This window comes from Calypte anna, chromosome 2 (assembly GCF_003957555.1).
Source record: "Calypte anna isolate BGI_N300 chromosome 2, bCalAnn1_v1.p, whole genome shotgun sequence".
NCBI lineage: Eukaryota > Metazoa > Chordata > Aves > Apodiformes > Trochilidae > Calypte > Calypte anna.
In genome coordinates, this window is record NC_044245.1 from 76,265,144 (window position 1) to 76,511,454 (window position 246,311).

At 40.3% G+C, this 246,311-nt stretch overlaps 1 protein-coding gene across 1 annotated transcript; it reads left to right on the forward strand.

Moving 5' to 3' along the window:
* The first annotated feature begins 83,818 nt into the window (after window positions 1-83,818).
* On the forward strand, window positions 83,819-238,145 carry MYO10 (myosin X). The gene is made up of 41 exons (XM_030444837.1): window positions 83,819-84,022; window positions 113,271-113,369; window positions 149,256-149,414; window positions 165,663-165,850; window positions 172,108-172,242; window positions 173,209-173,333; window positions 174,081-174,094; window positions 174,222-174,306; window positions 174,970-175,073; window positions 177,238-177,367; window positions 178,278-178,396; window positions 179,119-179,265; window positions 179,440-179,540; window positions 179,766-179,832; window positions 181,223-181,315; window positions 182,011-182,079; window positions 182,263-182,345; window positions 183,777-183,885; window positions 187,045-187,125; window positions 207,836-207,960; window positions 208,121-208,235; window positions 211,463-211,569; window positions 212,415-212,624; window positions 212,914-212,953; window positions 213,392-214,294; window positions 215,574-215,697; window positions 216,789-217,032; window positions 219,288-219,383; window positions 223,430-223,523; window positions 224,297-224,352; window positions 226,663-226,805; window positions 227,236-227,430; window positions 228,853-229,010; window positions 230,306-230,429; window positions 231,046-231,343; window positions 231,912-232,119; window positions 232,755-232,891; window positions 233,745-233,865; window positions 234,832-235,284; window positions 235,650-235,841; window positions 236,122-238,145. The coding sequence occupies exons 1-41, from the start codon at window positions 84,002-84,004 to the stop codon at window positions 236,230-236,232; spliced, it is 6,183 nt and encodes a 2,060-aa protein (XP_030300697.1). The 5' UTR covers window positions 83,819-84,001; the 3' UTR covers window positions 236,233-238,145.
* Window positions 238,146-246,311: the final 8,166 nt, after the last annotated feature.

A 246,311-nucleotide genomic window follows, 5' to 3' on the forward strand; every position in this document is an offset into this window, starting at 1 on the left:
GAACCCTGAAAATTCAGAATTCATCAGATTCTCTCTTTAGTTACTTTGCTGCACCAAGATACTATACACATCATATGTCTTATTTGATAACTGATACCTATCCAAATGGAGATTCTAAGTAGCCTTTGAACATCTTTGTTATAACTAAAGGTGTACAAGGTATCCCCACGTTTTCCTCATTATATTCAAAGAGTTTAAGTAAAATGTTTGCATCAAGAAGAAAAACACTGCCAAGAGACACCTCCAAATAGTTGGAGAACCAGGTCTGTTCTGGAAACAATGTACATCTAGGCCCTTCTGTGCAAGGTAAGGGTTCACTGCTTTTCTGAAATCCACATTGTTACTCAGGGGTGCAAACACCCAAGCTACCTCACTCTTCTTAGCCAGCTCCTCTCCTTAGCTCTTGCCAGTTGCCCTGTCTCAGTGCCTTTCCCTCCAGATTCAACCTTTCAGCCTCAACTTTGTTCAGCCCTGTCTGTCTTCCAGGTCTCACATGCAGTCATGTTTCCCTCTTCCCTATTGGGGAATAAATCTAGTCCTAAATACCATTTTTTAATATTTAATTTATATTCAACTTGGTCCTCTGATTAATAGTCAGCTCTTTGCTCTGTGATTATATTAAGTCTGTCTGACAAGACAGAAAGGATGTGGAACTCTTGGAGCAATTCCAGAGGAGGGCATGAAGATGATCTGGGCATTGGATGACCTCTCCTATAAGGACAAGCTGAGACAGTTGGAATTGTTCAACTTGGAGGAGAGAAGGCACCAAGGAGACTTTATAGCAGCCTTCCAGTATCTGAAAGGGGCCTACAGGAAAGCTGGGGAGGGACTTTTCTCAAGGGCATGTGATAGAACAAGGGATAATGGCTTTAAGCTGGAAGAGGGCAGATTTAGGTTAGACATTAGGAAGAAATTCTTTACCACTAGGATGGTGAGACAGTGGAAAAGGTTGCCCAGGGAGGCTGTGGATGCCCCATCCTTAAAATTATTCAAGGCCAAGTTGCATGGGGCTTTGAACAACCTGGTCTAGTGGGAGATCTCCCTGCCCATGCAGTGTGGTTGGTACTATATGATCTTTAAGGTCCCTTCCAGCTCAAAACATTTGATGATTCTATGAACAGAGCCAGGAGCTGTGGCTCTTAGCCCAGCTTTACCACAGCATAAATCCAAAATACTCACTTCCTCTCTTGTGCTGCCAACCATCCTTACCACCAGCACCTCTGTTTTTGTTCCTGATTGGTCTGTTTCCCCCAGAAAAGCTGGTGTCATTAAGGAGCACCTACTCAAAAAAATTCCAAGTTAAAAATCCCACTTACCACCTCTTTTGGAATCAGCCTAGAAAGAGAAACTCCTCCTTACTTGCACTTATCAAGTCAACAAAGCAAAAGCAAACCCAGGATCTCAAAAGCTCATGGCTTTCAAAACGTGCCATCTCCAGCTGCATCTTGCCCCAGAAACCTGTCCTGCCCCAGCAACCTGTCCCTCCCCAGCCGCCATCTGCTGCTCTATTTCCAAGCTCACACCACAAGAGGGAGCATTTTGTTCAGTTTATTCGCAAAACCCTGTTTTCCTTTTATAGAGGTGGAGAGGCTGAATCCAGTTTCCCTTATGTAGAGGTTTTTCTAAACCCGTTAATTCAATAAGCATTTTTCGTAATAACATTTCGGCTTTTACCATGCAATGCAATTTTTAAACGTTTTACAAAAGTATAATTCACGCATAATAAGTTTTATAGATATTGTTAAAAATGTATTTGGAGTCCAATTCCCTGTTGAGTCACCTGGTTAGAGGGTAAATTATTCTGGGAAAAATAAAAGATGTCAGTGTAAGGCATATAGAAGTTTTTATTTGCAGTGGATATCATTCTCCTCATAAATGTAAATACCAGCTACACAAAGCTCAAGAACTGACTGCAATAGCATAAGCAGACACAAGGTATTTTTTCACAGATTTTCAGGCTAGGAACATGAATAGCTTTGATTGAATCCTAAAATGATAGCTTTGATAAACTACTACTGAAACATCTCAATCCAGATTTGAGTCCTGACATGAGGACAGATGCAAGCCTCAGATAACAATTTTAATCTCAAAGACATAAAGCTGTTTGGTGGTAGGTATAGTTAAATCTAGTTCTGCTATACTGGGTGTTTCTGTTTATGCCATAAAAAGTGGATCTTCATGCCTATGTCCAGGTAGAGTTATGTGGATTGTGAACCCTGCTTTACCCCAAAGTTTTTGGCTTCAGCTCAATCTATAATGTAAAGCACATGTGCCTCTCAGGAGGTCCTTCTTTAGCCATTGGCTTTAAAAATCCTTCCCTGCTCCATAGAAGTCTGTATGCAAGTTTTCCCAAAGATGGATATAGTTGCTGTTCTGACAGTATAATTATCTTGGTTATTTCTGTCTCCTACTCTAATTACCCTAAAGAGTGAGAGTCGCTCATGTAAAAAGAAGCAAATGTGCTCAACTCCTATAAGCTTCCCTTGTGGCTTATTTACCATACCAGGCTTCTCCACAATTGTCTATAGGTTAGATCTTGGAATTTTTGCTCAGTTTCCACTTGCGAGTTTCACTGAAGCAACAGCTGAATAAGGTATTCACTGTTTGACTTCTATGGCCACAAAAATGTCTTTCAGTTAACAGCTGGGGTGACTATATCAATGTCTTGATACTTATCAGAATTGGCTTCTCAAGTAGTATTTTCTTCTGTTCTCATTCAGCTACAAAAATTTCAGTAATGTAAGATCAAATGCATGACTGATTGGGTGATCAAAATAATGGGACAGCTATGATGTACCTCCTACAAGGTAGAAGAAGTGAGGTGCACAGAAAAGAGTTTCAAGTACCCTGAGAGAAAAAAGAAGAAACGTGATTGTCTGCTCCAGTACTTGATGATCTGAGCTGTGCACTGAAGGCTGCTTATGTACCTTATTCACTGGAGTAAAACATTGCCTGTTTGGAACACAAGCTGGATTCTTACCTTGAGAGAGAACTTCTGGTTATGAACTCAGGGTCATAGACCTGAGGGCCTGTTAGCCCTTACTGTCCCTTTCAAGCTTTCCCTGGGACTATCTCCCACCCTTGCTCACAATGCAGAATTCCATTTCAGCTCAGACTGGGCCATTAGTCTTTGCTACCATGATGTCGCAGTCTTGCCTGTTCCCATCCCTAGATCTGGTTTATCTTCTCATCTTGCCCCTTTTGGTTCCCAAATCTTCCTTTCTTGCAGAGCAACGCTGCACTTGCTGCTCCCCAGTATCCAGTTTGTGAAAGGTGCCTCCTGGCAGCCCAGTTAGTCATGTAAAGATAGCACAAAATGCAGTTCCTTGAGATGGCCCCAGCTTAAGCCATCAGGTAGTTGTACCTGACATGTTGTTCCTTGGTGAAAGCACTCAGTGACATCGGTACCACTGCACTGCTTTCAGATCCAAACTGTGTCACATGAGGCCACTTCAGGAGCACCTACAAACTCTCCTGATAGTCCCAAGTGTCACTACAGAGTCATAGCAGAGAAAGGACAAGATGGACACCCACTTCTAATTTGTCTTACAGGGGCAAATATTCCTGGGAGACATCTGTTGCTGCTCCAACTCCTGTCCTGGAAGCTGGCTGCTGAAAGCCTGGGGGTTCATGACAGGGAAAAAGTTCATAGGATCATCTGAGTTGCCTTCTCACTGCTCTAGGTTGCAACACTCACTTAGATATTTTGCCCCTCCTTTTCCACATCTTCCCCGTGAATCACAGAATGTCAGGTTGGAAAGGACCTCTAAGGGTCATCTGGTCAAACCCTTCTAATATTATTGTTTATATGAGATGTCTCAGCACCACGTTGACCTAAGACTTAAAATTTTCCAAAGGTGGGGGGGGGAGAAATCTACCACTTCCCCTGGGAGACCATTCCAATGTTTGACTGTCTTCATAGTAAAAAATCTTCTGTTCAAACGAAGTGTATTTCTAGGTCAAGAACTGTCTGAAAATAAGTGTTTTGAGGATTTCTGGTGATTAAAGTGACCATGGAAAAAACCCCTCAAACTTGCATAAAATTACAGTGGCTCTAGTCTTATACAGCACTCTTTCTTAGTCCCCTTTATTCCTTCAACTTGGAGGCACTACATCTAGAGCCTTGTGGCTCTTCTACTTTGCTGTGCTATTTGTGCTAAGCACAAGCTGCAAATGGCTTGTTGAGAGTCTAATTAAAGAACAATATCTGAGGTGGCTAAAGCTGAAAATATCTGTAAATGTTGAGATGGAAGTGGCTCTCCCAGAAAATGAGAACCAGGTAATATTCGTGCCTCAAAAGCATTATTCCTCAGCTAAACACCAGACATGGCAGTAGCACAAATTGTTGAGATCACTCCCGTGTATGAAAGCAATTCTCTGCTTCTAAATAAAAATCAGTGGCAGAGATTTCTCTGAAACTGAAATGTTAGCAGTAGGTCTTCACAGAAAGGACCCAGTGTTTCAGGGTATCAAATGCAAGCCTGAGCAGAAACACAGTAAGCTATGTGACCACACCTAGATGACCTATCCTTTCCATACTGAAGAAGGGTCATTCTCAAAGCATGCATCACACATTCAGCCACAAGATTCTCCATGTTGCAGCAAGACATACTGTCTGCTTCCTGAATGCTTCTTTGAAACCATACACTGCTTTGATATTTTTATTTTCATATTTTTACATGTCACGTTTAGTTATCAGACAGGGTGGGTGAAAGTACTTGAGCTTTAAATAAGCCTTGTAATGTGCCCCAACAGCTGTTTGAGTCTGAATGACAGAGGATCTTTAGCCAGGCTATACCTTTTGCCTTGGGTGAATTTTGTGGCTATTGCAAATGAAAGGATATATGGGGAGTCCTGATGTATGGTAGGATCAAGGTTATCACAGACCACAAATCAAAACCACACAAAATGGTTCAAGACTTACTGAAAAGCTTCAGAAAGAGAAAGATAAAGGCCAGTGGGATCAGTGGAGATCCAGAAGCTGATAACTGTGCTCCAGCACAGAAGTATCATCTCCTGCTTTATCAGCCACAGTTCATTAAGCAGTCTAACTGAATGACTTAATGTAATGGAGGCAGGTGCTGGTTTTGCTTGCCCAGCACCTACTATTTATTTAGAGACAGGTGACAGCCTTGGTGGCAGGCACAGGCTGCTATTGTCACCACACCACCAGCCTGTCCATCTCTGAATATCAGGTAATTGCAGCAACAACACCTGACCATGCAAAGAGCACCTGCAGTTTGCATTTAGGAGTTTACAAGCTTAGAAAGAACTTTCCAACAGGATAAGCAGGGCACCATCTTTTCTCATCAAAATCACTGAAGGAGGCCCCACTGCTGGTAGGTCTGACACAAAGCTGACAGGATAAGCAACCTGTTTGAATGGGAAGTTGTGACTTTCCCCAAGGAGTACTTTCCAAGAGTTTCTGGAACATCAGAGTTTCCAAGATAGTCAAAGTCTCTGACAACTTCAAGAGGAGTTGACCAGTGCACCACAGTGTGGCCCTGCAGCCTGGTCTTCCTGAATGTGTTGTCTGATAGGACTTCTGTGAAGAGGCGTGTGGTTTTACTTCTGATCAATGAAGTTCACAGACACCATCTTGTACTGGCTCTTTCTGCTCTGTAGCCTCAAGCACACTTGTGTTTTAACTCATAATTCAGGAAAACAAGACTAAGACTGCACCTGGATGTAAGTCATGAGTTACTAAGTGCATCCTGAATTCCATGAGCTCCTTAAGCCTGAGGCTGTGCTATTAATAAACAAAGATTACAAGCTAAATCAGTAAAAAGATTTTGTTCCACATATGGTAGCTACATTGTTAGCAGAAGGGCTTTCAAGCAAATACTTCTTGAAACTGAGAAGGTTGAGAAGGTAAACTGGGTAATGGCATAGTGCAAAATAGTTGTCAGTTATCTGGCTGATGAATTGTTTAGCGTTTAAGAGATACTTCAGCTCTTCTTTGTACTCTCCCTGCTCACCCTGTCCCCTTCCTTCCCTCACAAACCACCACTTTGGCTTCTTGACAGAGAGGCTGTAGTACTCACCAATGCAAAAGGACAGTAAGGAATCTGCAGGAATTCCTAACATAAGTAAAATCAAATCATAATGAAAACTCAAAATAACTACAGTCACCCTGTTTTTCAGTCTTTCATGTAATTTCACTTGCAGAGTCTGTTGCAGTGTTAGGTCTTCATGACAAGGGCAAAAGTTTTTCCTGCTTATATACACCCTTGTGTTGTGGGGCCTTGCCAAGTTATATAGATTAGTAAGAACATGATATTGGCTAGACAACATAAAAATTCTAAAAATCCTAAAAAGGATGAGTGATGCACCTATAGTGGGAGTAAAAGAGCCTAGGAGGTGGAAAGGCTGGATTTTGTGAGGGCTGTTGCCCTCTATTGTATGAGTAGCTAATGGTGGTGCAGTTTTCTTAGGCACCTCCTGCTGCTTGTCGCAACACAGTCAGCATGACCAAAATTCTGCATCAGGGTTATTGATGCCAGAACTGCACCTAGAGCAGATGATTTCCTCCTTGGAGAAAGAGAAGGATGCTGAAGGAGCTATCAGATCAGATCAGTTCAGGAAGAAGCTTGCCTACACACAGTTTTTGGTACAGAAACCATCAGTACTAATAAAAATCCTTATTGTTGCATTTAGAAAGGAAAACTGACCAGAGCACATTTGAGGCAGCCATATTCTGAGAAAATACTCTGCTTTTCCCTACTCGATGCAATAGACTTAGTTTTGGGGATTTTATGGTGAATTTGTATGTAATGAATAAAACATAATCTTGCGCGTGGTCTGAAGCTCCAGTCTTGCTCAGACTACCATCTACCTCTGGTTTTCTTGCTTTGCCACTTCTACTCAATGTATATTTCTTTTGTTTGTGGAAATTAGTAACAAAACTTGAAGCAAATCCTGTTACCTTCTTTCTTTACATGCTCTTTTCTTTAAAAGACAGTTTTAAACAGAAGTTGCAGTATACTCTGATAAGAATAATTAAGCCTCTGAGCACAGAAAAAATGCAATACTAGAGGACAAAATCATAAACTCTCCCATGTTGCCTTCTCAAACACTTTCTTCAATCCAGAGAAGCAACCACTTGCTAATCTTTTTAACATATTAAAAACTGTTGCCAAAATTGCCACTTACAGTATAGATCTTCCTCATGGAGAAACTAACCTGTAGCCAGCAATTTATTTTGCAGTTCAGTCACAAGAGCCACTAGATGCCCCAACTAGATAATGAAGCTCAAATCTTGAAGGAAGACTGTCTTCTGTTCCCTGTAACCATCCACATTTGTCTGTAGCATAAACTGCAAAGATACTTTAACCTGATAATGGATCGCTCTTAGTACCATGCAATGAATGACAGATGCTGAAGATTTATCTCTGTTACTCAGTAAATAACAGAAATGCTGAGTCCACCGGAAGGCAGTTCTGCTAAAAGGAACCCCAGGAAGTACGTACTGCAAGCTCCTGCCACATTGTGATAGAAAGTCTGAACCAGACGATTTTTACCAGGCTATGTAAGAGTTAATATTGTAAACCAAAAATAAACACCAGCAGTTTGACTTGACATCACTCTCTATTCAGTTGCTTCATTATCAGTTTCTGGATATATGTGTAATTCACTTTTAGTGGTTACCCAGACCTTTCAGAACATAGTGCCTGATTATAATATTTACCTTCTCTCTCCAACTCTAAAATACCTGCTTTGAGATAGATAGAGCCTAAACTGAAATAAATTTCTTAGCCAGAAATTTCCCTTGATGATCTGAGTTGTAAATCCTTCACTCATACACACCAAACAAGCAAAGTAATCCTCCTGACATGCAGAGTTTCAGTTTGGACTAGAGACATTTCATAGCAAATCACAAGAGTTGTTTTGAGGGAAACTTGGCAAGCATACAGATAGGTTTTCTGCATACTGAATTAGGCCCATCACATCTTCATCTGTCTGAGTCTTGAAAACCTCCAAGGGTGGAGACTCTACAGGATCTCTCATAGATCCTTCCAGTGCTGCACCACCACCTTGGAGAAGAATATTTTCCCAATATTTCATTTGAACCTGCCAAATCATATCAGATGTCTCTTACCCTTGTCTGCTTTGTATTTGCTACTGTGAAGTGAAAACTGGCATCATCATCTTTGTATCTTCACTTCAGATACTGATTGGTTAAAAAAGCTCTGCTCCCTCAATTTTTCCTCAAAGCCCATGTTCTCTGTATTTCTGACCATGTTGACAGCCCTCTAAAGGACCATTTCCAAGTTTTCACGTCTCTCCTGCAGTGTGTCAGGGGTCCCAGAACAAGATACAGTACTGCAACTATGACCTCCCCAGCACCAGATTAAAGCAAGGAATAATCTTCCTCAATCTGCTGGCCATGCTCCTCCAAAGGCAATCCTTTGCTGTTTGCTTCATTAATCATCAGAGCATACAGCTGGCACACATTCAACTTGGCATTCACTGTCACCCCAGGTAGCACCTGTAATCCTAGGTCCTTTCCAGTAAAGCTGTTGCTCTACCTGCCAGTTCCCAGACAGTACAGATGTTTAGGATTATTCTGCCCTAAATGTACTTTTCCTTAATGAGTCCCATGAGTTTTCTGTTGCCCCACAACATGAGTTTCTCAAGTTATTGTGAACTGAAGTTCTGCCACTTGCTGGTCAGTCATTGCCCCTTATTTAGCATCATCTACAAATTTGTCTGTGACTTTCTCATCATAAAGACTGTGGATGAAACACTGCCATATGGATGGCACAGTTGCCCTCTGAGGGATGCCACTAATTGCCAGCCAGCTCTCAAGCCATTGTTTTCTACTGTTTTAGCCCTAGTGAAGCCCAAACTTCCTCAGTCTTCTGAGTGAAAGGATACAGGAGGCAGCGTCAAGTGTTTTGCAAAAATCAGGTGTATTATATCCATCAGTTTCCTCCTATGTAGACAATTGCCTTGTCAGAGAAGGCAATGTGGCTATTCAAGGATGATTTGCTGCTTGGAAATATGTCTTGATTGGTCTTCATTACTTTCTTGTCCTTTGAAGGTTTGGAAACACTCAGAGAACGTGCTCCTCATGTGCCTCTCCTGGTTGTCATTATTTTACATGGACTGGGACATCACAATCCTATCAGACATTTCTGTCAACACCCATCTCTTCCCAAGACTACTTCCAGTTTCTCTAAGTAGTCCCTAAACTGTTCTGCTCCCCTGCGCCCACCTCCTTCCCAACAGGTGCTGCTACACACAGAGGTCTCAAGTTTTCTTTTAAAAATTGCTCTGCTTTTCTGGGCACCTTTCCCCTTCATGGCTGCTTCCCAGGGAACTCTGCCTAGCAATTTCCTAAAAATAAGCCTAAGTCTGCTGTTCTGAAGTCCTAACCCCGCTGTTTCCTTTCCATCCTTCCTTCAGATCCTGAGCTCAATCATGCTGTGTTTACTGCAGCCCAAGTTGCCAGCTGTGACCTTACTTTCCACTATCTCTTCGTAGTTTCTGAGCAGTAGGTCTCATAAGAGCATTACTTACAGTTGAGTCTCTAAAATTTCTCTGTTAGGAAATTAGCACCAACACAGTCTAGGATTTTCATGTAATGCTTACATAATGCTGTTTTGTCAATACCAAGAGGGCTGGAAACCAAATGAGGATGAGGGCCCATAAGAAGGAGTAATTCTTCACTACTAATTCTAGAAAGCTTCATCTGCTATGTCCTCTTGGTCAGGTAGTTCTTAGAAACTCACCCTCTGTTGAGTTTCCTCACGTGTCCCTGACCCAGAGATATGCTCAGTAAGCATGTCCTCCAGCTTTTTATGGAGCACTGGGCAGTCAGACTCTTCATGAGCTCCCTCCTCTTCTTCTCTGCTTGTCTTTCCTGAATAGCCTTTACTAGTGCCTCATCATGGGTTTCAGCCTCTGTTCACCTTGAGTTATGCAAGAGGGGAGTACAGGATTAACATTCAAGTTGTCCAATCTTGATGTCTTTTTATAGCTAGCTTACTGTTCACTTACAAAAGATAGGCAAATGTGTAAAAAAAATGCTAATTAGTTCATATTTTGGAAGGAAAAGAAACCTAGGACCTGTCCTCTTTACCCTTCTGCAAACAGGGCCAGATGGAGTTGTGGTTTGAAAGGGGATAACACAGATGTACGAGGTGTGAAAAAAGCCAAGATGAGCCACCCGGCAAGCCCCAGCACTCAAATCCAATTTTCTACCCACACCTGCATTTGCACCTAGGTAAAGCTCAGGAATGGTTAGGACAGCAATAACTTCAGCTGCAGTGTGGTACTACAGCTGTGCTGCACACAGGACAGTTCAGGCTGAGGAAGAGCAGAAAGAGAACTTGCTCTCAACTGCAAAGTAGTAAGCACATTCCTTTAACTCAGGAAACTCTCATAAAAATTTAAATATATCTTATTTCCTATTGCATTCAGTAGTGTTTATATACATACAGCAATACAGTTTGCAGCAATCTTTTACAGAGCTCCAGCCAAGCTAAATGCTTTTGAAATGTTAATCAACATGACGAATCAATTCCTCATAACCCAAGAATACTGCTAGGCACTCAATAAGGGGAAAGCATCCTTAGGAAAAGATGACTATCCCCCTTCTCATGGGAAATATATTTGTTTTGGACTGTAGAGCTTGTGAGTGGGAACCTAGAGCAACCTTAAAGTTAGTATTCCTGTGGATTTTGTTTTATGCTTGATTAGTAATAAGGTAGCTTATTTAAAGTATGTTTCAGCTATAAGCAGGGAAAATTATATCTCTATTCCATGTAACAAATTGTAAATCAGACTGTATGTGGCTTGTGGGTCCCTCTTGAATTTGTGATGCCATAATCCTGAACAGTGTCTGGTTTCCTTACCACCCCAATGGGAATACAGCATCCTTATCAAGAAGGTGCAAATACATGTGTTACAAATCACTAATGTCAATGAAAATGCATTATGGAATACTTTGGATTTATTGTCTCAATTTTAGGGCAAATGAAAGCTTTGGAAAATGCATTTGCTATTTGCTGACAAGCCCAAGAATTCATGCTGTGACAAGCAAAATAGCTTTTTGCACTCCAGGGTACAGGACAATGTTGCCAGTGCTACAGTTGATGCTCTCTATGTAGCAAGGTTTCTGTGGAAAATACAGTCTTTGAAAGTATTAACACACAGCCTAAACTTCTTTTCCCCACCACGTCCACAACTTTGAACCTGTTGGGCAGCTTTATCAGTGTCACAGATTTCACATGAAAAGATTGCATGTGTTCTGTAATCACCTGATTTTCTAGAGGGACCCCATCTTTGCTTCACTTCAGGGAAAGATTGCAATGTAAGCTTGCACCTCAGGGACAGCAAGCAGTGCTCTTAGGAGCATCCCAACTGCCCTGGCTTTATGAAAAACTTTGAACATATCTTCAGGTCGAGAGTGGAGTCAAGAGGCAAGAAGTTATCAAGGTCATGTTAAGAATGCCTCTTTTGCTGCATGTGCACACAGCAAGTCAACATCTCATAATATATATCTGGCCCATAAGTGAGCCCAGATGTGCTGCACAGCTGTTAAATGGTCTGACTTGACTACACACGTGTTTTGCAGTTGCTGTACGCACATGCAGTGTAAAGAGTGTAGTAGATATTGAGCATCAACTACAGGGATCTGGAAAACAAGCTTCTACTTGTTACAGTAACTTCAATTGCTCAGAGAGCTCCTTGTTTTCTTGCAGAAAACTGTTTCTTTTGATACTTTTAATCCTGCAAGGCTAGCAGGAGGATCACTTCCTTCAAACTCTGTGAAGCTCTGTGGTGCACAGTTCTCATAGTTCCCAGTTGGCTTCAGCCTTTTGGGTGGGATCACAAAGCACCACAAATTTGCGTGCTATAAAAATCACCCAATGCTATCAAAGGAGGTCAAGGCAATGTAGCCTGTGTCCTATGTGGTGGGTGGTCTTCTTAGACCCTAGGGTTTCTGCAGCATGTGAACTCTCTCCAGTAGTGTCTTAAGCAAAATAAATGATTTGTCATGTGCTTGCGTTCCCCTTTGAGAAAGAAGGCATAGCTTTCAAGTTGCCTCCCTTGGAATAAGCAGAGCAGCACTGTTTGCTGCACTTGTGTGTCCAGCTTTGATGGAAAATGTTGAGCCACCCAGATGATTTAATCTTGGTGACAAGTTCTCATGGAGAGAGTGGATCAGCACAGTTTTATGCAGTAGGCATTGCTAGAAATGGCATTATCAGAAAACTTTATGCTTCTGCTTACTTACCAAAATAAAAATCAAGCATTATCAAGTTCCATTAGGGACATTTTTTACAAGAGAAAAATTACTCATTTCAGCTATTTGCCATCTGAGCAAACTTTTAATTGAGTAGCATATTTACTGTTAGATTCTACAAAAACATCAGTTACTAATCCCAAATTCTCTTCTGTTTGAATCAGATACCTTTTTTTTTCTATTTTAATCTCATGAAAGCAGGGCCAAAACCAGCTTTCAAGTAGTTCACACATCCCAGGATGCCTGCTGGGATGAGCAGTAGTCCTGTGCTCCTAAAGCAGCATCTGACAGCTAAACCTAATTCCCAGTTTTGGAAATGCTAGAGAAGGTACATTGATGGATGTTGTCCCAGAGCCTCGCTATGCCCAGGCTTACCCTGCCTTATCTCAGAGAAGAACTCCTGGAAAATCTTTCCCCTGCCCACAAAATGTCCCACACCCAGGATGCAAAAAAAATGCTCCTCCCCTCTATCTCATGGCCAAATGAAAGCTGCAGTGCACAGTTTGTAGGATCAGGGTTGTTGGCCATAGTTGGTCACACTTGCTATCTTTTCTCCCAAGAATTGGTTAGTCTGCAGATCCTCCACTAATACTATAGCTGGAATTAGCTGAGGGAGATAGCTCTGGAGGCAGTGTGGCTTTTCATAGCATAGAGAGTGAGACATCTCATTGTCTCACAGGACAATAAGAGAGGAGACATCTTATTTTGTCTGCTAAAATTACTGCTTTTTAGCTAACCTGAAGGGAATCAGAACAGCAGATTTGCTCAGAATATGACTGTCAAAGCAAGAAAAAAGCCATTTTATTTACAATCAAAAGTATAAAACCTTTCCTGAAATTATTATGATTGTTAGGAGTGCTATTGGAAGTGCATTGTATGTTACAAGGACATGATGTTTATAGTCAGTCCCTCAATATCTTTTTAATTTCAATTCTATTAACAGCCACCAGAACTAAGCAAGATCTGAGCAAGGCCCTAATAGTGCATTCATTAATAGAACATGAGTCTATTTAGGAAGTGTAAAACAACTGAGATTTCTCAATTGTCTTGAAAAATTGGAACATAGTGGGGGTTTTTGTTGACGTTTGTTGTGCTTCTAGTGAATAAATAGACTGGAAGGATACTAACAGGAAATTCTGTTCACAAGATAAGCAGCTGCTAGCCCCTAAAAGCTTCAGAAGTTCATAAGGGCCAAAGAAAATGTCTTTCTGTGTCTGATTTAATGAATAGTCAGCATTCCACATCAGCCAAAGGAAATGCTTTGGGGGCAGTTTTTACAGATGCAATCAAATTCTGTGTTTGTGTGAAGAAGGACAGAGCTTGCCATTTGTTTGTGAAATAACAGTTTCAAAGGTTATGCTTTCACCACAAAAATCTTGAACTTTTGTCATACCAAAATTCTTGAGGGCCAACATACTTTTTAACTTACTGTTTTATTTCTGGAAAGACACTTGGTCCAGAACATGTCATTGTTTTCAGACTGGGAATCCTTATGATTTTAAGGCACATTTCTTGAAAAGTGCTCTGGTCTGGCTCATAGTCGTCTACAAAACAGCTAACAGAGAACAAGCTTCAGCTGATCATGGCCCACCGATGCTACTAGTTTTCAAGTAAACTTGCAAAGAGTAACAAAGGAAGACCAGTAGTAGACTAAATGATCTATTAGTGAGATCATAAAATGAATATGTCTTCCTCAAACATCTCTGTGCTGTGCAGCAAGGTACATCTTCAGCTGATGTAGGTGGCATAACTTCATTTACTACTACTGTACTAATTTACATCAGTCCAAGCTGCAGACCTGGTGAGTCACCAGTAATTCTGGGAAAATTCCACGCTGCTTTGGAAGCATTTGTTCTTGGAAACATGGTGTTGGATTTTTGTGTATAAAGCGTGTTCAAGGACAGCCCTTCACAGCAAGTGAGCAGTAAATTTAACTTTAGACATTACGTTTTCATACGAAAACATGAAAATAAAAATGAAAATTGAACAAGTTACTGTGGGTTCGGTATGGTCTATCTGTAGAGGAGTGGTGACACTTTAGAGCCATGAATTCCTTCCAGTGGAAAAAGCAAGATCTAAGGAGCCTGGCATTCATGAAATTTTAATCTGAAAGGGCCAGAAATGTAGTAAGCCATGCTCCTTGCAGGGAGATTGACATAATTACCTCAAAACCTTCACAAGCCTGGTGACAGAAAATCTGATGGGTCTTGAATCAAGCCACTTCTAACTTGCCTTCTACATGTAAGAAGCTAAATTATAGTATTTACATTCTTCTAAACATTGGTGGTCTTCTAAACTTTGGCTCCTTTTCTGTATTTTCCTTCCTAGTCTAGGACGGAAAGAAATTTAGTTGTGGTGTACAAGAAATGTATATTTGCTTGTCTCTGTAACCAAAACAACTGTGCATGTGGACTTCTCGTCAAGCACAGGGTAGATTTATTTTCTCAAGAAAATACAATGGCCTTAACTGCATTCATTTACAAGTCTTATATTATTTAATTTCAGAGTAGTGTAGTAGAAAACAGCCTAGAGGAAGCAGAATACACACAAAATGCAGCACAAATGCTATCACTGATAAACTGAAAATCTCCTCAGTTCATGAAACAATAGAGTAGAGGACCTCATAGTGCATATAGACCAGGGGTATTTTTACATTCAAGCTTCTGGCCATGGCAATAGCAGACTGAGAGGTACTTGAGCATGAAGCTGCCTTGGACCAGAACAGATCAAGTAAGCCTAACCATTTCCTCTGACTTCCCTATTGCTAATGTGTCCTCAGATGATGTAGGTGTAACTGATGTTGAAAATGACACTGTTAAAAGGAAATAAACAATTTTTCAGGAACATCCTTATCTCAACATGACAAATAATATTGTTTCTCTGTATATAGCATGTTGATTTCTTAGAAATGCCTAAAGCACACAGAAATAGAAACAAGTTTTGACATTTATATATACTGATTCCTGTTGTCATGTTTGGAAAAATATTAAAATATTTTATCTGAAAAACATTGAATAGTGTTACTTTCTTCTTTTGGTTTGGGGGGGGGGTTTGTTTTTTGGGTTTTTTTTGGGTTTTTTTGTTCTTTGGTGGTTTTGTTTTTAATAAAAATACTTTCAAAATGGAAATAAATATTTCTGTTTCAGTTGATCCTAAAAGCAGTATTTTGTTGCAAGAGGGCACATTCTTTGAGCCATGCTACATATATGTAAGTATGCATTTTATTAATGTGTATTTGTATAGAAAAGCTTGTATAAAATTTCAGTAATTGAAAGTCACTGCAAAGTTGCAGAAATATATTTAAATGTCTAGCCTACAGGAAACTTGAATTTCCCCTGGACCCCATTCTAAATTAGCTATCTAATTTTTGAATGAGTACCCTTGAAGAGTGAACTACTGCACTTGGTCATACCTCACTGAGTTTAGACAGAAATAACATAAGTTTTTATCCCTTTTTTCCCCGACCTGGGTGTTGCTATTGCCATCACCATTTTCCTCAGAGGCAGTGCTTGGGTAAACTGAAGTTCCTCCCTCCCCCTTGCTAAAAGCAGCTCTCTGGATTAAGCTGAATGCTGGCACATGGTACATTTTTACAGCAGTCTCCCTGTATCATGTCAGTAGGCTCTTGTGTTTTCCTTTCTAACCTGATTTTTATTTCTGTCAGTATATAAAAAGTGCTGAGGGCTTTTCTTTGTACTAGTAGAAAGTATGAACTTCCCAAAGGCTCTCATGGAAATGGTAAGACTCTCATATTGTTCAGTGGGAAAATCCAAGGACCCCAACACAAAACTGAGCACATCACACTTAGCCAAGCTGCTGTCTCAGGCTGCCTGCCAGTCCTATTTCAGAAAATGCTCAAGTTCAGTTTTCCAAGCTGTCCTTCAGGTTCATACAGACAGCTGCCAAAAGCCTTTTTTAAGCAACAGCTAGTCTGAGACTTACTGAAACAGAAGGGAAAGGCAGCTGGTTTTAGTTACCAGAGATAGTTTCCATATAACCAGGTATTCCCTGCTAGGTATAGAGAAACTGATCACCGTAGACAAAGGGGGCAGAATCTTTTATAAAGACACATTAGTACTTGCCTTGTTGTAGCTATGCATATTTACTAGTGTTTGTGTCATCTTTTTTATTCACATAGGAAATCCAGAGGCAGCACACTGTAGCCTACATTGAAACACTTATAGATAAGGTGGATGCACCCCTCCCTCCTTAGTTATTTCTTCTCAAAAAAACAGTATTTTGTACTGTAAATTTTCACTTTAGCACAGCATCAGCTGTGTCACCACTCCAGGGACTGTCATTGAGCTAACCCAGACCATGCAACATCTCCCAGACCTCCTTTCTCAGCAGAGCATTTGCTCCAGCTCATGCATCATATAAACTTTCTGCATCTGCTTGTTAAGTCAACCTCCTCAAAAGACTTAATTTTCCCCTTCCCTTGCCCTGAGTGACTGGTTACACACAAGAAAAGGTGGTTTGATGTTTTCATGTTTGCAGGCAACTTCCCCTTGCAGGCTTTGAAAGCTTTTTTCCCATGTTACCTATACAAATGTATGGTGTTCATTCATCTGGAATTAGAATAGGAAAGCAGTTGAAGCTGTGAGGCTCTTTGTGACGTAGTTAGAATTGCGTAGTTAGAAATCCAGCTGCTCCCCTCCCTCCCTGTCCCTTTTCCTATTGCTCATAACTCAAATTCCTTTTGGCTTTAATTTTCCACCCTAGACCTCAGCCCAAGAGTGACTGTGTTGGATGCCTGAGTAAAATCTGTTGAGCCATTTTTTAATGAATCAAGTGTGAAGAAACACTGCCATATGCTCTGACCAAATATAGAGAAAATATAGGCCTTTCCTCTCCTCTCCTCTCCTCTCCTCTCCTCTCCTCTCCTCTCCTCTCCTCTCCTCTCCTCTCCTCTCCTCTCCTCTCCTCTCCTCTCCTCTCCTCTCCTCTCCTTTTTTTCCATAGACATCACAGAATAAAGTTAATCAAGTTTATGCAGAAGTTTAGAATGGAAAATTCTGGTACCCAGTGTAAAGTAGCAGCCCTTTAACCCAGCTTCACATCCCTTTTTTTTCCCTGAAATGTTACCTATAAGTGCTTGTGGGCACAGATGTAAAGGGCATGGTTCAGTCTGTGCTGCCTGTGCTGAGAGCAGCAGAATTGAAGTTTCCTCTCTGCTGATTGGAAGTTTACCAGGGTGTTAAAAAGGAAAACCCAAAGCAACTTTCTGTTTTCTGTTCCAAGTAAACTTTGTTCACCCAAACAAAATATCTGAAAGGAAGTCAGAGCAAGGACGCTACCTGGCAAGACCTCCCTACTAAGGCCTATCTAGAGCTGTACCCCTGGAGATACCCAAAGGATGACTAAAGACAGGCAAAAGTCATATTCATCTTAAAAAAAAACACCAAAAGATCATCCTGAAGAACTACATGCTAACTGATTTCACTTTGATGGTCCCTGGAGTGACAATTACAGATGGATTTACCAAGGGTACACTATGCCTGACCTTCCTGTGGTCAAGATCTCAGTTTCTGAACAAAGGCAGAGCACTGCATGTCATTTATTATGACATCACAAGGCTTTCAACACAATTTTACACAGTATTCTTGTATCAAAGTTAGAATGTTACAGTTTGAATGGATGAACAAGGATACATCTACAAAGTCATCAATTAGACACATAAGGGTAGGGGTTAATGGGTTATGCTTTATCTGTAAGCCAGTAAGAAGAGGAGTACTGTGGGGCTTTTCCTGTAATCTTTCCTGCTTACCACCTTTATCAATAGCCTGACTGCACTTTCATCCAGTTTGTAAATCACACCAAACCGGGGGAAAATTTTTGATATTTTCAAGTGCAGGACTGCTGTCCATTGGAACCGGGGAACGTTGGAGGTACGGGCCAGCAAAAAACAGTTGAAATTCACAAAGGACAAACAAAACGTGCTGCCTGTGGGCAGGCAGCCCTGGTGCAAGGGCAGAGGCTGGGATGCCCTGGATGGTTGGGAGCAGCTTTGCAGGAGGGGACCTGGAGCCTTGCTAGACAGAAGCTGAGCATGAGCACAGCCTGTGGTGATGGCCAGCAGTGCCCTGAAAGTATTCACAGGGGCACAGCCAGGGCATCAAGGGAAGACTTTGTCCGTCTTTACTCAGCATGCCTTCCTCCACATCACAAATACAACACCCATTTTTGGTTTCCCAATATAAAAATTACTCCCTGTCAAACTGGAGCAAGTTCAGAGGAGAATCTCAAGCTGCTTCAGGCATGGAGCTCATGCCTTGTGGAGGATGCTTGGGGAAAGCTGAGACTTGTTCAGCCTGGAGAAGAGATGGTTTTGGGAAGGCCTAATGGTAGCCTGCAAGGAGGACAACAATCTACTTGAGCCAGGCTCCTCACAGCAGAGCTATGTGGGAAGGGAGGACACGAGATAATTGGTATAAGCTGAACCAAGAGAGGTTCAGGTTGGAAGAAGGAAAAAGGACTGGAATAAGGAAAAAAATACTTTTTTTTAAACTCTGAGGACAGTCAAGCATTGGGACAGGCTGCCCAGAGAGGCTGTATGGTATCTCTCCATCCTTGGACAGTTTCAAGACCAGACTGAATAAAGCCCTCCCCTGGAATTGAGACCATCCTGAATTGTCCTATGATCTGTGTTGCATTCAAGAGTAGACACATCCTGTCCTCTCAGCTCTGCTGGTGCAAATCAGTATTGTAGACTGACGGTACCAGTACTGTGGCCAATGTGGTGTCAGCAGACAGAAGAAGGAACCATGAGAGCTCGCTATCTGCAGGGTGACACTTTCCCCACCCACCTGCTCACCTTTCCCTTTAGTCCCTGCTACAGTCGCTGTCACGGTTCAGGCCCCGATGGTACCATCCGGGCCTCTGCTCACTCACCCTCACCCCACCCACTCTGTGGGACAGAGAGGAGAAAATCCACCAAAAGGCTCATTAACTGAGACAAGGACAGGGAGGTTTGCATTTTTCAGTTATGGTAACAAGCAAAATCAGACAAGTTCAACTTCAGAAGAAAAAAACCTAATTTAATCTACAAGGAGAAAGAGAAACATGGTGAGATCCTAATACCTTCTCCCCCTCCCTATTCGGTCCCTTATTTCCAGGACAAAATCCCTTCCCTACTGCCTCCCTCTCAGAGCACAGGGTAGGGGCAGGGGGGGTTTAGGGTCAGTTCCCCACACGGTGTTTCTGCCGGTCCTTCCTCCTCAGGGGGAGGACTCCTCACGTTCTTCCCCTGCTCCAACGCGGGGTCCCTCCCATGGACGAGAGTCCTTCCGGAACCCCTGGGACATGAGTCCCTCCCACAGGTGCAGTCCCTCAGGCACAGGCTGCTCCCGCCTGGGCTGCACACAGAGTCACGGCTGCTGCGGGAGCAGTCACCTCCTCTGACACGGGGTCCTACATGGCTGCAGAGCCACGTCTGACCCTCTCTGTGATCCTGCACAGGCTGCAGCTCCACATCTGCCCACCTGTGACACTTCAGAAGCTACAAATACACATTTACCTCACCTTGGTCCTTTAAGGGCTGCTCCATCGTGATCCTTCAGGCACTGCTCCACCGTCCTCCCTCACAGGCTGTAGGAGCATGGCTGCCAAATCACCAGGGGCTGTGGGGAAATGTCTGCTCAGGCATCTTGTTCCCCTCCTTCTTTACTGATCTTTGTGTCTTTTCTCTGGCATTGCTCTCACCTCCTCCTCTCCTCTGCTCTGCAGGTCTTTTTGGGTCTGGTTGGTTTTTTGTTTTGTTTTGTTTTGTTTTTTGTTTATTTGTTTGTTTGTTTTGGTTTTGGTTCTTCAGTTTCGTTTTCCCTTTCTATAATGTGCTACTTGCAGAGGAGCATTCAGCTCCATATCTGCTCAGCCTTGAGCAGAGGCAGGGCCAGGATTGGAACCAGAGGAGCTTCTGGCAGCTTCTCACAGGAGCCACCTCTCTAGCCCCCCTACTTCCAAAACATCACTGCACTAACACAAGATAGTATCACATGCATGATTTGGAATATTTTCCTAGCTTATGTATCAAAAGCATTAAAGAAAATTATTTCATAATCCAGTGACAAGCCATGGTGAGTTCTGTCAGTGTCAGGATAATATCCAGCTACTCTGAACATGGGAAAAGGAGTGTTGATATTTGTTATGTGAAGGGGAATTTAAGACAGATCTGCTATTATTTCTAAGACGTCTTCCCCTCAAGATCAGATGACAGCCTGTTTTGGCCCAAAAGAGGTTCAGTCAAATTCAGTGCTAAAAAACTGTCTATTTTTCTTCCATTCAGCAGCAGCTAAATTAGTCTAAGAAATAATTTGGGATTTCTAGGGTATAAACCACTAAGTATCCTAGAACACGAGGGCTACTGCTATTCTTACTTGAATACATGGAGTTTTAATATGTGAACAAATCACCATTTTCCAGACTTATTCAGAAGCTCAGTCAAGTAATTGGGTTTTCCCATTCACTGCCAGCTGGCACTGAATCAGATTTAATGTGCCGTCGTGGAAGTAAGACTGGTAGGTTTGAGTCATATTTCAGTCATGACAATAGATCAGCTTGTATTAGAGAAGCAGCAGACATGACTGTAAAGAAGATTAGTTCCCAGGCCTATGAAGTAGACTGGATAATAAAAAATTGTAATAATGAAGTGTTGTGAGAGAGTGAAAGGAAACCCAAGCTGCTGGGCAAGTGAGTGAATGTGATCTCAGAACAAGTCAGACAGTTGATGTTGGAAGCTAATGGGGACAAATGGCTGGAAACAGCAATGGCAGATGAAAAAGCTATAATATCAAGATAGTAGGACAAGATCTTTCTCAATAACTGGAGTACAAAACTGAAGTTTAAGTAAAGATGTAGATGGCTAACAAGGAAGAAGAAGCACTTAAGTACTTACAAACAGCATAGCATCAATGGCCTCATCTTCAAAATGATGTTTATAAAAATTCTATTTCAGTAAGAAATACATGTGCAAATTGAGTTAAGAAAACTTTTGATGCAACACACTTCACACAAAGCCATCCGCAGGTGTGCATTAAATTTTACTTCCCTCCTACAGTCCAAAACATCGAGTCACAATGGTGTTATGTGATATAATGGTTAGATGGTGTTAATCTTACCAACTTTTCCTTAACCCAAGAACAACACAGAACAATTAATAGAGTGAGAAAAATCTCTGTAGTTTGGATAATTTATTTTCTCTTAAGTCTTCTCTTTGAGTTATGTTTGCAATTGACAATAATAAAGAAGGCTTACTCTTAAATGAACTTACTTTGACAAATAGGTCCTCCTCAATATCAGTAGTGTCAGGGTATTCCAGTATTAGTAAGGAACACTGTACTGGGATTGAGAGAGCAAACTCTAACAAATAAGATTATATCACCTTGCAGTGTGCTCTTGCCAAACCTGCTTCAGTACTTTTGAAAATAGAATTTTGACTTAGAAAGTGAGACCTACATGTGTGATTTAAAGTTTGAAAGCCATGGAAAGGCTAGGAAGTGTACATTCAGCTTGTTTGGTGAATTGAAGTCTATAGACCTGAATCACTGTCTGTCACATGTGAATGAACTCCAATATAAAAGGATTTGCAAACAAAACTTCAGTAAGAATAATTGGATATATTTTGTTTAGTGTCATGACTCATACAGAGTATTTTCTGGTGGTGTTCCTTTTGTTATGTTTTCTTCAGATTTATAGCACTGGAATGAGAATGAGATGGGAAAAATCTCAAGAGAAAATCAGTTTCATCTGAAATCATCAAAAAATAGTTACTGAACTTGTCAATATGTTGAACTTCAGGTACCCCAAGAGGGAATAAGGAGGAAATGAATGCTGCAGAGTTCCTGTCCATTAATGATTAGCATGCTTTAAAAAATTTACTTATCACTCATGTTGGAAAGTGTTATTAAAGCTAAAATGTTATCTCCAGGCATAAGGCCTAAAGACACTTACTGCTAAGAAAAACTGGAACTAAGCTTAGATTCCTGAAAGAAAAAAGGTATTTTGAAAAAGAAGGAAAGCCCTTGTCGACATTATTGGAATCCACAGCACTCCATTTAGTTTTTGAGAAGGGTTTTCTGTGCCTTCTTGCACAGTGGGTATTGATATACCCAGTCCATAAGTAGGTACTCCTGTATAAATGTGATAGGGGAAGGATGACAGTTTGCCTCATCTGGAGATAGCATTCCCTGTAAGCTTAAGTACCTCTCATTAAATTGCCCGTGTCTTTTTGCTCTCCCTACTTTTTCCTACACGGCACATTTAGTTTCCTCCCTACTACAGAAGGCTGAAACAATCACTATTTTGTTCCTCAGGAAGAAAAAATGGCACACAGGTCTGACTGAGAAGTATTCAGGGTGGTCTTAAGTATAGTCTGCACATGAGTGATTACTGATCAGGGTTTGAGGTTTTGGTGACAGTTCTTGGTTGCGTGCAGGTTCTTCAGTGAAGTGATCCCTCAGTTTGAGACCTACAATGCAACAAATGCATTGGCAAGTTGATTGAGATCATCTGACTCCTGTGCTCCTCCTGTCCTCTTACTTCATGCCAATTTGTTTCCAGATCCAGAGATAGAAGCACAGGAACACTCAGCCAGGTAAGTGGTGTCAGGACAATGTAGCTAAAGCCATTGCAAGTATAAAGGAGTGCATATCTACATCCTTCATTAGGTGTTGATTTACTTTGGGTGTTTCAATTAGGTAAACACAAAAATACTGCAAACTTGATGGCAAGTAATCAGTACATAGTTACATCATTTGTAGGCCATCCAATGAAAGGATAATTTAGCACTAAATAAGTGTTTTCCTATAAAAGAGGTTTACTTGTCTAGAAGTGTGCAAGGTGCCAAAAACTCATTTTTAAAGACGAATGGCTACACTAGAAAATGGAAGGACTGTGCAGGTTATGCACTGCCTTAAGCTATTACAATGAACAACTCAAATGCCTTGTTAGTTCAAGAGACTTCAAGCAGGAACTGGACGACATTCTATACTTTTTATGTTTTAAGAATACATGGACTATGTTGATTTACAGCTCTCTCTGTCCTTTAAGCACAAGTGCATCTTCCAGATGAATTTCATGGAAGGAGAAAAAAAAAAAGTCAAAAAACCTCCCACAAAATTCAGCTCAAAGCACTGCAAGTAGAGTTAGACAACACTATAGTCAGGTAAGTAGCAGCATTCAGTTTCCCATTTTCACCATCTGCTTTTTAACTTCACTCCCAATGTGCAAAGCTAAAAGTTTTAGAAGGGCAGAGGGTCACCATTACTTCAGATAATTGGCATTTTAAATATGTTAGAAATACCATGAGCCCTGGCAGGAAGCCATTAGCTGCAGACAAGGAAGCAAAATTTGTCTTCTCACATTTATGATGAAAAGTCTGTGCATTACACTAAGCCCAAAAAAAAAAAAAAAAGAAAAAAGAAAAAAGAAAAGGAAAAAAAGAAAAAAAGAAAAAAAAAGGAGAAAAAAAAAGAGTCTTTAGAGAACAATTCAGTTCCTCAGAGTTTCACATTTTCATACTTCTCAGAACAACATAAACTTAAATCCTTACTTTTTAATGGCATTTGCATTGTGTGTGAACTGCCTTATACTTGTCATTTCCCCATTTAGTAGCAATTTTGCTTTGCATTCTGGAGCACAAAGGTACTTCTACAATTTTGTCTAATTGTTTAGGAGTAATCACAACCTTTAGACACTGTATCACAAAGTGCAATGACTAAGTCTCTGAAACAGAATATGCTACACCAAGATACTTTTCCACAAGCACTTTAAAATTAAAAAGCAAATAAATCTAAGCCTTGCAGCCTGCACCACAGCCCAAAGCCTGGCATTTGAGTGCAGGTGAGGAGAAGTAGCATGTGAGGAAGTCCACACATAGGGCATATTAGCATCTCTTTTTTAACAATAAATGTTTCCATGCAGGCACTTCTGGATGACATTTAGGATAGCTTGAATAAGAAAATAGTAAATGTACCCACTTGTGTACTAAATGTACCCATTTAGTCTGAAGTGAAAGTTTTGCACGCATAAGACTTGCTCTCTCTCCACCAAGTCACATCTATTTTGTTTCACTCTGGGGAGATCTCATCAGCTTCCGTTGAATGGAGGGACAGAATTTAGCAGCATTAACTTTTTAAAATTCGACATATATTCTACTAGTCCATTTTTAATTCTCTGTTGTTTTCATGAAAAAATGGCACTTATTCAGTAAACTTTCATTTATCCCATAGAATTAATTTGAACTAATATTTCTTTGACAATTCTTAGAAATGTGATATTAGTGTTGGCAGAATTTCTGTATTGTCTGCCATGTTCTGTAAAATCATGCCAAACCACAGGCTAGGTCATCACTGATTTTATAGACTTAAGTAAAGCTAGCTAGCAATAGTATGCTTTTGGCAATTTCAGAGTTGCTATTTTAAAGCTCCTTTGCCTGGAGCTATCTCGGCTCAGGGGTTACAAAAGGAATCCTAGACTTTCCAATATAGCATCCCAGAAAAAGATGTACTCTGAATTTTCAGTAATTGAGAATAGCCATAGGATTAGGCCATCATCTGATACTGCATTTGGATAAGACCCTCAGTTTAGATGTTATTCATATCAGATGTTTATTTTAAAGTGAAGCATATTTAAGGTTTTAGTAACTTGAACCAGATGCCACGTCAGCTTTCTCCATGCTATACACAGCCACCATCTGGCACAACTGCATCAGTGCAAACCCCCAAGGTTACACACTGAAGCTCTCTGTGGCACCAGTGGAGCTTAGCATGGTTTCAAGCAGCTGTGAATTCAACACTTCAACAGGTTGCCACTAACTAACATGGAACATCGAGGCCAGCATTAGCTGAACATCAGCTATTAGTTCTCTCTTTATCTGCATTTACTTCAGTTATGAACTGAAGAGCTTTAAATAGGCTGCCATCTTATTTAAATGAGACTACTGGCTTGATTTTTTAACACTAATAATGCTGAGTCAGCTTAGTCATGAGGTAGGGCTTGCCAAATCAGGTCTCTAGAGAAACAGCCTGGTGTGTATGAGAATTGCGTTACAAGACACTTGATAAGGACAATAAATTCCACATAGATTAAGATATTTCATGTAGATAATCAGTATTCATCAGTTGTGTTCACTGTTGACCTCTCAGATTGATCCAAAGCATATTGGCTGAAACTTTCAGATGAGGTGTTGATGCTTGAAAGGCACAGATCTACATTTTTAGGGTAGTCTTTAGACTACTCTTCAATAAACCCAGCTGCAGCTCAGTAAGTGATAGCAAATATTTCATGCAACAAGTCAAGATCAACTGCAGACACAGAATACACAGCAGTCTGCATATCAATGCCTGAACTATCATTATACTTCTTTGCATAAGCCATGATGGAATGCCCTTAAAAAAGCATGCATAGCCTATTTCTACTTCACACAGGGCAGCAACTTCCAGCCAGACCCCACAGAACAATGACTTAATTGGGCTACTAGGTAGGCAGCTTGCATGACCATATTTAACACATTTTCTTACTCTGTAAGGACAACTCATTAGAAGCAGCTCATCCAAACAGATTAGAAAAGAGCTTAACAGGACACCTGCTGTGCATTGTTTGTATGCTGCATACATAAACTGTGCAGCACTGCACAGTGGAGAAAGCCAATGTGTGGCTAATGGGTGCCCCTGCATTGGCAGAGCAACAGAGCTTTCCATGTTCCACATATACTGAGGAAAGCAAAGGTTAACAATTTTGAAAATACCTACTTTGTGCTAGGGAAAAACCCAGCAGTTTGCTGTTTGGCTTGTGTACTACTCTGCATTGTGATATAAAACTAAAACATAGGACTGAGAGGAAAAACTTTGTGATACCCTTAGAGAAACATCTGAAAGGGGCCATCCTCATAGCTGCTAGGACAGAGTGGTGTAATAGTTCTGAAAGGTTATACCAGAGGTACAACCAACCTGATAGCAAATACTTAGGAAAAAGCGTGGCAGAGCAGAACTCACATTATGACACATTCTGAGAATACTTTCCCATCCTTCACCAGTTTTCAGTTTGTTGGCTTCCAGAGGCAGATGTCACAAGCTTTATGTTTGATAACCCTTGAAAAATCCTTTTCTATGAATGTTTGGTTGCTTTGTATGCATGTTCACTATCAGTATACCAGGTAAATGCCTAAGCATTACCAATATCCACTGCATCCCTGGGTTTGCACTAATTCTAAGATAACATAAAATGTCATTTTATGTTGCAGTATTTTCAGTTTGTCAGTGGCAGCAACTAATATTAAAATTGAGAGTGCATATTTTAATGAACAGTGCTTAATATTGATCTACAACTGAATTTCACCCATCATTTTAAATTCCAGTCACTAAGTCCAGTAAGGACTACAAGCATTTCACTCTATGTAGTGAGAAGACAAGGGGAGATGATTTCAAACTTGAGGAGGAGAGATTTAGGTTACACATTAGGAAGAAATTCTTTAATTTGAGGGTGATGTGATATTGGCACAGGTTGCCCAGGAATTTGTGGCTGCCCCTCCCTGGAAGTGTTCAAGGCCAGGTTGGATGGATGGGGCCTTGAGCAACCTGGTCTGATGGGAGGTGTCCCTGCCCATGATGGGGGCTTGGAAATAGATGATCTTTAAGGTCCCTTCCAACCCAAAGCATTCTATGATTCTCTGATTCTTCTGTATAAACTCATATAATTGGCAGACTTTCTCACCTTGCTGCTTGTGCCCTTTTAATTTTTGGTGACTGTGCTGAACAGAAGATCTAATCGCATCAGCCTTATCACATTTCACAATAACCTGCTGCTGATATCCTCCGTCCAAAGCTATAATTATCAATTTTCTGCTATCTTCATATATTAATTATTTTATTATCTGTGAAATGATCTTTTGTTTTATGCAAAGGTTGCCTCATTTCCTTAACAGGTTTCTGGAGATTGAGGAAGACTTAATCAGCCACATACTCAACTATACTTCGAAAAACTTTCAAGCATTTTATATGTTCCTCTACAAAAAGACTGTGTTTATCCTCTGAAGTATATCATACAACTATAGCTGCACAAATTCTTCTATTGGTTTTACATATAAGTTTCCTGAATATCCCCTGGAATCCTTTTCATCAGAATCATCAAGAAAGTTTATCCAGATGATTTTAGTGTGCTAGGAAAAATCTGCAAGCTAGCCAAAACAAATCGAGATATTTATAGATTTCTTTCTGAAATCTTTCACAACTGTATTCAGGAAAACAATAAACTAGCATGTAGTGTCTTGTGCATTCTTCTTCATTAATTCATGGTGGTACTATAAGCAGAAGGGGGGAATGAAGAAAAAGCTGAAGGAAGAGAGATAAAAGTCTCTCAAAGGCCAATACACGATTCAAGGAAGTTTGTCTTTATCTATAGCAATGATTACAGTCACATTAGACACATACATTCAACCAGAATCAGTATTTTCTGAACAGCTATATAACTGGGGATGATAACTCCTATATTATCTCACTTTCTCAGTGTGAGAAAAAAAAATGATTGAGCACATGGGGATCCTGTGATGCCCCTGAGCCAAGAAGGAATGCAAGGCACCACAAAACAGTAATTGACTGATAAAGCAGATATGTTCCATCTTGTATTACAAATATAACACTAGAAAACAAAGCAATGAGGACAGATTATCAGAGGTCACAAGGGCCCACCATCAGGTGCAATTTCAGATGCTTCTGTACTCTATGAATTTGACTTTGTGAACATATGTTCAGAAATGCTGACAAAACACTCCAAGAGCTTTTCTGGGCACCTTGTTCTGAAAAGAGGATTACTATGTGTCTACACCCTTTTAAAGCATTGTCACTTGGAGATCCTTCTTATTACTTAAATATTTCAATTATAATATTAGTTATTTACACTGACAAACTGGAAATACTGAAGAAAAAAAATGGCATTTTATGTTATCTTAGACTCCTCAGTGCAAACACAAAAAAGTATGATTATAGTTTGAAAAAAAAGCTGTAAGTTTTGAAGTTTGCATACGTTGGAATACTGATGCAAAGAATGTATGTCAAGTGACTACAGTGCTGCAGGGGCAGTTGCTCAGTGGGCCATGACTTACATAAACTGTAGTGTGTAACTAATACATAATAACTAACTCACCTTTCAGTTGAATTTACGGTGGGGAATGGATAATTTAATCTCAGCAAGGTCTTTGTTGTACTGCTCTGATATACTGAAACAAGGAATATCTGCTGTTTTTGTTCTGGGAATTAATATGGTCAGGGACAGAGTGCCAAATGTGAAAAGATTTCCAGGCAGTCCAAATCTATCACCTCATCAGCTGGAGATTTAACCATTACTGTTGTCCACTGTTGACTTAAGCTCCTGTCTCTGAAACAAGCTTGTGCATATTCATCTTCTAAACTACAGTGAAGAATGTCAGAAGTAAGAAAAATATTACTTTAATAGTGGTTATTTTCTAAAGCATGGTTTCAAATCTTCCTGAAGGATCTGAGAGTAGCTATGAAGTTATTTCCAAAAAGGATGAGATGCTACACACTCAGGGTTCACATTGATCTATGCAAGAACTTCTCTCACTTTGTGTGTGGCCACAGTTTGACTCATGCTGATAAAGAATCTCTTTGGATGAGAAAGACAAAAATAAATCTGTCAAATTCTATTAAATAAAAAGACATGTCTTCCCACTCACTGAGTCTCTGAGCCACAAAATGCTGAAGGCCAGGAGAGCACTTAGAAGATGTGTCAGTACATACTGGTCCAGTCTTGTATTCCTCCTATGTTTTTTGTGGGCTCCTGGTTTTCCCTTAAGCATAGGAACCAGTCCCCAAGAATACAAAAAGAGGGTAGAAAAACACCAAGTGGGACTGTGGCCTGAGGCACTCAATACAATGTAGAGTGAGATTTTCCTTTTGACACTACAATGCCATGAATAGGACAGCACAGCCATGCCTGTCACTCTGTGGTTGAGTTTTCAACTTTGATCCCTTTCAAGCAGGGCTTTGATTTCAACCAGGATGGCTGTTCTTACATTTACTAGCTAATTCTTCCCCTAGTATAGCCACAGAAATCACTGCCTGAGTGCTAGTTCTCAAAAATTAAGCTAATTCCCAAAAATTAAGCTAATTCTCAAATAAAGATATTCTTACGCAGAATTTCTGCTTCAGAAAGGTACACTCCAGAGGCTACCACTGCAGTGTATTGCACTTTTTGAACCCAGGATGGTGTTCCTTAGCTCCAGGTTTTGGGCAAACACAATTTTTCCCACAACCTCCAGTTCTCTTATATTCATCTAGAGATGTGTGTATGGTATGATATGATACTACCAAATTAAAAAAAACAAATTTAAAAAAAAAAAAACTGGGCAAGGAATTATTTTTAATTGATTTTTCAGAGAAAAATGGGACATTTTTGTTTGCATAATATATTACAGCTCTCTGATCTATAATAAAAACATGAATCAAATTTATGTCATATTCTAGCATCACAAATCCAATAATGGGAAATTTTTTCTTAATGATTTTGGAAAAAATGTCTGACATAATGTTTTGTAATATGTAGTGCTTTTTCCGGTCACAGAAGGAAGCTGTTCTGAAAGCACTTGGTTACAATGAATTAAAATATGTAATGGATGCATTCCTGGTATATAAATTGTGACATATGGGATATTTATGTTAACTGTAAAGCTATCTTAATTTTTCTGTGGTTGGGCACCTAGTTAAAACTATTTATTTTAAATTCTCCCTGTAATGATACTCTTGTGTCTCTCAGGTATTGAGAAGATCATTCCATTAATATTTGTAGAGCACATCTGGATTTCTTGACAGTAAAAAAATTGGCAAAGTAAGTACTGTTTTATCCCAATTCCTTGCTATTTAACATGTCTATAACACCAAGAGATCAAAATACCTTTTATTATACTTTCCCTTTCTTGTTTGAAAGTGGAAATGCTACCATCATTTTTAGAAATAAAGCTGTCTTTGGTTTAGCTTTGTCTATTTAATCTTAATTTTGACAAGGTCATCTTGTGAATTCATCTTGGTTTTGGTGAGTATGCACTTGCATTTGCATGGTAACACTTTTGGAAAGAATAGGTTGTGTCTTGGGAATGCTGACATATTTGGATGAGATTTTAACTCTGTCCTTAGGTGCAAAAAAGTTTCTTTAGCATATTGGTGAGAAATACTTTGAGCTGGTTGATTAAAGTTCGATCTTAATTGAGGTTACTCTATTTTCATTTAACATAACCTTCTTGGTGGACTGAAAAGAATAGCTAAAATAACGTTCCCTCCCCAACATTACTAAAGCTACCATTCCCAGGAAATGACATAAGATAAAAATTCAAATGAAATTTGAGTCTGAGTAGCAGATTCAAACTCAACTTTGCAAGTGTTGAGAGTTCAGAATCCAAATGTGGCATCAGCTGTCAGTTTTGACCCTGAATATATGAACTGGGCTAAACGTATGCATCTGAGGACTGCATCAATTTGGAGATAGCCTCTTGTATTTCTCCTCTTCCTCAATCAAGACATATCACTCTTTCCCTCTGACTTCAAATCTGAGTTCTGTACATGTTACCACAGCTGTGGTGTGTCTCTCACTGGGAAGCCTGACCCCTGTGGTCCCTGCCCAGGGTGCAGAGAAAGAAGCAGATGTGTGAGATGGGAGCTGCAAGAGGCATTGGACCATATGATCGTTCTCAGACAGCAGCTCCTATGAGCTCACTCTACTTCTCTTCATGAATAAAGACTGCTTTGTTTGTACTGCAGAATCAAAGACTGTATGCAGGCTGTTCCCATGGTATAGTGGATTTACAGAAATTTGGCAGGAGGAGAAGTCAGTCCCAAATATGCTTGTGTAGCTTCAACCATCCTGCATTCCACAAACACTTACTATTGCAGATCAGGAAGACTAATCAGTTTTTTTTTTCAGATCATGGAAGGGAACCTAAATCTACCTGTCTGCTCTGTAAGGACTTAATCAGCAGAAAAAAAGCAACTGGAAAAAACATGGTGCCCCAAGACCAGATAACCCTCCTACCCTGGGTTCTACCACTTCAAACACTCTCCTCTTTCTGTTGTGTTGCCCCAGCTTCACACCTAGATATTGTCTCCTGGAACTTCTCATCACTAAGAGTAGTGTATTAAGATGTCTTTTTCTGACTGGCATTTGACACACACTGTCATTGCTGAGAGACAGCAGCCCTTAACAAATAGTATTCATTCTTTGCTCTGTGCAAACAGAGCTCTTAATCAATTTTTTAAGCAGTGCAGCCTCTGCTTTCCAAGGGTTACAGTATACTGCAGAGTGTCCACTTTGCACTAAACCTTGGGGCAGATAAAAAAATATTTATAATTCTCAGGCCTTGAAGAATTTCTGCATTGGATGTCACAAGTTTCCTGTGCAGACAGGGGAGAGCACCGCCAGCTTTATGTGGAGAGAGATGAGGTGTTGTTCTATACTGAGGAGTAGGCAGCACTTCTCTTCCCAATGACACACCTGTGAGATAGCAAGTAGCATCTTCTGTTAAAAGTAGACATATTACAGAACCACACGAATGTAACTGGGAATAGGGACTGATACTAATCATTCCTAAATGCAAAAACATTTGTTTGATATGAACTGCCACATGTATGTCTCGCAAAACTGCGCAGTCCAAAATCACAGATTCATATTTTAAGGCAGAAGCTGCTGGTGTTTTTTTAAGCTAACCAAATGTTAATAGAAATTTCTTGACAGAGGCTTTGGAAACTGATTTTGTGGTGATGGAGAGACTGTCAGTTATTTTTCATTTCAGAAATTGAAGGCAGGGAAGTCATTACATTTGAGAATAGGTACAATCTCCTAATGCAAAACCCAAGGTTTTTTCCCATTCCTCAGCTCCAAGTGCAGTTGCACTTCACTGCTTACTTCCATATGGCAGCCTAATAATTGCACCCAGATCTGGAGCCTCTGTGAACTCTGAGTGGCCATACTCTTTTTAATGCACTCCAGGATGACATTAGCCTTCTTGGCCACGTGTGCACATTGTTGGCTCATGGTCATCCTTCTGTGCACCAGGACTCCCAGGCCCTTTTCCTCAGAGCTGCTCTCCAAACAGGTCAGATCCCAACCTGTACTGATGCATGGGTTTGTTCTTCCTCAAATACAGGACCCTACACTTGACCTTAATGAATTTCCCTGCATAATTCTCTAGTCTGTCCAGGTCTCACTGAATGGCAGCACAGCCTTCTGGCATGTCAACCACTCCTCCCAGTTCTATGACATTATGAAGCTTGCTGAGGGGACACTGCCCTTTCATCCAGGTCACTGATAGATGTATTGAATAGGGCTGGCTGAGTACTGAACCCTGAGGAACATCACTAGGTATGGGCCTTGAACTAAATTCTGCCCCACTTACCACAACTCCCTGAGCTCTGTCCTTCAGCCAATCCCCCATCTATCTCACTGTCCAGTGTACACATCTAAAGTTTGGCTGTAAGGATGCCATGGCAGAGCAGGTCAAAAGCCTTGCTGAAGTCAAGGTAGATAACAGCCACTGCCCTACCCTCATCTATCCATCCAGTTATGCACTCTTCAGCCAAGGCCAAGTATGCCATTCTTCTGACTTTCTCTGTGGTCTAGAAGGTCTGGGACTCCTTGATATTTTGGATTGCTGATAGGTATTTAATTTTTCCCTCTGGATTATTTTATTAAAACTGAATGAACAGAGAAGGAGAGCAAGCTGTCAATATTAAAAGGCACTGAAGAAATGATAACATAAACTGTTTACCCTTTATGAAGAGCTTAACATGTGAGTGAAGTTTAAAGACTTGTGGGACATTAATGTTTATATTTTCTTTTCTTGTTATCTTTGCCCCTCGTTAGGAATCTTAAATAATGGTACTCAGAAGTTAAAACCACTTTGGCTTGCAGGAGACCTGTCCTTGTCCCTCATAAGATGTGTCTTCTTCTTTATACTATTCTGATATATTTAAAAAATATGTAGTTAAAACAAAAAGGCAAACCTTTGTCCAGAATGCTTATAGTGATGCCAGGTTATCCATCTGTTCCTCTTTGATTTCAATCTCTATCCCTTTGTATATTAGTTTACAGTCAACAGGATACTGCATCATTATCCTTCCTGAGCACAGCTTCCTTTATATTTCTGAAGGAGCCACAGTTGCTGCACGTCAGTGAACTGCTGTAACCAGCTCCTCATATTTACCTTCCTTTAATAATAAAATTAATACCACGTACAGTGTCTTTTTAACTCATGAAGTTGATAGAGGCACTAAACTCACTATCTCAGTAGCTGCATGAGGTAACAAAAATATAGTTAAGGAAATTTAGAGTTGTAATTCTTGGGCTTTTTGTCTAAATTAGCAAGCACCAGGCCCATTTTATGAACAGCAAAAAATGGAAATGAACATCTGGTGGTTAGCCACTCTAATGGAAGCTGAGTGAATAGCAGTCATTTTCATCAATGCTCATCCACACAGAGAGGAGGTGAACATTTTCTTAGAGAATGAAATTAAGTAACAAAGCAGAGCAAGTCCCTGGAGCACTGCATCACTTGTCACATCATAATAACATCATCATTACAGATGTTTCTGTTCTTCCAGGAGTTAGGACTCTGCATGACATTAAGACTAACAAAACAGATTTTGGATGCACGTAAGTTAATAAAGTGAGATGAAGAAATGCATCTTCTCTTCAGGATCAAGCCCCTTTGCTGCTTCCAAGTCAGGAGAGATCTCCAGTCCTTTCCCAACTAAGTCAGCTGCTGCAGGGAAGCCCACAGGATTGTCCTGTAACCTGTCCCTCCTGTATGCTGCTCCAGGGCATGTGAGGAAACAGGGAAAGGAGCAGAAGGCTCAAAACATCTCCTACAGCATAGGTTCTCCAAACAACCCTTACCTTGCCAAGGCCATTAATTTTAGTTCCTTTGTGCTACTTCATTCCTCTTCCACAGCACATTTTTCATGATGACCAAGACTGTCTTTAAGGGAAATGACCAGGCTTCACTGCCACATAAGTACATGGGACTGAGCTGGGGCTTCATTTGCATTAATATAGACCATGAAGAGTGCTATTGGCAATAAATGCAATTATGGAGATGAAAGAATCAATAACTGTTTAGTCTGAGAAAATGCATGAGCTGGGGATTTCCAAGGTCTCTGAGGAAATAATTGTTATGAGAAAAGTTGCCAAAAAACTTTAGGTCAAAGGCAGGAAAGTATAGCAGCTTCTGGTTAACAAGGGGAGTCCTTACTGAGTCTCAGAAGAGGCAGGGCTGCCTCCCTTCCTATGGCCCTGACAGATGCACTGTTACATACTGGAGTGTTGTGCTCAAAGCTAAATGCTGATGGACCTCTTACCTTTTCAAAAGTTCAAAATGAAAATAATAATAATAATAATAATAATAATAATAATAATAATAAAGTTCAAAACATTCTGCTATTACAAATACAAAAACAAGGCAGTCAAATATTGTGCTGGTCCTCACAATCAGTGTGACACAGGTGCTGGACATGAAGTTCAGGGAGTAATAGGCAGCACTAGAATTCTATTTTTCAGCCCACACCTACTGGTCAGAAAGAAGACGTGGTAAGAGAGTCATAGGAGAAGTTCAGACAAGCAGTATTTCTCCAGTTACTACACCATAAAAATAATCTGGTTTTGAGGCAGAACTTAACTTTGTTGCACATGGAAACTAGGGAGTTCAAGGAGGTCATAAATTTAATAAATAATTATTAATTATTAATTAAGGTCATTAATTCAATAAATTTAATAATAGGTTTTGAATACCTAGTGTAGTTCTGGCAAGGGAAAAAAAGTGACCTGTTTTTCAGGATCCTTTTGTGTTGAGTAAAACTAAGTGGATTCCTTAGTTTTCTCCTTCACTTCCCTAGGATAATTGGGTTGGGCAAGGAGTAGCCAACACCCCCAAAATGATCCTTAGCATGAAATTTGCAATGGTAAACATAGAGAAAAGTTTGGACAGATACAGACCAGAAATTAATGGTTTAAGGTTACACTGGGAAAGCCAGGCTTCTAGTATATCTTTGTTGATAAACATTAATGCATAAAAACATGAACAACTTCCAAAGCCTTTAATGAAACAGATGAAAATATTTTACTTGTTGGTTGCTGGGTCTCAAATCCTCCAACTTATGAAAGTTATCCCTAGGCAGAATCAGCTTAGTGGCATGACCCCAGGGGGACTCCTCATCCTGACTGTCCCTGCCCAGCCTCCCCTGTGGCAACCCCCTACCCTACCCCTACCCTGCCAATAGCCCAGGCCCCCGGTTCAGCCCAGTCTGGGTGACCAGAAATTATTTGAGCTATGCCAGAGAAGTTCTGGTCTTCAGCCCTGCCCATAGGTGGAGCTCAGACTCGCACTTCAGCCTTGTCTTCTGCCCTGTCTCCATCCCTTTTTGCTCCAGGCTGGACCGTTTGAATAAACCCTGATGCTGGTTCATCACTTGCTGTGCCTGGGGCTGTTGATGGACTCTGATTCCAGCCTCATGTGCTCAGACCCTGAGGGACAGCACCTGTTGGAAAGGGCATCAAGGAGTAATCCAGCTTCTTCTCCCTTGGAGCAGCCCCACTGACATTCTTGAGTCAGGTCTTGAGGTTAAACATCTCAGGGATGGTATAAAAGGGCCCCTCAGCAATGTAAACTGAAAGTAAAACACGAAACTGTGTCTCACAGCGCTAAGATCAATTTTGCTTAACAGGAAATGATCTATGTTTTAAAAGGACAGTGTTGTGTTCTTTCATAAACAAATTCCTCTTTCAAAGAATTTTCCATAAGGTTTTCATTCTTAGTTATTTATTTCTGAATATGGGATTTTCCCAGTAACTTTATGCCCATGCAATAATAATATCCTAGAAGTTGTGTATGTCACCCTGACACAAACAAAATCACACTGGGTCAAGCTGGCTCTTATCATATTTGATACGATATCATATTTGATATCATATTAACCCATATTTGAAACTTTCTACTATTGATGGACCAACCAAGTAGCTGGGATGTTTGGCATGTGCAGGTTGGATGCTCCCTCCCATTTTTTTCCTGTCTTTTGAAACTCAGCATTAATATTCTCAGGAATGACTTCTTAAGAGAAGAAATTATTTTAATCAAGTCTCTAGGCATAGGCAAGGAAGAGAGATTGATAATTCAAAGTTTTCTGCTGTTTTCAGTTTCAGAAGCCAGGTGTCTTGCCTGATATTTTCTAAAAGGTCAAATGCTTGTAGTTACTGCCAATGAAAGGTTTCATATTTGGGTGTTATGACTATACTTTGCAGTAAGTGAGCAATAAAAACCTAACAGTTAATGCATAATTTAAAAGTTTGATTCAATTTTCCTGGCTCTCCCGGAGATGATTGGTACAGCTCTGTCCACTAATCATGCAGTCAAGGGAAATCCTTCTCTGAACTGCTCAGGGAGAGGAGCAGACACAAACTGACTTTTAGTTGTGTTTATCAAGGACTTCTGCACTGTATCAGTCCATACTACAAGAATAAATTTCCCATATATTTCCAGAGTAGCTCTAAGGAAAGGTGGATGGACTTTTCTGGTAGAATGGGAGCATTTGCTTGGAAAAAGAAGAAGAACCAGCATATATTTTTTCTGCTGTATGTCCCACAAGCATGTCTATTTCTACCTTAGAAGACAGCAAGACAGGTAAAAATTTATTCTTCTATGGAGAGACTGAAAATTAGTTTAAAAAACATTGCATGATTTACTGCAATCTGGAGCTAACTTTTTCGTAAGTGTAGCTTCCTGCAATCTGAGCATGGGCAAATTGTGTTTAAAGTGGCATAACTGCAACACTGCACTTGAGCATGCACTTAAACTCTGCCCATAGCCATGAGTTTTGGATAACAATCAAATAAGCAAACAAAAAACCACAAACAAAACAAACAAACAAAAAACACCAAAAAAACAAACAAAAAGCACACAAAACCCCCCAAATAAACAAAAAAACCCACCAGACAGCTTGTCTGTATAGCAGAGGCAGTGAAGAAAGTAAATCAAAACTGTAGGGTTGGTATAGCAGTAGGTACACCTGAAATGACAAACTGTGGGAGTCAAGACCATAATATGTTGCTCTGTTTATTTATCCAGATAGAATTAGGCTAGAAATCTTTCAAGATCTGGGTTCCTTGCAAGATTTCCAGTAATACGTAATTTTTGGCTTGAGAGGAAATACCACGAGAACAGTATTTTTGTGGGCATTTAAGTAGTAAATTCTGCTTGGAGCCATCAGCATAGAATATGATGAGGTGTTTGCTGTAAGGGAATTGGAAAAGATGAAAAACTTTAAATATTTTTAGGCAGAAAAATGATGGGATTTAAGCCTCAGGGAAAATTTAAACTGGTTCCTATATTTTCTAAACAAGTTTGCTTCCCTTTTAAGGTGATGACAATGTTCCTCTTGTCCTTGTTGGGCTTTGAACTGTATCTTTAAGCATTTGTATAGTTCCAGTACAGTTGTTCTTTATAAGTAATTTAAGATTTTGAGGACAAATACATTCAGTTTCTGCCTTTTCTTAACATGGATACCTCCTCACTTCCTCCACATACTTACTTTCTGTACAGCTATCATGAGTGTCTGTTCACTTACTTGTGAGCACAGCCATATCCTTAGTCATTAACAGGCTTTCTTTGAGCTAAGCTGCACTACTTTGCCAGAAAAATACCATGGCTCTGTGTCTATGCTTGCAATGCTACCTTTTGAAGGTAACCATATTTCTGTGTAGGGTGAGGATCTTCATGTGTCACGTCACAGTGAAGTTTCCTTGATCTGGTAAGAAGGCCTCAGATGGACTACCTTTTACAATGTTATTCTTGGATATTACGTCTGCTGCTTTTTGGTAAGTGATGGGGAAAAAATTATTCCTTAACAGACTTTACCACAGATCAGTAGTGTGGAATGGTTAACTAGGTCAATAGAAATAACTGTGCATGGAGTTTCAGTCTTTTAGCTAGAGTTTATTTGGTTGAGAGACTGGAGAAAGCAAAAACCTACCACTTTGAGTGTAAGGTGTAAAGAGATCTGGATTTTCAGAAATTTACCATTCATTCCAAAATAAAGTAAGCAAAGAGGTGAAATGTACACTCTTTGAGAGGTTAAGATGCTTTTCTTCTCACCAAAACTATTTTCCTTCATTTTGTGAGAGGTTATTTGACGCATTAAGTTATATAGCAGCAGAATTCCCCAGGCAGGGGTCTCTGGCTTAAAAATTTTTGTTATTATTTTTTTCCCCAAACTATGCAATATTTCTAATTCAGGTTTAGCATGATGACCTCCCATATTGGTTTTGACACAATCCTAACAAAGAGCTTTCATCACCATACAGTCCAACAAATACAGACCTAGAAAACACCTTCCAGACTTCCATCAGCCACTTGATATCCCCTCTAGACAAACCATTTTTTTTTCTTTAACAATGTTGTAAAGACTCTGTGAATTTGTCATTTACTTTCTTGAATCTTATAATTATACCTTCAGCTCTCAAAGTTATATTATTCCAATTGTAAAGTGTGATTGCTACTCTAAGCATTAGTTAAGCAAGCACACCTATGTCTTCTCCCAGACCTATGCAAATTTTACCCAGAGTATTCTAGATTTTTCTACAGTCTTCTGTCTTAAATTAACATAACCTTCTCTGATATTATAGTCCCAGACTAAATGTGGATTCAAGCATACTTGAACTGAGTAGAAATCCATGTCCAGATTTCGGTTCTGAACTAAACCAAAATCTTAGATAATAATCCCATTCTAAGGAATTAAGCTAAAATTGGCTAGAGATCAAGGTCACAGATCATTAGACTGCTTTATATCAGTTTGTATATGTTACCTTTTGAATAGTATGATTTTCTTTTTTTTTTCTATCTCTTTCTTTTTTCTGATGCATTTTTGCAGTGTTGTGGCCTTAGCAGCAGTTAATAAAGGAAAAGTGGGATAAATATCCATGAGAGAATCTGAAGTAAGTTTCATAACCCTTTAAATCAAATTAACTTCTGTATGATTCAGAAGGGAACTTGTGAACTAAGTTCTCCGTAATTTAGCATTCATTTTGTACAAATGCTTTAGGAAGACATAAAATTAGCACCTAGTAAAATGAAGTGCTGAACTCATACCATTGAGAAAAAGCTGAAAAACAGCCAAATACATCATGTCTTATGCTGAAGACCAAAAATAATACTAGGCATGTTTAATAGTTTGTCTATTATTCTGTCTCTGTAAAGAAAAGTAAACACTAAATATTAGTATTTCAAAAGCTGTGTTAGAGGATTTGGATGAAGATGTTGGAGTTGTTACTCTCCTTGGAGGGAAATTATATTTTAACACAAAAACAGGTAGAAGTCATCACATGTAAAAATGGTGATACCAAATCTGGAAACGAGTTGGAAGCTGGAAGGACTGTCTTTTAGTATGTACTTTGTCATGGGCATTACATTAAGGAATGGAATCACCTTTTAGACCACATGTCTGGTAGCTTATAAAAAATATTTCATATCACGTTTGGTGTTAGTGCTGGGAGAGTGGACAGACATGATTTGAAAAATCTAAACAACATGGAGTGGTTTAAGGGGAGAAAAACACCTCCAGAACAACAGTTGAACTAGTGGCTGTGACAGCTAGCTGCTACCCATCTCTCGTTACAACACTTGATGGGCAGGTTGCCATAAGGTATATTTAAATTCTGGAATCTGTCACCTTTCACTAATTTAACAATTAACATTTCCCCTGATGAAACAGTAAGGATAGGTCTTGGTACTTTTAATTGCCACATCATTCCCAGCTAGTCAGTCCTGCTGACAGTGATTCCTAGTTAAAATATGAAGCTTGCAGACAACAAGTGCAAAAAAAATTCTGCTGTTTTTTCCCCAATAAGCAACAGGGAATGATGAAGAAGACTCATCAAGATGTTGGCATCTAGATCTGGAGATACCTGAGAGAAGCTTTTTAGACTGTCCTAATATAGGCAGTTTTGCCAACCTGATAATCACAGCAGAGACAAGATCTGTGCTTCCCCCAAAACACTGAATAACAGTCCTGTACAAACACAAGTCACAATCCTGCAGTTGAAATAATTGTCAGTAGCTTTGGAGAATAAAGAAAAGCAACTGCAATAGCCCAGTCTTAGGCAGGCTTAATTTTCACTGATGTGCTATCATACTCAGAACATTTCTGCAAAAGATGGCTAGATTTTAACCTTGGGCAAACATTTATATGCACTGTGCAGTCAAGCATGCTGCAGTCTGAGGAGTTCATGTAAGTTCATTATTGTGGAAAGCCAGCTTCCAAGTGTCAGAGTCTAGATGAGTTTTAATTTTGCAGCTATTGACATTCTTTTGTATTTTTGTTCACAATGAAATATGATCCCATTGTGGCAAGGTCTTAATTTCCAATGCTTTGTTGCATGCTGCCAAAACCATGATGCAGAGAGCTCTTCTGTTTTGATATGGTGTGTGAGCTTAGTAGAGAGGTATGAGGCAAAACTGTGAACTGATGGCAAATACAGGTAGATCTGAATAAGGTGAAGGACACAAAATGTAAGGATAACACATTTTTCACTTGGCTTTGATAATTTTACACTGTGCTCCAAACTACAAGTAATGTGTTTCAACCTCATTAGTACAGGCATCAGGCTGAGCATGAGATTCCCTTGTTCCTGTGTTGTTTCTTCCTTGCACTCTGAGATAGGTTTGTCCACCCAGGAATGCTTTGTTCATGTGCTCCTCTGACTTTGTAAATTTCTCAGGGGATAACAGGTCCTGTACAGACATACATGGGTTTTGGCATAAACTATGGTTGGCATAAACTATGGTATGATGGAGCAACAAAAATATTTATGGCCAGAATCATCCACACTGAGACATGTACCTCAGCAGTATTTGGGGAAAACCAGTGAGACATCATGTGTCACACTGCAAGCCTTGGGCAGCATGGCAATCTCTGTAAACAAAAACAAAAACAAAAAAAAAAAAAAAAAAAAAAAAAAAAAAAAAAAGAAACAACCAACCAAAAAAACCCCAAAAAACCCAAACAAAAACCAACAAACAAACAACAACAAAAAAACCTCAAAAAACCCCATCAAAATAGGAACAACAAATTTCTGGGTCCTGGTACGGCAGTCCTGGCAGTCATTCTCAAACTGTGTAAGTCAGAAAAAATTAGTGAATAGAAAACCTTTCTTCTAAGCTTTACAGTATAGTATAGGCAACTTAAAAAGTATTAACTAAAATTTTTACTAAGCTGGATGTGAGAAGACTTAAAAAGAAGCTATGGAAGACATGCAGCTGTTTATTTTCTAAGGACTGAGTTGGAATTAGGCTGGGATATAAGTCATTACACTGTCACCCCTGAGTTAACCTGCCTATGTAAACTTCTCCATAAACGAAGACAGCTCAACCACTTGTTTTGTCCTTCAACAAGTAAAAGAAGTAAGAAAGCAGATCTGAGCTCAGGGAGCCTCAGCTACAACTTTTGCCAGTTCTTGTTGCAGAAATTCTCACAGTCATAGAAGTATTGGTTGGAATGAGAATCTGGATGTCATTCAGTCCATCCTTCTGGTTAAAATAAGAACTATTGCCATTGCTAGATGATTACATCATCAACTACTGACTATCACTAACATGAGAGCAATGGCTTTGCCTAGGTGAATATTGAAAAGCAGGAAAGTGCACTCACTACCCAGCTGCTTTCAGTGCTGCACTATCCTACTGGTGAAGAAATTCCTCCTAATGAACCATCTGAATAGCCCAAGTCACTAGACATATCCTTTGCCCCTTGATTTGTTCTCTGCTACTGCCAAGAGAAGTCTGACTGTGTTAGCTCTGATGTACTCATAGCCTTCTACTCGATTCCCCTTCAGCAACTCCTTTGCCAGACACAACTCCCTTGGACTTTCCTCATAGCTCATGTGCTCTGTGACCCTGGCCACCTTGATAGACATTTTGTAGACCCTCTCCATGTTTTAACACCTCTCTTGTGTATGTGGGTTCCCAGAAGTGAACACAATAGAGCAGCTCTGCCCCACTCCCCCAGCAGTAGATTAAGCAAAGAGTAACCTCCATTGATCTGCTGGCCATGTTTCTCCTTTGTGGTTTACTTTGTTCATGATGGGACCATACAGCTGGCACATGTTCAACTTGGCATCCACTGTAATTCCTGGGTCACTTTTATGGAGGTTGCTGCTCTGCCAGCCACTCCCCAGCCCAGAGTGATGCCTGAGGTTATTCTGCCCCAAGTGCACTTCTTCCTAATGAATCTCATTAGTTTTCTGTTGCCCACATCCCTGAGTTTCTCAGGTCATGGTGAAATTATGTTGCGCAGTTTGTCATGTCATGCCCCTAATTTAGAGGCACCCACATCCACATGACTTCACTGGTTGATTAAAGGGATGTGTTATCTCTGAATGCTGAGGATTGATCTTGAGCTCTCCTCCTGGCTTGAGTTGTAAAATATCTCTCCTGTATGGACTGGGCTCCAGGTGATTATTGTTGAGAGGAGAAGGTGACCTGTAATACTCAACAGATGGTTTCAGCCCACACTGTATTTTTTAGAGGACTTCCCTGTGCTGCTTTCTTACAAGCTGATCTACTTTAGCTACTCAGAAAACAGCTGTGGTAGTTCTTAAGCATTGTTTACTGATTGAAGCCATGTAATATTATTAGAAACTTTTATAAGTATTGAAAACTTAACAATGCTGAATGATCTAGCATCTTCATGGAGCAGCTGGTATGCTGGTACTCTGTTCTCTGAGATATGTTTTTCAGCTGTAAATTGTGATTAAAAGAGCAAGGAGGGGGGAACAAGCAGGGAGGGGGAAGAGCACAACAGTGGGAAGTGTTCCAAGGGCAGTGATAAAGATCTCCTTCCTTGTCTGAAATTACTCTTTAAACCCCAGACTCTTAATCAGCTGCAAAAGGAAGCAAAAGCTTCCTTCCCTGACCAGACCCGGTTTCAACTAAGACATTCGACTAAGTATTTCACTAAATACACTCATCACAATCTGTGTAAGGGTTGCTTTAAAAAATAATTTTAAAAAAGCTTGATCTTTTGCTTCCTTCAGTTGTTAGACTAAATAATAAAAGACCAGCACCCTTTCTGATAGTCACCTTCATGAATGCAAAAGCTGCCCCTCTTTAACAGTAGCTAATAAAGCAGCTTCAGTAGTGTATGTTCTGCTTTGATAGATACATTTTTTATTTAGGTGATGATGACATTTCTGCAAGTAATCTCCTTCTAAAAAGTGAAATATACTCATTTTTATAGTAAAAAATGCCTAACTGAAGTTTGCTAGTAGATAGTTGTTTTCTTTAAAGTTTGCCATACTTAAGAAAGTTTTACAGTTCTAGATTTGTCAGGAAATTAGGACCACTGTCCAAAAGTGGATTTCATGTAAAGAGCATAAATTCCTATCTTACTAGCTCAGGGCAGGGAAGTAACATAGGACAAACTAAAAAGCAGAGGCACATCTATACCTCCCAACTGTAGAAGAGATTCTGACCTTTCCAGTGCTGCCGTAGCCCAAGGGCAGGGAATCCTAATGGAGGTGTTGGGTAGGTCTGAAGAATCCAAACGGAAATGAGCTTTATGAAAGGAGCAGAGGAAGACAGACAGGAAGTAGGCTCAGGGATAGCAACAAAAAGTAGCCAGCAGCTGAGGCAGAAGAACATACCTTATGTTTTGAGTCTGTGGCTTGCCAGGTTGTTTGAATAACCTCCTTTGAATGCACAGAGCAATAGGGAGACATACAAAAGATTTGCATTTAAGTGTTTAAAGGTATGAGAGTGATCTGCCCTGAGTAAATTAAGTCAGGATATTTCCTGATAGAGCACCTTCATGTTGATGTTGAGGGGAAGTTCTATTCCAGAGAGAGTTAAGAGGGGGTATTTTCAAAAAAGTCCCATTAATACAGAATCACAGGATGGCAGAATGTCAGGGTTTGGACATTCACTTGTGTGAATCCTTAAGTGGTGACAGTAGTAGGTTTAAGCACTTGAGAAAGTCTTCTTTTGTATTATTTCACATGGAGAAAGCTTTTGTGTGTTATACAAAATAATCAGTACTCTGAATAAAATTAATCAGGCTACAGATCTGTCATGGAGAGCTTTGAACTCAGAGTAAAAATCTATAATTCGTAATAGCTACATTTTGAAAAATTTTCTTAGGATCCCATGAGGCCACACTACTGCAAAGAACTGGAAAAGCTGCTAAATCTACTAAGCTGACTGTATTGTAATAAGTACTGCTCCTACAATTCTTTTTTTTTTTTTTTTTTCACACCAGTCACTTCTCTCAGAACTAGAGATCTGGCTTTCCCTAGAGAAAAAAAAACATATTTCCATTCTTTTTTGCATAACCTTGTTACTTTTATGACCTTTGGCATCTTCTGAGAACTGCCACATATAAGACAAAAGAGCTGTAGTGTCTGATGTATGACTGATGAAGGTGGCATGTAGGCATGTCCATAGGAGTTGGAGAATGGAGCTATATCATACTTCAAGTGCTTCTATCTGGGGCACAGCTGAATATTATGTTAAATCAGGTTTGCTGCCCAGTACATCAAACCAGTCTGTGAACCCTCTTTTCCTGTTCAGGTTTGCTAGCTTTGATGTTCTTATCTGCAGTACTTTCAGAATGCAAAGTCTAGCCAGGGAAGTTCAGTCTCTGAAGTTAAGTGTGAATTTAAACCAGAATAAATACCCCTTTTTTCTTGGAACAATTCCAATGGTCTTCTGTTTTTTCACACTTGCAAAAATTGGTGAAATTTGTGAATTTGTTTGCACAGTCTGCACTTCTGCTCCTGACAAGTTGTCTTAGTTTGGAGCTGAGATTCCGGTTAAGTGCTGGTAAAAAGACTACTTAAATATTAATTGAAGAGAATCCAAAGCATACATTTCAACTAAAAAAATATCCCCAAAACTTGACAGCTTACAAATCTGAACCAAATAAATTAAGCATGTTGGTCAGTGCAATATGAAAGAGTTCTTAACTTTGCAGCAACAGCTTACTAGCTCAGAAAATGTATTCACTTGTTGCTAAGAATGCTGTAAACAAATTTGGTACAACTGAGATGCTGATGTTTGCTTTCCCTGCCCTGTTGTGTCAAATGCTTCCAAGCAGACTGTGCTGTCCTGCCTGGGCAGAGAGCAGAGGGAGTGCTCTTAATTCTGAGTAAACCTTTCCCATCTGTTTGGTTGGATTCATTGCTTGTCCTCCAGTTTTAAGCCATCTCCCAAATAACAGATATGCAGCGTTTGATAGTTGTTAGGAGTCAGTCAGGAAAGAGAAGAGAAAAATAAGGAGTGAGCAGGACTGTTCCCAGTTGGAAACTAGAAGGTGTGGGGTTTACAGGTGGCTGGGAGATAGTCTCTGGATCTGGTCACACAAAGTGGATCAATAGTAGAGAGCTGACAGCAGGGGTCCAAAGGGCAGTGGGTTTCGATGAGTACAGGCACAGGGCTGATGGTGATGTTGACTTACACACAGGGAGTGTTGTTTCTCTGGGGTGTAATCTAAGTTAAACGCATGAATACAGATGTCACTAGGGAAGAATTTGAAATGTTCAGGTTGCCAGAGGTTGTGAAAGAAATTAATAAAGGGTGATAATGTGATTGGTCACATGTTTGTTCTCAAAGTATTTTTTCCCAAGGCAGCATTCGTTTGGGTTATTCATGCTGCCCAGAGTGCAAGGTGTCCATGATTATTTTGACTTTGCAACATTCAGTGTCATGCAGTGCTCAGTTCAGAGCAATAATCGTGGGTTTTCTTTCCCATGTATCTAATTACTATTCATTAGTTTTGGTTTTGGGAGATTTTTTTTTTATATATTAAAATAGAAGCATATACAAGAGAATGTAAGCCTGCAGGGTGCCACAGCTTGTCCTTGCCTTTTGAAATTTTCAGAAAAAATACCAAATTGCCAGTTCTTCACAGAAGCTATTGCATTACACAGACGTTACTGGGTGAAGGCAGTGCAGGGTTGCAGAAGTGACAATGAGGGGGAAGGTTAGCTCCTAGTTTTCATTTTTGGTGTTTGGATTCTAAGCTAAATTTAGAAGTCCTTCTTGATTACAGGCTTTTCTGACACTGACAAAGGGTTACTAACTGTTAAAGACAGCTTGGTAGCTAGAGTTTTATACAAGGTCTTATTTGCCAATACAATTTGGCTATATTTGCCAAATACAATTGAAATTGAACTTCCTTTGGCCCTTTGTCTAAGAAGAAAAGGTTTTTGAGTATCAGCTTAAATATTGCAGTTGTTTGTATGAGAAAAAGACAAAGCTTTGTCAACAGAAATAAAGCATATTGCAGAAGATTAATGACAAAAGAATAAACAGATGGACTAGATGAATAGAGGATAGGATGGGTTAGCAAGAGGTATCAGAAGGAAGGGAGGACAGTAGAGAAAGGGAGAAGGAGTGATGTGGGTATGGGCAGAGAGAAAGAGAAAAGCTCTACAAAAGCAGGATAAAAGAAAGTAGTCAGTAGGAACTGTGAGGAACTAGAGATTGGACTCTGCTGTCTGAAGAGGTCCAGCAAAAGCCACATATGTCTCCTCCAGTGATCCCTCTGAGCAAATAAGAACAGTCTGCTGTGGCTCAGATGACAAAGGTCTGTGCCACGATACCAAAATTCCAGCTCTGCTGATAGGCACTGCTAAGATTGTCTTTTATAAGATCTGGAAAATGGCACTAAAAATACTGCACGTGAAGAATATTAAGTCTGCAAAATCAAACTCTCTTCAACCATGACATAAATATTGTTACCTGCACTGTTTTAAGCTGATCATCTGTAACATCCATTAGCATGGTTTCTAAGCAGAACATAGTGTTACTCCTTTCCCCCTCAGTGGCTTCATAGGTTTTGCATTAACTGTGTCACCTTTACTGTCTTTCTGGCATTTTTAATGTACTGAAATGAATTACTAAAACCTTTTGGAGGCATTGTAAGTATTTTTAGAGGATTGATTTTCTTATATCATCATGCAAATTGAGCCAAATTTGAAACAAATTTCTTTACTGAATAATATCTTTAATTGAACCACAACAAGATGTTATCTATGTGAAATAAATTAGAATTGCTTTGTTTACCAGGATTCATCTTTAAAAAATGGGAGGTCATCCATAAAGAAATAAGTGTATCTCATAAAATGTCTCTTACAAAAATTAATTTGATGTTTTTGAGCTGCCATGTTCTCCAGGCATATCAGGAGACCTAAAGAGCTTGTAGGGATTTAGTAAAGTACTAGCTTAAAAATAAGCAAAAGAGTGCTTAATGTCTCATCTTTTTCATGATTACTGTGTATTTTTAGTGGGTTCCCATCATTTAAGTAATTAAAGCTATGGCTGAGATACTTCAAATAACAGAGATAACATACTAAATTTAATAAAGAAAGGATTGTTGATTATAGATTATAAATGGCACTACTAAATAAATAGAGAAAGGGCACTGCTTTTAGTTATATAAATTGTTCTTTAGCCTGAAGGCTGCTAATGTTGCTAATGGAGCCTGTTGTTGAATTCATTCCTACTATGTTTTTCATAACTCTGACTTTCATTAGGCCAAAATCCTTCAATAGGTCTTCATCATGTTAGAAATTTTTAAGTAGCTTTGAGAAGCCAGTAGAAATTACTCCTTTAAAACCCAGTAAGCCCTGACCTCTGTCTATTAACCCATTCCTCTTTAGACACAACCAGTATTGATTTAAATGGGAGTGTAAACTGTTCCTAGATTCAAAATCATCATCCTTACAGAGGATACCTTGTGCCATCACTCACACTCAGTGTTACACAATATCAAAATCAGAAGTATGTGAAAAATAGTTGTTGTTAAACTGAAGTTAAAGGCAGTAAATCTTTACAGGCTAAAAGGAGGTTAATGAAGGACAACACACTGGAAGCCCAGCAGTAATATGTACCACCTGTTAAGAATGGCTTGAATAAGGGTAAAAAGGAAGCAAGCATGTCTAATCAGCACAATAACTAGGTCATTAGAATAAGAAGGCATCTTTCAAAAATCTGGGATTGTATCAAAATGAGGAAAAGACAAAGGATTGTAAGCTCTGGCAGATTAATTGTATAAATGCAATAGTGCATATCAAAGTAGAGGTCAAGGAACAATGAGCAAAAAGGATCAAATGAATACTAAATATTCCTTCAGACATACCAAGAGCAGGAAGCATACCAGAGAGGCTGTAGGGCCAAATGTTACCCATGGCATTAAAGGAACACTGAGAAGGCAAGACGACTTCTGAGAAGCCAAATTAATTTTTTACATAAGATTTCACTGCAAACTAAATTTTAGATCTATTTGGGATCTCTTTGGAGAGAGAAGATGCTCCTTAGAAAGTATGTCTGACACAGAAGTGGCTAAAAATATTGTGGAGATGTTGGCAATGCCAATGCTAGCCTGTGATGGACAGTGCCCACCCAAGTGCTTTAAGAGAAGGCAAGGATGAAATACCTGAATTGCTAGTGGCAATGTGTAACCTCTCAGTTCAAAACTCTTGTGGTATATGAGTACTGGACTAACTTATTCTTCACTGGCACCTACTTACTGCCATTGTTGAAGAGAGGTTATGAAGGAGGACAATTGGTCTGAACCAGATTTTCAATGAGCATTCTTCACTGCATGCTTTCCAATGTGATTATTCTAGGAGGATAAAGTATGTAATTGTGATCAGCCTCACTTGTATGGAGACTTGAATGAATTAGCTGCACTGAAACAAATTTAATCTGTGGTTTATGAAGGATATTTTTAGAATGAGAATCATTTGGCCAGTATGCTTTATTGTGGTCCATACTGCCTGGAGTTTGAAACAACTAGGTGTGTCTATTATTTCAAAATAGAAATGATGTTCACTATTTAATCCTTGAACAATGCTTATTGTTGTAAAAAAAATCACCATTCTTCAATCACAGGTGAAATTGGATCAACAATATGGCATCAGACAGCTTTATCTGACTCAGGACCTGATTAAGAACATAAGAACAAACACTGATTCATATTATAAGTCCATTTAATGTCTTGCCTATGACAGAGGACAACAGTGGATGCCCAAGGTTTATGGGATAACTTCCTCAAGTATTCAGGTCTGTCCTCAGCCAGAATGGTGTCTCTAAATTTATCCGGGACATCTTGAATCAGTTTACAATCCTAATGTCAACAGCAAAGCTGTGAATAATTTCACAGCTTAACTGTGTGTTGTAGGAGGACTGTATCTTTGGTTTTGAGCATACCATCTACTGTGTCATCACTCTTCCGTCATCTTTTTGAGCTGAACAGTTCTAGCCCTTTTAATCACTTCCCATGTGGAAACTGCTCCACATGCTCTCCCTTCTCTAGATATTTTTCCAGTTCTCCTGCATATGCTTTGTGATGGTAAGAGAGTGTTATATAAAGTATTTAAAATATAGGGGAACATTTAGTAGCAGCATTTAAAATGTATGGGCTTATAGTGACACAGTATCTTCTCCCTTGTTCTCCATTCCTTACTTAGAATTTCCTAATAATGTGTTGGTTTTGTGTTTACAACTGAGCCAAGGTTTTCAAGAAATTATAACCCCTAGAACTTGCTACTTAGGAGAAACTTTACGTTCAAGTCCTATACCAGCAGGTACATAAGGTCAGGATTGCTCTACATTTGTTTGAATTCCATCTGCTATTTTATCACCACAAAACCTCTTAACATCTTTCAGTCAGACTTTTCTCCTTTTCAGCCTCAACAACTTGGAGATCAGTGAAAGGGAAAGGGACCTGGGGGTGCTGATGGATGGAAGGATGACTATAAGCCAACAATGTGCCCTTGTGGCCAAGGCAGCCAATGGCATCCTGGGGTGCATTAGAATGCATTAGGTGGTTAGTATGTCAAGAGAGGTTCTTCTTTCCCTCTGCTCTGCCCTGGTGAGGCCACATCTGGAATATGCTGTCCAGTTCTGGGGTCCTTGGTTCAAGAAGGACAGGGAACTGCTTGAAAGAGCCCAGGGCAAAGCCTCCAAGATGATGAAGGGAGTAGAACATCTCCCTTATGAGGAAAGGCTGAGGGAGCTGGGGCTCTTCAGCTTGGAGAAGAGGGGTGACCTCATTAATGTTTATAAATACATAAAGGAAGAGAGACAGAAGGATGGTGCCAGGCTCTCCTCAATTGTGCCCAATGATAGGACAACAGGCAAGGGATATAAGCTTGAGCATAGGAGGTTCCGTATAAACAGGAGGAAAAAAAATTTTACTGCGAGGGTGATAGAACACTGGCACAGGCTGCCCAGGGAGGTTGTGAAGTCTCCTTCCCTGGAGACATTCAAAACCCATCTGGATGTGTTCCTGTGTGGCCTCCTGTAAGTGACCCTGCTCTGGCAGACAGGTTGGACTCACTGATCTCTGAAGGTCCTTTCAAACCCCTAAATTTATGTGGAAAAAAAAAAAAGCTTTATAAAACAATTTTTTTTAATCCTTCGTGTGTTCTGTCTCTTCATAGTGACCTGCAGTGAAGGATGTCTCTTAAGAGAGAATATATGTTCAGAGACCTGCTTTATTCAGTTCAGCCCTGACTCAGCTGTTAATCTAATGCCTTCATAGTGCACTCTGTTAGAGGTATTTCCTTTTTGAACATTATGCTGTGGAACAATAAGTATACAAGTACTGTACAACAATACCATTTGCTATGCTTTCCTACAGCAGCCCACCAAATTCTCTGAAATACTTTCTCCGTGGGAACTTGAACTATATTGCTTGAAGTTATTAGGCTTGTGACTGCAGTATTTAGGAAGGAAAAGCTTCAATGGAAGTCTGTGACATTTCCCACAAAAGTTAAATACTTCTTTTAACAGCATTGTTGGGTAGAGCCCTTCAGGATATCAATACAATTGAAATGAACTGGTTGCTGATTGGTCCTGTGTTTCTCCTTGCATGATAACATGGCTTTGTGCATCATAGTGAACTCTGAGAGGAAAACTGTATATAACATGTTTGTTATTCTCCTCCATGGTGAGTGGCTTTTGATACCATCAGAGGTAAATAAATACCAATGCATAGCAAAACCAAATATAGAATCAAAAGGAGATTGGCAGCTAAGATTGCATACAGCTTAGATATTGTTGTCTGCACAGTGTGGCTTTGAGGCAGCCCAAATTTATCTAAACCAGCACTGCTACACTCTCCTCATACTGCAGAACCAGTCAGGTGATTTCTTGATAAATCAGTTCTAGGATGTGAAACCAATTGAAAACAAATCTGAAAAAAAAAAAAAAAAAAAAAAAAAAAAAGGATTCTTTTTTACAGCCAGATCAAGCTGGCAGAATCTAGTCCAAAAAGTGAACTGTGAACATATTACAGGAGAAGAAAGGGATATCCATAATAGTTGGCAGTCTATAAGGCATTTTCTCAACCTATTCTGGACACATAGTGCATGATTGCCGTGGCTTTGTTTTGGTATCTTTCTTCCTTCCACAATTAATTTTTAAATTGGCAAAAATCTTGTTTGAGGGAACTCAATGCTACTAAAATGACTTTTCTGATTAATCCATTTCTCAAATTTGCACATAAACAACAGGCAACTACTGTACTTTTTCCACCCATAAAACTTAAAGGACTTCATTAGCTGTGATGGATTTTTTGAGCAGTACAAAATATCCATTTTAAAGGAGAGTAATTAAAAGGGGTCTAGCAGTGTCATTTTAATTCTTCTGCATTACAAAGGTATAACTTGCAAGTATACACAACAGCAATTGCACTTGTAGGTGCTGCACACCCTCAGAGCAGTGATGATCTGTAAGGAAGAATGGAACAGGTCTACCTTGGTTTACAGCCCAGTTTGACAGTAGCCAAAGCTGAAACATCACACCATCTGGTTGTTCCTTCTCCCCATCTTTGAACTTGATGATTTTGTCATAAATAACTCCAAAGTGTGTGGGCAGAAAGGAATTTAGGTGATTCATGATGTGGTCACATTGTTTAGCTTCCTTTTTTAGAGCTGTAGAGTTTTGTTCATCTGTATCTTCATCCAAGCCTTAAATCCCAGGATCATGGGCATTTTGAAACTGTAAAACTGAAGGCTTTTTATTAAAGCTGCCTGCTGTGTCAGTCAGCATTTAAGTAGCTGAGGAATAAGATGTGCTGTGCTGTGATGAAGTTCTGATAGCAAGCACAGTAAAGGCAGGGCTCTTTCATCAGTCCAGGTAGATAAATGTAATCTCTGCAGTGTGACAGGCTTTAGATCATAAATTAAAACTAAAGGAAGTGTAGTTTCATGATTAGTCGGGGAAGAGAGAATTTGGACTCCTACTTTTCTTCCACTTCTGCTAGTGCTTTATGGCACACCACTGGATGAAATGCTTGCTTTACAGAAAAGTTACATAGGACAGTGAGACAGTCTCATTTGTTACTATTATGTATTGGAATGTACTTGCTGATGAACAAAACATAGTTATGGAATGCTGCATTTCAGACACGTGTTTAAAACAAGTTTGCCATAAAACCATATCCCTGGTTTTCTAGTCAGAGGTCCACAGTGGACACTGAGTGATGGGATTCACTCATATGTGGCAAAATACAGCTAAGATATATATTTTTACTGAGATTTTTTTATTTTTTTTTTTAAATCTAGGTGAGTTTTAAGTGGAAAACATACTTTTAATTGAGTTAAAAATATAAAATCAGCTAGAAGGTTTCTATTAATGTTTCCTTTCCCCAAACTGTGCAGCTGAGTGGAAAGAGGATCCCCAGAGGGAGAAGATGAATCTGAGCTCCCTCCTGCCAGCCAGCTGGCTGCAAGCAGGAGAGCAGGCTTGTAGCTCCAGACTGGCCACAGCATATCCCATCAAGTGTCCTGTGGGGACCTCTGACCAGAAAACCAGGGATATTGATTTCCATAAGGTAAAGGGAACACGGAACTCCTTTAGAAACCAGTCTTTATTTTATGGCAAACTTATTTTAGACAGAACCTCTTCATAACCCCTAAAGTTCTCAGATATGTGTTCTGGGCATTTTATAAGAGGAATCGTAAATGAGGCACTATGAATTTTCAAAGGTTTTTTGAAAAAGTTTCAAAGTTTCTTTGACAACAACCTCTCTACCAAATCTTCTCTCCATCCCTAATTTCTGACTAGGATCAAGATCCCTCTTAACCCTGCTGCAAATAGAACAAACAGAAGCAAAGACAGAACTCATCTTAATTTCTACTGGACTCTCTACTTGTTTGTCAGACCCTTGTTTTTTCACCCTTAGCAGCTTCTTCCAGTGCTTGTGACTTTTATGCTATTGGTCTAATTTATATTATAAATTCTGATCAGGAACTCTTTTTACTTGCTATGTATTTACACTGTTAGCTATTGTCAAGTTTTCACTTGTAAAATACACCATATTGCATAAACCAACACTAATTTTGATGTCAGCATTCTGTTAGCATTTATTAGCATAATGTTGAGTGTTTTTTCCAAGATTATCTCATCAGCTTGGGCTTTTTTTTTCACTTTTTTTCCTCAATGGTGTCACCTGGTTTTAAATACAGAAGTACATGTTTCTTCTATGAACTTTCTCAATGATAGATTAAATATGTATATGAACTTTACCTCCAAATCTGAAGTCAACAGAGTAAATTTATTTACACAACAACTTTGAAGAATGATAAAACACTTTCCTATAATTATGTCTCTGTATGACTTGATCCTTTCCAGCGCCGGTAACTCTCCTTTGGTCAGGTTGTATATTTGAAATACTAATCCTGGCAAATTATTGAGTCTTTACAGTGAAGCCTTATAGAGGTTAAAATGCATACTTACCTGAGGGTGAGGGAAGTGTGTTCTTAACCACATATTTTGTATAATGGTGAAGTGCTGTGACATTCCTTTAAACTGTAATTTGTGCTTGCATTAAGAAGTTAAGGTTCAAATTATTCATGAGAGGACTGATTTTAGTAAAACTGACAAGATCTTTTTTAGATAAGATAGTGCTTGTAACAGTGTTAACAGCAGAATATATTCCAGTTTTTTCCTAACCTAGTTATTGAGTACAGATCCTATAAATCATTTACCAACTGCTGATTGCAGAGGTGAGTTCTCTTTTTGATTGGAAAGTTTACTCAAATGTCACTAATACTGGAGAATTATTGTGAAGACCATAGCTCCAGATGCTGAGCATTTCTCATCTAGGTCTGTAAAAGTTTATGAGTGTGTTTTGTTCTTTCACTCCTATCCGTGTGATCCCATTCAAATATTGAATGATAGAAGGAAAAGCACAAAACATTAGTGCCCTTTGAAAGCTCCTTTGTAATAGGTCTTGTGTGTTGCAGTCACTTCTGTGAAGACAGTATAATGATGTAGGTCTGACTGAACCAGCTAGAACGTATTTAGCATGGCCTATGAAGTACCACAGACACTTGAAACTGCACCAGGAATAAAACACATTAATTTCCCCATTACTTAAATAGTTTTTCAATGAGCTTTCCAACCCAGGTCAAATCTTGCAATATACCACTCTGCCTTTGGAACAGGCTAGCTTAGTAGGGAGCTCCTGTATTCACAGTGAAGATCTCCTCTTTGATTTTTAAGTTGAGCAATCCAAAGTCTACATCTGCTTTGTGTGAAGTAGAAGATCACTGTGTATTGGCCACAGGGCTGATGCCTTCATCATGAAGTCATATATGGTGCAAGAAGCCCTGAACTTGCAGACTGATGTATCCAAGCAATCCAATAAAGCAGCTCTGGGAGCACTGCAATCCCTTTGGAGTTGCACTGACAGGAAGCAAAGCAAACCTCCTTCTTTGACATGAAGTCTCTTGGACCTCAAGCACAGAAACTGCAGCTTGTAAGTACTGTTACCTTTTCTGGGGGCTGCCTCTAGGACAAGCAGGTCCTTTTCCATTTAACACTTGCATGCCCTGGGAAAGCTTTTATACATAATTCCAGTTCCCTCAGTCCTTGCCTTGCATCAGCTTAAAGGCATGAAAATCACAAATAGTAATTTCCTGCAGATCCTTGTCAAATAAAGAGAATCAGGGATGAAATTAACTCCTCATCTGCCTTCTGCAAAACTTCATCAAATCCACTTTTTTCCACACTTCCCCAATGGTCATAAGTAGTCTTAGCATTCACTCATTGAAGGGTTTTCCAGCCTTCCAGTAGTGTAGAATTCTTTTTCAGAGAGGATGACCTGTTGAAGCTGCTGTCCAGTTTATGAACAGCTGTGTCTCTCTGGTACTATTTGCTTTCCTCCTTGCTCATCTGACTGCCCTGCCAATAGCTCAGCACCAGATACAGGCTGTTACTGTGCTGTCCCTGAAGCCCTCAAAGGAAGGAAAGAAAGGAAGAAAGGAAGGAACAAATGATGAATAAACAAACAAATTAACTAACTAAAAGACCTAAGATCCTTTGAGGTCTGACTGTGTCTTGCACCATGTGACCTTCTACCTGAGGGACTTCTTAAAGATTGGGCATATGTTAATGTTCCGGCTTTTCCCTAAATCCAAATGGCCCATAGTGAGTCTCACAAGTTACCCAACTTCAGCTTTGAGCTTCTCACTACAAGATGGACATCGAGGTTCTGGAGTACGTCCAAAGAAGAGCAAAGCAGTTGGTGAAGGGTCTTTCACACAAGTCGTACAAGGAGTGTCTGAGGCAACTGAGGCTGTTTAGTTTGGAGAAAAGGAGGCTGAAGAGAGATTTGTCACACTCAGCAACTATCTGAAAGGAGGCTGCAGGGAGGTGGGAGCTGGCATATTCTCCCAAATAACAAGCAATAGGACAAGATGAAATGGCCCCCAGTTTCCCTCCTCCAGGGGAGGCTTAGATTAGATATGAGGAAAAATCTCTTTACTGAAAGGGCTGTCAAGCACTAGAACAAGCTGTCCAGGGAAATGCTTGAAAGCCCTTAAAAGATGTGTAGATGTGGCACTTAGGGATATGGTTTAGCAGTGAACTTGGCAGTATGCTAGGTTAATGGTTGGACTTAATGATCCTAAAGATCCTTTCCAACCTAAATAATCCCATGATTCATGGCATAGCTCCTCCACAAAATGGCCAAATACAGGAGGTGGAAGCAGAGCCAGGCTTCAAATGAGAGTTTTAAGAACATCACCCAGACATGGAGGGAAAAAATAGGAAAGCCAAAGCTTGTCTTGGACTGGAAGAGACATCAAGGGCAATCCAAAGAGCTTCAGCCCCTGCATTAGCAGTAAAAGGCCAAAAGAGGAAATGAGAACTCTTTGCTGAACAGGGCTGTTGATTTCACAGCAGTACTCGTGGAAATTTACAAATTGCTTGTTTATTCTGGCTTATAAAAATAAATCTTAACTCACTGAATCTCAATAATATATGTTATACATTAAGAAGTACTCTAGAAGGACAATGTGCCTGAACATTTAAGTGCTTGTGTATGGCACATATGTTTTTATCACATCTCTCTTTCCTCACTGAAAATGACCTTAATTCTTAAGGTCATGCAGGTTTTAGTGCTAATGTTATGTTAATCTTTTGATATTACCAGGAATGGGACAAGTGATAGGTGTTTTTTTTAAGAAAATACTGCAAATGAAAGAATACATTTCCAAATTAAATACTGCATGTCTTTGTAGCTACAGAAAGTACTTGAAAACATTAGAAAAGATCTGAAGAGTAGGCGGCTAAAAGAAAAAGTAGTGATAAATTATTATGCAGGTCTTGGAAGATAAGGTCATCACCTGGATTTTGAGGATCAAATAAATATTTTGATTAACAGTTTGAATTGCCTGATACAAAGCTGGATTATATCAGGGACAAGCTTTCATTAGATGTTTTGACCTTTTCTGCAAAAGGAATATTACAAAGCAGAAGTTTCTTTGCTAAAGCACTGTAAAGAATTATTCTACAGAAAGGTTTTCTGATTCCCTGTCGGGCAACATGTCATGTTTTAGTCTGACTTTAACATAACAAAGTATAAAATATTTGTGTGAATTGCAACAGAAACAATAATTTCTTTCATTATAATTAAATAGAACTGACGAGCCATGTGGGAATCAAGGTTCCATTTAAATAAAACAAAACTGACTCATGGCACCACATCCCAAGCCATGGTCAGGTAATAATTTAGCAGTATTACAAGGACTAGAAGACAGAGCACTGGACTCCCAGTTCTGCTCAGTAAATACAGTAATCCCTTCTGGGTTTCTTTAAAAAAAAAAAAAAAAAAAAAAAGTAGGAGAGTGCTTTGACATCCAGGAAGCTGATGATATTAGAGAGGCTGATGATCTAAAAGAACTGATCAGTGACTTGTTGCAACAGCCTAGGGTAGCAATGAAATTGTGATGTGACAGAGAATGAGAAAGATAGACTTAACCATCCTCCCATCCCCAGCCAGAGCTGCAGAAGGCTACCATCCCCCCCTCTTTCATAGATTACAGCAGCAATTCTTTCAGCATTGGGTGTCTAACAGTATGGAATAGACACAGACTCCAGGGACATTATGCATATTTCCTTCTCCCTCTGCAGCAATTTGCCAGCACACTTCAGTCACAATTTACATCATCATTTCAAGTCCTGTCTTTCATGTTTCCTGAATGAAACCTGTGTCAATGTCTGACACGTGCACAAAGGACTGGAATGAGGCCTTTAATTTTATTTTTGCTACTGATCTGTTGAGAGTGTGAATAGCCTTGTTTTTCCAGCAAGAGATTTAATTTGCAAAATAAGACTGGAAACTTTTTTCTGGCTCACCTGTTTCTTGCCACGTCTCAGCTTAAGTACTTCCTTTGCTTTCTTTTTTTAAGTGCCATCTGTTGTAAATAAAAAACAATTCAGGATGCAGTGTTTATATTCAAGATCTTCAATAGTTCATGTAGATACTACCACGTGTTTTTATTTCATTTCTAAAAAGGAAATTCCTTCAGGGCCCACCTGGGTAACAGCTGAATAGGAAACCTGCAGAGCTCTTACAGTTCCTAAATACATCTCTTCCTGCCCAGACTTCCCCACAGAAGTCCTCCAAACTTCCAAAGAGGCTGTGCTTTTGACCACTGACCATTCATCCTCAGTCTCTTAGCTCATCTAATTTAAAAACAGAAAAACAAACAAACAAGCAAACAAAACCCGGCCTCTTGGATGATACAAAAAGTATTGGAGGATGCCAGTGAGAGAGAGTGTTCTTGAGAGTGGGACCTCGTGTGCACAGTACCATGGGCTAGGACAACAGGACCATCCCTGAGATGAGCACTACTGGGCATTACTGTCATATTAATCTTAATCTTGTCCCCACAGGCATAGTGAGAGCGTCATTTGAAAGTCTGTACTTGAGGATCAGGCAGGGGTGGGCAAACCAAGCTAGGATTAAGTTAAATATATACTTTGAATCTTCCCTGAGCTGTTTCCTCCACAGATACAAAGAGAATTTACGAAGGGCCAGAACCAATTTATGGTTATCCCAGTGCAGGAAACAATTTTAAGATAACTTTGGTTTGCCTGGATTCAGAGGCCTGGGAGCCAGATGAGCTTTTCAACTGACTCCATATAACCACAAGGCTAGAACTGGCTGGGAATGTTTTTTTTCTGGTAAAACACCAATTCGGGTGATAAAAACTACTCCCTACCCTCCAAGATGGTGAGGGGAGATGTCCCAGAATAACTAATGTGCATGGGTGATTCTCTAGGCCACTTAGGTTAAGTTTTTTTTCTTGTGTCTTCATTTACACAGGAATATGTTACCCCTCTCCACCCCAGGCTGACTCTTCTTAGAAAAACTAGAAATGGGCAGGATGTTTCAGTTTCTCCCTTTGAATTTTTTCTGTGTTAATCATTAAATATTTTGGCAAGACCAGCTGTGAGGATTGTAACTGGGGATGGTGGGAACTAAGGGTCAGGTCGTTGTTCCACAGAATATCATGGAAATCAACATCAAAGACTGAGAAATCTGTTGGGCTTTCACCTACATCCCAGCAGTTAGGTTGCAGAGTTGAGTCAGATCAAGGAGGCATTTAAAACTCATCCTAGATCACTGGCCATTGTAAGGTATATAATTTGGATCAGAAGTCCTCCCAAATGAAATTTCCATCAATATTAACACATTCCCACAACCTGTTGTTATTCCTTGGTATCTTCTGTCAGTTTGGTTGGAGAATTCCCAGTCATCTGTATTGGGTGTTAATTATGGTGCATTATAAATATAGCCAAAGACTCTCAGGATCAGCTGAGATGAATGAGAGCTGGAGAAAAGATGTGCAAGTCATGGGCCTGCTGACAGGGAGAACTAGCAGAGGACTGCACTGGTGTCTTTGTATCCATCATTTTCTGGCCTTTTTACAGCATCATTATGTGGCAAGGTATTCCCTAGCAGGCCTGAAATTGCCCACCACCTCTCATTGCCTTTCTATTCTGTTTTGATTATGTAAAAGGACACTTAGAATTAACAGCTGCTTAAATTTCCACAAAATACAAACCTGAGATCAACAGGTTCCTCCTAATTTTACCTCCTAATTTTTACAAAGGTTTGTCCAGGGCACAGGAAACACAAATATTATTCTTTGCCTGGTGGAGACCTAAGGGAATCAGTGACACTGCTAGCCCAGCAGACTCATTCCAGGCAAAACTCAACAAAAGAAAACAGCCTTGAAGTCCCTGGGAAGACATTTAAACCTTGTCACAGACAATATTCAGCTTTGGCTGTGTGGTCACCTGTGTTGAACATACACTGTCTGACAATCAGAGCATTTCAAGAGCTGCAAATGTATCCTCATTCTTTAATTTTGCTGGATCCAGGACAACTTGAAACACTGTCACTTTCGACTTTCAAGTAGAGCCTGTTGTTTACTATTCAGTCCTTTATGCTTCACTGTACCTAGCACAAGGAAATATAGGAAATAGAGAGAGATGTTTTCCAGAGAGAGGTCAGAGCCAGTTTGGTTGATAATCTATTAATTAATTACTTTATGCAAGACAGTATAATTGATATAATAAGTAAATAGTTTATTTATTTTATCATAATACTATTTTCTTTAGGTTAGGATAATTTTACATAGTTAATAACACAATCAAAGAAGACATACCTCCCTAGACATCATTAAGCTGTATTTTGCCATGCAATTATCTTAAATTCTTCTTTGATAATTTGTCTCTGCATTGACAGAAGCAAATCTTTCCTTATTTATAGAATGGGTTAGCTACCAGTTGGTTTTTCAAATAACAGTCTAGGTTTTAAGTTGGAATATTTCCTGTTCACTTGATCACTATAGTTGCCACAGTAAATAATATTATAAATCTTATATGGGATACCATTTTGTAATATTGTTTGTTTACACAACATATGCACATTTGAAAATTTAACTTGCCTTTGAAAAAAATGTATGTTGCTATAGAAGCTTACATTTGGGGAGCTGGATTCCTTGAATTCTTCTGGTTCCCTGGTGATTAACACTTAGGATTTTCCTTTATATTTATCGTGTTCATTATTTTCCAAACCAAATCACTCTCTCTTTTTATTATTTGTTTATTTATTTATTTGGTGAATGGTAATGTATTTGGTGAATGGTGAATGTACTCTTCCTCATATGATATCACAATCCAGACACTCTTTCAAGTATTAGAAACTACAGCTATATTACAAGTATTACTGGAATATTACATCTCTCTCTTCATAATCCTATTAATTAGCTAATTTTAGCAGGACAAGCTGAACACCTAGTCCCAGTGGAATTGTTCTCTGACCAAGGCATGAGTCCAGCATGTCTGGGTTATGAGTCCCTTTTTGCCAGATTACTCAACCTCTTTGTGTGTAACTTCTTCCTTAAGATGGGAATAACACATGTAGTGTTTAAGCATATTTAGTATTAGGAAAACGTGCAGAGAGAACCGTTGCATTAAAAGTGCTGTAGAAAATACTAAACATTTGACCTCATAGCCTCTGATCCATGACTGATTTGTTTCCAAAACTGCCACAGAGTTCCAGGTACCTGTGTGTTTGAATGCATTTTGGTATGCTTTATAAACTGAAAATAAAAACCAGCACTAAATCTTGAATACATCATCATCTCAAGCCAAGCTTATGATGAACTTGGTTTTGAATTAAAATTTTTTTTCTTGGTTTTGAATTAAAAGTGTTTTGAAAGAAAAGAGGTTTCATGCAGAGTTATGGCGAGAGATGTAGAGATAAGTGAACTGGTGCTAGACACTGGCAAGCTCATGTAAATCAGCCCAGATGGAGAGCCCCAGGGATGTGGTTTTACTCTTTCCCACAGCTCTGAGGATGTTCTTGCAGCAGCACAGAGCACACGTGCCAGAATTCCTTGAGCTGCTCACACAGGTGTCCACGCTGGCTCGATGCTGGGGCTTTAGCCTGGTGCTTCCAGTAGGGCCTGGAAGAATGGGGATGGGCACTGGGTCTTTCAGCACCTGCCTTCAAACTATCAAGTTACACTTCATTTAAAATCCTAGCTGGTGTTAGGGAGAATTTGTAATGAAGCTGTTTTGTAAAATGCTGAGATATGCTGTCTAGCCTATGCTAGCTGGGGATGTGTCAGCTTGGCTTGTATGTCACACCACTGCAAATCACCTTATTCTTACAAGCAGAACTCCATTACATCAGCTGTAAACTGATTTAAGTATCATTAAGCCCTTATTTAACTTTGGAGAACTCCTTAAGAAATACAAGAGGTATGAGAACACCAAGTGAATAGAGCACCAGGTTAATGAAGACTGCAAGGTGGATGGGTTGAATTTCTGACCTGTAGAACTAACTCAGATCAAGAACCTGAAGGAACAGGACCTCCACTATAAAAACTATTTATTAAAATACATTAATGATACAATGTAAAAGATATCTAAAGTATTGCTACTATTTTTTTCCCCATGGGCCAAATCCTGTTGCTATTTTCACAATAAAGAAAGAAAAAAAAGTATTCACCTGAATGGGAAAATTAGGTTTCCTGCATTCTCATGGGGAAATAAGAAGAATGCAGAAACCCAAGTGCTGGTTATGCATATGGATGTAAATTTGATGGTGAAGGTAATTCACTTTCCCATGTTCTTTTTTGCTGTTTTGTATCTGGTGAATATTTTTCAACCACTTGTAGCCCTGGAAAAATGTGAGCAGAAATAGTAATTGTCAGTAAATAATTTCTTATTGTTTCTAAATTGGTTTGTTGCCAAACAGATCAAATCTAAAGTTGCTTAGCTAATACAAATGTAGACTATATCCCTCTAAAAAACTTCTTTCTACTAATCTTTTTACCAACATTATTTACCATAAATAGTTTAGCACATTTTTAAGAATATTAAGTCAATTTTTACCTCCCAAAAGTAAATTCAAATTTGCTTCTGGCATGAATCAGAAAACAATTAAATCAAGAGAAAGAAAATCACATTCCCTAATTTAAAGTGGGATCTGGACTTTATTATCCCTCACAGCAGATGAGTTGCTTTAACCACCAAACTGTTGGTTCTTTTGGCACATGTCTTTCTCATTTCCACTGACACTTTATTTCAGCCTGGAAATATAATTAAATACATTGCACTTTTTTCTTTAGTGTATCCTTTAGAAAAAGTACTTTGCCTAAAGAAAAAATTTTTAAGCTTCTTAAAAGCTTCAAATCTTGTGAATAGAACTACTGAAGTGATTCTTTTTTAAACCTTTTTGGTTATAACATGACTGGGATTTAACTCTGTCCCTAAAGGATGGTGTTTTTCACATCTCCATAGGAGGTCCCCTGCTTCTTGACAGTGCTTGGGAGAACTGCTGGGGCCAGGGCGGCGAAGGGATGGAAGTTGAAGAAACACAACCTCCCCAGATCTCACTTTGCTCCTAGACATGGATTGAGTCAGCTGGATCCATCATTCTGCATCTTCTGACCAGATCTATAGCTACACTTCTGGGTGGCTTTGGGCAAAATCTGTTCGTTTCCTTGTTTGTTTGTTTGATTTTAATGCCAAGACTCTTGCACCCTGGTAGAGGACTCTGTTTTGTTGCAGAAGTAGTGCCTGTCAATGAAGGTGGCATCTGGGTTCAAGAGGAATCCTCATAAGAGATTCATACTCCAAAGATAATTATCCCTTAGATGTCTACTAAGAATATGATGATGCACATTCTAGATCAGGTCCTTAGGTCTACCCTCCTATCTATTCCAGGAGGAGGCATGCAGTTTGCTCTCTGTATCCAGGTCTGCATGGCAGCCTTGCTCCTTGCCTGGTGAGGGACAAGACAGTCACAGCCACATGCCAGCCTTTGCCTGTTCCAGTGCCCAGCTGCAGACAGGGCCACATCTTGTGCTTGGTGGGAGGGCTTTTTGGCAAGGCAAACAGCTAGGAGCTGCCTAGCAGTCTCCACAGGCCACCTTCTTCTCCAGGCTCTGTTGGCTCCACATCTGCACCACCACAGCCCTCAGCAGAGGTCCCTCCATCAGGGTCTCTGCCATGGGCTCCCAGGCCTTGTTGATGTTCACTCTCAAATCCCAACATTTCTGGCTTCCCATTGGTCTCTCTTCTTGTCAGCCTCCCCCCTGGCTCCTTTCAGCCCAGGTCCGGAAGAGGGGCCAGGACTGAGCAGCATCACTGGGCAGTGGACACCTACACCAATGCTGCTTCTGGCATCATGGGGCAAGTGGGTGGTAGACCCAGCCTGGGGAAACTTGACAAGACAAGATGCTTTTTGCCACCCCCTTCCTATCTATGAACACCTCACAGTAGCTTGTATAATAATTTTAAAGGAGAAAAAGTAGAGTTAAGAGTGGAGTGAGACCTTTGTCCTCCCTTTCTTACTGGAAAAGGTAGAAACAAACATTGCGAACATGCAAACAAAGAAAGGAAATTTTCAGTTATGTGTGACACATAACCCCTATCCTATTGATTTAATCGAATTAATTAAATAGCTTTAGACTGGTCTGATGCTTTAAGTTGACTTTAAACCCCACACTAAAATTCTTATTTCAAAGCAGCAAGACTGTTTTTGCCCTTGGGGATTAAATCCTTTGGATCCTGTTGTAATGGGAGATAAAGCAGAGAAAAGACATTGTCATAAGGACTTTTGAAACTCTTTGATTAATAACCTGATTTTAGTTTTGAGGTCAACATGTTAAACTTTAACATGAGATCTGTTGCAAGGGACAACTGACCCCAAAGAGACATGAGGGATTATTAACGGATTCCCATGATCTACTTTCCTCATTCATCAGAGCCTTCAAGTCCAGAGACTGAAATTCAGAGGAATTTTCCAGATGTTGCAGTACTTGAGCATCAGTTTGCAACGTTCTTAGATGACTTCTATACTTGATTTATTATAACTTCATTCTTTCTATTTTTCTTATTACTTTTGCTTGGGTGCTTTTGTATTTTCTTTCTACAGCAGATACCCCAACCTCATTTTTCAAAGGCAATCCTTTTGCTTACTTCAACAGTAAGAGATCACAGCCTCCTACTGCCTTTTGAGTTAAACACAGATTTCTGCCTTACAACTTTGGTCTAGCTGTAACAGAAAAATAGTGAATTTGACACTTGTAGAACCCTTGGATTCACAAATAAATAATGAATTACTCAGACAGTAAACACTATGGTTTAGGTAGCATGACCAAACTTATTTTTCCACTGTGCCACCTTTGCTTCTGTCATTTCCTGCAAATTATTTATCTTGCATAAATCAGTAGCCAGTTGGCTCTTTAGTACTTAATATTTCATAAACACTAAAGCAGGTATTCAATTGCTCTAGAAGCTCTTCTTATCCTGATTACTTGTTACGCTGGCTAGAAAGAAGAGGAGGGGATTATTATTTATGGTTTTAGTCCTAGAGAAAACTCCAGTTGCTAGTCTCCTCAACACAAAATCCTAGCATAGATAATCCAGTGGGGGTGAGCAGGATAACCTCACTGCATTTCTAGTTGCAGTCTCTCTATAAAATCAGAAAATCATTGGCTGTTTTTGCTATAAACAATGACTATATGAACAGTGTAAGAGTTACTGTTCTGATGTTGCCTACACACTTGCGAGAGTTCCAGGAGAATAATTTGTCCCAAAAGGGACTCCATAAAAAATTTTTATTTGTGTTTGAATACTTTATATTCATTTTGTTGTATATTGAAAATGAAATTTTAATGTAATTTCAATATATATTTTCAGTAAACCAAGCCAGATCATGTTTGAAAAATAAACTTGATGGCTAGGAAACCTTGAAAGGCAGAGCTTGGTACTGGTGAATTCGACTTCCAGAAACAAACACGGCTGCTATTAGCTGTGTTGGCAAGTTGGATAAACTCATATCAACATGCTAAAAGTATCACTTCTACATAAGATAGGACTGCTCATAGGGTTTTTGTGCTCCCTTTCCCTCACTTTTTCCCTGATCTTACAAGAAAAAATTGAATTCAGAGGAACTACAGGGCTCTTGTGAGAGCTTAAAGGTCAGTAAATTTCCATGTGGGCTTTACCACTGTTTTTTTTTGTTATTTTACCAGGACAGATTGGCTAGATACCTTAAACCTGGTGGTTGCTGGTATTGCTACAAACATCTGGCAGGCAAGTCTGCTGGAGGAGAGTGGTTACTGTGTGATGCCAAAATTAAAGGCTACACAAATGGAGAAAATTAAGGTTGCCAGGGTTACCTTGAGGCATTTCCTGTAAGCTCCGTGCATTGCTCTGGAGACTTCTTGTTTGTTCATTTTGATATGGCATCTGTCTGTACGTAAGCTTCAGGACTTTACAATTGCAAACAGAACTATGTCCTAAGTAAAAGGTCTTGCCACAGGTCCCAAGGATAACTCTCTCCCCTCTTTCTTTTCACGCAGCATTTTCCCAGCTGCTCTCACCATCGATGAGGAGGTGGTGCTGCAGAAAGCAGCTGCTTTGGGAGCCTTGGTCTAGCAAGAAGATTCAGGAAAGGATTAAGTCCTGTCAGTGAAGGAAGTTGTTTTTAATGTCTGTCTTTGCTTAGGGTGAGGCAAAGGAAAGAGTGTCAGATAAAATTTCGGGTCTTAAATTTATGTCAGGGACACCTTTGCAAGTAAGGGAATCTTTCCTTTGAGGATCCAGCTCTGTAAATGGATGCAGGGACACTTCATTGCAGGTCTAATCCTCCCACACATCTTCCTAAGTCCCGTGGGAGTCAAGTACGCCTGGCAGTGTGCCAGGAGACCTTCTTAGTGAGTTGCCCAAGGTCAAGAGGAAAATCATGGGCAAACTCACATGCAGAACTCAGGTCTCTCCACCCCACATCACACAGGCATACTTCATTTTGGTGATGCGGATGCACTGCTAGGGTGAGGCAGTTCAAAAAGCACAGGAGGTCTTGGTTCTTGATAAAAATGCACACATTACGTTCAACTAGACATGTAGATGGTATTATGAACAATGACAGACATTAAGCATGGGCATGAATCTCTGCAGTGTCACAGGAAACTTAAGATTATGAACTGCAAATTAAAAAAAAAAAGTATTTAATTATCTTTCACTTCAGATTTTTTTATAACCTGAAGATTATGTTTGTGATTCTTAACCTTTGCAAAAAGATTCATAACTGCCTTTGCAAAGGCAGTAGGATTTTTTTTCCAACATGCAGATTTTAAAACGTTGCCACAACTTGTATTGAACAGGCTGTCCTGATTCAGTGGCCACTCAGACTGATTTTGCCTTGTCTGTGCCAGCATACAGTGCTTTTTGATAGATACAGTTTTCACCTTTCTATGCAATTTCTTCTCTTGTTTCAGAGAAACAGAATTAGCATTATATTAAAGAAAATATAAAGTCAATATAGGACAAAACCATCTCAGTAGAAGCATTTTCTGATGTGACTTCAGCTGGCTATTTTAAAAATAAGTTAGTCTCAGTTTTGTATATATATATCAAGGCTGTCATAAAAAAAAAAAAAAGAAAAAAAAAAAAGAAAAAAAAAAAAAAAAAAAAAAAAAAAAAAAAAAAAAGAGGAATCTTCAGAAATTCTCAAATCTTAATCTTAAAAAAAAAACAACCCACTTTTCAGATTAATTTTTATTAAACTTTCCATAGACTGAAATGAGACTGCTCATGTGCTCAATACTGAATGTATGTTTGCTATGATAATATAAAAGATTTAAAAATAAGAGGAATTTTTTGCATTGATTTGTTGTCCTCTGACTAATTACACTGCAGATAGCATAATTTACTGAAATTAGGTTATTCTTATATGCCAATTTGTGTTCCTTCTCCTAAAAAATCAGCTGCAAATAAGTTGATGGGAAAAAAAGTATACTGTCAGTGTGTGGGACATTATCTAAGCTTTGGTAATCCACCTGGACTCAGGTGATATGTTCAAACAAGCTGTTTGTTCTACAGAGTTTTCCAGTCTCAAGAGGTGCTTTCTATGAAAAGCTGAAATTGTAAATCAGGCAGATGTGGTGGCTTACAGGTTCTTTGAAATGCTTTTCCACATCTGACTTCAAAATGGGATCTTAGATTTGATCCTCAGAGACCTTCCCCAGTGTTTAATTACTGCTAATCACACCAAAACATAGCTAGTGTCATGAGAATTCATTTCACTTTGTGAAACTCTGGACCTGTGAGCAGAGACTTTGATGATGTGCAGTGTCCCTGCACTAATTGCAAGGGAATTTCAAAAGCAATTTTAATTTGCTCCTTGGTTATGACTGCACACAGCACTCATTTGTCTGCACCTGTACAATCTGTTTTCAAGTGTCAAACTCTGCAAGTCCTGGCTTTTTGCACCTCTAAGTTCTGGGGTTTCATTGCTAGTTATTAGATTTATTTAACCATTGTTAGCTATTAGATTTACTTAACTTTTTCAAAGCGGTATGATCCGAAACACTTTCAGAAAGCCACAGAATTCTTCAACTCTGAGCACTGGGGAAGGCAAGCTGAGGTGTAGCTCATCCAGGCATAAACTAAGTAGACTGTATCATTTTATTTGTTGATATTTTTTTGAAGTTTGGGTGGCCCTCAAGTCACAGGACTGAGTCACACTGATGAGACATGCAGAGGGCTTTGTACTTTCATACCATTTCACTGCTCAGCAGAGATGATTCACTGCCACTGGGCTGCACCTGCTGGAGTACTGGCTGGTGACATATCACTGGTCCTTCCTCTTGGCTTTCACATCCCACCACCTCACAGGAGAGCATAGTATATTAAATATCTTTTCTTGCCATGTTGGAAATTGAAGGAACCACATTTCTGCAGTAGCTGTCAGACACAGGTTGCTGTGGACTGGAGGGATGAGGTAGGAAAATGCAAAATGGATCGTCAATAGGGCTAACTTTATAAGTGATCTGGCTTGCCTCCTCCTTTAAAGAAAGAGGAAATCCTTTCTCCCAGAGATGTGGTGATCAAGGTAGGACAGACTGCCTGCACCTCCAGAGCACTTGGATTAGTATAAATATCAGGACAGGGGTCACAGCATAGCCCAGACATACCATGGGTCCACCCAGGAGGTAAGCACCAACACTTTCACTGACAGGTTCACTGGCTTGTACAATTGTGTATACAATGTATTGTTCCATGTTTGCTTTTCTACAGAGGGCAGTTCAAGCAGTGCTAATGTAACACAGTCAGAGATTAGGACTCAAGAGCCTTAAAACTGCAGGTGAGTCAGTGACTACAGTCACGACTCAAAGCAATACTTTCCGCTATGAAGTGATGTGAAGATTCATGAAAAGAAAGGAGTGATGAAGCAGGATGAGCTAAGGGCAAGAATGTGTAAATATATTGATATTTTCTCATACAGAGATGGTATGTAAAATTGAAAGTAAAATGCAAGTTACAGGTCTGTAATTCCACGGAGATTTTTGTGAATCAGGCTTCTCTTCTATGGTTTATGAGATTACCTGAACCTTTGATCGAATTGCAACCCAGTAATTTTGCATAATATAAATCTGTCAAAGGCTTGATACCATAAACTGTAAAGAACTGGTCAAATTTAAAACAAAAATCTTGACACTCTTTATAACTGAAGAAAGTACTGGCATCTATTAATTTTCATAATACATGGAAAAAAACTTGTATGTAGATGTTAGACACACATGTAAGCATATATGCCTATTATATCTGCTGGATGGTTAGTATCATCATCATAAGATGATTCTAGACTCTCCAATATTTTCTGCAAACATGTATCTGTACATCTTTTTGCACAGATCATTGCATCTCATCTGTACCATGAGATTCTGAAGCATCTTAATTCCAGCAAACTAGAATACATAACATATACATAAAATATGTATACATATACATAATAAACACAAAGGACATCTCTTGTGATAGTTGTTGCCTACCAATAAGCAAAAGTAGTAAATAACTGAACTGGAAATGGGTCAATGGGTATTTCATTGTCCTTGAGCCAAATCAATAACAGCTTGTTTTCTGTATCTCTTGTCATCTTCCCTTGAGTCAATGGTGTGCTTTATTGACCTGAGTAACTACAATAATAAATCCAGTATAAAAGAAAAAAAAACCTCTGCACTGTAATGAAAATCTGATAGCTTATCTGTCATGCTGTCCTATGTAAAGAGCTATGCTCCTTCTACCCTGCTCCTCAGGACGTTGCTTTTAGATATGCTGCAAGATTACAAGGTGCTGTAGAATTTTATATGAGGTCCATCACACAGCTTTTCTATACAGTGGTATTTGTCCCAGCCTCAGTTTTGATATTTAACAAATTGAATCATATTTGCCTCTGTCTTTTATTTTTATGACTTCCTTAATCAAATGGACTTATCAGCAGGGGAAAAAAGTTTAAGTGAAAAAAAGCAATGTCTGAATATCACTTTTCTGTTTAAATAAAATTAGATGATCTTGAAATTGCGTTTAGAGACCTGTCCCCCCATTGTCACTGCATATGTTCCAGAGAGAGCTTTTGAAATGTTTACCTTCAGAATTCTTAGACTCAAAATTGTTAGATAGTAGTATGGTAGTGTCAGTTTTGACATATGTGAATGTTTAAGGGCTCTTTCAGAATTTCCTTATTGGCAGTGGGTTTTTTTTCCTTAGTTTAGTGGAAACAGAGACCATTTGCTGATATTATACCAAGTTTTTATTTAATAATTTCAAAAATCCTATATCATTTGACTGTCACTACTTGGATGACTTACTTGTGTCTCACTATCATTACCATCCCTGTACTGTGATCTTCCTGACAAAGCACAGCTGCCTAAAGAAATACCAGCTGCTTTATAAGCTACATATGTACTTGTTTGGTGTTATCAGGAATATTCCATATTGACCCCATCGTTGCAGGCACCCAACCAAAAACTGGATTATATTTACAAGCTGGATTGTACCTTGTTAGGTGAAAAAGCTTCACAGATACTTTATTTTAAAAGATCTCAAAAGCTGTATGCTGCTAGCAGTTCAGTCAAGAAAACTTTTGCTGGTTTGTATTTCTCCACTGCACAGTGTCCAAGTTTCAGTCAGGGTGATTAGACATAATGTGCCCCTTTGGGCTGATATTTTACCATGGTGAGCCTAAAGACCAACTGCAAAAGATGCCATGAGGTTACTGTTTTGTGAGCACTGAGGCCGTTCTGTCAGCATTTCAGATTTTGCTACTGAGCAACATATAGATAAGTCTAAAGCTGAGGTCAAAGTAATTTGACAATAAACTTCTACAAAATGAAGACAATATTCTCTTTGTTGGCCTGTTTCTTGAGATGAGAATGTTTCAGTCTCCATTCTGCTTCCTGCTGGCATTATTTTTTGGAATATCAATTCTGTCTTTGTAAATTTTTTAGGAATACTGTCAGACTGGAAGAAGAAAACCTCATGAATGGATCTGATGTAGTTTGGACAAAAGATTCTGGGGGAGGACTAAAGAGGAAGAAGTGGTCACTGTGAGTGTCCTGATCATACCATCCATTGTATAGTCTGGGTAATTTAAGGTCACTCAGAAAACAAAATCTCCTGTTCCCCACAAGCCAAAAAAAGAACCAAAACAAAACACATTTTTGACTTACAGTTTGAAAGCAATAGTGACTTTTACTTACAAAACACTCTGATATGTATGAACTAGAAACTCTTGCATGGAATTTATGCTCTTCCAGACCAACCCACACCCCAGCTGTGCCAGCACCGAATTGCACTTTGCATTGGCACAGCACTGTCACATCAGGCAGGTTAGGGAACACCTCTCAGAGCTCAGATAGGTGCAGAACAACATCAGAATAGCCACAGAACTCCAGGGTAGCATGAAAACTTCTTCTTCAGGGACTCTACAAGTTGCAGCACAGAGGATAGGGATAGGCATGGCTTAGACAGAAGTGAAAGGATTTATTTGCCTGCTCCATGAAGTAGAGTGTACTAATAAGCACTTGCAGATTGCAGACTTGAGCAGCAGTTTTTTGGCTGAAATTGGAGCTACTTTCCCACTGCATCACTGTTCAATGTGCAGTCCCACTGCTTGAACTTAATTTGTCTCTCAGTTACCCAGCCATAAATCCCAGCACTTCTCTAATAAGACTGCAGAAGTAACTTCCAATTAGATAAAAATAGCAGGGTGTATTTCACAGACACTGTTATCTAGTGTAAATGTTTAAAACAGGAAGGATTTGAAAATTAAAGGATGAAGAGATTGAAAGCAGCCCTGACAAGAAGGCCTTGGGGTTATTAGTGGATAAAAGCTGGATGTGAGCCATCAGTGTGCTCTTGCAGCCCAGAAAGTAAACTGAAACACATAAAAAAAAATGTGGCCAACATGTCAGGGGAGGTGATACTCCCCATCTACTCTGCTCTTGTGAGAACTCACTCATGGTACTGTGTCCAATTATGGGGTCTCCAAAATAACATGGAGCTCTTGGAGTGAGTTAAGAAGATGATCAGAGGGGTGGACAACTTCTATGAAGACAGGTTGAAAGACATGGGGATGTTCATCCTGGAGAAGGCTTGAGGGAGACCCCATTTAAGCCTTTCAATACTTACAGAAGGCTTATAGGAAAGATGAGGGCAAACATTTTTTCAAGGCCGGTATCAATAGACAAAGGGTAATGGTTTAAGCTGAAAGAGGACTAGATACAAAGAAGAAATGTTTTTACAATAAGAGTGGTGGAACAGCTCAGAGAGGTGGTAGGTGCTGCATCCCTGGAAACACTCAAGGTGAGGCTGAAGGGGGTTCTGAGCAACCTGGTCTGGCTGAAGATGTCCCTGCTCATTGCTGAGGGGGTTAGACTAGTTGACCTTTAAAGGTCCCTTCCAACCTAAACTATTCTATGAGTCTATGATAATTAAAATTTGAAATTGCTCTCATATCAGTGCCTTGAGATTTATTGCTAATCAGTAGTTACATGTTCTAAGGGACACCTCAGGCAAGAATACTTCACTCAACCCAGTTCAGTGAAGACTTAAGCACAAGCTCATCTTCACCCAGATGAGGCATCACACCAAACCAGATATGGAGTGTGATGAGTGAATCCGTGAACCACTGCCTGGGCTGCCTCCTGCCACAAACACACAGGCCTCTCTGTCTTAGCAAAGGCTCCAGGCTGTTCCAAAAGCCCACTCACATGGCAATAATTTGGAAATCAAAGGTACCTATTAGCAAGAGCAACAAACAAATAGAGGTGAATATGTGAGAGTTGAGAAGAAAACCCCAGGAGTGTTTTACAAGGTTCCTTGTGTGTGAGCATCTTGAGGGCATCTTTTCACTGCATGCAAAATTACTTTGCTCAACAGAACCCTACTCAGAGTTTTCAAACTGCATTAACATCTTAAATCTAAATATGGAAACCTTTCAGTTTTTCAGGTTTCTTCGGCTAGAGTCCTGTTAAAATCACTTAGACTGTTAAGAATGTTTATGTTGCTACAGAAGTGTAAATAAAATTAAAAATACAAACTTTTTCTGTAGGATAAATTATGCTTTTAATGTTGGATGGCTACCTTGCTGAGGTCAGGCCAAGTTTTATGTGACAACATAAAATGACAGTTCTAACTGAAGTACTCTGACAACCCTTCAACATCTTCCAGTTGGCAAGCTCCATTTCCTCCATGCCACATATTTAGAGCAGCACAAAGGCAGAAATGGCCTTAGAAATTTGCTACCTCATATCAGCAGTGCCAGTCTGGAGATGATGTAATGATTCTGACTGCTAAAAGGTCCCCATGAAGACCAAGCACTGTTCTAGAAGAAAGTGACTTTCAGTACAAGGTTTGAATTATTTATCTTCTTTCCCTAAAGGCAGGTGCTTTCCACAGCAGTAATCCAGCCACCTGAGTAACAGGAAGAGTTGAATTTCTAATCAAGCTAAAAAACCCAAGTATAAACACAGCACTGAGCCTGAGATATGCAGCCCTTTAATCTGTCACTTCCTGGGAACAAAAGAAAAACGACTATGAGTGTTTAAGAGTAGTACAAATAGAAATGATGTCAGAGAGAGAACCTGAAGGTGGTCTGGATCCCTGCCTCATCTCAGCTGGCTCCTCAGCTCTGGACCTCAGACCACAGGTGAGATCTGTCTGTGCCCAAGGCTGACAAATCCTGGTTTATACGGACAGGGTGAAGTGATGACTTGCAAACCACATCCTTGGTCTGGGTGTGAAAGGAAAAGTACTCACAGGCTGCCAAAACCCTGAATGTTCCCTGTTAGAAAACCTTGCTGGTAGCTGGATGAGACGATAGCCTGGTCCCTTTTAGAGAGTTCTAAATTAGGCCCTTCACTGCCCATGTTTCTTGGTATTGCAACAAATGGTGACTGGCTCTGGAAGCATAAAGAAAATGGAAGAGCTTCCCTGGTTCCAGTGTTATTGGCTGGGAGACCCATCTCTCAAACCACAAGCACTTCAGTTGCCAAGTGAGTCAGTATCCTCTGAGGATGCCATTAATAACAGGAAAGGCAAAACACACAATCCTAATTTAGCACACATTTTGTGCTTGACAACACTCAGATTCATCTTTTGATGTTAATTTTTTAGCTTTTTCCTGAGAAAGGATTCACCTATTTTTTTCTGAAGATAAGAGGAAAACTTCTCCCATCACTGCTAGACACAAGTCAATTCACCAGATACGAACCTACAAAGCTGAGCTGCTTGTCCCTTTCAAGTAGTAAAGTTTATCTAGGTCAGTCAGCAGCAAAGGCTGTTCTGAATTCAACCACGCATTTTTATTTTTAGTCAGGACAAAATATCCTCCAGAGTTGTTGTCACCAAAAAATTTAGTCTACATCAGGCTTTAGAGACTGCCTCTCCCAGCCAAGGAAAAACCATGCTGCCAGATTACTCTTCAGCAGATGAAGAATTGGCAGAATGGCTGCAATGCTTTACCTGTGCACAGAGCTTGATTGCCTGCAGCTTTTACTCTGATGACAGTGACAAGGAGGAATACTGCTGTTCTGCTCACCTTCCAGATGTCAGCTGGCCATTCTGCCACGTTTCACTTGAGATGACTTTCCTCCACCTAACTTGATTCTGCTGGGGATTTTAACATGAATATGTTGGCCTCAGCTTCCTCTCTAAAGAGGTTTCCACTTCCTTTTGAAGTCTTAAAACTTAGTGGAGAATTGTGCTAAATGCAGAAAAAAGGATCTGCTGTGTTGTGGGGTTTCTAGAAGGCTTCAGAGTGCTTCTGATTAAAGTGACCAGTAAATTTTTCTAATGGAAAAAAATTGCAGACGAAATAATTGAAGACAAACCCCATGCATATACCAAGCTGTTGTTTTTAAACTTGTGCCCACAAGCACAAAGAAATCTTTTTGTTTGAAGTAGCCTGGGAGGCGAGCATGCCTGGAAGATAAAATAGGTGCTAGTAGTCACTTTGCTACACTGTATATGGAATTCTACCTATATGTTGCAGCTGGACAGAAAAGGCAGGAGTTTTTACTAGTGTACTGATTTGTGTATCCCCACAGGTGTTAACTGTCTTGAGAAATAATTTGCAAAGATCCAAATGTAGGTTATTTCCCAGATTCCCTTTGAAAGTAGAGGGCTCACTCCTGTCATGTTTTTGAAAAAAAAAAACCTTTTATGCTTATGGTTTTTTAACTCAAATCTTAACGACCATTTACGGAAAATGTTCTCCACTTTATTTTCTGTTTACAGAGTAAATCCTGTAATTCATTGAATGAGAAAAGAATGAGCATTGCTGAGTTTTTATGGGTGTTAGGGGAATCTTATACAGTGCAGCAGTTTGGATAAGAAGCAAGGGAAATAGAAGACAAGGTCTCATATATCCTTTAATGAGCCTAGAACTAAACATCACTACCATGTCTTTCCAGTCTACTGATTGTTATATGTTGCAAGTAAACATAAACACCAAATGCTGGTACAGGCAGACTGCATGCCAAGAGGGTAGCTAGCACTGGGCTTGATAAGTTCCCCAGCTTCCTCTGACATCTCATGCACAAGTGCTTAGACTCTGTGCACACAAAACAAAGGTTTTCCTATTTCTAAATAGGGACATAAATTACCTCAGCAGCCTTTGATTCTATTCTGGGACAACAAGCTGATGTAAGCCAGGAACTTTGCTTTTGTTTGTACCAAATAAATGTCATGTTTATTCACCTGAATGCATTCAGTAAATAAGCAAACCTATAAAGCTGAAGACTTAAACAGATTCTAAAAATATGCATGAATAATATATTAAAGCAAAACAAGTGTATTTGGGGGAAAAAATGAAGCTAATAGAATTGAATTTAGTAAATTAAGGCAACACCAGAGAAGCTTTTGAGGGGATTTCAGGCAAGATTTGTTAAGTTGTAAAGGTGATTATGAACAAATACAATGACCAAGTTTCGTTTTTGCATTATTAAATACAGTTTTCAACACACTTCTTAAGAACATCCTCCTCTAGAAGGTGTAGAATGTTCACAGCATTCTGAGTGTCTTGCTGTGACTGTGTCATTGTCATTAAAGGCCTCCCAGAGTTGCTGGAAAATTCTGTCTACTTTGAAAAGAATACTTTGCTCTCCTGTGCTATGATGGGACTTCTTTATTTCAGATGCAGGAAGGAATCTAGGAACGAAGGGGAAGAATACTTCTTGCCATTGCAGAGGTATGGAAAAAAGCTTCTAACATCAGAGCACTGACAGACATAATTAATTACACTGTTGGCTGATAAAGTCTAAATATCTAAAACACAAGAGATTGTAGAGGCTTTTCTTCCCAGCTCTTTGAACTTGTGAACTGGTACGAGGAATAAATGCTAGGTGCAATGCAGAGCACCCTCATCCTTGTACCTCTCTGCTGCAACTGTGTTTGTTTGCAAGGAATTTATCTGAATCTTCTCAGGGAATTAGTCAGAACTTTTTTCTGTCAATTTTTTGTTGTTGTTGGTTTTTTCTGTTTTGTTTTTTTAGAAAACAAGAACCCAGAACCCAAACTAAAAGAAGCTTGGATGAGTTTTCCCATCCCATTGGTTGCACTGACCCGTGGAGACATCACAGCTGTGCTACAAAAGCAAATAGTGCAAGGAAACAGGAGCTTATGGATAGGGTGAAACATCATGCTGGGGACCCATTGCTGGTTCATTTCAGGTGGCTGTATTTCAGACTAGCTCTAATCTGACCCAATGTCCTGAATACCCTTTATCTGGTCTAGAGCATTTTGGAGAATACCTTTTAGCTTAATTTCCTACAGAAGCACTTCCCCAGAGCATTTCTCATGCTCTGGGAACTGCTCCTCAATGTAAACTGAAGTGCAAGAAGTAGAAGAGACCTGGAAACTAATTTCTAAGTTTCCAAGCTACACTGCTAAGGTATGCTTACCTTTTGCACATACAACAGCTGAGGGAGTGATAAATGGTGGGGAGAGAGCACAGACATTGTTTGAAGTGGCCTCACATAAGTGAGAAGGCAGCCTTTGATTTATATTTGCTGACTGATATATGCAACAGCTGCAGTTGCTTAAGATATGACTGGCCCTCACTGGGGTTTGTTGCCCTTATACTGAAGATTTTTCCTTCCAGAGCACTGCCAGTGGCAAGGAAAGTGTGAGTGTTCCTTGTTTGTCTCTGTAGAACTGCGGATGACCTAATTTAAATTGCTAGGGGAAGGGTTTTGAGCTAACCTGGCTTACATGAGGCAGCAAAAGGTGACCTCATGGGTAACTCCACTGGGATCTGTTCTGGGGTGGTGGCCTTCAGAGAGGGGTAAGAATGTTTTGCACAGGTCTAACTACCTGAACACATGAATAAGGTGTGACTGCAGGGTTTACAACTATAAGTGGCCTTTAAACATGTCTTTAAACAGGCTTCCTGGGTGAAGACAAGGAAAATATATTCACAGTCGGATTCAGAAGAAGACAAGAAAAACTTTCATTTCTTTTTACACTGTTTTCTCTAAAATCTATATTCCAGGCTGATACACAGAATTAAAATTAATAGGATGCAAGTAAGATTACAAAAGAAGAGATACTGGTGATGAAGAAATGCAGCAGTGATCTTAAAAGAGATGAAGCATTAGTGAAGCTCATACAGCCAAGGGCTGCACATAGGCAATAACCTGCCACCATGGGCAGTGATGCTGATTGAAGGGCCCAGAAGGAAGCTGGGTGCTTCATGACATGGTGGACAGAAGAGAGAGGCAGCCTAAGAAGCTTAAATTAGGGAGGCAAATACAATATTTAAGGTATCAGTAGAATTCAGTAAATAGGTAAAAATATGGGGAGCTTCTGGAGCCCCCAGTGCAAGAATAACATGGAGCTGTTGGAGTGAGTCCAGAGGAGGTCCATGAAGATGATGGAGCTGGAGCACCTCTGCTATGAAGACAGGATGAAAGAGTTGATAGGTCAGCCTGAAGAAGAGAAGGATCCAGGAAGACCTTATAGTGGCCTTCCAGTATCTGAGGGGGCCTACAGGAAACACAAAGAGGGACTTTTTACAAGGCATGTAGTGATAGGACAAGACATAATGGTTTTAAACTGGAACAAGTGAGACTTAGGTTAGATGTTAGGAAGAAATTCTTCAGTGTGAAGGTGGTGAGACACTGGCACAGGCTGCCCAGGGAAGCTGTGGCTGCCTCCTCCCTGGAAGTGTTAAAGGCCAGGCTGGATGGGGCCTTGAGCAACCTGGTCTAGGGGGAGGTGTCCCTGCCCATGCAGAGGGGGTTGGAACTGGATGATCTTTAAGGTTCCTTCCAACCTAAACCGTGCTATGATCCATATGTATGCTTCTAGCTGTTAAATCAAGAGGTGGCTCTGTGAAATTCGGATAGAAGGCTGAAGTCTGTGAAGTCATATTTTGCAATCTTGTCATAGAAACCATTTTCTTATGTGGAAAGTAAAACTTAGAATCCCTAAGGTATAGGTTCTGGTCAGAAACTGAGTATAACAACATGCATTTAGTGCCCTTCACCAGACTCCAAGTTGGCAATTAAATGCACAGTCATAAAGTAATCCAGCTTCATTATAATAGTTTTGGATTTGTACCTCACAAACAAGGAATCAATGCACTGTTTTGGATGTATGGTCAGTCCAGCAGCACAGAAGGTATTACATCTGTGGTGTCTGTGATTATTCTGTGCAACTCCTACACTGTTATTTTTTTCTCATCCATAAAAGTACTTGCACTGAAACTAAAATCAAAGGATTTAGGGTGTAAGGAGGCCGAAGTGGTGAAAGAAGTTGTTGGGATCCAGAAGAGAGAGGGAAGCTGAAGAGAGGGAAACTGAAGAAGCCAAGAAAATGTCTCTCAGCCTTTTTCCCCCCATATTCCTAGTGGGAAAATGTTAAAGTAAAAAGAAAATGTTGACATAACTTTATGTTACAGTAGATATAAATGAAGCTGTTACAAAAAACTGCCAGCTCTTCACTTTGTGTTTATTTATTACTCCTAGAGGTTAATAACTAAAGTTCATCTGTGAGCATGAATAATTCATTTGATCCAGTGCTTGTCATGCTTAAGGTCTAGGCTCATGCTGTGAAGATGCAGTTCAGTGTAACAGGAACTGATGCTGAAGCACCTCACATCTCATGGGGTTCGCAGCTCCTAGTTAGACACTGAGCTCCTGGTACAGTGGGTAGGAAGAGATGGCTTACTACAGAATGGATTCAGAAAAAGAAGAAAGCTGTCCAGCCCTGTTGCTGAGTATACATTTGAAGTGAACTCATTAATTATTTTGAAATCGAGGACCAAAACCCGGAACTGGCTTTGAAACCCGAGTACGTGCTTGGGAAGGAGTTGTGATAGACAAGAACGTGAGGAATCTGGGGTTTTTTTCTTCTGCATAGATGGTGACAATTTTGGCTGGATCAACCTCTTCTTTCACCATGTCCTTCAAAGCATAGAAGGTTGCAAATTTTGCTGTACGCTGTTGAGCACTACAGAAATATTTGCTTGTCCAGTAATGCCTTGCTATTGAACTCTGAGATTTTGTTGGGCAATGTCAATGCCAAATACCTTGTCTACCAAGAGTTAGTTAACTGAACCCTGCCAAGGTAAGGCAGGTAACCTAATTCAGTGCAGTCAGTGGGGAAAGGTAAGCTCCTCCACAGGGTGATGCAAAGGGGAAGATATTGTGTAATAAATCTGTCAAGCATGCAAAAGCTGAAATCACTTAGTTTAATGATAATCCTGTGGAAAACAGAAAACTAAAAAATAAGGTAAGCCAGGCAAGAACAAAGCACCACATGCACCTAATGAAAACTCATCAACTTTTAAAAATTATCATACAGTATAAATCTTTTTAGCATGAAGAAAAACCCCATGGATTTTGTATTAAGGTTAGTGCACCTCAGGTACACTCACACCTTGAGTGTTTGCTTATTGATCAGGCAGCAGCATTTGTGAAATGCAGAGAAGCCAGATCCACAATAAGACCTGGTAACAACATGGGACTTGCAACAGAACAACCTGCTTTGTTTGAAACACAGTTACTCTCATGGGCCCGAGAGGACCACCAGCCCTGACCACCCCTGCCATCTGCCCCATGGTTCTCCCCCCCTTTCCAATGGCCCAATTCCCCTGGATGCCGTGCTCCTGGCTGGTGTGTTGGGACAGCCCCTGGCTGCTGGGCTCTGCCATCACCCACCCTGGTGAGCCCCTGCTGCTTCCAGCCATGGGGTGCCACCAGCCTCTGTGGTGCCCTGCAGTTTTGGTAGAGAGGAGAATGAGGGGAAATTTGAGAATGAGGGGAAATGTTACTTTTAAAAATTACCATCTAGAATTTGAACAAGTCTTCTTGAGGTACCAAGTTTGTTAACAGTTAATTGGCATGCAACCATCTCTGAACATTGTAATTAACACAAGTGCACTAAATCTTTAAGAAAAGGTTCTACAAATTTGGTCTGTGGAAATTCCTTGTGAAGAAACACATCTCAGGTGAGAGACATATGATTTTTACATAACCAGCCTTCAGTCAGTAAGTTGGTTATGCCTTCAGAGCAGGCATGGAGAGAGCTGCATGCTGTGGGAGAATTCCAGTCATTGAGAGACAGCGGTTAACAGTGGTTAAAATCTGTTTTAAATGTCCAGGATCTTATGGAAGTTGAAGCTTCTAAGATTACTTCAGAGCTAAGGAAGGAAGAGGTGTCTGCCTTTCACTGGACATTTTGGTCACATAAGGACTTTAGCAACTACTGGTAATGGTAAGAAAGACTAGAAAATCTGGGTGAAGGTGTGACCTGACCCATGTAATGCAACAAATTCAAGTGGGGAATGCTTGTAACAGTCTAACAGACTGGTTGAGAGTAAAGCAAATCTAGCAAATGCTGAGGCTGTACTGCACAGAGCAAGAGAGGGGCTGGGGGAAAGGGGACCACTGGCCTTCCATCCCATGATGGACCACCCACACCAGATGGGAAGACTTTTACATCCAGAGAGGAGTTTTCTCATCAGAGAGGTGGAGCTGAGCCTTCAGTCCACTCCTGGTCCTCACCCGAGCTGAAAACTGAGCTGGCTTGCACGTGTGCAGCTTCAAAAGGAAGTAATTTACCTTAGGCACACAATCAGTGAAGGAATTTCTACCCATTAAAAGAAAATTGGAGTGTAGAATTGGCCAAATCCCCAGATGTTCATAGATGTATGGAGCTTTGTATAGTTTTCTGTGGGGTTTTCCAAATTCCAAAACAATTGAATAAAATTAGCAAGAAACTAGTTTGGGACAATTTTCAGAGTGGGAAAATGAAACATGATGTTTTAAAACTCCTTTCCTGTGAAACACAGATGCTAGCACTTACAAACTGTGAGTGGGACTGACACAAGAAGACAAAGGAGGAGAGTTAGAAGCTTATTGGGGTGACCATACAGACTGCTCTTCTCTTTCCCTCTGCTCCCTAAGTCCCTCTTCCTAGCAGACCCCTCCTGCTTGTGCTTCTTTGCTTTGTTTTGCTTCTAAATCTTAATCAAAGTCTTAAGAGATTTACAGTTTTTGCAATACATCCACACCACAAGAGAATACTCATTCTTTCTGTGATATAGTTTTAGGCTGCATAAATCTGTTTTCTTCTAAGTTACTGAAAACTCATTAAAAAAAACAAAACAAAACAAAAAACAAACACACAAAAACCCCCAAACCAAACAAAAAAAAACCAACCAAAAAACCAACAACAAGCACAGGCTGCTCTTACTGGATTACATTCGAAGCATTCATTAATTCTGTTGCTGTGCTTCATAGACCTTAGTACATGCAATGCAGTAGCCAGACATCCATGTTACATTCCAATAGCTTGGTGTCAAAATAATCAGATGTAAAAAAAACCACAAAAACCCCCCTGTAATAAATACCCTGATCTGACTCAGCCCTCCTCAAATTAGAGTTTTTCTTAGTAGGAAAGCTTTCTGGAACAGAGATTGTGGAAAAAAATCCAACCAAACAAATCAAAACAAAACATTCCCCTGGTGTAACTTTGGAAGTGCAGTAGTTTGGCACAGTTACAGAGCTATTTGGGATTTATACTGCATAATCTACAGTGGAATAACTATTTAGACTAACTGTACTGCTAGTTCAATACTGTGTAGACAGTCGAATTCAGGGGAGATCCTCAGCAAACCTTGAGTTTTGAAGCAAGCATAGGAAGGTATGACCTGTATACCTAGGTGTAGAAACTAGGGGTCTGGCAAGAGAAGTGACACACCATGTCCCCCAAAAATCCCCTAGGCCATGACCTATGGGCTGTCTCCCAGCTGGGCTTGACAAGCTGCAACAGGGGTGTTGAGCTCTAATCAAGGAAGAAGTTGTTTCTGCTTTTGCAGCTGGGAGCAGCCCTAGCTGGCCATGGCAAGGCAAGCTGAGGGCAGCTGCTCATCTGTAGATGGCCATGTCCAAGGCAGCTGCCATCTTCCTGCAGATTTTCCTCTACTTTGTTCCTGTCTGACAAGGCAGGCAGCCACAGTCCCCACACAGGCTCTAACAGGTACCCATTCAACAGAAAGTCTCTCTTGTGCTGCTTTGTCCCAGCTTTAACTTCCACGGCAGAGCAGTTTGCCTGGATGTCACCCTGTAAGCCTGCAAGACCAGCAGAACCCCACTTTGGACATCATGTATCCCAAGTCAAACCTTTTTTACCTTCTCTCCTCTTTATACAGATTTATTTATTTATTTATTTATTTATTTATTACGTGACGGTGAAAGAAGAATAAGAATGCTTTTTTCCTAATGTAACATATGTATTCTTAAACTTGAGGGGTTTTATTTAGTGATGCTTGTTGTACTCTACATATTAGCTCCTGTGACACCTCAATAAAAAAAAAAAAGTCACACACTGATGATTATTTCTCATATCCAGGGCTTGTCTCCTGTCTCACTGCTCATATGACCAAGCTTCCAGAGCAATATTAGAATGCAACCTGCATACAAAAGACTGAATACTGTGTTAATTTTCTTTACGGATTTTTACGGATTAACTTTTTTTTTTTTTTTTTTTTTTTTTGTGCAGTTCTTTCTGTGAAGTGAATGAAATAGGCCCACATCTGCAAGATTTGGTTCTCCTTTCTCGTGTTCCTTGTGCTCACCATAAAGAAGGCGTACAAAATTACTAAGAAGAAATGCTTTCAAAAAATTAAGGATATATACCTGCTCTGCAGAAATGTAACAGACTAAAAAAGCAACGGAGCGAGCTGCTGGATGAAGCCCAGTGCATCCCTAGGAGCTGGCCCAAAAGGTATTTTCATCATATGCACGGTTCTCAGTACGAAGTGGTGGCTGTTGCAGGATGGATTTAGTAAAGGTACGGCTGTCAAGAGCCCGTGCATAAATTTGCCTCGAACCTGTAGGCAGCGGTAAGCCTGCAGGTATATATATTCTTTAAACGCCATATAACTTCCCCAGTAACTTTTGCTGCAGGGCGGCTCTTTGCATGGCTTTGTGTCGCAAAACGAGGGAGCAGAGCAAACCCGCAGACGTCCAGCGAGCCTCTGCCTCCCCCAACCCCGCCCCGGGCCGCCGATCCTTTCACTCTGCAGCTGGAGGCGACTTTCCGCGCCCCGCAACGCGACCCCCGGGACGCCCCTCGGTTCGGCGGCACAGGTCGGGTCGGGACGGAACCCGGGGGCCGCCCCGGGGGTCGCTGCTCGCGCTCCGGCTGGGGCGGGGCGGGGGCGCGGCTCAGCGAGGCGCAGGGAGCGGCGCGGCCCCGGCTCCGCCTCTGCCCTGCCGGGACGGGACGGGACGGGGCGGCCCCTGGCAGGAGCGGGCGGCGAGAGCCTCTTTCCTCCTCCCCCCTCCCTCTTCCTCCTCCTTCTCCTTTTTCTTACTCCCTCCCCTGGCTGCCAGAGGCGGCTATGCGCTGCCGGGACCGCCCGGGAGAGCGGCTCTGAGGGGGCGGGCGGACAAAGGCTGAGGGCTGGTGCCGGCGCTGGGGCGCGATGGAGCGGCGCGGCGGCTGAGGCTGCTTGGTGGAGCCGAACCTGGCCGGGCCGGGTGGCGGCACATGGTGTGCACCCGCGGGCGGGCCGAGGGGCTACCATGGACAACTTCTTGGCAGAGGTGAGTGCGGGTCGGCGGGTCTTTTTTCCCCCCTTCCTGCGATGTGGGATCGCTTTGTGGGGAAGGACTGGGCAGCAAGAGTGCAAGGAGCTGCCGAAAAGTGTCGTGTGTCTCCCCAGCGCCTGCAGCATGCAGGAGCAGACCTTCGGGGCTTCCTGAGCAGGGAGGAGAGCGGCTTTGTGCCCCTCACACCCCCTTTTCGGGCTTTTAGCGAGGGTGGAACCGAGGCCGCCGGGCTGGAGTGGAGGCTGCCGCCGGCTTTTTGCCGGGCAAGCGCTCGGCGCTAATTGGAGCTCATTAGAAGGGGCCGGGGCTGGAGGCGCCGGTACAGCGGTTTTGCCCGCCGGGCCGCCCGAGCCCCCGCCAACCCGCAGCGGTGAGGTCCCTGCGGGAAGCGTCTCCAGCTGCCCCGGGCTCCGGCGGGGCTGCTGCGGGTCCCTGCCGACCCTCCCGCCCCTTTTGCCGGTGGCGTGGCAGCCTCCGAAACCGTATCTTAGGGGAGAGCAAGGCGCTCCCTACGTGAAACCCGGGAGTGAACTTTTCCGCCTTGCATAGGCATATGGGGCTTCAAAGGATGGAGGTTTCAGAAGCAGGGCTGCTGTTAGGCAGCTTTCTTTTAAGGTCTCTTTATTAAAGTACACGTTATCAAGTATAGATAAAATCTTCCGATACGGAATGCAAAGTAATGAGGCTCAAGTCTTGAAAGTGCACTTTCAATGATAATGATAATGAGCTTTATCATTATCTCTTGAATCTTGACAATTTCATCGCGTTAGGTGAGGAAAACAACTCACTTACCTAAGGTATATGCAGAAATCAAAACTTGGATCCTCTTTTGGTCTAAAGTAACTGAAATTTGTACAACAGTATTTTACAAATCTGTTCAGCCTACCTAGTGCTGCCGCAGCCTTGGGAACATAAGGTGTCCTGTATTAATGCAGCAACTTCTGTGCCTGTGTTGTGCTTGCAGATTGCTGGCAAAGCCTGCATCTGGGTTGTGACTTCTGGTGACCGACTATGTGACTGCTGTAATCGTACCCCTTGCTGAAGCAGTTGCACGGTCAGGGTTGTAAGTACAGGCCAGGTGTTTTACGAGGCTGTGATTAAGCTGCAAAACTGTTCTTTGCCCTCCTCAAATAACTTCCCTCGTGTTCTCGTTTCTGTTGCTGCTCCCACAAAAAAAATGGGTGATCTGTTTACCGGAATGGTAATTAGTCAAATAAAAGAAGGTCACACACCTTACTGCTTGTTAGTTGTTCATTTGTCAGGCAACAAAAGTTCTGTCAAGTGCAACAAGAAGGAAGAAATACAGGATTAACTTTCAAAAACCTGGAGTAAAGTATTAATATTTTTTTTTCCTGTGGAGGATGTAGCCCTCACCTTTCAAAAGCTTGCAAGCCATGAGCAGTATGGTAGCATTAGCCTAGCCTTGCAGAATTAATCTGAAGAGTCATTCGCTCTGACACAGAGTACAGTAGCGTGCCCTACATAAAGGTGAAGAAGAGAGTTAATGGTTTTGACTCCTATATTAGCCAAAAGTACTTGCCCTGGAGAAAAAAGCAAGTAAATTTTGCCAGTCTGTGTTAGCATTTCAGCATGTATTTATGTTAATTTGTGGCTGCTGCATGCAGACTTTGATCTTTCTTAAGAACTCTTACTCCCTTTCAACATGTTGATATTACTTTAAAAGATCAGTAAATAGAGCACCTTGACTTTAATCCACATCCAGAGTCCCACCCATAGGTAGAAAACATTTTCCTTTCCTTACACTGGAGCGTACGTAAGTCTCGTGTGGGGAGCATAGGCACAATAGCAGAAATTTCAACTGGGCCAGACCCAGCCACCACAGAAAAACATCTGTTGAAGGCACTGGATTGAGCCCCTAGCTGGGATAATTTAATTTGTGAGAGGCAGACATCCTGCAGCTGCTCTTTACAAAAATATTTGCTGACTTATTCGAGAGAATTATTGTTCTCCCTCAAGTAAGTTGTAGTGTGCAGAAGAAGGAGGAAGCTGGATAAAAGGCACAGGTAACAGGCTCTGCTCCTGTTTGGCAATGACATGAGTGCACTGATACGTTTTGGGAGAAATGCTGTTAGGTGATTAGATTATGCAGGCACTTCATAGGGGTCATTCCTCAGTGTTACCAAGAAGCCTCTGCTGTGCTAGAGGCAGGGGTGTCTTCAGGTCTGGCTGTTATAGAAAAACACTGTACAACTAAAAGGTCTTATAGGAAAAAAAAAAATCTCTCCTACTATTTTTGCCGTATTTTTTCATAGCTTAGTGCTGATTATAACCTGCTGTCAGTATAGAATAGTGCTCACTGGAATGAAGTTAGGGAATTGGGTATGGTTCTGCTGGGGTGCAGAATGTGCCTGTTGCAGAAGAAGCAATTCTGGTGGGACTTGTCATCTTACATATGATGTGAGATAATGCCAAGCTCCTGTTGATCAGCTGATGTTGCCATCACCTGAGACTTAACAGCTTTTTGACTTCTCAATCTTCCTTTGCAATTTCCTTCCTTTGCTATTGCTTATATGGCTTTTATTTTTCTAGGATGACAAGTGGTTGTATCTGTCTCCAGAAGAGCCTTGATCTCCATTCCTACCCCAGTTTCTAACTCAGCCAATTAAAAAAAAACAAAAACAGAACAATTAAGAGTCAGCCCTGGAACTTGCTCCCCACAATGCTTTCATTGCTGCAAGAGACTAAAGTAATTATAAAGTCTCATTCTAAATACAAAGAAGTTCTGAGCTTTTAAAAAAAAACTATTTGGGCTGTCAGTTATCTGTGCTATCTTTTGTTGTTTGAAAGAAGGTTGGTGATGGAATTGTAACTTTTTCAGTGTATTTACAGTCATACTTTCACGTATGAAAATGTTAAAACTGATAGACATCCTGGAGATCCGTACTTGGAAATATAAGTATGGATGTGTGTAATAAAGCCATTTGACTGCATTGCTCAAAATAGCCTGAAAAAAAATGTTCCCATATGTTTTACCAGCAGTTTTGGTTCTTTAAGGGAGCATTCTCCTTGTGGTAGCTGAGGTCGGACTTCTCTGTTCCAGTGAGAGGGCATCCATGCTAAAAGGGGATGTATGTCATGAGGGAGAGAGAAGAGCCATCTCACAGTGAGAAGGAACACAAGGATGTCTCGCACAAAAAGGGCAGGAGAGGGAAGCTTGCACTGCCTCTTCAGCATCTTAAGTTCCCAAGCAGTGCATACCAGAGCAGCTGGGGAAGTGGATGTAGAGGTCAAGTTCATCTTCTGATGTTGCTCTGTGTGCATGGCGTGTGGCACTGAACCATGGTTTTATTCCTTGTCACAGAAGGAGTGTTGTGGGTGCTAGCCCAGCTAAGGTCTGAGTGTGGTTGAGGTTAGTGGGGACTTCAGGAAGTCATCTTGTCCAAACCTGCCCTCTAATCTGGTGGTCATGGTGCTCAGCTCTGGGGACTGGGCAGCACTGCCAGCCTGTACAAAGGATTATATTCCACCCTTCCCTCCTTAATTTCCACAACTCGGAGATGGAAAAACAACTCAATTTCCTGTCTTCTCTCTAGCATGTCTGGGTAGATGGTGTTCAAGAGCATTACAAAAGCACCAGCGTCATCATTAGAAGTCCAGAAGATGTTTTTCTAAAGTTACACACATTTGCTGGGAACTGTGGGGTAGCCTCTTGTGAGGCACTGCAGTTACTGTGTCTTGAATGGGGTTTTTTTTTAACAACACTGCTGGTATCTTGAGTTCAAAATTATTTCCTTCATTTCTGCTTTCCACTGTTGAACATATTTGCTTGTGTATACTGTTTGAAGGGCAGAGCTCCCAGCGTGTGTCCTGAAGGAGCTAGTGTTGAACTTCCCTCTGGGGGAAGGATATGGGGCAAAAATCAATTCTGAGGCTTTGAACTTAGCTTCAGGGGAGCTGTCAGCAGTGATAGCTGCCGAGCCTATAAGCTCTTATTTTGGATATCCAGCTCGTGGCAAATTTTTCCTTCAGACTCCTGAGCCACAGAGTTTGGAAGATCGCTGCCTGCCAGTGCAGAGTGCTTCATGGAGAGCTTGGAAAAGCCCATTGCCCCCTACAACTGCAAGACATGGCACTGCCAAGCTACTGCCCTCCAAGTGAAAATCTGGTGATACTTACAAATTTCAGCCTTTATACATGAGGGTTTGGGCTGTGCGGTGTAGTCTACAGCTTTAGAACAATCTTGGAGGTCTCCTAGCTTATGTTAAAAGTGTTTCACTGATAGCACAAGTGTGGGTTTTTATGTTCCAGCTTGTGATATTGATGTAGCCTACAGCAGCAAAGTGGTGTGTCAGACCCTTAAGTAATGGCATAAAGGTTACATTTCTGGAGGACTTCTGAGCACCGAAGCCATGCCAAGTGGGATCGGTGCCTCTTTTGGCTGTTGACATTGGCTGCATTTTCTGAAGTTTCTGGGTTGTGGCTCCTTCTCACATTCACTTCTGTTTGGTTGGGTTTTTTTTTAAAAGGTGGTGGTTGTTTTGTCAACAGTTATTTTTAGGTTAATTAGAGAGCATTATGGTTTGAGCAGAAGATTCGAGGGACTTGGGACTACTTTACGAAGTCAGAAAGCAAAGAAACTTTCTGTAGATTTATTTCTGTAAGTTGCAAAATCCCATCTGGGCTCATCATTATCACATCATTGTTATTGCCTACTACATGTACTTACATGTACTGAACATGTGCCTTTTGTAACGGGGATCTGTGCAACTGAGACACAGTCACTGTCACCAGGTTGAAGCCTAGCAGCCCTGCTGACACCACTAACACTGTAAAATGACACAAGAATTCTCTTAAATCTGCAAAATACATAATGATTGCAATTGGCAACAAAGGCTCTACATTGTGCAGGGTCAGCTCGAGGTTTTTTAGGTATGTTCTGTCAGACTCCAACCAAAGGAGAGCTATGACACACACCACACCACACCCCCCCCCAACAGTTACAGGCTTTTTTTTCCATTTTCTGGTCTCACCTCACTGAAATTATTACTTTTTTTCTTTCTGCTCTTTTTCCTAATTGTATGTTTGTGTCAGCACTTTGTGTGCCAGCTATTTTGTTCTAACCTGATTTTTTTCTTTGTGTGTTTGTATTTGGTGAACCGTGTGAATGGGTGTGCAGGTTGCAAAGCTCTTTGCTGTTTTTTATTATTTGAGATTTTTGTTGGGTTTTTTGTTGTTGGTTTTTTTGTGTGTGTGTGTTTTGGGTTTGGTTTTATTTTTTGTGTTTTGTTTGTTTGTTTGTTTTTTGAGCTGTTGGACAGCCTGCCTGGTACAAGGGAATTGTGTTTGAAAGCATGACCAGTCCCAACTTATTTTTGAAGCTGAGAGGCACAGGCTTTTATTAGAAATGCTCCATGTTTTTTTCCATGATTCTTCAGAGACAGGAGAGGACCACTTTGGAGGAGAGAGGGAAGCAGAAAGGAAAGGGAGCTTGAGCTTTCTGTGTTGTTTGGAGAGTTTAATGCACTGGTCCTTGTGGGTAACCTGAGAAACTCTGCAACCTTTCAATGCTCTTGTTGCCCCAGCATGCAGGAAAAGATGGGAGGAAATGTTTGGGGCCCTTTACCAACAATTATGCTTCGACTTGGCTCAGTTGTATCATGTTGCACTTTCACTGTGGGGATTTTATCTGAATCTTGGGTCTCAGCTTGGTAACACCAGAAACCTCTCATGGAGCTTTTTTTTTTTTGCCTTGTAGAAGATGGCTTGAGAAAAACTGGTAGGTCCAAGTGGTGATTCTGTGTTTGAATGTGTGTGTGTATTTGTGTAGTGTCACTGTATTTGCTCAGAACAAAGCCAGACCTAATATCTAGCAAATGTCTTTTTGGTCTTTGGAGTGGATACAGCCCCAGTGAAAGGAACCACAGTGTCCTGTGAGGGTTGGGAGCAGCATCTCATCATTGAGAGCCACCAGTATCCAGCTTGCATCCCAGGAAGCCAACTTTATCCTGGGATGCATCAAAAGAAATGTGGCCAGCAGGTCAAGGGAAATGATTCTCCTCCTTTACTCTGCTCTACTGAGACCCCACCTGTAGTTCTATGTCCAGTTCTGGAGCCCTCAAGGAAGGACATGGAGCTGTTGCAGTGAGTCCAGAGGAGGGCCACCACTGTCAGGGGGCTTGAGAACCTCTCCTGTGAAGGTGAACTGTGAGTTGGGTTTTTTCAGCCTGGAGAAGAGAAGGTGGCCCAGAGCTAGGTGCTGTTTTCCTTTGCAGCCATGTGACTGCTTTTCAGTCTAGCCTTCTTTATTTGGCAGAAAACTTGAAAATTTTTTTGTTTGTTTGATTGAAACCTCAAGCATGAGTGATGTTGGAGGAATTTGATACGTGTTTTTCCCTGTTGAATATCCTACTAGGAACAGACCCGATTTTTGTTCAGGTTTTGAAGCATGGCAGAAACTGGTGTGTTTGGCTTTACCGAGCAGTTAACATTTCCATTTTGTGTAAACTCTTGTACAGATAAGTTTAACACAATTTATGGGTGAGATCTTGTAATTTTTCCTAGTGAGCAATTCTGTACTTAGTTATTTTTTGCTAAGAAGGAGCAGTCATAATCAGAAATTTCAGAAAACTGAAGAGCACTCCAAGCATTTTAAAAGCTTGAGAAAAGATTTGCAGTTCACTCTTTTGCATTGAAGGAAGTCTTCAAAAGTGAAAGGTTGTGGTCACTTCTATGGTTTTCTGGACTTGCAGTGAAAATTCAGATCTAATGTGTCTTAGGGTGGATTTCTTTTGTGTCTCAGTGGCGCGGCCTCTGGTGGGTAAATTTAAGCACTTTGGAGCAGAGCCTAGATGTGAGTGTCAGTGTGATGCTTTTTACTCCTTTCAGGATTAATGGCATGCTGAAGGAAAACATCCTGGAGGACAGACTTTCTCCATGTCCTATACCATTCAGTGGCCTGCCAGGTTTCAGAGTTGAACAGGGTTCCTGTACTTTTATGTAAATATAATTCAGCAAATACTTTTTAGTGCATACTTAAATGGGCTGCAGTGGGATGTTTTGCCTAGTTTATGGTATCAGACTTCCTTTTCTTTCAATGTAGATATTTCGTATCTTGTGGAGAGCTTCACTATGGATTTTTGAATAAATATTAAGCAAAGGTGAATATTGAAGAAATCTTTTTGATGGGTTAAATCCTTGGGTGAAATTATCTGCCGTTTGGTTTGGTTTGGTTCCCAGTGAGCAAAGGGGAAAGACAAAAGGGGAGCCCAGCAGGCAGACTTCAGGAATCAAGCTGTGCCTTTGCTTGTGGCCCTGGATGATGGCATGCATGAGGTGAATGGCTGTGCTGGGGCACTCTGGAAATAAAAAGCTAAATGCATTTTGTTCATGTTACCTCTTCCTATATATCCTTGGGAAACTATTTATAATCCTTTATTACACGTCAGTGGTCCAAGAGTGTGTTAGTATCAAGTCTCTATTTTGTTTTGGAGAATGCCCTTCTGGGAAATGCCATAAGGATACCTTAGCAGAGGAAAATGTTTGATTGTTGCTTTTTCCCCTGGGGACAAAACTGTATTCCCACCCTGACCAAGTTTTCCCAAGGGCTTTTCATCATAGGATCTGTCTCTATACTGGGGTAGCTGTTAAAAGTACTGAGAGTTCTCAGGATTGACTTTGGTGCCTGTAGCACAACCTTGGGTAAGGACCTGAGTCTTACTTGGTTGAGGAGTGCTAGCTGCCCTTAACTCCAGTGGGAATAATGAAGCTAAGTGTTTGTGAAAGATGTTATTGAAGTTAACGCCCCAAGCCCCTTGGCCCTCTTTCTCCCTTTTTGTCTTAGAGAGTTTCAAAAGACTTACAAAAATTCATTTCAATGAGCTTTTCAGCATATGGAGAAAACATTTCTGTAGTTCTTGAAACGATGCTGGATTGTGAAGGTGGTGCAACTGGCAAGCCTAGACTGACTTTGATGTTGTGCACTGCATGTGTCTATTACCCTTCTTCCTGACCTTGCCAACAGAAATGCAGGATTTACAGATTCTCACGCCTCTCCTTTGCATTCAGCCCTAGTTTTGGGGACAGAAGATAAGAAAAGTTTATTCCTTGTTTTGAAGAAGTATTGCTGTTTACAGCATTAACGGAAATGGATTATTGGTTCTATTTTAGTTGTTTCTGTTTAGTGTTCCCCTAAAATGTTTACTCAGATGAAGTTAAATATATTTGTTAAGAGAATAGGATTGTTTTTCTTATCAAGTTGTTTATCCTGAGGCGAAGTCAAATCTCTTTGTTTAGTGTACCCATCTGGTTTACAGAAGCAGTGGAAATAATTTCTATTTGACCATTTTAGTGGATCAAAACCCAACTGTGTATCTTGGTCAGGGTGTACTTTATTTGCTTCAGAAAGGAGCCAAGTTGGCGGGACACGAGAGTTCATGTTGGGACAAGGAGCAGACACCAATTCTGTAGGTCAGACTTCTTGCTTTGTTGGCCATCATCTTGGATCTCTTCCCCATATTAAGTATAGACTGTGGTTTTGTGATGAGGGTTTATCTCCTCATTACAGCTTTCTGGTGATGGGAACAGTGGGTAGGTTTGTTTGGTGTGTGCAATCAGTTAGCGTATTCCCTGGAAGAAAATGAGAGCGGTGCTTACAGCAGGGCTTTGAAGGGTGGCATTTCCTGCTGCTTTTCAGGCTGTGTACCAGGAGGAGTGTTGGATGAAGCGAGCCCTTTGTTGTTGAAACTCCCAGAGTCAGAATCTGCTGCGTGATACTTGATAAGCTATTTCAAGGAATAAACACATGTAGCAAATCTGAACTGGAAATTATAACTTTCACAACAGCATGCACATGCACACCTCCTCCTGCAGTTACATTTTTAATATTCTGCGCACAGAATATGGGAAGTTTTGACAGATGGCAGATGGGATTTTGGCATAAAGTTGCACAGTGCTTGCAGCGAAAGGGTGATTCTCTGTTTTGTGTTGCTTTTAAGAATCTCTGCTCCAAACGTCTGTGTTGCTATTGCACCATTTCTGCCATCATTTTGCTCTGGTAATTCAGTACCTTAAATGACTCTAGTCCTGGTGCATTAGTAATCTCCCTGAGTTTTTTTGTAGAGAAGCCCATGAATAAACTTAATTGTAATGTAATGAAATTATTGAATAAAACTTTTACTGTATACCCTTACACTTCACCTTTGTACCACGCGGTTAAGGAGTAGATAACCATCAGTACTTGTGGAGGATAGAAGGTGGTACCCATATCTTTGCATTTTCTTGTGAGCATACAGGTGCTTTGTCAGTGGCTTGCTCCTTGGCAATAGTTACTGGGGTGCTTGAATTCAAAAGGAAAATGTTAAGACATTGGATCCTTTTTCTTTGGGTAGTTATTCAGCATTTACTGTGTTTCAGGTGTTTCTTGAGTCAGGCAAATACAAAATTCAATCCTGAATTTTGATTTTGTGAATTGTGTGCTACTCACAAAGATGCTCCTTTATATTGCTTGCAGATATTTGATCTGAAAAATGCAGAGTCCCTTTATGCAGTTAGAGAAGGCACAAAAGCTTTGCTGTTTTCCTGGGATGTTTTTTCCTTTTGTTTTTTTTTCTTTTTGTCTGCTGGAAAACAGAGTTTTTGGTAGGCAACAAGAACTGTGGCTGTTGCAGAGCGGAGGGCTCCGTCTCCTGCTCTGTATGTAGCTGTGAGTCATCTCTCATTGGGAGAGGAGAGAGGGTGCAGGGTAATCAGTGGCTAAATCGAAGGGGCAAGAAGGGCCAGATAACAATGCTGGACAGGATAATGATGTCTAATAGCTACTGCTTTAAAATGTACAAATTAAGGGGGTTTTGTTGTTTTGCAATTCCTGCCAAAGTCTGCTAATAATCTTCTGTTCCTGTCCTGAGGCGAGATGGATTTTTTTCTAGATAGAGTTTTTGAGTGTATATTTTCTGGTTGGGTCATGGGTATTATAAATGCCAACACCTTGGAAAGCTTTGCTTTTTAGGATTGTCTTTTTAAATCTTTTTCTTTTTTTGGTGGTGTGGACCAATGTTGTGCTTCTAGATAGTTTCACATAGGCTTATGGGAGAAATCTGGGGTTATTCTCAAGAAAGCTACAGTAATGTCCTGAAAAATAGGACTTTGACATCTGTTAGTACAGCTCCATTGGTGGCAATAAGATTGTAGTAAAATTTTACCTTCTTAGTTGTATTGACATGGAGATTCCTACTTTACTTTTGTTGTAGTGTGATCATCTTTTCCCCTAGTTTTGTTCTAGATGCTGTACCAAAGTAACTGGCAATCTGTGGGCGGTCCTGTCTCTCCAGAAGAGCAGTAGTGGTGCTACCACTTGCTCTTCAGGAAGCAGCTGGATTTTTATGAGATCTTTGGGGAAATGTCAAGAGATCTGTGTCACATGTTGAGAGCTTTACCCAAAACTGCCAGAGGCAGCTGGTGCTTGCAACCACTGAGAAGTCTGCTTTTTACATCTTCACACATGGTATGGTCTGAGACCAATTGAAAGCTTGGATGCTCCTTGCATGTGATTTCAAAAAGAAAATGCTGCATCCATAAACTCAAAGCTATGGTTGTATAAGCTGCCACTTCTTTTATGTGTGTGTATGTTTATTTAGCTTGCTGATATTTTATTGTACTCCAGCTGCAGTGCTGTGTGATGTTGCTTCCTTTCCGTATTACCCAATGAAGAGGATGAGGGGTGAGAGAATAATACCTTCTACCTTTTGCTGGTGCCCATCTAAATATAATATTTGTGCCTTCTTTTTGTATTAGCCTGTTCTTTGTTAATGTTGATGTTACCTGGTGCTCCTGTATATTGCACATGGATTTTTTCTGTTTCTTGAATTTCAGTAAATTATTGGTTGCAACTGAAGTAATGTCTGCATAGGAGGAAACATATGACAAGGAATTGCTTCAGGATTATATAAAAGCAAAAAAAAAAAAAAAAAAAAAAAAAAAAAAAAAAAAAAAAAAAGCAATTGGTTTGTGTATCTGCTCACTCTTTCTGGGTTTTATAAATGGAATAAACTAAAACAGTTGAAAAAAATTCTATTTCAGTGACCTGGGAAGTTTATTGACAGCTCAAAAGCCAACCTGAGCAAAACTAAGAAAAACATCTGAATAGCTGAAAGAAAAAATTCCAGGCTGGAAAGGTGGTTTGTTGAGGAGAAAAAAAAAAAACAAACTTCAGAAGTGGTAACCATTAGTGGCTATAAATAGAGAGTTACTCATTTAGGCTCTCAGATGGATAAAGGAGAGATTGTTCCAGTTTTTCATCCATGTGGTAGAAAGTAAGGTATGTCAAGCCCTGCAGTTTTTTTCATATAGCTTTAAAAATAGCTGCACTTGTGCTGATTTCTGCTCAAAGAAAGGTCTTCGAGTATATTTGCATTAAGTGGCAAAAACTGTTCCCAGTCTGAAATAAATACATCAATTTATGAATCAGTCTGCTTTTATTAAGTTGCATTCCTTGCAGAGCAGTGTCTCCAATCTGTCAGTACATTTAAATTTTTTATAAAACACTGATTTTTCTTCTAAACCAACACTTGTAATTGTGTGAGCAATATGGAAACTGTATAGAGGAGTAGCTAATGTGTACCTAGTGCTTCAGTAGGTCTTGTCTTTTGGAAAATAAAACCTGGTTTGCAGCGTTGTAAAGGAGCAGGCTGACTGGATTCCTCAGGGATGGAGGTGTGTGAGGTGGTGGTGAGGAGGATGCCAGTGTGCTGAGACTGCCTCAGGGACCCTGGGAGAACCCTGATGACCCTGGGCCCTCTGTGGAGTTTAGGAGTGGCTTTGGAGGGGAGGCAGGTTTTCCTAGTTTCCAGGTGCTGGGGTTAACCTTTTCCAGAGAGGCACCCTGAGCAGTCTCTGTTGTTGGGTTTCTTGAACTGCATATGGCATTGAGCCCACGAATTACATTTTATTTCAAAGTCTTTGTTTAAAGCAGCAGCTACCTTTTACACTCAGCTGTGTATTTCAGCCTAATTAAGTGAGGAGCTTGGAGGCTTGCATGAATAATAATTAACCTGTCTTTGATTTTACTGGTGCAGAACTGGGACGTTTGTCTTCAGATATAGATTTTTTCTGCCTTGATTTTGACCGACCAAGTATTGACACTTGTGTCCCCTTTCCCCTTCAATGCCAAGTGTTTCTGTGGACACATTACACTTCTTAGGCTCCTTTGGAAGGTAATTTTAAAGATTCAGTGTTCTTGGGCTTATCCTGAGTCAGAAGTTTGGTGTTGAGTGTACTACTTGCATGCTTCCTGTGTGCATTTTGAACAGCAGCTCTCTGGTGGCCCAGAGGGCTGTTACAAAGGTCTCTCTTGAACTGGGGGTGAGGTGAGCAGATCATTCTCTGTCTGTGAGCTTTGCTTCTCTTATCAGCAGATGTTGGCAGTTTTCAAACAAGTGGCTGTGATAGCAACTTCTGGCTGGGCAGGAGGGGGAGGTTGTTGGCAAAGGAAAGGTGTGCAGGTGGCTAGGTTTAAAGGTGCAGGAGAGTTTTACTGAAAGTTTTGGTGGCCTGTAGTTATGCTATTCCATCATGAAGCTGATGAACCCAAAGTAAGCAATGGGTGAAAGTACTGAAGCTTGGGTTTCTAAAGTTTGGTGGCTTCACTTGCATATCAGGATGTGTAACATTTTCCATGAGTATTTAACTCTTGATGGTGCTCTGCTTAACAACCTTGATTCAACAAATTCATTTATCTTAGGATGAATGTGGGACATACATTCACCTGAATTAAAGAAGAGTCTTTATGTATTTAATTGTGTTGTGAAATACCTTGTTGTTTTGGCTTCTAGCTGGTTAGAAGTGACCTGGCTTCCAACACATCATAGTCCCAGCTTGCCCTGGGAGCATTAATGGATGTACAGAGAATATGTTCCTGACCATGACGGAGAAGGTTAGACGAAATGATCTTTACAACTTTGCAATCCAAACCATTCTGACCCTGTGAACACTATCCTTGTTGGCACTCAGGAAACCCTCAAAACTGCACTTAATACTAACCAGTCACAATGCCTGAAATCCAGTAGGTAACTAATGCTGATCTTGGTAGAAATTAACCAGTAGTGATTGTGGTTCAAGCAGTAGCTTCTGCAGAGCTGCTCTCACTCAAGTGCCCCCAGAAGAGCCCTTCTGCATCGCTGCTGTGGGTCATAGTGGGAAAATATCCCCATGCAAAGTGTGCTGTTGCCTCAGCCCCTTCTTGCCCCTGGCTGCTGCTGTGGCCTCTTCAGCCATGTCCGCACCTCGGGGACAAGGGCAGGAGGTCTCTGACACAATTGGATCTCTGTGCTCTCTGCACAGATGCAGCTTTGTTAACAAATGACTTGTCTAACTTGCTACTGTTTTTTAATCCATCTCAGGATCATTGTTACATTTATTGGTATGTTGACTGTAGAGCTGCTGTTACTGCAGAAGTGTTCCTGGAAATTAGAGGTTTTTTAATTTCTAATTAATTATAATTTTTTTAATGAAGCCATCGAGCCATCTCCTTACTGGTGCAATGCGTGGCATCTGTTGAGGGAAGAGCATTTACCACCAATGACTTTTTTTGTGGAGATATTCAGAACTGACTGTGAAATTCTGTAGAGGATTTTTTTGCTCTTTAGGAAGTTGTCCTTAAGAGATGATCCGGTTTGGAAGAGTGCACACATTGCTACCATATTAGCCCACAGAAGGCTGAGTTTAAGTGATGCTTCCTTTAATTTAGTGGAAAGAAAGCAGAGAGCAGTTTACAAAGTCAGGGCTAGAGGAGAGTGTCTTGTGATTCCTAACTGTTGAAGAAACTGAATTGTGCTAGGACTGAATAGAAGTAATTACATGTCATCTGTGACCTTCAGGCACCAAGTGGTATCCTGAGAGTTGCTGTTAAGAATAAAAAAAGGTTTTTAAGTTGACAGCATTGTGTATAATATAGACTCTAGGAAGAATTGGACAAGGATCTCTACTGAAAATGAGAAGGAATGAGCTGTGTGTGACATGTATTATTATGTAAAGCAGTAACTGAATTTTACAGGGCAAGTTATGTTCAACACCTGTGGTATAGCCCTGTCTGTGTTACTTGCACATCCACCTTGGGGAATGGTGGGTGTGGATATATGCTTACACAGGGTGATTCACCACCAACCCCTACTTGCTCTTGAATATTCAAGAATCGACATGTGGGGAGAAATTTCTGCTGGAAACTAACTTTCACAACAGAAGGACAATTGAATGTAATAATGTATTTTATTTCTGTAAATATGACCATAAATTATTAAAAAAAAAAAAAAAAGTATACAATTTTACCCAATGGAGAGACTTGTATAGCAGATGGGGTAAAAAACCCCACTCTAACAAATTCCTTGCAAGTTTGCCAAAGCTGTATGTTACTTCTGAAAGCTGTGTATGTTTGAGATTGGTCTTGACATGATTTTGAGCGATTGAAGTGAAAAATATGTATCTGCCGACTTCTATCTATGCTTAGAATTTATAGTTCTCCTGTACAAATGGGATCTCACTTATGCAAATATGAGGTGGTGATTTAACTCCTAGGAGAAGTAACTATCCTGAAAGTATATGTATCCGAAAATATGTGCAGAAGTTTTGACAGTCATATGTGTGCATAAACAGATGTGCTCTTGGCTGTCCAAAGATGAGAGGCAATGGAAGACTTGTCCAAAACAATGTTGTATAGGTTCTCCATAATATCTCAGTTTGGTTATAAATGCATTGCTGGAGTTTGCCTGTGCTCATCATATCCATGAGCAGATAGATTTATGATGAAAGTAAAGTCACTTTTTCAAAACACAACAAGTTGATACTTGAAGCAACAGGCAACTTGTAGGAAGCTCAGCCCATGAGCAAGAGGGAAGGTGATGTCATATGAAGACGTTCATGGGATTTGGATGATTTCAACTGCATCACTGCCAAAGATTTGCAGCCCTCAACAAGTAATAAAATCTGCTTTTGCCTTGCTTCTCTAGTTGCAAAATACTACAACTTTTTCCAACCTTTTTTGTTCTTTTTCCCAGGTAGAGTGGTAGAAAGCTCTTTGCCTTCATAGGCCCTTCTGCAGAGGCAGATAAAACCAGATCTACCATCCATGCTAAGCAGGGGGCCAAGTTCTGGTTAACTTCCTTGCTGAAGGAGAGGGCAGGTAGTCCTGGGGGTTTGTGGTATTTTCTGCTTCACATGTGAAAGTAGTGTGGAGCTCCAAGGACTCAAAATTTACTTCATTACAGGTGAGGAAATCTCTGTTTCTCCCCACAGAATGAAATACATTGTATGCTTTAAACAGAGTTAAAGGTAGTATGTGCAGTAAGCAGAAAGTTATTGTTCCATTTTGAGATTATTTATGACTTCTTTCAAAAGAAAGCTGGTTGTATTTAAGGTAAAAGTGGTTTTGACCAGCCAAGTCAAAGCTTGGAGGAAGCTAACACAGAGCTGAGAGTGGAGGAACACTATGGAACTGTAACACCTTTTTGCAGTAAAGGATAAGGGTTTTTTTAATGATTCCTACAGTCCTGGTGTTAAGGAGTGCCACAGGGCTATCATCAGTATAACTGCCACATGGCGTTGGATTTTCTGGTAATCATAAGCAAGATGCTTCTCAGATGTTCTGTTGCTCTAACAGGCTGTTCTTTTGAGTTTTGAGGAGTAAAACGAAAACAGTATTTTGGCTAACGTAGTAACATTCTTAAAAACATTCACTTTAAAAAAGTGGTGTTTCTGAGAGTAATTCAGTAGGGACAGATTCCCTTCCAGGTAAGCGTTTTCCCTTCCAGGTTTGAGCGTTTTCCCAAAGGAGATCTGAGCTGAAGAAGGCTTCATTCATTCTTGCTTGTGCATCACGTTCATATCAGCTGAAGTTGAGCATGTGCTCTTTTATGTTTAAAAAAGCTTTCTTGAGTCCTCTTCTGGTTTACAGTAATTTGCCTGTATAAGGCTTCTGTTTGCACGGTTCCATGCTTCAGCGTTGTGGAAAAGTTGTTTTTCAACAGTGTTTAGAAAATTTCATTTTACCTAGGAGTTATTGAAAAAACACCACCCGGACCCAGCAAATACCTGTTTTGTTTAGTCAGTGTAGTAATATGAGGAGTTACTTTATTACTAGTATGGAAAGTAATAAAAGATACTGGCTGATTTTAGGCAGAGGAAAACTATTATGTTTGTTTTAGCCTTGCATTCTTAAGTGCCATAAAAATCTGATTATGAGTAAGATTAAATACGTTTTAATAGCACTATGTAAAGCAGTCATGGAAAATTCCCAGTCTGAGTTTATTCAGGCATTTGGACCCGATGAAGTCCATATACTTCAGGTTTTGTTTCCTTTTCTGTTTTTAGGGGGTTTTTAATTGTTTAACAAAAGGCACCTCTGTGAGCATGCAAGAATCTGTAGTACTGCCTTTTGAGTGGTATGTTTGCATTTTAATTTAGGTACCTTGCTAATCTGACTTAAACTTACTGTGCAGTCACTTTCTTTATAAATAATTTAAAGCAACATCTGGATGATGAAAAGCCTATGAAGTCCTCCTAGGTTTCCCAGAGTGGGGAACTTCACCACAGTGTGGGAAGTACTTGTTTATGGAATTGTCTGGGCTGACATTTATGAAAGAGTTGGTTGACTTAGTTCATTGCCAAGTAAAATAAATTGCCTTATGAAGGTTCATGCTCCTGCGTAGACATACTTTCAGAGGTAGCTACGAGAAAAATCGTGGTTCCCTGGACTTCAGAAATTCAGCAGGAGTTGCTTTTGCTGTACATTTTGTTGACTTGTGGTTACAATACTTTGGGGGGGAGGAAGAGAGAGGGAGCTGGGAATTGCTGAGCAAGGACGTGTAAACTGACTGCAGCAGTTTCCTTATTGAAAAGGATGCTTTAGTTGGACTTAAAGTTGCTGCACGGTCTTTGTATGTTGTCTGCTGCTGTCAGATAGAGGTGTATGTTAGTCTTTGGGTAGCCTAAGGTATTGCATAGTGTGTTTTGAAACGGGACTTCTTGAGGACGAGATGGCCAGAGTGAAAAGAGTTGCCTGCTCCTCAGTGTGTTCTTAGTAGCAGCATCATCCCCTGCCTGCTTGTACCATCTGTGCTCTCTGGAAAGCTACTTATGCTTCACACACAAATACATTTCACACCCCCTGGGTCTCCACCATCTTTTCATTGCTTCTGTCAGCCTTAGAGCCTGCTGGGTTTCACTTCTGAGTATCTCTGTGCCAAAGCAGCCGTGTTCTTGCCATATCTTTCTCTGGTCCCGTATCAGTTTTTCTAATCTGGGGATGTTGTCTATAGCCAAGGCTTGCAGACCCTTCCAAGCTGGGGTTGATGGCAGCTGCTGGTCACAGCTGGAAGGTCTCTCTGTGAAGGAAGCAGTATCTCCTCCCTGCATTTAGGCCAAAAATGTTGAGTTTAGTGTCTTGGCCAAAATCTCCCTCTCTGCTGCAGTAATGTTCCAGTTCTTGATAGAGCAAATGCCCTGGGCAAATGGGAAGAGCTTGGGAGCAAGGCATTGCCACCTTGATGTACTGATGGTGAATCTCTGGGAAATTACAATGTATAGTCAAAATCATTTGGCTGAGAAGGTCCTTTGCCTGCTAAGAGGCACACAGCTGTTCAAACCTGTTTTTCTTATGCTTTTGCACACTGGATGTAGTAAACTAGAAGAGAGTCTCTGTCCAGATGCACTTCCTTGTACTACTAGTTTATCTCTGGGATAAATGCCCATTTTGTCAGGTATTAATGCTTTAAATGACTTTTGTTTGGTTAAGGTCTTGAAATTGCTTTTTGTTTTAGTTTCAGATTAAATCCTGTATCAGCCTGCAATACAGTAAAACAAGCATGCATGCAAGAAAAATTATAGAAGCAACTGACTGCTTTGTGTTTCTGCTTTTTCTGCTCTTGCCACAAGTACTAAGCTGAGGTAGTCATTTTTCCTTTTAACAATTACCAGCTTCTGTAGACATACATTGAAGAAGAACAAAAAGGTAAAGCAGTGCCAGAATGAGGCAGGAAATGAAATGTTCATCCCTGTCATGAAAACAAGGACACAGAACGAGGATGCGTCAAATCTCTAGGTGTGCCTGCAGGTGGGAACGTGCCGCACCTTTTTGTTGAAAGGTGGAGTGCAGATTTTAAGGTGCTTTGGAAAGGTGCTGCAAACCATAAGGAGAAAGGTTTGTCTTTGGTCATCCAAAGGACCTGTGAACTGCTCTGTATGACCTGCTTGGGGGATTTGTGTATAGGTGCAAGATGGCAACCAGTATGAAATTACAGGGTTTAGTACAACATATGGCATGAAAGTATCCATGATGGGAGAGATGAAAAGTTGCTGATATAAATACGTGCCCCGTTTCTGGGGTTTCTGCTAAAAATATCTTCCAGCAGTTTGGTGAGCTACTTTAAAATGAGTAAATTTTTGTAATGTCTATTACATGTAATATAACAGAAAAAACCCTACTACAAGACTAAATGACTTGTCATAGTGAGTCAGATTGACTCACCCTGTAGGTGCTTCATTGTACAGTTGCACACTTGCAGAAAAATTGAAACACTTATGCTAGTAAGAGTAGCATTACTCCAAGGAAATTTATATAGTCAGGGAGAAGAAGTAGACTAAGGAAAAGCAGGAGATTGCTTTTCAGGGGGTTATGACCTTGAGGGGCTGAATATAATGAATGCAGTGTTTTGGGCTGCCTCTTTACCTTGCAACTGTGCCTACCATTGGTATTCACCAGCAGTGATGGGGCTCTGCAGTGGAAACCCTAGCAAAGCATCACCTTATCCCTGAGAGAAAAGCTAATGAAGTGCAGAACTGCTCAAAGTGATGCAGGAAAGACTGCCTTTTATCTGAGCTTCGTGGCCTTCTAGCCTTCCTTGAAATATATGCGTCGTTGCTAAATCTGCCTTCAGTATAGATTCCAAACTCTCTTTTCGATGAAGTTGCACCTTCTGTAGGTGTTGAAGTGGTGTGACAGGCCACAGATGCAGCCTGACAGCCTTTCTGCAGCAGGTGCATGGGAATAAACCAGAGGTCTGCCCTTTAATGATCAAGTGTGCCATTACTTTTTGCTTAACTGGTAGTATGTTCATCAGGTGATCTCTGGACAGGCAATTTGGAGTTGCTCAGTGATTATTGTGGTTTGCAGTATACAAATTAGTGTGGGAACTTGCTAACACTGGCCTCGCAATTAAGGACTCCAGTGGCAGGATCTGCTTTTTATGCAGTCACCCCAAGCGTGGGAGGGAGAGCATGGGTGGGGGCTGTGATGCCCACTGTGGATCTGGATCATGTCTGGAAGGGGCAGACTGCTGGGCTGCAGAGCCATCTCAGCTGTTGGAGCTGGTGTGGGGAAGCAGCATGGGTCCTGGGTTCAGGCTGTTGCCCCTGAGTTATAACAGGACATCTGAAGAGGGTGGAGTGAGTGGTGGTGGTGATAACTGCTGGGTGAATCTCTGTTGCTGGTGGGGATGGAGGACCTGAGCTCCATCTGCTGAGTTTTGTGCAGCCCCAACCTGCCAACTGCTTTTGGCTAGAGTGTACCTGGTACCTGTGCCTCAGCATGGAGCCAGACCAGCTGGGTGGGCCTTCAGAAAGTGGTTGTTGGAAAGGCTACTAAATGAGTCCAACAGCACGTCCTAATACACCATCTGTCCAGTGTTTTTCATCTGTTCCTCCTGGTTTCTGTATTCTATTACATATTAACCATAGCAAACCTTTCTCCTTGCATGTGTTTACCCATATGCAAGATTCTTGTTGACATCTATAGGGTTGACACCTGTAGAACTTGGTACTTGTGCAAAGTTAGGAAGGGTTTGTGGTATCTGTAGGGCAAACCACATGTAGCTTGCTAAATAAGATTGATTAAAAAAAAAAAAATAAATCTTGAGGTGTGGACTATCAGTGCGAGGAAGTAATGCAGTGCAGTTGCAGAATTTAAATACTTGTGTTCCTGTGGGGAAATAGAGATGTGGAGTGATCGTATTGTGAAAGCAAAGCTGCAAAGAGAAGTAATGCCTGCTGAATTGTCTATTGCAGTTTTGATGTGAGGGAGTCAATGAAACTTAGGAAAAGAACTTCTGATATTTAAAATTATTCTGGTTTCAATAATCAAAGCTTCTATCAGTAGGATAAATAGATGAAAGGACTGTGGGCTGAATGGTCTGTTACTCTTTTATCCCTCCTTTTCACATTTCCTTTCTTAGCCTTGGAATAAAGTTTTGATAAATCCTGTAGCTCCAAAGTGTGAACTGTGTCTCAAATATCCTGAGTTTTAATTTTAAAAATGTAGAGCTTGGAAGGGATGGGGAGGGAGAAAAACACAAAGAATGTGGGCCGGGTGGGTTGGTTTGTTTTTATCTTAAGGCTCTGATCTTATATAGTATTCTGCAACAGTTAAGGCTGGAAATATTTTCCCTTCTTGCCCATCCCAACTCTCCAACCTGGGAAAATGATTCATGTGTAAACTGATACTCTTGAGTTGCAGGGAACTGTAAAAAAAAAAACAAACAACAAAAAACAACCCAAAACAAAACAACAAAAAGCAACAACCAAACCCGAAAACCAATATGGAAGTAAGAGCTGAAGTGGAACCTTTTGTATTTAAATGCCAGTAACTTGCAAAGTGAAAACTGAGGTAACATTCTTGGGAGCAATTTTTTAGGTATGCTCGTAACCTTGCATAGTGTGCTGCTTAATATGAATTATGTTTTTCACAGAAGACTCCAGTTTGCCTAAGGGTAAGTTTTCCTGGAATTGCCTGCTTGTTTAGCATGAGAGGAAAATTAAAATAATAATTAAAAAAAAAGAGGGAGAGAGAGAGAGATTTAAAAAAAGGCAACTCTACTGTGCTTCCTAGAAACCAGGAATAGTTGCCTTGCTAACTTGACTTCCTCCAGTGTGCTCTCAGGTGCAACACTGGCATTTTTATCCATGATGCTTCTTGATGTCCAAAGGCTTTGATAAATTCTACCAGACTAAGATCAGATGGCTGGCAAATACCAGTCAATGGGAGAAAATGTATCTTGATCAGAAATTTCATCTGCCTGGCCACATGTTGAAGGAATGTTTTTCTTGGTTTTTGTTTTGGTTTGGGTTTTTTTGGTTTGGTATGTTTTTTTTGGTTTGGTTGGTTGGTTTTTACACTTAATCAGCTTTACAGTACTAAAATTCAAGATGTTCCTTCTAAATAAAACATTTTGAAATTAGAGTAAACATCTATCTTTGCAAGCTCAAGTTCTCATTTTGTAACCTAGACTTTGTATGGGCTTTGCAAGCAGTGAATGAGAAACATCTTTCAAGTTCAGCCACAAACTAAGCCTTGTTTTGGGATGGTTGGTCTCTCCCATACCATGTGGCTGGTGCTCATGAGTTGGCTCCCCTGGCCTTTGTTTTGCATCCTGTTTAGGCAAGACAGACAAGAGAAAAGTGGAAGAAAACACCTGGGTGTTTTACAGCATTTCTGAAAATGGATTTGCGTCCCTTAGGAACCTTTGGCAGATGACAGATTTCATAGCAGGGATGTTTTAAGGGTGAAATTTCTTAAGAAGGGCAAAGTTCTGTTGGTGAGCCCCAATAAGGAATGTAGTGAAGATGATGGGAAGGTATATCTGCCATGGCTTTGCCTCATTTGGTGTTTGGGACACCAGTCCCAAGAGGGTATCTAAAGGAGGGAGTGAGAAGAGAGTGCTAGCATGACTTGACACGTCAGGGTTTGGAAGTCCTTCTCCACCTTGATTTGAGTTTATAAGCTTGTCATGAGCAAAAAGTTGCCAAGCTGGTATCTTTTGGATTGAGGACTGCCAAGCACAACCAAGCGTGGTGGATGAGCTATGGGCATTTTGGCAGGTTGTCATCTCTGAGTCGGTGCTGGAGCTGCATGGAAGTGTAACAACTTCTATAGTTTAAATTGGCTTGTTTGGGCAGTCCTGCTGGGATAAATACTCTTGCTACATTGCCGTAAGCTTTCTGCAGAGTGGTTTTTAGGGTAGAGTTGCTCTTCACCTACTGCTTGCATGTGCACAGTCCTTCCTCAGTTCTGTCCTTGTTAAAAGACTTGATAAGGCTAGAACCCCTCGACTCACATATGAGCATGTATGCCGATTACTTAGAAATCAGTTGGTTGGAAGGAAACATTAAGTTTGTTTATTAATGTTTTAGTCATGACTAATTAAAAATTGTGGGGTTTTGTATTTGTGGGTTATTTTGTTTTGTTTTGTTTTTTTGAAAAATAGGAGTGCTTAGAAAAACTGTGCTGTCATCAAAGCTAGAACTGCAGGTTCTTTTGAAATCTGTTGACAGAATTGGGGCTTATTTGGTTCTTAGGAGAAGCTTTAAGGTTTTTGTGATGGTATTGTATATTCCTCTTCAGGAACTCAGATAGGGGGAGAGAATTATATGCTACCTCAAAGATGCCCATGAATGTGCCAAGAGGTCTGTCATTTGCCTGGCTGCTGCTATCCTTCACCCCAATATAGAATTCTGTGATAGAAAGGTTACGGTAGCCCCAAGCTCTTTTTTTCCCCTGTGTTTTTTTCCTCTCCCTGCTGTCATTAGCCACTGCCCCCTCTTCCTTTTTCTCACCCACATGTTGTCTTTCTGAATTACTTATCTTCCTTACAGACTTTTAACAGATTAAAATTCCAATCCTCCTTAAAAGATGTGGAGGGCAGAGTGGTGGAGGCAGTGTTTATGTGAGTCTGTGATACCTGCTGGTGATGGTGTACAGTGGGACCTAAAACTGCATATCTGGTAAATAGAGGAAAGCTTCTATTCACTTCTTCCACTCCTCTGATTTCTCATTTTTTGTGTCTCTATTCACAATCAGTTGTCGAGTGCCGATTTTGAATTCTGGAATAATTGAGAAATGCCATTGACTTGAATGCCCAGAAACTTACTTCTTCACTTAAACTTGCAGGCATGAGAGAGCTGTTGTCCCATAGCAGTGCATCAAACTTGACTGCAGCTGGTAACAAGCTTTCCAAAGTCCTGTATTGCCATAGTGTAGGCTGGACAGTCTTAAAACCCCAAAATGACATGTGACAAAACTCACCATGATATAAAGGTGATGCTTGTGTCTTGCTCATGAAAGTCATAAATGAGACTGTTGCAATACCAGTTAACTCTCTTGAAAAGTCTTGATGGCATCTCATTGCTAGGCTTGCTTTTTGCTGTTGTGGAAACCTCTGCAGCTGACAGCCACATCTTCAGAGCTCTGCAGAGAAGTGCAATGGCTTTTTGGCTTTTGAGCAAGGTCTTTTAGCAGTGTGTGTCTTCACACTCAGCATGCTTGTCCACTTGTGTATCTGGAGAGTAATCCCTGTGTTCTGTTTGTGTTGTGGATAACTGGAAGATAAAATATTTTGTTTGGTTTTTTTTTTTAATTGACAGAACAGACCATGTTATATGACAAGCTGGTCTAGTAAGTAGTAGTAGTATTCTCAAAGGGCTGAGAAAGGTGCAAATTTATTCTGGTCTGGTTCCCTCTGAAGTCAGAACTAGTGATGATATATGTTTTAATCCATTTCCTTATTTTTAAAGTAGCACCCCATTGTAGGTGCTGTGCTATCTCCAATTACTGAAACAGAAGGAGATGGAGCCTGTTCAAGGTTAATCAGCAGCTGTTGCACAGCCCTCAGGAGCGGGAGTGCTTTGATCTGGTGTGGGGGTTGGACAGACAGCAGGAACATTTTCAAGGAGATTTTGTTCTGCAGGAAACTTATCCCCTTCGACTGACCTTATACCCCATGAAAACATCTTCATGGCTTTGTTGTGCTTTAAAACAGTAAAGCAAAGCAGTATTTTTCAGGAGGCAGAGCTAAATTTGTTGAGAGAAAGGTGTTAGTTCATTATTATTATAGTCTTTGAGTGGTTTCTGGAGTATTAATTTATTTCCCTTTCACAGGTTGTGTGGTCATAACATGTTCAGACCTTCATAGTAATTTTTGTATTTCAGGCACAGAAAAGCTGTGCTGGGGAAGCCAGGCAGTACAAAGAGGGGGATCTACACCAGTGCTCTGAGTTAGAGAGTAATGCAGCAAACAACTGGCCATTACTACTTATTTGTTTCTCTGGACTTCAGTATGGAAGAACAGGTCCTGTTTTCTGCTTAGGAATCTGAATGCTTCATTTTTGGGTTGAAGTCAATGAGGGGTATCCCACTTTCGGTGAATTTTCATGAGTTTGGTCCTGAGTAGTCTGGCCAGGCATGCATTTGGCACATTAAGGTTTTAGGATACCTAAACTGGAGTGGTTTCAGTAGTCCTAAACTAACAATGAGGGATTTTCTTTCTGAAAACTGTTTCTTAATTCCTTAATATAAAGTTGGAGAAGTTGTCTTTTGTCTGAATAGCTTCCTTCTTGTTATGGCCTTCCTTGTGATCTGCACATGAGATATTAAAGAGGAGGAATGAAGATAAATGTGGTTTTGATCATCTCTTCCATTAAAAAGCTATGTCCAGCTTGGTGTAGTTAATAATATACCTTCCTGTCTTTCAAGCTTCATATTTGGAGCCAAGCTACTGTAGCGCATGAACAAGTGGCTCTATAAATATATATTGGCTATTTTTCCTTTTGCTTTGCCAAGCCCTAGCAGTGAAATGCTTTTGAATGCAGATGCAGTGTAACCTACATTCATTGCTCTTCATTTAAAGTTTTAACTGCTGTGAATCAACTGTATTGATGAGTTGACTGGATTTTACATTATAATGTGCATGACTAACATTGGATGAGAACACAGTTATTATATAGTATCTGCTTTTATATATATATATACACGCAATGCACATGAATTTTAATGTACAGTCATTTAAATCAGCAGACAACCAGTATGCATACAAAATCTAGCCTGTTAATTACAGTTTTGCAATGACTGCTCCACCGTTTTACTTAGTTGAGATAAAGTTCTTAGTTAATATTTTTATTTCCAGTGTATATGTCCAAAAGAAAGTAGAAAAAAAGTGGGCCATTACCATTTCGAAAAACTGCATTTTCAGCTGTAAAATCTGTGAGGCAGAAGGAATAGGGACTTCTCCAGGTGGTCTTGCAGCTGTGAGATGTGCAAACTTCTTTCCTCTCTCTTTTGCAATCAGGAGAAATTTATTTGCTGTGTAAATTATGGCATATGGCCCTTTTTCTGCAAATGCTGTTTGAAGTATTTTTACAACCTCACTTCATAGAAATAAAAAGCACTGGTCTCTAGTAAGTGCTCTGTGGCTTTGTTTTCTCTGTTATCACATAAGAGCAGCATGTTAAATGCCTTGAAAGGTACCTCTGGAGTAACCAGGTTACCAGGTTTTCCCCCAGACAGGCCCAGATCTATATAGCATGTCTCCACGTGTGTTGAGGGGAGTCCTTTCTTAGGTGGGTCCTGTATGACAGGTCTTGTCTATAAATTAACTTCCAGTGAAGGTTTTGTTCTCAGAACTGTCACTTGTGCATCACTGATGCATTGCAGAGGGATTGCAGTCCAGCTGCAAAGGTGGCTGGGCACAGGAGGCAGCTGTAACCTGCCCAGCTCCTAAGGGATCTTTTGCCAAAGTTTTTTTGTTTTTTTTTTTCCCCTTCCCGGACAGGAAGGCCTTGCAGTGCACCAAGCCTATGGACAGACACTGTATTGTGGAGGTACCTTGCCAGGGAACACGTTGTATTTGCATTTCAGATGCCTCAGGCATCTGAAACTGCATTGTTCCAGCCTCCCCTGAATGGCAGCTATTGACCCCTAACAATGTACGTTTGTTTAAATCAAATCCTTTCCTACTTACTTTACAAAGCTAATTTTAGGACTAGCCCAACCAAGTGAACTCTTCTGTTCAGGCCCCCTTTCTTTCCCCTTCATAGCCAGAAAAAAGGATTAATTACTTGATTTCGAGATGGAAAACGTTCTCCTACTTCTGAGAGCCTATTTTGAAAGCTGAGTTTATGGCAAACTTTGTTGCAGCTTAATGTTTATAAGCTTTTCATTGCCCTTGAAAGCATAAACTTCATGTTACTCAAGCTCAGAGATTTTGGCAAATAATAAACCACTAGAACAACAGAGGTTTGGTTGTCCTTAAGCAATTGAAGAACTTGGCTGCGTTTTGACAGGTTTGGGGTTTTTTTTGTTATCAATGTGTGCATTTAGATACATTGAGTTCATCTAGGAGGAGGAGGTGGAGGCTGATGGGTACAGATACTTCATGCCCAGCAGCAGGCTAGAGAAAGCATTTCCCTGGGAGTGGGAAGTCGGGCCCAATTTCCAATGCTGCTTGGTGAAATGTAGCATGTACCTTCAACTCTTGGGCTGTCTGGTCTCCAGAGCTTGGTGCTGTTAGTAGCCACCTTCATCAAACCAGTTACAGTCTGAACAAAACCATGGCCGTATGCTGGGAGGGGGGAAGCTTTGCTATGCCTTGTGCTTATGAAGTTATTAGGCTGAGGCAGAAAAGCCCAGTGAAGTAAAAATTTGCTATAAGCTGGATAACTTTGTAGTCCTTCTGTTTTAGGCCAAAATGATTTCACTAATTACAAAAAAATACTCAAACACCAAACAGTGATTGTCAGACTGAATGAGGTGGTTCATGGGCTGACAATTCTTCCTTCTGGTGTCCTGTGTTAACTCAGGAGTGTTGCATCTCATAGGGTTTCTGTTGGTGTTTTGGTGGGACACTATTAGGAGGAGTGTTACCATCAAGTCGAGGGAGGTGATCCTTCTTTACTCATCTTTGGTGAGGCCACACTTGGAGTGCTGTATTCAGTTCTGGGCTCCCCAGTACAGGGTGACATGGGCATACTGGAGAGTCGAGCAAAGGGCCATGAGGGTGATGAAGGGACTGGAGCATCAGTCCTGTGAGGAAAGGGTGAGAGAGCTGGAACTGTTCAGCTCAGAGAAGGCTCAGAAAGAGTCTCATTAATATATATAAATACCTGGAGAGAAAGTGCAAAGAGGATGGAGCCAGGCTCTTTTCAGTGGTGCCATGTGCCAGGACTAGAGAGAATGGGCACAAACTGAAACACAGGAGGTTCCCTCTGAAAACCAGGAAACACTTTTTTACTGTAAAGGTGACTGAGTACTAGCATAGGATGACCAGAGAGGTTGTTGAGTCTCTCAACCTCAATGATACGCAACAGCCATCTGGATCAAGGATATACAACCATCTCAGGTGGCCAACAAGTGGCCCTGCTTGAGCAGGAGGATTGGACTAGGTGCTCAACAGAAATACCTGCCAGCCTCAGCTTTCTTTGAGGCCGAGAACCTACAAAAACCTGAGGAAAAAGACTCACCCTGCTCTGAGTGTGTTGCATGGTGTAGCGTGAGGGCGTGATCTCTCACACAGTTCCTTGCCCTTGTGTCTTAGAGGCTCTCAACCCATGGTGCAGGGGACTGAGTTGGACAGGCAGCAGCTGCAAGTCTGGAGTTTTCACTCTGGGGCCCTCTTGGGGATGGTGGGCTGATGGTAGCAGCTGTGTTAATGTGAAAAGAGCCTCTTGTTTCCTCCTCTCCTTCAAAGAGGGCAGAGGATGTCACCTTCAAAGTTGTCATTGCTCCTGCGCCTGTACTTCAGGGTCATAGGATATTTCTGTTTGCTGGCTCTGGTGAGGTGGTCAGTCCAAGACCAATGTCCTCAAGCCAGCCTGGAAAGCACAGGTTGTTTGTGCCCTCAGACTGTCAGCATCAGGGTGTTTATGCTGCCTGGGAAGATGAAAAACATGGCAGTGACTTGGGTTTTCTGATGGTGCTGGTGCTTTCCTTCCTGCTCCCCTCTGCCCTTGCCTTTGTGTCTGAACTGCCTCTGACTTGCTGTAAACCTGGAAGCCAACTGGTTTTGAGGTTTCTGTGATAAAATGGCAAAAAAATATGGGCATCTGGAGCATTTAAAATGGAATACAGTTTGTCAGAAGACAGAGGAGAAAAAAAAATAAAAATGAGGGATGCTCTTACATGGTCTTATATGTGTAGCTGAGTCCTTACCGTTAAGAGAAACCAAGTAGCAATAGTCTTTATATTCTCCAGGAGCATAGTTGTTTGTCTCAGTGCTGCTCTTCTCCCATCATAGGAACAAGAATAATATTAATTCAGCCTTAATAATATTAATTCAGCTTATGCAACTCATAACTACCTGAAGTCTGTGATAGGCTAATGGGCTACTCACCTTAAATAAAAATCTGGATTTGTTGTGATTGTTGATTAAGATCCTGCACCCCACCAGCTTTAGCAAGGTTGTAAATCTAGTTTCTATGAGTATAAATTCATTAATTATTTGAATTTTTTTTCCAGTGATCATACACAAACTCACAAGCTTATGATTATCAGGGTATATCTCAGCCTTTTTCTACTACCTCTCCTTTTTCTTTAGGTGAGAATTTTACTTTTCTGGTGAAAAAGATCTCTGTTCTCTAAAACCACTAAAATACTGTCTTTCTGATATGGACCCTGCTGTCCAGTTGTAGAGAATGAGACTATACTTTAGTTCGGAGGTCAGACCATGGGGTGCTGCTGTTTAGGGTTTATATGCCAGCTGAAGCCTTCTCCTACATTGGAGCAACTTGAGTGGGGATCGTTACTGGGATGGCTTATACTGCAGCTGCAGAATCAGCTGTGGTTCCTCCTCCCACATTTTCCTCTCTCGTTCACAATGCTGGGTATTTCTTGATGCTAGATATCAAGATTTCTGGTTTTCTTGATGTTAGATATACCAGCCAGGTAAAAATTAAACCAGCTTGTGCCTACTGTCTTATCTTTGTAACCTTGCTTGCATGTAGTTGTTTGATCTTTTTTATTATTTTATTAATTTTTTCAAATCCTCTGGGTTGTGCAGGCAGGAGAGAAGGACCATGTAAAGGGCAGAGTGGTTCAGAAAAAAGGTAAAAGATGGTGGGGGAGGGAAGTGCTGTGAGCGCCTAACAGGTTGAAAATAAACAGGTAGGGAGCCAGCCAGCTTTGAGGAAGATATTTCAAACTGTGTGTAAATTCAAACATTGCCTTGTAATCTTGCGTGTGCTAACATGAGGCACATGACTCAGAGAACTGGCTCCAGCTGCTCTTGCCGGCATTTAGGAATTTCTGCTCAAGAAAAAAAAAGTCACTTCAGTGTAATTCTCCTATGTTTACTGTTTCGGCAGAAAGCCACAAATACTTTCTGAGGGATGATTTTATTATCTTTCTTTCACTTGCTTATTTGGATTTTTCTCCTGCTTTCTCTCCTTTTACTTGATAGTATTTCCAGAGGAAAATACTGAGTGGAGTTCTTTTTTCGGTTCTCCAGTTATGCCATATATAACTCTGTTTTCTTTATTGTAGGGGTCTCGGGTCTGGCTGCGAGAAAATAATCAGCATTATCCCAGTACTGTTCATTCCTGTGCAGAAGGAGTCATCGTATTCAGGACAGACTATGGTCAGGTATGGGCATTGCTCTTCCATGTTTTCTCCTTTTGCAGCTCTGTGGAAAAGAAGCTGTTTTCCTTGTGAGGAGCGCACAGGGGAGACTATAAAAGCCTAAGGTTTGTGACCAAAATACTCCATTTTTGTATGTCAGGAATGTGCAACTTTGATTTTAATAGCTCTTTCCATTGCTTGTCTGGTCAGTTCCTATCATCTTGCCCATATGAAGCCTGCTGCCAGGTATGAGAGCCTCTTTTCATGTAGGCCAGTGGTTATGTAGTTTATAGGAGGTAGGTGGCTTCTCTGTAGTTGTATTCGCTCACAATAAGAGAAAGGAGAGGCTGGCACAGGGTACTGAGACATCTCCACAGCTGGGGCAGCTCCACCAGCTCCTGTTGAAATGAGTTTGTGAAGGAAGGAGAGCATAAATCCTCTTCTGTTGCTTTTTTTTTTTTTTTTTTTTTTTTTTTTTTTTTTTTTTTTTGCTTTTGTTGTTTTTGTTTTTTTTTTTTTAATTTTAACTGCACCCTGGCTGTCAAGCACTCTTGGCTCTTGCCTGGCTGCAGGGGTGGACATGGATCTCTGCATCTCCTCAGGTTACCTTGGTCATCTTGGTCAGTGCATGCCTATGTGTCTGTCTGCCAGCTGGTGAAGGAAGCTGGTGAGAAGCTTCTTCCTCCCTGTTTGTTTATTTATTTATTTACCTTTTAAACCCTGAGAAGAAGGCAGAACTAGCCCTTCTTGTTGCTGACAGCTTGGAAGTGCTGTGCTTCTCATGCACTTGTTTTTATCTATTTATTCTACCCTCCATTAGGGTAAGGCTAAAGGCATTTCCCCTGTGGTGGGGAAGTGAATTAGATGACCTTGGAAGGTCCTTTCCAACTCTAACCATTCTATGATCCTTTGCACCTGTTCCAAGTTACCAATTAGATTGGTGATCCAGTTATATTGGATTGTTATGAGTGAACACATCCACAAAACTAGACTGACAGCATCTACCACTATGTGCAAAGCCTCCTCACAGAGAAACAAGAAGGCCACCTATATGCTGGTGTGTTTCCCGTGGGCTGCATCTTAAATTGTGCATTTAGAGCTCTTCAGATTTAAGAGGTTGTGTATTTTGACCTGTCCTACTGAAATTTCAGGTCTGAAGTGAAGAGACTGAGTCTGTCTCCTCTCTTGGCTCATTGAAGATTAAAAAAAAAAAAGGATCCATCAGCATCATCTGGGTTGCAGTGTAGGAAAGCTTCTGTGTGTGTGTTAAACTAACGTGCTCCAAGCAATGTCCAGCGTTGGGGCTTTCATTTAAACATCAGGCCTCTCCAGCTCCTAGTAGGAGTGACCCACATGCTTATAGCAGGGGCTACCTGTAAGTTTTCACAGGATTTTGGAATTGGGCATGTAGCTGTAAAGAGCCTGACTTTTAGAAGTGTTTCGGGCTTCAAAATAGTGAAACTTAGGCAAACTTTGATATTGTTGTAAAATCGACACCTTGCTTGGTACCCCAGGAGAGGTTGACAGAGTTAATGTTGGCATCCACAAGCAGGAAAGCTACTTGCTAATGGTCTTACCTGTATGTGTTTTGTGATATTGCTGCCTGCTGCTGCAGGGTGTACGTAGTGCAAGCAGAAACTTCAGGGAATATGGAAAAAGCCTCAAGTCATAACTGTGATACCATCTGACTGACTGAATTTCCTTAGACAACCTTGATGCTATAAATGTCACTGGGGAAAAAAATCCCACCCCTTTGGTTTGGCCTGCTTGTGTTAAAGGCAGGTAGTGTGAAACAGGGAAGGGCATGTGGAACAGCTTTCAGACCCCTGATGTGGCATTCCACTCCTCAGCAGGTCTGAGCTGGCTGCTGCCCAGCCAAAGGCATACTAGCAATTCACTGTGTTTAATAACTTAAAACCTTTTTGAGGCTTATGTTTTCATGAGTGCACTTTGAGGTAAAAGGACTGTGCCAGCTAACATTGGCCAATTAATTTTTTTCTCTGTTGCTTTTCCTGATGTACTTAGACCATCCTGCCCTTGCTTTTTAGTTACCTTCAGGCTGCAGAAGGTTGTAAGCAGGTAACATGAAACTGAAATAATGCCCAGTGATTACCTCTGACAGCTGGGCAGTCCCTGCAATGCTGTGTAACACTTTGAAGAACAAGGCAGGGGAGGCAAAGGGTGAGGTTGCAGAAATATGAGGTGATGCCGATTTTTGAAGCAGGGCTGGAATATTAATTCCCAGACCCTTTTGACAGCTGCAGCTCATGTTCAGCTCTAATGACAAACTGATGAAAGTGTTGGGACCTTATCAAAGCTCAGCATTGTTACTCATCTTCTCTGATTCTGTGGCTTCTGTTAGATTTTTCACTTCTCGCCTTTCCACTGAGCATTTTGCATGACTGCTCAAGATGTGACTGGCAGGGCAGTGGGCTTTGGAAGTTGTGCTCAGGTTTTAACTGTTATGAGTTTGGATTTCAAGTCTTTGCCAAAGATAGTTTGCAGAAGAATGGAAATATTATAGTAGTACACTTCTGTTCTGAGAGGTAGAAATAAATTTGCCACAAACCCCTGTGGCAGCATATGGTGGTATGCTGAAGGGGTGTTGACTGTAAGGAATCCTGCCAATGCCAATACTCATGTAAAAATGTTCTGTAACATTTCAATATTTTAACAAGTTGCATGTCAGATATTGAATCCCTTCCTGTTAATCACATCGTGATATAATGGCTCCTCAAGTATTCCTGTGTTGCCTGAATGTTTCAGTTATGCAGTCCATTAGTTAATTATTGTTAAACACAATTGTGGTACTGTTTTCTGATGTTGGCACCCTCCATAAGATGGTTGTAAAACTAGCTGAGTTCACAGACTTCATGGAATATCTTGTGTATGTAATGCAGCATACTTAAAAAAGGGAATTTCAGGTTGTAAGTTTGGGTTTCCCTGAGCAAATAGCTGCAAAGCTGTTTTAACTCTTCATGAGAAGATGAAAAGCATGGCACTGTACAGGGGCACATGAAAGCCTCATAAGGTGTGGGGAGGGGAAGAGTGCATCAGGGCCATGTTTCACCACTCCAGCTCATGATAAAGGAATGGGATATGAATGGTGTAATGTCCCTCCCAGCACACATTCATGGTACTGGGCTGCAGCTGGCTCTGGAGTGCCTCTTATGAGACTTCTGAAGACTGGACTTCAAAAAGACTGGTCTGCAATGACTCAAAGCTGCTATGAGCAGACCATTCATACTGGAAATGTTTTTCTCTTTGTAAGCACCTCCCAGATGAAGAAGAGAAGATGCTCTATTCATTTGGTGGCTTGGCGGGTGGATTAGTTTGGTTTTCTTAGTCTGTAGGTTTGTTTTTTTATTAGTGTGCACAGAGCTGGTGACTGGCTTTGTCCTCAGTGTTTTGGAAACGCTGTGTCTATGAATATACATATGAAGTGTGTCAGTGCAGTCTATGAATACTTGGACTTAAAATATAAATCCTTATCTTTCCTTATGTGTATAGACATATATATATATATATGATGACATTATAGTTACTGCATATTCTTTTCATGTTTGAACCTATTTTTGTAGCTGTGTTTAGGGTTAAACTGGTTTCTTCCTTAAAATTTTTATTTACAGTAAAGCAGACATTGCCTCATCGTCATAATCCATAAATTTTTAATGAAGTTGTGTGTGCTTATGAAGTTCTCAAGTGAATGTTTAAGTAAAATGCTAAAAGCCCTCTTGTTGTTCTATGATTTGTTTGAAATTGCGTACTTGCTTATGTTCAGTAATCAGTGGTTTTGTAGAGAAAAAACCATTTTCCAGCTTGTCTCCTTGTCTCTTCTGAATAATGTGAACTTTATTTCAGATAAAATACTAACTTTTCCCCTTGCATGAAAGAGAACTGCATTGTGCTCTTGACTCCTACAGCAGCACTTGAAACTGTCCTTGGTGAAAGCATAGATAGCAAATAGAAAAAGCTTTGGGGGGGGGGAATAAAATCTTATAGAAGAACTGACTTGAGTTATGTGGCAATAACTTCAAGAATATTTTTCTTGTCTCCTAATAATGATTATAATTTCTTCTATTTGTACATCCACACATATAAAAGTAATTCCATTAAATGTATAGTCAGTACGTGTCCTCTCCCCCCCACACTTTTTTTTTTTTTTTTTTTTAATATAGTTATGGTGGGTTTTATAAGTGGTACTGTGTTTTAGCTTGTGAGCATAGGGGACTTCCTGAACAGCACTCTAGAGCACATACATTTCTTTCAATACATTCTCTATACATTTAAGACATAATGTGTACATGCATAGGAGAAATCTGCTCTGAAGAATTTCAGAAGTGAAATTTGAATCAATTGCTGCAAACTGTCCCGAGTCTGACACTGAAATTTCAGGCTACTTCATTGCATGCCTGCTTAGTTGACCAAAAGGAACTTTTAAATCAAATATATTATAAATAGAAGCAGCTGAGCAATAATATCCCTAAAACATGAAGTCCTTAAAAACAGATGTCACATTTCACCAGTAAAGTCTTTGTCAGTTAAACCAGCTTTCTGTGAACTTTCTTTACAAAGAAGCCCTTCACAGCGTGGTGTTGTGTCAGCAAACAGAGTGCAGCTCAGTATCCTTAGCTTCAAATCAGAAGCACCTGTAAATGGTTTGGTCAGCAACAAAAGTATTTTTTCCTGTATGTTTAACTTAATGTGGCTCTTCTGGGGCATTTCTGCATCTCAAGAATGGGAAGGCTACAGATGTTCCTTGTTAAACACAGCTCAAGTATGGTTTCCATGAAGATTTTAACTTTTTTTTTTCCTCTTCTGGTTTCTCATTGTGTCCTCATTCAGAAAATTTAGACCTGGGCTTTGTTTAAGGCTTAAGGTTTGTTTTTTCTCTTTCTCTTGGTTTGGAGGATTCCATTTTTTTGTTTTTCTGAGTTAGCAATAGAATTATATTGAGATTACCACCTGGTTATACCAGGAGAGTTCATGTTTTTCCTCATTTTTGGATTAAAGGAAAAAAACCAAAACTGCAAGCAATGGTTAAGCACTCCTCATAAGGACTCTTTTCTTTGCCTTGTATCCTTTCTCACCCTTTCTTGGGACTTTCTTGTGCTAGCCTTCACTGCTGTAAGGAGCCCTTTTAAACAAGACTCTTCCGTTCATATTCACAGGGCATGAATAACACCACTGAAGTTATTTGGCTTAAGTGACTGAAGTCTGTCAGACTGTTTATCAGGAAATGCTGTGTTTGGCTACATCAGTTCATAGCATCAGGCACTGGAGAAGTAAATCCTCCTGGGCAAGGATTTTCTTACACTATCATTGAAAAGCATTGTGTTTGCTTCTAGATCTTCCACGTGAAGACTTGAAAATATTTCCAAACAGTAGAATTTTTTTTTTACATTGCCCCAAATTCAGTATCTGTTGTCCTTGAAATACACCCTTACAAGGGAACGTTTTAAAGAAGCCCTTTGTGAGCTCCCTTGTATATACAGTCTGTTAAGAAAATACACAGATATATGCAGTGGGCTTTGGTCTATGTTTTGGCTTAGACCGAAATGGATCCATCTCGTTCTGCAAACTTTATTTATGAAGACTTCCGTGCTTTTTAATGTAGTGGTGCTTATGAAGAGTAGTGACTACCAACACTGGCTGTTGGGTAGCTCGACTGTTTTGGGCAGCAGATCCCCTGCCTTTGGAGCTTCAGGTCAGTGCCAAATTCAGCAGCTTTACACCAGGAAATTGAATTCTATCTGTCTAAACACTGTAAAGTTCATTTTATTCTGCAGTTAGTTATATTTGGCTTACTTGTAATAATTCTACCGATTATTTCTAGTATACTTTAGAAAGCTTGATGCTGCAGCTATTTGCATACTGGCAAACATTTTATAATCATCTTTTTATTGCGATTGTTTTTAAGCGATGTGCATGGGAATTTTGGGTTTGGGGGATGGGTAGGGTTGTGGACAGCCAGAAGTCAGTTGGAGTGAGTGCCTTTTAGTACTTGGGATTTATTTTCTGCGGAGAAATGTTTACATCTCTATGTGGGATGTCAAAGTTCAGCAACTCTCACTGCAAGCATCTGTTGACTTCCCTGTAAACAGAGCTGATGACAGATGCGAGCTGGCTCCAGGAGCCTGGCCTCCCCACCCCATTGTCAAGGCAGCCCAGTTTGGGGAGGTGGCATTTGGTACCCCAGCCTGTGGGATGTCACCTGGGAGGGGATTTCAGGAGAGATAGCTCTGCACCCACGCTTTCTCCATCCCATGCTCTTCAGGAAGAGATTTACAGGAACCACGTGTCCTGCAAGCCCACTAAGCTGCATTGTCCTGTCCCTCAACTGGAGCATTTAATGGAGTGTAATTGCAATGCACAAAAGGCTCTTCGTGCCTCGTAAGCACTTAATGCATCTGTAGAACCTTACAGCAAACATTTTCCCTAATGGAAATGCTGCTTCAACCCCCTGAACATTACTTATAATTATGATGTTTCATCACTGGGTGAAGTGGAAGTGCTCATAAATTAAGCAGTTTTGTTTTTTCTGATGATCTTTTTTTACTTAAGTACTTGCTAACTGGAAAAATCATTAATTTGAGTCGTAATTCTCAGATATTTGTCTATAACATAGAAATATTAAAAAGACAGTTCACAATGCTAAAGGAAGCAATACCTATAGCAGAAATTATTTTTTCCCCATGATCTAGGAGCTAATTTAGCTTGCCTTTTGATCTGCTTTATACCAAGAATGGTATTTTTACATGACTGCCATTCTCTAAATGTTTGTTAAAGGATAATAGGGTAAGACTTTCTTTGTGTGTTTTTCCCTGAACTACTGTGTACATAACGTGTACAGAACGGGTTATGAAGTACTACTTGGATATGCTGCACGCATGCTGTCCTTACTTTTTTCCTGTTACTGTCCTTTCTGCCAAAATCACTATCAGTATGATTAATTCCAGGAAGGAGAAATTTTTAAAGTTTTCATCATGGAGTGTGATATTTAAGAAAAACAAACAAACAAAGAAAAAACAACCACTCAACAAAAAAACCACCAACATTCAAAACAAAAGGCAAGAAACCAAAAAAATCTTGACCCTGACAGCCAGACCCAGCTGACTGTATTATTCCTGCAAAATGAACTTTCTGGCTACCAGTGCATAGAAAGTTTTTGTCAGAAGTCAGGCAGCTTGCAAGTGAGCAGTGCAGAGATTTGTAATGCACAGTGATGGAGGCAGGAGGGCTGAGCAATGACCATAAATAACTTCTTTAATGTTGAGTTTTCAAGGGTTTTGTTCTGTGTTGTCTAAACATAATGGTAGTGTTTGCTTTAGCGTTACTGAAATTAATTTGTTTGGCATTAGCATGGCCGCTGTTAAGTGCTTTAATAACAATATAATTTAAATCTCTATGAACAAAAGCATTTATCTCTGAGCAGAGATTTGCTTTATGCTTTTTATAAGACCTGACTGGAAGCAATCCCTGTCAGAGATGGTGATGAAGAGGTGCTGACTGTGTCCCGCCTTGGTTTGCTCTGGTCGCCTAATGGGTTGTGGCTACATAAACAGTAGAGATGTCAGTCTTCTCTCTTGCTGTCTGCAAAGAAAATCTAAACCATCTGTGCTTTTTTGGTGCTTTTGTTATGCTTCTACTAAAGATAGCAAAACTGCTTTTGTTTTAAGATTAAAGCAGGCTGCCATATTAATTTCTTTTGTAAGGGAAGACAGTTCAGCTGTTCACAAAACATGGGAAGGAATTCAGACTTCATTGAGCCAAAAAACTACAATGACTAATGTGTAGCATTGTGACAAGCAAACTTGTCACTTTGGTTGCTCTCTTAATCTTAAATTCCCTTGGATGTGGGGCTGGTCTCATTGTTCAGTGTTAGTATTTTTAGAGACACGTGGCTTAGGTTAAGCACAACTAATATTATGGGATACTTTGCTCTGCAACAGGGCACTGCTCAGTTTTCCTCTGGTGGTGTTTTGTACCTTGCAGTGCAGATAGCTGGTGGATGGACACTGAGATCTTTACTTGAAGAAGACTTCCACCAGCTTATATGTGAGCATTAACATTTAAGAGCTGAGCAAAAAACAAGTAATATGGAGTGCCCTACTTTTTAAAAATAAATATTGATTATTATTATTGATTAATTTTAAAATAAGTCAAATTATTGGATCATTCGGGACAGGATTTTACACAGTGAGCGCCTGTAAGAATATTCTAGCATGTGTGTGAGCAACCAATTCAAATAGCACTGAGACTCTTGAGAAGAAGTTACCCTCGTTCTCCATGATTACTGCTGTTCAGCAGGACCATGTCCCACTCCCATCCCATGGCTTCCTTGGAAGCAGAGGGCTGGGCTCAGTGGAAATCCTTTTAGGCTACAAGTTCATATCAAGTGAGTTGTTTAAAAAAATGTAACCATCTGACAGGTGTATAGGGTACAGTGTTAAGTGTGCTAGTAGTCCCAGCCCACATCCTGGCTCACTGGTGTCATCAAGAGGTGGTGGAAATTAGTGTGTAGGGAAGTAGAGAGTCTTCAGTGGCAGCTTGTCTGGGGCTTTGACTGTGTGGTGCCAGTTCTGTAGATGAAAACCTTGCTTAATCTTTCTCCTGTGGTCACTGGGGTAGCTCTTGAGGTGTACTTTACCTCTCTGTACCTGAGAAACACAGGAGTGAAGGGGAATCATCTGCTTTTCCAGGTACCCTTCACTGCACACATTAACTTCAAACAAACCACATCTGTGCAGTCAGATTGGAGCTTCAATGCCAGATTTCTTTGAAGATGATCTCGGAAATGCTCTCCATATAAAAGATGTAATATTTCTTGCAGAACTTTAGGTTCTTTTAGCAGGGAACACAGAAGCCTTTCCAGCAGGATCAAATGTGTCATAGCACCTTCAGGAGCTGCATAGTATTTGTATTCTTGAGCATTTCAAAGCAACTTGTTGTTTGAAAGCCTCAAGCTTTCTCATGAGAACAGTATCGGAGCGAGATTTCCCCTGAAGCATTTCTGCAATGTGATAATAAACTCTTTCAATATTAGTTGCAAAAGGAACTTTAAGTACTCTTTCACAGTAGTGCTTTTATGTTTGCCAAACCAGGGGAAGAAAATGTTAGTGTAGGTCATGTGCCTCTCCTCATCCAGCACGCTTTATTTTGTGAAACAAGCCAGGTCTTGTTTAGCGTACACATGATGGAGCTGCGAGACGATTTAAGGAGATTTATCTATCCAAGCTGACTTAACTAAGGACAGCCATAAAATGCATGTGGAAAAAAACCTCACTGTGTTGTGAAGTCAGATCCTAGAGAGTTAGGAAATGCTGCAGAGGCTCTTCATATGCTGAAAGAAAAGCATCAAACTGCCCCTCTGCAGTGGGGTGGTTGTGGCACATGCTGTAGAGGAGAGGCATCTATACCAGGGCAAGAAGCATCAGTTGGTGCTGAGCAACTTTGGATATTGTAGGGTTACAAGGATGAGTACATATGATGGTGAAAGTAAATCCTAATAGTCACACCCTCTCAGGGCAGAAAGGGGGTTTGTGGCTCCTGCAGTGGGACCATGGGGGTTGACTGGGTGGGTGATGGCAGGTCCAGAGCCCATCACACACACCCCTTATACAGGAGCAGGGCAGCCAGGGGGCATGGAGCAGCCCCAGGCATAGGGACACATTTTGCAAACCCAGCAAACCTCAACAAAGCACAAGACCTCATCAGGCCTTCAACTTATGAGGAGTTCAAGGGTCAGATCATCCTCTCATCCTCCTTTCACATGTTTCAATCCACGTCAGCACAGACACAGGTGCTCACCGGGCACCTCAGAGCTGCAGGGGAGGGAGCATGGGGTGCGTCTTGCTCCACAGCAGCATGAGCCTGGGATGTCCCCAGGTGTTCAGCTGCTAAATGTCTGACTGAGGCTTTCTCTATTCACTGCTCTCTGCAGGATTTTTCTCCAGTGATTTATAACTGTATCAAACTCATGACTTTTACAGGAAAGATAAAATCTTGCCTCTTGGAAACAATTCTGCTTTTTAAATTGAACTTATCTTTTCCAAAGAAAGGTCTGGCAGAGTGTTCACTTATTGAATCATCAGAATTATTGTAGGCTTAAATGTGACAATAATACTGTTTTGCCTGTGGTGATAAAACAAGCTAGTTTGAAAAGATATTGTTATTAAGATATTTACCTGCTGTTTGAATACTTCATGTGAAGCTTTCCATGTTCAACAGAATGATAAACTATTGAAAACGGATTTTGTAAGATGGCATTCTGAATAGCTGGAAGTGTCACAAACCTGTAATGAAAATAGTAATATGTCTTCTACTGCTGATTATTTCTCTTTTGAAAGTGCCCTTTTTTTCACTAGCATCACCAAGGGATCCTAACTAGAACTGAATAATAAAATCTGTTCCATTATTAATGCTGCTTCCAGGTAGGCTTTTAATGTAAATTGACATCTGATGGCCAAACTTCATTGGCGTTATCTGTGCATCACAGTTGGCTTAAATGCCATTACACAAGGTTTCTGTCACCACAAGATTTGTCCAGGAAATATAAAGTTCTATCAAAGATACTTCAAGGTCTGCTAGGCATTTGAGATATATTAATGTTTTTCACATGTCCTTGGTGGGAGGGGGAGCAGTATTTCTGCATGATCAGGAGAGCAACAGAAGCATGACATAGGCTTTGTGAGTCCAGCATGTAAGTGTGAGCAGCATTTGTGTGCTGCACTGAGTTTGTGAACAAAACCCTTGACCTGGACAGGAGCTCCACACAGTAAATGCTGTGTAGAAAGCAAAGGGAAGGCCAAGAATAGAAGGCTGCTAGGGGTCCATGTCTTAAGTGTCACCCTTTTCTGCTTGTTTCCCTGGTCATTTTTTTTTATGCTTGCTTTGCATTCTGGATGTATGATGTTGTTAACAGATAAGAACAGACACTGCTGGGTGTATTCAATTATTCCAAATCAATTGGCTGATACCTGTTAACCCCAAGAATGCCCCCAATGTACATATCAAATGCATTTTTTCAAATTCTTTTAGAAGGGAGCAGAACTGTTGCGATGCAGTATCTTAATGTCTCTAGTAGAGTGCTATGTCTCTTCTGGAAAGTATTAAGTCATGTATATATGCTGTGTGGAAATGATTGTGTAGGTCCTCACACATATGGATAGATGTAATGCTTCCTAAAAGCACTGGATTTATGTGGTACAGAGCAGACACATTTTATGTCCATTTCTGTAGAAGAAATCCTGGACAGCACTAGCCTACACAATTTGTCTAAATGAAAGCTTGATTTTTTTCAGTTGTAGTGTCACACTACATTAAAACAAAACCCCGGGCCTTGGCTAAAGAAAACACAGTTACTTTGAGTAGTATTCACCTTGTGGTATTGATAAGGTCCGCAGTTGCATTTTGAAAAGTCCTTCAACATCTCTACCTGAGTCAGGGCTGTTTGAATGTGAAATCCTTGTGTGACCCTCCACAAGCTGAACAAACTGTTTACTGTACCTGATGTCCTTAGGTCAGATTAGGAAGCTTGAAACAGACAGAGATTGATATACCACAAAGACTCAGAGCTCCAGAAGCTGCTCTGTAAGTCAAACATTTTTTGCATGACTTTTAAACTGTGCACAACATGATGTACTTGCCATTTTCAGTGTAGACATTGTGTAAACTAAGCACTTTATCAGATGCAGTTACAGGTTGCAGTTACATCCAATGCTTCCTCTGTTTGTGTATGAAAATGGGAAGAAATGGCTGATTAGAAATGGGCAACAGATTAGCAAACTAGGGACACGTGTGCCTGTAAAACAAGATCACCTTTGAAGTGATAGCAGTGACAAAGTAGCCATTTCTCTTTTTTTTAGGAGTTTCTGAATGGACAGAATGTTTTTATAGTGGATGGTGAAATTTACTTATAGGAAGGTTTCTGGAACTGGTTCCTGACTTTAGTCACTGTCAAGTTGCACTCTTGAGCTGCTAGTACCCTTGAGTTAATGGAGCCAGACATTGCCGTGGGAAAGGGAATCCAGTCAACCTCATTACATAGCATGGATTTAAAATTCATTTTTGATTTGGATTTACATACCACTTAGTTAAGTACCAGAGTAGAAGTGTCAGTCTGAACACTGTCCTGTTAACTTTTGTAGGAGCTTAGGTACAGAGGGATGCAAGTATCAGGTCCTGCTTTTGCACGAGGGCCTTACTGAAGCAGCTGAGTGTCTGGCTGAGGTGGCCCTTCTCATCCTGATCTTTACATGAGCTCTTCATCTTTGAAGGCTTAAGGGGGGAATCAAGTGTAAGTTGCATGAGGAAAAATAGCTCCTCATTGTGCTTCCAGGCTTACTTGCCAATCCAAAGTACACTTGCCTTTTGGAAGAGTTTGTGAGACAATGGAAAAGCAGAAAAGAAATCTGGATCCTAACCTAGTAGTTTCATCTACTCCTATAATTAAGCTTAGAGCACTTGTAGCTATGCTGAAGCTCTGTTTTGTCTGAAGCTAATATAGTTTCCAGTCTGGCTGGAACTGTCCCCTTTATGTCAGGCTTTTTCTTTACCCTTCTTAGCGCAAAGCATGCTGTCTGGAGACTAGCCTGTTATTTCTGTCTAGCAAAGGCTGATGTTGTTCTTGAATTATACAGCTACCAGCATACACATCCCTAGGGTGAGTAACAGCTCTTTGCAGTACATGTGTAAATATTTACATCTGTTTCCCTCCCACTTGGTAAAGAACTCCGTTTTTGTACAGTACTAACTGCTTTGTATATAGCAATAAAACACATTGTTTAGCTCTTGTTTTTTTGATTGGGTTTTTGGTGGGTTTTTTTTTTTTTGAGGGGGTGTTATGCTTATTTAACAAAAGGCCAAACTAGACACAACATGAATTTTGCAGGGAAATCCTGCTTTCATCCAGTTTCACAGCTGGGCTGACAGATTTATTGTGAGGTGATGGACTTCTTCAAGGTCAGGCAGTGAATCTGTGGTCAAGTAGAACCTCGGGTCCTGCTGACTCCAGCACTTTGTGTAATAATTCCAGTGTGTGGCTTTGTCTTTGCAAATTACTGCAGCACATAAACAAAGCTTATCCTCAGCCCCACACTTAATTTCAATAAACTAATTTTGTGGGAGCTGTCATGCTTATTCAAAAAGGGGTTGATTGGTATTGATAGGCTCAGACTTGCCCTCAAAGTCGGGAGGAATTCTGAAAATTATTGCGGTGATCCTTTTTCACTCTTCAAAAAGGTCTAAGTGCTTAAAAGTCCATACTTCATACGAGTAAATGTGTGCATCAGGTACTGCTGCTTTGTGTCCTGTGGAGCTGTAACATGTGCAAATCCTTGTGCATTTGTTAAGCTGAGTAGTGCATAAAAGCAAATGGCAAAAGTGAGGAGCTCGAAGCACTTAATCATTTGGAAAACTCACCGCAGGTTTGGGCTGGTGTCTGACTGTGTTGCAGTCGGTCAGGGTGAGGTATAGCAGCACCTGGGGCTCCTTCAGCCAGCCCTGGCATCAGCTCTGCTTGTGAGGAGAGAGTTCCTCCTTGGCATTTTCCTTCAAGGGAACATGCCTTATGGCATATGTGTTGTCAGAGGGGCTGGCTCTTGCTCCTGTGGTCTTGCAGGAAGCAGGTTCCTTAACTTGAGAGAGAATATCAGGGTATTTGTACTCCATATTTTAACCTTTTCCAGTGTTCTGGTGGATGGCAGGTTCTGGCTGTTCCCTTCAGCTGAGGACACACTGCAGGATACTTGGTGGCTGAGACAGAAATTAGTTTGCACTATCTGCTAATTTCCAGTTGTGAAACTGAAGTGATCTGCATTTTTGTTACAGAACAAAACTAACAGTTTACCCGTTGAAAAACATTTAGTGAGCATAGGCTTGCCAGCAGCAGAATATCCAGCAACATTGTTCTGGCGTGTCTACTGAGTTTGGAGTTCCTCGAAGTGGTGTGACTTCCATGATTTGTCAGCACTGCTTCCAGCTTCCTTCCACATTCTCATTTCTGCTGCTTTGCCTGACTTCAGAACTGGATGTCCCTGTCTGTATGTGCAAGATTTCAGGAATATAATCTGTAAGATTTAGCAATGAAATTATTTTTAGCTGGTATTTTTTTTCTTCTTTCTCAGCAAGCCATTAATTTGAGCAAGCATGTGCTTTAATTTAATTTTCTCATCTATTCACATCTATTTCTAACTTCCTTTTGTTATGCATTGACTGCAGTATTCCTGATTCCTGGGGTGCTTCTTTCCAAAAATTTTTTTTCCCTCTACATATGGATGCAAATGAATGTATCAGTTTCACTTATTTTAAAATAACTGACTTCTGGCCATCGTTTGAATTACTCTTGTCAGTTGTGTCTGCAAGCAGAAGTTACAGCATGTCAGGAGAGCAAGGTATGCTCTCACTATCTATCAGATGCAAGTCAAAATAAAATTACTAGCTTTATGCATTTAATAGTAAATTAATAGAGATCTTATCAGTTGTTAGAGATGTATATTGCTAAGCTCAGCTGAAAACTTGATGTGTGGTAGGAAATCAAGCTAATACTTGCTCCATCCGTTAAAAGAAGCAAGCACAGCAAGAGGCCAGGATAATGAGATGAGTATGAAGTGAGCAATGAATTTTACTATTAGACATAGTTCTGAAAGCTCATTATTGAACTTTGTGAAGAGGCTGGGACAAAAAGCCAGCTCTTACTGTTGGAGTATACATGAACTTTCTTTTAAAAGATTTGAATCTGTTACAGGTATTTTGAACTACACAGTAGTGCTAAGTGTCTGAGTTTTGGTCTCTGAGCTCATGGAAAACTTTGTTTCTGGCACTAAAAATGTAATAATAAAAGGTCTGTCTTTCACTTCTTGCTTTGTGTTTTAAAAGCGGTCTGCAGGTCAAAAAGAAAAAACTATCTGAACCAGTCCTAGACTGCGGTCTTTGCTTTTATGTTCTGCTTGAGAAATACTGCAACTTTTCTTATTGTAAATTAGCAGATTCAGGACTAAATGATAGGAGTATAAGCATCTATCTTAATAGAAAATACTAACAAATGCCCCCCAGTACAAATTGAGAGAAACTTTTGAGCTCCTGGTACTTTTAGCATCCATATGTGCAGCAATACCTGGTGCAGTACTTGTGCTGTGTTGCCATGTGTATGTGATGGGTTTAGCCAGACTCCTTCTACCACCCCTGAATATTGGATTGAGGCTGGGGTTAGTGGGGTTGAGCATCCAGCTGAGGTGAAAGTTGGGTATCTGATGTGTGGATGCTGGAGTAGCCAAAATCTGCACTCCTGACAGCCTCTACCCACTGGAAATAAACACTTGCTGATCTCAATGTCCTTCTTCATGGTGTGATAGGACAGTGGTTGTGGGGAGCATTTGCTTGAACTTGTCTCAGCAGTGTTATCTTTTGAAATCTTGAACCAGAGATGGCAACAGCTTACTGACATTTAAAGCTCCGTTGCATTTTTGGGAGCCTGTCCCATGCCTTTCCTCCGTGGTAGATTGCTGTGTGCATGCCTTGATAGCTTAGACCTTGAAATCTCCCTCCCCTGAAGACAGCATCCCTCTCGAAGCATCTGCCTTGTAGTGCTGTATGCTTCAGGGGGATGACCCCTCTGATGGTTCAAAGTATCTTTCAGATCACCAGGTTGATGAGGCTTTGCATGCTGATGAGACTTTGCATCTTAGGTCATATTTTGGCACCACTGTTTAGAGAGCTTGTCTTTCTCACCAGATCAGATAGGTAACTGCCTGCCCTTGTTATTGGTCCTTTGCAGAGGATCTTCATGTTTGAGGGAAAGAGATCTGTTCTTTGATTCTCTGATGAAATGACAGCCATTGCCGAATGCAAGTACCTCCTGTGGAGGGATGTTTTACAGAAAAACTGCTGAACACTGGATGCATGCCTGAAGAAATCTGTAAGCCAAACTGTGTCTGTGTAAGTTTTAGCTACAATGGTTCTGACACTATTGTTCTATTTTGATACAACTGTCCCCCCATGCCCCTTTTCTTCCTAGGAGTTTTGTCTTTCACTTTCTGGGAAGTGGTTTGTGCAAAGTCAAAATAAAAATACCCATGTGGGCACTGCTAGCCCTGCAATTTCAGCTGATGCAGCAGAGTGGTTAAACTGCAGTGGTGTAGTTGTATCAGTAGAAAGACATGCTTGTAGTTAAATGCTGAATTTTGTGGGGGCAAAGCCATTCTCAGTTCCCTTGAAACTGAGCAGAAAAATCCTGTTTAGGTCCCAGGACCCCAGCCTGCCTTCAACACATTTGTGTTTCAGATGTGGAAAAGGGCCAAGTGATGCCAGTGACAACCAAAGCAACTTTGTTGGGAAGGGTGTGACTTCAGTTTCTGGTGCTGTAGTAGACTGTAAGACCTTTGGGCAGCTGGAGCCCAGAGCACCAAGGGAATTGTTTTTCAGTTTTATTACCTTTGTGAGTATTTTTATTGCGTTGAACAGTGCCTCAGGGGGCCTGGAAAAAGATTTTGGCAGACATTGTAGGATTTCCCGGCTGAGGGGCCAGCCTGCTAAAGCTAAAACAGGTTACCCCCAGTAGCACTGTTAGTAAAGAAAATTCACCCAGAAGTACAGTTGGTGTAATCCTGCTGAGGTCTAGGGCCTCTGCTAGGAAAACCTCTTGTCTTCATGATTCACAGGGCTTCATCAGCAGGATCTAGTGCAGATGTGTCTTAATGGGAAAAGCCTCTCATGTCCCAAAGAGTATTTCTTTAGAGATCGGCACTCACTTGTGCTCTGTCAGCAACCCAATAATATCTGACTGCTGGAGTTACCTTGCTCTGAGTTGCAGCAGGCAGAGAATCAAAATGAGTGCTTTTCAACTTGGTTATCTGCCTTAATCTAATTGACAAGGTTGTGTGCTTGGTGTGTTCTTGCTTTGACTTGTCCTCTCCAGAAGTGCATCCTGGTAGTCTGGTGGTAAACCTTCCCCTCACCAACAGGGATCCTTGGGATGCATGCACTGTGTTTCCATACCTGGGAATGTGATGTGATGCTGATGGACACAGTCTTATGGTGGAGTGGGAATACTCAATTTCTGTGCAGTGTCTGCTAAAGGTACCTATTTTAGTCTTGGGCAGATCAGTTAAATAAAAATCTATTAATAATAGTAAGAGAAATAAGGCACTAATTTAGATGATGATGGGAACCTGCATGGCTCACTAAGTTTCTTCCTATCTGTGTGTAGTATTTCATTGTAAGAATTTGTGCGTGACTTTCAGCACCTGAGTTTGAGACTGCCTTCTCTTTCTCTTTTACACGTTAAATACTTTATACACGTTTGTTTTACAGTGTAAGAAACTTGCTTTTAGTGCTGATGCGTGTTTTGATGATGAAAGAGCTTGCGATGCTAATGTTAAGGCTTTTTCTTGTAGGATCACAGCATTTTTCATATTTTGCAGTTGCCTCAGAGTCAGTCGTTAGTTATGAGTCACCTAGTGGTGAGTCAGCTCACTACTGCATGACTGCTTGGTCATGTCATCTTACTACTTTTTTTACAGTTTGTTGAGGTGATGGGACTGCAGCTCTGAAGTCAATGAGCACTGTTGCTTTCTTGCTAATGGGAAGTATGATCCTCTGCTGGACTGGCTTGCTTTGCCTTGGTTCCATGCCTTCAGGTGGTCTTTAGGGCAATAAATTACTCCAAGTGAAATACCAATTGAAGATGCTTGTGCACAGAGGACACACTAATGTGATGCACATTTTTTGTGCATTTTGTTGACTTACTTTCACCTTTTTGTCCTAGCTGTGGCATGCATAACCATTTATTTGGAGGCACAAGTCAAATCCAGAGGATTTGAGTTTTAAGAGGAGATTATGTCTTAGAATCCACATGTGCTGCACATGTTGGTATAATGAGAGCCAGGCGTGCACTACTATGTCCACAGGTGCACTTTGCTCATTGGCAGCTTCTTCAGTCATCTTTCTTTACTGGCAAGGATGGGATTCTGTGGTTGCTTTGATATTAAGCAGAACTGCAGTCCTGTGGCCACCCTCAATCTTGGGCATGAGACTGTACCTCTATACCGCCAGCTGTGTATGCCTGTGCAGCTATGCCCATCCTGGGTTGCTTTCCAGACCACTGGTATTGGCTTTCCCTGCACGTGGTGTGTTATGGGTACCACTGGCTTAATGGCTTTGGGATGAAGACCAATGAGACTGGGTACCACATGAAACAGTGCTAAACCCAGGCTTCTAAAACTCAGTGGAACAAGAGTCAAGAGCCATCAGTCTTGTATAAGAAATGTGCATGCCTGTGGAAAAGTTTCTATTGTTAGTTTAAATTAATATTGTGCATAACAAGAGACAATATCCCAACAGATGGAAGTAAATTCAAGATTTTATAGGGGGAAGGAAAGAGATTTATAGTATTTCAGGGCTGAGACTTTGTTAAATAGAATTTCAATCCAGATATGTCTCTTCTGTGTTAAACAGCTGCTCAGATTAAAAGATGGTAGTGGTTTCTCTAACAGTCCTTGCCTGTAAGATTGAAACGTGCCCTTGTTTCTAGAAATTTTTTATTTAATCTGCCAGGCTGAAGATACATGTAACAAAAAACGTTCCATCCTTAGAGCAGGAGAGAGTTTATGCATAGAACTAAGTCACTTGATTTGGACAAGAAAAATACACTCATTAGCTTGTAAGGTATGTGGGTAGAATCACTCAATTTTTTTTCATCCCTTGCAGCAGAAATTGCTGCTCTCACTTTGAAATGAGGAAGAATTAAACAGAAGTCCTTGCTCACCTTACATTCCACCAGAAATCTTAATGAACAGCATACTGACCTTTACAGACTACTTGAAATTTACAGTGAATTCTATTGAATAGGGGGATAGGGGCTGGGGTGTGAAGTGAGGCAATCTGAACACTCTCCAGTGTTCAGCTGTGTGGGGCATCAGGACTCAAAGTATTGTGGGTTTATTTCCCATCCATTCAGTTCTGTCCCAGGTGACATGCTGGTTTATTCCTTGCTCTCTGATGTTGCTTCCCATTAAGGCCTATGTGCTTTAAGTGCCTGCAATGATAAGAACAACTAGCTGGTATGCTAACAGGAGGACTGCACCCTTGAAAAGATTGTTCATGTAATAAGCTGAGCGTGTTTTGGGTGGTGAGAGGGGTCACATCCGTAGGGGAAGAGAACTTGGTTTTGATACGGGAAAAGACAGCCTTTTGTCATTTGCAGGAAGGCATTTCGCGCTAATCTCTAAAGCTGAGTTTTAAGTCATGGTATTTATCAGAAAAGACAGTAGAAAAAACCTGTTTGGATTGTTGAGGGTATCCTGGGGAGGTAACTAGAGGGCAATGCTATTTCCTAATACACAAGACGGTCATGTCCATGTATCTCTCTCTAACCTTTCCTCTCATGCAAGCAGTTAGAAAAGGTGGTCCAATTTTAATCTGCTTCTTCTAATTTTTGTTTAGTAAAATGTCAGGTAATCTCTCTGTATATCCTGTTGAACTTCTGTCTAACCTTCATATTAAAAAATGTAGGCTAGGGCTTTTACAGCTTCATGTGCTTGAGGTTTGCCAATGCAATCTCAAAAAGAAACAAGGGTATTCTTAAAAAGACAGAAGAATGTTGGGCAGGGGGAAGCAGTGCTGGGGAAAAAAGATGCTGTGAATTTTTCCTTGCTAGTATCATGGGAGCTAGTTGCATTTGGGCTTCTCCAACATACTTGCACATGCTATCTGGTAAGTGTGGTTTTCAAACGTAAGCACAGGCTAGCTGTGGAAAATTAAATTGCACACACAAGTTTTAATAAGCGGGCTACCTTCTTAGGTGTTAAATCTGCTCTTTCACTTCTTGCAAGGCAGTAGGTTGCTCACTCAATTGCAAACCAGACAGTTTATATGCTGATTTTATGGGAGTGACTTGCAGAACAGTCTGTCAAACTTTTGCAGACAAAACCAACTCAGTTATGTTAGTGACATATAATGCCCTTTCTTGCACGTGTAAAAGTGATGTTGGTGCCAAAGACTTAGGACTTACGACATGACTTTGGAAGGTGTTTCATCTCTTGACCACTCCATCTGCCCATACCTGTTGATTCATGCCCTGCAGAGACTGATGGGTCTTGTTTTCTGAGCAAATTTTAGTAGCACCACTTAGTTTTATTTTTCTTAAAGGTCTAGTACAGGAGTATGACCCAGACTGGGCATATTCATATAGTGTGCATTTTTTTATAGATATATTAAAAAAAATGGCAGCTTCAAGATTTCATACTTTACATCTACAGGTAAAGTGCATTCACTACATTCACAAGTGCAATGAAAACAGATTCTTACCCGCACATTAACAGAAAACAAACACTAATACATAGAGTATTATCTCTAAGCATTTGAAAAGGGGAACTTGTGGTAGGTCTGAGACAGGTAGAAGAAAAGCTTTTAAGCCAATCTGTGAATCTCTTATGGTTCTTGAGGCTGTTATATTCTTGGTCCTTATAACAGAACCAAGCAAAAGAATACAATATTGGTTTTCCTCAAACCAGACATATTAAAAAGCAGTAGTGTTTTTATATTTGTACTTCAGTATCTCTAAGAGGTCTTTCCATTTTTGTGCCAGACACTGTAAAATTTTATAGCAAAGAGGTAGCTGTTTTCTGAAAAAGCTTTCAAAGAAGGAGCCCACTTTGGTATACCTAACAATGAATACTTTATTTGAGTAATAATAAAATTTCCTAGTGTATGTTTGAGAAACCTAAGTAATTAGTGCCTGTAATCAGTCTGACTAATGGTCTTGTTGAGTGCAAATTAAAAGACAAGGGTGGTATGCTGCTTGTAACTAAATAGTACCCCTATTTCCCAATATAAACTTAAAAATTTCAGACTTGGGATAAGTATGCATACAGGCCCACTGCTGTATTTTCTTACAAATTACAGTTGCATGTGGGCTTGCAGTCCAGACAAATACAATAAAATAGAGGTTTATTATTTTAATTTATTAGAGCTGTCTTCTTTTATTTTTTTTTTCTTTTTTTCTTTTCTTCTTTTTTCTTTTTTTTTTTTTTTTTTTTTTTTTCTTTTCTTTTTTCTTTTTCTTTTTTCTTTTTTTCTTTTTTTTTTCTTTTTTTTTTTTCTCTTGTTACACTTTCTTTTCTCTTCACCATGGTTTCATGATGCTGGAAACATTGTGGGATATCCATTTAATTTTGTTAACCTTGAACCGGTGTAGTTCTTGGGCGGGAGGGTCTGGAAGACTTCAACTGTGTGATGTGACCCTCATAGAAGTAAACAGAGAACAAAAAACGTAGCTACAACAGGAAAACCTGAAGGTATCATAAATGAACTATCAGGGTCTCCTCTGACCCAGTGCAAGCTGGCATGGGGCTGCAGGGCCAGGGGATCTTTGCTGACAGGAGGTGTTGGGGTCTTAGGGTGGGGATTTGGGTTTGAGGATTGTCATGAAAAACCCTCACCCGCCTTGGCTGCTATCTGGTGATGCGTGCAGCTCCATTCCATGCTTGTCCAAACCTGTTTTGTTCATTCTTGTATCAAGCTCTCCCCCTCTTGCAGTTAACATTGCTGGGGGTATAGTCAGTCCAAATTACACCAATTTAATAAGTTTCAGATTGCCTTGCTGACGACAGTTGTGACTCCGTGGTAGTTCAGCCTTGTTGGTGAGTGCCTTGTTGAGAATGTCGTGAAAATGTGAGAGCCCCAAGTGTCTGGAAACTTTATTAACTTCTGGTTTATGCCACAGCTAGGAAAACAAACAAACAAACAAAAAACAAAAGGCAAAAAAAGCAAAGCTTCATTGGCTTTTTAGGAGGACTGTGGGGTCAAAAGAGAGTGAAACAAGACCTGGCTGATGCAGACTGATGTGCGTAGCAATACTGACCAGCAGCACTTTTCCTGTTGCTGCTGATGGTTGTCTGCTGGAGCCTGCTGCTGTGGCCTAACCACACTACTTCTTGGAGGAAAGCAAGAATCTAAGGGCAAAGTACACTCTGTAAGACCTTAAATTAAGGCAGCCTTGTGCTTTTTGAAAGCAGTGGGGTTTATGCTGATTTTTTTTTTCTTTTTTAGTGAAACCTCCTCAAAATATATATTTAAAAGCCTCTATTTTTTTTTTCTCACTGTACAGAAATTCAGAATTATTCCAGCTTCTCTCTCCCTTTCCCCACCTTTTACCCGTCATCTACTATTTCTGCCAAGTAGTCTGAGAGACAGTAACAGCAGAGGGACTCTTGTCTCTCCTGGGACCACACCATTCAGTGTCCCATGGTTGTCTCCTGTCAGGGTCCCTTGCTCATTCCCTTTGCAGACACAGAGCCCTTTGTCACAGTCAGCGCATGTGAGACTGGTGCTCTTTGGGAGGAATTATTCCAGAATTATTATTTCTGAGGATTTGCAGACTTGGACAGCTGTCCATGCAGTAAATCATACTCTGTAAGGTTCCTTTCTAGAACACAGATGAAAAATCTGATTTACTGTCAGCACCCCATCTTCTGGGGGAAACAGGAGTGTGAGGCACCTCAGGTTCCCACAGAACATGCTGTGTAGAGCAGTGTATCACTTCCTGACCACAGAGCCTAAACACTATGGACCAAGGTGTTGCAGTTCAGTATCCCAGTCTCCAAGAAGATGGGCTCACTGCAGGGCAGAGCTGAAGCTGTGCTGCTGCTCTTCATCTCTCTGGCACAGTGACAAAGCCAGTGCACCCTTCCAGGGTGCGGCATGAAGCCAGAGGGCCTCCTTGTCCCATTTTGGCACTGCCTGGTGCTGAAATGAGCTTTACTTCTGGGTCCAGGGAGATCATCAGTGATCAGCAATTCAGTCCTCCCCTACACACAGACTGGTTCTACAGACAGGCTCTCCTCTGTCTCTGGACCGCATGTATGCGGGTCCTGGTTCATGTGCTTTGCTCAGAAAAAACTACTTGCCCTATATGGAGCCAGCCTAAACTATGAAATAGTTTAAACATCTACTGTCACCAAGACTGTACTCCTGTTGACAATGCTTATACAGGTTTCATGTGCCACATACATGGCACTGGCCAGTTCTGAGTGTGAATAAAAGAACTGTGCCTATTTTTTTTTTGTTCAGCAGTATTTCTGTGTTAGCAAAAAAAAATTCTGATATTTGGAGTGCATGCTTGGGTGGGGAAACAATGTTGATGTGTGATCCAGCCCTAACTTGGGTAGGTTGAAAGGCCTTGGACACCTTCTAGGGTCTGATCTGTTGCTGCCTGCCCTACAGTCACCTCTGTATGTCAGAACCAAGCATGTAGGTAAGGAAGGGGTCACCCCTTCCCTCTGTTGAGTAAGGGCATTTTCCACTTATCTTCAATCAGAGCTGCAATGCTGAAAGGCTGATGAATTGTTTTAGGATCGGCATGCATAATAGAAGTAAACTTTTAAAGAGCAGAGCCTTGTGAACAACTTGACATAGAAACTGTACTGTATGTTGAAGTTCAGGGAGAATCCCTTCTATTCTGTGTTCACCTATCCGTGACTGTACTTTGAACATTGTTGTGTGTCTTATGTGTCATTATATACATATTTGTTTTCATTGATAGTTGTCTGTAGGAGCTTGCTGTATTCAAGGCTTGAGTTCTTTCCCTTTCTACCCTCCATCTCCTCTGTAAGTTACCATAATACACCTACAGTTTTGGGGGAAGGGTAGTTCAATAGACTGTTTACCTTATTAAAGGGCTGCTTTGTTGAAGAAGCTTTGAGCTGTGAATAAAATACTTCTTTGGCTGGTTTGGTAGCACTATGGCTATGTCAAAGCCTCATACCACAGGCACCCTGCAAAAAAAAAAAAAAAAAATATATGATAGTACACATGTAAATGCTGGCTTAATAAAAAGTCCCTGTGATCCCTTTAAAAAAAAAAAAAAAGGCATAAGCATGGCAGTGATGTTCAAACTAGGGTTTTTGCACAGCATCAGGATCACTTGTAACCCAGTTCCTGGTTTCTGGGTCAGAACATTGGTAAGTAGTGACAGGGCTGTGGGTGGGAGCATGGTGTGCAGGTTGCCAGTAAAGGGAGGGGTTTTGGCCTGTTTTTACAAGACAATTAGTAAAACTGTAGAAATGCTATTTTGTGATATTATAGCAGGAAAAATATTAAAAGTTAGTTTAAAAAGAGTATAAAGGGACTCTGGCTTTTGTTGTCTGATAAAATGTGTAGTTCATGCTTCAGTTCTGATTTGCACTTTTGGGAACTCTTAATACTCAGATTTTTGTAACATAAAAAAAAATAACATAAAACTGTTTATTTTGTATTTCTTAAGCAAGCAGAGACTCCTATATGGATTTCACCAGTGTTGCATCAAAATTATCTTGAAAATTAGTCTCTTAAAGATAATTTCAGAGCGCTATGAGTTCACTCTTACGTTAACCTTCTGTCTGTTCTGAAGCTTTTGCTTATTCTGTTTCTCCAGAAATCTGTCAATACATAAAGATCTAAAAGGTATGCGTTAAGGCAGGAACATCCTACTGAAGCAGACACATTGCTGTTATGAACAAAAAGCTGTTTCATTAAAAAGTGATTTGAGTACAATTGAGTATTGTTGTTATGAGGTGTGCAGTATTTGCACTGAGAAACCACGCCAAGGCTTAGAGAAATGAAAAGAAAACGGAAACACTTAATTTATGACAGTTCTACAGTTAAATGTTGTCAAGAAATCTGAAAGCTGAGATTATGTGTATATAAACTTTTTTTGTGCATGTTGTCATGTCTCTAACTATCAAACAGCTTTAGAAATGCATTGGGAATTTTTGCCTTGAGCACTGAGTTCAAGAATAACACCTGCCAGTGTCCTCTTCTCACTGTGAGCAAGGTGTAAACCTGCATCCTCTGGCTGTGGGCAACAAAAGTCAAGGGGCTGGCAGGAAGAAAGAAGGAAACCCAAACCCTGTGCTGTCTCATAGTGTTGAAATTTGACAGAAAGACCGTTTTGGTGTAATAAGAACCATCCTGGCTATTTTCTTTATCTTTCCTCCCAACCCTCTGCAGCAGCCTTGCTGAGGGAGCACCCTAGTCCAACAGCTGTGGTCCTCCTTCTCTGGAGAGACCAAAGGGAGCAGGTCTCTGCAGGGCTTTTTTTTAGCATACCAGGAGTCCTTGTTCAGAGTATTGCCTTTTCCTGTGTGCCTTTGTTTGGAACAGGACTTGCTTTGCAGGGATGGCCCATCAGAGTACCAGCACTGCCTGGGATTTCATTAGTGTGGTGCTGCACATGGTCTGCTCCTATTTGAGACTTGGAGGCAGTTCAGTCAGCTGCCTACAGGGCTTTTTTCTTTTTTTTTTTTTTCCTTCTTTATTAGGAAAAAAAAAAAAAGACCTATTGAGATTAATTGCTTTTGCCTTAAAAAAAGCTGGTATAATTTGTTGGCTGCTTATTGAACAGAGTTGTTCCATTTCTCAATAGTGGGGCATTTTATTCAAATTCAGACTTCTTCATTCAGTTGCAAATAGTCATTGTTTATCTCATATGAATCATTGAATAAATATGAGTTTCAAATTGAGAGTTTCACTTGAGGTCTAACTGATGTTAACAATCAAGCTAATGCTTTCAGTGCCTGGCATCATCCATAGGTGCACTTTCTTTTGTGCAGGAAATGATGGATAGTGAGGGTTTGGAGGGTTTAGTTTTTTGTGGGGGTCTTTGTTTGGTTGGTTGTGTTGTGGTTTGTTTTGTTTTGGTTTTTTTTTTTTGTTTTGTTTTGTTTTTGGGGGTTTTTTTGATTTTTTGAGGGTAGGGTTGCTTAGTGTTTTGGTCTTTATTCTGTGAACAGGAAACCATCAGTTTTGACCCCTTTGTCTTTGGGGCTTATTAAGGCTGTTCACATTAAAAGCAAAAGGAGTATTGCTATTATATCTGCTTACTAAGTGCTGTTTACAGTATCATTGACCTGGGGGTGTCTTTAGTGGAGTGTCCCAATCAAGACAGAGGATTGAACCCCTGGAGATCATGGGCCCAGATGTTTTTCTGTTCATTGGCTGCGTGCTGGGATCTTCTCTCCACATCATTTCCGAGTGCTGTGCAAATCTGGGGCCTCTTCCCTGGCTTGCTGTGCAGTCAAAGCTGGCTTCCAGTTGAGATCCTCCTGCCTTGCAGGGAGATGAAGACTGTGGAATGTCTCCAGTGTCCTGCCCTTGGACTGTGCAGCTGAACTCCCCTCCCTGGAAGTGTTCAAGGCCAGGATGGATGGGACTTTGAGCAACCTGGCCTAGTAGGAGGTGTCCCTGCCCATGCCGGGGGGTTGGGTTGGAGTCTTTAACATCCCTTCCAACCCAAACCATTCTATGTTTCGATGAATCCCTCCACTTACTGGTTTTGGAGAGAAAGGAGGACTTTTCCATGGAAAAGCAAGTGGTGGTGACATGCCAGAAGTGTATCGTCGTTTCTGCCGTGCCAGTGTCATGGTATTTGTAGGTGGATGGACTTCTTAAAAACTGAGCCTTGCATTGTATTTATTTGTTTCATAACCACATGTTATACAAGGTTGCTTGCAAAGAAAGCTAAATTAAAGATCCACTTTTTTTTTTTTGTGAGAATTAGCATGAAATGCCTAGAGGCCTACTATAGTGTAAAATAAGTAAAAGTGGTGCGTTTAATTTGAATTAAATTTCTTTATTGTCTGTGTAGTCAAGCCCAATTGAAGGGTCATAAGCACTGAACCTGTAATTGGAAGCTTGTTTGTACTTGATGATAGAGCTTGTCTACAAATGCAAAGAGGTTGGTGTATGGGATAAACTGCCTTGAAATAGGCATTAGGTTTGAAGTCTTGATCAGACAAGCTTATTGACAGTGGTCAGCACATAGGGTAACAACAAAGAGGAATGATTTAGTGGGTTTGCTGAGCTTTGCTGCAGTGATGACTGGGATTGCCATTCTGGCAGCATGCTTCCCCACATAGTGGAGCTTAGAGGGATATTCTGTGTGGGTGCAATAATCTGAAGGCTGTAGTAGGAAAGCTTTTCTAAGGAGGTTCTGCAAGCCATCACTGCTGCTGTCCCCACTGGAGGCTGGGGAGAGGGTAGGGGAGGGTGTCTGGGTGCCTTAGGACCGGTTGGTGCCAACTTGGACCTGGGAGCAGCTCCTGAGCCATCTGTCTCAGACCCTGGCAAGTCTGAGAGGTCTTATGAAAAGAGGACTGTGAGGGAGGGTTTGGAAGAGGCTTGATTGATAGGAGAAGGGACAAAGACTTAAAACGTCTGGAACTGAAGTGAGGAGGGGACAAAACAGGGTCTTGCGGGTTGTGGGTTACTCAATTGCTTTGGTAAGCCCAGTAATGTGTGAAGTGGACATTTAAACATCTTGTATTAAAGGTAAAGATTAACATCTAACTGGGAAGGAAGGCTGATGGGAGTGATTCCCAGAGTAAATGGGGAGAAGTTTTACAAAGTGGGTGGGAAATAAGCTGAAAGTCCATTGATGTGTTTATGGGATATTTGCTTCAAGAAAAAGCCAGTGTAAGTCGCAGCAGTAACGGTATCAGTTTAGTTGGTACTATTTTTTTTCTTGACATCAATACGTCTCCTACATGAAATTATTTCAGTTTCTTCCGCATTTTAATAGATACAAAGCTTCATTGTGGTTTTTGCTGTTGCTTTCAAAAAGATTAAATTATATTGCATCAAAGCAAGCCTTGGGCCCTGGTACATCTTGTTGTCTGAGTGATTGTTTGGGGACAAAGGAATGGATGTCTAAGGCCAACTGTAACAGTTGTAACTAGTAAATTATCAGACCAAAACATTACTTGAGTCACACTCTTGTCACAATTAACCGTGGAATTTAAAATGTCAGTAGTTTAACATTTGGTCTTAAATTGCTTTTGATTTATAAGAGAGTCTCCTTGTCCTGTATTTTTAAGTACCTACTTAGACAGTTGATCTCTCGAGGAAAAAAGAGTGAATTACTACATTTTTGTTTTTGTTTTTAATCCCTGGGTCCTTCAGCTTGTCGTGATTTATTTTTTCTCCCTAGAATGCTGCATTCCACAGCTTGTAATGTGAGCCCAAGGCCTCTTTTTTTCTGCTTGAACTTATGTATAAAGGCATTTTGTAAGATTTACTGCATTCTTTTAACTTCTAAACATGAGGGAAACACAAATGATGATCCTCAGTTGAGACCAACAGCAGAGAATGAAAAAAAAAAAAAGATATTTCTAAGTGGATGTTTCTGAGTATAGTCCTATGTATTTTGCTGGGATATGCTCATCTCTCTGCTGAGGGGTCGGTGACCATAAGCAAAATAGATGCCTTAGAAAACTGAGGGTGCAGATGTCTTCAGTCTGAGCCAAGTCTTCTGGAGTTTCTGTTGACTTGTGTCAATTCTCATGGGCATCACCACAGCAGTTGGGATTAACCCTGTGGAAAAACGTGCGCAGAGCAGCCCTCAGGGCAATGACAAGAAGACTGATGGCTTCAGGTTTTGGGTCATGGTTAGCTTTGTTTCCCAATATTTGCTGGTTGGCCAGGTGCTCGAGTAGTTGGCTCGCTAATTCAGGTATAACTGAAAAGGTTTGGTTGTTTAGTTTGAATCTTCTGCTGTTTTGTTTTGGTTTTTTTTTTTTTAAAGCTGCCTCCCAGGTGACATTTGTAGAATACCACTTTGCTTTCCCCTTCCTATCTTACTGAATTTTATGTTTAAACTGCTGTATTTTACATTATCCCTCTGGTTATATGGATTTGAGCAACTTAAATTAAATTTGGTGCATGCCAAGACTTTGATATTTCTGGTTTTTCCTGTACAAATTATAAAACCATGTCGGTGTGGTACTTCAGAATGTGTTCTAGTGGGCATGGTATTTTTTTCTGGACTAATGTTTGGACTCGGTTATCTTAGAAGTCCCATCACAATTCTGTGAGGGGAGTTTGGTTACTCCTTTTATGTTACCCCTTTTATGTTACCCCTAGCAAAAACCCCTCTTGATTTATTGCACCACCAGCAACAGGGACATGCTAAGATGTGCGATGCAGGACATGGCATGGGCTCAGACACTGCCACATCTGACATGTTCTACCCATGGTGAAGCTGATGGTGTGTGGCCAGCTGTGCCAATGTGATGAGCAATAGCTGTGAGGGATGGCCTGTCTTGAGGCCATGGGTAGACCTCTCATTTCCACCCAGGGGCAGCAGCAGTGAGGAGACAGTGCCTCTACTCTCTGTTCTAATCTCAATCTCAATTTTCAGATTGAAGAAAAACACCTGAGCCTGCACTAGGAGTTATGTTTGGGAGTAATGAAGAATCCAGGTCACTATATAGAAGGGGCTGTTTTAAAAATCTTGCAGTATGAATATTTTTCAGTACACATCTTGTGTGTTTTCAGAGAGCAAATTCAGTAACAATCAAGATTGGGTCAGGGCTTTCAAAATGCAGACAAACCTATTTCTGACTCTGAATAAAAATCACAAGGAAATATCGCTAAAGTGATGAAGATCCAGCCATCAGTCAAATAGAGAACTGTTGATTAGTAAAGTGCTAGAAGAATTTCTGCCTTCTTCCCATCCAATGCTGATGGTCATTAGCATCAGACAAAAACCCAGCAGCTTGTGAAAAGCACCCTGAGAGATTTAGTTGTGTGGTGGTTCCATGCAGACTGGAGAGTCTGAGCATGACTTGCAGTTTATGCAAGAAATGGGGATTGTGGTTTTCTTGATGTGCTTTACCTAAGCACTTAATTCAGCATTTTTTCTAAACTCACTTGACTTAAACGGTTGTGATATCACTTGATACCATTTGACAACCTTATTCAAGAAGGAATTTTTGTCACTTGGCATCATGTCACAAAGTGATACAATGGGAGAGAAAAAGTATGTGTGCCGCCGTCATTGAGACCCCACTCTGACTTTGTTTTCTGGTGTTAATAAATTGTATTACAAATTAAATATTTTTGTCAAAATATAATTTCCATTAGATATTGAGCTTAGGGGTAATTTGCCAGTTCAGAAATTTAATTAGATTTTGGTTTGTGATACTCCCCTTAAATGAAATGCTTGAAAGATTTTTTTTTTTTTTCCTCTTGTGCCAGATAAATTGCACAGGATAAAAATGTCATTTTCAGCATGAAAAAGTGGGGAATATTAAGGTCTTTATCCTTATAATTTTCATGTTCTTTTAAAAGCACCAGGGAAATGAATATAATTGCTGTCATATGTCTCAGACTCCTGATTTGTTGGTGGATTTTTTTCTTTACATGCTCACTAGTCAATTTAAGAGCACATAGTTGTGTAAAATACTAGTTATTCCAAATTACATGACATTAAAAAAAAAGCTTTTTTGAAATAAACGTAAATAACAGACCTGCCTAATAAGTGCTTGTACAGTATGGAGTACAATATTGCATTTCTCATTCTGCTGTTTTTAGGAATAGGTATTACATTTACAAATAGAATCCTAGAATCGGCTGGGTTGGAAGGGACCTCTGAGATCATCACTTGATCCACTACCGCTGCGGTTACCAGACCATGGCACTGAGTGCCACATCAGTCTCTTTTGAACTATCTCCAGGGACGGAGAATCCACTACTTCCCTGGGCAGTCCATTCCAATGTCTGATCACCCTTTTCATAAAGACCTGCTCCAGGACCTCAGTCTCCTTCCTAAACTGGGGGGCCCAGAACTGGACACAGTACTCAAGGTGTGGCCTCACCAGTGCTGAGTACAGGGGCAGAATCACGTCCTTGGACCTGCTGGCCATGCTGTTCCTGATACAGGCCAGGATGCCATTGGCCTTCTTGGCCACCTGGGCACACTGCTGGCTCATGTTCAGCTTCCTGTCAATCCAAACTCCAAGGTCCCTCTCTGTCTGGCTGCTCTCAGCCACTCTGTCCCCAGCCTGGAGCTCCCCATGGGGTTGTTGTGGCCAAAGTGCAGGACCCGGCTGTGTTAAACCTCATCCCATTGGAATCAGCCCAACTCTCCAGCCTGTCCAGGTCCCTCTGCAGAGCCCTCCTGCCTTCCAGCTGATCAACACTTCCCACCAGCTTAGTGTCATCTGCAAATTTGCTGATGATGGACTCAATCCCCTCGTCTAAATCATCAATAAAGATATTAAACAGAACTGGACCCAACACTGATCCCTGGGGAACACCACAGGTGAGCGGCTGCCAATTGAATCAGCACCGTTCAGCACCACTCTCTGGGCCCAGCCTTCCAGCCAGTTCCCAATCCAGCACAGAGTGCCCCTAAAATTAGGTAAAATAGTAAAATAGGTAAAATTATATATCGTCTTAGGCTTAGTTTGAGGTTTAGGGGTTGTTGCCTTTCCAAATAGAGCCCCATATGAAGTGATTGATTTGGGTTTATGATGCTCCACCATTTTGGAACAAACCCATGTCAACCATTGAAAACCTTTTTACATAGAGTTCATCTGCATGGTCTCAGTTTGTTCTCCAGCTTCCTACAGTGCATTGGAGAGTGTCTGACTGGCATCTCCTGCATAAAAAGGCACTACCTGCAGCAGTGTTTGGGGATCTGGGTGACACTTCAGACAGCAGCATGAGAGTCTGTGCAATCGATACACTGCAGTCATGCCCCTGTCCTGGACTCTATGACCCCTGTCCCTCCCCTCTAACTTTTTTTCTTTGGTCTAAGGCTTGCGAGATGATGAATTAATTTTCTCTACTTGTCCTTCTTTCTCTTTTGGGTAATATTTTGGCAAAGTCTGAGTGCAGCTTTTACTCTCGGTATCTAGGGCCTCACATTGTGTCCTAAAGCAGGTGTGGCAAGTGCCATAGGTAGCACTGTGGTTGAGCAGATGGACCTTGGTACTGCTGGTATGTTCCCATTTCAGCCAGGCTGAGTAGTTTTGCCCAGTTCTGGGCAGAATACAATGGGGTTGATTATCTTGTAGATTTCTGAACAGGTATGATTCAGGACATAGGGACGTATCATCGAAGTTTTGGAACAGGCAGTCAAAAGCACACCAGAATGGTTTGTTTTCACACTTCCCATGTGCCAACCCATTTTTAATTTTCATTCACATATTCTCTACTTCATTTACCCATCTCTTCAATCTTTCTTTTCTTACTAGAGAAAGAAATCTGTCTCAGCAGCATGTCATTCATTTCTTTTTTTTCCCCTGCAGTCATATTTGCTTTCTTCTTCAAGAATGACAGTAAACATTGCTTCTCAAGCTCTCAGGTGTGGATTCTGCTCTCAACAAGCTGTTGATGTTTGGGTGTCCAATAGTAACTTCCTTATGTGTTATTATCAAACCCCAGAGTGCCTGTTACATCTTTTTCCCATGTTACCCAGGGAACTTGGCAGCATTGGTTCCCTGGTTTTTCAGGTTTCTTTCTCATTTAATTTTAGTTGTGTTCATCATGGCAGTAGTAAGCTATGATAGGGACAGTGGAGCAGTTTTGAAGTGATGTTCTGCTTTCTCACTGAAATACTCGGTGTTGTTAAACTGGATTCTCTGTTTAGTCTTGTATTTCTTGAGATTACTCTTGTTGTTGTTCTTTGCATCATTCCTTCCTATCTTAACCTTTAATTTTCACTTCTGTTATAACTTCTAGCTCTCTTATTTTGTGTGTTCTCTCTTTAAGGTTTAATTTATAGTTTTCCATGTATTCAGCATGTTTGTTATCTTGGACCATTTATATCTCAAGAGGAAAGATGTTTTTGCTGAATTCTCATTTGGGCTTGTCTTAAATGTTTCCTGAATGCTTTGATTGACCTTCCAGAAATGTTGGCAAGAAAATCCTTGAGGGTGGACAGCCTTTGCTCTCTGCTGAGGGGCTCCTCTTGAAGCTCAGGACCTAACTTGTTCATCTTCTTTTTCTGCATACTGACCCCACAGAATGGGTCTTGGTTGCTATTTTGTGAGCATTTCTTCCATGGTCATATTTCATACCATGACCTTCTAATTAGTAATGATAAAGTTCAAGAAAGTTTTTTCATGTCCTTGTCTTAGTGAAGGCGTGAGTCGAGATGAAGTAAAACAAAGCAGGGGTTTTTAGGGCTTGAGCAGCAGGACTACTAGAAGTCCATTTTAAGGAAACAAGGTCTGGGTGGGCATATGATCTTGCTGCCTTGTCTGCTGACTTTGATCTTGTTAGGCGATCTTGGCTAAGTTTTATGGTGTGTTCAGGAAATCGGAAGGATGTGTGGCTCTGGTAAAAATAAACAGTAAGTCCCCGGTGTTGGGGAAGATGCTCTCATCTGGGTGGCAGCCATTGTGACTGATGGGTGTGTTTTCTAGTTGGTCAACATATGGGCATATGGCTGAATCAGGTCATAGAGCCATTTCTTCAGCCAAAAAAGGAGAATGTGTGGAAGAGCTGCAAGAAAAGACAAGTGTTTGAGTGGAAAAAGATGAATCTGCAAAGACCACTGTTGATAGTCCCACCACTCACAAGTCAGTTGTCACATTGTTCTGCTTGGTGGATTTTTGTTAATTCCTTATGTTAATAAAAAAGTGTCGTCATGTAGGTAGTGTTCTGCCTACCCTACTAACCTGTGCATCACTTATCAAAGAGCAGAAATCACAAATGCAAAGATTCTCCTCCTAGAAAGTATGATAGTTTCCTTTCCATGTTCACATGAGTTGCACTCACTGGATATGTGCCACCTTCTTTTGGTTTCCTAATTCTCCTTTTGAGTCTATTAGCTGGTTTTAATTCCAGGCTGGTACATGGCTGCTAAGTTGCTTACTTTTGTAGGATTTGCTCTGCTTAAATCCCTTTAATTTCCAAGTCTTCCAGTGTCTGACATTCTTTATTCTACAATATGATCTTTGTTTTTTTTTCATATTCTTCCTACTAGGGACTGCAGTTTATTACTCTGGAAAAGCAATTACTTCTAATTCTGCTTGCACTCTGTCTTGGAACTGCTAACAGTTTTTTCAGCCCAAAAGTTTTGCTGTCAACTGATGATGTTCAAATTCATTCTTTCTTTTGCAAATGTGCACTGTGTGCCCCTGGATCATGTGCAAGTGGCTGCTTTCTCCATCCTGGACAACATCTATCTACCCTGTACAAATGCTTGTCCTGTCCTCTTGACAGTGGTTTACCACAAAATACATCTCTCAGTGTCTGTCTTTTTCCCACAGTTAGGGACTCTGCTTTGGATGCTCTGAATCTGTAGTAACTTTGTGATGGTTTGCTTGAGTATCCTGTTGATGCCTATGCTGTCTTCTGGCATCTGTTATGAATGTGTTTCTTGGACCTCCTTTCTCTCCCAGCTTTCCCTCAGTACACTGTGTGAGTGACAGCAGTAGTGGATCCAGCATGTAGTACACTCGGAATGGGATTTTAATGAATGAATTTCAGCAGAGTATTTTCCTCCTGTCAGCTGGTAGAGTATCTGAGTACAGAGAGCTTCGATGCAAAGTGCCATCTGCTTTCATCCACTTGTTACTTCAGCTTCTTTTTCTCACTTCTCTCAACAAGAGTGGTAAAATCCCTATTTTCCTCAATAGCCTCCTGTGATGACACAACTATCATTGTTCAGTCTTTTGTTGCCAGGAGCATACATAGTCTTTTATGATGAAATCCTTTGAGAAGGTCTCTCTTCTCAGGTGCTTTGGGTTGGAAGGGATCTTAAAGATTCCAACCCCCCTGCATGGGCAGGGACACCTCCCACTAGACCAAGTTGCCCAAAGCCCCATCCAACCAGACCTTGAACACTTCCATGGATGAGAAAGCCACACCTTCTCTGGGCAATCTGTTTCCAGTGTTTCACCCTGACATTGAAGAATTTCTTCCTAATGTTTAACCTAAATATACCCTTTTCAGCTTGAAACTGTTACCCCTCATGCTATTGCTGTATGCCGTTATAAAATGTCCCTCCTCAGCTTTCCTGTAGGTCCTCTTCAGGTACTGAGAGGCTACTATTAAGGTCTTCTCAGAGCCTCCTCTTCCCTAGGCTTTGTAAATATTATTTCAAGTGGATTTTGGAATGGCATATTTTTTCAATATTCCACATCATTAGAGCATTTACATTAACCCCGTACTTCACTTCCTTACAATGAAGCAGTGTTGTTAACAGGGACTGGTATTGCTTGAATAGTGTTGGCTATGGGATGCAGACGTATGTCTGTAAAGATGAATTGCCAAGATGTAAAGTATAAATGGAAATGGGAAGCTAAATTCCAAAGCTATTGCTTTATAGTCTTTAGCAATGTCATTCGTAAGAGTTTATTTAACTAGTTTGGGAATGTGTATATCTTCTGAGCACATTTGTAATAGTTTTGCAGAAACTATTACAAGTGTTTTCTGACTATTTAAAGTGTGGATTTTTAGGGCTTTTATTGTCTGTTTGGAACAGGCTACAGAAATTAGTCTCAAAAGTACATAAATTAGAAATTGATTGTGCTATTAATTTTAAAACATCTTAAGCACATTGAACTTCACATGCTACTTGTATTAGGAAGACTGAGTGACCTAATCCTGAAAAGAGATTTGAATGGAAACATTTTACTGTATTTCAGATCAAACATATAACTGGGAGCCTGTCAGAGCAATAATTTTCATTTGCTGTTTTACACTGTAAAACATTTCCTTCTAGAGAAATTTGAGCATAAGTGGGATTTACTATAGGGTTTTTTTGTTGGTTGTCTGGTTTTGGATTTTGGGGGAATGATTATTGCTTGGTTTATTTTTCTTCTGATGGAGTCTTAACAGTAGTCCAGTGTGAAATACAATTTCCTTTAAAAAGGAAAACGCCTCAAGTCCTCAGTGCATTATCAATATGTTCTAGTTTCATATTATGCCCATGTACCTGTATCTATCTATTTGGGGCTTCAATTATTTGTCGAAGAGGCTTTAGAAGATAGTATGTCTAGCAGACTAATATGTTTTACAAGTCTTTTCACTGGTAAACTGGATAGAGAATATGAATAGATATGAAAACTCTGTTCTCAAATAGGAGTTTTTGATTGTGTGCACTGATCATAGTTTGATTTTTTTTTTCCCCCTCTCTTTCAGGTATTCACGTATAAACAGAGCACAATCACACATCAAAAAGTAACACCTATGCATCAAACAAGCACAGAGAGCGTGGAAGACATGGCAGCACTCATAGATCTCCATGAAGGCTCCATTATGCACAACTTATTCCAGCGATATCAGCAAGATAAAATCTATGTAAGTTTCTTATAAAATTAAGAAAAATACCCACAGGGAATGTTTCTGAATGCGTAAGGGCTGTGTGTGTTTTGCTGTTCCGTGTTATCTCCCTTCTTAAGGTTCTCTGGTTCTTTGTGTATCTACATAGAGGTGAAGAAACCCTCATCTAGTGACTTCTTGCCAACAATGACAGAAAGAGAAGGTAGCACAGGGTTGGCCAGGTGATCCCTTGGAAAAACTGGGAAACTATAGTGTTCCATATGCTTTCACACTTCCAGTGACAGGGTTGTGTACAGGGCTCTGTTTTTTCTCTTCTCCGTGAGATCTTTTGCCCCAGCTGTACATTCTGTGTGTGTGTGTGTGTGTCTGTGTGTCACCAAGGAGGATTTGGTGGGATTTAACCTGTGACTGATCTGAGATCGCATCAGGCTAAGCTCCAAATCTGGTCAACATCCCCTTTTTTATTGTAGTTGCAGTTGTCAAGCAGAGGAACTGTGCCATGAAATAGAGCTAGATGGAGTTTAGATGTACGAGAACAGGCAGCTTTTTAGCACTTTCAAAAACTAAAATTTAGTCTATATCTACAGAGAATTCTTTTCCTCAGCTCTGTAATGAAGGTTTCTGTGAATAAGTTTACTTGCATTCAAAATATTTTCATTTATCTTGAAGTGATTAGATAGAAATCTTTCCTAAATCTGGAACTACGCTAAATGTGAGAGAGATACAGGGAATAGTAGCGGCCATTACAGATTCTGAAATGTCACATTGCAGTGGTTCAGTGGCTGGTGTTTTGTTTTGTTTTTTAAAATTAATAATTATAGAGTATTAATAATTTTGCTTCAGCTGTCTCCATCCTTGATTTGGCCTTATACATGCTTTATTTTCTAAGCATCATCTATTAAGCTTGGCTTCTTCATTTTTAAATGTGAAAATGTCTTAACATACAAATAAACTTTATCTGTACTTAGAAAGTTTTTATGTGATAAAAACCAAAAATGGGGACAAGGAAATTTTGTGCCTTTGTACCTTTAAAAGCGTTAGTACAGGTAATTCTAAACGTTGAAGTAATTTTCTCTACAAAAGTCTTTATGCATGTCTTTTCTCAAAATGAATGAACTATTTTCCTTTCAGAAAAATCAGTAAACAAAAGTTGAGTAGCATATATGAACAATCTTTCACGTATGTGGGGTGCAAATTTACTTGGTAACAGTTCAGTTTTCCACCAGTGTTAGTAGACTAGAATAGAGTATTCCATGTGAATCAAAATTAAACACATTCTGAGTAATTATGTTTACTTGGATATGGGACACCCAGCCTTTCCCCATTTGAAACACTGTAAAAGGGGATGATTATTTTTTTTATGAGGTGAAGAATTGCATTATTCTAAAGAGACATGTCCTAGCTTATTTCTTAGCTTGTCAGGGCAAGTTTAGGGCATTCTGATCCTTGGTTCTCAGTGTGGTGCATGTTTCTAGACAAACAGGTTTGTGTGCTGTTGCTGATGACAGATCTGCAGTTGCTGCTGAACTCATTGACGCTCATCTGACACTCATTGTCTCCTCAGTTTTGCTAACCTTACTGCTTACCCTTTTGGGTCAAGCTCACCTGAGAAGATTGGAAAAAAAAGATGTGTTTTGAAATGCATAGGAAGGCCTCTCTGGTGTCCTATATGTGTAAGCAGGACCCAATGTAAGAAACATCTTTTCTCTCACCTCATTGTTACCCCACTGAATTTTAACAGGACAGCACTTCAGGAACAGAAACACTGAGAGAAGTCTATCAAATAGTTTGAGTAATTCTATGAAAGCTTGATAAGTATTTGAGCATGTTTTATAGTAGGAGGTATTATCACTGCTAAATAAACCATATCTTTTGGATATGGTTTCTCTTGGTATCTCTTAACTGTGTTGAACGGTTCAACAATACTTTAATGATTGATGTTACTGCTGCACCTAGCCTTTCAGGCCTTTTTTTTTTGTTTTTAAAGTTTTCTTTTGTTAAGGGCATACTTGCAGCAGAACATATTAGGTTCCTGGTAAATGTGTTATGGGACCAGACTAGCTATTGTAAAGGACAAAAGAAACCATTGGAGCTCATGCCAGGAGCAATCAAAACTTTCCAAACTGTACATTTACCTTCTTCAAAAAGTCCTCTCCCGTGGACAGTAGTTGCTTCATCAGAGTAGTGCACATCCTGTCTCGTGTCCCCCTCAGCATCTGGGCTGTATCTGTCCCTTGGGCATTAGGGATAATTGGGAAGCACTGAGCACAAGGGCTGGTCATCTCACTAAAAACTTCTTGCAAGTGGCAATGAAACTGGAAAGCACCTCTATATCTTAATGAAGAGTGAACTGAATTAGAATGTAAGTTCTAACATAACATAAGCTTTGGGGTTTGCTTCTTCACACACTCAAATTTTACAAAGTGCATAAATTATAATGAAAAGTATCTAGAATTTAAAAAATACAAAGGAAACAGTTACTCTCTCAGGAAGAAAATAATATATGCAAATTTTCCATTGTTAGTATGTATGTTTGTCTATGTTGGAGGAAATGTTTCTTCAGCAAATGAACAGTTAAAAAATATCCTGATCTTTGAGATCTGTTTATTCTTCCTTTATTTAATAAGATTTTTGTCTCACATAATCATAGAAGTGTTCCTAAACTCGTCACTACTTCATAATTACTGCTATAAAGATATTTGCTATGGATGTTGAGTTTTGTCACACAAGTCAGTGACTTTCTTTGCTGCTGCCAACAACTTCAACTATAAAGAGTCATCAGAGGATTTTCTATATTTCTTTATGGTTTTTGAGGAGTGGGAAATAGAGATTTATCATACAGACTATGTTCATAATGACAACTGTGCCTGGATCTGTACTTAATGAATTGAGGTTTTTTAGCTGACGCAGTACTGTTATGGGAAAGCTGAATGACAGAAGTTGTATGTGTATGTGTGCAACCATCTTTTTGTATCACTGCCAAGTCTGTTGACATCTGCTCATGATACTTTTTGTTTGAATTTCCATGAAAGAAAAGCACATGTGCTTTTCCTTGTTGGTTTGCAAGAAGCATGGGATGTACATGCCTTTTCTTAATTACTTAAAGGAGGCTCCTGGCAGGTATTTTTGTAGGTTCCTTGATTAATACTGTTTCTAGCTAAGAGCTGGCTTTTGGGCTATCACTCTTTTTGTAGTCCAGCAAAGGAACAGAGTTAGGATGGCAGTGACCATATCTTGCAGGGGTTTCCATTGCTGCTTTTTCACACATTGTATCCCATTTGGAACAACCTGATGTGGGAGGTCCAGCTTCCAGACGTCGGCATAGAAGATTTAATGCCTGTCTTTGCTCAGATTAGCTTGCTCAGATTAGGCTGGTATGTGGCAAAACATGGAAAAATAAACATCAGTGTTAAAAGCAGAAGGTGCCCACTTTTGAAAATGGAGCTTTTTGTGGAGGCAAATGAGGGATTCCATCTCCACAGAAGCAAGGCCAGCACGGGGCACGAGTTGTGGAGAGGGGAAGCGCTGCGGCAGCCGTTCTTGTCACTGTTCAAAGGTGACTTGTTCCCAAAGCTGTTGATTCTGGTATACTTTTAGTAAACACACTGTGGAGGAGACAGGCTTAGCCTTGGCGAGGACACTGTAAACCATTCTGTGAAGATTGTGCTGCAAGACACACAAATTGCAGTGTTGGAGCTGGCTGCAGGATGAGCTGTGATTATCTTGTCTCTGTGGCCAGTGGTTAGTTACTGATGTAGGTGTGCAAATCCCAGAAGAACAGAGCAGAGGATTAGAGAGAAGCTTTTGCTGAGGTGAGGGATGGGTTGGGAATAACTGCAATATGCCCCGTGCAGAGCAGTATGGGGTTTTTCAGTGTCAGATCCACCCTCTTTTGCCTGAGTTCAAGTAATAGGCAAGTTTTCAAAGCATGTCTGATTAGTTTTTTCCTTTTGAATTAAGCTCTGAAGTGCCAGGTAGGCATGTGCCCCTTTGAAGTGATGATGATTTGACGTGTGCCCATTTTGTTTAGATGGAAAAAGTGTCTGTGCACCCAGGGAGGCGTGCTGGGTGGGGTGGGGTGGGGTAGAGAGGTCCCTTGGCTGCCCTCCCCTGAGTGGCCTCCAGGTTTTCCATCAGCTGGGTGTGGTGGCCATGAAGGGTGAGAGGGAACATAAGCTATTTTTGCTCACTTTCAAATTAGGGCTGCAGCTTGCCTGCCGTTAATTACAACCATCTGTTAGGGTTGTGTGTGTCTGTCTAAAAACTTCTGTACCAGCCACGTAGACATGTAGTGCTGTACCAACCACATCTACCATTAGAGGGAGGATGATGGTAATTAGGAGCTCAGCATTTGTGGCTGGCTTCCTTTCTCTCGTCAGTTGAAGCAACAAACATGGATTAACTTGGAAGAGAAAGCTGTGTTTCTCTGATTTTTTTTAAACTGGAAAAGTTGTCCCTTCTGTGACAAGGTTGCTCTCAAAGTTCCTAGTCTCTTCATTACACTGAATGCTCAGTTTTCTGTGCTTTAAAGGGATAGTCCATTAGTTATACATAAATGTTAAATCTATTCGTGTTTATTTACTTAAGCAGCTTGGTCGGTTGTAATTAGATAATTTATTTCCCTAGAAATCATGAAGGTTCCCTGAGGCAACTAGTTGATGCTTGTACAATATTAATCAATAATTGCCATCAGGGTGTTTTCAAATTCTCTTTGCAGACATAGACACGTTAGTATTAGGTCAGTTGTTCTCTGTGACTTGATTGTGTAGGTTTTTGCATTTGCTTTTTTGCTTTTTTTTTTTTTTTCCTCCCTTATGTACAGTAAAACTCATTTCAGACACATTGCAGCTGCTCTGTACCATGCAATGATGGTCAGCAGGGAGTGGATGTTGCTACATGCAGTAGTGAGAAAATAGCAAGGCACACCAAAGTCTTGGTCAGTTAAACGAAGTAAGTCAGACATAATTAATGCACTATGAAAGCACTTTTCAGATGTCCTCTACCACAGTCACAAGTCTTATGTGGAGGCAGAGAGGCAAAGTAAGATCAGCAGAAGACAAGAGACCCAAAATGTGTACTTATAAAGACAAAAGCTGCCATGACCAATTTCTTACACAGAACATCTTGGATGTGCTTCCTGCACATCATCCTGAAACTGAACCTTAACAGAATATGTATCAAAGACCCATACACCATCCTAGAGAGTTGATGGACCTTGGTCTTTGACCTGTCATGCTTTGTGTTATAAATAAGTGTGGGCCATTGACTTTAAAAAACAATATAATGGTAAGCACACATTGTGTCATGAATTAATATCATCATATAGAACTGTTGCACGTGCACATTTGGACCAAGTCCTTAGTTATTAGACTAGAACTACATTTAGGTCTTGCCTGCAACCCAGCAGTGGTTCCACAGTCCCTCTCCACAGGCATCCAGTGCTCTAGAGCAGTCCCAAGTAACAGGTCTGCAGGTTCTGCTGTATGGCCATTGAGAAAATTGCTGTCTATTTAATTGCTATACTTCTGCAGTAATGATATTTAACAGGTGCACTGCTGAATCACAATGTTTTTCATGCTTTCTTGTGCTACAGAGGAGATTCTCTTCACCAGCTCCTTCAGGGGAGGTGCAGAGAGCAGAGTGCTGTTGCTAGGATTGCATGATAAATGTCTACACATAGCTACTTACCTCCATAATTAGCATGTTATGCTTACACACATCAGATAATGTTTTCAAAATGTAGCTCAAAATGAGTTCCTGTCTCCAAGCATTAATTACAGCTTCCATTTCACATCTGTTACTAGAGAGCAGCAGACAAAGATCTATATAAACACAGCAGGGTTTTAATTGGAAATCTAGTGGAATTTATTTCTGGTGATTGTGATTTCTAAAGGTTGGTCAGTTGTATAGATCAACAATTGTCTGCCCAAGGCCAGTTACCATCAAACTTGTTTTTCCTTTTTTAGTATGTTAGTCAAATAACAGCTGTAACAGTATGAGAGGTGAACATGTGCTATGGGTTGGTTAACCAGCTTTGCTTCTGAATTCCTCCTTGCTGCAGAATTTGTGGGACTGCTAATAATTATAAATAATAATAAAGAATGTTTCTCTGGGCTTTGTCCTCACAACTGAAAATACTGGGGATTTTTAAGGTGCATGTGTTTAGATCTTAATAAATATTTTGGCAAAAGATGCTGTCATCTACACGATGCCATTAAAAAGGGAGGTCCTCAGGAAGGTGGTTATAATTAAGTACACTGTAGTGTATGCAATGGCTACAAAATCACTTTGCAGTGTATACAATACAAATACAGTACAAAATGGCTACATGTTTGCAGTGGTTACACAATCACATAAATTCATATTGAGGTCTACAGCACATTACTTGTTGGTAACCTGCTGTATGTATATGCTTCAGGAGAGATCTTACCCTCTCTCACTAGTGGGCTATTTCAGTGAGGGAGGTGAAGAGAAGGTCAAAGGTCTATTAAAACATCAGAAAAATTTGCTTTCTCTCAGCTTTGTACCAGCATTTTTCTTCTGTTTTGGCTGGTTGATAGAATAAATAATACGTGTAAGGTCAACAGGATCAATTCCTGTTGGCTTCCAGGAGTTTTGAATGTTACATAAACCCTACTTAATGGTAACTATAAAGCAGAAATCTATCATCTTGTACACATTTTGTCATTGGGGAAGGCATCCATTGCTAATGTCTTCTCAGATTCAAAGGCTTTTTGTTGTTGTTGGTTTCTCCACACCTTCATTGAATGTCACTGGTTAACTTGAGTAGAGAACAAAAAGACACGTGTGCAGAATCAGAACCAAAATTTTTTAGTTATTTGTGTCAGTGCCAACAACAGCAGCTTAGTGCTGTTCAGTCAGAGCTTTTGCAAATGATGGTTCATTCTCCTGCATCTACCCTTGTCTCACTTGTTGGTAGGCTTTGGCTCCTTTCTATAAGGTCTGTTGTTCCCAGTCCTACAAAGGCATTCAAAGGAGGAATTTAGACTCTGAAACTTAAGCTGCTTGTCTGTCACCAGCACATGTTTTATTTACGTGAGTCAGGCTTTGACTGTAAGACAAGCTGCACAAAACTTAAAGCTTGTGCTACACAGTCCAGCTACCTTGTTCACATATTGGAGCAGTTTAATACTAGAAAGGCCACAGACAACCCATTAACATTGAGAATTAATTAAATTACTTTTATGGCTATTGTCTTCCTGTTTAAACGAACTATTGATTATTAAAAGTAGTCTGGCTGCTACTTTTATTTCAGAAGATGTAGTCCTATTCTCACAAGTAGTTTCAGCTATCTGCTTCTGGTGTCTATCACTCTTTCCTTTTGAAGGGGAATGGAGTCCAAAAGTTCCATTTACAGATTTTTGACTGCTAATACTGTTTACCATCTTAGTGCAGATTTCTATTCCTGCAGCTATTTGGCAGCAGCTCAGTGCCATCTAGCAAACTACCTGGCATAGGCTTGGATTTCAGTTATTCTGGCTCTTGATTTCTGTTTTCATGCTCTGTTAAAGTGTAATTCCAGCTTTTCTTGCTGTCCTCCTAAAAAAGCCCTTTCTATAGAAGAGGTATTAAAACATTAAAAAGAGCATGGAAATTATGAAAATTGGGGTATCAGTATGTAAAATACTTGCAGGCAGACTGGAACAGATCTCCAAAGGTTTGTATTAAAAATGTTTCTCCTGTGTTCTGGAGACAAGGCCTTTTGGGATATCATCTACCAGATTTTTTTTATTTTGTTTGAATGCATTTTCTCTGAAAATCCCCTTCATCTTCCCAAGATGAATCTATAGGAAAGAAGAACAACATTTTTTTTTCCTTGCTGGAGGGTGAATTAGGCCTTCAATTAGGCCTTGAAAGAATCATTTGAGCATAGTACAATAACAAAGCAGGGAAAAGGACCAGTGTGTGGCCACAGGCCATTTGAAAGGAAGGGATGAGCCATGAGGTCTCTCTTCTCTGATTTGAGCTAGAGATTGCCCCATTAGAAATAATTTGTGCACTTGTGCACAGATTGCTGCCGTCTGATGTGCAAATGTATAGTCACATGCTGCATTGCAGACCATGAAAATGACAAAAATCAATGTCTCATTCTGATCAATTGCAGATTTTTGTTCAGGTCACCTCCTCTTTCCATTTGACAACAGTGAAGAGATGTACTGTTCCATAACTATTAATGTAAATATTCCATGCAGTAGATCACAAAAGACCATTATCCTGACATCCACCACATAGTACTGCTACATGGTAGAGGTTGTCTCGTATTAGTCAGCAAAAAAACCACAATAAAAACAAGAGGACTTGGTCAATTTTTTACAGGAGAAAAGTGCCAGAAAGCTGTGGAGTTCTTAAACAAGGAAAAATGTCTATCTGATACGACTCTTACAGTCTGTTGGTTTGATCTTTACATTTGGTTGTAACATCATTCTTCTCTCATCTCTTCTTTATCTTGGTTTCATATTTCCTAGCTGAACTTTTTGGTTCAGATTCTGGATGACAGTTGGAGACCAAGTGTCACCATCCACATGGAACAGCATATTCAGTAGGAGAAAATTAATGGGAAAACATAATGGGATTAAGCTATGAGAGTATCTCAGCCTGTGGTGAGCTCTTAATTTTGTGCAGGTTCTTCACCACCTCTGAGCTTTCTCCGGAATTAAGCTGAGAGATGTGACTGCCTCGGTGTACTGTTTCCATATTTCCATTGGCAGCTAAGACAATCCAAAGTCAATTTTTAACCCAGAAGAAATAGATTTTTGTAGCTTAGCTGCCTAGAACAACTACAGTATGGATATGTAAGGCTGAGGCTCTGGGGAGTGGAAGGATTTGCTTAGTTTAGAAGTTAAGGTAGCTGAACCCCAAAGTACCATGGTGTTGCTTAATGCTCTATAACAAGGGAAGCTCCAGGTCACTTTGGTTTGATTGAGGGATGAAAACAGAAAAGGATGCAACTAACAGGAGATGCTGTTACCTGAGAGTTGCTGATTTTCATCTGAAATCATGTAGAGAAAATACAGATTCTTAAAAAATCTTCCAATGAGTTGTGTCAGTGAAAACCAGCATAAAGCCTGGCTCTGAAATTAGTTCTGGTACTCCTTGGATATGTTCTGCGCTCAGAATACGAAGGGAAAAGGCTGTCGAGGAGAGAAGTGGTAGGAGAGGCTGCAGCAGCAGCTTACACCGTAGACTGATGACATGTTAAAGTGCAGCCAAGCAGTGTGAATGTGCCTCAGAAGATGCTTGTAGAAAGCAATGACAGGGAGAACATTTAACAGGTGGGCTTGGATGTCAGTGGCAATCTATTGGCACTTCATTGTCTTAGTGCTGTTCTTTGTGTTGTTCTGGTTCCCTTCAAAAGGTCATCTCCTATGGATGCTAGCTCTGGGTATTTGTAGTATAATCTGTGTGTTTATAAGCATGTCATTTTGCAGTCAATTCTAAAACAGCCCTGAGAAGAAAAAGGACAATCTAGAGGTCATAATGGTGTGTGCACTGGTAGGGAATGCAGTGATAAAGGAAAGCAAAGCTGATTTCCGTCGAGGCTGTTAGAAATCCACCATGGCTCACCAAACTGGTTGAGGCTGAAGAAGCCCAAACATGTAGGGATGATTATAGAGCATGACATTTCCATCTTAGAAATGGGTTGATTAGTGGAAAGCATCTAAACTTGTAGTTTAAAACTTCAGTTCGATTATGGCTTTTAAGAAAAGAGCTTGGCTTCAGACATCTTAGCGTATAATTTAGGGAGACAACTGGATTCCATCCCACTGAAATTAGTGTGAGAGACCAGTTGAAAGATGAGGCATACTTACCACAAAAAGGATAAATCAAGGTCCTACCAAGAACAAGGGCCCTTATTATCATTCTGTTTATGGTATACCCATACCCCTTCTGTTCCCTCCCTTAAAAAACATGCCAAAATATGGTCCAGCCATCTTCTTTTTATGCTGACATATATATATGGTGGTTGACCAAGACATCTTTGCCTCAGAATAATCTCAGGCATGATTACCATCAATCCCTTTACCTGGGAGAATTGAGAGAAGGCTGTACCTGCAGTGGGGGGTAAGCTCTTCTCTGGTTTTGCATCTGGACACCTTGAAGGTTGGGGTTGTAAAGATAAAGAAGTTGGACAGCTATTTTGTTTCTTTCAAACATCATCTGTCTCTATAAGGCTGTCAAAGCACCAATGTTGCAGTTCAGTAACAGGACTGGAGCCTTGATGATTTAAAGGTGTGAGACATGCCCATCTTTTGTGGAACAATGATAGAGATCTTTTCACCCATATTGGCTTATATAGTCACTTCCTAGTGAGCCAGATACACATCAGTTTATTTAAAGCTTCCTATATATTAAGGGTGATCCTGGAATACTGTACTTGCGGAGTAAATTAAGCCTTATTAAAAAAAAAACAAAACAACCCTTACTTTTCAAATACCAAATCAGTTCCTTGAGTGACTCCACCTGTCAGGTGTTGCTCAAAAACAACCCAGAAAGATAATTTTGAGGCATTTGTTAACATGTTGCTTCTATATTGAGAATAGATTTTTCGTGTGCCTCAAGAGGAAGTCTCGAAAGTGCTCTTTGAAAACAAAGTCCAAAGTGCTGTCTCCCAGTATACGGAGAGCCTTTCTGCAGACCATTCTCCAGCAGTAACTATAAACATTGTGCATTATCAGTCCTAGAAGCAGCCACTGACTGAAAACCATGCTGTTAATTTTGGCAAGTGCAGCTACTGAGAAGAAACTGAAATTAATAAAAGGTAATTTTAGTAAAACTGCTAAAAAAAAATTGGTTCTTTCCTGGCTCAAGCCAGGACAATGAGCCTGACTTTTTTTTTTTTCTTTTCCCCTCCATTTATTTAGTTAGTTAAATAAGAAGAGGGAATGGGATGCCTCAGATGCTAGAAGTCTGGGATGTATAGAAGAATATCTTGATATTGAGAGTGAAAGGAGGTAATGAGAACCAGCATGGGATAAAACTGATGACCTTACCTGGATACAGCACATTTTGGATAAAACACAGACATCAGAAAGGATCCTCAGAAATAGAAATGCTATTGTGGAGATGCAGAAGTCTTGGTATAGAAGGGGAAAAGTGGCAGGTGAATGGTTGCTGGTTATGGAGCAAACCTGAAAGGATATGCCTAAGTCTGTGAAGGGATGGAGAGCAAGTGGTCCTGATACATTTAGTAGGTTTGGTTTAGAGGATTAATGATGTGATCTTTCACTATGGCCATTTCCTTCCTTGTTGCTGCTTCTGTATAGAGAACCTGAAAAAAACACTGAAGGGGAAATTTCATACTGTACTTCTCCTTTTATCCTGTTCTAGTCCGAAAGCCTTTTCTAGAATGGAAGAAAGACATCTCAAACTGTATTTGGTTCATCTATTGCAAACTTGTTTCTTGTAATTTTAACCAATAAAGTTTTTTACATAATTTACATTTGTTTCACATCAAACTAAAGTAAACTATGGTGTTTCACATCAAACTAAAGTGATTGTGTTTCCCTTAAAAAATCCCAAAACAACAACAACAAAAACACCAGAAAAACTGTTATACTAGGCAGGGCTACGCTGACCATAGGAAGTCTTTCTATAGTATTTCTGTGGATATCCGAAATCTCTGTGGGCTCTTGAACCTTGTTAAAGACCTAATTGGTTTTGAATGTTTTAAGAAGTCTGGGGTGATTTCAAGACATGAGGTTCAAAGCTGATTGTTACTAGAACACAAAAAGCAAAACGAAGTATTTAGAGAACTGGTGACAAATCTCTTCCTTTCTCAAGTGCATCTTTCATTTTGACTTTTGCATGGCCATGACCTTACTGAATGTCCAGCGGAGAATACAGGCTTTGTAGTTCAAGTTTTGAATGTCCTCCTAAAGGATCAGCAAGCAATCTTATTTCCTTTTACATGCTAAAAGAGAGAGCAGTACTGTCTGTGGTTTGTGACTGAAAGTGTTTTGGAAAAGTCATTATCAATGTAGAATTTCATTAAAAATTTGTGAGTGGAAAAGGAGCCCAACATTCTAATATAGTAATCAAAGCACTGCATTGGGATTCAGGCTGAATAACTCCCGTTTATTCTTAATGTTAAATAAATGTATTAGTGGTGATCTGATAACAAGTTGTTGCTGGTTTAGGCTGTAACAACATAATTTAAGAATTTGTATGTGGTTCTGTCTGAAGTGTTGAGTTGGCCAAATAACAGAAAAGTGAACTGTCCTGTTCATTGCCACAGATTTAAAAAGTCCAACTTGTGACAGAAGCTCTACACAGTATTTCTCTGAAATACCCCTCAAAGTATTTTAACTGGAAATCTTCAGAAATCCTGATTGCTTGCTAGTGCTCTGGCAGATGTATGAGCATTTTTCCTATTCATAACTGCTTTGGAGAGCTTTCATTAAAATAAGTAATAATTGACTGTGAGAATCAGATTAGAAACTGCAAAGAACAAAGAGAAAATTTTATTCACTCACTTGTAAGCAAAGTGGAAGTGACATTCTTATGGGAAAATACCTTTTCTGAAAGTTCATCTAGACGTCTACCTCATTATGTTATCATAATAAAGCAATTCAGAGATCTTCCTTCTGACTGGTAGCTGCCTCTGCCATATGATGATGCCTGGTGCAGTGTTTAGGAGATAATGCCAAACCACTGAGCAGCCCTGCATTTTTTTGTCTGTCTTTACACCAGTTGAACTTCCTGCTAAGGTGCTTGCACTTGTAAAACTGGAAAGTCACCCCTCCAAGAATGGGGTTGAGTGGGGAAGCTGCTCAGAGTCCCCAGGGGGAGGGAAAGCAGAGCCCTGCAAAGCAGGGTGGTGGTGAGGTAGTGCTGCACTCTGGTGGGGTGCTGGGCCTGCTGTGCCTTCAGTTCCTGTCTTTGTGACTCTCAGGGGTGCTAGGGTAGAGGCTAGAAGGAGTAGGATCTACTGTTTATAAAATATTGCTACTAGTAGAAGTACATAATAGTTAATGGAAGGAAAATGTTGTAAATTTGCAAGTGTTGTAGGAAATTGTTCTTCCAGTAGACCTTGCTGAGTATCCCAGGGGAAGTTTGCAAAGATTTTGGGAAGCTTTGTCTTTTCCTGGGAAATCTTTTAATAATGGGAATAGTTTTGCTTCATCTCACTTGACTTGCTGAACCCTAATCTTGGGTGAAACTTTCACTTGGGCCAGCTAAGTCCTGTTTATTCCATGCAGCTATCTAGTTGTGGCTGCTCCTGTGTTGCATTATGCTACTTGGTAGTTGATAAATCTGTTTTGCTGTGTCTGTGAAGAACATACATCTTTTTTGTAATCTCGCGTTGGGATGAGGAAGTTGGGTTGTGGGTTTTTGGTTTTTTTTTTTGGCAGCCTGATTATGTTCTATCTTGTATCGAAATGATTTGGTAGCAATGCATGCATGCATTTAACTTGTTCTGCAAAGTGATAATACATACTCAAAGCATCAGAAGACTGGAACCACAAAATCTGAGCTATTTCAGTTGAAGTGGTGATTCTTCCTGTCTTTGCTGAAAGAAAAGAAAAAAAAGAAAAAAAAAAAAAAGAGAGAGAGAGAGAGAAGGAATTTTAAGATAGTGACATGTCCTAAGAGTTACTCCATCTGTTCACTAAGTTTTTGTTATTGCCATCTTGCACTCCTTTTACACTGCATGACACCTTACATGTATTATGAGACAGCAAAACAACCTGACTTTGATATAAGATGTTTTCATAGTTGCAGTAATGACTAATATTCTGGACCTGTTTACTTAATTTTTTAAAAGCTATGCTTAAATCATGTGAAAGACTGCATCATGTTGAGTGAGTTAGTGCAGAAGTGGGCTGCTGTCACCTTTTATGATATTCACCATTTGAAATTGGAAAAACAAGAAAAGTATGTGGTGATCTACCTCTAGTTACTCTTCTTAAATTTTACTAAGACTTTGGTCAGACTTCAATAAGGTAAAGAGGAATAGCTTTCTGTTTTATTGGTCATGCTTGCACTATTTTCATGTAACTTAAAAAAAACAACCTATGCAATCTGTGCTGAAATATAAATCAAAGTGAGGAAGTTTTTTTTCGAAGACTTCCTCATTAGTTATTTAAGAACCCAAGAGGGTATGATCCCTGGAAATTAAGCTGTTTCCTCTGTGCTCTAATTGCCCTGAAATACAATCTTGTGCTAAAATGGTATCAGTGAAACCTTTAGAGCTATCACACAGCATGGGGGGTTTTATAAAACACACAGATTGAAAGGTTAGAGCTGTAAAATGTAATTAAGTTACAGTGAGGAGGGGCATTCCCCTTGAACCTAATAAAATTGTCATCATTTCAAGGATGCTGCTCTAGTCCTGTAGAAAAAGCTCAAAGATGCTGCTTGGGCATGATGGGGGATGAACAGGTGGATGATGGGGGATATAACAACAGGGTAACAATGAGAAAGGAGAACTAACAAAGATAATTATGTACCAGCTAAGGAGGAGGGAGGCAGGTAGATATGAGGAATGTAAGTGATGTGGAAGAAGCTGACAGAGAGGCAAGGAAAATGAGGGGGATCTGATGGCTGCTGGGTCTCCATGTGTGCCCCCAGGGGTGGCTTTCTGGAGGGGAGAGGGCAGCTGCAGGAGGAGCACATGGGGCTGTGTTTCTGTAGTGTACAAGATGCTGCTCACCCCATCCCCAGCCCTTTCTGGGCAAGGAAGGGGCTGTGGAGGTGAGGAGAGCCCCAGTCCTGTTGTCAGCTTCACAGCTGGTTCCTGCCAGGGATGAGAGAGTCATCTACTGGTGAAGCATCTGTCTGTACAGGGGGACTGTGTTACAGCCCCAGAGGCTTCACAGGCTGACTCTTTCCAAGTCCTCAGGAGGGCTCTTGAAGCTCAGTGTCACCTTCCTGCCTGTAACTGCAGAAAGGATACTTAAAAAAATTAAACTAGTATCAGTGGCAACACCACTCACACCAAATGATATATCAATTAGTTTCACATGCCTCAGAGATGTACGGGAAATTCTGGAGATAACATGCTTAATGTTATCTCCTACCCCACCTAATTTGATTTTATTTGAAAAATGTATTGAAGTGGATAGAAGGTAACTGAGAAAATGAGCAGCATTGTGAACTGACTTGCAAATGATCACATTACCATGGGCTAATGAATTAAGGCAATAGGAATGGGCATGAGCTGCTGCTTGGGTGATTTAAACTGATATGCTTTCTAATTGCAGTAGGATAGAAATGAATGCCTTATGAGCTGCTGTCAACCATCAAACTAGTAATAAGTTGCAGCAACCCAGTGTTTGGGGAATATCTGCCAGTCTACATGTTTTTTTTAGTCTGCTACTGTAAAATGATGGTAGTGCCTACCATAACATGAGATACTTCTGTTTTAAAAATGAGTAGCAGAGGACTTGGATACTCTACATGGAAATACAGGCATTCAAGAAGGACAAAGAGCTCCTTGAGTGTTTCCAGAGGAGATCCTCAAAAATGATCAGAGGACTGGAGCACCTCCCCTGTGAAGAGAGGCTGCGGAAGATCGGGTTGTTCAGCCTAGAGAAGAGGAGGCTCTGAAGTGACCTTGTAGTGGCTTTCCAGTATCTGAAGGGGGCCTATAAGAAAGCTGAGATAGGGCTTTTTGCATGAGTGTGAAGCAAGAGGACAAGGGGGCAATGGGTTAAAACTTGAAGAGGGGAGATTTAGGTTAGACATTAGGAAAAAATATTTCCCTGTGAGGGTGGTGAGACACTGGCACAGGTTGCCCAGGGAGGCTGCCCCCTCCCTGGAAGTGTTCAAGGCCAGGTTGGATGGGGCACAACCTGATCTAGTGGAAGGTATCCCTGCCTATGCAGAGGATTTGGAACTAGATGATCTTTAAAGTCCCTTCCGACCCAAACCATTCTGTGATTCTATGATTCTGTGACTTTTGCACTGGTACTTGAGACAGTCAGGTTTTTAGGAAGTTCAGCAAGTCCCTTAAAATGTGTGAGAAGCAGCTCATAGACATTACTGTACAGCTGCAAGCAGCACTGGGGCAGATATTCAAGCAGCTGAGAAGCTCTGCTGTAGGTGGGATAAGCGTGAGAACGTGACAGAGGTGGAAACAACTCTTGCCTTTCTGTTGGTTTTTGTTGAAAGGAAGAAAACACCTTTATCCAAAGGACTGCTAGGCTTTGGCAGATGTGTAGTTGTTGGCTTTCATTTGGCAAGAACGTTAATCTGTTCCCCCCTGTGTGTAATGACAACTCTTTTTGGGCTGTGTGCTTGCAGACTTACATCGGTTCCATAGTTGCCTCTGTGAACCCTTACAAGAGCATCCCGGGACTGTACGACCGCAGTGCCATGGAGAGATACAGCAAACACCACATGGGAGAGATGGCACCTCACATCTTTGCTGTGGCAAACGAGTGCTACCGATGCCTTTGGAAGCGCCATGACAACCAGTGTATTCTCATCAGGTAGGTGGCTGCTGCTGTGTTGATTATCCCTGCCTCTGAGCCCTCTGAGCTGATGTAGCAATGTGGATTTGGGATACCTGGAGAGGAGGCTTCCAAAATGACACTATCAGAGTTTCAGGAGAGGGTTCTGAAGTTGCCTTGTATTGTTCTGTGGACCTCTAACAAACTGTTACCTTATGATTTCATTTAGTGAAAAAATCTGTTGTGTTTTTGTGCATTTTTTGCTACTCACCCATCTGAGTTCACTTGAAGCACTTTCTCACCATTTTAAATATCCTTGTACAGCTCAGTAGCTTGACACCTGAATCCTGTTTCAAGAGGAAAATAAAAAATAACCCACCGGTCTTGAGAAATGCTGTAAATAAGAACAGCAAAAGGGAAAACCCTCCACATTCCAGCCACTTAATTCTGCCTGATTAATCATCCTTGCTTAATCTTGTTGTGCTTTAATTTAATGGTGATTTAATAGCTTCATGATTTTAGCCCTTGTGTCACTGGTATTCAAGATCTCGCTGCTGCTGAAAGTACGTGGAGAGCAGCTGGTGTTCCAGTTGCAGGTTTCAGCTCCAGAAGAGTGGGGAATGCAGCCAGCTCTTTTCCCTTTTCCCTGCCTGCCAGCTCAGCTGTGTTGGCCCAGAGGCAGGCAGGGAAAACCAGAACCTTGCCTGCCAGATCCGGAGGAGCAGCTCGGTGGCACTGGCAGCGTGGCACTGCCCATCAGACTCCAAGCCAGGGTGATGCTCGGGGCTTGGGGGTGAGAGGTTGTGCTTCATCTCCCTCTCCTCACTCGCCTGGATAAGAGGAGGATCTAGCACATGTAGTTCAGTGCCTGAGATTTTTAGAAATGTGGATCACATGCAGCACAGCTGGGTCTGGTTCCAACTTTCTGCAAGCTCTCAGGTTGCAGTCCACACCTGCTCTCACCTCTAGGCAGGTTCTGCCTGACAGTAGTACACAGGCAGGAAGAGCTTTGTGTGGTTTTCAGCTTTCTTTAACGGTATTTTTCCTTTTTTTTTTTTTAAATACATAATTTAACACATACTGCTGTATATATGAAGCTGAGTCCAGATGATACTCCAATAAAAGATTATATGCACAAAGATCTTTACGTGTGAAAACAGCCTGGAGTCATAATTTTGTGGAGTAATGTCAGATAATGACTTTTGCACAGCCCATGTACCTGAATTTTGTGACTAAAATAATTTTTGGTGCCTACCAGGTAGCTGTTGATATTTTCTTTCGCTCCACTTTATACTGGCCAGATTATTTTACCTTTTCTTCCAGTTCCCCATAAACTCCAAAAGAGAAAACCAGGTTGTGTCCTAAAAAGGACATAAACCGAAGTCTCTGGAGTTCCAGAGGAGTCTCCAACAGTCCCTGCTTTGTAAACCATGTGCCTTCGTACAGATAAGCCATAATAAGGAGAAGTTTTGCATTAGCAGTCCCTTTTAAAATTCCTTACTATGGTCATGGATAAAAAAACTAATTTGTGTAAGTTCAGTACTTCAGACAAGTGCTGTAATGCAACCTTATAAGGGTGTCTTGTTGCTACAGAATGGGCAGGAACATGCAGCTCATAACATAAGAAATAAAGTTCAGTCTACTTTTCTAAAACACTCTTGCCTTTTTTATCTGTGAAGGAGTCAGAGCAAGGGTTTTTTGTTGTTTTGGGGGTTTTTTAGTTACTTGAGGTTTTCACTTGTTCTAATAAGGTTTAGAAAAGTCCCTGTGATAATACTCTTGTTTTGGAACATTAGAAATGGAGGTATAATGGTGTGCTTGTCATCTTCAGCATCCTGGTCATTCCAGCATCTTTTACTGGATTAGAATTAGATGATGGAGCAAGTCACTGTCAGGCCTTCTTAGTTACTACTTGCATCTGAAAAAAAGAATGGTCAAGTGAAACTCTTCAGTGTCTGAATTCAGGCAACTACTCTGGTCTTGTATTTAATGTCAGATATGATAAGAAGGAAAAAATTGCTCCATCACGAAAACACCATAAACAGGTACATTCATTTAAAATTAGTGAATTGTGCGTGTAGGCTTGACGTTCTTACACGCGTCCTTCAGCTGCTCCTAACTAAAAACTCAGTAGCGAGTTTTAGCATCCCCTGACTTGAGTTCGAGGGCTTTCTTGTCATCCTGTGGGCTTCGAGTGCCCTCTGCTGGCACCAGGGCGAAGTCAGCCTTGTTTCGCAGCTGCTTTCTTTAAAGCACGGTCTTTACTCATGAAAAAGCTTCTGCTGTTTTGAAATTAGTGTATTTGTTTGGGTGGACTATAATGAAATGGTTATGAAGCTGTCATCAGTAGTGGCTCAAAATGTGTAAGTGCAAGGCATTTTTTTACAGTGTAACTGCCCAGACAACAAGTGAAAAGGAAATGCAGAAGAGATGATATTAAATGGAGTTATCCAAAGATGTTTATTTATTGGTCTCTGTTACATAAGATAATTTTAATTCATTCTAGTGCTGCATAAAATGACATAGCAGCCTGAAATGTCAACAAAATGGCATGCTAAGGACTCTGTACACAGCCACTGCATTACAATACTCACACAGTTGTGAAATGGTGTTTTTTCACTCTTCTATGCTAAAAAAAAAAAAAAAAAAGGCTTACCTGGCTAGTGCACTAGAATTTCCATGTGTACAGAAACACCTACATCAAGAAATACCCAGTTTCATCCCAGTTTCGTATTGATCTGAACCTTAATGCAGAGTCCCATTTCACTTGAAGAGAAAAAAAAGACAAATGCACAAACCAGCACTGTTACATATGATGCTTACAACAAACATGTTAAAAAAATAATAAAATGTAACATCTGATTTTTTCATCTGTGTGCCTTGCCTGGAGCATGAAGGAAATGCACCTTTTTCAAGGAATAACCAAGCTGATTGTCCTCATGTGGGGAAGGGACTGAGTTTCTTCATAATTAGCTGATGCTCAGAAGTTGGGACCATGTTCAAGCTCCTCTGCTTTATTGTAAGAGTATGAAAATATCTTTAGGCAGCTTTTATGTTGCTGCTGTTTAAGGTAGTCTAGTCTATGTGCAGGCAAACACATGCTCATCTCTCAGATGCAATAGGAGCTGATCCACTTTAAAGCATTCAAAAAGAAGTGTAGAGCAGTCGAAGGAGCAGCAAGTCACTCTGAATTACATTCAAGTCAGTGTTGTAAGTGGGAAGTCTCAGTCTGACACCAGTTTGTTATCTCTGTTATCATCTGATGCCCTGACATTTTTGTTGTTCAGCTTGAAAATCAAAGTGAACGAAAGTACTGTTTGGATGAGACCCAGACTTGTGATGGGAAGATGTTCTTATGAGTCTGACACACCAAAATTCACATGTACATTTGACAAACTGTATTTGCTGAAGGGGCCTATTTTGCCTGTGTGTATCTGTCTTTAGGAGTTTAAAGCCAGCAGACAGAACTGAGAAGTGATTTAGACTAATGTTGATATCACCTCCCTCATGTTAAGTCCTTCAGAATGAGGAGTCTGTCTCAGTGACCCCTTTTTCTACTTGCAGCAGCCTGGACTCCAGGCTGCTGTGCCTTTAGCAAGATGCCTTGCATAGAACATGTCATAGAGTAAAGTTTAAAGTTCTCTTAAGTGGGGGCCTCCTGGGTTGCTGTCAGACCTAATATATTCAGCATGCTGAATGTAGTGATGTGGAAAGAGCTGGGCACTTAAATTCATGGGGTAGAAAGGTTGCTGGAAAGGTTGACTCTGCACTAAAAAATTGGTCCTTTTACTGACCTTGGCAACTTTTTGAAGGCATAGGCTTTCTTAAGGAGTCTGAAAGATAGATCCCATTTTCACCTATTGTCAGTGTATGTACTGTGCATTTGAATAAACAACTTGAGAGTTTAGCATGCTTGTTCTTGATTTTCATCTCATTAATAATAACTGTGTTTTATAAAGCCATTTTTTAAAGGAAAAAATGCAGATCCAAATTGATGCACCTAAAATTACAGGTCCAAGCTGAGCAGCACCATGTGGGGATGGGGTTGTACTGTTATTCCAAGAGGGCTCTAGTAACCCTCCACTCAGTGCTCAGCATTGGTTGTAAAACAAAGTAGAATAGAGCAGTTACTAGTAAATTATAAAGCATTCTGTAAATCCATCCTTTGCTCACATCCTGAGTATTTTGCACAAGCCTTTTTCCATCTTGCTTCGTATCCAAGAGGACTTTGTGGAACTGGAAGGGGTTCAGAAGAGGACAAAAAGGGGCAATCGGAAGTACAGCATGGCTCTGTGTGGGAATGGCTGAGAGAGATGGGCAGCTCCAGTTCAGGGGCTATCCATGAAGTCACGAAATGCTCAGGGAGCACTGGGATGAGTTGTCTGCTTCATCTGATACAAGAGCTAGAGGACATCAAACAGAGCTAATAGGAGACATATCCAAAACAAGGTACATTTGTATGTTTTTCAGGGGACATGGCTAGAAACTTGTGGAATATAAAACCATTGAGGGTTACAAGACATGTAGAAATCAGGTCTAGAGGTCTATATCAGGAACCCTCTGAACAACTGGAAACTGGAAGAACACAGAAGGGATATGTTGCATGTGTTCTCTGTGCATCTCTGTTTGGTGACGTCAGAGAGAGGACAGTGGGCAGGTAGATACTCAGCCTGACCCAGTTCTAACCTTCTCCTGTTCTAAGAAACAAATCAAGATTGTATAATTGTATATAATACCAGCTATACCAGAGATAAGCACAGAAAATAATTTTCTGTCAGCTGTGAATCTCTCACATGTAAAATTGCTGTCAGCTGCAACAGGGTAATTCTCAGCTTCCATAGAACTACAAATGCTCCAGGACATAGGACAGAGGTTAGAGGTGGAGGAAGAATGATATCAGTGAAAGAGCTGATGTCCTTCTTGGCACCCAGATCCCTGCCATTGTTCTATGGACTGCTCAGAGGGTAAGAATTCAGGCAGGTATCATGATTTTTTACACCAGACAAGGATAATGGAAGTGTTTGTGAAGCTATGAAACTGTGTCTCATTGTGTGTTCTGAATGCTTTCTCTCTCATTATTTTAATTGTTTGCAGAATAATGTCATGCTGCTTCCTCAGGCTGTTCCATTCTTCTTTACTTTTTAATAGGAAGTGTCATTATCCTTTGTCATAACCTAAAATCACCAGGGTCACCACTCAGCAATGTCACAACAAACGACTGTCAAGTGAACCAAGTTTGCTCTGTGTGCCCAGTTGTGCTCCATCAAAGTCCGTGATGAAACTCTTCCTTTCTACAATGAAAAGTGTAGAGTAAGACCAAAATGCACATCCTTTCATTGGAAGCAAACTGAAGTTAGGCACAAATTAATAAGGAACTGGGAAAACTAACAATAAGGCTGCCACTTAGGATATAATGCTATGACTTCAGAGGAGAAGTAAGGAAACTAGACAAACTTTTAACCATAAGCTATGTTTCTTCATGGCTCACTATGTGTTTTTAATTATAAAACTACATAATTGAAGTGAAATTATACTAGGGAAAGGAGCCAAATATATACCTCCTATTTTTAGCTCTTTTGTGTTGGAAAGAAAGCAAGTGTATTACTTTCTGTTTGTATCAGTGGTATTGCTTATTAACAGTTTATTTTTCAAATGCCAGTTTAGCATTACCAAATAGCTTTATTTTGCCATGTGTGAAGATGAGAGGTTTTAAATCTCTGATGGTGATGAGAGGTGAAAATTGTGGGTTTTGAACTTACCTGACCCTTCTTTTTCTTTTTTTTTTTTTTTAAAGAATATGTAACTCACTAAGAACATCAATATTAATTATACTATTGGCCTTTATGTGTTATAGTATTCATTAGTATCTCTAACCTCCTCCTTCTCACAGCAGGAGTCCCTTTTTAGCTAGATTGCTGCGATGTAATCCCTAGCTTTCCCAATTGAATTAATATTCTAAACTTTCCTTCCACCCATTGCCACACCTTCCTGCTAACTTTGTTTTTCCACGCTGATGAGGACTGTTGGGCAGCTTGTCTTCAGAGAGCTGTTTGTTGCCTCATGGTTGTTGTGTACACCTTCACGCAAATATGTTCTGAAGAGTGGTCTAAAGTCTAAAAATAACTTGCATTTTGTCTCATATTCAATGAGTTTAAAGGTGCATTCTGCTGCTGTTAGAGTATTGCTTTAAATTGCCCCACTCTAGTAGTTCAGAGTTTGGAGATCTGGCCAGACAGAGGGCTTCTCACCTGGCAGCTGAAATTGTGAAAACACTTTTCATTCTCCTCTTCTTTCAGTGGTGAAAGTGGTGCTGGTAAGACAGAAAGCACTAAGCTGATACTCAAGTTCTTGTCTGCAATGAGCCAACATTCGCTGGAGTTGTCCTGCAGAGAGAAGACCTCCTGTGTGGAGCAAGCTATTCTTGAGAGCAGGTACTAGATCTCTTAATACATAGGTATTTTTTTCCAGAACACAGAAGCCTTGTCATCGGCATAAAAGAGATTGCAATGTAATGACAGTTGGAAGTGCATTTACTGGACAAAAAAAGAAAAAAAAGATTGGTGGAAAGGGGAAAATTTTCCACTAAACAAACATACCAACTCTAGAGAGTTTTGAGCACAGTGGGCAATCTTAATGAAAGAAAAAGTTACATAGATTTGAAATGGATGATGCTTTCATGGTAGCTTTCATTTTTGTTCAGAGCTGAATTCATATAATTGGAGTGAGGAAAAGGAGTGATGGGAGGGAGATAGCATTGGTTTGGTTTGTATAGCCTGAGGATAAGGTAAAACAAGATACAGCATGGTGAGGATAAAGTGTGCAAGTGGTAAAAGCATGCTGAGGAAAGGGAGGTTAAAGAGAACTGATAAAGCAGATGAGCAAATGCATCAGATAAATTGGACGCACTACGTAAGCAAAAAAGCATCTCGCTCTTCAAATGAAATAAAAAACCAAAGACAATTTGAGATGCTATTACTTTTGTTTATCATGCTTCATCTCTGTTTTACCTGCTGTATCTTGTTCTAATTATTTTTTTAAATTGCCTTAGGACAAGGACTATTTTCCCTACATCAGTCTGGCAATTTGCATGTGCTGAAATTTCTTATTTCTATAATTTGAATACTGCAGTGAGAATTGTGTGCATCTTTTGAGCAGTTATGGATTAAGCTGCAGAGTAATTTAGTAGTGCTTCTTGAATACTTACACCTTTTGATGGAAAATTATGATGCCCACTGTTAATAAACTGAGGATAATACTAAGGAGGTAGGCTGAGGCTGAGGAGGGTGTCTGTCAGAAGTGAATTTTTTGGAGTGCTGTTCCTTTCACCAGTCCCATGTGAAGCTGTTGTCATGCTGGTCACACGTTAACACTCTTGTCTTTCTTCTCCATTTTCACAGCCCCATTATGGAAGCTTTTGGCAATGCAAAGACTGTTTACAACAACAACTCAAGTCGCTTTGGGAAGTTTATTCAGCTGAACATCTGTCAGAAAGGAAACATTCAGGGAGGAAGAATTATAGATTGTATCCTCTTTTGGTGATTTTTTTTTCCCCCTCGTGTTTGTAGGCAGCCTCCACGTCCCTTCTCCATGGAAGGCTGAGAGAAAAGTTGCTCACCCTGCTTGTCCTATCAGTGTGGCTTATATATGTGTTCCTACTTAGTGAGCTAAATAGCTTCAGTTTTCAACTGGTTTTAGCATTTATTACATACCCAGATAAGCTTCTTAGTTTTCTAGAAAAATACTTGAAAGGGCAGAAGAGCTGGATTTCTGCAGTGTGAGCATGAGTGGGTCAAATCCTTGGATTTGTCCAGCATTTGGCAAAATTGGACTATAATCCATCTCCACCAGAGCACCAGAAGTGTGGGGATGAGGAGTATATGGAGGGGATCCTAGGATACTTTGGATATAAAATTCTGCCAAGTGTTTGGGATATAATCTGCTTTTGCAGTGGGACAAATTTCATCCTTAAAGCTGTTTCCAAGCATTAGGGAGAAGGAAAGGTGAAGGAAAGCAGATGTAATTAAAAATCTAGAACATGACAAGTCTGGTTTCAATAAGATGGAGAACGAGGTGTGGGAACACAATGGTATTAAAACTGCTGCAGGATTATCTTTGCTACTTTATTCATCTTGTTATGGCAGAAAGCATTTCGTAAGAAAAGACCACAATGCTCTTCCTGTTGTCTCAGATGAAAGAAACTTATAAATAGCTTGTGCTTTAATTGCTTTTTACTTTATTCCTTGACTGAAGTTTTTCTTCCTGGCTATAGATTTATTGGAAAAAGTAAGTTAATGTTTAATTTTACTCAATTACTTTTGTTTAATTTCATATTTTCTCTGAAACTGTGAATTAAAAAAAATTCTCATTAAAACTGATTGCTTGAATTGAAACTGCTTTTTTGCTTTGACAGAATCGTGTAGTAAGGCAAAACCCCGGGGAAAGAAATTATCATATATTCTATGCTCTGCTGGCAGGGGTAGAAGAGAGAGAGAAAGGTGAGTGGCTGTGTGCAAGTCACATAATTGTAGTGGCTCTCTGCTAGCAGTCAGCCAGTGTCACAGCAGTGTGGAATTTTACTGCAGAAACCTGTTAACTCAAGCAGAGAAATAGGTTTTTTATTCAGCGAGTGTGAATTTGAGCTCAACTTGATAAAGCAACCTGCTTAGCTGAAGAATGTCACTGAACTACTGGTAATTTTTCTTTCAGCTTCTAGTGTGGCCCTGGGAAAATTAGCTGGGGACAAAAATGCTTCATTCTGTTAAAAAAAAAACAAGTATTTTTGCTGGTATTAATTCCACTGCGACAAAGAGAAATAATTCTGGTTCCTGCAATGCTCACTTGTAATAAATAAATCCACTGAACAAAATAAGTGACATTTGTGTATGTCAAAATTGCCTAAAGCTGTCTTGGCATCTCCTTTGGGCCTGCTGTCTTTGCATGCTAAAAAGTAGGATTAACCCTGTTGAGCAGCTAAAAAAAGCAAACAACAGCAAAATAAAACCCCGCATCTGATTTTAATATAAAACTTTGTTTTGTGCATCAGCATCATTTCTGAGCAAATTGATTGTGAAGTATTTCTCTCTGACATAATAATTTGTGGGGTGCTTTTGTTTGGAGACTGACTTTTTTCACTCATCCTCTTTTTTTCTCCTCATTAGATGCATTTTACTTATCTGTACCAGAGAACTACCACTACCTGAATCAGTCTGGATGTATAGCGGATAAGACAATCAGTGACAAAGATTCTTTCAAAGAAGTCATTGTGAGTTGTTTCCCTAGTTCTTGATGCTTTAAAAATGCTGGAGGTGCAGGTGCCTGGGGCCCAGTGACAGAGCAAGGGACAGGACCTTCTTGTGCTCACCAGCATGTGCTTCTCTCTCATCAAGACATTAATCTTACAGGGACATTTATTTTCTCATAATACTTCCCTGTCATTTCGAGCATGTCTTTACCTTCCCTCCAATATTTGACTTTTACTCTATCATTTTAAAGTGTGCTATGATTTAGCAAAATTATTACATTTTGTAATGAAAAGCATATCAGTTGGGAAAATAACAAGGCATCTACATGCCTTTACCCTTCCCTACATTGTTTTATATTACAGATATGTCTGCTTCCACTCTATTTTGATGCTAAAGCTTTGTCCAGATCGTGTAGCATCTATAGGGTTGAATGGAGAATGAAGTACTGGGCTTTTGTGGCTCTTTAAGTTGCAGCTGGAAAATCCAGTTGTATGGAGTAACTTACACAATAGAGTTGAAGAAAATATAAACACCAAGTTAGGATCGGGTCCTGATGAAGTCTTTCTCTGAATGTCTCTGTCTCATACCCACACCAATTAGCTACAGCAATTAGTCCATACTGACTGTTAGGTTAGTTGCTAATTGCTTACTGTGTCACCAGGGTGATAGGTGCTGGATTTTAAAAAATAAGTAAAAATAATGGGTTTTATGCCCTTCATGAAACTATTTTTGTTCAGCTATGTTAATCTCTTTGCCAAACTGACAAATGAATGTGTAGCAGATGCAGCAATTATTTTTAGTGTAAAGCATCATTATGGTGAGGGTGGAAGGGGAGGGTTGGAAAAGTTCATGACTTATCTATATTATAGTCACATGCCTTAAGCTGAGTAGCATGACATTTAATTTATGCTAACCATCCCAGGGTAGGCAGAGCATGAAATCAGCTGGGCAGGTGACGCTTGGGTGCTGAATGCCATGCAGGCAGGCTTGGAGCAGGGTCTGAGGCTGCCAGGCTGCCTTCCCAGAGCAGGATGCAGACAGAAACCACACAGTTTACCCTTTCTTGTCTTTTCCTATTATAATCACCCCATTTTTATTGTTGTTTGAGTCCCAGAAATACTACTTTGATAAAACTTTTTTGTAAGAGACAGAGAAGAATGGCACGGTGAGAGTGGAGATGAACTCCTAGTGCTTCTGCCTTTCTTAGAGCTCTGTTGTTGGTCTTCTGTACAAAATAAGCCTTCAACCTTTATCTATTCTCTGCTTTTGACTGAGGAATTAATCTAAGGCTTTTCTGTTTGTAACTGATGATTTATGAATGGTAAATTGTGTCAAGTGTCATCTGCTAGACACCGGCAGTGACCATAATGTGATGAGCCTAACTGTGAGGATAAAATGGTGATCTGGCCGCAGACTGGCTCAGGTTAGACCCAAATTTGGGAAATGCTGTTAATTTTGAGAGGCATACAATTACCCCTTTCATGTCAGAGAAAATCTCATGTTCCTCATCTTGGTTTAATATTACTTTAGATAAACATGTGCCTGTTACCCTCGTTTACATAGTTGAGGCTTGTTCATTGCCTTAGTGGTTATTCTGCAATTCAACACATTTTATATAGATGTCTCTTCCTTGCTCTGTTTTACTCTAAGATGTCAGCCCACAATGGTAGGATATGTGTTTGGGCTTCATGGCTTGCCCAGAATATGCTGCAGAAAAGCTCCTCTGAATTCTTCTTTGCTGAGAAAACAGATGAGCGAATCTTAAATGTTGCTGCGTGTCCTCCCCCATGCCTTGGTACCTTCAGGGCTAATTGGCAAAATACAGTAAAGACACAGAGGAAATTACTAATGCAAATGAGCTAAATTACAGCTGATGTATGACTCAGTAGGGCAATCCAATATTTATACAATTTTAATGAAGAATTGGAAAGCAAATTACAACATCCTTACAGCATCAAAAAGATTTCTTAAAACTAGAGTGATACTTAGACATTCCAAGATGTCCTCCTCATGTCTTACAGTGTATTCAATTTGGGATGAAAGCAAAGGAATTGCCTCTTGCCAGCCCTCTTGTCAGTCACGACTTGCTTTTTTAAGGCCTGACAACACAGTTGGTGGGTTTCTCCTTGTCCCCATTTTTGAGGCAGTGTCCATGTTACTGATGAAACTCACATGTCATTCCAGACTGCAATGGAAGTGATGCAGTTCAGCAAGGAGGAGGTGCGAGAAGTTTTGAGGCTGTTGGCTGGCATTTTGCATCTAGGAAACGTTGAGTTCATCACTGCTGGTGGGGCACAGGTGTCTTTTAAAACAGGTGAGAAGGCTGCTCATCCAAATGTTTCTTGAGACTGTAAAACCTTTATCATTCTGACTACAGCATGGACAAACAGTGAGAGGGTCTTACTGCTTCTTAGCATCTGTAAATGTTGATTAAAATGCTACTTTTGGTTTTCTGACCAAAAAAAGCAAACTAGTATGCTTCTAGATGCTAGGTCTTAATTAGGGAAGACCTTGGGTACATTTTTATTCCATTAATAGTAGTGAAATTCCATTTTTAACTTATTCCTTCTTTGAAATCTTCTCAAGTTGGTAAAACTGAAGTGCTCGAGTACATTCATTAACTGAGGTCTCCACTGAAGGCTTCTTTTGTTCAACAGATCTTTTGGTACCTCAATTACAAATCTGAAAGTGTGTGGTGGTATATCTAAAGATTGAGCTGGCAAACATCTTAAACATTTATTCAAATATGGCAATAAAGAATAGTATTACGTATTGCCTCTTATAACCCATTGTAGCAAAATTGCAAATTAAAGTATGCATGTAGAAAAAAATTTCATTGATCTTCTTTATCCCTATCACCCCAAGGGAAGCTGAAACACATTCTTGTGGACAAAGAATGAATTACTGTTTCTGTCTGGAACGAGATGTTAGTGTAAGCAGTAGATTGTTTAAATCCTTGATGTGTAATATTAAGAGAAAAATAAGTATATGTGACTTACTTGTGATAAATATCTACTGCTAAATTCCTTCAATTGTGCATATTTGTGATACTGTGCCTTTTCCTGAGCAGCAAAAATATATTCTAGATTTTCTAGTTGTGTTTTATTTCTAATACCTATTGTTCTAGAAACATTCTAAATGGTGGTGGTAGGAGTAATAATAATACAACATTATAACCTTGTACATTAAAGGACATGTTTGTATTTGTCTCCTTCTTTTGCCAGCTTTGGGTAGATCTGCTGAACTCTTGGGGTTGGACTCCACACAGCTAACTGAAGCATTGACACAGAGGTCAATGATACTCAGGGGAGAAGAAATCCTAACACCTCTTAGTATTCAACAGGTAAAGGCATCTCAGTTTTGAGCTGGTTTAGGGTGTGTTAAATATGTGGCTTGGTGTCACCTCTGGGGAAATCATTGGTCACTCAGAATCAGAACCTTAGCTCATGCATCAGTGTTGCTATCAGATATATAACATAAGGATTTTTGGGAAGGGTATAATTGGCCTTATAGACCCCATTTTGTCATTCTGTCCAGGGCTTGTAGATTGGCTCTTGTTATTCTTATTAAGACTGATTACTCACATTTTTTTTTCGAATTCTAATCATGTAGTTTGATATTTTTAATTATGGACATTTGTGTCAGGTGGTCACTGTTGAAAACTTCTGACAGAAATTATTTAGTTTATAAAGAAGGGAATTAGAAATACAGATTATATGACATTAGGCTTACCTCTAGGAAGGGGTAAATTAAGGTGTTATTTCCTCCCCTTCTCTTCCTCCATGCCTTCAGTTTTTTATTTCCTAATTTTTCATTGCTTTATAGCCTTGAAATTTATTTTTAAAACCACATGGGTGTACAGCTGTTACAACACATGCTATTAAAGTGTAAATCATGATGCTCTGTAACTCTTAATACAATTGCTGGTAAGATACATACAAAACCAAACCTGCTTGCATTGTACATAACTTTATGCTGTGCAAAGGATATGTTTGCTAGCTAAGTCTTGTGAATTCTCAATTTGCAGAGGGACCTGATGTGTTCTATGTTCCTTCTTTAATGCAGGCAATAGACAGCAGAGATTCTATGGCTATGGCACTTTATTCTCAGTGTTTTGCTTGGGTCATTAAGAAAATAAACAGCAGAATCAGGAGCAAGGAAGACTTCAAGTCCATTGGAATTTTGGATATATTTGGATTTGAAAATTTTGAGGTAGGTTTCAAAAGTTTGTGCGAAAGGATTCTTGGATACCTTATGCTTCATTGTTCTACATATATTTGTCATATTCACTGAAACTCGGTTATTAAAACATGCTATGACTTAAACCCATTCCTTGTTTGCAAACTAAAATGTGGATGCTTTTTTGAAAATTTCTTGTCTCTCTAGGTAAACCGTTTTGAGCAGTTCAATATTAACTATGCAAATGAAAAGCTTCAGGAGTATTTCAACAAGCACATATTTTCCTTGGAGCAACTGGAATACAGCAGGTTAGAAGTTGGAAAAAAAATTGAAAATTTCAGTGTTCACTTGAAATCTCAGTTCCCAACTACCCTAGTTTCCTTTCAAAGTCTCCATCTGGAGCTGCCTAGTTTTCTAAAACCAAGATGATTTTTTTATAATTTTCAAGATAAATACATCAGCTTCTGCTGTTTCTCTATTTAAAATAATTTAATCTTAGTTGTCAATAAAAAGGTCCTACTTATTTTCCTTAGGGAAGGATTAATTTGGGAGGATATTGACTGGACAGACAATGGAGAGTGCTTGGACCTTATTGAAAAGGTAAGAAGAACTTTATGCAAGTACCTACTTCTAGTTTTTGTTCTGAGGTAATATGTCTTTTAAAAATATTTCCAGCACAAAGAACAAGTGAAGAGAATGGTGGATCTTCCTTTTTTAAAAATAGTGAACTTCCAATCGGATCATTTAGATCATTTTCATACATGGATCTATTGTACAGTATATAGTAAGCTCAATATATGTATCTTTCCTCGTAGTAACTTTTAACAGTGCATGATTATGTACAAAATCAATATTTGGAGAGGATTTAAAAGTATTGAAAGAGGGGGTAGAAAGAATGATGGTGTCTTACCCCCATGATGGTTTTCCTTAGGGTACAGGCCATCTTCATTTGTTCCCTGCCAATTTTGGCTTCATCCATAATTTTGTTAGTGTTCTGATTTGTACAAAAGGAACATTTAAGAGCATGGAGTTACTGCAAAGTTATTGGTACAAACATCAGCTGTGAGGGGCAGGTGAGGTCCAACTTCACTGCACAGAAATTATAACTGACAAAGCCAAAGTTTTTTGTTGTTTCATCCATGTTCACTTCTGCCCGCAGTACAAGTGGGCTGTGTTTATGTCCACAGTGGGGTGGAAAGAGTCATGGATGCATGACTTTAGATGACTCTGATGGTGGCTGCCGGAATATCCTACTGCCAGGAAGGGACTGCAGTCAGGGTGGGGTGGTTTATCAGGAGCTGCTCTGGGTTGATGGGAAGTGGCTTATTAAAATGTGCACCTGGAGAACCATGTTTTTCTCAGGGCTCAGCAACCTGCAGCTCGCTGGACATGTGAATTAACTGCAGGCTACCTTGCTTTGTTTAGTACCTTTTCTGGTATCTGGAGTAGGGAACATGAAGGGAAATTACACAGAGGTGTATGCAAAGCAAAGGGAAATTATACTTCACACAGTGCATACTTAAATGTAGTTAAAGTGAATCTTTTGCTGTGCCCCTGGGCACCGTGGGTGCTAAAATTTTCAGTAGATTCAATAATTAAGTGGACAATTTTATGGAAGAAAAATTTTTGAAAAGCCATTTAAGCAAACTCTTAAGATTTAAGCAAACACTTGAGATCTTAGAGGCTGGGAATACATTCTGGGACAATGTCATTGTATGAGTCTAAAAGCTGCCCATATCAGGAGAACTGTTTCTTCTTCCAGTAGCTTCTTCTTCTTGATTTGGCCAATGCAGCATGTGCTGTATGCTTCAAAAAGAGTGCTGCCAGAAAAATAGGATTGCAGTCATCCACGAGAGTGGCATTTTAGTCATGTACAGGCTCTTTTGAGCCTCTCTGCACACAACAATTTCCAAAGATTTTACCAAGCTGGGCACAATGTCTGTGTTTATCTGTGCACTAATTCATCTTCTGTCTCTTCTTACTGTTCTAGAAACTGGGGCTGCTGGCACTTATCAATGAAGAGAGCCATTTTCCTCAAGCTACTGACTCTACCTTGCTGGAGAAGTTGAATACCCAGCATGCTGTATGTGATGTTTTGCTCATGATTTCTGTGCAAATTATGGAGGGTCTCTGCTTCTCTGGAAAAATCACAGTTCATTTATATGGGTGCATAGTTGTAGAGGCTGAGTTTGTTACCTGGAAGAATATATCCTCATTACTGTTCAGTTATAGGTTCTGTCGTGGTGAATAAGCCGAATTCTGTTCTTAGAGCTCTGACAACCTGCAGTAACACAGATCACTTAGGTCTTCAGTTTCCCTTGATCTAATGAAGTATTCACTTTTATGTCATTTATTGAAAGGTTACTGTTTCCTCTGTTGAGATTAGTGTTACCTTTATTTGTGATTCTAGAATTATTTTTGAGAGTTTCTGGGTTACAAGCATGTCCACCAGTCTTCCTAACTGTCAGGTTAAGACACAGTCTTTTCTTTCAAAGTGCCTATAATAAGTGGTTCTTCCAGATGGGTTGAGGTTTAGTATAGTGCCTTTTCAGATACTATAAATCTGTTATTACTGCATTTGAAGCAGCCCAGACTAACAAATCCTATTATCATTATAAGTTGGTTGTTTGCTTTTGGAACACTAATCTTCCAGGGAGTTCACTGCAAGACAGTGGTTTGCTTTGGTCTCTGTTGAGAGGGTAATGCAACCCTTTATGTCATTCCACTCCTTGACCCCCCTCCCCAAATATTTTTCTCTTTTCTTTCCCCTCCAATTAGAACAATCCCTTTTATGTAAAACCAAGAGTTGCAGTTCACAACTTTGGAGTGAAGCACTACGCTGGGGAGGTAATTTTCTCTACTTATTTGCTGAAATTATTCCAAACTGAATGTTCATTAGCTTAATTTTACCCTGAGGCTGCTCAAAATTAACTAAAGCACCCTGTTCCCTCAGCACTTTTTACAGTGCCGCTCTTGTGAGAGGTGCTTGTTAGTTGACTTGTTGTTTGAACCAGTTCTGTTTCCTGGTAGGTCCAGTATGATGTCAGGGGTATCTTGGAGAAGAACAGAGACACTTTCAGAGATGATCTCCTGAACTTGTTACGTGAAAGCAGGTAAGTCTCTGTGATTTTTCTGTAGGATACGATGTTAAGGAGTGTTGTATTACTTTATTCTACCAAGGTCTGAATGTGTTCCATAGCATCAGACATTGAAATGAGCTCAGAAGAAATATCAGAGGTGCTTGTAAGCAGATCTGACTGTAACTGGTTCTCGCAAAGCCAGGTTTACCCACATTGTACAGTATCTCATCCCTGTTCAGATCAGGAGGTTGCTAGAGTGCTCACTTTCTACTCAGTGATGATTAAGGATGCTGAAAGCTTGTGACAGTTTTTAACTGTTTTGGGGTGCTTCATAGGCAGTGTGCTTGTGGGGTTTTTTGCTTCTATTTCTGTCATGTCCTGATTTGGTTAAAAGCTTAGTGTGAAGGACCTATTACTATATAGTAATTACTTCAGAGGGAGAATTTCTGTCAAAATTTCTGTTACTGAAAGCCTGAGCTTGCATGTCCTCACTACCTGTGGTTCTCCTGTCATTCTGCTATAAGATCTTAGGATCCCTTACAGTGGTACCCTGTGAGCTGGAGCAGTACCACCTCCCTCTTTGTAGGTGTATGGTTGACACTCCAGGACACACAGAGGGGTGACAGAAGAGGAGGAAGCAGAGCCCCAGGTGTTGCTGTCTCAGCTGCTGCCCTCACCCATTCTGTCCAGTCCTCCAGCCCTGCTGCCTTGCTGTGGGAGTTGCTTGTTCATAAATCCTTTAAATCCTTCTGCTCAGGGGAAACCGTCCTAAGCGTTTCCCTCTCAGTATTGTTTGTTCTGGTTTCACAACATATTTGAGATAACATCTGTTCACTGAAGTATGTAGGTGAAAGTAATAAATGAGGTGAAGCTGCCGGGTCTGGTTTTGCTTTTGCACCAACATCTTTCTGGGTTCTGTTTAAAAGGTCTGTGTTTCTGTAAGTGGTGTGAAGAGGACACAGAGCTGATAGGGTGGACAACAGCAAACACAGCTGATATCTGGAAGTGAGGCTCATGTGGGGGGGTTATTTTGTGCTATGTTCCCAAACAAGCTGGAAGTCTTGTTTTTCATTCTTTGTTCAGGTACTGTTCCCATTACAGTCTGCTGGAATCTTGGTTGAGTCGGTGGAGTGAAATGCAGTCAGGACTCTAGGACTTCACACTTTGTTGCTCTAATGATGTACTGGGAGTGAGAGGAAAGAACCTTCTTGATTCGTTTTGCCTTGGTTTTGGGGATTTGTTTGTTTGTTGGTTGTTTCCTTGGATTTTTTTTTTTTTTCCTTCCCTGCATAACTTCTGCAGAGGCAAAATCTAATTCTGATCAAAGATCATAGAGAAAATCAATAAGCACTTTTTGGATGAAGAAACTGCTTTCTGTGAGACAGTGCTTTCTTTGCATTCTATACTGGAAATCTCATAACCTGTTAAGATTTACTTTAGTGATATTTTTCTTTCCTGTTTCAGCCTTGATTTCATCTATGATCTATTTGAACACGTTTCAAGTCGCAACAATCAAGACACTCTTAAATGTGGAAGCAAGCACCGAAAACCCACTGTCAGTCTCCAGTTCAAGGTTAGTTAATGTGTCTTCTCTGCTCTGTAGATAATCAGTGATAGATAAACCCTGTTCAGTATAAGGAATGGTTGCAGATTAAAATAGGCAAAGCTTCACCATCAAAACATTGCTCTCTTCTGTGAAACCACACTTACAAATCAACCTATTTGCCATTCTAGCTACCTTCAAGCAAACACTAACCTTCATGTCCCACCATCCACACAGGACTCCTATTTCTTTCCACTTGCTTATTTGTCCGTTTTTTAAAAATCATCCATGAAGCTGATCTTTCACTCTGTTTTCCCATTATAGTCTAAAACCAGCCAGAAAATCATACAAAGCCTTACAGCAGTGGCTTTATGCTAAGGAGAATAGGTGCTGAATACATACCTCATTAAGGTGTTGCCTTGCTTTTTAACTTAAAGTTTGGAAGGCATTTTTATTAAACACCTTTTAATGAGGCTTTGTAGCCCTCCCATCAAAAATGGCAACAAACTGAAATCTAGCATAAAGACTATCAGAAAATTATTTAAAGGAGAAAGATTGGCACAAAACTTTTTCTAAATTACATGAGTACAAGTCTGGATTAGTTGTCTTTTATTTTGTTTGAATTAATATACATTTACCCTGTTCATTCACTTTTTTTTTTTTAAAAAAAAGGAAGCAGACTCTAACTCCCTTGAGGGCAGATTTTATCCTAATAAACTACTGCTGAATGTTGGACAGAACAGCAAGGAGTGTACGCCGGGGCATATACAGTGTCTTTTATTAAAAAACACTACTGTTAGATTCCCTGGAAAGCTTGTTTTGTGCTACCATTGCTTGTCACAGACTTCTAGTGAAGTGGTATCATTTGCTAGCTCTCTGGGATAGCAAAAGGTACAGTTTCCACTTCGTTGTATGTACCTGTGCAATGTAGACCTGTAGGATGTTACTGTATAAAAATTGACCATATTTTTGTGCACACTTTGTGAGGTAGAATGTAAAGTAGAGTTCCATCTCTTCTCCGTCAGGACCCCTGGATGTCATAAAACTTTATAAAACATGAAATTAAAATGTTGTTGCCTCTTATCTAAAGCTACAGTGACTGACCATTAGCCAGCTGGGCTGCTTTATAAGAGGTTGAGCTTCACATCATGCTATCCTCAAAGTATTATGTTAGATGTTTCTTTTCCGTGTTTTAAAGCCTTCCAGGGGTTAGCCCATCTCATTGCAACTGAAGATAACTTTGCCTGTACAATTTTATTCTCATGATAGGTTGGTTAACTCTTCTTTCTATTTGACAGCTTGCCTAATGCAGACCTGGGGGTGCACAGAGAATAGCTGAGGTTAGATATCATCTGTTTCAGCCTATTGCTCAAAGCAGGATAAACTTCAGATTAGCTTGTCACCTGACAGCAACCTAGAGGCATGCAACCCTGTGCAGGATCTGGCTGTCTGTGCCACAGATGAATGTGAAAACAGGTTAAATAGATTATGTTCAGACAGGCAAATTTTTCCAATCTCTGTAGAAAGTAGCCTGTGTTGAGAGCATTGCCTTAGCTGTCCATAGATGTTGCAATGTTCACACAGGTTTCATACAGATGAAGCCTTTACTTTTTGAAGCTGTAAATACTTGTCTTTACACAAAAGTATTTGTCTTTGTATCTTCTGGCTGTTTAATGTTTGCTGCCCCTGACTCCTGGTCCCTAGACTGGCAAAGGCAAACAAAGCAACAACCACCGTTTATGTTCACAGTCACTTCACCATTTGCTCCTTTTGCTTTGTACCAGCTCTGTGCACAACCACAGCTCTGCCTGTTGCCTTTCTCACTTCATGCTTTGTCATCAAGAAGGCCTTTGGTTTGCAGATTAGAGAAAAAAATTGTTGTAACAGACTGCCATTGGCAGTTTCATTCCAAAATATATAGTAGGGCATGCTGTGTTTCTTCTTCAAAAAGTGAATTTGACTGCCTGATCTGTATTGTCTCTCATGTCTGGCATGCAGTGCCACCCTTGAGGAGTGACATACTCTCAATGCCAGCTTTCTGGGCTCTTCAGAGCCCTGGCTCCTTTCCTATAACAGTCCTTTCTATCTCTGCAAAGTAAATGCAAGGCTTCAGTTTAAAATGGTTTATCATACTTAATGATTCAGAATGAGGCAAGTTGGAATAAGATATGGAATGACTGCTCAGGCTGGAAAGGGGCGGATGTGTAATTAAAACAGTAATCATAAAAGGACTGAGGGATTTTTGTGATTTTTATCTCCAGGCTGAGGTTCAGATAACTGCGTCTACTGTTATTGGGTCACTCAGAGTTCTGAAACTAGGGGGAAAAACATGTTTTCCTCTTTTCTTTTTTTTTTTTTTTTTAGCTGAACTTTATAATTTCTCTTTTTTTTGTTAAATGCAATCAGTTATCATATGAAGTAACTGAATCTTTCTGCTTAATGCTGTTAGCATTGTCTTTCAATAAGATATAGTTTCTTTTCCACTTTATGCTTTACACAATTTTTGTTATTTTCAGGAGGGGGGCATTTTAAAACATAATATTGATAAAACAGTTTCTACTATATTCTAAGTAACTATTTTTTTTTTAGGAATTTTTAAAGTTTTTGCTACCCTTTGGTTGTCTTACATTTATTATGAGAGTGTCCTTTTAGCAAGAAAGGTTGAGGCTGCATAGGAGAGAGAACTCCCTATGCACCAAATGCAGCTGATGGCAGGGAAAATGGAAAATGAGTGGGTGTGAGGTGTTTGGAGTGAAATGAGGAAATCTCAGTGGGTATCCCAGTTTTACCTCAGACCCTTTATCCTTTTTTTTGACTTGCTCATTTTAACAACTTGGGAATATGTCCTAAGTTTTGGAATGTGTCCTAAGTCTTAAGCAGTCACTCAAAAAATCCCCGAAACAGCAACTTGCCAATTTGGTGTTTCCTCATGAACAAGTTTGTTATCACTGTGAAACAATGGTGACAGTTTTGATCAGAAGGGCCAGTGGAAGAAACAAACATGCCTGTATTGGTTCTGTATACTGAAAAGCAAGAGCTGACATGGTACAGCAATTTCTGGGGTACACCACTAGGTGTTGTAGTTAGATGCTGTCTGCAGTGCTAAGCTGCAAGAGCCTTTGCTGGGGAATGTTGTTTGTACAAAAAGTCATCTTGTGAAGAGCTGTCTTCTTTCTACCTATGTTTTAGGAATCACTTCATTCTTTAATGGCGACACTGAGTTCTTCAAATCCTTTCTTTGTCCGGTGCATCAAACCCAACGTGCAGAAGGTAAGATTTAATGTTGCACCCATCTCTTCTATACGTCTCAGGTTTACTCTAAAGATGGTTATAAAGAAAGGCAGAAGATTGTTCTGAATGTTTGACAGTTCTGTGAGAGCCTTTTTAAGAAGAAAAAGTAAAAGCTGTGAAGTTTGTTTTAAATCACTAGCAGCAGTGAATGGTGGTGCAAATAACAAAACTGGTGTGAATGACCAAATCTGTCTGGTCTTTCATTTTATGTACAGTTCTAGGTACGTTCATGCTGGCTGCTTTGTTCTGTTGTTGAACTATGGTTTAAAAATAGAGTTGGAAACTAAGGCTTACTGTATCAGCTTGTCTTTTGAGTCACAGATAATGAAAGGCAACTTCAAGACTTATTTAGATATGTTGAGAGTGCTCTCTAGAAATGAAGTGGTCATAGTATAGTAATCACTGAAGTTAAATATTGTCAGCCTCATCCTAATATGATAGGGTTTGACTTGAGAAACTGTTATTTAGGTATTGCTTGCTTATGTGAAAAATGCAGCAGACAGAGGTGCTAACAAATCTGGTTTATGGTTTTACATGGCAACTTAGAAACAGGTAACTTCTATAAATCCAGTTTTACATATTAGATTTTTCTGGAACGTATGGTTAATCAGAATACTAACACATCAAACCTGGCCTATTTCGTCAAAGTTTTTTGTATTGTCTCAATTGTCCATCCTTAACTTTACATTATTTCAATTTCTAACTATTAACTCTGTTTTTGCAGTGTTAGTCATGGTGTCTCAAGTAGCATGCAGATTGTGGGCCCCTTAGCAAGGGAGAACAACCCGGAAATGAGTAAGATCTGATTTCTGTGTCCAAAGTGTTGGGTGCTCTTAGGTATGCAGCCAGCATGTAGCCAAACCCATATGGCAAGCAGTGCCATGGCCCAAAGCTGGGTCTGTGAACCTGCATCTGTGGCAAAGACCCTGGCCACTGAGGGAGGGCAGTTTTGGAAAGCTTGTTTTCTTTCCTTCTCCTGTTTCTGCGTGGAACTCTTTCAAAAACTCTTTCAAAACCCACCTGCTGCCACTGGAACATAAGAATTTCGATAACTCAGACATTTTCCTTATTTCGCATCCAAGTAAGGCTCATCTCCACAGTGCCAAAGTCTCAAGGATTTGCCATGGCTGACACAAGAACCAGCTGCTTGTTGCATATCCGTAGGAAGGAAAGCTGAGTTCCCACTCTATGTTCCTTGTTGCTCTACTGGTCTTTTCCCACTAGAATGAATGCTTCAGCCCTGACAAATTCAGCATATGCTACTGTATCTGCACATATATTTTACTATCATTAAAACAAAGTTCTCACAGCATTAGGAGCTGTGCGAGCAGAAGGAGCTTAAACTACAGGAGTAGTTGCAGGAAGTGCATAGAGGAACAGATTGCGAAATTCCTGCAGACAATCCCTTCCAGAGTATGTGTAGAATCTCACTTAAATCTTATACAAAAACATTTGCCCTTGTTTTCTGTTTGCTTAAATTTGAATGCAATTTTAACTTGATTGGCTTTACCAAATAAGAAATAATATTTGAAGACCAAGAGTAGAAAAAAGGGTCACTGAGTTTGCCTGTTTTAGCTGAATCAGTGGAAGATTTGATGGAAAATGAGAAGAAAAGCCATAAAGATTACTTGTCATTGACTTTAGTCACTCAGGAAAGTGTTCTCAAAATGAATTTGGATGAAATTTTGAGCAACCTTGTCTAGTTGAGAGGCATCCCTGCCCATGGCAGGGAGGTTGGAGTAAATGATCTTTAAGGTCCCTTCCAACCTAAGCCATTCTGTGTTTCACTGCTTTAAGTTTTTTTCTACTGTGCACTGCTCTTATGTTTGCCCCACCCTGTGTCTCACTGACACAGAGATTTTTAGTGCCAATCTTCTGATGTTGGTGTGTCTCCTTCTGCAGTGATGCAGGTACTGAAGCAGGCACATGAACAGCATTTGGCTCCCCTGTAGCTGAGCTGGATTCTGTGGATGCACATCACCTTAAGCATTTCATATTTATCCTGTTGTTCAACTTGTTGCTTCTTTTCAGTTAGACAAAGGAAAATCAGGTGAGTCAGTTTGCATAGCTCTGATCCAGCACAGCTCAGAGATATGTTATCTGTGCATGGGCTACCAGAGGTTACTACATACCTGACTCACTGTGCAGGGCTGGTTAGAAGCATAGCTGCTTGAAACAATCAGAAGAGCTGCTGAAACAGAGTAACTGGGATTTAAAGAAGGTAAAAATCTTCTCTGAGCATATCCACAGTTTTAATTCTGCAGTGATGGTGATATGGAATGATAAAACCTCACTCTTCAAATAGTACTTAATAGTGCTTGCTGAATAACAATGTGAAAGAGGTGATTTAATTATTTGTTGTTGTTTTTTGTTGTTGTTTTTAAATATGCAGCATTTAAGTAGAGCTGCAACAGAGAGACTTGGCAAGGAGAGAGCAGAAGTTGTGTTATTAGGAGCAAAACCTCTCAAGCTACTCATGACTCTGGGTTGGGTACAAGTAGGTGACACACCTACTGGAGAGCATCCTCTGTAGCTCTGGAGGGGAGGAAATGGTGGTGCTTGAGAGCAGTTTTGCTTGGGAATATGTTTGAATTCTGTAGGTGAATGAGGTTGAGCAGATGGAAGACAAATCCAAACCTTTGAGAAGCAGAACATGCAGCAGACACTGCTTCTCTGCTCTTCTACACCTTAAAGTGTATTTGTGTTGGGTAACAGATGTGATCATTTACCGTAATTATTTGATTTTTTTGAATTGACAGAAAGTTTAATTTTTAAAGATGTTACAGTGGCAAGCAAAACCAACTCAGCATATGCAGTACACCACTGAACATTTCCATATCAAAGTATAATCTGCTCTCATTAGAGAAATTTCCAAAAGGGAGGGCACAGAGGACATGACCTTTCGTCACAAGACATTTCAGTGAGCAGGCCTCAGACAGAAGAACAGAGGGCCCATTAATCTTTGGAAGACCCCTGAACAATTGCTGTATCTGTTTTCACAGTTTCCAATCTGCTCTGAACTGGCCATAATGTGGAAATTTTTCCACTTGGTATGCTTAATTGGTATTTCTGCTAATGAAGGGTCTTTCTCCTCAGCTCCTCTAATCTCCAATGCAGCTTTCAGAACTACATATCTTTTCATCCTTTTGAACTTTGATACATCTTTCTCTGTTTCTTGGTCTCATGTTTCTTTTGCTGCCCCTGTTCTGTTCAATAATGATTCCTTCCTGCAACTTTGTCTTTTCTGGTCTCCATCTATCCTTTCTATGCTCCCTAAATTAAAACGAAACAAACACAACCACCAAACAAAACAAAACAAAAAACCCAAACAAGCAAAAAAATCAAACAAAAAACCCCCCACACCAAAAAAAAAAAAAAACCAAAACAACCCAACAGAAACCCCAAACAAGAAAGTCTTTTTAAAACAAGCTACTACCACAGCCATTACATGAATGTTTCTTCTAGGTTGCAGCTATTAATACAGTTGCTAAGGCTTCCTGGTGCTTAGGAGATAGTTCAGAGTAAATTTAAGATCTGAACTTCCTAAGCAAAGTTCATAGAATCATGGAATCATAGAATTGGCTGGGTTGGAAGGGGCCTCAGAGATCATCAAGTCCAACCCTTGAACCACTACCGCTGCAAGTTTTTCAGAGGCAGAAATTTTCCTGTTGGCCAGGAGCCAGCCTTGGGTATGTAGTGCTGTCTCACTTTCCCTTCTTCATTTAGGATTTTTCTTCAGAAAATATATTAATTGCAAGTGGCATAGTATTAGCATAATCACTGTCAGTGGCTCCACCTCCAGCCATCTGTATGGCCTCATCTGTGCTGGATTCTTGAAATCTTGATTATTACAGCTTGCAATGATGGTCTTGCCACTGGCAAGATAGTAGTCCCCTTCTCTGAAGCTTCTGAGCTCTGATGAGGCAACTCTCTTTCTCAGCAGGTTTTTTATATTAATGTTTTTTAATCTTAAAATGTAATTAGGTGAGGTAAAGAAATGAGACAAAATTAAACCTGTATTGTAAACCTACTCCAGAATAGGGTTTAGAAGGAGCAACAGAAAAAGTGAAACTAGTAATAACTTTGCAATTCCAAAGGAAGACTTGTAGAAAAAGGTCTAATAAATCCTTTGAGGCTTACTGCTGCTTAGAAGTCCTATCATGCTGCATATTCATTCTGACAAAATTTACTATCAGGGCAACAAGATTGCTCACCAGGCTACTGGGGACAGACCCATTTAAAGGTATCAAGGTATGGCTATTGGCACCAGCGATGTAGTTTAATGGCCATGAGACACCCTGAAATAGCATGTCCCCAATAGAAAATAAGATGCAAACCTGTTTTGCTTGGCGTCTGAATTAAACTTGTTCTCTTACAATAGCTCTGAATCACTGCAAAGCTAAGCATAGCATGGTACCACCTAAACACCACCTAGAAGGGATGCAGTACAAAGAAACAATGAGAGCACAGCTTGGCCCCATCGGCAAGAATGATTGTGTGCAGGGTGTGGAACAGGTACAAGTTCAGTAAATGCAGTATGTGAACTGGTTGTCAGCCAGAAATTGCAATATTGCCCTATTGAGCCTTAACTATATGAATCACCAACTTTGCCTAGTAGAGAGATTATTTGCAAAAATATGGATAAGGACAGTGTGAGTCTTAACACTGCTTAACACTGCTGTATTGGGAACAGAATGGACAAAATCTCGAAAGATGCAGAGAGGGAGACTCTGAGCTTCAAGGATATTCTGCTATGCCTTCAACATAAGATTACTAAGCATCTGGATAAAACGTTAATTTTAAAAATCTTTTTATTAAAAAAAATAATTTAAAATTATCATTACTAAAGTGGCCCAGCTTCAGGCTTATATGCACATCCTACTGCAGTAGAACCCACACCTTTTACTTTATGCTTTGCTTTGTACTTGAATCTCGGTCAGTCAGATGATTCTGGGTCTCCTTTCTCAGGAGTAAATGCCTTTGTGGGTTTTTAAACATGCTGAGCCCAGCAGTTAAAAGTGTTAGGCTCTAAATGGAGATGTTTTTATGGTTTTCTCGTTTAGTTGCAGGACCCCGGGGTAGCCCTTCTGTAGTGATGTTGCACTATTCTCTGGTACTAGAACCTAGCAGATCACAGGGTAAATTTGACTGGCTATCTCTAAGTAAAAAGGAATAGAATGCCTGATCATCAGGTTAATAGCTACTCTGTCACACTTTGTAAGTAAAGGGAGTAGATTATATAGGCCGTATACAGCCATTGGGCGAGTGTGGTACTATCTGTAGAAAGTTAATGTCTAGTAGTATTAATTTACAGCTGTACAAGCAGCTCAATATTAGAGATTACTGCTATTTAAAAAAAAAATCTCTTTAATCTCAGTTGTTCTCAGTAAATACTTGTTTCAAGAAGGTTTTCTGGCTACCAATTACAGCTGTCATTACTTCTGGAGGGAGCCACAGGCTCTGAGTACAGATCAGGCTTGCTGGGGCAGCCTGGGTCAGGCTCAGGGAGCTGCTGTTCAGGCTTATCCTTTGGAAGAAGAGCAAAAACATGGCACACTGGCCTGATTTTACAGGCCAACAAGTGCACGGGGCCAAATACAAAATATTTATCTTTAGCTCTATAACCAGCTTATAAGGAAGGCTTTGTTGTTGATAATCAGGAAGGTGGAGTCAGAAGGTGTGGCATCGTGCCTGGCTGCTGCTGCCTAATTCATTTACCTGGATCTTGTCGCCTAGGGATTTACAGAATTACACAGCTTCAAATTAAGACTTGTGGAGTATGTCCCAGCTCCATCATTTACTGGCACATCACTTGAGTAATTAGGTCAGGCACTAGAGGACTCCTTAGGTAAAAGTGATAAGGAGAGAGTGGGTGTGAGGAAAGCAATCTCCCTACTCATGAAGTACTGGCAGTGATATTGCATGAGGATCTGAATTCCCTGACTGAAAGTACAAGATGATTCCTGCAAGGAGTTTTGTGCTTCACAGGCAGTGCCTGTCTTATATGTGGTTTCCTCATGATCATTCCCATCACCCCTGCAGTGCAGAATGCCAGTTATGCTGCCTGGGAGCCACAGAGTTGTCCCTTTGTCCCCATCGCAGGGCGTCACTTCTTGCTGGACCGAAGTAGGTCATTCCTCTCTCCAGGCAGACACCCAGACAGGCATGTCCTTCTTCTTCATCAAGGTTTGTTGTTTACTAAGCAGGGCTGACTTGGCATCCCTTTGCTGAAGTGTATTAGGATTTGTCTCTCAGTAACCGTGGTGTAAGGAGTTTAAAATTCAGGACTTTAAGGCTGGGAAAAGAGAGCTGAGAGGGTGCTGCCAGGGAGGGAGCAGGCGCTGTGCTGTAAAGATTGCATCAAACTCCAGGCGGTGCAGGAAAAGAGATTTTTGCATGTTTTGCAGCACGTAAGTGCATGGTTGCAAAGTTTCCTGGGAAGAGTGTTTGGTAGGAGCCTGTCCACAAGTGGTAGGAGTTGGTTTTGGATCTCAGGCAGTAACCGTGGTAGTGTGCTCTCGTCAGTGGGGTGAGGGGATGCATGGGGAGCAAATGTTGCTTCAGGAGGGACTTTGGAGAAGGTAGCCTGACCAGCAAAGTACCAGAACAAGGAAAACCAAAAAGCCTAGTAGCGTGGGGTGTTTTTAAAGTGTTACGCTTGCTGTGTAGTTCAGTGTAACATTTGGAAGGGAGAAGGATTTTGACTGGATTTTGATTTCATCAGCAGAGGATCTTAACTCCTTCAGCTGACTTCAGGCACTACGGTAATTCTGCATTTTGTGCCACCTAATGGATTTTTCTGTGTTTTATGAATTCTTTCGCATGTGATTGTGTGCCATGGACAGGCGTTTTTGGAACAGCAGTTACTGATCCCAAGTCTGAAGTATTTGCTTTGTATAAATATGGAGCAAAGAACTAGGATTTTCTTTCCCACTCCACCATCTATTTGAATTGCAAGCATTGTCATGCAAATGTATGCGCGGAAGAAGTGTGCACTTCATCAAGCTTTGGAAGATTTCTTTTTTAAGGGCAACAAAACAAAATCCCCCCACATCTCTAGATGGCAATTTACATTCAAATCCTGTTTGCTGTGTTCTCATGGTAACTACTGCAAAAGATATGCACAGTCCATGATAAATAGCCATCCTTAAAGCTCCCAGAGCATCACTGGAGTACAAAGTATTGTTCTCTAGCAAAATCCTTAATGTTTGTAATTCCTTTGCCAAAGTGTGTTTTAGGGCATTTTGTGGATTTTATCTCTTACGGTTTAGGAATTTGTTGGCTGTGAAATATATTTACATTCTTGATGCTTATAAGGTGAGATTAGCCTTCCTGTCCTGTTAGTCAGGAATATCTACAGCGATTGCTGTAGAGCCAGCCCTCACTAGGCTTGACTTCCTTTGAGTAGCAGCAGGAATGAATTAAGCAAGTACAGCCAAAGATATCACATGAAAGACTTGAAATACCAGTGAGCTGAAGAAAGCCCTGTTCTCTGTGTGTCTGTGTGTAGCTGCAACTGCTAAAGATTCAGTTTTTCACAATGGGCGAACGCTGAAGGGTGAAAAAGCCTTAAAAGGTAAGGGGTTTAATTCATAGAGGCTTTATAGTAATTTTGATCTTGCATAGTGGGAGGTGCAGTGGACTTAGAGAAAGATAAGTGTCTGGAGTTTGGCTGAGCAAGCTGTACTGGAAATGTTTCTGGGCTTGGATTTTCTTTTCAAGAAGGTAAATGCATGCAGAATTAAGTTTTGAAGAAAAAAAACAACCAAAACGGTCTAATCTTTTTTTTTTTTTTTTTTTTTTTGAAAGCCAGGAGAGCTTTGCTGCCAAGCAGACTGATTTAATAAATCACACACTGTTTGAAAGTTAAAGGGGTGATTGTTCACAGAGCAGGAAAGAAGTCAGCGAAAGTAGAGCTGTGTGTGCAGAGGGGGGAAGAACTGTGTTGTAGTGATGAGCTGCTTTCTGGAGAAAGATCTTTTTCTGTTATTCAGCAATTCATGGTGTAGAGTAACTCTATTAAGTTTATGACTATAGTATTTCTGTAATTTATTACGGCATAAGGTATGGCTGCAGATTTGCTTTGATTATGTGGTAAGGAAGCAATACTGGGGATGTGTGTTGGGGGAGTCCAGTGAGATACCTGCATCACCCAGAAGTCTAAATTAATTTTGTAGTTCTGCTGGAGAAACTTGATGGGGCACATTTGAGACAGTAGATTTTTCACCATAGAAATACAAGAAATTCTGTTGGGGAAAAAAAATAAAATAATTGCAGTAGTAATGGAAAAGATACTGTAGCAGCAGTATATTTTGACTTTACTTTGTCAACTCCTTCCTTCTATCCCCCAGTAAATGATGAAATAACCCTCTCAATATATCCCCAGCCCTGCAGAAAAAATAGCTCTGTTCTTCATTACTGATTGCATTTGCTTCTGGCATCTGCGTTTTGCTCCTTGCTTTCCCACTTAAAGAGCTTGCCTCTGCAAACATTAGGATTCAGCCACAGGGGAGAAAATTAGGATAAAATTTCTTGAGAGAACCTGTTATGAAGGGGATGGGTTTGATCCTGCATCATTGAAGTCTATGGGAGTTTTATTCTGGTGTCAGGAAGAGCAACCCTAGATTTGCCTTGCAAATCTAGATGGAGGAGATACAATCTGATAAAGTGCATATGGGACTGGGAAAAGGGGGTTCTCATAACCTGTAGTTGTTCTTCTCTCACTAATGTTGAGTCCTTTTAAACCCCAAGTGCTAACAGTGGTGGTAGGTCAAAAATGTAGGTATTTTTTGTTGCGTACACATCAGTTACATGTATTCACATTTCTTTTGATAAAATGTCTTAGTTTTAGAAAAAGAAAAGATTTGTTTTCTTTATCACTTGTTTTATTAAAAAACCACTATTTACAACCTGCAACCTAAGTGGAAGCATAACAACAATTATTTTTATCAATAATTTTTATCAATTACTGATAGGAATTACCTGAAAGCTATAGTACTGTTCCAACTGTTAACAGATCTTTGTCAGACCTACTTTCAGAACTCAAATTCTGTGTCAGGATCAGAAGGTTATATTTAAGAGTAGACTTGGGTCAGTTTCTTTTTCTCTTTGACTGTATCTATCTGTTCATGTGTGTATATATACTTGTGGCTTTTCTTAATTTAGTCACAGGATGCAGCAAAGAAGCAAAGATAAAGTACACTTCAGGACATCTGCTGTCACCTTGTAAGATGAAACTTTAAACATGAAGCGCTTGCTGAAATCGCATCAAAGTGTCTTATCCTTGTTGTCTAATTTATGCTCTGTTTCTGTTGGATTTAGACAATTTAGGAGCCTAAGAATCAAGGCAGGTCCTTTCCTATCACTGTTGCTACCTCAGTGTTAGAGTTGCAGAATTGAAGTTGTGTGTTTAGTTGTCTGAAGTGGAACGTGGGAGCTGTGAAGCTCATGTTGCAGGAGATGAGCAGCGTGTGCACTGCTCAGGGCTCTGAAGTTGCTGATGAGCCAAGAAGCCCACTGCACTGTGTACATCATTTGGGGCACTGGGATGCTTTCAGTTTTGGCTGACCTCCTTGGGTTGCCAGATGCACCTGTGAGTGTTGTGCAATATTTGGTGTAGAAAAAGCAAGTTTGTCACCAAACTCATAGTGATGCGTTTTATTTCTACCATTTGCCTGTGTGCACAGTTAAGTGTATTATGGTATATTTGAAGCTTAATCTCTGTAGATACAGTACACTAGACATTAAGTATGTGGTAGGTAGGGGCTTTTGGGGGTCTCAAAACTATTAATAGTGAAGATAAAGTAGAGATAAAGTAGGTAGAGGGAAGACATTCACTTTCACAAGGCCAGATAAATGCCAAATCCTCTGCGATACTGGCTGTCTCAAAGGAGTTGCTGCCCCAGATTCAGCATGAAAAGGACAAGTATCTGCAGATTGCCAGACACACCATATATGCATATTTCACCAAAAAGAGACAGAGTCCAGCCTCGTTTATTAAGTAGTCTTCCAAAGGAAGAAAATCTTATTTTTATTAAAAGTGGTTTAGCACTTAAAATTAGCTTCACAGAAGTTTCTGATATGAGGAAACAATTCATGTAGCAAACAAAGTTGAGTTTAAGAAAGCTGATTCTATCTTTGGTATCTCTTTCTAACTCAAATGTTAAGGGTTTTGTTTTATTGTATATTTAAGCCATCTTAGGAATTTCTCAGGGAAGAAGTGGATGAACAGGAATCCAAAATTGCCATTTCCCTGTGACCACTGGTGTGCACAAACTAGGGTGTCTCACAACAGCCAGATTGTTAAAGGGCATGTTCACCTCATTTGCCTTAATGACTTCTAAGCACAGATCTAAATGCATGGCTTAATTTATTACTGGTTTTAGGCTGCTGTAGATGTGCTAGGCAGCACATCACAGAATACCTGGAGTCCCAATCCCTCACATTGCACAGCTTTCAAAAGATGAGTGAGGTGTGTGTGCAGCTCCCTTACAGTTGTATATCCAGCCTCAAGTTGGGACTCAACCATGCGGAGGAGGAGGGAAGGTTTGTTACATCTGTTGCTCCAGTGGTGTGAAGTCCACACTGCTGGCCTGTCCCAGGAGAACATAGAGCTGGTATGGCAGCAATGAAAATACATCTAATCAAGCAAGGAGTCTCAGTGGTGGGTTTTCACCATAATGAGAAAATCTGGGCGGAAAATATCCACTCCTAGGGCATGAAGAGCTTTATTTAAATGTGACACAGCAGACTGTAAAACCCTAAGTTAGGGCAGAACTTTTCTTCACAGGATTGTCTTAAAATTAGAGTTAACTGTGTGCTTCATGTATTTCAGAATTATCAGAAATTACATTATTTGATTTTGATGTCATTATCAGAAACATCATAGAATTCAAGTAGGAGACTTTCCAACTACTGTTGTGCGAGGAACTATGACAGGATGGAACTGTTCTAACAAAGCAGTCCAAGGAGAACGTACTTGTTGCTTCTTCTGTGAAATGGATGTACACAAGACCAAACTATTATCTTAATTTCTATCCCTTCCCCACAAACACACATGCTCATCTTTCAGCTGTCTTGATACCTCCTTGTCTAGTCACTTGCAGATCTGAAAGGCAAGTTCTGAACATATTAAGTAAAAATTTAGAGGGGTACATGAGCAGCAGCTCCAAGGACCAAGTTCTAAGAAAAATGCCAAGGTTAGACTGATGCTGAGGTGTTCTGAGATACAGGCTGTAGGGTAATTAACACACTTATTGCATGGAATTGATCTGGTTCATTTTTTTGGGCCACCACACAACTCTTGCTGTCATCTGGGTAAGATGTCTGCACCGATCACAGGGCTCCCATCATTTTCTGTAAACTTGAATTTCCCCTCTCCAGACTTTAGAAGTCTCTTAACTGCTGTGTTACCTGTTACCTCATACTTTTAAAACTTAAAGCAGATCCCTAGACCAGCTACTGCAAGTCTGCTGCACTACAGCTCTCACGCAGCCCTCACTACTGTCCGGGGCTCCTCCAGGTTGAGATGAGCCCCTTGGTAAAGTTGAAAAGCAGAAAGGAACCTGTACAGCTCAACTGGGTGTCTTTGGTGCTGGCTGCTCTGACAGGGCTTGATGCAGGGTCCCTGAGGATCTGGGTGGCAGGGATGCTCTGGGAGGACTGGGTGACAGTGCCTGTGTGGGCAGCAGCCCAGAGGCAGGACCCTGCCATGAATGGAGCCCTGTGCCTGTGCTGGGGTGGGAATAATCTGCCCTTTCAGTGCTGCCCGACCTCTGGTGTCCTAGCAACCCAAAGCTGTTCAGCTGAATATTTTATAGCATTCTTCATTTACACATAGCAGATACTGGCTGTGATTTAAGCCTGGCTGATTTCCTATTACAGCTTTCAAACAAAAGGCTCAGTACAGGAAGGAGAGGAGAAAATGGCTCCTTGGGAGTTAATTTTATAAAACCATATATTTTTTTAATTTATTTTTATTTTGGGGGAGGGGGGCACAGGAATTGCACTGGAATGCTTCCTTGCTTGAGAAAGCACTGAGCAGCAATGTGGCACGTTACGTCAGCCTGGTGCTTTGTAGGTGTCTGTTACAGGTCACTGAGGGAATGAATCATGTACAGGGGTGAAATATATTGCAGACAGAGAAAAACTGCCTGTGGCCTCAATATTGAAAAAAAATTGCAACCAAGTGCTAACTTTTTAATGTTGCTTGAATGTGGGTTTGATTTCTAGGTAGCAAGTTGGTGGCCCTTGTGGCCATACAACAAGCATGTACGCTCATCAGTTAAAGACACTCAAAACTTCTTTGTTGTTTTTAAACCCTGCAGTTTCCAGAGGTGTAATTCATGATTGTTGAAAGGTCTTTCCTGTTTTTAACAGTTGAAGCTGATAGTGTGAAGTGTGGTTTTATTATTTCGTAGTGAATGTGTGAAGGCTTTGTAATGACTTAATCAAAGCTAGACCACAGTGCTGTGGCCTGTGTCTTTGTAGCAAGTTAGCCACAGTAATATCTCAGCCAAACATCTATTGCTGGGCTGCCAAATGCTTAAATAAGAAATGGACTTGCTTCCTGCCCAGGCAAAGCTTGCATGGCTGTGGGCTGCAGTAGCTGTGTGTCTTGTTCCTCCCTCTGGTACAGAGCCATTCTTTGGGGCACCCAATATAAAAGGCTACAGAAGCCAGCACTAAGCTTCTTCAAATAAATAATAAATAGTATTTTTTCTACAACTGGAGTGCTGAAGGGGGGTTGTTTAGATCTTTGAGTCTAGCCTGCTGCATGGCAAGCTGTAAGGAAACCATTAACACCTGCTGGAAGGATGAGGGCATCCCCTGGTGTCTTTGAAGTGTCTGGTGGCTTTAAATGGTCCCACCACCACAGGTAAGCTCTTCCAATGAATATACTCAGTGAGAAAAAGGTGTGCCTTCTGGTTCAAATATGTCTTGGCCTTGATTTTCATGCTTTTTAGTGGTTTAAACTGACTTCTGTAACAACAGAGAATTGCTAGTATTCTCTTCAAAGCAATGTCCCAAAGTAGAGTCTTAAAACCTAAGAGGCATTATAGCTTGTGGTCCAAACAAACTGGGTGCAAACAGATCAAGAGAAGTGGTGGGTGGGTGCTCCAGACTGAAAAAGAGAACCAAGTGAATTTGGATTTAGATTCTTGTGTTCTCCTTGTGCTCTGTGAGTTAAGGTGTTTTGTCTCTTTGTGGAGTGCAATGTTAGCTCCTCTCACCTGTGCATTGAAAACTTTTCTGGGTGGAAATTAGGTTCATCCTCCTTTCTTTCTACTTACCTGCTATAGAGGAAAGGAGGCAATGTGTCTGTATCTTCTCTTCCTATGTAGAGCTGCAGGCAGTCTGGGGAAAAAAAAATGTTGCTCAGTTTCACGTGACCAAGGAAAAGCAAGGGAGTTGTGATAAAGTGGATTAAAGTTATCTGCAATACTATTTCAGGACAAACTGCTGAAGTGATATTGTGTTTAACATTTCAATGAGAACTACTTACATGGAAGGTTTCACGTACTCAAATGTGAGATTGCTTGTAGTAACACTATACTAGGTGTATAGGTCCACAGAGTTACTTTCTTACATGGATTGTTACCAGAAAAGGTTTTACAGCTATTCCAGCCAGACTTTGGCCATGCAAGCTAAAAGTCATCTTAGTAACTGATTCTCTAAAGTGTTTTCTCCCAGTTTTCTATTCCCTAATAAAAATTTGTATCTTTCAGGAATAAACATTTGATACCAAGCACCATTATGGGAAGAAACCATGTTGGAGGAGCCATTCTAAATCATGATTTACTGCTTTTCAATATAGAACTTCCAATTAACATTCAAGCAATAAAATAACTTGTAAAGTGTGGATGTTTGAAACTGCAGTGGTCTGGCATGGAAGAGTGAAAATAAGGTAGAAAAATTTATTAAAAAAAAATAAGCTGGGGTCTCAGTCCATGTAAATTATTTGGAGTCACCATGGATGTGGAGGGCCAGGGTTCCACCATGTGAAATTTTTTCATGTGCAGCCTCAGCAGACACAGAGCAGTGTGTGTGCCTGTTGTCTTGCCCATTGTAGTGAGCAGCAGTGATGCTGGCTGTCTTGACATGGAGTCAGGAAGGAAGGACAGCTGTCCTTGCAATTAGTACCTCTCAGCATGTTTCGTCATGGTGTGTCTGTGGCCATCAGGCAGCCTGATTGATTTTTCTTCAGGAAAAGCCCACTGACTGATTGGTCACAATGTGAGGAGGATGAGGCCAGGCTGGGGTTTAGTCTGCAGGGACTGGAGGTTTTAGTGAGGATGACCTCAGATGGAGCAGCAATAGATTACTCACAGGTGGAGAAGGAGGATCTGTGAGGAGTCCCAGCTGGGTTCTGCTCCGAGTTGCACCTTCTGTCAGTGCCCTGAGACTCTGCCAGAGCAGCTTCAAACTTTAAATCTCTCTTTCCTCAAATGCTCTTAATTGTCTGTCTCACATGGATGCTCCTGCAGTTGTTGCTGTGAGACAGACAGCCCATGAGACTTGCTGTGCATTTCAATGGACTCCTTGAATAACATATTCAAGCAGCAAGGGCTGGCTTCAGCTGAAAACTTGGGCATACACACAGATAGTTCTAAACATATACTTAGAAATGTTCAAGTCTGTGCTTTTAACAATTCATTCCTGTTCCGTGAAGTTTTAACCAATATGTTAAGAAATTACTTTCTCTGAGCTTTATGTATCACCACTAGTGAGAGAGGTAGACAACTTCTGTCTTCCTTTAGAAGAAATCCTATTTGCCTGTAGAAAGGTTGCATCACAAATTACAGTGTTCTTTCTATACAGGCAACTCTAACCTGTGGCATGAGAGTGGCTAATTTGGAAGTCTGTCGCTTATCTAAAATATTCAAGGCTGGAAGATGAGTCACACAGGTCAGATGCAGTAGTTGGAGTTGAAGAGAAGATCAGCTCATTATGTAAACACTGTTGGTAAATTCAGCACTTTCACATTCAGACCTGTAGAAATTGTATGAAAGAGTCAGCATTTAACTGCTAAGCTTGCAGTGAAATATGGCTTGGAGTTTGCAGCAGAATTTTTTGAGGGACAAATGATGTTGGAATATACCAGTGTTCTTTTTCTAGGAAGTTACCAATTTCTAGTAATTTCTAGTTACCAATTGTTAGTAATTTCTAAAGGCTTTTTATGTGTTTTGAGGATAGGTGTATAAATGAAGGCCAGGAGAACTTTGGACATGCCAAATGCTTGCTGTTCCTTCAGATTTATCCAAATATTCTTTTGACTTGCTGGTTCCATACAGTAGAAATGTCGGGTAAACTTTTCAGCTGTGGCAAGTTCTTTATTTTATTTTCCTTTTTGTTTGTAGACACAAAGACTCTGGGACAGTAAGGGAATGTCTTCAGAAACAAAGCAGGCATCTAACATGTCTATATTTTGACCTGAACCTGTTCCAGTTACAGCTGGCTTCATGCTGGAGAAGACCACGGAAGGTTTCTTTCCTTGAAATACATGTGCTACTAGGTCAGTAGGACCTGATGCTCCAGGTCCTTGGTCAGGATGGGCATAGGTTTTAATGCTGGTTGTGCTGTAAGTGCAGCATTTCTGTGGCTGAAACACTGTTGAGTAAACCAGTGCCATCTCAGTTTACGGCACAAGAGACTGAAGAAATGATGAATAGAAGAGCAGGGGATGAAATGTTTTGTTAGAGGTGGGAGAGTGACCAACATGACACTGGAATTAAAGTCTCTGGATTGGACAGGCAGGTTGCCCTAAGCCCTTCCTTTACTGCCTGAACAGTGCCTTTTCCTATTGCTGGTGGAGGTGCTTCCCTTTCACTACTTTCAGGTTACTGGCTTGAATCTTCAGGACAGGTACAGGCTGCTGAGCAGTATGTATGGATAAAAATTGCTGAGCATAACGTGGCTTAGAAAAGGAAAACAATTCACATGCAGAAACTTATGTATTAGTTCACAATTTTAAAATTTGTCTGGGAGGAAAGTTTAGCATTTAAAATTTTTGCTGCTTTTCTACAAAGTAAATTTGCCTGGGACTACATTTTAGGATTAAAAGAGCAGGTTGGAAAAACTAGGATATTGAGAAAAATTAATGGCTTTTAAACAAAAAAATCCCTTTTCCATGTCCTCTTATCTGCTTTTCATCTTTTTTTTTTTTTTTTCCTCTGTATCTGTCTTCCAAAAGACACTTCCCTCAGCCAGGAAAATCAGCACTTTTAAAAAACAGTAGCAAAGCTGACATAATCCTACTCAAGTTGTCATGGACAAATCTAGAAACAAGGGATTGTTTGGCTTTTTTCCCTTTCTCCCCTCTCTCCTCCCCCAGTCTCTCTGTGAAGTTCCTCCTGCCTACATAAAATCCAAATTCTGCTGTAATCTGTCATTATTGTGCCCGTACCCTTCAGTGGCAGCCAGTAGTTTGAGGAGGAAGGATTTCTGTAGGAGGACATCAAGTATCTTCTGTGTTTGAACAGAGCAAGTGATGCACAGAAGAAAAAAAATGTTGTCTTCTCCATGTGTTTTACTCAGATGCTTGAGGTCTCCACTACAAATGCTGCCCAGGGAAAAGGGATGGTGTTTTTCCAGCCCCAGTCAGACTGTAATCTAAGGATCTACTTTATCATGAAAGTTCTGTCTAGGTGTTAGATGTCTCTCCTAATGGCTACTTCTAATTGGGATTTCAGGCAGCTTCAGGCCCTTTAGGAAGCTCTGCAACAGATCAGAGGAAGCATTTAGCAGTTTAAGGAGCCAGAGTCTCTCCATCAGAGACTCCGGGTCACATTAAAGCCTTGGCTTCAGTGCTGTCTGGTGCAAATTTAGTGGAGCCTTGTTGGAAATGATAAATTACAAGTTGTGCTACAAAAGAATGCATCACAATAAACACCTTTATCAAGTAGAACAGACCTGACTTGTAGCTATTAATTTCATGTTGATGTTTCTCAGTGCCCTGACATGGCTCTGACCCACATGAGTTTGGCCATCGTCTGGCGATTCTGCATGTCAGAGTGGCTTAGTGCTGCCACTTCCTGCTAAAAGTGAAATATCTATTGAAAATTGAGTTTATTTAAAGTTTATTTTATCACTCAGACAGATTTTGGAAGTCATCATTGACTTCCTGTCACAGCAAGTACAGTTACTTAGAAGAAACTTAACAGAAAAGTAAAATTACTGAAAGAAAATTGGTTCTACCCTGTCTCAAACCAGGGCACTTTCTTTTCTGTTGCCTTCTCTTTTATAAATTTAGTTTTACCTCTCAGAAGGCTTACTTCTGGCAATTAATATTTTTACTTTGGAAGACATACTGTTTTAAAATCAGTTATTGTTCTGTTGTTTATCTGAAATTATGCTACAGATTACAATTTCCTCCCAAGCATTTTTTTTGTGAAATAAATCCAGTTTTTACAACTGGTAAAAATTTAGCAGACCCCAGGATCACCAGTAAAGACATAAAACTGAGCATCAACTGCATAGGTAACTCTTTGTTCAGAGTTTGTATACTATTGCAATTTTAACTCTTTCATGCTGTCCTGAGCATCGTTCAAGTGGAAATGGCCATCATTTTCTGTCTTAGAAGTCTCTTAGAGTAGGGCATATATTTTTACTCTGGTTCAATAAATGCAGCTCTCCTCATTGTTGAGGACTGGAGAGTTGCTGTGGTGGTTTAGTCAAAAACCTTGAGGTGGTGGGGAGTATTTTCTGGTATTTCATGTTCAAAGTGTAAAATTGGAGTCTAACACATCTTTTACCTCCACCCCCATTCACACAAAGCAGACAGGCTTGTTAGAGATGTAATTGCAGTGATATGCCAGGGCAGGATTTGACCCTTCAACTTAGTAGTCTCATGTGTCTGTGAGTAATTAAAAATAACTAGTAATGTATAGCAAAGGAGTATACTTGGGTAATTTAAATGGTGATGATCTTCACGTTGCCCTGCTGTGATACCATGGTATTATCTCTCACAGTGCTTCAAGCTTTTCTTGATAATGCAGGCTTCTGAAGTTAGCTGACTGTGTGACAATCACAACTTCTGGTGATAGAGCAGGGCTGTTTCTAACTTCTACAGCTGCTGGAAAAAGGTCATGGAAATGTTGATTTTTCTCTTCAACTCAAATCAGGGGATGAAAATAGGAGATTCTTTTAAAAGTAACATAAGCTTTCAGGCCAGCATTGTGTCTGACTTTCAACATTTTAAATGCCTGGGGCTGGCAATAAAAGGATTAGGTGGTGCAGCAGCCACCTGGCTCTCAAAGCAGGAGGTGTTCCCTTGCAAACTTGTGAGGGAGACAATTACAGTGGCACCAAAATGTAGCCTGGTATTGGTGTATCCCCACTCCCATCTATGCATCTGCCTCACTGCCCTGAAAATGCTGGTTTGTTTTCAAGTCTTGTAAAAAACTTCAACTTTTGAGCCAATGACCATGAGTGGTAAAAAAGGATGATGTATATAAAAGGACTACGAGCATGTATAGTGCTCAGAAAAAAAATTATATATTGACATGTATCCATTTGTGGCATGAATCACGCTTGGATTGCGTGCCAAAAAAGTTAGTATTTTTTTCATGGTTTGTGCATCCATCTGTGTTCAGATGGCTTTCCTGTTGGCATCAGCAGCTACCTGCCCAGAAACAGGCAGGCCAGTGTGCAGGGACATTCGAAGGGCAGCTTTGTAAGTCTGCCATAGGGTGGGTATGGATGGAAAACCAGTCATTACTATTGATACCTTTATTGTAAGCATTTAAGCTTTTCAATCCCACACAAACATTTTGCTTGTGGTGTGTTTTACTGGTGATGGCAAAATCCAAATGAAACACCTTGTTTGGAATGAAGAGTTTGCTTGCATCATTTGCCAAGGCAGGACAAGTCTCATCGTGGTGACCAGCCACTTTTTAAAACACGAATTGTTTTCATTTTTGCTGTGTGCTAGTGACTGTGGTGGAAAGGCCAGGCTGTGGTGGTTTTGTATATGAATTTTAGTCACTGGACCAAAAGAAGGGGTTGGAAGGTGTTTTGTGGTCAGAGGACCCAGGGAAATGCTTGCCTGTGTGGCTCTGCAGCAGCTGGGCACAGAAGGGCTGCTGCCTCTGCAGAGGAGTCTCCCTTCTCTTGTCCAGAAATTAATGAAAGGAAGAATAGCAACACTTTAGTTTTAGACATTTTGTGTTTTAAAGGAGGGAGGTAGAAGCTAATGTATCAATATTCTTGAAGCTAAACAAAGCTGGTTTATCACTTGCACATGCAGTGTTTTGTTTTCTATGTAGAAGCTCTAATATAAAAGTTTAGACTAGATATTTTCAATTAACTTTCGAGTCTGTGCTTTCTTGAAATTACTCTTGAGAAGTTAAAATTTGGGGGAGCACTTTATTTGCTAAGTTAAACAAGAGGCATGATTAAAGTGGTTAATAAATACCAAGAGAGTTGTCTGATTTACAATTATTCTGGGCCTGATCTTGCTGCCGTTTGTCTCAGAATTTCAGGTCCTATATAAACCATTGATTCTGTCTATGAGAACTCTCCTTCTCAACTTCCTCTTGCAAAACACTGAGTGCTGTACTCCAGCCCTGCAAATGACTATGCAGGACACTCTACTGGTGGTTTGAGTGGATTTTTGAGCTGATGAATTCAATGGTGTATTTACATTGTGTATTTACATTTACGGTATTTATGTTTTGCTATCAGGGTTGCTGGGGTTTTGCGAGGTAGTGATTAGCACCATCTTAACTGTTTCCAAGGATGGGGTATCTCCAAGTTGTCTGTCCACTGTGGAGTAGCTTTGTGTGGCTGTGGCTGGTTCACCTTTTGAGGTTAAGATAGTGAACACAAGGGTGAATTGCGGGTTTCTGAGGTCAGCCAAGAGGCAGGAACGTACTGATCAGTATTCACAGCTTTCCATGACTGTGTACCTGATTTCTAAATGAAAAAAAAAATGCCAAAATTGCCAAAAAAACTGCATACAAACTAAAAGAAACCTATTTCAGATAAGCAGAATGTTTTGTGTGTACAGATGAAAATATTTTTGCAGTTCAGAATAGTAACAAAGATAAATTCATTGAAGGACAGCTTATTTAAGATTTGAAGTTGTATTGATGAACTTCTATTCCTTTCCATAGTAGATGAATTTTCTACTACACGAAAATCTTTTCTGCTCTTCTGGTTTGTTTGTGGGGCTTGGGTTTTTTTTAATGTTTTATTTTGTTTCAGTTTTGTGTTGTGCTTTTTTTTTTTTTTTAAACTATGTCACACCACTGTATTTGTGTATCTTCAACATTTGGAATTATCTACAGGAGACTGTTAATTCAGTTGCTAAAGAAAAAGAAGTCCAGCTTGTACCTGTAGGCTGCCTCTAATTCTTTCTGTCATTTCTTCCTGCACAGCAATTGCCTGCAAATAAATGAGACATGGAAAGAGAGAGATGGCTGGATTAAATGTTGCATTTATGGATATTATATTGTGTAATGACCCCTTTATTTCCATCCTGTAGATATATTTTTACATGTTCTGAACAACTAATGTCCTTTAAGACATTGTGTAGCCAGTTCTCAGCCTTTGTGCACAGCAGATTCATATAATAATAATTATAATAATATTTATAATAATAATTATAATAATATAATAATTCATATAATTTCCTCTGACATCTCTAACCCGTGTTAATAAACCCCTTGTTTTGAACCTGCTCTTTTAGATGCCAGACCAGTTTGATCAGACAGTGGTGCTGAACCAGCTGCGCTATTCTGGGATGCTGGAGACAGTCAGGATTCGGAGGGCCGGCTTCCCTGTCCGCAGGCCCTTCCAGGACTTTTACAAAAGGTAAATCATGCTGACTCGTCTGCTTCAGATGCAAGCCACGGGGACCAAATCAACATTTCCATGTTGAGGAGTAAAGTGAAAAACTAATGACAAAAAAATTCAGACACCAAAAATAGAACATCTCTTTCAAATGAGGTAATAAATCCTTGTTGGTTGCCAGGTATAAAGTCCTGATGAGAAACTTAACCCTGCCTGAAGATTTGAATGAGAAATGTGCTGTCCTACTTCGTCTGTATGACAACACAAGCACGGAATGGCAACTTGGAAAAAATAAGGTAAAATAGTCTGACTCTGCATATTGTGGGACTACTGTTCATAGAAAGCTGAGGGGACAGCATTTAGACTGTGGAGCAGCAGAGAGGTAGTTGTAATGGTAATTACTTCTGGACTTAAAAGAAGCCACACATGGCTATTGGTGCTCCTGCAACTCTCATTGCAACAATTAATGGTTGTGCTAAGGAATTTGCTGTCTAAGGCACTTAGACAGTGTCTGGTGATTTTAGTCCTGGAATAAGAGTTCACTTGAATTGTCTGCCACTGCTCACCAGTGATAGTGCTGGTGAGGATCAGAAATTTAAAGGTGGTAGCTGGATTTCATTATTTTTAGAAGCACTGAGCATGTGAGGTGACAATTCTGTTCTGCAAGGAAGTTCACACGTATAAGTAAACCCACCTGTGTGATACCTGTTCAGTGGCTGAAATCAGGAGGAGGAATTTTAGCCAATGTTTACGTTGCAGAGCTGAGCTCTAAGTGTGTTTGCCACCCTACTCTTGAGAGCATTTTTCAGTGGTACACTACACCTCAATATGTGTCATACCAGACCATATGAGTTTTACCCACAACTATTTTTTTCTTCCCCAAAAAATCAAATTATTTTAATTAAATAAATGGAATTATAATTTGAAAAATAAAACAATTGAGGTGGGTTTGGAGGCTTGTTTTGCAGATTTGATTTTGGACAACAGCTGGGTGCAGAGCTTCTCTTGCAAATTTGTGCTCTGGGAATTAGCAAGTCCAAATTTGGACTCTTGGACTTAGCATGTGATGTGAAAGTGTTGTGTACTTGGGAGAAGGTTCTCCACTGCAGGATTTGAAATTTCCTAAATATTAAAAATACCTGGTGCAAAGGTCTAGCCATCACTACCAAGGATCATCCCCCAGGCCTCTGCAGATGGTTTTCTCCTTTTTTTCTGGGTAACTCCTCTTGGTGCTCACCAGGGCTTGGGTAGTGCAGAGAGAGAAAGAAACAGATCCAGTATTAAGTTTTCTGAATTACTTTTCATATTTGCAGTTCTCCTGTGAATTTTTAGAATTGTGAAAAAACTTTCTCGTTACCATAAGGTAGCAAAAATACTTTGTGAAATCTGATAGGTTTGTTTCAGGAACACCCTTCCTCCTAATCCTCCTCTCCCTATAGTTTTGAAGGGTTTCCTCCATTCCTCTGCAGGCTTAAAGATTCTCAGAGGTGCTAATGGGAAAGTTGATGTAATTGTTTTACACTTAGTATAAGAGATAGAATTTAAAATATTCTGATGGCAATTAAAGTCATCTTTCATCCCATTTTTGTAGGCAATGGCTTACAGAAAATACAGTGACAGTGTTTGTCTGCAGAACTGGGCTGTGCTTCCCATTCTACTTTCAGATGTGGTATTAACAATATTTATGGACAAACCTTTGAAGGTGCTTTGGGACCTGAGGAACATATATTTGCAAGAACCCAACTATTTTTAACCAACTGCTCATGAGGACCCAGACAAGACCCAGAGCTCTGTTGTAACTTCCCTTGAGGGGGCCTGGGCTCACCCTCCACCCACCCCCAAGAGCTGCCTGCATATTTTTATGAGTCTTGATAAACAGCTTATTGTAGGAGAGAACAAGAGGGCATTGGTTTCAGACTGAACATGGGATGGAGCACTATCCTTCCCCTGCTACTTAAAAGGGGTAATGACAACATTGTGATGATTTAGCTTCAATGTGAATTTTTCTTGTCTTTTTTTATCTCAAGCTGATATGCACCTGCTCTGGAAAAAGCCAGGGCTTAATGTGTGCTTAACATCCACTTTTATTTACAAAATAGCTGAATTCCTTTTTGAAGCATCATTTTTTGTGTGTTTTTAAAGCAAAGAAAGATTGCCCATTGAATGAAAGAAAAGGCCTTTTCTATGCATAAAAACGATATAGACAGAGCAACCCGGAACAACATGGATACTGGAAGCCTGGGACTTTCTGTGAGAAATTTGATGTTCCTTGATGCTGGATGATTTGTAGTACAATGTAGCCCCTTTGTAGCTACAATCAAAACTCAGAACAGTCTCTTTCCTCAGGAATGCTGCTATTTTTGCTTTGATGATGAGCTTTTTTCTCCCTGAAACAGAGAAGGAAAAAACTATCTTTTTTTCTACTTGAGCTCCCCAAAAGGCTTTTTTCATAGCAAGAAAGAACCCAAAAACACTTTAAGGAAGCATTCCTGCTTTTAGATGTCTTTGCAGCCCTCCTTCCTTAGCAGACCCTACGCTATCCATGCCCTTTCCTCATTGCCATGCTGTGGTGTGTGGGCTGTCTCTCACCGCAGATGATCACAGGGACACTGAACTGGTTACTTCCAGCTGCCCATGTCTCAGCCAGCAGCATGGCAGGCTGTTGTCACCCATAGCTTCAAAACGTAGGAGTTGAGAAGACCTGGAAAAAGCTCTGGCAGCAGAGAGCTCAGGGCTTTGTGAGCATGCAGCAAAAAGCAGGCGACAAGGCAGGTGGAAGGGAGAATCTGCATTCTCCCCCCCCACCCTTTTGCCTCTGCTTGGCTGGAGAAACAGCTTTATTCCTTTAGAGCAAAATAAGCTGGGTTAGATCAATATAGTGCCATCTGCCAGAACTGCCTCTAAGAGGCACTAGGCAGTCCCAGAAACTGATCCAGGCTGGTGGATCCAGAGCCTGGGGAGAGGGCTGTCTGCAGGAGGGCTGGCAGCTGCAGTGGGGTGTCTGGCCCCAGAAGCAGTCTCCCCATGTAACAACAGGAAAAGACCACCAAGTCAGCATGAATATAGGACCCTCATATCTGCAGACTTCTGCAGGCTTGTAGCAATGTTATTTGAAGCAATGAGGCTTGTAAGGGGTTGTGCAACTTGATGTTATGGTAGAACACCATTAGGAAGCTCATGCTAAGTCCTACAACTTCTTTGGCCTCTTTAACTTTTTGGTGGGTAAGGCTGTTTAATGAATCCAGTAATAATGTTGCTTTTGGAAAAACCCTTGTCCTAATTAAGATTTCCATTAGTGTAACTGGGCTTTTCTCACAGAAAACCAGAGTTAGATGATCATCTGTTAGTATTTTCTTTTAAGAAGAATAAGTTTTGGGGTTTTTTCTTTTCTGTTGAGATAATGCTGTTTGTCTCTGAATTCAAAGCTGAGGCTTGCTGCTCAGACTGACATCAGCAGCACCCTGGCTCTCCTTTGTATATCATGCTCTCTGCAAGTTGTTAAGTCAGAAGTTTTCTTGCTTAGGTGTTTCTCCGGGAGTCCTTGGAACACAAGTTGGAGAAACAGCGAGAGGTAGAAGTCACCAAGGCAGCAATGATTATTCAAGCACACATCCTAGGTTATGCAGCCCGGTAAGTGACTAGATAAGAATATTAATAATCAAGGTTTGGAGTAAATGGGTGGGGTGTCTTGGAGTTAAATCCTTCTGGTAAAATTCTGAACTTTTCCTGTAAGAGGCTTTTGAAAATACCAGACCCTTGAATTAAACAAAATGGAGTTTTAATTGTTGGAGTTTGGAGGTCAGCTGGGATCCATGGTAGGACTTCTGGCTGCTTGGTGCTTGGTGAGACTGCCCCAAGTTACCAGCGGAGATCCAGGTTTATATTTGCTTTGTTGTAGTGTGAAAAGAGAAGGCAAATAAAACTAATCAGTTTGATTCTTCAAGAACCATGACATTAGGCAACTGAGAAATGTTTCACTTGCTTACCTGGCTTCATCCATTATGTATTTGGTTGAGTTACTCATCTCATTTGTTTATATCTCTTTTTCTACAAATCAGTTCAGGACAGTATAAGGAAACTCATTTGCCTAATGAGGTTATTTCTCTTCATGTGTGCACTAGGCCTGTCCTTATATTCTGACCACTATTTTACTTAAAAACTATATTCCTTTTTTAATGACAGGGCTATCCTGCTGTTCATGGTCTTTCTTTTCAGAGATGTGGGATGGCTATCTCTCCATGTGTGCACACACACAGCTCTCATTTTAGAATCTCCTTGTCGGGGGCATAAGAATATGGAAGAAAAGTGATGTGTTACTTCCTTAATGAAGGCACAGTCAGTCCTGTCATAGAAATGAGAGAATCTCTTTCCTATCTTAGGAAGGCAAATGTGAACAAGAACGAGGAAACCATCATTGAGCTGAAAATAATACATTGTTTTACTACCATGGGCTTGTTATTTTTTCTTTCTCCCAGAAAACGGTATAGAAAGGTTCTCTACTATGTGGTTGTGATACAAAAGAACTACAGAGCATTCAGTGGAAGGAAAAAGTTCCTCTGCCTGAAAAAAGCAGCCATAATCCTTCAGAAGCAGCGGCGAGGTCAGCTTGCGCGGCGTGTTTACAGGGAGCGACTGGAGGAGAAGCAGAGGCAAGAGGAGGAAAGAAGAAAAGAAGAGGAGGAAAGGTGCAGTGTGCTGTCTTACATCATTCTCCTGTCTCCAGATTAGGGTTTTGTCTGAATAGCCTTTATCGGCTATTCTTGGTCAAATGATTCTGGAAATCTTTCCTTCTTTTGCTAAAAGATGCATGTAGCTACCATTATATTCACAAACATATCCATGGTGACCTTATTTTTTACTGTTTTTTCCATGTGACAGATGATCTGTGTAAGATGAGCTATTACCCTAGTAAAGGTGTGTGATGAGCTTATGTGGAGCTTGATTTACCAACTTCTTTTCTTCGCTCACTTTTAGGGAAAGACAAAGGCAAGAAGCAGAGCGTCTCGCCCAGCAGGTAAATGATATTCTTAATGTTTCAGGTGTCCTGTTTATTTGAGTATCTCAACCCAGTCATTTAAAAAAATAAAAGGCTTTTGTGTCATTTAAGCTAAACTTATTACAGGAGTTGGCAGATAAAGCCGAAGGAAACTTGATACAGTTGTTTGCAGGGAAATTTTTTTCACCTCATGCTTCATTTAATTTCTGGCAAAGACTGCACTTTCTACACATACTTGAGCTTTCCTGTATCTGTGAAGAAATGTAATCATGCTTTCATTTTTCTTTTCCTTTCCTTTTCTCTTCTTTTCTTTCTGATGTAGACACTAAGAAGCTTCTAAATGAAAAGCATCGTGGGACCATAGTGGCTTAGAAAGAAAAAAATGTTTAAAGGAACCTTGGGTCCAGGAACTTTATTTTATTTTAATTTTTTTAATATATTTTCTTTTGAATGCAGGCTGAAGAAGAGAGAAAGAAGCAGGAACTGGCTGCCATTCAGAAAGCCCAGAAGGAGGCAGAGCTGAAGCAAGAGGTGGAGAAGCAGAAAGAAAGCAGACAGGTGGAAGAAATCCTGCGCCTGGAGAAAGAAATCGAGGACCTGCAGCGTGTGAAGAAGCAGCAGGAGCTATCCTTGACAGAGGCTTCATTGCAGAGGCTGCAGCAGCTGCGAGATGAGGAGCTACGGCGGCTTGAGGATGAAGCGTGTCGAGCAGCCCAGGAGTTCCTGGAATCTCTGAACTTTGACGAGATTGATGAATGTGTCCGAAACATTGAGAAGTCTCTCTCTGTGGCCAATGGGTATCCTGCCGAGCTGACTGAACAGACTGGAAATGCCTGCAGTGAAAAGCCCAATTTTAACTTCAGCCAGCCATATCCTGAGGAGGAGGTAGATGAAGGCTTTGAAGCTGATGATGATGCATTTAAAGATTCACCCAACCCAAGTGAGCACGGCCATTCTGATCAAAGGACCAGTGGCATCAGAACAAGTGATGATTCTTCAGAAGAAGATCCCTATATGAATGATACTGTGGTGCCAACAATTTCAGCTGCTAGCAACACCATGCTTATACCAGCTACCCATGACACAGTCAGCCTCCATAACTCTTCAAGTGGTGAATCCACATACTGCATGCCTGAGAATGTATCGTGTAGACCCCCAAATTCTGTGGAACTTATTTCTCCCGATGGAGACTACGATTATGACCAAGATGATTATGAAGATGGTGCTATTACTTCTGGCAGCAGTGTGACCTTCTCCAATTCACACAGTAGCCAGTGGTCACCGGACTACCGATGCTCAGTGGGGACATACAATAGTTCTGGAGCGTACAGATTTAGTTCTGAAGGAGCTCAGTCTTCTGTAAGTAATTTTTTATTATCTAATAATTGATATGTGCTTTCTGTTTCTTTTTTTTTCTTTTCACTCTGATGCTGTAGAGTCGGTGTAGCTGTAGTTACAGTTGTGTTGTATAGTGTGATTGCTTAGATTGGGTATGGGCATAGTTGGCTGTTGCCATCTAGATGCCACTGGAGTGAGTACATTAGAGTTAGGGGCAGCTCAGATGCTGCTTGCAGCCCTAGGCTTATGCAAAGGTGTGGTTTGGTCTGGTCTGTTCTAATGCAGAACTGCACATTATTTGCTGAGACTTTCAGTGCATGGCCTTGGATGCCATTCATAAGCAAAATTCTTCTGTGTGTGTGTGTGTGTGTGTTTCGAGGGGAGTACCAGACAACATGGTGGGGAATTGATTTTGCAGAAAACAGATTCAGGTATGCATGCAAGTTGCAATAGTGTGGAATAAGCTGCCTGCAGAAGTTCCTGAAATGCCAGGTGTGTTTTGAGACAACCTGGAGACTAAATTTCACATGATGGCTAACATCATTGGGGCAGATGTTCATTGGGGAGCTGTTTTTCAGTGCTGTTACTGAGTGTGCTGTGGGCTTTACTTCTGTAAGTATTTTTGGAAGAATATGATTCCCTCTACCATTCACAGAAAACTTATGTGAGGCTGTGTGTCTGGAAAACTGAAAAAGTATTTCAGCAATGCTGGCTTATTTAGAAAGAAAATGTTAACACTAAAGTAGCTATTAGCGTTAAAGTTATGACAGCTGGTCATAGAGATCTCATGGTCACTGGGGGTCAAGTTGACAATTCTTGCCAAAGAGGAAAACAGTTTCAGGTGTTTCTGCTGAGGACTGCTTCCTGTTGCAGGACTCTGAGTGTGCATCAAATTCGGAACAGATACTGTAATTATTTGGGATGAGAGTGAAAGAAAGCCATTACCACAACTTGTGGAATATGTTTCTTTTTCTAGACTTCTCTAAGCTGTCACCTGCAGCACTTCAATGATGCTGGATGGAGCTACCTGGTCATGTTCTTTTAAAAGTGCAACTTTCCTGAGCAGTAACAAATGGCTGTTTCACAGATTTGTTACATGGCACCAGGGCTAATGTGTAATCAAACATTCAAGCTTCAACTTACTACCATGTAGTAGTTAAATGTTAAATGGACAAAAAACAGCAAGGAATCATGTTCTTTCAGTATATCAAAAAACGTTTTAGCTGAAGACTTCTAAATTGGTTTTTATCTAAACTCTTTTCTGAGACATCATTTCACCTTGATTTCCTTTCTTCTGTAGTTTGAAGATAGCGAAGAAGATTTTGACTCCAGGTTTGATACAGATGATGAACTTTCCTACCGGAGGGACTCAGTCTATAGTTGTGTCAGCCTGCCCTACTTTCACAGCTTTCTGTACATGAAAGGTACTGGGTGAATGAGAATTTACTAACTGTACAAAACTAGGAAAAACCTTTTTTATACCTTGCACTCCACTTCCTGTAGTTATGTTCTAATTCTTCAAAGGGCTAATAGAAAAGTCTGGAGAGAGCTGCTCTCAACTTACATACTGGCTTACATCTAGCAGTGGTTTTCGTGTCTGCGAAAGAACATCAGCATTTTTGCTGCCAAAAAGTCAAATTCTACCAAATTCCTGCTCCCCAAAACTTTTAACATAGATGACATGCTGCAGTTTCACTGACCTCAGTGGACTTTCACTTTGGATCCAAAAGAATACACAAAGGATATGTGGAGTAGAGGGGCCTGAGAGACTCTGAAAGAATGTACACAGGAGTTTTTGGTTAAGATTCTTGATTTTATCTTCTGAGATAGATAGTGGATTATAATCTGAATGAATCCTTGTATGATAACCATCACTGCAGCATAACTTACTTTCCTGGAATAGGATCAGTGATGAATGTGCACACAGCTATGTTTGTGTCACTAGAATGGCTTTCACTTTCTGACACAGTTAGCAATACATTTTTTCTGGAATTAAACATATCGGTTTGGCTAAGGTTTTTATGGCTGTGGTGAAACTACAGTGCAAGGTGAATTGTCTATCTTAAAAACTTCACAAGAAGTTTAGATAGTATAGCCACACTTTGGTATGACTGAGCTCACACTGGTGTATTTCCTACTTTAAGTACAGCTTTTCAAATTTTGTGGGTTTCAGCTGAACATTGTTACCACCTAATAACCTGAAGAGAGGAGTTTAACACTATATTTTCTTAGATTATCATTGAGATACATTGAAAATAGTGTTAAAGATCTGATTCTTATAGGCAACAAAAGTTTTTAATTATTTGCTATTTATTACATATGAGTTAACAACGTTGGTGACTTTAAGGATACGCAGAAGTGACATCTTTGGTTTAATGGCTTGAAGCAGAGGCTCAGTTTTAAGTGCAGCATTGTTGATCTTCATCTTCCAGTGTTGGTTTGGTCACAGCTTCTGTTTTATAATATAGTTGTTTATCTTAATTACATATAAATCCACATCTGTCTCTCTTGCCAGGTGGCTTAATAAACACATGGAAGCGACGCTGGTGTGTCCTGAAAGATGAGACCTTCCTGTGGTTTCGTTCCAAGCAGGAAGCACTTAAGCAGGGTTGGCTTCACAAAAAGGGAGGTGGATCATCTACGCTTTCCAGAAGGAACTGGAAGAAACGATGGTTTGTTCTCAGGCAGTCCAGGCTGATGTACTTTGAAAACGACAGTGAAGAAAAGCTAAAGGGTGCCATTGATATCCGAACAGCCAAGTAGGTTTATATATTAGCCATGGTTTCCCTGAAGTACTTTATGGGGCTTAATCTGGGAAGATGTTGAGTGCTCTGCCTTCAAATTGTGAATGCAAGCATGAGAGTGTGCATGATGAAGTTATTGAAAGCAAGTGTTGTCCTTACTTGGCTCTTTCAAGCCTGCAAAGTGCTCCAGAGCTCAGCCAGTGCCAAATGCTTAGAAAACTGCTTCTCTAATGAACCCATCTATGCTTTCTCCCAGACTAGAGGCCCTACTTAGTCTGTAATGATTCCCAAGGCAATTTGGGGCATGTTGCCAAGTCCATAGCTGCAGGCAAACCTAGAATGGAGAGGGTGGACTTAATAGGCCCTGAATATATTTAAGTTAGCATGGGTCAAAGCTGGATCTTCTGCATGCATTTACAATTTGTTTCATGTTTGAAATAATTGTGGTAGTGGTAGAAAAGTTTTTAAAATGTGTATATTCATTTAAAAAAATTACTAAACCTAACTTAATAACTTAAGTCTTCCTAACTAAAGCCCCTCATGCCTTAAAATTCTTTCACAAGTTTTCTAAGGAATGGTATTTTTCCTTCTAAAGAGTCAGTATGCTTTATGATCTTATGGATTATATAACTAAATTTAATATTAAAGTGTGTTAATGTTGGTAGTCTAATTTCTGTATAAAAGTGTACCTAAGCTTTCTTCATAGCTAGAGAAAACCAGAAATGTCTGTAACACTTGATTCTACTCTCTCCTTGTAATCTGCAACTGTCCATTTTATTTTTTTAATTTAACAGAGTAATTAAGCTGAATTGAAAGTTTAGATTAATCTTTTCTGTGGAAGTCCTGTCTTGAACCTAATTTCAAGCAGGACAAAGTAAATTATTTCACTGAGCTTCCCAACATGTAGAACCAGTGGCTCTAGTAAAAACAATGGGCTGCTGGCTTGTCAAGTAAATTTTTTAATAGAGATTGACATTTATTTCTTGAAATGAATTTGACTTTGTCTCATGTACCGTAGCATTTCTGTAGTATATTTTTCTAATATATTTAAAACCTTCTTTTTTTTTTTTGTCATTACCACATTGTTTCATTGACTGTGCCCAATCAAAGTTTTCTGCTGATCGTAAATTTAAAATTGCCAGGTAAAGGTTGTTGAACCTAACCTGAACTGTAGGCTCAATTGATTACTGTTTGTGTATAAAATAGCTAAAAGAAAGTGTATTTGTATTTAAGGAGGTGTGTGTCATGAGAAATAAGGAATAGCTTTTAATAGTAACTTTAATATTCACTGAGTGCATTCCTTAACATATGTAACTCACATGCTTCACCACTGCATATTATGAACCCCATTCAAATGAAATAAATCTTAGGCTGTTTCTCTTAAAGCACAGAACAGGGAGGTATTCTGTTGGACACTGTTATTGGGAAGGAAGGAAGTCAAAGCAAAGATTACAGAACTACAGCTTTCTGTTGTAATAGCAGATAGATTTTCCTCATGAATCTGACATGCAGAGCTCACATGTATTGTTTATAGAGAGGGATTTATGAGAGTAGTGTATTTGATAAGGAAGTCTAGCTAGCTAAAAAAATAATAAGCTTCAGACAAATATAGTAAGACATCAAAAAGGAAGTCAACTTGATTTCCTAAACTTCACAAAAACCTGATGTAATTGTTAAATTACTCCTTAAAAATCCTGTGCTTTCAGGTTTACAATTTTTTAGTATATCAATACTTAGATGGCCTAACTACAAATTAGAAAGATGTAATTTTTCAGCAAATGAGTGCTCAGCTTTTTCTGGAAGTCATGTTTGGGATAGTATTTATACAGACTCACAGCCACACAGAGTCACATATCCACGTTTTGCTTGCTTTTTCTTTTCAGTATTCAAGAACTTTCTTTTAACCACTCCAAAAATTTTGTGGATATCAAGTCAGTTCATAAATATATCCCTTTCTCAACTCAGTTGTCCTTGCCTCTCTTGAGGTTGGTTATTATGTTCTTGTTAAAACAGGTACAGAATAGTCAACTTAGAACAGTTACATTCATAGCAGTTTGAATATTTGTGTTGTATAGACAGAAAACACAGCAACTATAGTTTGGTGGATTAACACTGTCTGGTAAGTCACATTGTGAGCTGTGCAAATGAACCTGACTAAGTCTGACTGCAGTTATTATGTGTATCAGTAGCTTGTGAGCCTCTCAGAAAAACAGAAGTTTCAAAATGTTGACAATCTCTAAAACTTAATGTTGGCGTTTTCTTTGTTTCAGAGAGATTGTTGATAATACTGGCAAAGAAAATGGTATTGATCTAATAATGGGTGATAGGACCTACCACTTGATTGCTGAATCTCCTGAGGATGCAAGGTAGGAAAATCATCAGGCCCTTTGTCTTTTTTCTTCTTTGTCTGTTTTAGTCTTTATGCCATTCTGACTTTTGCTTGTCACTAATTTGGTTGCCCACTGTCACAAAATATTCAGGCTGTGTTAAACACGCTGCACTTAACATCTTCTCAATAGGCCTGCTGAGAAGAAAATCTTATGGCAGAAATCTCCTGGGAAGAGTCAGACTGCCAAGGAAAATTTGCCTAGAACTTGGCTGTTACCCATTTATTACTAGAAACTTTCTGAAACACAGTTTGTCTATAGAGAGGCAGTCATCAGCCATTGATGCTTGTCCTGTACATTACCATGCTGTGGTAGCTACACAGATTTAAATCAATATTCAAGACCCTATAATCTGTCTGAAATAAAATCCTGGTTTTTAGGGTTGGGATCTGTTTGCCTAAGCAGAGCCTAAATTTTTTTCAGATAAAAGTTGTAATGTCGTCACTGGATTTTAGGATGAAAGCATGTTCATTAATAAGAAGAGTATGCAACAGAGTGTTTCCTTTTCTGCTGATGTAAAAGGGGTCTTGCTTTTGTTGCTAAAGGATCCCTATCAAAAGCAGGGAGAGGCTGGTAGATGAGGAGCAAGCTTTACTTGTCAGATCAGTTGTAATACATCTTTAAAAAAAAAAATAAAGCCCCACACTGCAGTTCATGTGAGATAATAATATGCTTGCCTATAAAAATGAAGCATTTACATAAAGTGAACTTAGTAATCAAAGCTTATTACCCACTGCTTTGCTGCCCCAAGGCCAGAATACAGGATGCCTATGTCAACATCACTTGAGCTACTGTTGCTCTGAAGCCTTGAAGCTTTAAAAACTATTGTTTTTAAAGGTACAATACCTTTGTAAGATCACAAGGACCCTTGGCATAGATTTGCAGTGCTTACAGTGCAGAATCATACATGATGGTTTTTTTAGGCATCCTTAAAATTACCCTTGCAATAATTGTGAGCTTTCCAGTGCTCATTGTTAAGATTCTTGTGTGATGTGAGTGTATTTTAAAATGAAGGCTTAGCTGAAGTCTCTTCTATTAGGCTTGTGCATATGCCCGAGGGATCCATAAGAAATTATCAGCACAAAGACTTGTCTGTTGAATTGCATGTCTTTCATTTTTTTCTTAAACATGGAGGAGGAGACACTATATTTTGTTGTGTATAGTACATATAACACATAATCCATATTAAATACTTCTTACCACTGTATTTTATGTTTCTTTTTTCTCTATCATCCCACAAAAATTTAACATGTAACAATTTGCAGATGGGGCTTAAGTCAAAGTTTTCTTAGTGTCTGACATTGTTAAAAGTGAAATACAAGATTATTGGACCCTGTTGTTTCTGGATCTGGTATTGGAAAAAATATTTTGTATATTTTGTACTGCATGACTGATCGGCAGTTGCTCTTAGTTCAATCGACAGGAAAAAGCAAGAATAGAATCATAGAATATGCTGAGTTGGAAGGGACCCATCAGCATCATCAAGTCCAACTCCTGTCCCTGTGCAGGATACCCCCAGGATCACACCATGTGCCTGAGAGCATCATCCAAATCCTTCTTGACCTCAGGCAGGGTTGGTGCTGTGTCCACTTCCCTAGGCAGGTTGTTCCACTTTTCAGCTGCCTTCTGGGTGAAAAACCTTTTCCTAATATCTAACCTAAACCTCCCCTGATTCAGCTTGGACCCTTTCCCCGAGTCCTGTCTTCAGACACAGAAGTGAAAAAATTAGTGCCTGTGCCATCTCTTCCCCTCATGAGGAAGCCACAGATTGCAATGAGGTCACCCCCCAGCCTCCTTTTCTCCAAACTGAACAATCCAAGTAATCTCAGCTGCTCCACATAACTCATCACTTCCAGACCCTTCACAATCCTTATTGCTCTCCCTTGGATGCTCTCCAGTAGCTTGATGTCTTTCCTATACTGCAGTGCCCAAAACTGCACACAGTACTCGAGGTGAGGCTGTACCAGTGCAGAGTAGAGTTGGGCAATCACCTCCCTTGACTGCCTGTTGATGCTGAGCTTGATGCACATGGTGCATCAAAATCCCTGTCTGTCTTTTTCACTGTTCCTGCATTCTAATACTCTGCTGAAAAAACAAAGGAGGTCCTGAGAGGGAAGAAAGCAAATGGAGAGTAAAATCTGCCTTTGTCTTTTGCTCAGTGCCATGATTAATTTCTTTTTCTATGTTTACTCAAAGATTACACGAAATTCTGAAAACTCCAATAATAAATCATGAACAGAATGTGCAGAGAGTGCTATGAAGTAATTTTTTTGTTTTTAAATAGAAGATTTTTATTGGAATACATCTGCAATCCCTGAGCCCAAAATCCCTCAGCCCTGAGCTGAGTTTAATTTGTGGGAATCTTTTGGTGGATGAGGTTTACTTTTCTTCATCTGATGGTTTCTTCTTGCTTGATTACCCTTCCCTCATTTTGAGGGGGTTTCAAAGCAAAGTTAGAGTTAAGCACAACCTCTGTGCTTAACTGTGTTAAGACTCACTGAGTCTTAACAAAAGAATCAGAATGAAATTGTAAGAAGTAAATTTTTCACCATGAGGTCAGTCAAACATTGGAATGGTTTCCCAGAGGAAGTGGTAGATTCCCCCACTTTGGAAAGTTGTAAGCCTCAGCTTTGACAGATGCTGAGACATCTCATATAAACCATAGTGTTAGGAGGGTTAGACCAGGTGATCCTTGAGGTCCCTTCCAACCCTGGCATTCTATGATTCTAGATGTTCTCATCTTCTTTATTGTCAAGCACTCTAATTTTTTATTTTTCTTTGTGCCATGCATTTTTTCTAATGAATGCATAGGGTCTTAGAAATGATTAATAATATGGCAGCAATGTTACTATTTGTCATAATTCACAGGTTTTCCCAGGCTAGTTTGACAGTTCAGTTCCCAGATTTTCCATGTTATGAGGAATAGTTAGTTTCTAAATGCTGGAGCTAAGGAAGCAGCATTTCAGTGCCATATGCATAAATTCTGTGACGATAAGCAATTGCAGAAAAGTAAGCTTTATATTTGAAGTGAGTAGTTTTGTGTTTGTTTCTTCAACCTGGTGGTGGAGAAACCTCTGCAGAAGAGTGAGGAGTCAGTTTTAAAGGCTGAGCTTTTGAGCCCTTTGAAAACTTGGCCCCAGGTGTTTTTCATTAGAATGGCAAATTTATATCTCAAAGAATGGCATCCGGGAACCTGCTGAACAGGCCGAGCTTTTCCTTCAGATTTCAATGGGTTTGCTTAGAGCAGTTGAGCTTTGTCATATACAAGTGCCAGGAACATTGAGATTTCCCAGAAGCAGAAGGTGTGGTTGGAATGAAATGCTTCTGCAACTGCTGCACAGCACTGGGAGCTGAGGTACTGGGAGGTACTGGGAGCCTTTCTGCCAGTTTTCCTCTCACAGATGTAGGCAAGTCGACTGGAGTGGCAAAAACTGGCTCTGATGAAGCTTCACCAGTCCTTCCAGTGGCTTGATTTTCCAGTGTTTCATAGAGAACAAAGAATGTAGAGGCATTTGCTTAGGAGTTTTTATTCTTCTTCCCCTCTTGGTTGTGTTTCTACAGAGGACTTGATGGTGTTGTGTGGTCTTTGCAGAAATTCTAAGAAACTACTGCCAGTCATGCAATCAGCACAGCAGAATTTTTATCTGAAGGTTGGGTTTCCCATTAAAGGCTTTGTCTACATCATCTGTTTTTTCCAACATGTGAAATGTGTTATAAACAGTTTCTAAGCACTCAGATGTTTCAATGTGCTTACTGCTGTTTTTTTTCAGAGATGCAACTTTTTGTACAAGATATTTATTTGTCTTTAAGAAAAGGGTATGACATGAAGTTGGATGGGAGATTTGGAGGGGCAACTCATTATTAGTTGAACTGACAAAGCCTCGCTGCTTTTATGCATGTTGACAAAAGGAATCTTAGGCAATTTCAAAAACCTGCAGAACCTGCTAGATCTCTGCAGAGCAAAGGTGACAGAAGGCTTGTACAGAAGCAACATTTTACTTACACTGCTGCCTTTCTCTCCACAGCCAGTGGTTTAGCGTACTGAGTCAAGTCCATGCGTCCACAGAGCAAGAGATCCGAGAGATGCATGATGAGCAGGCAAATCCACAGAATGCTGTGGTAAGTCAAAATCTGAAGAACTTTTCAAAGCAAATATTTTTTAGAAAAGAAGGAGCACAGTGGTGGCCAGAGCTGAGAATCACATCCTAGGTTTCCTTAAATGTGGTGGTAACTCTTGACACTGGCTGGAGGCTCCGTGTCCTTAACCCTGTGTCCTTAGCTAAAAAAGATGACAGTCTGACTTCTGATTCCTCTCCCATCTTTCACCTTTATGAAAAACAAGTGTTGGGGTGTTTTTTTTTCTGGTCCAGTTCCATATCACATCACAGTATATACTTGAGCTTGAAGTTTTGCAAATATACACTCAGTGAGTAAATTAAAAAGCCAAAAGTAAAAAATTTGAGATGCCTTAATTCTTCATTTAGCATTCTGTACAACATATGCTAGCAATAAATAGGATAAAATTGGAACCTGATATCAAGCAAAGGTAAAATAAAAACTACTTAATGTCTTCAGAGGTTGTTCTAAGAGGATACCATTTATATTGAGATGACACTTTTAAGTGAAAAATTCAAGTAGGTTTGGAAGTGTAGAATTATAAAGGCACTTTCTGAGGTTCCTCCAGCTTAACTAATCTTTTACTGCATCAGTTTATGTGAGTCTCCAATTTTTCCCCTCAGCAGTCTTAACCATTGAGAGAAACTGATGCCCAAATCTGCAGTTTGTTTGGCTTAATCAAAGTTGCTGCTCCTTACACCTGTGTCTGAGATGAGTTCTGAAAGTAATGTTATAATAAATGTGTTTTCCTTTTCTGGTTGGATATTTGTTTATAGGGTACACTCGATGTGGGACTAATTGATTCTGTCTGTGCTGCTGACAATCCAGATAGGTAAGTCAGAGACATGTCTGGTGCCTTTCTTTCTTTTTCTCCTTTCTCTAGCCAAAATCAGATGCTTTATACTTTAGTCTCTAAACTCTACTGCCCAACCATGCATTAGAGTGATTCATTATTGCCTCCCTTTTAATAGTACTAATCACCACATGTTAAAACATGGAATAGGAATGGCTGTGGGATTTGTGGGAGCTTCACTAACTTCCCTGACACAGCTTCAGCTTAACACTGCCTCATGTATTAATTGTTAGCTATTAAAGTGGGCCAAAAGTAGATTAAAATTTTTTTTCATTTATACAATTAATTTTCCTGGAAAAAGCAGCCTGTTTTTGAGTCATTTAGCAATATAGTAGGCAGAAAAATTAATCTTAGCAGTTTTATGTTCAGCTTCTCATTCAAGATTGTTGTATTCTACAAGAATGAGAAGTATTTCCCAGAATAAAAATGTCTCGTAACATTGAAGACAATGCAACATAAAAACTAACTGTCGGGATATTCCTGGTTCTTGAACAAGTGTTTTGGGAGATAATACATAATTTAGGTTCAGCTATGACTCTGGTTATAAGTTTACTGGCTGTGAGGTGTTACTTGTAGTGTGGGAATTTCTTCTTGCACGTGTGTGAAACAGCTGGCAGCACAAGTAACAGTGATTATAAGACCAGGTTTCTTAAACAATACAACACAAATTTCCAAAGCTTTCAAAATTTTAATTTAAAAAGACATAGATTTTTTTTTTTTAGTTCTCTGAGTCTAAATCCATGATGGAAAATTTTGAATTTGATTAATAGACTAATAATGCAACAATAGATTATTTTTATCTTGACATATACAAACCCACTATTCCAAACTCAAAAGATAGAAACTGAGCAGAGAGCCCTTTAAATCTGTATATAGACAGAACCCCAGTTCCTTTTTTTTCCTACACTTGGAAGAAGGAGAGTGGAGCCTGGAGGGTTGGCTACTGTTGATGCTAGCCTCCTGGTTGATAGCTTGACCTACCCTACCTAGTTTATGCATTAGTGCTCTCCTTTTCAGTTCTCTTCCCACAGCTCATCTTTAGCTCCTGTCCTGTATATTATATCATCCAGCTCCCTTGAGTGTGCTTCATGTAGCTCAGCCTAAAGCTGCCGTCTCTTCACACGTTTCGAAGCACGGTTAACAAAATTCTTCTGCTCAGTTCACACACCCACTTGTTTCCTCATTCACCACTGTCCCTGAGCAGTGTAGCACTTCAGCACCACACTGAATGGAACCTAAATGTTGGATTCTGATCACTCCGTGGCCCCGTTCTGTGGCACTGGTGAAAACACTGGGTTTTGGTAGCTCTTAGATAACTTTTAAGATAACTTACACAATTCTCATGCTATTTGATTTCCTTTAAGCTCCCTTCACACAGTTTTCTATTTTTTCCTCTTAATTGTTTTATTTACTTTTTTCCTTTATCCTGTCATCCATCTAGCTTTTACGTGGCACACACTGTTCTTGAAGAATGGTATTATTTGAGTGAACCTCTCAATCCCCATTTTTTTAATTGGTTCTACCCAGTTACCCACTTACAAGAAATGCAAAAGGATGGCCTGTGGGCTTCTTATGGATGGGCCAGACTGCATCATTTCTATTTTCTACATCTGATACAGTTCTTAAAGCACTGTGTGTGCCAGGGTGAAAAAAACCTAATGGTACAGGTTAAAGCAATTGTTTGTAAACTGAAAAACCTGCTTTTCTAATCCAGAGGGCCATCAGTACTTGGGCTAGTTCTTCATGCTTCAGTGGATCCTGGTGTAGGATTGGGTAGAAGCCAGATTCTCATTAAAAATAGATTGTACTCTCTACAAATTGGGTTGCACTGTATTAAAAATAAAAGAATCTGTGTTCACATGCTGCTTCACGGTAGACCTTTGTAAATTGTAGTTGGTTTTAGCTAATGTAACTACTGAAGCAGACACTCTAAACAGACCTGACCCTGAAATAGACTTCTTATTCACATCCAAAGCTGATTAAAGATTGGAGGTTTTCTCACTGTAGAATTAATGAACTAGGACTAGTTGTAATTTAATGTAAACTTTCCCACCATTCAGAGCCCTAGCATATTTGTGTGAATCCAGCATAATTGAGTCTTCTCAAATGCTTAATTTTTATTTTATTTTTTTTTTTTAGGTTTAGTGGTGTTGAATTAAATGCTTTAGAGATGGACAGTATTTGAACTGAAAATGTAAACAATGGGTAGTGTTTATGGCTATGGTGAGTGAGGTAAACAATATATATGTTGACTGTAAAGGCTTTTTCAATCTTCATTTATTTTCATAGACCCAATTCATTTGTGATCATCACTGCTAACCGTGTTCTTCACTGTAATGCTGACACTCCTGAAGAGATGCATCACTGGATAACCCTGCTGCAGAGGTCAAAGGGGGACACCAGAGTGGAGGGACAAGAATTCATTGTGAGGGGTAAGAACTGAGTGGGGCAGCAATGAAATAAATAACATCCACTAAGCTTCGAGAAGATTGTTCTCACAGAACAATCTGGGTAAGAGTTGGAGCCTCATTTTTGTACAGTGGAGTTTACTCAAAAATTAATACAGCTGAAATTATACTCCTACTGTGCCAGGTAAGACAACACTGGAATGATGACAAGCATTTTTGTAAATTGACAAAAGAATTTTTCAACCTGAACACCAAAGTTGAAAAGTTTTTGTATTAATTTTACAAAATCTTCATAATTTCATTGTGTGAGAATTTTACTAGAAGTTAGTATGTGAGCTAAACAATTCATCATTGTATTTTTGTTGTTGAAAGTACACAACTAACTTTTAACTATGTAATTTTATCCAACTCTATTTGAAAAAGAAAAGTGTGATTCGAGTCATGTCTTTAATAGGATGGCTACACAAGGAAGTAAAGAACAACCCAAAGATGTCTTCACTGAAACTAAAGAAGCGTTGGTTTGTTTTGACACACAATTCTTTGGACTACTACAAGAGTTCGGAGAAAAATGCATTGAAATTGGGTACACTGGTCCTGAACAGCCTCTGTTCAGTGGTCCCACCTGATGAAAAAATCTTCAAAGAGACAGGTAATAATTTGCTTTCGTTCAGCTATGTTTTCAGTTGCTTTCAGTTGTAATACCTAGTTATGCAAGAAATAGTGCATCAGAATATTTTAAATAATTACAGAATCTTATAATAGTTTGTGTTGGAAGGGGCCTTAAAGATCATCTAGGTCCAACTCCCCTGACATGGGCAGGGACACCTCCCACGAGACCACGAGTTTTCTTAAAGCCCCATCCAACCTGGCCTTGAACACTTCCAGGCAGGGGGCACCCACAGCTCCTCTGGGCAGCCTGTTCCAGTGTCTCACCACCCCTAAACTAAAGAATTCTTCCTAACATCTGATCTAAATCTCCCCTCTTCCAGTTTAAAACCATTCCCCCTTGTCCTGTCACTACATGGCCTTGTGAAAACGGCTGCAGTTTGATGAACAAGTCAGGTTCCTTCAACACTGTGACATTTTAAAGGGAATTGTTGGGTGAAAAACAGAGGTAATGATGTGTATAGGAGTAAAATTTCTTCTCACCAACATTGAATTTATCATAGACTGACACTGCTGATAAAGTAGTGTAAATATGCACACACATCAAAGACCTGTGAAAAGACATATGGGTAGCAGTCTCCTCATGCATTATTTTATGTGCTGAGGAACTATGAGGATTAACATTGGCAGAACAAGTATAGGGAGATCTAGAGTCCACTTTTTGCTGCCCTACATACTACATCAGAGCCAGCTCCCCTGTGCATTTTCAAAACTGGTTTTCAAGTGGGAAGTGGCTTTTTGCAAATGTGAAACAACTGTTGACAACCCTGTTAAATCTTATTGGGGTCCCTGACACTTCAAGGAGGCTTTTGCTCATGCAAGATGAAAAAAGATTTTAATTGAATTTGCTTCATAAAAAGCCTATACAGTGATGCAGAGAGAGAATTTGAACAGAAATGCTCTTCCCATTATAGTTGCCACTTAATTCGTGTGAAAGTAATGTTATTTTACAGAAGAGGTAGTTTGTGCTTTATACTTGTTAGCACATGTGCCACAGACAACGCAAAACTTGCATAGAAAGTAAGACTGTCTCAGATTTTCCTGTTACAGACAGAACTGGAGAAATAGGGTCCATAATCCACAAGTAGCTGACAGTTTTCCATAATGTTGTTTTATGATCACATTTACAAAGATTACTGGATAAAAAAGGGAGACTGCATGATAGTTGCTGTATTCTGAGATTACTCCTAGGCTTTTTTAAAGGTGATAATCTCCTGTAATGTGGTAGTATCTGCATTATGATACTTCATTAGCCATAAAATGGTGTAGCTCATGAAAAATTGCCAGCATGATCCAGAATCCTGCACTTAAGGTCTGGTGGGACTGCAGCTGTTTTCAGAGAGAAGCTGTGATATTTTTATAGATAGAGCTTCTATGATTAATGATTTTTTTACTGTTGTGCTAGGTTATTGGAATGTAACTGTGTATGGACGCAAACATTGTTACCGTCTCTATACAAAATTGCTCAATGAGGCGACCCGCTGGTCAAGTGCCATCCAGAATGTGATTGACACTAAAGCACCAATTGATACTCCAACTCAGCAGCTCATTCAGGATATTAAGGTAAGCACAAAAACAGGGGACATAAGGTTGCAAAAAGAATGGTTGCTTTAATCTTTTTTGTGTTGGTTTTGCCAACATACGTGATTTCGGTAATACAGCAGAAAACTGAGTTTTAATCACACGGTGACATGGACTGAAATTGTGGAACCTGAATGTATTCACTGACCTGATAAAGGAATTTGTATCAAAACAGTGAAAGAGCAGAGTATGCAGTATGACTTGGAGGGCAAAAGGGATAACTTTTATCCATTAAAACAGTTACATGTTTTACTGGTTTGTGTAACTTGACAGATGTTGCTATACCAGTGCAGCACAGTGTGTGGGTTTATGAGTTAGCAGCAGACTTGCTTGGCTATGTCCGTACTGAGCAGCACACCAGGATGTGGACTATGTGATTTTTTTTTTTATTATTATTTTTTATTTATTTTTATATAGCACAGTTTCAATGTCTCATGTCTACATGATGAAAATTCCATTAATTCTTACTGCCTTGTGGTTCAGTTGGAGACACTGCATGCATAGCCAGGGAACATCCTTTCTGGAGATTTTGCTAATCTGCTTTCAGGAGAGAAGATAGTGATTCTCAGACACACAGACACACAGACACACAGACAAAAAAAACAAAAAACAAAAAACAAAAAACAACAACAAAAAAAACCACACACACACAAAAAAAAAAAAACAAACAAAAAAAAACAAACAAAAAAATCAAGTCTAAATTCCAAAATTGTGAAGGCTGTTCTTCAAAACAGCAGAAATATGTGGATGTTCAGGACTGGTGGAAAATAGTGGTCACACATCTGTCAAACTGTCAAAACAGTATTTAGATGTCAGAGTAGGTGCATCAGGTTTACAGCAATAGTTTTTCTGGAGTATTTTGTTACTGTAGCTCCTGTAGGTTCTAACTGGAAAGGCCAATTTGTTGTGCTGAAGAAGTATAAAGTTGAAACAGGTTTCCTAAATTCCAGTTATGCAATACTGGGAGTAGAAATTATTCTAAAATGAAAATACTTCAAAAGATCATAAGACTTCATTTTTGTCTCCTACAGCTCTGCTGTGGCTTGTTTTTTACTTCACAGATAAAGTAACCTTATGCAAGGCCTGAGGTTAGAAGATACTGAGCATTCATAGCCTGCAGAATGCCATGGCAGCCACAGTACCCACAACTGGATTTAGCACCAAATAGTGTTGGTCACACTGGTTACCTAATTTCTTCACAGCCAACCTACAGGCACAAAACGTTGCATTATTGTTAATGCTGGATCCCAAATCCTGCCTTTTTCTCACCCCAATAGGAAAACTGCCTGAATGCTGATGTGGTTGAACAGATCTATAAGAGAAATCCCATTCTTCGTTACACGCATCATCCATTGCACTCGCCATTACTGCCACTGCCATATGGGGACATCAACCTAAACTGTAAGTTTTTCAGTCAAAGAAGCACTTTTTCTTATGAAAGACTAAACCAGAGGATGAAAGTTGTTAGTGAAATAATGGTAGGCAAAATAGATATATATTTAATACAAAAAGAAGTGTTTCCCCTATTATCTTTTGGGAGGTAGAAGACAGCAGTCTAGTATAGAGCCATGGTCTTGTGGTGCTCCTGCACAGGTGTTACAGAAAACAAGGTTGCTATTTCTGATGTAATAACAGTTTGTTGCCCTCACCAACACACTTAAGACCACTGAGTTTGAAAAACCTTGCACTGAAATAAGCGACTAAACCAAATTCATTTAGCCTTCTTGAATCATATTTTCCTTCTAAAATTTTTGCTTCTTCCTACCTCATAAGGACAGCTGCAGCAGCCACAAGTTTCATCAATTGTGATGGGATTTCATTAAATTCAGATCAAATCTCAATAGCAAAATAACTCATAAAAGTGTTTTGCATCATACATTTGAAATGGAAAAGATCAATTCTAATATCTCACATAATAAGGATCACTGAATAACATGAAGCAATTCCTGTTTTAAACCTGAATGCTTTTTCTTTCATATCTCAGTCTAAGCAGCTTTTTCCCATTTTTCTTGCGTAGTGCTGAAAGACAAAGGCTACACAACTCTGCAGGATGAAGCCATCAAGATATTTAATTCTTTACAGCAGCTGGAGTCTATGTCTGATCCCATCCCTATAATCCAAGGTATCCTCCAAACAGGACATGATTTACGACCTCTTCGAGATGAGCTCTACTGTCAGCTCATCAAGCAGACCAATAAAGTGCCTAACCCTGGGAGTGTGGGCAACCTGTATAGTTGGCAGATACTCACCTGCATGAGCTGCACATTTCTGCCCAGTCGCAGCATCCTCAAATATCTCAAGTTCCATCTCAAAAGGTGAGAAACTTTGAACTACTACACCAAGGAAAAGCATTCCTTCACTCAGTGTTTTCCTCCCTACAACTTGTACCAGTGTTTGAACATCTTGAAGATGCATTCTAAGTGAACTGGTTATGCCAAACAATTAATCTATATAAGTAAGAAAAATGTTTGATCTAGATGGAATTATTCTCATTTGAAGAATCAAGTAAAATCCCACTAAACAGAATGCATCATTTGTTAACATTCAACAACCGTCATTGACAAGAAGGGGAGGTGATTAGAAGAAGATTTTTAAAATTATCTTGCTCTCAATTCTGAGTCATTACAAGTTTCTGGTAGTTAATGCTACAAAGACAGTTCAGCTTTAGCTTTCCATTGGGTTTGTAGAAAAAAATTATCTAAGCTGCCCCACAATAAATCACAAGTTAGAACATTTCCCTGGACAGTGAAAATAAATTTTGGATATGTCAATTGACCAGCTGACTGTATATATAATTATTTTCAGAGAAGAAATCCATTCTCAAATAACTAAACTTCCTGTTTCACAGACTGGCAGCTTAAAGTAGCAATATTTGTCTCACAGGGTTCGTGACCAGTTTCCTGGAACTGAAATGGAGAAATACGCACTTTTTACTTACGAATCTCTGAAGAAAACCAAATGCAGAGAGTTTGTGCCATCCCGGGATGAAATAGAAGCTCTGATCAGCAGGCAGGAAATGACATCCACAGTTTATTGCCATGGTGGGGGCTCCTGTAAGATTACAATCAACTCGCACACCACAGCAGGAGAGGTGAGAAATGGTGACAGAACAGCTTTAGCACAAAATCAGTGTGTCCCCTCATGTGCTAGTTCCAGCCAGCAGTAGTGAAGAAACTTAGCTGAAAGCAAAATTACAAGACAGAAAATTACCTTTATTCTGGCCCAAACCAGGACAGAAGTGATGGGGGATTATATATCAGTTTCTCCTTTGAGGGGGAGGAAAGTCTTACAGAACTGCCCCCCACCCTGTTCTGAAGAAGTCCCTGCTGTAAAAGCTGTCTTTATTCTGCAGAGGATTTCAGAACTGTATTTCCCTTTTACGGGAATAATTACAGGAAAGACTAAGCAACTCAGTAGAGGCATTACTGAAGTAATTTCAGTAGATATTGATGTGTATGACAGCCAAGTTGCTTCTTAAAGCTGAAAAACTCTTGCTGAGCTGGTAAAGTAAAGTGGTTATATCTGGCCAAGTGATGGCACATACATGTATTTAGTCTAAAAATTAAAGTGGAATTAGACAACAATTAATGCTTCTGATGAGAATATCTTAGCAATATTTTTAGCCTATATGTAAAGCCTAGCTTTAAATTTTATTCCCATTATTTTTCTTACTCTGTCGTGCAGCTTTTCTACACTATGTTTTTTTCATATGCCATTTTTTATTAGGTGGTTGAAAAGTTAATTCGTGGATTGGCCATGGAGGATAGCAGAAATATGTTTGCTTTGTTTGAATACAATGGAACTACCGATAAAGCGATTGAAAGCAGAACTATTGTGGCTGATGTGTTGGCAAAGTTTGAAAAGTGAGTGCACCTCTCCTTCTCTCTCACTAATAAGTAGCAATTAAATTTCCAATGTCAGTAATGCTGAATTTTCTTTCTCTTGCTTGTGATGATGCATGTAAATTACATACATGGTCAATTTTTTGGAACAAAAGCACATTGTTTTTCTTTAAAGGAATTAGTGAGCAACCTATTCACTTGTGTTTGGTTTTCCTCCGTTTTGACATGAATAGGATAATATTTCTTACTGATACTTCCACATTTTCCTTTCCATTACTAAAGTATTTTTTCCACCATTACTAGCATTGTAGCTGCCCCAGAACTAGGAGAACTGAACTCCAGGCAGTCATTGCCATTTGTACTACTTATTGCCTAATGTCCTGTGGAAGTCATCGCAGTGCAGCTCACAACATTCTTCATACCAGTAAAATTGTAACCACCCATAGCAGTAGTGATAAAATGTAATGCAAGCCTAAATACCTGTTGGTCATCCTTATGTTATATGCATGGCTATCAGCCCCCTTTAATTATGGGGGGTGGGGAGGGAGGAATGTCTGAAGTGTTGTACAGTTACATTTTATAATAGGAGTTAATACTGTTGCTTTTATTAACACCTGACTGAGCAACAAAGAAGTTTATTAAGAGACAGTGTTAGAAACAGTTGACTGAGAAATAAGTCAACATTTTTAAGTCCTTGCATATAGTACATCAGTCAGATATACTGCTGAAAACAATTAGCACCTGTCAAAAATACCTTATTAATAGCAGGTCTAACAAATTTAGCTGATGCCTCCTTTGGATTCCTCAGATGTCAGTTTAGAAAGGAGTTTGATTTCACAGATCTGATTTCTCTCCCTCTCACACACCTGTGCAGGCTTGCTGCCACTGCTGAAGCTGGGGAGATGCACTGGAAGTTCTACTTCAAGCTCTACTGCTTTCTGGACACAGAAAACGTCCCAAAAGATAGCGTGGAATTTGCCTTTATGTTTGAGCAGGTAAAGAATAAGATTTTATTTAGGAACAATTTAAACAGGAGGAAAAAAATACAAGATCTAGTCAGCATGGGAAAAGTTTTGATTCTCCTTCTGAATGCACTACCACTTGAGCATCAAGTGCAAAGAAAGCCGATCAGTGGTCAAAATAGGCTTATCCTGACATAAGTGAGGCACACACGATTTACCTATTCTTACAAATGTTCTTACTTCTGCATTACTTATGAATTACTTTACGTATAGGTTTAAAAACACAAGTATTGTCTTCTTTTATCCACCTTAGACCCAGTTATGCAATTTTTTTCCCTGTGCTAGTGTCATATGGGAAAAAAAAAATTCTACCTGCTGCACATTCCAAAGGTTTGACTAGGTGTGCAAAAAGCTAAAATTTTAAGTCTTCTTGGTTCTGAATCTCATCCCTGATGCCACAGACCACTATAATACATTAATATTTACTAACTTTATCTGGGACCCATTGAAGATTTACTGTTTCCCCTCAGTGAGGTTTATTACAAAGCTGTCTTAGAGCTTTGCTTCTATAGATGGAATCATCATTTTTCACAGCCAGACTCTTGCTAGCAGTAAGCAAATATAGTTGCCCATTTCTTCCTAATTCACTTGAACATAGATGGCTTCCTCCCAGTCATATTTTTAGATCCTGAGTTTCTCCCCTTTGCATTTTATTTTCCTTTTTAGTAATTCAGTTGCTCTTAAATAGGCAAATTCAGTAAAAGCTGCAATAGTAACAGTAATTCCTGTTTATCAAGTTCCTCAATTGCCTTACAGTTCTGGTAAACCCCATATTACTCAGTTTAACATCTGCCAAGCTATTTGCCATATCTGATGTATTTAATCGATTATTTATTTCAAATCCTGCATTTGCCTGGCAGTAAATCTACTTCCCAATTCTCTCTTAGTCTTTTCAATGACTGGTTTGTACATTAAAAGCTACCTTTTTCCCCTCAATAGGCTCATGAAGCAGTGATCAGAGGACACTATCCTGCTCCTGAAGAAACCCTCCAGGTCCTTGCAGCATTGCGTCTTCAGTACCTTCAGGGAGATTACACTCTGCATACCACTGTACCAGAAATGGAGGAAGTCTATCCCTTGCAAAAGCTGAAGTCTCGGATCACACAGTCCACCAAAACATTTAGTGCAGCAGAGAAGGCTGAGAAGAAACGAGCCAGCTTCCTCGAAGGGACATTGCGGAGGAGTTTTCGCAGTGGCTCTGTCAGCAAACAGAAGGTTGAGGAGGACCAGATGTTAGACATGTGGGTCAAAGAAGAAATCTCAGCTTGCAGGACTAGTATTCTTGACAAATGGAAAAAACTCCAGAGGATGAACCAGGAGCAGGCTATGGCAAAGTATATGGCTTTGATTAAGGAATGGCCCGGCTATGGCTCAACACTCTTCGACGTGGAGGTAAGACCCTCTGAACATAGAAACTACACTTTATACTGTATAGAGGCTGATTTCATTAAAGAGTAGTGAAACCATAAATACAGTACCACAGTGCTCAGACAGGTGATGTAATAAAATTAGATATTAGATGTATACCCCTGTTAGCAAGCACTGCAGCTAAATGCACTGTACAGAGGGACAGAATGCAAGCCAAATGAACTGCAAACAAGTTGGAGACTATAAAAGGCTACATTAAAAAGAACACAGCAATATGCACTACAAGCAATACATACATTATAAAAAACTGTTACAGACAAGAACCGTAACAGTAAGTGTTGTGTAGCTCTCTCTGTTCCCTTTGCTTTAATTTACATTTTTTCCTCTAGTGTAAAGAAGGGGGATTCCCACAGGAGTTGTGGCTTGGAGTCAGTGCTGATGCAGTTTCTGTCTACAAGCGTGGGGAAGGAAAGCCTCTGGAGGTGTTTCAGTATGAACATATCTTGTCATTTGGTGCACCACTTGCCAATACCTACAAGATTGTGGTGGACGAGAGAGAACTGCTTTTTGAAACTAGCAAGGTAAGAGCAAGAAGGAATTTTGTTACTGTTGTGTTCCTGTTCTGTTAGCCAGGCTACTTAGTCATTTAAGTAATTGCTACAAATGCTACAGATTTATTCAAGACCCCCATAAAGTTGAAGGGAAGTAGTGAGATGAACAGAAGTGCTAAGTATATTTATTTGCTTAACCACAGAAGTGTTTTGCTGAAAGCTCATCAATTTTATATTGTTAGCATAGAAAGACATTCATTCACACACTGTCACCTTATTAAGAACTTTGCTCTCTATACTCTTTTGGCAGGTGGTTGACATTGCAAAGCTGATGAAAGCTTATATCAGTATGATCGTGAAGAAACGCTACAGCACCTCTCGATCAGTGAGTAGTCATGGAAGTCAGGGCAGCTCCAGGTGAAAACAAAACCAGTTCCACTGTGCTCCAAATAGAACGTGTCACTGCTTGGCCTCAAAACGACCTGATGATACCGATCACATCTGTTGACAAGCAAACCAAGAACAAGAGTTTCCATGGAAAATAATTTCAAATATTGTTTTAGAAAGACCACAGGGTGGGGAGGGAAAAATAGTCACATACTAGAACTGCTGGCTCATTCAAAACTTTCCAAAGCATTATTTTCAGTTGAAGTAACAAATGCCTTAAGACTTGATCCACTGCAATGCAAGCAGTAATAAGTGCCTTACAACATTCAATCCAACTTGTATTGACCTAAAATTGCAAATAAGGTCAATAGGATATTTTTTGTCCTTCCAGAACACTGAAAACAAAGTTATATTCATCCATTCTGCACTACTCTAATGGCCTGTATATGTGTTGGAATGGGGAGGGAAGAAGAGCAAGGTATATTTTTTTTGAAGAGCTGCTGGCAGCTTTCTTGGTGGACGCCAACTTTTTGTTTCCCCTTGCTTCCATGGATGTGCACATTGTGCATGCATATTTGAGTCACAGTAAAATTAGATTAATTTTATTCTGTAAATCACAAATCTTCTGAAGCAAAGGGAATAAGTGTGCAATGGTGTAAACAGTCTTTCTGTACATTTTAATAGTTCAGAGTTATAGTTGTTACAACTGTATGGCTACTTTATAAGCAGTTTTATTAACAAGTAAATTCCAAATTTTTCATACACTGATTTTACTATTGCAAATATGTATTGCCATATAAGTAGCAGAAGTTTGCATTTTGTATCTGCTGTATTATAAGGATGTAGCTGAGAATATTTATAGACTACCCTAATATGGAAAACAGTTATCAATTCAATATTCTATAATGCCATCTTAAGTTTTTAATTTTTTTTTTTTCTTTTAAAGACATCATTCTTTTATGATTCTGGCTGGACTCTCCAACCCAGACTGACTGCCAAAGGTCAGAGCCCCTTAGAGTTGACTAAAGAAAGCAAAAGTTATACAATGCAACTGTTTTAGTACAGAGTTCTTTATTTTACCTGGTTGCCTGATGAAGGTTCTTGACAATACCCTGTAAATAAATTGGGGAATATCAGCTAATAACAAGCTGATTTTGGACTTCTATTTTTGTACAGAAATACTGTAATATAAGGCAAAAGCTTGATCAAAGGTATCTTTTTGTCCACAGTAAAAAAAAAAAGAAACCTGAAAAACCTTACTGTTACTAAAAACCTCAACCTTTAAGGAATCATGCCTACTTATTAAAAAAAATAGTCCAGCAATAAAGAAAATATATGTGATGTGCTCTGTTTCCGCTTCATACTGAGCTGCATTTGCAGCGAAGCGCTCATTTCATGTGTCTTCTTGGGAGCCAAGCCAAGAACAAAGTGCAGGTGCTATATGTTATGCTTTTGCTTGGAAAGGTGCATGTGCTTCATATTGCTAATGGGGCAGGTTTCCCTCTGTGATCATAACTACCTCCTTGATCATGTATTTGGTGTCAGTTACACCATCAGTATAGAGGGGAAAGAGTGAAGAGCAACTCCACAAGTATTGTGCAAGTAAAGCTTTTGCTATTTGTGTAGCACTGATGTAAGATGACTTACTTTTACTAGCACTGAAAAGCAGTGCAGCATGCACCACACTCCTAAGTATACATAGCCTTTGGAGACTACAAGGCTCACCGTGAGAAATCCTCCACGCTGCTCCAATGGAGAGATACTTTCAGTCACTCCATCCGTGACACCACCCTTCAGTCCCTGAGCATAAACACTTGCTAAATAACAGTACTTATTTCATGCCCCCACCCTCCCATCAAAGGTGAACTTACATAAGGTTCAGTTTTGTCTGTGTGCAGTTTGTAAATGTTCAAAGAAGCTATTTACATGTCATCATCACTGGTTGGTAAAAAAAAAAAAAAAAATATTAATATGCAGTCTTGTTTGGGGTCACAATCTTGAGAAGCTGATACTGTTCTTCCAGTCCCAATTCATTTACCTACTGACTGACCTCTGGCTATCAGCCATTAGAAAGGATGTTTGTCCTTGGTCCATGCACAGAAGTGTCTGTCACTACCTCTATGAGCTTCTCTTCATTCATGCCAATTCTGCCAGCCTGCCATGCAAATATTAATTCTGTTGAGGCAAATAAAAACTTCATAGTTATTGATACTTACAAGAAAGAATGCTCAGTTTATCACAATAAATACTGCATAGTAGATTTACCTGGGTTTACAAGTAAGAACAGTGTTTCTTAATTTATAAAATATTTAAAAATTGATACTGATATTGCCTGTCCTTGAAAATTATTTTGCTTCAGTAAAAGATTATTCTAAGAATACATGAAATTTCTTGCTAGACCCAGAAATTCTCTCCTGCCTATGGTCTGGTCTGTTACAGTGACATTTGAGTGTATCTGAAGAGAGGAATTCTAATCACAAATCAGAATACATTTTAACTTTCATTCATGTTCTGAAATAGAGGTTTCTATTTTCAAAAGAACACTGTAGAAACTTACCACTACTTATACAATAAAGAGTAAATCTGTACAAGCCAATATATTGCAACTGCTACAGTCTGTGGGTTGAGTGCATCAGACATCACCAAGAGATAATTGTTATCATTTAAAGGTGTTACGGGTTCTAGGAGGACCACCACATCTTGTTTGATTCCAAGAGAGAGAAGGACAATTCTGCTCCATATATTGTGGTCTTCCAGAACTGAACCTATTGTGTATTTTCTGAAAGAATGAAAAGCAGCCATTCCTGCCCCATTGCCTAGCTCCCACCTTCAGGCTGTGATGGAGCCACTGGTCCCTGCCCTCAGGACTGGCCCTGATAACAGCACTGCCACTGACTCCATGCTGGTTGCTTCAGGAGCCCCACCTCTCCAGGCAGCTACATCCACCCTGACAAAAACCCTTGGTGGGGAACAGTAGCTTGCCAGGCCTAGAGAAATACAGCCAAAGTGGGAAAAGCCCTGGGAGCCCACTTGGTGGGCATGATGCCAGCATAAGGCAGGGCAGAAGCTATGCTGTCTAACCTATGACTAAATGGCAGTTGCAGTGGAAATGAAATTGTATATCACCTTCTTAGCACATTATAAAGCTGGCCATGCTTCAGTTCCACCCATTTCCTCAGGCATCAGCCTAGCACTTTCCCTGTGCCTTGTAGTACACATTTGTCAGGGTGCCAGAATTCTTAATAAACTTAATTACACAAGTTATGCAGAGGAAATTGCTTCACCTAAAAAGTGTTGCATCAGAAACTGAGGTTTCAAGTCCCACATTTCTGAGGCATGCAGCTATAACAGGTACACACAGGTCTGCACCAGTACAAAGACCTAACACAGACACACTGCAGTGCTGCAAGTCACACTGGCAAAAATCCATTTTATAGCAACTTGGATAAAACACTAGCAGCTTTTTCAGTGCTGACAGACTATTGCTTACAGCACATGCACTCCAGATAATCTACTGCTCTGTGAACGAAGCACAGGAATGTGCCAACCAAATACGACAGTACTGTCCTGACTATAAATAATTCTGCATGGTTCCCAGCCCTAGAAACCCACTGCATTTTACTCCATCGGATACAGGAGTACAGCTACCAGCTGGTCTGTGGTACAACTGTACTTGCAGACATACATGCAGAGCTGCAAGGTGGGTGAGACTGGAGACAGGCATTTGCAGTAGGTTGATGGAACTTTCAAGCTACTCCTATTTCTCAAACTACTGAGTTAATAATGTCGGTTTACCTCATATCACAAGTGAATATCTAATAACTTTTAATTGTGAAAGAATCCACTGAGAATCTCTCCCACAACACGTCACAATGGACATAAATAAGGCCTTTGACACATGCTACAACAGTCACAGAAAGCAAGCAGAAGAGGGCAGCAGTAATCCAAAAACGTGAGCTATACAGAGAGTAGTTTCATCTGTGGTATGATTTTACCTGGTCTTTATGAAAAGATGACAGGCTGGAGTAGAAAAAGGAGGTGGGAGTCCTGTTGTCATTCTTGCTGTCCACTAGATGTGCTATTAGGACAAGCAACAGCTACTCAGACATTCCAAATGAACAGACACTTTTGTTATAGATGCATTACCCTGTTCAAAAAGCTGTTCCTGAACTTCTTTGTAGACATTTTTCCAAAATTTCTTGCCTGAAGTTGATACATGACTAGCTTATGTATTCCTGCTCTGGCACAATCTTTTGATTTTATTAATTTTTGCTCCATGTATAATTTTTTTTACCAACTCCTCCCTCCCAGTACATTTTAGTAGTAGTAGTTGCATAATCTTCCAGCCTTCATTGTGCAGGGACTACTCAAGTTAACACCGTTTTTAAAAAAAATCCTCAAAAACAAGTTCTCCATTCTCCCTAATCAGCATTATAGCATTTTTAAACATCTATTACAGTTTCAGTTATTTAAAAACAAAGGAAGTGGGAATGGTATTGTTCTAAACAGATTGCTGCTGCTTTATAACAATGGTCTAAAATTCTTATCAACTGAAAGTAATTTATCTGTATCTCATAATCTTTCTCATTCTGTTCATTCATTCATCCCTTTCATTCTGCATGAGAATTCTAGACTAATGAAGATTAAAAGTGGAGACAAAGTGCCAAAAGTAATCAACTGACAAGTTTTCCACTAGTTCTTTAAATCAGTCCCAAAGCACATGAAGTTTTCATGTTGGTACATGTAATTTCTCTTTCTCCCATCCATAAGAGCATCCATCCCTTTCTTTATGACTATCCTACTTCATTTTGCATACACTTCAAAAATACTTTTCTTAGAATCCTGTCGCTAATGAATACATTTTAAAGGATGCCCAAACCATCCCTGGTAACACAATTATAAACTTCAGTTATTTATAGCAGTAAAGTCCCTTTAACAATTAAATGGTAGATGCTGATGAAACCCCATCTTCAAGATCTGTTTTCTCAGTTCTAAGGAAGGATCTTGTGTGCACAATGGGAAATTCCGTACAAAGGGAACTCTTATCTTCTTTTACATTCTGAAGGACATTTCCCTGACATTTTTCTTACATACCCCCTTCTGAGAGTATTTTCTCACCCATGCTACCACAATTCAGTTGTCTCTACCTGGGCATTACGCTACCTCCTTCCTCACCAGGAGCTTGTTCACTAAACCAAACATCACACCCAACTGTCCTCTCCACAAATTTCCACTAGGAATTCACTTTTTACCCTGTGGCAGGTGCCCCTGGCCCTGACAAAAGACTGGGGTGCACTAGAATGGCTAAGTCCTCACCATGCCCCTAATTCCCACCTTTACAGTGCATACTGCTGGTGGAACTTAGGCATCTTGAGAGCTGAAGTTCAGGCCCTTAAGCAATTATAGCTGACCACGAGTCCCCATCTGACCTGGGTATATGAATGGAGCCTTACCAGAGGCTATTTTGAGTCCTTCTTGAAGCAGTGGGTTTGTGACATGAAGTCTTTTCTGTGGTAGGAATACCTACTGTGGAAACTCCTCAAGTTTGAGTAACCTCAATGGGTAGGTAAGTCAACATGCAATATAGGATACTCTTCCCTCCAAAAACCCTGATAGCTTTTAGATGACCCTTGCAGCAGTGTTGCTTCCACTTAGTACTCCTCTATCCTGTAGATAGAAAAGGGGGCCAAGTCCTGTGGCATATGAATCTATAAGCTGTACAGACACCTGTTTGTGGAATAAATTGTTGTGACTTGCAGTCCATCTCTCTGGAATGAGTGGTTTTGTTCCATGGCATACCCTCAAGTGAAGTTACCTGTTTGCTACTGTCCCTTGCCAGAACACACAGACACATCCACCACCCTCATGCAGCCTTAGCTATGGAGATGACAATTCATAGCACTTTCCCTAGAAACATCTGGGGGTGCAGTTCTGGCTACTTGCACAGCAAACACCCTCTCTCCATTCTCAACTGCTCCCAATTTTGTGTGCCCCATGCTTCTTCCAGCTCTGAGAATCTCAATGTCATGAAGTACAGTTTTTAAACAAAGATCTGGAAAGATCACCCACACTGCCTGTGCCTAAAAAGTAAGTTCATGAAGTTAATGTAATAACCAAATGCATCTTTGCTCTCCACAGTATATAAAGTCTTGTATAGTTTTACCACAATGATAACATTTTTGCTTAGATCACTCTGCCTACAAATAAACCAAAAAACTAATGTACATATGAGTGTTCTTAAAAGTCTGAATTGGGAAACTTTAATTTTGCCTAGCATGCTAGGTTTATTAGTTTATTTTTTCCCTAAATACATGTCTTTGCAGATGCAGTGTTAAAAGCACCAATTTTGTCCTGCCAACTAATATTTTCTACTACAGTCCAGAATCATTATGTATATGCTAAGCAGTCTCAGAACCATGCTAAGCAGTCTCAGAACCTCAGGCAATGAAGTATTTCATTTTAAGGTCACTTACATGCTTTTGCAAGCACAAACATTTCTTAAGATTTATTTTACAAATCAACCACAGTTTTGATTTGCAAATTATCAGTTCTCAGTGGGTTTTTTTGTTATTTATATTGGGAAAGTACCTGGGAAATCTGAGATTGTACTCTGCTTAGGCTTGGCACTGCTCAAATACACAAGGTCATCAACCAGTAAAGACTCCCATCAAATAAAGCAGACAAAGAGCAGGTCAGGAAGATACAAGGAGTATTAAGTGTATGAGGAAGATACAAGCGATCTTTCCTCTCACACATCAGGGCAGCAGGAGCACTGAAGCAGAGTGCAAATCTCATCACTATTAGCCAATACGCTTGTTTTCCAGACTCCTGTAACTCCAAAAGGCCAGCTGAGGCAGCACAAGCACTCTAAACAGTATAATTCTGCTAATGACAAGGTGTTTTTTTCAATTAAGTTCTCCCATAAACTGTCCTTTCTTTTTAGGTGAAGAAAAACACAAACTTATGAGCATGTAAGTAAAAATGAGGAAATAATAAGGAAAAACAACACACAATCTCACAAGACCTTAGTTACTAAATCTCTTTTTGTAAAATATAATTTGAAAAAAGACATACTTGGCTGCATTTGACGCAGCCAAAACTTAAACCCACATACATTCTGTTATCCTGGGCTTGATTACTTCAAGAAGCTTAAAAATAAAAACAAGAACAAAAACAGACTAAAAAAACCCCACCCAAACAAAACAAATCAATAAAGGCTGCTGGCTGAGAGAAACAGCAGAGGGCAGCCTCCAAAAGGAAGGAAAATGTTCTGAGACTAACAATGTTCTCAAACTAGGCCTCTGAATTTCCCTGTCTTCCCTTTAAATATAATTACTTAGCTAGTTACAACAACCCACGTGCCCACACTGAACCCCAAAACCTAGAATATTAAACTAAAGGTGTGCTTTTGAAGCATGTGGCAGGGGATGAGAATAAAATAGGACTGTTAGAGCCTGCCATTTTAACTGATATACAAACTTAAATGTAAAATACTTAAAAAGGCTTATCCTAATTGCATTTGTATAACATAGCACAATACTTAACACATTTCTGGTCTATAGCTTCCGATTATGATATACATGACAGTTAAACAAAAGAATAAGCGATTTGGGATGTAGTTTCAAAAACACTCCACATTAGAGACAAGACCTTTTAGATGCTGAAAGGCTAAAAGGGTATGCATCAAAGTAGAAAATTGTTTGCCAGTTATCAACAGGAAATCTACTCTAAACTTAAATGGTAACTATAAAAGATATTGGACTTTATTTAAAGAGACCCATGGAAAAATCCATGAAGGTATGTATGACTTTTCAGACAGAAAGGTATATGATATATATGTCACATAGGACACAAGTCTTTAAGAGTTTGAGGGATCTAGGCAGCTAAAGGCTTTTAATGTTAACTGTTAAATATTATAATAACATAATTCGAGGACACCTAGAGAAATATGATCTACTGGGGAGATGCAGCCCAGGTTCTATAAAATAAAACTTTGCCCTAGAAATTTGCTGAAGTTTCTTGACCGACCTGTAAATGAGGGCAATCTCATTTATCTGGATTTCCAAAAGGCTTTTGGCAAAATTCATAACCTAAGACTTTTAAGGAAGCTACATAGCCACATATGAAGGGAAGTCCTGATGTAGAGAAATAATTGGATAGCAGAGAAGATACATACAATAAGAACAAATGGACCATTCTTAACAAAGGAAGGAGATCATCCTGAAGTTTGTTCCACAGGGCCTCTGTTCCTTTCAGCCTATTCAATAGTGAACTGGAAAAATGATGAACAGCAAGCTCAAAGTTTAGTGATTACAAATTATTCGGGAAAGTGAGAACCAGGGCAGACTAGAGAATTGTATGACTTTAGGAAACTGTATAGTTGACTAATGAAATGGTAGAATAAATTCCAAGTAGATAAAATGAGGCAGGTGAGGTAGGAGGGAGGGTAGAAGCCCAAATCCAGATTCAGTGATACTACAAACTCTGAACTCATCATTATGACTAAGGGACAAAATTGTACAGTTTTAACGTTTTCAGGAAAATACCAGCTCATTGTCTTGCAATCCTTCCCTTACCTTCCTGTAGTGAGACAGGACCAGGTGCCCTGAGTTATTGATGAGTGGGTGTGGGTTCACCTGTGAGCATGTGCAGGAGCAGGGGGCCAATAAGAGAGCAGCTGACAGCCACGGAGAGGCCTCTCACTCTTCAGAGGAGCCCCAGGAGCAGGCAAGAAGGGGTAGATCCCGAGGCCTCAGGAACAGCCCTAGGACATTGTCCAGGAATGGGCTAAACCCCGAGGCCTCAGGAGCAGCCCTAGGAGCAAGAAGGGCTCCTTCCGCTACATCTGGTGGAGAATGCGGGCAGCCTGCAGAAAACCTAGCTGGCACAGAAACTGCAAGAACATTCTCCCTGTAAGGTATGATCAACAAGCTCTCTGGACAGGAAACCCCAGAGCAGAGAGGAAAATCCCATGAGGAAGGGTTAAATCCCGAGGCCCATGAGGAAAGAAACCCCGGAACAGAGGGAAACCAAGCCAGAAGAGCAGATACAGGAGGAAGAATAATAACTAGAAGAACAACTTGCAGAGACTCTGTGAAAAGTGCCTGGTGCAACTTGCAGAGACTTTGTGAAATATGCCTAGGCTAAGCCCTTGAGTAGAGGGAAATCCAATGAGGAAGGGTTAAATCCCGAGGCCCATGAGGAAAGAAACCCCGGAACAGAGGGCAAGTGCCTGGGACAATTTGCAGAGACTTTGTGAAGAGTGCTCAGACAACTTGCAGAGACTTTGCCAGAAAGGGGCTGACATTGAGCGAATATATGGGTATGCTTAATTCCCCTTTAAAGAAAGAAGGTTGAAAGAAAGAAGGTTGAGAATTCTCCCCAAAATATGTGTAAGGGTTGAGAATTCTCCCTAAAAATATATGTAAATTGTATGATGTAAAGATGTAAATGTAAATGTCTATGTAAATGTCTGTGTAAAAAAAAAAAAAAAAAAAAAAAGGGGGGGGGAGGGAAATGTAGTGAGACAGGACCAGGTGCCCTGAGTCATTGATGAGTGGGTATGGGTTCACCTGTGTCTGGCCTCCCTCCTGAGCATGTGCAGGAGCACGGGGCCAATAAGAGAGCAGCTGACACCCACGGAGAGGCCTCTCACTCTTCAGTGAGGATGGAGAAGCCCACAGCTCGAGGAGCCCCAGGAGCAGGCAAGAAGGGGTAGATCCCGAGGCCTCAGGAAGAGCCCTAGGACATCGTCCGGGAATGGGCTAAACCCCGAGGCCTCAGGAGCAGCCCTAGGAGCAAGAAGGGCTCCTCCCGCTACACCTTCCCCCATTTTGAACATAGTGATTAGAACCGAATAAGAAGGTTATCTTAGAACTAGAAAAGATTGAAGGAAAGGAGACAAGGATGATTTAAGTCACAGAAATGCTACTATATGAAGAATGACTAAGATGCAATTCTTCAGCCTCAAAGAAGAGACATTAGGAAGTGCCAATGGGGACAATTGGATACAGACTCAATCATGCACTAACTATGGGTCATTAGTTGGACAAGGGAAGTGATTCTTCCTCTCCTACCACATATGAGACCACACATGTAATACTTTGTCTAGCT

Coding starts and splice junctions, on each gene's coding strand:
- MYO10 (XM_030444837.1), top strand. CDS start 84,002: ATGGACAACTTCTTGGCAGAG. Junction 179,266..179,439: donor TTGGATTTGAAAATTTTGAG/GTAGGTTTCAAA, acceptor TTGTCTCTCTAG/GTAAACCGTTTTGAGCAGTT. Junction 215,698..216,788: donor CAGCTTTCTGTACATGAAAG/GTACTGGGTGAA, acceptor CTCTCTTGCCAG/GTGGCTTAATAAACACATGG.